The sequence below is a fragment of the Nomascus leucogenys genome, chromosome 7b (assembly GCF_006542625.1).
Source record: "Nomascus leucogenys isolate Asia chromosome 7b, Asia_NLE_v1, whole genome shotgun sequence".
Classification (NCBI taxonomy): Eukaryota; Metazoa; Chordata; class Mammalia; order Primates; family Hylobatidae; genus Nomascus; species Nomascus leucogenys.
In genome coordinates, this window is record NC_044387.1 from 44821470 (window position 1) to 45109827 (window position 288358).

The 288358-nt window shown below is 49.5% G+C and overlaps 1 protein-coding gene and 1 pseudogene across 16 annotated transcripts; both read right to left on the bottom strand.

The window, feature by feature from the left end:
• Positions 1 to 926: 926 nt before the first annotated feature.
• Positions 927 to 1840, bottom strand: LOC115835837 (annotated as a pseudogene). Its single transcript, XR_004030830.1, has one exon. The product of XR_004030830.1 is annotated as an uncharacterized LOC115835837 (transcript).
• Positions 927 to 239821, bottom strand: MICAL3 (microtubule associated monooxygenase, calponin and LIM domain containing 3). 15 transcript variants are annotated; one of them, XM_030815781.1, is made up of 35 exons: positions 238086 to 239821; positions 119939 to 120276; positions 118029 to 118236; positions 116035 to 116151; positions 115283 to 115384; positions 114241 to 114396; positions 112833 to 112933; positions 109808 to 110065; positions 109329 to 109444; positions 108376 to 108502; positions 106903 to 106999; positions 104557 to 104704; positions 102111 to 102307; positions 100401 to 100513; positions 100248 to 100310; positions 98679 to 98852; positions 88706 to 88813; positions 86004 to 86111; positions 85096 to 85282; positions 79233 to 79321; positions 78236 to 78323; positions 54857 to 55052; positions 45015 to 45268; positions 40850 to 40987; positions 36113 to 36226; positions 35197 to 35337; positions 34596 to 34678; positions 30284 to 32102; positions 29667 to 29761; positions 23928 to 24038; positions 21786 to 21879; positions 7052 to 7117; positions 4474 to 4573; positions 4270 to 4343; positions 927 to 4188 (listed from the first exon to the last, which is right to left on the bottom strand). In XM_030815781.1, exons 2-35 carry the CDS (start codon positions 120200 to 120202, stop codon positions 4004 to 4006), a joined length of 6291 nt encoding a protein of 2096 aa, XP_030671641.1. In that variant the 5' UTR covers positions 120203 to 120276; positions 238086 to 239821; the 3' UTR covers positions 927 to 4003. The 15 variants fall into 15 exon arrangements, 14 of the variants coding, with proteins under 14 accessions (XP_030671641.1, XP_030671642.1, XP_030671645.1 ...); XM_030815782.1 differs by lacking the exon at positions 238086 to 239821 and adding an exon at positions 224509 to 225459; XM_030815785.1 differs by lacking the exon at positions 238086 to 239821 and adding an exon at positions 215415 to 215883 and having other exon boundaries at positions 45015 to 45265.
• Positions 239822 to 288358: the final 48537 nt, after the last annotated feature.

A 288358-nucleotide genomic window follows, 5' to 3' on the forward strand; every position in this document is an offset into this window, starting at 1 on the left:
AGAGCCTGGGGGTCAGGTGACTACCAAGCCCCATTTCCTTTCCCAACAGGCAAGTGACCAGCTCTCCTTGTACGGGATGTCCTCTAGGGCCACAGGATATGCCCTTTGAGCTACTCATCCATTTTTGTCCTCTGTTCTACCTGACACACCCACATTTGTCCCAGCCAGGCCTTTCTTTGTTCTGGAATAGCTGGGAACGCAGCTGGAAGGACCGGGAGCCAGCTTCCACCGAGTGGCTTCTAGCTGCCTGTAGGCGGTGTGGCTCATGTGCACACAGCTGCTGCGGTCTTTCCCTCCCCGCGTGGCGCCCCTGGATGGTCACGGGGTCAGCCATGCTCCCAACAATGCAACACACCAAGGGCGGGGTTAGAGAGAGAGCTGGAGTGTGCCTCGGAGGCTTCTTGGAAGAAAGAAAGAGGAGCTGGCCAGGACTGTTCCCTGTAATCTCCTGGGGACAATTTTCAGGCTAACGAGGAGTGACCCTACGCACTGAATGACCTCGAGATCGTTGAAACATCTGAAAGGTTTAGGTGTGGGTGCTGCAGACCCCATGCCATGGGCTCCCGGGTCAGCCGTGCTGCAGGACAGAGCCAGGCAGGGCTGGAAGGAGGGCTGCCAGGACCACAGCATCGCCCTGACTCGGAGTATCTGCAATTCAAAGAGCACGCTTCCCCTTCCAGAGGCTACTGGGGCTTCGTCTGAAGAGTGGCTGCTTCTCCAACTTGGCTGCCTAAGACATTTACTCAAGTGACAGCAGTTGGTGGCTGAGCCAAGATATCATGGAGGACTAAAAAAAAGCACAAACTTAAAAAACCCATGTATTCTTAAACCATCTTGCACACACCCAGGCACAAGCTAGAGGCATAATACCGTGCACCTACACTATCCACCTGAAAAATACAGTAAAATGACTTAGAAACACACTCTTTATTTGAAAAACTTTTATTTCGCATAAAACAGACCCATTCCCTTTGTGGGTCAGATGTTACTACCTTTAAAAAAATGTTTTTTAACTCTCCTTCCTGTCCCACTGAAAAATTTATTTTGAAAGGGTTAAGAAGAGTCTATCACTGCTGGTCAAAATCGGCCTGAGGATGGCCGCCAGGGGCAAAGGCCTGAAGGCATCATGTGGGCAGGCCTGGAAGCCCACGGGGTGCGGCATCCTCAAGCCCAGGGGCGGGAGCGCCTCCGGACTGCCCTCCAGGGAAGCTGCATGTGGACCTCCACGGTATTCAGCCTCCAGTTTAGTCAGCCTTGAGTCTGGGCTGCTCCCGCGCCTGCCGTTTGATGTGTGTGATATACGTGTATCCATCCTGCTTCCCTGCCTTCAGGGGAAACCTGCCTGGAGCTGCACATATTCTCACAGCTGGAGAACACTTCACGCAGCAAGTCACCAGAGTACTCAGATCAACTGCAAACTAGTGGTTACAAAATGAGAGCTTTAAAAAAAGTGCTCTACTAGAACTGGGTGTCCTCACAGTCAGAAGCAGAAGGCTGGGGCTGCTGTGCAGGCCTGCGGCTCTGTGGCGCCTCTCTGCAAAGGCTCGGGTCCGCCTTCCAGACTGCACGTCGCCGTGTGTGCTGTGGAGGATGCCACAGTGTTAAGGCTGACCAGGACCAGAAGGTGACACTGGGCGCTCCTGCTACGTCCGGCCACTTATAGCAGATCCCTAGGCCACACTCCTTCCGAGCCACTTTGCAAACTGCTTCCCTGTTGTGGGGCCAGCAGGAGCTGCAAGGGCCGAAGGCGGCTCTGCCAGGGCTGGACCAGTTTTGTGGCATTCGAGAGGAGAGGTCTGGGAAAGGCCACGTGGCCAGTGAAGGTCTTTTCCCACGTCCAATTTTATGGGACGACTGGGGTTTGAAGACGGAATCTAGAAACCCTCCTCTCCCCTTTTTTAAGTAAAGAGAAAAGAAAAGGAGACCTTTGCCTCATGTGAGAACAGGTGGAGAATCAGAGCTGTGGCGGCCACTAGCAGCGTTATCTCCCGGATGTGCATGGGAGAGAGATGGCAGCTTCTGGACAGACAAGGATGACACAGGTTCTTTGCTCCTTTGCAGTTGGGATGAATGTTCAAGTTGAGGCACAGTGTGGTTCCCATGGAAAGCCCGAGGTCAGCACGGCCACTCAGCCTGCTCCGCTGTGGGACGCCTTGGAGGGGCCAGGCCTCTGCTCCCAGCTGGCCCCAGCCCACGGAGGTGGCAGGCGGCTGGACCGCCCCTGGCAGGCGGGTCTGGTCCGGATGGTTCCTCGCTGGGCTATGTGCTAACTGCTTTGATGGACAAGCACCCCACCCCGATTAGCTCAGTGGCTTGATGAGCTGTACACAGCCAGGCTGGTGCGGAACCGTGAGAAAGGAACAGTTTGGCTATAGGAGCTAGTGATTTGGGGCTCGCCACCCTTTATGGCCCCATGAAGATCCGGCACAAGGCAGGTGCCCGTCGCCTTCAGAAGGAAGGGCGGGAGTCGCTGATCTGCTTGAGAGAGGCCAGCCTGCATCCCAGCATCCACTGCAGCACTCACGTTTCCATCTAGGTGAATCTTAGGTTGGGAGGAGGGAATTCTCACCAGCCACACGATTCCAGGGTCCCACCCTGCACCCTCTTGGCCAGTGTAGATGAGGGTCCATCCTGAAACCTTCTTTAACATACGTGCAGAGGAAGGTGAAGCCCTGGCCCCCAAACTGAGACAAGGGCCAGTTCTGCACAGCCAGAATTCTCATCGGGAGGGTGAGAGTGGCAGCTCTGCTGTTGGCTTGTCCCAAAACAGAACGGAAATGCACCCTCATCACATGAGCGGTCCAGATGGTATAGCGCCAGGGTGAGGCAGGCACCGGGTGGAGGAGGGGACAGAAAGCTGTAAGCAGGACCCACACGGGGGTTCTGGGCAGCTCCCTGATGCCAGCCAGGCCAGTGATACGAAGAGAAAGGCTAATAAATAGATGCATGTGAGGAGCGCTGGGCAGCCCTGGACCAGGTCGCGTAGGATGCACCAGATGCCGCTGTGGCTCCCGCACCCGGGTGCAGGTGATCAGTGTCTCTAGTAAAGTATACAAACGAAGTTACTTCTTTTCAAGTATTAAAAAAATAAGTTAATTGACAAAAAGGGTTTGAAGCGGCTGAGCATCTTGCCAGGTTGTCAGCTTCATTTCAATGTGCAAACACAGGAAAAACACCGAGGAAAAGGTCATCTCCTGCCCCGACATAAATGTGGAACAGGGACAATGCCTGTCTGCCAACTGGGGGCTTAGAATGCAGGGCCTCATCCTGTCCCCCAAAGTCAGCATTTTCCAGTGTCAAAACGGTTGTGAACTACAAGCAAAATGCAGCAACCCACAAGCCTCAGGCCACAGCCAGCAAGCGGCCCAGGCATTTGGCCACTTAGGGTCCAGTGTGTGATGTTCGGCTGGAGGGCAGACCCCTCCTGCATCCTCCTAATTTGCATAATAATTCAGGAGCCTGCCTGCCCCTCCACGTCTCCTGTGATGCTGGGGTGGGCGTGACTGGACGCCCCCATCCTGGGTCTCGATCGCACCCTGACCCCTGACCCTGCTTTCGTGGGGCATTAAGTTTCTTTGGTGGTGCTCCAGGGAGCATGAAGAAGACAGTGCCCCTCGCACGCTGTGGCAGCGCACTGTGGTTCTGACGAGGAGCAGCTTCCCTCTCTTACCAAATGTGCCAGTGGAAGAAAGGGGCACAACCAGCACATCCTCAGGGAGCACGTGGGGTGGTCCCCTGCGTCATGCCATACACGCCGTGCTCCTCCTCTGAGCGGGAGGTCCAGGTGGGCCTCCTCCCAGGAGGTAGAGCCATCTCAGATAACCACTGTCACCTGGGGCTCCCCGCTGCACGTGGGACTCTACCACTTTCCAAGCAGCACACGGGCATCTGAGCGCAAACTCCAAGGAGGTGCCAGGCCTCCTCAGATAGCGGCTCCGGGTGGTTTGGATGCCACTGCCCGGCCAGGCGGATGCCAACAGAAAATGGAGCGTTGGGTGGGAGCTCAGGACCAGTTAAGGCTGAAGCCCTTGGACAGCATGGCAGCCTCCAGGTCCTTGTCCTCCTCTCTCTCCCGGAGCCGCTGCTCCTCCAGCAGTGCCACCAGTGAGTCTCTCTGCTCCACCACCTCCAGCATCTCATTGAGAATCTGCTTCTCTTCTGACAGCTCCTCCTCAGTCTTAAGGTGATCTTGAAGGAGAAGAAGGCATGAGGTGAGGGGCCTGGAGGTGGCACCCACCCTGGCCTCCATGGGCGCCTCACCCCACTCACCTTCCACTGCCATGCGTTCCCGGAGCTCCTGCTGCAGTCGGCTCTGCCGGTCTTCCAGCTCCAGCTCCCGTGCACTGAGGAGGCAGGGCAGGAGGGAGACAAGCCACAGTGATTGGGGACCACCCCTCACCCCCAAATCCGGAAGGACCTCCATGCCTGCTGTGACAAGCATGGCGCCGACGCCCCCTACCCAAGGCCACTCACAAGATCATCAGCTCCGACTCGTAGCGCACCATGGCGTTCTTCTCCTGCACTAGCTTGAACCACTCCTGCATCAGCTTGGGGTCGTCCTTCTTGCCCATGCCTGCCGAGAGAACGCTTGTGTCGGGTGCAGGGAGTGCCGCGCCCACCCTGGCCCGCAGGAATCACACGGGGCAAATGTGCAAAGAGGGCCGAGCAAGATGCTGCCGGAACTTCCACTCCCAAGCCAGGCCCAAGGTTTGCCTGCAGCCATGGGGCCCTGGCGTCCCCCTTCCCAGGGCCTGCACTTTCCCATGTCCTGCCATCCCTGTTCACCCCGTCGGTGACCTCACCAGCGGGGACCTTGCCCTCCCCGGGGCTGGTTTCTACCCCTCCTGCTCTATGTCCTCTCTTAGGATGACTTACATTGCTTTCCCTCTTTTTTCCCACTCAATGTTTATTTGGCACTTGCTACGTTCTAGGTCTCCTCGGAGGAAACCCGTCTCCTAAACGAGGCAAATGTGAATTTGTAAACTGCACCCTGCCCTCAGATCATGCTCTTTTAACTCAGCTCTTTCTTGGGCTACTGCCCCTCTCCAGGGGCCACCAGAATAGATGCCTTGTCTTTTGTTTACCTCCTGACCAGGGAGAGAAGACACCACCCCTTAACTTGTGGCCTATCAAACTTCCGGATGCTCTCCCGCCGGATCCCGCATGGTCGATGCAGGGCATCTCAGGATGGCCGCAGGGTTTCTCATCAAGAAAGAGCAGAGAAACACTAGCAGCCCCTGGGGATGAAAGGAGGTGGCCACGCCCTGCCCTGGTCCACTCCAACAGAATGCCTGTGGCTGGTGGCTGCCTGCTAGCTCAGGCTGCCTGAACCAACAGGTGCCGATACCAAACCTCCCCCAGGGATGGCCTGACCGCTGGGCTTCACTGTGGCGGGAGGACAGAAGGAAGAAGTCTCCAAGGGACCAAGCCACCCAAGGAGAGAAGAAGGTCCTTTTCCTTGGAGCACAGAAGTTCATGGCAAAAGTGTGGTCCTGCCTAAAATACATGCTGTGTCAGTGGCTCTTCAATATTTTTGGATTACAAACCACTTTGAGAATCTCATAAAAGCTAGGGACTCTCTTCCTAGAAAAATGCTTACGTGTGCAGAGCAAACCATTTGATGCCGAGTTCCAAGCTGCTCCTGGGCTTCCTGCGGTCCATCCATGGGCCTCAGGTTAAGGGGCACTGGATGGGGACATCTTTCAGAGGCCCTTGCACTCTCTGCATCGCTTGGCAGGGGGCCTTCTAGGCCAGTTAAGACAAGCCCAGGAGTGTGAGGAACACAGCCTTGGAAGGGCCAGCCACAGCCCGAGTCCTCCCTCACTGCTAGCTGCCTTTCTCCACCTGCCTTTCTGGCACACGGTACACAGACACATCTCTTATCTGCAGTGGTGTCTGCTAGACAGTCTCTACCCAGCGGCCACACCAAGGAGGCAGAAATGCACCATGTTCAACAAGCAGGGGTTAGTGTCTGTACTGTGCCCTAGTGCACATGCAGTTCTGCTCCCAAGAGGGTTCCTGCCCCTGAGCCTCCTCTGAAGGACGGAAGCCCCCCGGCCTGTCCAGCCTGTGACTGTGGAGTGCGTGCCTGAGGGTCAGGGGACCAGTGCTCTCCTGCGACTGTGGAGTGCGTGCCTGAGGGTCAGGGGACCAGCGCTCTCCTCACCCAATCCAATAGGCTTGGGTCTTGGCTTTTAAGCCAGCCCCCACTCAGTTCCATGCATTGCTTTCGGAGCATCTCTGCACAATGTGCCCACATGGCTGTGGAGGAGGGGCCCGAGGCATGCAAGCTGTCCAGTGCGCCCGGCCACGGCGGCACCAGGGAGTCTCTCCCGCTGCCCACCTCCCCTCGAAGATACAGAAAATGCCACCGGAGACGTGCGGACAGCGCTCACTAGCTATGGAGAGCTCGCCCACGGCCGCCGGCAGGGGCTGTGGTGTGTGGGCAAGAGTCGGGTGAGCGCTGTGGACGGCAGTTAAGAGTTAGCAGGGTTAGTCATGGCCACACCCCCCACATGCCTTTCAACGACAATCTTATCACCACAACAGACTTCAAATCAGACAAACTTAAAAAACACACACTCGGCAAGACACGAGGTAGAGAGGTTTGCTTTCAGTGGTTGTTTGGAAAGGGGCCCGAGGGTACTTGTGTAGATCAGTCTTTGTAAGGACAGTATTCCTTGACTCTCCCATCCAAATCGCTGCATGCAGGCGGGAGGCTCCTCACCTGCATCCCTGCCCCTCTATCTGATGGATCTGAGACTTAAAGGCCCCAGCCACCAAGGGCCAGCCAATGCTGCAGCCCTGAAGGACCCAGACCTGGAGGCTCTCTGGCTTCACTCTGCACCCTGGTCCTCCCCATAGACAGTCAAAGGGATACTGTACCTTTAGAAACTGCCACAGACTCATGACATTTTGTAACAGGACTATTGAGGGTCAGAGAGAAAGAAAGAGAGAGAGAGGGAGGTAGGTGGGTTCTGGCTCTGGGTTTGACTAGTGTTGCTACACCCCCTCCGAGGCAGTGGGGATGGGGTTGGCGAGGTTACGTTACCTTCCTGGACACAGCAAGGGCAGAAGGAGAGAGGTCTACGTCGTGGAGTCCCGCCACTGGGCTCAACTTCAAAAGGGACCAAGCAAGGAAGAGGAGGAGACGGAGAAAGACAAAAAAGGAAGAGGAGGAGAGGAGCAGGAATTTGGAAGTGGAGAGGGACAGGGAGAAGGTGGAATAAAAACAAGCAGAGGACAAAAAGCATAAAAAGTGAGAAAGGAACAACAGGAGGAAAAGAAAATAATACAAGAAATGGAGAAGCAGAAACAAGGGAAACAAAGTCTACAAATGAATTAAGTCCTTTTTTCAGCATGGAACTGAACAAGAGCAGACCCAGCTCCAGGCAGCATCACAGAGGGGGCGTGGGGCCAGAGCCGCAGTGTGGATTCCTCCAAGAGGGATGACGTGTTCCCTACACGATGATGGCAGCACTCGGGCCACAGGGCCCTCCTGCCTCTACTCCTTATCAGGAGGGCGGTGGCAACTGGGTTGTCATAACAGGGGCCTTTGGGGCCTTGGGCCCCCTCCTCAAAGCCCCTGGATAGGTCTGCCTGGCTCTGAGACAGACTGCATTCAGTAAGTGGCCAACATGGCTTCCAGGCTTGCAGGTGACAACCTGGCGTCACCTCCCAGACCCACGTGGAATTCTCTAAGATGTCACCACAGGTATGTGCCTGAGGCAAAGCTGGCCTTGACAAGTGCAGGGCAAGGAGGGGCCTCTGAGTCTGTGGGGGCAGCACCCCATCCTGTGATGGGCCTCCAGGACGCTCACACCTGTGCTGCTTCAAATTCTGAGCCAGGACAATTTTGGGGAAATGTACAAACACAGAGGTGACTTCCACCCGTCTGTGTCACTGTCCCCTCTCTCCCCCAGGAACGGGGAGAGCCAACCACCCCCTTTTCCTTCTGGCCCTTCTATGGCTGTGCAGGGACCCCACACTGCAGCTGGGGGCTGTCACACTCTGGATTGTGAGACCAAAGGGGTGAGCTGACAGGACACGCCAAAACTGACAGGAACGATGCTGGGAGGAGTGCTGACGGGGCATCGAGAGACAGTGTGCAGAGAGACAATTCTAGATCTGGGGTCTGATGGCTACTCAAGGACGAGGGAGAGGAGTTTGGCAAGGGACCATCACAGAACCACAGAGCACACACAGGGACAACAGAGCCCAGGAAGACACGGGGCCTCGGCCCGCAGGGAGGGCAGTGTGTGGTTTACAGAGAGAACAGGGTTGAAGAAATGGCCTTGTTTTACTCAACAGAAGGCCAACAAGACAAACGGCTGGCTGAGAGGCCGCTCAGCGGTGCAGCTGCATGAATACAGGTGTTTTCTGTCTTTGAACCCTTCCAGTGTGGTGCCTAGTACCTTGGGCACACTGAATCTGCTATTGGGTACAACTTCAAAACCAAAGCCAGGGACAGTGTGCACGCGTGTGAAATGCTGACTGTACCCACTGTGCTAAGCACACACGGCACAGCCGGCCGAATGCATGGGTACGAGGGAGGATTTCTTTCCTCAACAATACACTCTGCCTTACAGCCGACCTATGGTCAACCTCGGCTTCAAAGTGTAGTCTGTGTTGAGGCTTGGAACACCTGCATGAATCCCATCAAATATGTCAGTGAACAGTCCCTGCCACCTCCTGGGACTGGTGTCACAGGTGAATAGGCCACGTTGTGGAGCGGAACAGCGCCCATGTGATACACAACCAAAACATATCCAAAAGGAAGAGGCAGGCGCCTGCATGGGTAATAATTACAACACGTGCTTCTGCTTTCTGGACAGCACAAAATACAGCTTTCAGCTGTTTTTATGTAGGCCACATCCTCATACGCCCTTCCCAATACAGAGAACAATATAACAGAATACTGGGAACAGAAATTAGGAAGTGAAATTAGAAAAAGGGAGCATCAGGTAAAGCAAGCATTTAAAGAAACCAATAAGGCTTTCTCCTAGCAAGAGGCGGAAGCACGTGTGAGCGACCGGCGAGTCCGCGCTGCACTGCGGGGCCACTACCTTCGGACTTCCCTGTACGCTCCACCACTTCCACAACGAGCGAGGCTACTTTTATAAAATCAGAAAAAATGCCCAATCAATACAATTTTCAAAAGAAGAAGTGGAAGGGAAAAACCGATCAAACACGGGGAGTCCCACCCGGCTGGAACCTGACTGAGCATACGTGGGGCGGGGGTGGGGGGCTTATAGTAAATGCTTTGCCTTTTAGGGGGATGTAAGAAATAGAAGATTTGGTTCACTGGTTCTAAGAACAAAGATGCTGTCAAGCTTTTGGCAAATGGAAGTTTTTTGGTTTTTCTCAATGTCAGGGTAACGAGTTTCCATCTGTTGCTAACAGGTGCTATAATTTACCACTTCTCAAAGCACTCCTGTGTGCCCTGGGCGCCGGCCCCCCCTCCTGAGCTCCCAAGCAGTGAGCGGGTCCTGGTCAGAGGACCCCTCCTCCCTGGAGCACTCTGCTGCGTCCCCAACACTCGGGGGCACATCTGCTCCATCTTTCCCTCTGAAGCAGCACTTCCTTTGGACGTGTGACCCAGGGGTGGCTCTTTAGTGCCACTTGCTTGACACCTGGCGGGCAGGCAGTGCCTGTCACCAGATTTCAAAAAGCAACAGTACACCACCAGGGAGTGAGGCCTGTCCAGAGCAGTGCGTGAGATGGGCATGGACGGCACTCTCCGGCTTCAGAGCGCCCTTGCATGCACCACCCACGTGATCCTCACACCGGCCAGGTGTGGCTGCCAGGATGGGCAAATTCAAATGAGGGTTCTGAGGCTCAAAGGAGTTAAGTGTGGCAGAGCCTGCAAAAGAAGCCAAATCTTCTTGCCCACTCTGAACTCAGAGCTTGCCCTCTTCAACACAGGCTCTAGGCAAATCTAACAAATGCTGGCATCTCAGGCAGCTCAAGGAAGAGCAGTCCCACAGAGCCTGATCAGAATGCCACACCTGGAAGGGAGGCCCGATGTCCCTTCCTGCCCCATCTTCTGAAGAGGCCCTGAGAGGGTAAGTAGAGTTTGTTTTGTCTGTACCTGGGAGACAGTGAAGGCAGGACCTGAATCCAGGCTTGGCCTTCCTAAGTCGGGGTACCCCCTACACTACCACCTGGCCCTTAGCACACCTCAGCACCTCACTCCAGGCCCTGCCTCTCATGGGCCCAGGACCCAGTGTGGGGTAGAACGGCGGACAGGGTGGGGGAAAGAGTGGCCAGCTGTAGGGCAGGTCCCTTTCTCTGTACTTGTCCTTCTATATTCCCACCTTCTCTCCAACCAAGACTCTTCACCTTGGCACACTGCATCAAGAAGACACATGGGCAGCTGGAAAAACAAGCAGACGAGCCCACACACTGAACCTAGATGGTCATCTGGAAGGCAGGCAGGGCCTACCTTAGTCCTTCTGGTACTCAAAATCCAAGAGCCGTAGCCCTGAGACCGGGGGCAGAGGCTTGAGTGCCCAGCTCACAAGGATTAGTGAGGGTACGGTCAGAAAGCTCGGAGGTACGGGGCTCACACCTGTGATCCCAGCACGTCGGGAGGCCAGGGTGAGAGGACTGCTGAGCCCAGGAGTTCGAGACCAGCCTGGGCAATGCAGTGAGACCCCGTCTCTACAACCATTAGCTGGGTGTAGTAGCATGAGTATTTATAGTCCCAGCTACTCAGGAGGCTACGGTGGGAGGGCTGCTTGAGCTCGGGAGGTCAAGGCTGCAGAGAGCCGTGACTGCACCACTGCACTCCAGCCTGGATGAGTGAGACCCTATCTCTAAAAAATAAACAAATAAGTAATAATAGCCCAGAGGGGCCAAGACAAAGGCCCAACTCTGTTCACAGCCCGACAACCACCAGTGACAATCTGTGTGGTGGTGGGTGCTGGCTTGATGCTCTGCATTTCCGACTCAATCATTCAATTCTGCCTGGTTCTATTTAACCCACTGGCTTCTACATTGATGCTGATATCAAAAACAGCAATGTCATAGATGAATCATGGCTTGTGGTAAGGACAATGTGGGAGACTAATAATTTATACCAGAAATGTTTACCGAGCACCCCAAATGCGCCAGCCACCAATGCTAACCACATGGCAGCCATAGCAGAGGAAGCAGAGGTGAGCACAGCCACAGTGGGCAGGCAAGTCAGTGGGCCGTTCTCCAAGGCTGCTGAACAACTGGCCCCAGGGACCTGCCCCATCTCAGTATCCATCTCTGCCCACTAGACAGGCTCCCAGCTACCCCTGGCTGGACAAAGGCATCATCCCCACAGAGCTGGGGAGGTCCCTAAAGCAGTGTCCAGCAGACCAAAAGAGGGCCAACGAGGGAGACTTCTAGAGCCCAGAGGCCCCACCCTGGAATGTTGCATTTCCCCAGGGAAGACGGGGTAGGTCCTGGAGTGTCACCAGACTAGTACCACACACAGAGATGTAATGAGGAAAATGGGCTTTTTATGAGCTGAGCCATCATTTACAACTGTATTTCCACGTGAAAATACAGAATTCCAAAGAATCAGCTTGCAAGCGTTTTAGAACACCAGCCTTTCAAGAGGTGGAGGCTGGCCCCACACCCTCCCTTCTGATACGCTGTTGTGTGTTGCACGCACAGAAACTCTGTAGAGCCCCAAGGTTAACGTCTTCCCCTTTCAGCCACACTTTTGGAACATCCTGCATAGATAGAGATCATTTTTGGTTTTCAGTTCCCTTTGGTCTCTGAGGATCACACTCCAAGGCGTCGGGGACAGGAAAGAGGCTCGCTTATTTCTCAGGCATATTTCGAGGCTCCACTTTCCCGCCTCTCTGGGCAGCCATGTGCAGCCCTTAGCTTACCAGGGTGGACTCTCTGGACTCTCATTTCTCTTGTTTTGGCGATAATGCCACTATATTTACTGCTAAATATAGTACCACTATAAATAATAACATAAATATTATAATGATAAATAGTGTTGGAGCAATGCCTTTTTTTTTTTTTTTTTTTTTTTGAGATGGAGTCTCACTCTGTGGCCCAGGCTGGAGTGCAGTGGCTCGATCTCGGCTCACTGCAAGCTCCGCCTCCCAGGTTCATGCCATTCTCCTGCTTCAGCCTCCCGAGTAACTGGGACTACAGGCGCCTGCCACCACGCCCGGCTAATTTTTTGTATTTTTAGTAGAGATGGGGTTTCACCATGTTAGCCAGGATGGTCTCGATCTCCTGACCTTGTGATCCACCCGTCTTGGCCTCCCAAAGTGCTGGGATTACAGGAGTGAGCCACTGCGCCCAGCCAGAGCAATGCCTTTTTATCAAACTCCTGTCACAGACACCAAAGAGCTTTTGTCACCTTTTCCTGGGAAACACCAGGGGCATTACCTGTCATGGCTATGCCCAACTGATTGGATTAAACTTTCAGAAAGCAGTCACGTGTGGTGGCTCACACCTGTAATCCCAGCATTTGGGATGCCGAGACAGGTGGATCACTTAAGGTCTGGAGTTCAAGACCAGGCTGGCCAACATGGTGAAACCCCGTCTCTACTAAAAACACAAAATTAGCTGGGTGTGGTGGCGCACGCCTGTAGTCCCAGCTACTCAGGAGGCTGAGACAGGAGAATTGCTTGAACCCGGGAGGTGGGGGTTGCAGTGAGTGGAGATGGCGCCACTGGGTGGGTTCCAGCCTGGGTGACAGAGCCAGACCCTGTCTCAAAAACTTTCACGAAGCAAAGTGCTCAGGGCTGGAATTCCTTGGCAGTTCAGGTTTACGGAGTGGGGCCACTGTAGATTTTCCGCTCTGCCTTGCTCAGGTTATGCAGCCTGGGAAGTGTGAGGGAAGACTGACCAAATGTGTTGCTGACTAAGAAGGCACTCGGCTATTCTGAGTCCCCAACCCAGGAAGCCTATTTGGTGGGCACCACCAATGCCATGCTCCTGGCCTGGCGCAGCCTTGGCACTGCAAGGCTGAGGTCCAGTCTAAAACCTCGGGCGATGACAAACACCATGGCCCTGACAGGGGTCCCAGCTGGCTGGTGTGCAATACTGCAGACATGCAAGCAGCTGTCATGACAGGGTGAGGCTGGTCCGGCAGGCCCAGTCTAGCATACACATAGTAGGGCTGGGAGACACCTGGTGCTACACAGACTTAGTGCAGAGATAAAGCTCCAGGTTGGGAGGAAAAGTGAAGGCAAGAAACCAAACAAATACATGTAAGAATTACAATCTAAAACACACACACACACACACACACACACACACGCTTTGGGAAACCTCGCAGGTTCCAAAGTTCCTAAGCAAAGCAGAACCGAGCTGACGGTGGACTGGTCAGGCAAACCAAGAATCTATCAACATGAAACCCAGAGAAGCAGAGAGAACAGGAAGACAGCTGCTCAGAAGGGCAGGGGCCGGCGTCCCTGCACCTCCATCTCACAACAGCAAGAGGCCACCCTCCAGTCCTTCATGTTACATTTCTAAACCTTTCGTGTTCTTTAAATTTCCTTTGAGACATATAAATCAAGAGATGAGGTCCCTGAAAACTAGAAATTATGTGTGTGCATTTTCAATCCGTTTTAGAAGAAATGTGGTTTTCTTCTAGATTTCCAGTCATCTGTCTGTTCTAGTGCAATAAAGCAGGCTGGGCTGAGCCTGTTCCGGGTCCCAGGGAAGAAGACAGAAGGGGAGTGGCCACCTGGGGACCCTTCCTCTCTGGCCCAAGGGTTGTTTTGAGTCTTTTTAATGATTTCTTTGGAAACCACAAAGTCCAGCTATGTGAGGAAGGGAAATCTTCATTCTTTATACTCTGTGGCTGAAAAAAGAGACTTTCAGAGCCTTTAGGTAGTTCACTGAGAGCCACTGAAAGAGCCTGGAGCGTGACACACAGAGCACAGGGCAGGGATAGGAGTCGGCCCCTCTGGGCAGGAGGTGGCATTCCCAATGCTCCGAGGGCTACTTGGAGCTTTGCTCTGCCCATGGGAGAAATGAGACAGGTGCTATGGCACAGAAATGGGGCTTCAGGGTGGCCTTTTGGGGGTACAGGCACAGAGGGGCAACCAGGTTTTACATGAGGCTCCAGATCTCAAAAGGGTGATTTTCCCTCCAATTAACGAATATTACCAAGTGCTCCAAGAATGTAACAACAGCAGAAACAGAAAAGAAACCTAATTCGGGCATTGCCGTCATCCTCATGGGTGTGGCGAGAGCAGGGCCTGAAGTCCACAAGAGACTCCCCGCAGAGGGGAATGTCCCCTTCAAGCAGCAGCCCCCACGTGGTGAGCAGAACCCGAGAAGTCTTGAATTTACGCAGCCTAACGGTCTGGGAAAGGGGAAGTGATGAGCTGATGAGCCCACATGGCTTCAAAGGGTTATGAGTGTCAGTGGTGGGGCACTATGTGATTCACAAGGCACCCTGAGTTTCCTTTTTCTATTTATTTCATTTCCCCCTGGAACTTGCTGGAATTCTAAATTCAAAAAGCTAGTAGCTGGAGTCTGGGAACCCAGAGGAGAAAGCAGCTCACTACCTCTTCTCACTCTAGCAAGGGGGGTAAAGAAAGCAGGAGATGTGGGCCGGGCACAGTGGCTCACGCCTGTAATCCCAGCACTTTGGGAGGCCGAGATGGGCGGATCACCTGAGGTCAGGAGTTGGAGACCAGCCTGGCCAACATGGTGAAACCTCGTCTCTACTAAAAATACAAAAATTAGCCGGGTGGGGTGGTAGGCGCCCGTAATCCCTGCTACTCGGGAGGCTGAGGCAGGAGAATCACTTGAACCCGGGAAGCGGAGCTTGCGGTGAGCTGAGATCGCGCCACTGCACTCCAGCCTGGGCGACAGAGCGAGACTCCGTCTCAAAAAAACAAACAATCAACAACAACAACAAAAAAACAAAAAACAAAGAAAGCAGGAGATGCGATGTGTGTGTTAATGGCATCTTGAACTGGGAGGGAAGGGTGGATACAGTCCTAAAGAAATGCGTTCTGACAGCCCCTTCCAGGAGATTCTGAATGTAAACGATTTTTTTTTTTTTTTTTTTAAAGAGACAGGGTTTTGCTTTGTTGCCCAGACTGGAGTGCAGTGGTGCGATCACAGCTCACTGCAGCCTCAAACTCCTGGGCTCATGTGATCCTCCCACCTTAGCCTCCCTAGTAGCTGGAACTACAGGCATGTGCCACCATGCCCAGCTAATTTTAAAAATTTCTTTATAGAGACGGGGTTTCACCAACTTGCCCAGGCTAGTTTCAAACTCCTGGGCTCAAATGATACACCTGCCTTGGCCTCCCAAATTGCTGGGATAACAGGTGTGAAGTTTTTCACACAGTGGAATTCGCTTAGCATGGACATGAACACTCGCAAGGTGGTGTTAGGAGGAGGCAAGAGGCATTAGATGGGAAAAGGGTCTGTTAATTGGAATGTAAGCACCGGCCCTTCTGCAGCACCAGTGGCCGTTGAGTGTGGAGGTCCCTGAACACACCAGAAGCCCTGGGACACCGAGGGAGTTTCCGAGGGGGTGGGTCCGTGGGAGTGCGGGATTGGAGAACACAGGAAGCACAGACAGCAACAGTCTTTCTTCCCAGGGAGGTGAGAGCCCCGCCTTGGATGTGGCACTGTCTGATAGGTGGAATCACAGAACTATGACATTGGTTTTTAAATGAATGGGCCAAGAAGTGACCCTCTTAAAGGAATGGGGTCAGGGTAAAACATGAGACAATTATCTTTGACATTCTTCTGTTTGAAGACCACCTCTAGGCATGGAGCCTCCACGGGGAGATGAAGTGGGTAGACTGCCAGATCAAGGACACAGGGACAGGGAGGAGGAGCCAGAGTCCCCAGGATTCCCCTCGACAGAATGGCAGCTGCCCAGGAGAAAAGCTGCCCAAAGCTTAGAAATGAGACACGGGGGTCAGCCATTCCTCTGAACTAATACAAATGGCAAGATGCCAAACATACTGCAACCTCTAAGCTAGTGGTTCTCCTGCTCTAGAGGGCATCAGAACCCACTGGAAGGTCTGTTACAGCAGATAACCAGGGCTCACCCCGGAGTTTCTGATTCTGCAGGTCTGGGGCAGGGCCTAAGGCTGTGCCTTCCTAACAGGCTCCTAGGTGATGGTGCTGCTGGTCCAGGGACCACACTTTTGAGAACCATGGCCTTGAGCTTTTCCTGTCTTCACTGAAAAGAAGTACAAAATGAGTCCCAGGACAGAGCAAGGAGGGAGGGGCGTTGTTATGGGCACCTGTCAACCTGGCTTTGAGTTTGGTGACTCTGGGTAGAAATCACTACAGAGAAGCCTTTCCCTCGCACTCAGCTCTTCTAGAGAAATGAGAGCACACCCCGGTGAAAACGGTCGGCCTGAGATCTTGGCATGTTTGCTTCTTTGCGTAAGTGTGGCAGGCAGTGAGCTCCCTAGCAGATATGATGCCTACAGTGAGGGATGAGATTCAGGGCAAAAGCTGTGTTGGAGTGTGTGTATTTAGGGGACCAGGATGCAGATGCAAGGCCGGTGGAGTCGGGTGGGCAAACTTTTATTATAAAAAATTAAAACGACCCCAGGCAGCAAAAGCAAGCTCAGATCTTCCTCTGGAGCACACGTGGGCAGTGGGGAGATCAGCACGCTGCTCTGTTTTGAGCTGGAAAAGGGTCTGTGCTTTTGCCATTTGGTTATTGGATTGATTTCTCCTTGTTTTTGTGAGCAGGGACTGGGAAGCGTGGGTGGAGAAAGGGTGTCAGCGGGGTTAGTGTCAGCACAGGCGCTGCCATACATACCACCCAGATGCAAGTCGATGAGGTCACTGTAATAAGACTCTCCCCAATAGTCTACAACAAGGAATTGGTGAAGAGAGAGTTATTCCATCAGGTAACCCTCCTGTCCCCCCATACCCAATCAATGATATGATATGGAGCAGTCAATGATATGGAGCGTAAGAAACAGACACAGCGAGGCGGCAGAGGAACGGCTGGAAAGCATGCGTGCCTAAGTGCATCACATACCGCATGTCCACACATGCCGTATCTGCATACTGCGTGGCTGTGGGAGGAGGGCAGTAACTAAAACCCACTGTGGGGAGTCAACAGTCACTATCAACACGATCCTGCGTACGCCAGGGATCAGCCAGGACAGAGGCCTTGGCTTTGCTGGGAACTCCTGCCCGTGGGACTGAACCTTCTCTAACTAAGAGTTAACAGAGCGGGGCTGCCTGCGTGTCAGTTGCTGATACTGGAAGCCCCAGGCTGAGGGGCTGGAGGCAGGAGGCAAACGTCCTACAGAAGCTCTGAAATCCTTAGGTTTCACGCAGCCAGTGCTCTCCCAGGAATTCCCACGACCCCACTGCGGACTCTATCAAATGCCTTGCAGACCCACTTTTGCCAAATGGGTTTGAGAGGAAGGGGATCCTGTTTCGAGGCTTAGGCCTCCAAATTCAGTTGGCCTTCTTAAAAACAGGAAACGAGCAGAGATTATGCAGAGTTCTTCCCCCAGGCACTTGGCCGAAGGCTCCTGGAGGTCTGCCGGCCCAGGGCACTCCTAGCCTGGTAGTTCCACAGCTGTCTGGCCAAGAGCGCTATGTAATTTCCACGCCTGAGATGCAGACGGGGCGCTGCTGAGAGGCTGGGCTTGAGCGGGCAGTCCTCATCTCCCCAGAATCATAAAGACACACAGAGCATGGCACTCGGCCACCATGGTGTTGCCCTCTCTCCAAACCCGCATTCTGAATGCAGATCCTCACAGCCTCCGGTCCCACCTGAGGGCTTCCCCTTGAGAGTGACACAGCAGACAGTAGTAGAATGCGGTCCTGCCCCAGCTTTTCAACGCATGCTCAAGGCTGAGCCAGTGGTTTTGTAACAAAAAGGCTTCCCAGGTGCCCCAGGACTGGAAATTACCTAAGTCGTGGCCTGGCCCTAGGATCAAAGGTGCTGAAGCTAATCCTTGCAGCCTGGCCATACGTTGTCATACCTTAGACAAACGGAGAACGGGATGGCAGGTCCATGCCAGAGCCCTTCTCTGGAAAGGCAGCTTGGCTAACAAAGTCTGACGCCCTCAGACGGTGATGGAAGCTGGAGACCACCAAGTGAGATGATGGCAGGTTCCAGCCAGTTTACTACAGTCCCCAGGGAAGGGCGGACTGCCATGATGAGAAGACTCCAGATTATTATCATGCCCAGCTGCCACTGCCTTCTTCAGGGCTCAGCCAGGTGCCACAAGACTAAGGAGAGGAACGGGACGCAGAAGCAGGAGAGAAAGCAGCAGCAGCACGCACACCTGGGCTTCAGAGATGGCATCGGCCAAGGAGGGGCAGGGCCACGGGGAACTGCGACGGGAGACCAGCCTTGGAAGGGATGTAGTCACATAAAAGAAGGAACATATTTGGAAATTCTTATATTCTTATGGTAGGAACCATAATTCCTGAAAATTCCGGAGAGTTCCTCAAATGCATCACAACGAAATATCCCAACAGAGCTACTAGGGCCCATCTTGAAAAACAGAACAGAAACATCTTTGGATAGATATATCTGCTGAAGACTCATCTAAAGGAAGGAGTTTGCACTAGGACAGTGGTTTTCAAGCTTCTGTGGAACCCTAAGGTTCTTCCAAAGGCATTCCAAGGGGTCTCCCAAATACCTGATGTACAACTACTTGTAGCTCTTTTAAGAGCCCTTATTAAAATAAGACACACCACCTTTAAATGTTTTTAAGACAGAGTTTCGCTCTTATTGCCCAGGTTGGACTGCAATGGCGTGATCTCTGCTCCCTGCAACCTCCGCCTCCCGGGATCAAGCGATTCTCCTGCCTCAGCCTCCCGAGTAGCTGGGATTACAGGCATGGACCACCACGCCAGGCTGATTTTTTGTATTTTTAGTAGAGACGGGGTTTCTCCATGTTGGTCAGGCTGGTCTCAAACTCCCGGCCTCAGGTGATCCGCCCACCTCGGCCTCCCAAAGTGTTGGGATTACAGGCGTGAGTCACCGTGCCCAGCCCAAATGTTTTATATGTCAACTTTTTACACACTGGAGCCCATCAACCCAATAATTTGTGCTGCCAGGTGAGCTTGATTTTGTGGGGCCCTCAGGATCAAGTTTCTGCCTCTCTCTGTGTGTAAGTGGCTGAACTCCCTGAAATGTGTTAGTGAAGAGGACGTTTTATTCATTTATTTATTTAAATTCTGGCCTGTGGCATAGTGCTCACCTGCCACCGTTCAGGGTCTGTCCAGGAGAGCTACAGCTCAGTGACAGCATGCGCGCCTGTCAGCGAGTCCCTTTATGTAGGTGGGTAACACATTTTGCTGCGGTCTTACAGCATAGCTGGGTTTTTGTTTACTTTGTTTGGGAGCCTCTTGTTTGAGACTTGTTTGTCTTGAGGAACAGGAACTGCTGTTAGATTTGCTATGATCCAACCGTGAAAAAAAAAAAAAAAGCTCTTGCCTCATTTTAAACTTCTAGTGTCTACATCATTTAAACTGCAGATATCCTGAGATTTCCAAGTAAGCTGTTAAAAAAACCAAAAACCAACCAAACAAAAAAACCCTGTTGTCACTTTTAGCAGCTACAGTTCTTGTGTGTACTGGCTGGATGCTGGGGCTCGGTCATGTCCACGACTCTCTGCTATAACCTGTATTTTCAAATCTGTGTTAATTATTAACATTTTAGAGTAATTCTTTTTGATTTTAAACTTGAACTTATAATCTTGTAAAAAGGGTTCTGCTGCTAAAAAAACAAGTTTGAAAACCACTGACTTAGATGGCATTCGGGTTGTATATGTTTGAGGAAATGTGATTATCTAACGACTGGAAGAAATAATTCTGGCAAAATCCTACGCCAATCTTCTATGGTATATTATTTTCCGGCCCTTTGGCAGAAGCTTGAATAACAGGGCCTGTGACAGGGGCATCGAAGCATTGTTTTACACTCAGACTTCACAGAGGCCACGGGCGCTCAAGTGCTTTACGGAAACCACCAACCTTGATGGCACCACCACCTCAACCTCGTGAGTAAGGAGGGCAGGGCGCTGTCTTCTTCCTGAAGGGCTTAAACCACGAAATGTGGTTATTGTGTCTGTGTGTTGAGATCTATCCACTGCTTTCCATCTTGGCGGAAGTGATTTGTGGAGAAGGGCAAGAAGGAATGAAGATGAGCCTAGGCTCTCTCCTGGTATCTTCTGCAAGAAGAGAAACGGCACAAGGGCAGGGCCCCAGATGCCCGGACGCAGTCGGGCACAGGTGGGCTGGGGCCAACTCCATCTGGGCTCAGGCTTAACTGAGGAGGCCAAATCAGAGCGCGCAGAGCAGGGCAGGGGGGCAGAGGCACCGCAGGTTCGCTGGGAAACCTTGGACCTTCTTAGGTGAACCCACATCTCCTTGCTGTGCTTGTCTCACAGTAACACATCCCAGTCGTCTCAGCCTATTGGATGCTAAGTGCTTCAAGTTTTTGCATTTCCTTTGGTAGCCTGGACTTCATGCATTAACAGCATCAGGTGAGCCCAAACCAAGAACATCCACATCCTCACCTTTCTCCCCATCCCATCTCTTTGCCTGAAGGTCATCACTGAGTAGACCGATAAGCTGCAATTTCCAGGCCTTAAAGGGCCTGGGAAAGGAGACCTACTTCCATTCTGGACTCCCTCACTCCCCACCACACAAACTTCAGTCCTACGGGCCATAGGAATTCATCTTCACACCAGGCACTTCCCATGAGCCCATGGGTCAGTCTTTGAGCAAGATCAGATGGCAGCAGCTGGCCCTGCTCCTGGCCGCCTCCTCCCAGTTCTTCCGTTTCACAGACAGCCTGCCTGTCAGCAGAGGCACCCTGCTCCCCTCTGCCACACTAGAGTGAGGAAGTAAGAGGACACTCCTTTTCTTCATCCCCAGCTCACAATTTGAACGCTGAACCTGCAGGCTATAAAGAGATGGAAGTTTCCCCATCCAGAGACTAGACGAAGATTTGTGGATGTTTGAGAAGGCAGAGTGGCCACTGCACCCCCGGGGCTGGTCCTGCAGCTTCAAGGTCCTGAACCAACAGGACTTCCTGGGCCGTGGGGCCAGAGACGCCTCAGGCACTCCCTTGCATTCTCTGTGCCCAACTATGCTGAGCGCGGCCGCTCAGCTTCCCTGGGTGGAATGGCAGGAATGAGCGCACCACACTCTCCAGGGCTTCCTTGCCAGGAGCAGCAGTCATGAGCACAGGGCCCTGCCAGCCACTCCCTGGTGTCTGCTCCACGTCGGCTAGTCACATGCCCCGAGCCTCTCCAGCCCTGCCCTAAGTGACCAGCGTTCAGTGGACACAGGGCCTGGGTGCCCTCTGGAAATCTGTGTGTGCTGAGGGTGGCCACATACTCCCCCACCAGCGGTGTTGAGGGCTCTGTGGGCAGGAGGGTCCCAGGGAACTAACGACAGGAGGGGGTCTGTGGGATGCAGGCTGGGGACCTGCTCAGTGCAGTTCTGTGATGGTTCCTTGCGGTTCAATCTCCCTCACTCCCAGTTATTCCCTCCTAGAGTAAATGGCGGGGTGGGAAGGAGGGGAAGAGCCAGCGCTCGCCATCAGCATGCCTGGGACGGAGTTTTGCTCTATGGGAAACGGCAGCCCAGAGGGGCTGCGGAGCAGGATGGGCCTGGGGCTGTCTCAGACGGGTATTTTCTTTTGCTTAACAGGAAGCCCCAAATCTCAGGGATGAAGGGCCCCAGAAAATCCTGCTGGAAAATGAGCTGAATTCCAGGTGAGGTGAAGCAAAACTAGCCTACCACGGCGGGAGGGAGGGAGGGCTTCCTCCAGGAGCAGAGCTTAGGAGGGAGCCTGGCAGTACCTGCTTCGCCCCGGAGCGCCTTCTCCACAGCCACGCCCCTTTCCTCCAGCCGCCGCTGCCTCTCCTCCACCTGCTGCAGCTGCCGCTGGATGATCTATGACAGACAGCACAGCCTGAGCACCTGGCTCTCCAGCCCCGCTTCAGGAGGACACACAACTCCACACCCACGTGAGGGGAAACAAAGGAGTTGCCGCTCTGGAAAGGGCTCTAGTCTGTGGGCGGTGCGCTCAGGGTGTGGTGTGGAGACCACCTGCACCCGAACCACCTAGCTTGTGTAGACGCTAGGCTCCGGGCCTTGCTAGTCAGCATCAAAGCGTGTGGACGTGACTCAAGTAGTGACCACCCTCCTAGGAGTGTTGCAGAGACAGGAAGTGGATGTAAACTGTGGCAGGAGGGGCCTGAGTACCAGAATCTCGGACTGTTCTCAGGGCAAGACTGCTAGAGTGCTGGAGGGGGTTCCTGAAGAGTGCGGTGGAAATCCCATCTTTACGATAAAAATTTAAAAGAGAAGGCCAGGGGTGCGGTGGCTCATCCTTGTAATCCCAACACTTTGGGAGGCCGAGGTGGGCAGATCACAAGGTCAAGAGATCGAGACCATCCTGGCTAACATGGTGAAACCCCATCTCTACTAAAAATACAAAAATTAGCTGGGTGTGGTGGCACAGGCCTGTAATCCCAGCTACTCGGGAGGCTGAGGCAGGAGAATTGCTTGAACCAGGGAGGCAGAGGTTGCAGTGAGCTCAGTGCCACTGCGTGTCCAGCCTGGCCACGGAGTGAGACTCCGTCTCAAAAAAAAAAAAAAAAAAAAAAAATTCTACAATGGTCTTCTAGATTCAGGGTCTGTGCAGCCTGAAGACAAGCTGGAGAATGGGAGGAGAGCTCTGACCTCTGACCTCTTCCCACAAAAATCCCAGGCCTATCAGAGGCTGAGGGGCCACAAATGGACTCCTGGTGACAGTCCTCACAATTGAATGAGGTGACTTACAATGATTATTCTACAACAAAGGATTCGGGAAACTCAATGCAGGGCTCTTCCCCCTTTTTTTTTTTTTTTAATGAGATGGAGGTGGCTGGGCGCGGTGGCTCACGCTTGTAATCCCAGCACTTTGGGAGGCCGAGGCGGGCGGATCACGAGGTCAGGAGATCGAGACCACGGTGAAACCCCGTCTCTACTAAAAATACAAAAAAAAAAAATTAGCCGGGCGTGGTGGCGGGCGCCTGTAGTCCCAGCTACTCGGAGAGGCTGAGGCAGGAGAATGGCGTGAACCCAGGAGGCGGGGCTTGCAGTGAGCCGCGACTGCGCCACTGCACTCCAGCCTGGGCGGCAGAGCAAAACTCCGTCTCAAAAAAAAAAAAGAAAAAAGAGATGGAGGCTCGCCCTCTCGCCCAGGCTGGAGTGCAATGGTGCAATCTAGGCTCACTGAAATCTCCACCTCCCGGGTTCCAGCGATTCTCGTGCCTCAGCCTCCCAAGTAGCTGGGATTACAGGGGCCCGCCAGCATGCCTGGCTAATTTATTTTTTTTTGAGACACAGTCTCTCTGTGTCGCCTAGGCTGGAGTGCAGTGGCACAATCTTGGCTCACTGCAAGCTCCACCTGCTGGGTTCACACCATTCTCCTGCCTCAGCCTCCCAAGTAGCTGGGACTACAGGCGCCTGCCACCATGCCTAACTTTTTGTATTTTTAGTAGAGACGGGGTTTCACCGTGTTAGCCAGGACGGTCTCGATCTCCTGACGTTGTGATCCGCCCGCCTTGGCCTCCCAAAGTGCTGGGATTATAGGCATGAGCCACCACACCCGGCTAATTTTTGTTTTTTTAGTAGAGACGGGGTTTTGCCATGTTGGCCAGGCTGGTCTTGAACTCCTGACCTCAAGTGATCTGCCTGCCTCAGCCTCCCAAAGTGCTGGGATTACAGGCATTGAGCCACTGCGCCCAGCCTGCTCTTCCCTTTTGACTGACAGCTCCACCAAGGCAGGGCCTCTGTGGCTGCACAAGCCAAAGGTGACCTGGATGGCAGGGAGGCCCGTGTACCTCTGCTCTGCTCTGCACTGTGCTTGTGTGGCAGGGAGCAGCTGGGTGGATAGGGAGATGCTGCCCAACCCTCCCACGCATGTGCCCTGGTCCCATCCTCCATGGTTTTACCTGGGCTCGATGCAGCCGCTTAAGCTCCTCCTGCTTGGCCTGTCTCCGAGCTGCCTTTTGCACACGCCGGGTCAGCTTGGCATTCAGTTCCTCCTCTGTGTAGGTTCTTGGCTGGAGAGAACAAGAGAAATTTCCTCAGTCAGGTGCACGGAGGCCTGGGACAGGGGTGGGCAGCAGCCAGCAGGGGCCTGAAGAGGTCTGTCCCCCATGTCGGAGCTGGTACTCGGGCAGACAGGACAAGCTGTCCTCTGTACAGTGCTAGCAGGACGGGGGTGCTGATAGGCAGAAGGCATGAGGTCTGCAGAGTCCCCAGCCTGCAGCAGCCCTCAGTGCCACGGGCACACCTAAGATCCACAGAGTGAGACATTTCCCCACCTCTGCACAGGGATAGGAGGCTGAGTGGGGACCGACTGTTAGGCAGTTAAAACAATAAAGGGACACACACTCCTTTATCATTGAGATCACCTGCTTCCCAAATAAGGATGTCTGGTCTTTTTAAAACTTTGTGGGAGTAAAAACATTGGTAGGCTGTTTCACCAAGCCTCCTGCTTCTAGGAGGCTTACAGGGGAAGCAAAGAGAGAAATCGGGATCCTTTTATTTTCCTGTTTGGTATCAAAGGCCACTTTCTTCAGAAGAGCAGTATCCATGACAGTCTTCCAAGAAATGACACCCAAGTAGAGAGAACAGGGATGTTTCTCTTTAAGTCAAGTACAGTCTGAAGAAGGAATTGTGGAGGTGAACCTGGACCGACTCTGGGGTCTGCAGAGGCAGCCGCTGGCCGCTGGGAAGAAGAGAGGTTGTGGCCTGGCCAGGGCTGTTGCGCCTAGTGCCATCGAGAACAGAGGAGGCAATGGCTCAATCCAGTGCAAGTCCACGGACTGGACAGCCACAGCCCCCTGCCTACGTGGGTGCCAAGGGCTCAAGGGAGCATCAGATGCTTTGAACAAACCGTGGGCAACCAGAGGGGCAAAGGTTAGGGATTTGCCTTTATTCATAAGACCCTCTTTATTGCCTCTAAGAAAATGAAACAAGGAGACTATATGAAAGATTTTTTTTGAGAGAGGGTCTCATTGTTACCCAGGCTGGGGTGCAATGATGCGATCATGGCTCACTGCAGCTTCAAACTCTTGGACTCAAGTGATCCTCCTGCCTCGGCCTCCCGAGTAGTCAGGACTATAGGCGTGTGCCACCTCGCCTGGACAATTAAAACAATTTTTTTTTGTAGAGACAGGATCTCGTTATATTGCCCAAGCTGGTCTTAAACTCCTGGGCTTAAGTGATTCTCCCATTTCAGCCTCCCAAAATGCTGGGATTACAGGTGTGAGCCACCATACCTGGACAACAAGAAAACTTTCATAGACTTCAAAGAAGACAAACATGACTTGGGGTCTATACTCATAACCTTCACTCGAAGAGCTCAAATGACAGAGGGTCCCCTGAACAGGCAGTCCCTAAGGGTCATCAGTGGTGTTTCAGTGCTACACCTTGCTGATCAGAGCTGAGGGCTGCTGAACTGCCCCTCTCTGGGGTGCCCAGCCCCACAGTGGCAGCTCTGTCCCAACCCGAGGAACCTGGAGCAAAATGACCACATGCACTCCAGCCGGTGAGGAGCAGGTGTCTCATCCTTCCCGCTCAAGACATGGCTAACGGAAGTACTGCTGCCAGTGTGTGCCACAGCCCCATGCACGCACAAACACAGTTAGTGAGGATGTGGCTGGAGGGCCAGGGCCGGCGCCGGGTGGTTAATCACAGACATGCATGCAATGGTGACCAGCTGACGGGAACGAGACACTACCTTTGATGCACATGATCTCCTGAATGCCAAGGCGTGTGGTACATAAATCGACTTTTAAGCGGATGGCATCAGAAAACAAAACAGAATAGTAATAATAATAATGATTAACAAATTAAAAATTAAGAACACAGAAATATGGAGCAAAATAAGTTAGAAGTTGAAAACAAACACACAAGACTTAAAACACGAGATTATTTTTCACAAAGTCACACAGTACTGCCTAGGTAGGAATCTGGGTGTGAAGATCCTAGTGGCGGCGTCTGAGTGGACCCGGTTTTGAATACGGCCGGGGTTCACTCTTTTACTGGGAAGAAACAGCTTGTTCCTCGCCACCCCCAAAACTCGCCTCATCTCAGTGTCCCTTGTGTAAAGTTACAGCCATTAAAATATGTGATTCTAGATGCTTTTCTCAAGTGACCATGTGCTTGTGGAAATTCAACCCACTTCTTCCTGCTGAATGCTCCGGGGGAGTGGAAGTGGGGGGCGGGAGGAAAGGGGGTCCTGCTCTCAGAGACAGACAGACGCAGCAAAACTAGAAAGGAAACCGACCATCTCTCCCGAAAGGCCCTCCGCTGGCAGTGTCCCTGTGTGCCACCCAGCTGCCATTTCTTGATTGTGCCCGGTAAAGGGAATTGAACTAGCATCAGTAACTGCTGTTCACCAAAAGCACGTCAGACAGCAGCAGGAGCCTCTTCTCATTCCATCACACCTTGCGCAGAGCCGCTCTGAGGGTCACGGTGAGTCACATCTGCTCTTGTGGTCTCACCAGCCATATTAAACGGCTGAAAGGCACTAAGGAAACCAGGGTGTGTGGTGGCACACAAGACAGGGAAGTCCTGAGAGTTCCAGGCCAGCTGCAACCCCAGCTGCGCTCCTTGCTGCTCTGTTCATCCCATCTGTGGGGTGGCCTTGTGCAGAGCTGTGCTTCCCAAGCCTGTAGGCGAGGGAAGAATAAATTTGCCTCCTTCGACTTTGAGCACCTGTGTCCCGCCTGCCTCAGGTGGACCCACCTCTCCCACACATCAGAACAAGAGAATGTTGTTATGAGAACAAGCCGGTTCAGAAAAAGAGAGAGACAGATGATTTCCCGAAGCGGCTTGCAAAAAGCCCACAGGAACTATGGACCACACCCTAAGGAACAGCATTAACATCTTCACCTATGGCTGATGTCAACAGTAATGGGGGGCAGTGGCTGCCTTCCCACAATCTACCCGTTTTCCGGGCTGGGAGGGGTGAAGTCACCACCTGTCCCTGTGTGCCTGAGGTGGTGGCCAGCCACAGGAGCTGACGTTCTGCTGTGAATCTGGATGCGGGGTGGCAGGGTGCCCAGGCCACACCCTGGTGGGCCGCAGGGCTCAAGAGGCAGCTGTGTTGCTTGTATTTAAAGTCAAATGGGAGCAATTAGAAAAGAGGTAAACGCAAGTGCTCTCTTGTAGTTCGGGCTACAGGTGACTTTTTAAAAGTCTGAATTATCCTAAGTTTTCTATAATAAACATTTTAAATAAAAAATAAGTATTTTGACTGGTTTAAAAGTTTCTAACAAAACAAAACCCAGGCTCTTGTTTCACAGATGCTGTGAGGCGGGAGGAGGCGTCTGTGCTGCTGGAGTGGCTCCGGGATCCTGGTCTGGCAGAAGTGGCTTCCTCCTTCCGAGGCAGGTCAAACCCCATCCTCACTTCAGAGCCCCTGTTCCCCACACTTATTTTGAAAGACTTAAGCCCACAGGAAAGTTGAAAGAGGAAGACAAGGAACATCCAGATGCCTCTCACCCATGTCTGCCAAAGGTTACCATTTTGCCACATGCTTCATCTATATGTCATCTTTTATATGACCTTTTGTAATGAATCATTGGTAGACACCACGATGCTCCATCCCTAAACATTTTAGGATGGACTTCCTAAGAACTCAGACGTTTTCCTATATAACTTTCCTACATAAAAGTACATCAACAGTGCCTTTATCACTTGCAAGGAACTTAACAATTTGATAATATTACACATTTATACTATCATCCAGTCCTCAGCTGAATTTCTTTAATTGTTCCCAAAATGTCCTTTATGGCTGTTTTTGTTTGGTTTGTTTTCCTCTTTAGCATCCGTGTCTTGAAAAGGCACAGTACCCAGCTCTCGCTCAAGCTGACTCCACACCATGCGGAAGTCAGGTCGGCTGCCTGTGGCTCGGCTGTCTCCCGTGTCATCTGTCTCCTAGGTTGGCCGTCCCCTAGGTCATCCATCCCCTAGCTCGACCATCTCCTCGGTCCTCAGCCGTCCTCTAGGTCGGCTATCCACTAGCCTGTCTGTCCCCCAGGCTTGGCTTTGGCTTTAGTATTCCGTATGTGACCTCTAGCAAATGGCTTTGCCTCTGTGGGTGCCCCTGGAGCGTGAGGCCTTAGAGGCCACCCTCTGGCTCTAGGGTTCTATGATTGGTGTCCATGGCTTGTTCCTGGGGTCCTGTTCCTGTTCCTCCCTTGCTCCTCGTATCTGCTGGGCCCTGGGGAGGCTCACCAAGTACCAGCCTTGGCACAGCCAACCCAGGCAGTAGGTGCTTCACAGATGGAGAAGCAGTGGGCACACTGCCCACCACAGCAACGTGAGGGAGGTGGGTGGCCAAGCTGACACAATAGGTTGAATGTCCACACTGTCACCACTGAGGCAGTGACCTTGGGACCACATTCCCCATTCTTTGCTGATCCCCTAAAGCAGCACCCGTCACCAGTATTGGGATGTGTTTAGGGACCCACATAGAAACCCAGGGGAATTCTCAGCTCAGCCCCAGTGCAACTGGGAAAGCTTGACAGGGAGCCTTGACGAAAGCACACTCTCCTGGTCCCTGAGAAGGTGCAGATCCCAACCCTAACTCAGTTGCTGGCCTGGCTGGGGCACATGGAAGCCTGGCTCTGTAGAGGGTGGAGCAGGAGGAGAGGCCTGGCTCTCTAGAGTCTTCTAGGAGAGGGGCCAATGAGCTGGAAAGGCCAAGGGAAACGAATGCACCATGGAGGGGATAAGAAATAAAGCATCCGGTTTGCTGAGTTATTTAAAGAGGAACTGGGTCAGGCTGCAGGAGCCATCTTCACCGAATGGGCACATGACGGGCTCAGGCGCACCGTGGCCCACCCTGACTGGGCTATTGGATGGCAGGAGAGGGCAGACTCAAGTCCAAGCCCCAGAAGCCTTGCAATGAAGGCATGCTACATTCTGGGGAAGCTTTTCACGCAAAAGGGAGGCAGGAAGCAGGAGACAGCCGGGCTGCCCCCAGCAAGGAGGAAGAGCACAAGCCCCAGGGCTGGACAGTGGAGGTGGGGTGACGTGATGCTCCGCAGAGCTCCGCCCACCCTGTAGGCTGACAGGTGCCTGTTAGAGTGTGCTGATTCCTCTCCCTCCCCCTTCACTGGATCCACCCAAAGTCGTGGGCTCTGGAAAGTCAGGGGCTGAGTCAGACCTAGCAGCCCTGCAGGTCAGTTCCCGGACCAGTCCTTTAAGACGACAAACCCTCCCTAACTATCAAACCCACCAAACGGGCAGGACCAGGCACAATGCTCAGTGCCTGAGGTCCCAGCTCCTGCCAGCAGCCCTGGACTGCGCAGTGTTCTCAAGGCCCTGGGGCTGGCGGGCTGCTCCCTGCGGGATCACCTATGAAGAAGCAGACAATGCCAGGCTGCCTCCTCCAGGGAAGGGGAGCGTGACGCAGGAATGGCTCCAGTCTTCTCTTCTTGACAAGAAATCAGGAGCCCTTGCTGTGGATGCCAATGGCCCCAGCTCCCATGTAGAAAGCCCAGCATGACCGCCTCAGTGCATAGGGCTGGGTCAGCAGTCAGCTGGCTCTGCGCCACTAGCTGTCCATCCCTGGCTTCAGGTTTGCTTTCCCTCTCCTCTACCCTACCAAAGCCCAATAGTGAACAGACAGGGCCCCAGGCCCTGTGAAGCCCCTCTGCCTGACTACCCACCTCTCGCCGGGACTTCTGTGAGGACTTCTCAAGGACATCGTCACTGGAGAGGTCTGAGTCCTCGGAGAAGCTCAGCTGGCGCCGGAGCTGCAGCTCTGTGGAGAGAGGGAGGCCACGTGAGGATGGCGCCAGACAGCAGGCGCGGCTCTCTCCCGCTTCTACGCTCCCATGTACAGCCGAGGAGGCCGGGTGGGGGGCTGGATTCATTTTAGTTTAAGGGATCCATCCCCCATCCTGGGGAGCCAGGAGCTGGGACACCAACCTTTGCCTGGGCAGGGCAGAGCTGACGCCAAGCGGGTGGCACCTGGGCCTGCCCAGCCCCTCCTGGTAGCACTGCCCTCTGCCCTGTGCATGAGTGACCCCTCCGGGTCGTCTGACTTTAGGAAGGGCACAAACCTCCAGTCTTCCTGGTCCGGTTTCAAGCTGGCTTTGAGAATTCTGTTACTAAGCTGGCTATGCCCTGTGAACCCATGGTTCGGTCCGTTCTCCAGGTCAGCACGGCTCCTGAGAACCCTCAGGGAGCAGCGTGTGAGTGTGGATCCTGAGAGCCCCAGTGACCCGAACCCCTCCCGCACCCCTCCCGCTCCGCCTGCATGCGGACCCGGCTGCTGACGCACCTGCCCTTACGACGGGAAGCGCCCTGTGCTTGCCGGAGTCCACCGTGGCCCCGCTGGAGGGGGTGCTGGGGCAGGACTTGTCGTCGGCCTTCTTCTTCTTGTCCTTCTTGTACCCGGAGAAGACGGACTTCCACAGGGACTTGGGTTTGGTGGCGGCTTCCTCCGGGAGGTTGGAGCTGGGCTTCTCCGGGGGCCGGCCCTCGCCTTTGGACTTCTTCTCCTTCTTGTTTCTGCGTGGAGAGAAGAGTGACGACCTTTTCTTGCTCTTCCCGCTGGAGCCCTCGGATGAAGTGAAAGAGCCATCTGGGCCCCCCGAGTCCGACGGCGGGGAGAGGACCTCCTCGCTGGTGGCTTCATGCTTCAGGGTGGGCTCCTCGGAGCCCCTGAGAGTGGGGCGTGTGGGGGAGTCGGGCCGGCGCTCCTTGCCCTGGGAGGGTGCTGAGGACACCTTGCGGGGCCTGGGGGCGCCTGAGGCCAGCTCCATCTGCTGCATCCTGCTCAGCTGCCTGGCCATGGCATCCCGCAGCGCCTGGCTCTTCACGGACTTCTCCCTGGCTCGCATGCGCTCCTCGGCCAACTCCTTGGCTTCCGCGGAGACCAAGGGCAGCCCCCTCTTCTGTGGCTGCAGCGTCCCCTCCAGAGCAGGCAGCCTCCCGTTCTCCTTGGCCAGGGGCGGGTGGGGAGGCTTCTCGGGGCGCGGCCAGCAGGACGGGGGCGTGAAGAATTTCTCCTGCAGGCTTGAGTCCTCAGTCTTGTCGTCGTAGGTGTCCTCCACGTCGTCAGCGAAGGGGATCTCCTCCACGCTCTCCACAAAAGACTTCCGCACCTCCTCTCTGGCGGGCTGAGCAGGCTCCCGGGGGGGCCGCATCCAGGTGACGGGCAAGGGCGGCGGGACCACTGAGGCGTTAGGCTCGGCCTCCCTGAGCTTCCTCCGCAAACTGGCGGGCTCCTCGCCCGGGGGCGGTGGCGGAGGCGGGCTGGAGGGGGGCGTGAGCATGGCGGAGTCCGAGGTGTTGAAGCTCTGGCTGCCCAGTGTCTTCATGTTGGAGGAGCTCCCGTGCAGGCCCAGGCCAGAGCTGCTGGCCAGCTCCCTGTGCTCCTCCTGGGCGCTGCGTAGCTCTCTGTCGGACGGGGCCCGGGGGGGGGGCAGGGACAACGGCTCGCCCTCCGGCTTTGGCAGGCCCAGCCTTTTGGGGACGGACAGAGGCTTGAGAAGGGGGAGTCCCTCATCCTGGGGGGACTTTTCAACGGAATAGGATTTGAGGGACACTGGCCTGAAGGCAGGCGTGGGGAAGCTGGGCTCGGGCCCCTTGCTGCGGTCCACAGGTGTGAGCCCGAGACTGCGGCGGATCTCCGCACTCTTCATCCAGAACTCCTCCACCAGGTCGCTCCGTCTGAGGGCCTCGTCCACAGCAAGGGGGCTGCCCAGCCTGTCCTTGGTGTCACTTTGGCTTTGGACAGGGAGAGGGGCCAGTGGGGTGGATGTTTTGGCCGGGGCAGGCTGGAAGCGTATGGGGGACTGGGTAGGGGACGGGACAGTGGCCTCGGTGGAAGGCTGGGGCTGGGAGCAGATGGGGAGTGGGCTGGGTGGGGGCGTGGAGGCTGCCACGGGTGGCCGGGGCTGCGGGCTCCCTGGTGAGACAGGAGTCCTAGCTTCTGGCAGGGCCACTGGCTGAGATCGGATGGGAGAGTGCACAGCTTTCAGATCCAAGGGGGCATCAGCTTTGGGCTTCTCTTTGGGGAGCAAAGGCTCAGGGAAAAGGCGCTCCTCCAGTGATTTCTCCTGGGTGGCGGCAGGGACAGGTGGGAGTTGGGGGCCCTACAGGGAAGGAAGACAGAAGCCGCTGAGAAAGTGCGGGCTTTCACGGCCAGCAGCACCCTCGGGGAGCTTTCTCACTCAAAGTGCCTGCACCTGCGCCTGCTGCAGGACTTCCCCGTCCTTCCAGCTGTTATTAGAACAGCTCCAGGAGAACCCTTTCCACTGTCTGCTCCAGGTGTTCAGTGTTTAGAACCTTAGAACCACTCTGCTTAGTTTAGACAAACTGGGTTTTCAGGATTTGGTTCATCTCAAATACATCCTATATTCTTTGTCCACTCACAGGAACACTGGCCAAAAGAACATGCATGAATGCAGTTCTCACCCTCCAGGAGGCCCCAGAGCGCCAAGATCCCTGATGTACATACAGAGGGGCCAGGACTGTAAGAAGACTTACCATAGCTATTTATCACGGTGCATTATGATCAAATTGTCCTCCCCAGGAAGCTCAAAGATGTGCAGAGATTCCTGCACCAGCCCTTATATCACCCCATCCAAGAGTCTCAAACAAAGCCTCCCCATTTCATAGACGGCTGAGCGCAGTGGCTCATGCCTGTAATCCCAGCACTTTGGGAGGCCGAGGTGGGCAGATCACGAGGTCAGGAGATCGAGATCATCCTGGCTAACACGGTGAAACCCCATCTCTACTAAAAATACAAAAACAAAATTAGCCAGGTGTGGTGGTGGGTGCCTATAGTCCCAGCTACTCGGGAGGCTGAGGCAGAAGAATGGCGTGAACCTGGGAGGTGGAGCTTGCAGTGAGCCAAGATTGCGCCACTGCACCCTAGCCTGGGCGACAGAGCGAGACTCCATCTCAAAAAAAAAAAAAAAAAAAAATCCAATCAGTGAACAGGCTAGGCGCAGTGGCTCATGCTGTAATCCCAGCACTTTGGGAGGCTGAGGCAGGAGGATCGCTTGAGCCCAGGAGTTGGAGGTTGCAGTGAGCCATGATCATGCCACTGCACTGTTGCCCATGCCAGCCTGGGCAACAGAGTGAGATCCTGTCTCAAAAAAAAAAAAAAAAATCACTGAATAGTTCCATGCTTCCTAGAATCCCAAAGACTGTATCAAGCAGATACAGGCCTTGTATTCCAACTTTCTCCCTGATCTGGCCTGCAGACAGTATTTCCCAAACCATGTTCCACAGGACCTGCTGTCACAGTTGGCTTCGCAGCATTCCCCATGTGGTTCATACACCACAAGCTGTCTGCATGGATGTTGTAAATTTCTTTTTTTTGGAGATGGAGTCTCGCTCTGTCGCCCAGGCTGGAGTGCAGAGGCACGATCTCGGCTCACTGCAAGCTCCACCTCCCGGGTTCATGCCATTCTCCTGCCTCAGCCTCCCGAGTAGCTGGGACTACAGGAGCCCGCCACCACGCCCGGCTAATTTTTTGTATTGTTAGTAGAGACGGGGTATCACTGTGTTAACCAGGATGGTCTCGATCTCCTGACCTCGTGATCCACCCGCCTTGGCCTCCCAAAGTGCTGAGATTACAGGTGTGAGCCACCGCGCCTGGCCAGATGTTGTAAATTTCAACAGTTATACATTTATTTTAACATAATGTTAAAAATGCATTTGTCATATCAAACCAATCATCCCATCAATATTATTGCTTTAATTTAAGCAAATTTATTTTTAATAAAATATCAAATGTTTTATACCACTTATCATAAAAAACTATAATTATTTATTTTTAATATATTATAAATTTATAAAAAATAAATTTGTTCTAACAAATTTTAATAAATTTATTTATAATTTATAAACAATTTTAATACACCTGTTTATTATACATTTATTAAATATAATAAATTATTTATTTTTAGGCTGGGCACAGTGGCTCACGCCTGTAATCCCAGCACTTTGGGAGGCCGAGGCAGGCAGATCACGAGGTCAGGAGATCGAGACCATCCTGGTTAACACGGTGAAACCCTGTCTCTACTAAAAATACAAAAAATTAGCCAGGCGTGGTGGCGGGTGCCTGTAGTCCCAGCTACTTGGGAGGCTGAGGCAGGAGAATGGTGTGAACCTGGGAGGCGGAGTTTGCAGTGAGCCGAGATCGCGCCACTGCACTCCAGCCTGGGCGATAAAGCGAGACTCCGTCTCAAACAAACAAACAAACAAATTATTTATTTTTAATAAATTTATGTTTAAATTAAACATATGGTGTGTGGTATGTGGACCTAACACAGTGACACGGGGTAGATGACTCAGGTTTGGGATCAGAGTGGGGCAGAGTTAGTAGGTGCCACCCAGACGGCCTCATCCCCAAGAGTACTGAGCTAGAACTCCAAGGCCACTCCTGTCATCAACAGCTCCACTTAATACAAGGAGGATGATAGTTTTCAGTCTTCCTCAGAATGAGGAGGCCAGCAGGCTATGTTAGCCCCAGTCTTGGTGGGACCCACACCATGGGCCCTGAAACAGAGAAGTTAATATGTGTCCTTGGGGTCCCATTAGTTCTCTGTACCCCATAGCGAGCCCCAAACCCTTACCTCTGTTGAGGGGCTGTGGACTGGAGTGAACAGAAGAGCTGATTCCTGGGGAGACCGGATGGGGCTGGTGGCTTGGGAGGGACCTGAAAAGAATGAACACAGGGACTTACAAGAGGAAGCCCCCCATGTGCCAGGAGGGCACCCCTATCAGCCAGCCCCAGAGGATGGAGGGGAGGGTGGAGGGCGAGTCGCTGAGTCTGCTCCCAGTTCTTCTGGAAAGCACAGGTTCTCTCAGAGGCCAGGGTCCTGGAGCCGCCTTCCCAGGGCTGCCCGGCACTCTCTGCAGGTGCTCCTGTCAACACCAGGTCAGAGCGTGGGCTTCCTCCACGTGCAGGCTCTGCACACAGAGCTTCAGGACAAACCTTCTACCTTCTCCCACACCCAAACGATGCAAGGAAAGGGCCTTTGGCCAAAGCAAATGCAGCAGCCTGTGGCACAGGGAGGGCGGACAGAAGAGGAAAAGGCAGGGAGCTGCCCGCACCTTGGAGGCCGGCGTGCACCATGGCTCTGCTCTGAAGCCCCTGGCCCCTGAGCCACTCTTGTGTGCACATGGCCCTCATAGGAATTCTGAAGTTGTTTCTCCCATCAATGACAGGCTCACCTCTCTCTTGGTGCTTTGGTGAGGTGGGCAGCTTCTCCTCATCTTCCGACACCCTCAGCTCTGGCTCTGCTTCCCCCTCAGCTGGGCGTGGCAAATGCAGCTCTCTGTCAGCATCCGACGGGCTGTCAGACCAGTGCTGATCTGGCAGAGGGAAGGGGCAGAAGCGGGTGCACACCCTAAGTGAGGCCAACTACTTTTCCACCTGAGAGCAGCCGCGCCACTTGCTCATTTGCAACACAACTGCTCAGGTGCAGGCCAGGAGGCCCTTCTTATGCAGCGAGAGACCTGCCTACCAGACCACCCACGCTCCTGAGGGGCCCGGCCAAGAGCACCCTCCTGCCTTTGCAATGCGGGGCCACATCAAAGCCTGTGGGGCTCTGTTTCTTTTAAAATACAGCAACAGTCACACATGATGGGCTATGACAGAGAAAGACAGGGTGTGCCTGTGGAGGGCAGGCCTGGCCTCACAGGCCCACTTCTATGCACCTCCTCCTCTCAGTAGCCCTGACTGCTGCCCCAACTCCACAGCTGAGGCCTGCGCCCCCTCACAAGCTTGGGTTCTTCTCATTCTTCCCAGCCTCGTCCCTGACCCCCTCAGCCCCCCACAATCAGACTGCGATGCAGAACACATCTCCAGGTATCTAGCTTTGGGAGCCAGTCAGCAGAATTAAAGGCCTTGTATAAAGCCACAGGTTGGCTCAGGCACCCAGCTGCAGCTGGAGGACTGCAGGCCAAGTCGCCTGGTGCTCGTGGGTAGGTGGTGGTTGGGTGGAATGAGATGCATTCCAGCCATGATGGAGCCAAGAAGGAACCAGGAGGCCCAATGGCGGCCTCACTGAGCTTGATTTTGCTGGAAAGCATATTGCCTTCACCTTCCCTGAGCTCCCACCACAGGGCGGGGAGGGCGGACCCCTACCGTCATCCAGCTCAGCACCAGTGTCCCCTGGGTCCCCATCCTCTGCTGCCTCCCCTTCTATCTCGGCTGGTTCCGAGTCCACATCTTCCTCTAGGTCATTCTCATCCAATGGGGCTGCAAAGCAGAAAGGTTCAAAGGAAGGAAGAAAAGGAGGACAGACAGGCTGCATCTTCATGGGGGTACTGCCTTTCTCAGGGCGGTTCCATGCAGGCCCCAGGAGAGGGGAGATGCTGCCAGGCCCAGGGGGCTCTCTACATGTAGCATGGGTGCTGGGGGGGCCCGGGGCACCCAAACACAGGAGGCGGGCAGTTCTCCACACACAGCATGGGTGCTGGGAGGGCCCGGGGCCCCCAAACACAGGAGGTGGGCATTTCTCAATGCTAGGGCCAAGTGGGAAGAGAAGAGTGGCTGAAGGGGCATTGTTCCTCTTCCCCCAAAGGTTGCTGTAGGAACCTCAGTTGGAGGAGGGTGGAAGGCGAAATGCTGCTTCTCTGGGCCTCGGCCCAGCAGCATCTGCCAAAGCCTGGCTGTGTGCTGACTGCCTCACACACCATGGGTCATTCAACCCTCATAATGCAGGCTGAGCATCCTGAATCCGAAAATCCAAGATCCAAAATGCTCCAAAATCTGAAATTTTCTGAGCACTGACAAGAGGCCAAGTGGAAAATTCCACAGCAGACCTCATGTGGTGACAGTTACACCCAAAATTTTGTTTCATGCATAAAATTATTAAAAATATTATATAAAATTATCTTTAGGCTACGTGTACAAGGTGTATATGACACATAAATACATTTCGTGTTTCGACTCGTGTCTCATCCCCAAGATCTCTCATTATGTATATGCAGAGATTACAACATCTGAAAAAAATTCGAAATCCAAAACATCTCTGGTCTCAAACATTTTGGGTAAGAAACACTCAGCCTGCAATATAATTAGAGGGACCGTTTCTTTAGCGAGAAGGCCGAGGTCCAGTCAGCTGAGGGGTTGTCCACAGCACCGCATGCAGGGGCACCAGATGAGCTTCCCTTGCGATAATTTAGAGCAATACTAATACTTTGGGAGGGCATTGGGGGCTGAAGGTATGTAAAGTTCATCCTCTGGACTCCAAGTGGCCCTTCAGGGCTGCAAAATGAGGCAAAGCTCTCGACAACTTCCCCTCCCCAGGAGCCGACCCCTAAGCACGCACACAGCCTGTCCCCACCTCCCACACTCCAAACTTGCACCAGCAGGAAGAGGGCGGCACGCTCTGCTCTGAGGACACTGTGAGACCCGCACCACCTGAGACCCACAGGACCACCGGCCGGGGGTCTGCGGGCTCTCCTAGGGTTCAAGCCCAGCCACCCTCAAATTACCCCTAAGGGTTTCAATTTCAGGAGAAAGGAGTTATGCTCTGCTGTCCATATACAAGAGTCTGCACGGATCAAAGCCCAGGCTGGGGAGTGGGGAACTGACGGCGCCCGGTTAGGTGGATTTCTTAAAAAGCTGTGTGGAAATGGGAGGGCGCAGCCTCGGAAGCAACATCTTCTCTCCCCAGGCCAGGCACTTAGAAGATGCTGGTAACGTTTTATCTCTTGACCAGGGTGGCAGTTATATGATTTTTTGTTTCGCTAATAATTCCTTAAGCTTATGTTTATCTTTTATGCACAGTTTGTAAGATGACGGTTCAAATCTAGTGTCTGAAGAACTGTATGAAACAGGTTTGGAAGGAAACAGACGGCCCACGTCACAGGGAGAGATGGGCGGGTTCCCAGACTAGCTGACAGTTAGGCCATGAGCCTCCCTGAGATACCAGAGTGGCCCACGGAGCTGGCCGTGCCAAATGCTATCCTACAGCAACGGCACCTGCTGGGGGAAGCAGGGGGGAGATACCTCAAGTATTTCTATTGGTTAAAACCTCGGTGTGAGAACATTGCTTTTGGCCACTCAAGGAAGACAGTTCATCAAACACCAGGGAGTGGGACTTCTGAGGCAAAGACAAAAGAATTCATGGCTGCACTACACCGATTCTGAAAAGCAGGAACAAAAGCTCCGTGTGGAACAGAACCTGGCCCATCCCATGGAGAGGGCCACTGTGCCTGACAGATTTGTTGGGGTGAATCTGGGTGCCCAGGGATCAAGATGGCAACTCTACACTCTTGCTGGCGAGGGAACCGGAGGCTAGCACCAAGGAGACCCACACAGGCCTCCCAGCCGGGCACAGCCCAGGGCACCCTGGGTTAGCCTGATCCCGCCCTGGTGCCTTGGTCGTTCACACGGCTCTTTCTACTAAGAAATGCCTGTGGTAGAGTCAGGCGGGTGAGAAGTCTACACTCCTTGGCAGTACCTTGAAAGGAACAATCGTCACATAGATTAAAAAAATAAACAGGTGAGAAATATCAACGCAGCAGCAGCAGTGTTGAAAGAGACACAGCTTGAGGGGTGGATCTGGGGGTGAAACTCAGGTTAAGACGGAGAGCAGGGTGCTAGAAGCTGCCACGCAGGTTGATGAGCCACGCGCTATGAAAGCCAGGAGCCACTGACCCGCTCAGCTCTTGGTTTCCTTCAGTCTCCAGCTGGGAGGCTCTTGCCCCACCGCCCTAGGGACCCACACTACCTAGAAGAGGAGCCGGCCGTCTCTGCGCAAAGAGCAGTGGCCCTCCCCTGCGGCTGTGTGCGCCTGTTTCTCCCACTGCCGGGAGGACACAGGGAGAGGCTGCTGAAGCCCCATGAGCTCCCATGTCCGCATCCCAGAAGTGACCGCTAGGACAGTGGTGCTGTTGGGGGTAACACTGCCCTTCCTCCGGCAGTGTCTGACAACTCATGGAGGGATTTTTGGTGTCTTCATGGGTGGTGGAGGCTGCACGGACATTCCAAGGGCGGAGGCCGAGAATGTTAAACCTTCTGCGAGGGAAAAAGCTGTCCTGCCCCAAATGCCAGGAGCCCCTCGGTGAGAAGCGCACACTTCCAGAAACATGTAGGAAGGACAACTCAGGCTGCTCAACGATCTCTTGTACTTGAAGAGACGCCTGCAGCTCGGGCTGGATTTGGCTGGTGTCACCCCTGGTCACACCCAGCCTGTCCCCACCTTCTGCTGAATGGCACCTGCCCATCCTCTGCTCTTCCCTCTCCACCGTCATCCTCCCATAAACCCCCTGGTTTTGACGGCCTCCTTCTCTGATAGCTTGGTAGGCTTGTGGAATATCTTCTGATTCCTCTCCTTTCACACTCAATCGGTACCCACCTCATTCTCAACACACTTTAAAACTCTCAGTGCCAAAAACGTTCCTTTGGCTTTGGCCTTTTTACCCGACTCTATCAATAAAAACCTGCCTGTGTCTGTCCTGCCTGCCCTCACGTTTCCCTCTGAGCTGCCCTGAAGGAGGGGGTGTGCGTCTGATCCATGCAAGGGCGGGCTGTCTGGCAAGGCATGCAGGTGCCCCCACCCGCCTCCGCCGCCCTGGCATGCACTTGCGACAGGCCCAGGAGTCTAGTGTTAAGGTACCAGCAGAGCCGCCTAGAGAGAGGTTATGGTGAGTGGGGAGAGAGTGAACATCACCAGACTACCTCCGGAGACCGTCTCCAGCCAGGCCTGCACTGCCGCGCGGCGTATGGAGGGAAGGTCGGGCACTGAATTTAAAACAGACGACAAATACAAAGTTACACAGCAATATGCGTTCCCAACGAGGAGAGCCAAGGTCATCCTTAAAACCCGAAACAGAAAGAAACTGAGAAGGCGTTCAGGACAGAGGCCTGTCCGGCACCAACAAGGGCTGCGAGCCCTGTTGTTAACCTGTGTGATGGAGAATCAGGATGAGAAGAGAAGAGGGAAAACCTAAGGTAGGGCCGCCTCTGGCCCAGGGCTGCAGAGCGCTCCCCAGCTCACAGGCCAGCCCAGTGCTGCAGGTGCTCATGGTGCCGCCACAAGCCGGAAACGGAGGTTGGTCTTGCCTATAGGTGAAGACTTGGGACCAGGGAGGAACAAACGTCTTATTAGATGCTGTTTCATGATGGCAGGAAATGCTCCTTTTGTATGCTCAGAGCCTGGCAGGAGGTGTGGCCCGTGACCGGCGCTGAATGAAAATGTGCACACACAGGAGCGACAGCAGAGGTGACACCGAGGGTGAGTATTTGGAAGACGGCACGCTGGGGAAGATGGCACAGTGGCCACCATGTCCCTCAGCAGTCTCCATGGTTCTTCTCTTATTGCTATTCCTTTCTTAAAAAAAGCCAGAATAAGGTGCATCTTCATCCTACTGTGTGACACAGACCGTCCCACCTAAAGCCTGGGGCTGGAGACAGTGCTACTGTGGAGGCCTCCTGGATAGAAATCTCTTTCCAAGACTTCATTTCACTTCCAAACATGCCCCTCCTGCCCCCTTCCTGCCAACACACATTCATGTCCAGTCACACTCTGAGGAAAGTACCAGAACACTTTACAAAGTGAGGAAAGAGCAGCGGTGACCAGAAACATGAGAGAAAGACAGAAAATTCTTGGTTTACCCAAGATCAGGTTCATTTTACCATTTTGCATCAATGGAGAAAGAGTCCACAACCTCTTAATCCACAGAGAACTTTACATATCCTCAGATGAAAAGTACAGGTGTCACAACTGACAGCAGCAAAGTGGGATGCACCTGGCTCCCGTGTGTGACCTCTCGGGCGGCTCTGCCCTGACAGAAAGGCCCCCTGTGGCGACAGAGGCAGCAGCCAGGCGGTGCTCGGGGCACGCTGTGGCCTGGGGCTGGGAGTGTTTACCTCTGGAAGCAGAGGACTCAGAGGCCGGCGCCATCCTCTCTTCCTCCTCTCTCTCACGGATATGAGTCCAGTGCACGTCAGCCTGGATCTCCAGAGGATCCGCCGTGTGCATGACCTGCTGGAGCCTCAGGTTCCCGGCTAGTGTCCCAGGGTCGAGGGGTGGAGAAATGAGGTGGGGAAGGAGGGGATGAAATAGCATGGGAAAGGAAACAGAAAGAGAAGTTACAGCATTGGCCAGGGTCAGTATGAATCAGAAAGAAGTAAAAATTAAGAACATGTATGCACATGTATACACACACACACAGATGCACGGACACACAGACACACATGCACAGTCCTTCTGCTCATTCAGTGTGACCCGGTCATTTCCGCCATATGTGTACCATTAAATTCAGTGAAGAGAATCACACGTTCCATTCTGAGACTCCTTTCATCCTAAGCTGCATTCAGCGGGCCCATGCACCAAGATAGAAAAAGAGCAGATTCCAGCCTGCTTCTGCAGGCCCAGCCCCAAGGGGTCACAAGGACCTGCTTCGTCCCTAGCACAGTGTGAGACCCCAGGAATGCACTATCCTGCCTCTCTGCTGGTAACATAGCAAGGTGCCCACCACCACTCGCCCAGCTGATGGCCAGGTGACGAGAGAGGTGGGAAGAGATTGTGTCATTCTGCCGCCAGCCGGCCAGCTCACACAGGACAGAGATAGACTTTGCTGGCACTTTGGTTTGCATCTTCTACAGCTGGAGCTGCTGCTGGAGAGAAAAAGTCCCCGTCCCTTAGTGGGCCTCATGATGCATGCCGGGTCTGAGGCAACGACATGGATCCCAGCGGAGGGTAGAGTCAGGGGAGGCAATGGCTGGGAGGGAAGCAGAGCTCTTTCATGTACATTTCCAAACCCTTGGAAGTTCACAGGCGAGAACGAGACCAACAGCTCTCTGAGGTCAAAGCCCTCACCTGAGAACTCCATGTGGTGCCCTGCTTATCACCTCTGGAAACAAGGCCTGGTTTCTCAGCTACACGGAAACTCACCAGTGGCCCCTCCGGATCCCTGCCTGTGGGATCCCTGCCTGTGGGATCCCTGTACTTAGCTTGGACTGTGCCACACAGGTGGGTTAAGATAAAGGGACAGCTAGCAACTGGGAAGGGAAGGTGGCTGTTCAGGCAGTAAGAGCAGGTGTCACCCGATCTGAAGGATTCGTGCTCCTGCCAGGAGCCAGCTTCCATCTGGGAATGGGTGACATGCCTCCTCTGAGTCTAACCAGACAATCTGGCCTTGGCTTCAGTCACTATGACAGCCTCTTCAAGCAACAGGGAATGTGAAATGGGCAGAAAGGACCAGCAAGACCACCCAAGTGTGATGCTGGCCCTGTGCTCTGCCGTATGTGGGGTATCAGCCCGTTGTTGGAGCTGCTAGTCTCTATAGAGTTGTTGCTGGCCCTGCAAGCTGTATGTGGGGTATTAGCCCCTTGGAGTTGCTGGTCTCTATAGATGTGGCTGGTCTCTATAGATTTGTGGACTTTTTCTGAGGCCAATTTGCCTTTTTTTTTTTTTTTTTTTTTTGAGACAAAGTGTCGCTCTTGTTGCCCAGGCTAGAGTGCAATGGTACGATCTCAGCTCACCGCAACCTCTGCCTCCTAGGTTCAAGCAATTCTCCTGCCTCAGCCTCCCAAGTAGCTGGGATTACAGGCATGTGCGACCACGCCCAACTAATTTTTTGTATTTTTTAGTAGAGACGGGGTTTCTCTGTGTTGGTCAGACTGGTCTCAAACTCCCGATCTCAGGTGATCCACACTCCTCGGCCTCCCAAAGTGCTGGGATTACAGGCATGAGCCACCGCGCCCGGCCATCAATTTGCCTTTCTTTACGGTGCTGGATGGGACTGAGTCACAGCAGAGTCACCTAACAGCCTGGATGTCACAGGACTGAAGAAGGTAAGTCGAAGAGTGCAGGGCCTCTCTCTACCTTCTCAGCAACAAAGAGAAGAGAGGCACTCTTCTCTCAGAGTCCTGCCGTGCTTCCTGCTAATACATGCAGCCTTGGGGACTTATCGACAGCACAAGCCAGCATTTCCTCCTTTCTCAGAGAGACATTAAAGGCACCTGCGCTGGTGATAGGTTTCCTGCATCAGAGAAGCAGCCAAGTCTTGGATGGAGATGAGCTTGCAGCAAAACATATGGGGCATAGATGGGGCCGCATTCCATGAGGCCACTTCTGGAGCCTTCTCCAACTTCCTCCAGAACCTCTTCTGACTCACATGCTACTTTGCGCCTGACTGTCTGGGCAGGCTGGGACCACGGAGAGTAGCCCAGCGAGATGTGTGCAGAGCCCGTCAGCACAGTTCCATAAAACACAGACCTTTGTCTGTGAGACATACTCTTGGAGGCAAATTTTGGATGGCTGCCAGGGAGCTGGGGTAGAAGGTGGGCACGGGGCAAAGTGGGTACCTTTAAATGTCCTCAAATCTTCTTCCTGTGGGAGGTACCTGGTGCCACTGGCCTTGCAGTTCTGTGTCCCAGGGGCAGTACTCCCCTTCTACGGCAGGGGGAGCCAGAAACCCACACAGCATCAGGAATCCCACAGCGGGATCAAGCAGGGAGGGAAGGGAAGGGAGCAGTGGTGTCCAGCCACTGCCTGCACAGGCACCGTCGGCTGCCCGACACACACCTGGGCTAGGGACACAGGCTCCGGTCCGGGACTCTCGGAGTTCGGCTGAATTTGTCAGTATGTGTTTGTGTAGTTAAAGCTCTTTTCCTACAGGTTTGGTCTTGACGTTAGGACTAAGTCCAGGAAATTAAGTCTGCGTGAAGGAAAGGGGGCTCAACTCTCCTGAAAAGGGAACGCGCTTCGACCCTAAGCTGTGCCGGGGCTCAAAGCTGCCGAGTGATCATCATCAGATGGAGATGACGACGTCTGGAACGGTGCAAACAAAACACCGTGCCCTGGACCAGTTGTGCGTGCTCACTCCGCTGGCTAGCAGAGGCCATGCCAGCACCTGGCTCCACAGACACAGCGGCATGGAGGGACAGCCCAGATTCACAGACCCCATTTCTCCTACGGCGGACTGGGTGGGAGTGAGGGTCACTAAGGGCCGCCTGTGGGTCCTGCCCAGCCTCTGCCTCCGGAGGGAAGAGTAGAGAACTGGGAGAGCCGCTCCTGACCCCGACTGCTCAGGCGGATGCCCAAGGGTGCAGTTCCTTCTGGCCCAACCCACCTCACCGGGGCCAACATCCCGGAGCTGCACAGCTCCCGGGGGACTGGATCAGGAACATGAGCCCTGTCAGGGAAGGGCTCAGGCCTGTGTGCCAGAGAAAACAGATCCCCCCGGATGGGACTGGGCAGCAAGCACACAGGTGCCAGGAGAAGCAGAGATGAGCACAGTGCCAGCTCAGTGGGGCCTGGGGTCACTGAGAACTCAACCATTCCTCTGACCGCTGCAGGGAGTCACTGGTGCTCAGAAATTAAAGGTCATGTCCTTCCTGCTCACTCCACATTTATCTTTCGGGGACTCAGATCTCCACCCGCCCTGGCTCCGTCTTCACCACCCCCCAGACTTCCACACTGCTGGAGCAGAGAAAGAATGGCCTTCTCTCCTGCACAGGCCCAGCAAGTCCCTCCTCATCACTTGAGGCCACACACAGCCAGAGACAGGTGGAATTGAAAAATCTCAAGTCCAAGGCAAGAGACTATTTCAGAACCCACCAGAGCAGCTGGCCCCTGAGCCTGAGTCTCCCTTCAGGACACTGTCCCCAAAACGCTGCCCTGCGTGCCATCAACTGAGCCCCGTCCAGTGGGCACTAAGCTCATAGCCACCTCCGAAACCCCAGACTAGGATCAGGGAATCCTCTAGAAAGCTAAATTCCCTTTCTTTATTAAAATAATTTTTTCAACTGAAACTACAAGGCAAAGTCCTTGGACTGGCTCTCTGCCTTCCACTTCCAATTTCTAAACCAACGTGCACAAGGGACATTATTTCCACTGCCAACCGCCTGCTCAACACCACAGTGTCCTCCCCCCTGCCCCCCATGTCTAAGGTCAGGAGGGGTGGTCCCTGGGCTGTGCAGGAGGCACGTCTGTGTGACGTCAGCCCCAGAAACCTCTTACACTCACGCATGAAACAGATCACTTTGGGGGACAGGGCAGAGTTCGGAGCAGAGATTTTGTTCTGACCTTCACTGGACTCTTCCTCCTCCTCGTCAAAGTCCTCCTCCTCCTCCTCCTCTTCATATTCTTCCTCCTCCTCCTCTTCTTCATTCTCAGGCCCAAAGCTCTTTGAGGCCTCTAGCTCCTCTTCACTTTTCCCCTTCAGAAGGGCATGGATCCGCACGGCCTCCTTCCACGGAACACCACCCAGGTCAGACGGGGGCAGGCGAGGCTCCTGCTCCTCCTCCTCTTCCTCCTCCTCCATCTCAGACTCAGAACTACTGTGAGGAAATAACCACATAGCCAGAGTGAGGGAATGAAGAAAAGCTGAGAAGGGGAAGGGGAAGGGTCACCATCAGAAGCAATGCGTGTCAGGCAAAGCAGCTGCTGAGCAGGCAGAGAGAGACAGGAGGGAGGAGAGAGCGGGCATCAGCAGGACAGGGTACCCGGGCAAGAGGAGCCACCTACCCAAGCCCGACTAAGGGGACAAAGGGAAGAATGCCTCCTGCTCACAGACCTCTCGCGCTTGTCCTCAGGTGGATGGGGTGGGGAGGGGACCACTGAGGGCTGCCTGTGGGTCTGGCCCAGCCTCTGCCTGAGGAGGGGAGTGTGCAGAACTGGGAAAGCAGCTCCTCAGGGAGCCCATGGGAGTTCCTGACCGCAGCCGCTCAAACTCAAGCCACAGCCCCATCCCTCAGGGTGCTTCAAGCAGCAAACACCGAGATTGCTGGTTTACGTTTCACAGACGGCCTTGAGGGCACAAGCAGGGCAGTGGACTCGTTCTGATATAAACCCATAACCCTGGGAATCGAGAATAGATTGTCCTGGCCCGCTGTCTGGTTAGAGGAACTCAATTCCGCGTGAGTGCGGCCTGTCAGAAGCCTCTCAGGAGAACTGTGGGCGTGGTGGGGGGAGGGGGGACCCAGAAAGGCCTGGACTGAACCGGCTGATGATCAAGGTCCGTGTGCTGGGGTGGGGCGACAGATTCCATTTCCCGGCACTCCTTAGAACCCTACCACGTGCCAATCCCTGAGCAGGACACTGTGGGGACACACAGGGAAATGACGGCAAAGGCACCGCTCACTGCAAAGCCACAGGACAGAGATGGCGGGGAAACGGAGACAAACCTACAACCCCAGGGCCGTCGCTCCTGCAGGCTGCTGCACTGCCAAGCACTCCCCTCGCAGCTGCAGGCAAGTGCGGCTGACATAGGAAACTGCACGCCTGTGAGAATGCACACGCCACAACGGACACTACCCAAACCGTAGCTCCTCGCTCTGGCCACCCTCCTGCAGCAGTGTACCCCACTCCTGCCCTGTGGAGGGAGGCAGGACAGGAACAAAACCGGGTTCCCTGCAACCTGTGGGGCTCCAATATGCGCAAAAGCCCCAACATTGCTGCACAAATTATCGTGGTCTGATAATTCCCAAAGCATCTTTTTCAGGAGAGGGCTTGCCTGCAGTGAGAGGCCAGGGGAAATCAGCTTTCACGTTAAAGCCATGGCCCGACCTCTGGCCCAACAAAATCCAAGAAGCATCAGGCACGAGGGGGCATCTGCCCTGACCTCCTGCGAGGGTGTGTCTTCTCTCTGCCCAGGCAGGCTCTCCCCCAGCCCGCTTGTGTGTGAGAGGGCAAACCAGTGAATACACCACGATGAGCACTGAGGGGCACTGCCAGGGCGATCGCTGCCAGGTGAAGAATCTCGCCTTGTCCAAAGAGAGGACCCCAGCCCTCATCCTTGGCTTCACGAAAGTAACCTAGACACGCCCGGGATGCCCTGCCTATGGGGCTGTCACTGTTTGCCAGAGGCCTCGGGTCATGTTGCATAGTCTAGTAATGTGATTAGGGTGAGGCTTTGGGTCGCACGGTATCCAGTGACCCGGAGACTGAGATCAACCATGTGGACAATCAATCAATCAATCATTGCCTATGTAATAAAAACTCCAAACACAGAGTCTCAGTATTGCCCAGGTGAGCAATACTCCTGGCGTATTGTCACACATCGATACCAAGAGAGTACGGCTGTCCTGGCCCCACAGTGAGCACAACGAAAGCTGAGTCTGGTTCCTTCCTGGACTCACCCTATGTACTTCTTCCCTTGGCTCACTGACATCTGTACCCTTTCCCTGTAACGAACCATAACCATGAGTACAACAGCTTTCAGTGAGTCCTGCGAGCTCTAGCAAACTATCAAACCTGTGGGTGATACTGGGAGACTCCGGAATTCACCACTGGGGTCAGAAGTGGGGCAGTCTTGTGGGCTGTATTCCCTCTTTTCAGCTGGCCATTTCCTCACCGTGCCACACCAGCTCTGCTACTGGCTGGCTGTGTGACTGTGAGTTATTTGTGCTCTCTGAGTTTGCTCAATGACACGTTCATTCATTCACTCGGCGAACATTTCTGAGCACCTACAGCTCAGCCAGTGGACACAGGAATATACTGCAAGGAGCTCAGGGTAGTGAATCGGCTTCACTCGTTCATTTACCTGAATAAAACTTACTCAATTATCTTCCCCTCACAACGCACTTGCCAGACACCGTAGGGAACACAAAGGTAACACAGAAAAGACTCTTAGGCTCAGCTGGGCCCGGTAGCTCACATCTGTGATCCCAGCACTGTGGGAGGCTGAGGCAGGTGGATCATTTGAGCCCAGGAGTTTGAGACCATCCTGGGCAACCACGGGGAGACCCCGTCTGTACAAAAAATAAAGATAAAAATAAAATAAAAATAACAAAAGCTCCTGATTCTCAAGGGGAGGAAAGGTGTACGCACATCATGCTAAAGCGCAGCAGAACACAGGCACAGTGGGCGGAGGGCCAGGAGGAGAGGTCGAAAGTGGGCAAACCTGAGAATCTGGGCCACGGAAAACTTGGCATCTGGATTTTGATTATTTTTTAGCACTACCTTTATTGGTATTCTTTCTGCCTTACGCTTGTGTTTTCATTAATTTACTTTCTTATTAATGAACGATACATAACCTAGTGCATGTCATTTAACACCGTTTAAACATAAAATAAGGCTAAGGATGCATCTATGCTCATGTTAAATCTTCGCTGGGCCAAGGGAAGGCCCCCTGGCTTCTCCTTCCCAGCTGAGAAGCCAGGGCCTGTGCAAGGCTGGCCAGCAGTTGGCAGCCGGGCAGGGACGCACTGCAGTTCACTGGGAGGGGGCCTCAGCACAGGCCTGTCCTCACCCTGCGCCATGTCGTGAGGACAGCTGCACAGGCACAATGTGGGCACTGAATAGATGCCCCGAGATGAGGCCAGCTCGGCCAGCTCACAGCCGTGTCGCATCAGCTGGTTTCACAACAGCTCAAGGACCACGGGAGCACAGAAGACAGCAGAAAGCAACCCTCACCTCCGTGCATCAGCTGCAAACCCAGCCCACCTCCCAGAGACCTTGGCGCTTGCTACTGCAGCTCCCAGACAGGCCACCCTCTCTTCGTGAAGGACACAGAGGAACCCGGCAGGGGTTTCCAACTCCTTTCCAGCCCATCATTTTCAAAGGACTGGGGCAGTCTCTGGCTTGGACCAGGTCCTGTGTGTCACACACAAGATTGGCAGTGTGAATTCAGTACCTCGAGGCTCCGAGCACCTGCATCTCTGGAGGAAGGGTGCAGAGGAGGGAGGAACCTGCAGTGTGGCCGACCCTTTGGACCTCAGCCTGGAAACTTCTTAAGCACAGAGGATCACTACACCAGAAACAGATGTGACACAGACAACTTCCCCCTCCCTCTGGGAGGCTAACTTTTCAGAACTGCCTCCCAGGAGGGACAGGACCAGAAGATCTAGTCATCAGGATCACCTTGCCCTCCTCACAGGATCTGTTTTGGCACTGGTGACAACACACTGTCCTGTGAGATTGCTTGATTCGGGTCTGCCTCCCCCAGGGTCACACTCTCTCCAAGGGCAGGTGCCGGGTCACCACTGTGCTTCTCACAGGGCCAAGTGTGGCCAGGACAGCAGGAATGTGCCAGGGGCTGCAGTGAAAGCCAGGGCAGGCTTACGCTACTTTCAGAGGTGTCAGAGGTTGCAGCCCGACTGTCTCCTGGTAAAGCCTCCATCAGAAGGTGCTGGCCGTTCCAGTTAGAAGAGTGTCCGGCAAAATCCCTCCCTGCCTCAGTGTATACCCAGCTACTCAACTCGAAGCACCTGCTCTGAATCTCCCCCCAGCTGTCTTCTCACTGAGACACTGGCGGACCCAGCACGGGAAAGAAATCCAACGGGCACATGCACCTGATTCTAAACAGACAAAGTTTGCTCCACTTGATGTGCTCTGCAGTCCTCTGCTGTGTCAAGAGGGGCAGATCCGAGGATGACAGTGATTGACGGAGGGCAGCCCTGACCGCATACCCGCAGCACAAGGTGCTTCCCGTGGGTAGCTGATTTAATCGCACAAATGCTCTAGGTCACGGGGCTGCCCTGCTTTTATAAATGACAAGACCGAAGCCTAAGGAAGTTGGGTCATTTGCATAAGGAGAAGTGGGGATTCCCACCAGGGTCCACACGGAGTCATGCTGTGCCTTCCTGGGTGGTTCTCCCAGAACCCAAAAGTTCCCAGCCAGTAGCCTCTGTCAGGATGGCAAGAACAGGAAGAAGGTCTTGATCAAGCTCCTGGCTGCCTGGATGCAACCTGAGAAGTGCAGACCAGGAATTCAAGCAGACCCTACCATGAAAGAGCAGGCTGCTGCCAGGAACCACTTGAAGTTCCTGGGAGGTTATTTATTTATTTATTTTTTGAGGCAGAGTCTTGCTCTGTCGCCCAGGCTGGAGTGCAGTGGTGTGATCTAGGCTCACTGCAAGCTCCGCCTCCTGGGTTCACGCCATTCTCCTGCCTCAGCCTCCCAAGTAGCTGGGACTATAGGTGCCCGCCACCATGCCTGGCTAATTTTTTGTATTTTTTTAGTAGAGACGGGGTTTCACCGTGTTAGCCAGGATGGTCTCGATCTCCTGACCTCGTGATCCGCCCGCCTCGGCCTCCCAAAGTGCTGGGATTACAAGCGTGAGCCACCGCGCCCAGCCCCCTGGGTGGTTTTTAAAGAGCAATGGGGAACCATGGTTTTCACTTTTAAATTAACCCACTCGTAATCAGAGGGACTCTGAAATCCTCTGTTCTTTTGGGCCGTGCCCCTAGGTTCCCTCCCCTGACAACTGTGCAAACACTCTCCTGCTGAGGAGGTAGCTGGAGAAGATGCACATCATGCAGCAGGCTTCACACGGTGGAAATGTAATCCATGCTAAAACTAGCATCCTGCTCGGCAATGGCTCAGGAGCTGCTTCTGCAGGAAAAGGGGGTGAGGCGGGAGGGAGAGAACAGGCAGAAATCCCCATTTATTCACAGCCAGCCCTGAGGGAGCGGCCTTCTCTCACTTGTGGTGTTATTCTGAAAAAGTGGCCTTCTCTCACTTGCGTGTTATTCTGACAGCAACGCCTGCCATCCACTTTTCTGTGACCTCGCCTGTCCCATCAGAAAACATACCTGTGTGTGCTGGCCTTCCTGACATCTCTCTAGAGCCAAGAATGTGGAAACGCTAAAGAACTTCAGCACGTGGGCACTGCACCAGCTGCCTTTGCTGCCCGGGGCGCATTCTTCCAGAAAGGAAGGCAGTCACAGAAAACAACACAAACATCACAAAGCCAGCCCTCCCTTGGCTTTGGCCAACTGGCCTTTCCAGTGAAAACAAAGGTGCTATTTCCAGGGTCTCCTCCAGGAGATAGGCCCCACCTTGCCTGCAAGGTACAGGCATGAAGCTGATTAGGCCTGGGCCAAGGGTCTGTGACAAGGCTTGGGATTTATAGGCGCCTGTGTGACTAAACCATGAATTGATTATGAGACTCACCTGGAGGATCTGTTAGACACTGACATTCCTGGCCTCCACCCCAAACCCACTGAATTAGATACTCCAGGGAGGGCCTAGAAATTACTTTTTTTGTTTGTTTGTTTTGTTTTTTGAGCCAGGGTCTCACTCTGTCACCCAGGCAGTGAACTCCTGGTCACAAACGATCCTCTTGCTTTAGCCTCCTGAGGAGCTGGGACCACAGAAGCGTACCACCACGCTGGCTAATTTGTAGAGACTGGATCTTGCTCTGTTGCAGCGTCTGATCTTGAACTCCTAGACACAAGCAATCCTCCTGCCTTGGCCTCCCACAGTGCTGGGACTACGGGTGTGAGCCACCATGCCTGGCTGCAATTAAATGTTTAACCAAGCAACCCAGGTGATGTTTATCATCAGAGAAATTTAGAAACATTGAAGTGGTGTTTCTCAAATTGTGGTCTTTGGACCACAGCATCACCTGGGAACTTTTGGGAACTAAAAATTCTGGGGCTTTACCCCAGAGGCACTGAATCAGAAACTCAGCCCAGTGTGTTGTGCTTTCATCACAAGCCCTGGGTGACTCTGGCATGGGAAAGCTTGGTTACCAACATTCTCGGACAGGGTGAGCTCGAGCCAAGCCCAAGTCCCGACATTAACCCCCTGTTTAAGGAAACCAATACAAGGCTGCCTGGCCCTGCCCCTGGCCCTGCGGTGAGGGAGACCTGTGCTGCACCAGGAGAGTAACAGGAGCAGTAACTCCGGGCATCAGGCTTTGTCCGTGCTTTATACGACTTAATCCTCAAAGCAAACCGATGAAGTGCAGCACCTTTGCGGATGAGGAAACTGAGGCAGGGAGCGGTTAAGTAAATTGCCAACAGCCAGCAGGTGGCAGAACTGGGCTTCAAATCCAGGCTTTGTTTGACTCCAAAGTCAGGTTCTGAAACATCACGCTGCTGTCCCCTGCAGCAGAGGCCAAAGTTAAGAGTTCACTGAACTTGTGAAATGAGAGTTCCTTGGCTGGAATGGTTAATGCCTTAAAACGATGCCATTTCTCATCTTCCAGTCTAACTAATCTCAGCAAGGAAGGACCGAGGGCTGGAAAGGCATCCAACTCTGTGCTTGGTGCTGTAGGGAAGACAGAGAAAAACACCACGCACTTCCTGTCCTGTGTCCTACGGCCACCCAGGGAAGTAAGACAACATTTATAGCTCCTTCCCCTAGATGCTTTTTTTTTTTTTTTTTTTTTTGAGACAGGGTCTTGCTCTGTCTCACAGGCTGGATTGCAATGGCATGATCCTGGCTCACTGTAACTTCTGCCTCCCTGGTTCAAGTGATTCTCCTGCCTCAGCCTCCTCAGTAGTTGGGATTACAGGCAGGTCCGGATAATTTTCATATTTTTTGTAGAGATGGGGTTTCATCATGTTACCCAGGCTGGTCTCAAACTCCTGGGCTCACGTGATCTGCCTGCTTCGGCCTCCCAGAGTACTGGGATTACAGGCATGAGCCACCGCACCAGGCTGGGCTCTTCACTTTTTTTTTTTTTTTTTTTTTTTTTTTTGAGATGGAGTCTCCCTCTGTTGCCCAGGCTGGAGTGCAGTGGCACAATCTTGGCTGACTGCAACCTCTGCCTCATCCTCCCAAGCAGCTGGGATTACAGGTACGTGCCGCCACACCTGGCAAGTTTTTGTATTTTTAGTAGAGACAGGGTTTCACCATGTTGGCCAGGCTGGTCTTGAACTCCTGACTTCAAGTGATCTGCCTACCCCAGCCTCCCAAAGTGCTGAGATTACAGGTGTGAGCCACCACACCTGGCTGGGCTCTTCACCTTTTTTTTTTTTTTAAGATGCAGTTTCGCTCTTGTTGCCTAGGCTGGAGTTTGATGGCACAATCTCGTCTCACTGCAACCTCTGCCTTCTGGGTTCCAGTGATTCTCCTGCCTCAGCCTCCCGAGTAACTGGGATTACAGGCGACCGCCACCATGCCCAGCTAATTTTTTGTATTTTTAGTAAAGATGGGGTTTCACCATGTTGGCCAGGCTGGTCTCGAACTTTTGGCCTCAAGCGATCCGCCCACCTCAGCCTCCCAAAGTGCTGGGATTACAGGCATGAGCCACCGCACCCGGCTCTTCATTTTTAAGAGACTGTTCTTCATTCTGTATAACACTGAATGCTAATTTTAATTATCTTTTTTTTTTTTTTGAGACGGAGTCTCACTTATCCCAGGCTGGAGTGCACTGGTGTGATCTCAGATCACTGCAACCTCCACCTCCTGGGTTCAAGTGATTCTCTTGTGTGAGCCACCATGCTTGACCTTTATTTTATTTTTTAATTTTAATTTTAATTTTTTTTTGAGATGTAGTCTCACTCTGTCACACAGGCTGGAGTGCAGTGGTGCAGTGGCATGATCTCGGCTCACTGCAACCTCCACCTCCCAGGTTCAAGCAATTCTCATGCCTTACCCTCCCAAGTAGCTGGGATTACAAGTGTGCACCACCATGCCCAGCTAATTTTTGTATTTTTAGTAGAGACAGGGTTTCATTATGTTGGCCAGGCTGGTCTTGAACTCCTGACCTCAAGTGATGTGCCCACCTTGGCCTCCAAAAGTGCTGGGATTACAGGCATGAGCCACTGTGCCCAGCATGAATGCTAATTTTAAAATCTTTTTTTAACTTCAATCTGAGCAAGATGAGGCATGTATTGCATTGCGTAGATGCTGACTGATTTCATGTTTTCTGTGCTGCCCTCCTGTCATACCTGCCATAAATGCCAGGGGTTAGTCTTCCTGGAATGTCCTTGCTACATTACATGAACTTGCTGCCCCACTGCCACTCACAATTTATAAATTACAGTGGAGAAAATGGTGCTGACCCACACTCAGCCCAAGGTCAAGCCAGTAGCTCTGCTCAAGGGTTTATAAATGCGTTCTGACACACAGCATCTCTCACCCTCACTGCAGGGTCAGTGTAGAGAGAGAGAGGGCTCCCCCTCATCTGGGCACAGTGGGGAGAGTGGGGCCTCCATGGGTGCTCTGGATAGGGAAGCAGAGTTCTGGATGAGGATGCGCCATCAGTGACAGCTTTGCAACTGCAGACACCAAGGCAGAGGCTGCCCCTGGCATGCATGGAGGAGTGGTCTGTGACGCAGCCCAAGAATGAATCTAGGCAGAGGGTATCTGACACGAGGGCTGAGGTGGCGGGTGCAGCTGAAAGCAGCTCGGCCCAGCAAACACCTTCTGGAAAGTGTCCTTGGACCTTAAAAAAAACTGCTCTGCTCTCCTTATCCCCACATGTTCCTTTCATCATGGCTAAATCAAGGTGCCTGGTGTGTGATTCAAATGCTCTCCAAGGCCACTCGAGGCCTCTGCCCCTTGGGGTTGCAGCCTGTGCTCCTGTCCTGAAGCCCTGCAGGACACCGGCCCCCTTTTTGATTCTTGGCTCTCTTGATCATCTGTAATCGGCTGAGCACTTTGAAGCCTTCTCCACTGATACGGGAAGCCCTGGGGTGCAGGGCAGCAGATATAGGGAGTCCTGGGGTTATAGCATGCACATCCCCAAAGGTGTCACCCAGCTGGATGTGATTACAGCTCCGGGACTGCCTAAGCATGCGTCCACTGGTGCTGCATGTGGTCCCTGGAGTACAGGAGAAAAAAAGATGCCTGGGGAGATGGACTGGGCCTCCCTCAAGACGGCCCGGTGCACTGGTGGCTGAATCACCCAGAGTCCCTCCCTGTGTGCCCGTCCTTCCCTCTGCTGAATCTGTGAACAACCCGGGGGCAGAGCCTGCCACTTTCCTTCCCAATGACAAACTTGGAGCTGGTGACATGTCAGGTCCTCAAGGAATAAATACTTCCTGAATGTCTGAATTGAGTCTGATAGAGGAGTCCTCAATGACTAGAAGATGAGGCTAAGAACCTAAAAGGGACTGGGGAGAATGGACTGCAGGCAGCAGGAAAGACAGGAGGCCTCCCTTCACCGAGAAGAAACCGAGACACACAGAGGTGAGGAGGCTCTTAGGGCCGTGTGGCGGGTGGGCGCCCTGCAGCCCTGCGTGCTGACCTGCTGGCGACGTCCTCTTCGGCACCCGTGTCCAGCACGCTGCTCAGGTTGTGCTCGGCCTGAGTCTCCTCGGGTACCTCTTGCAGCGCCTCAGCCTGCCTCAGGGACAGGCGGTAGTTCTCCAGCTCGATCCGCTCTGGGGTGCCCCTCAGCCGCTTGGCGATGCTGGGGTCCTCCAGGCCGTTCACGCCTGAACCTGCAGGACAAGCACACAAGCACCGCACTGAGGTCCAACCACAGACGGGGCGTCGGGGTGGGGGCTGACACCCAGGCTGCAGGCCCTCCTGCCAGGACTTGGGGCAGGACAAAGGTCAGAGCATTCGCAGAGTTGCCAGAGGCCAGAAAAAGACCCTGGCATGAGAGTGGGAATTTCACTATGCAGGAGAAAGGAAGGTGGCCCTGTCTGCCCTCCAGGTCAGGGCGTTCTCTCTCCTTCATCACCCTGAACCCGGCCCCCAGAGGGGAGACACAGTCTCCCCGCAAGAGTGACTGGTGGTGAGGGGTGCGGGCCAGACCGCAGGCAGCCAGGAGCCAGGTGCCCCTGAAGCAGCCTTGCCTAAGAAGGGCATCCCCGGTGCAGTCTGCTGCAGGGATCCAGGCCCCCACCAGGTGCATCCCCCACTGCCTGCCCTGGGATCCAAGTCCCCAACAGGCACGTGCCACACCAGTGAGGGGGCCTGGCTAGCTGCCTGAAGAACGTCTCATGCTGCGGATCTGTCTCCTCACAGTTAGATAAGGCACTTTCGGTTTCATAAGGCCATGTGGGTGATGCTGCCCCTACCGCAGCACCGCTGCTCAGAGGAAGGACACCAGGCCCGACCGCTCACAGAGGTGGCGCCCAGGCCTCTCTGCAATGCACAGGCACACTTCCCCATCAGTCAGGCCTCTCTGCAATGCACAGGCACACTTCCCCATCAGTCAGGCCTCTCTGCAATGCACAGGCACACTTCTTCCCCATCAGTCAGGCCTCTCTGCAATGCACAGGCACACTTCTTCCCCATCAGTCAGGCCTCTCTGCAATGCACAGGCACACTTCTTCCCCATCAGTCAGGACTCTCTGCAATGCACAGGCACACTTCCCCATCAGTCAGGACTCTCTGCAATGCACAGGCACACTTCCCCATCAGTCAGGCCTCTCTGCAATGCACAGGCACACTTCCCCATCAGTCAGGCCTCTCTGCAATGCACAGGCACACTTCTTCCCCATCAGTCAGGCCTCTCTGCAATGCACAGGCACACTTCTTCCCCATCAGTCAGGCCTCTCTGCAATGCACAGGCACACTTCCCCATCAGTCAGGCCTCTCTGCAATGCACAGGCACACTTCTTCCCCATCAGTCAGGCCTCTCTGCAATGCACAGGCACACTTCTTCCCCATCAGTCAGGACTCTCTGCAATGCACAGGCACACTTCCCCATCAGTCAGGACTCTCTGCAATGCACAGGCACACTTCCCCATCAGTCAGGCCTCTCTGCAATGCACAGGCACACACACACCAAGTGATTTTAAAATCCCATCACTCCGGCTGGGTGCGGTGGCTCACGCCTGTAATCCCAGCACTTTGGGAGGCTGAGGCAGGCAGATCACAAGGTCAGCAGATCAAGACCATCCTGGCTAACACAGTGAGACCCCGTCTCTACTAAAAATACAAAAAATTAACTGAGCATGGTGGCGGGCGCCTGTAGTCCCAGCTACTTGGGAGGCTGAAGCAGGAGAATGGCGTGAACCCGGGAGGCAGAGCTTGCAGTGAGCCGAGATCGTGCCACTGCACTCCAGCCTGGGCGACAGAGCGACACTCCGTCTCAAAAAAAAAAAAAAAAAAAAAAATTCCCATCACTCCTCCTCCACTACCATTCTTTGGTAAAGAAGCACTTTTTCCCATTTTTAACTTTATACTTTCAAGTACTGCTATGGACTCGGATTTTTGAAAATGTGTTTTACAACTGTGCTTTGTCTCCTTTAACGTGGAACAGTTCCGCTGCCTCCCTTATCACCACCACTATTCTCCGTTGACGTCCCTTGTCCTCCTGATCCTGGTCAGAGGAGGCCGTCATGAGTCCTCTGGTGTGTCCCCTGTAATATGAGTAGCACCAGGTCGAGGTGGAGGCAGGCAACCCCAGGTCGGATTTCCTCATCTTACAGATGCCTGGCTCCACCAGTAGTTGGCTGAAGGCTCTTAGAAAATTTACAGAACTCCTCAGAGCTCGTTTCCTGATAGATAAATGATGGCAACACCCACCTCCCAGAGCCGTCATGGACACCGAGTGACATGACCCACACATACACATGTGGGGGTGCGTGTTGACCCTGCACCCCACACACACGGTCACCTTCCTCTTCCACTTAACGCCTGCCACCTGGGGAGTGCCCAGGAAACATGAGTGAAGCAGCAAGTCTGGTGTCCAGTAACATTTCTCCACCACTGTGTGCATACTCCTGGAAAGCTGCTTCCACAGGCTCTGGAGAGCGAACAGTCGTTACTGAGAAACAGGGCTGAGGCACAGTGCCATGTGGTAGCAGCCTGGTGTTACCAGATTTTTTTTTTTTTTTTTTTGAGACAGAGTCTCGCTCTGTCGCCCAGGCTGGAGTGTTGTGGCACGATCTCGGCTCACTGCAAGCTCCGCCTCCCGGGTTCACGCCATTCTCCTGCCTCAGCCTCCCGAGTAGCTGGGACTACAGGCGCCTGCCACCACACCCGGCTAGTTTTTTATATTTTTAGTAGAGACGGGGTTTCCCCATGTTAGCCAGGATGGTCTCGATCTCCTGACCTTGTGATCCGCCCGCCTCGGCCTCCCAAAGTGCTGGGATTACAGGCGGGAGCCACCATGCCCAGCCGTGTTACCAGACCTTTAAGGAGGCAGAGAAGGGGCAGAGGTGCTGGAGGGAGCAGGCCATGACTGGGCTGCCATCCTGGCTGGGCAGGTCACCGATTCCTGCAACATTCTAAGCTCTAGAAGACAACGCTGGGTTTTGGCATGCCACATCATACAAGCCAGTGTTGAGAGACAGGTGGTCCATCAGGCAAAACCTGGCTAAAGGAAAGTGGCGGGTGATTTAGCAATTTTTGTGGCATGACAGGTTGTGCACAAAGTGTTTTCTGAAAGCCTGCACTTCCGTTGTGTGCAGTATTTGAACGTCTTTGTGGCGGCCTGAGAAAGAGCTTTTAACGAACCCTGGTAGTCACAGGATAAGGTCTTGGCACATCTGTTGGAATTACTGGCATCCTCCACCAAATAGCATCTTCCAAATTTACTAGAGAATCTTTACTAAAAAAGCAAGATCCAGTGGTGTATTCATATACAAATTCAGGTAATGGTGTGATGAAGGGGCAAAACACGAATACTTGGGTTCACTTGTGCCCTGTACACGTGCCCACCTGTTTTAGCCTTTGCATCCTTGGTGGGGGACCTTTTTAAACATCACTGCTCCATTCTTCAACACCGAGCTCAGAGCACAGAAAGAATATGCGATGATGCTGGGCTAGGGCATCTGGAAGATGAGGAAATGTGGACTACGGGTAATGGCAGAAAAGAGGCAGAGAGCAATCCTGATAGATTCGACCTCAAGTTTCTCCAGACCTGCCCTCCCAGGCCGGGGACAGCAAAGGCCCTAACTGCACTAGCTCATCATTCCCAAATACCAGTCTTCCCACCCCTTCCTTCTCCTCATCAAAATCCACGGCGGCCACCCCATAATGAACAGGCGAGGGCTGAGGATACCCTGTCTGCGGCGCCATTTGATTCTTTCCATCATTTATTTTTGACAACTGCCATTCAATGGAAAGCAGATGAGGAAGGAAGATAAAGTCAAGCAACTACCCAAGAATCAGCTTTCTGAGAATTCCATAAATACGGAACAAAAAGGGGTATTTCTTTTAGATGGGAGAAGAAAAACAGGATAAGAACTATCACTTCAGGGAAACAAACAACTAACAGCCATCAATTCAGATGGAAGCGATTTTACAGTAGAGTGAACAAACACTCGGGAAGGAAAACATTCAAGAGGTGTCTGTTTGACGTGGGTAACGTGGGGAACGCATACTGTCTGGCAAGATTTCTACTAGGACCATGGGCAACAAAGCAGATTACAACACTCTCTACTCTAAAAGAGCTTCAGTAGCACCTGGGAGAGGGCCCTGCAGGAATCCTTTCAGTACGACGTGTCAAGTACCATGAGCCACGTATGCACTCATGGGAGAACACAGAGTGAGTCAGCACACCTGGCGGAGTCAAGAAAGGTGTTCTGGAGGCATATGGAGTTAGCCGGCTGCAAAAAAAATACATTCTGTGAGGTAGGAACTATCATTTGCAAATGAAGTAACTGAAGTTCAGGTCACACAGCTAGTGAGCCCTGGGGCCAAGATCTGAACATGAGGAGGAAAGGCATCACTCAGGATATCACCACGCTGTCCCTAGACTTACAACGAGAAGAAAAACCAGGCACATGTTCACAACAGCCCTATCTGCCTTCCCCTTTGGGTATCTTCACCATTGTCTCCTCCCCACTGTATTTTCTAGGTGAGGGACACAGCACTTCATGAAAGCTTCTTGGGAGCAGAGAATCTGGCATCTAGAACGACAGACACTCAGTCTTCCCACTGTTATTGCCCTGGAGATTCTGCAAATCCCGCAGACTAATGGGTTGTCAGGCAACAGAACTTGGCAGTCCAAGCCCAGGGCCAGAGATCTGGAAGGGAAAATGCTGATTTAATTTTGGGCTTGGCTACAACCAACAAAAAAGAAACCAGAAGCACTGGGAACTGTTCAGATCCTTCACACGCCAGTCCCCGGAGAAAGCCGGCAGAAATGCTGCGCTGGGGACGGTGGAAAAGGGGAGCTGGGAGGCAGCAGTTGCCTCTCCTGTGCCAGACCCGCCAGGCCATCGAGCCAGGTCCACACAGAGCTCCAGCTCACCCTGTGGCGAGACAAGGACACAGAGGCACACTGGCAGGCCATGCCCGGGGGTTCACTGTTTCTAAAGGGAAGGTGGCACTCAGAGGACACTGGGCAAGGACCCCAAACTCACCAACTGCCAAAATATGCTCCACATTCCCAGCCCTTCACCTCAAAGTGCCATGGGAAATTAAAAAAAAAAAACATGCATGCACAAACAAATCAAAACAAAACAATCAGCATCCTTGATTCTCTGTCCTGAGCAAGGGGCTTTCTGTCAGATGAATCAGACGGTGATGAGAAACCAAGATAGTGAGGGCGGTAACAGTGGGGGCCTGGGCAGCGAAGACAGCCCTGTGACCTCCTCCCTCATCAACTAATGGCAGAACCCAGGAGGAGAGAGCAGGAGTGCAGATGTAAACAAGTGCTTTGCAAGGTGCTGGATTGCAAAGCCGAAGTGCACCCCGCCTGTCAGGCTAGCTGGCCCTACCCCCCTTCCCTCTACTTCACATGCCTTAGTGCAACAACAACCCAACAGGGACTTTCCAGCTCAAAGTCGGATCAAAGATCTGCAATAATTTCCAAGGCCAAGTCTTCACTAAGTCAGGGCAGACAGCTCTCAGGTCACTGGGAGGCCAATTACAGCCCCACACATACCACAAGGAAACAGCTCCCAGGATCTGGGCCACATCCTAAATAGGAAAAAGGCTCTGGGCCTCACCACAGGTTCTGTTTTGGAATAGTCACTGCCTGCATGAGCTCCATACATCATTCTGGAAGAAACGTTTCTCCTAACAGGACAACCTGCTCTCCGCTGATGGGCAAGAGCTGGCAGGGGGCTTTATTTGCTTCCACCTGACTCCTGGAGAGGCATCGGCGGGTGCAGAGGATACTAAGAGGCGGGGTCTTCCCAGGGCCTCAGCAGGCAGCTCCTCTTCCTCCTCCCTGCAGCGGTGGCAAAGGCCCCTGTACTTGGCACAGCAGCTGCTGAGGACACTTCAGGGCTCTGGGCCACTGAGAAGGGTGTCGCATAGGAAATCAGGATGTCCAGGGCCTCTTCTGCCTCTTTCTGGCCTGTCCTCTCACTCCTTTTTCCTTTCCTTCTTTATGAGCTTGGGAAAGTTTGAATGGAATCCGAGTCTGACAAGGACTGAAGGACAGGTGCTGTGTACACAGACTGATTCCAATCCTGTTTCCCATGTCTGTTAAGTAGGATGGCTGCAGGGGTTCATTCATCCAATCACTGATTCAACAAATGTTTCTTCACCACCTGCTTCCAACCAGACACCCTGCAGATGCTCAGGCACACCAGTGACACAGCAGACAAGATCTGTGCCCTGGGGCAGCCCACATTCTGATAGCTTATGGGTGTCACCCATCTGCTAAGAGAGGCTGATGACCTCAGGGAGATAAAAGAGGCCGACTGTGGCCACCTTCCGGCATCACCTTCCGGCAAGAATGGCGGATTCTGTGATTGAAATGACTCGTCCATTTGAGAAGGGTGCTCCTGCCATTTTGGAATTCAGAGATTCTCCTTAAGCTAGTCCCTCTCATTCCTGCTGCTTTTACCAGGCAGTACTGGGTATTTTCGCTGTGACTCTGAAGAAAGATCAACTAACATCATTTCAGCTTGGTTATTTCTCTTCTTCATGTTTTTGTAGGAACAGGGTCTCACTATGTTGCCCAGGCTGGTCTTGAACTCCTGGGCTCAAATGATCCTCCCAGCTCGGCCTCCCAAGTAGCTGAGATCATAGGTGTGAGCCACCACACCCAGCCCAGCTAACGTCATTTCAGCTGCCTTCCCCCACGTGTCCACCCAAAGCCTTCCCCGTCCCGATCTTCTTGAACTAAAGGAAGCACCAAGCCATGAACCCATTCTGAACCGCGGCGTCTCAGGGGAGATGTAAGGAAGAGAAACGTGAAGAAATGGCCAGATTGGCAGCATGAACCTAAGTTTCCAGATCCGCAGCGAAATCGGTCACAGTGACGTTCATGCTGTCTGATCCACCGCTCTCAGAAACTCACAAAATCACCCTGGGAAACTGGGGTGCCCTCTTCGCACAGAGCCCAGATCATGGACAGGGGTGTAAGGGGGATCCATGCCTCCATCTGTTTGATCCCGTTCAAGTTGGAAACAGTACAGTCCCTACATTCTCCCACACGTCCTCATATACTGGGAAATGGGGATGAAACCACGTGAAGTGTGGCTGTTCTGAAACATCCGGAACCATGTCTGGCACAGACATTTTCCTGTTTAGGGCCAGGCCTATGGAATGTATGAAGCTGCAGAGGGACCCCACTGCCTGATCTGGGCTGGTCAAAATACAGTGAAGAATCAGCTTGGATACTGATTCACTCCTATCTCGCTTTGAGCTAAAGTTCCCACAGGAGATCCCATTGGCAACATGGCTGCCATTCTCACTTAGAAACCTAAAGTAGTGGGATGGGTCACTACCTGCCTCGGGGACTTCACCACTCCTCTGGTCAAGCTGCACATCATCTGGTATCTGCGGGAGAAGGGCTCTAGCCTATTTTTAGAAGTCACCCCTGGGGAGGAAAGATTCAGAGGGCTTGTTAAAGGGCCCTGCAGTGTACAAAAGGTCTTCCTGCACTTATTCTCAGGCACCTGGTGCCACCAACTTGGGCTTTTCTCCTCTGCTGCCCCATTCACTTGCCTTAGCAGGCTGCTTGATGGGGCTCACATTTTTATACCGTTGACAGCTATGTTCTCATTCCAGGAGGGCAAGCCCCAGAGCTGTGTGTGGAAAGGAAGTTTCTAAGCCACTGCTATGGCAGGCAGGGTGGTTTCTATCCCCACACGCTGCCCTCCAACAAACTTCTTCTGCAGCTTCCTACTAGCAGGGAGCTGTGTTCACAAGTTTTTTCCAAGATCACATGACATGAGGTGTTTCTTGCTAGTGAAGCGGGCGATGAGGGATAAGCAGCAGTGTTTGTTGAGCGACTACCTGTGCCGGGCACTACGACAGGCAGGCTCCACACACGGCCTTAAACATTACAAATCCCACAAGTCCCTGTGATTATATTGAGGGCTCTGGGTCAGTGGTGTTGAATAACATGTCCAAAGACTCACATGAGCCAGAGCCAAGGCTAACCCTAGTCTCTAAGAGTCCTTCCAAACAATCATGCAGGAAAGCATTTGTTTGTTTTTGACACAGGGTCTCACTCTATTGTCCCAGCTAGAGTGCACCGGTGCAATCGTGGCTCATTGCAGCCTCAAAATCTTGGGCTCAAGTGGTCCTCCCGTCTTAGCCTCCTGAGTAGCTGAGACTACAGGTGTGTGCCATCACACCTGGCTAATTTTTGAATTTTTTTTAGAAACAGGGTCTTGCTATGTTGCCCAGGCTGGTCTTAAACTCCTGGCTTTAAGTGATCCTCCTGCCCTGGCTTCCCAAAGTATTGGGATTACAGGCATCAGCCACTGTGCCTGGCCCAGAATGGAATATGTGTATATGTACATGTGTGTGTGTGTGTGTGTGTGTGTGTGTGTGTGTGTATATATATATATATACACATATATATACATATATATATATACACATACACATATATATACATATATATATATATACACATATATATACATATATATATATATTTTTTTTTTGAGATGGAGTCTCACCCTGTCACCCAGGCTGGAGTGCAGTGGTGCAATCTCGGCTCACTGCAACCTCCATCTATCAGGTACAAGCAATTCTCCTTCCTCAGCCACCCGAGTAGCTGGGATTACAGGCGCCTGCCATCATGCCTGGCTAATTTTTGTATTTTTAGTAGAGATGAGGTTTTACCATGTTGGTCAGGATGGTCTCGATCTCCTGACCTCAGGTGATCTGTCCGCCTCGGCCTCTCAAAGTGCAGGGATTATAGGTATGAGCCACCGTGCCTGGCCGAGTTAGTTTTTTACTGTCAGGTTATTTTTACTGTTATGATTACATCATCTCCCAAGGTGCCTTTCTGGCGATGGAAATCCTGGTACACATCAGTGTATCTGGTCAAGGCAAAGAGGTTTCTTTTAAGCTATACACCCAACTCTCCAGTAACATATAACTCACCAGTGTGTCATGCAGCTCTCCTGAAAACGTATTTTTCACGTGTTATACTATCTCACAGGGAAACCTTGACTTGATTTGTATCAACTGGCCAGGCCATCCTTCCTGATGGCTGCTTCTTGGCATTGGGAGGCTGTGGACATGTCTAAAGCACTGGAATTCAGCTGGGTCTCCTCTTAAATTGCACGAGTGCTGCACTCTAGCTGTCTACCTTCATTACCTGCCCACCTGGATGTAGCTGGGTAAGATCTCAGAAAGGGTAGTGGTTATGCGCTGGGGTTTGAAATATTTTAACTCTTTGGTTCAAATACGTGGCTCATGAACCGGGAGGTTCCATACAGTTACATAACAAGTAATCTGTCAAGTCAATAGTTGCAGGGCTGATCTCTCAAATCCTAAGGGGCAGGTGAAGACAGGAAGGATGGCTTCCCCCCTACTTCTGCCGTCGTTACCCGATCCTGCTTCTGGCTCCACTTCACACCCTCGAAGGGCTTTTATACACATCTTTATTAAGGCATCTCTCCCCTTCTGTTCAGGTCTGAATAGACTCTAAAACCAGAGGCTCTGCTGGCGAGAGGGATTATTCTCATCATCTTTGTGTTCCTGAAGCCATCAGTGCATCAGGGTAGACAGTCAATGAAGTGTTTTGAATAAATGATCAGGATAAAGGATTCTAATCGTATGTCTGAGCTTCGCTCCAGTATAATGTTGAGCATATTTTGGCCTTGGTTTCCTCATCTTAACACAGAGACTTTGTGACCACCATGCCTGTCAGGTAGGCTGGTGCCACGCAAGGCCCCAAGAACAAATGGGAATAGCCGCCTCATGAAAAGGGCAAGGCTACCAAGACAGCAACAGTTCTCATAGCACTCAGGAGAGATTCTGATGAAGATGCCAATGGCACAGAGGACATCAAAGTTCTCAAAAGAGACTACCTCGAATGGCTTGATGTCCTGACACAAGCACTTCACTTCATGGTAGAGAGGAGTTTGGTTCTGGGAAGCAGCTTGCTCACCAGAAAGGGGCCCAGTGTTGACACATGGCGGGGGAAGGGCAGAGGAGGACATGGATCAGCACGAGCACGTCCAGGCTGATGTGCTTTCCCCAAGACTCCAGGCTCTATTCCGACCCTCCTGTCCTCCAGAGCAGAGTGCCCCTGGCACTCCCAGTCCAGAATGCATCCAAAGCCAGCTCTGATGTGACCCTCCTGTGAGCAGCCACACAGCCTCAGCCAGGCTCGGTCTACATCGCAGGATCCACAGAGACAAACCCACGTTCCAACAAAAGGCTTCTCTTAAATAGGTTCAGATGCCTTTCTTTTAAAGACACAAAATCACATATACATACTCCCTTGGCTAGCTGCAGATGTGTTTTTGGAAAGAAACTAAAGCTGCCTGCCGCAGTGCCCATGACTACCCTGTAAAACGTCAATCACAGTCACACTCCTGTTTTCACCTGTCAGAAGGCCACTGAGGCTGGCCTGGAAGAGAATCATTAGTGTCTAGGGATGGAGAGGCTCTAAATGAGCAGGCAGACACTAAGAACAAAGGCTGATGGTGCAGGAGCGCCACAGCCCAGGCTCAGGGCACCCTTTCTGCAGCATCAGCAGCAGCTGAGCAGCTGCTGGTCTATCGTCACCCATAAAACACCCATTCATGCACTGATTCCAAGAGGAAATCAGGTACCCTCCTCTCCTCCAAAGGGGCCACAGGGTAACACCAAGGCTCCTGGGTCTAACCAGCAACCCCAGACAGGCACTGGGGCCACGCATAAAGCCTTGCTCTGCCTAAAAGAAAGCTACCTGGCTCCTACTCACCCTTCCGACTTTCAGGTTAGGGGTTGAAAATCTAGCTTAATGAAGGCCGGGCCTGGTGACTCATGCCTGTAATCCCAGCACTTTGGGAGGCTGAGGCGGGAGGATCACCTGAGGTCAGGAGTTTGAGACCAGCCTAGCCGACATGGTGAAACCCAGTTTCTACTAAAAATACAAAAATTAGCCAGGCGTGGTGGTATGTGACTGTAATCCCAGCTACTCAGGGGACTGGGGCAGGAGAATCGCTTGAACCTGGGAGATGGAGGCTGCAGTGAGCCAAGATCGTACCACTGCACTCTAGCCTAGGTGACAGAGCGAGACTTCATCTCAAAAAAAAAAAAAAAAAAAAAAAAAGGAATATTTAGCTTAATGTAAATCCTGTGTAGGACTGTTTGTGCTTTTGTTACTATAGTGAAGAGCCCCTAGGGTGTCATGGAATCAGTAGGTGACTTCACATCCCATTCACGCAGGCTGAGGGAAAAAGCAATGCCAAATTTACCCAAGCAGCCACGGAGATTTAATAGTGCTTCCAAACAACTGTCATGCAATGCAGGTCAACTCCCCTAGCCCACTCTGCTGTAGCCTGGAGACAGCCAAGCTCTCACCTCTTCTGCTTCCCCCAATTTCTGTTGGCTGAAGATACATCTCAATGGGCCACCTTGTCCTAACCCCACAGCAGGCACAGGCCAGAGAGCGAGGACTGTACACAGCCAGTAGAAACGATTCTAATTCACCCTCACTCTAATTCTTCCGGAATTTCCTGGAATCCCTGCCAATGACAATCACATTTGATATTCTTGTAATGCTTTTAAATAAACAAGTTTCATACATCTTATACGCTCTTCACAACAACTTTAGCAGACAGAGGAGTAGGTGGCATTTTTCTTCATTTAAAAATTTTATACATGGTGAAACTGAGGCTCACAGAGGTTATGACGGCAAGCATGACAGGTGGCAGAACTGAAACTCAAATTAACATCTTCTGTTTCAAGATCTGTGCTGGTTCCATTGAGACCCAGCTCCACTCTCCGAGGCTGTGGCCACCACCAAAGGGTGTGCACATCCACTGGGGTACAGAAACAACACAGGATCTCTGCTTTTATTTTGCAGGTCTGCCTTCTAAAATGATCTGCACCCATCTGTCCTACAGCATGCAGTCTTCGTACGGGGTCCCGATGTGTGAGGAAGCACAGCCACCAGAAAGTGTGTTCACGGTTTTGTGGGGGCTGACAGGTCTGGAGGCGTGGGCTGGGAGCTGGCAACACTGTTCAGGATCACTTTTCTGATTCTCACCGTCCTCTATCCTGATGGCCTCCTCTACCCCACCCCCACTCCTCCCACAATATAACTGAGGCTGACAGCATGTCAATGTCACGTCCTTTCGTCTAACTTTAGTCTAGATCCGTGGTTCTCAACTGGGGTGATTTTTCCCCTGGGTCACTTGGCAATGTCTGCAGACATTTTCTGTTGACACAGCTTGGGGAGGGGGTGCTACTGATGTCTGATGGGGAGAGGCCAGGGACACACCCGACACACCACAAGGCACAGGACAGCCCTCACAGCAAAGCAGGATCCAGCCCAAAATGTCCACAGTGCTGGGTAGAAGTTATATCAAGTTATTTCTAATCTCTTACCAAACAGGCTGACCAACCAATTCTCCACATGCTCTGACGTGGTGAGCTCACGACCCTTCACGGTGACTGCCAAGGTGCAATGCCTGACCAGCAGGAGTGCAGTACATGCAGGACCAACCGAGGACTGCCTGGTGAACAGGTAGCTCTGGGCTTGCCATCCACAGACGGGAATCCGTGAGAGAGGTGCATGCTGTGACCAACTTGGTCACTGCCACTCGCTGAGCACCTGCACCCCAAGCAGCTGCATGAGCCGCCTGAACTTTCCTTTGTCTCATGACACGACTCTACTGACAGAAGGTGACTCTGCTCCTCCTGGCAATGCCCCTGGAGGGCACCTGCACATCCCCTACCCCTCCGTCCATGTTCGTCATGTGCGTGAGGCCGCAGGAATTAAAGGAGACCACCAGAGATGAATCTGATGGGCTTCTCGCCTTTCACTCACTTTCTCCTGGCTGGATGCTAGAAGCCTCTGACAGACAGAACGTTCCACTTGGACATTACAGCAGGACGTCTCACTAAACCCAGGAAGAAAACTGATGGGAGAACGTGGCATGGAAAAACACACCTACCTTTGTGCTGTGTTCTCAACTCTTCTTTTTCCCCATTTTCCAGAAACCTCCAACCTGAGAGCTCTGAGGGCCCCTGCCACAGCGTGCCTTGCCAAGGTCAGGCCAGGCCGCGCCGCACGTGCCCAGGAGGCTTCCTGAAAACCTCTCTGTGCTGAACCATGTTGCAGCTGGCAGGCACAACCAGGGCTTCCCATGCACACTTAGCCCAAAGACTTACGAGTCAGTCACTTTACGTGTGAGTTCAGTACAGAGTGGCCCAAGCCTGAGCAGATCAGAATGTCCATATTCAGCACGAAAAGAGGTACAAAAATCATCCCTTCCTTCCCCTATCCCAAACCCCACACAGGCCCAGGGCAGGCAATGTCTTAAGAGGACTGTGAATGGCAGCTGTGAAGCTGTAACACAATGGAAGTGTCAGCTCCACCTTCACTCAGGCCTTTGAAACATATCAGAAAATGAGGTGGGAGAGGAAAAGCCAACAGATTTATAAGCTAGAAGCAGTTACACCAGAACTCGAAGAAAAAACATTCCCCAAGCATGTTCCCCAATCCTCCACATCACTGGCAGGGCGGACGGATGGAGGAAGGGCTTACTCTTCATAACAAAACCTCAGGCTGGATTTGAGAGGACCAAAACGAAGGATGATATAGAGAAAATGAAGAGAAAGTCCATTTCATATTATTTACAGTCAATTCAGATGGTTGTCATTCTCTTCCTCCGTTTCTTTTATGACCTCCCCCCTTGCACCTCAGTGATGAAATCCTTTGCCTTTATTTAATGTGCTGTCTTTCCAGAGGCACATTCCCAACTCTGGGATGGTTGTCAAACTGGGAGACCTGTATTTTCCAGGAATAATGAAATGGAAACCCACTGGCTTCTCCAGGGCATCTACACATAGAGCTCTTGCCTCTCACCCACGCTGCCGAGCCCAGGCTGCAGAGAATGATGAAAGGCAGCTCCTGTGTCCTCTGCACAGCCTCTGCCCAACTCTGAGTTTATTGGTTACGTGGCCTTGGCCAAGCCTGCCTAACTCCTGTGTGCCTGTTTCCCCATGTGCAACATGGGGCCTGTCTGTCTTATGGCTGCTGTGAGGATCCAAGGTCAGCTACACAAAGCATCTGCTCAGGGCCTGTGCACAGTGCGGGCTACACATTAGTGACCGCTGCTGCTGCTACTGTGTGTCTCCCAGCTTCCTCTTCTGTAAGTGAGCATGACGAGGGCCCCCAGGGCTAACTGATCAACATCAGTCACACGTGGGGAAAACTGCAGGAGTGACAGCACTGTAAGCTTTACTGTCGATTTTTATTTGGGGAAAGTATTTCAGCAGAGAAGAGGGCTTTCTTGGTTGCAAACACAGACAAGCCCTAAGCACGGTCTTTTCAGCAGCAAGAAGGATGGCTGCTGGCTCTCGGCAACACAGCAAGCCAGTGCGGACTGACTCTTACCTTCCTGGCCCTTCGTTCTCCTCACTAAGCACCCAGTGCTTCCTGTTTCTCTGAGATTGCAGAGCCCTCTTCCCTCCACCCTCCACCCCAGCGTTCCTGTGCCTCTACCAACGCCAATGCCCCAAGAAGGCTGAACTGGCCAAAAGGAAGGCAGCAGCTGGTTCAGAGTAATTCACGTTAGATGAAACTCTGGAAGAAAATGTTTACTTTTAAAAGAACCTACTGACCTAGTCTCTTGGTAGTAAAATGGTGGGAAGGAAATTTTATAGCTGGTCTCACTGTAACCTGGTCTTTTTAGAGTCTTAGTTCTGGGAAACAGGGCAACAATAAATAAATATGCTGCCGTAATCCTGTTAATCGGTACCAGCTCTTTCTTGGTCACCAGGTTGTACTTTGTCCACGAAAACTACTCCAGCAGGAGTCCCCACCCCCTGCGCTGTGGCCCGGGCTGGGTCATAGACCCACCGCCTGTCAGGAACCAGGCCACATAGTAGGAGGTGAGTGGCTGGCTAGTGAGCGTCGCAGCCTGAGCTCTGCCCCCTGTCAGATCAGCGGCGGCATGAGATTCTCCCAGGAGCGGGAACCTATTGTGAAGTGAGCATGTGAGGGACCCACACCGCATGCTCCTTATGATAATCCGACTAAGGCCTGATGATCTGAGGTGGAAGAGTTTCATCCCAAAACCATTGCCCACCCCGGTCTGTGAAAAAACTGTCTTCCACGAAACCAGACCCTGGTGCCAGCAAGGTTGGGGAACACAGCCTGTGGTGTGGCTCTTCTCACGCAGGTACAAGGAGAGTTGGCTCCTCATGCTTCTCAGTTTTCAGGTTTGAGCTCTGGGCAGAGACCAAGTGCCCAGGCTACGCCCCTCTCTGGAGCACTCTTACACAGTGCTCCTGGCTTCATTAGCCCAGAAGAACATGAGAACAGCATGAAAACATACTCATTTAGGCCTCTGCCAGGAAAATGGCTCTGGTTTTGCCAGGCTTTTCTTGAGGAAAACCCAGACCCACGAAAGCCCTGAGTTCCGGTGCCCGTGGGACCTTGCCTGGTGTTGGTCTTCAGGAATTAATTCTACCTTAAGGAGCGCCTGTCACCAGAACAACTCAGGGCCCGTGCCTTTCCAGTGGTTCTCCTTTCCTGGGGAATTGGCACTGGCCGAGGCAGGGTAACACTGAGATGCAGGTGCAGGGACAATCCAACCTTGCAGAAGGCTCTGGAATCCCAGCGAGGCAGGAGGCACTGGGCTGAAACGCTTTGGGTTCTTCTGGGAACAGGGACTACTCAGTGTAAAACAATTACTGAAGACCAACAGTTCCAAGCATGGACCTAAAAGAAATCAGGCTGCACTGACTATGAAATAAGAGTGGTCAAATGGCAATAATTCCGATGTTTCACAGAACACAGAATAAGGAAATCAGTCACTTAACAGTCACACCTGGGCAGTCTCATGTGATTAATGTAGAAGCACAAAGGGCTGGGTAAGTACAGAAAGGAAGAGAGATAAAGAAAACACAAGAGGCCAAGAGAAGTTCTGTAAGGATTTTTCTAGTAGCTGTCCCAGCATGGCCCCAAGAGTCTGCAGCAAGGTGGAGCTGGGGCCCTAGACTCCCTGTCTGTGGAAGGGTGTTCCAAAACTCCCCTTTCATGCCAACAAGGGCCTTCTGAGGGGCGTGTGCCTTCTTCCCATTTTGGGCACATTCTGCCTGTGCATGGCACACTTCTTATTGCTGGGAGGAAAGGCTCATCAGTGACAAGGTTGGGCTTAGCTAGCCTGAGTTAGGGTGAAGATGCTGGCAATGATTCAACCTCTTGCCCACTGTCCTTCTTGGAGACCCATTAAAGTGCCCCCAAAATATTCAGAAAGTGTTCATAAACAGCTTTTGCAAAGCGATGTGGAAGTTGGCCCACAGGAAGTAAAAGGGAGCTGGTGTTCACGTAGCTGGTAGAACCCGGAAGTAATTGATGGAGAGTCCCATCCGCCTGCAGGCCCACGTCCCCTCCCGGGCAAGGAAACGTGTTTCTGCACACAAGCCTACCACCCCCTCCCGCCAAGGTAAGCGGTGAGGAGACAAGGAGCAATTATAAAGAAAGAGGTGTTGGCAGCCAACAGGGTGCTGAGAATTCTGGGCGGTGGTGAGAGGAGCCCACAGTGCCATAACCTGACCTGGGCAGGAGTGCCAATGGGCCTCACCGCCCCTTGTTTCATGATGACTAATCTACTTGCTGGCACTTGTGAGGTGCTTGGCTGGTGAGCTGCAAGGTAAGGGCTGGTTTTTGAGTCTCAAGGAGGTTTCAGGGCTTCGTGAAAGGGGCTGGAATTTGGAGAGACTCCTCCTGAAATCTCCACATGGGTGTTTTTATCTCGGGGGGCACTTGTAGGACCTGGGTCCTATATGGCATCATCCTGCCCTACTTTTTAGCATAAAAATAAGAGTGGCAAAAAAAAAAAAAAAAAAAAAAATTAGCCGGGCGTGTTGGTGGGCGCCTGTGGTCCCAGCTACTCGGGAGGCTGAGGCAGGAGAATGGCGTGAATCCAGGAGGTGGAGGTTGCGGTGAGCCGATCGCGCCACCGCACTCCAGCCTGGGGGACAGAGAAAGACTCCGTCTCAAAAAAAAAAAAAAAAAAAAAAAAAAAAAAAAAAAAAAATAAGAGTGGCCCATTTTCACAGCCTGCTCTCCTTCCATGTCTGTGCCAAGGCCATCCTCTTAGGCAGTGTGTTAATTAGGGAAACTGACAGGGAATTTATGAGAAAAAAGAACAGATTTCAAGAAGTTTCAGAAGGAAACTGAGATCCAAAGGGGATTTTCCGGGGTGTTCCCAATGGGCAGCACAGAATCACGTTGGGTGTCCCCACCTTCCTGTGGGAAGCCTCAGGCATCGCTCTGAACAGCAGTGGTCCCCTCCCCTTTATTGCTGGGGGATGGGCAGGCAACAGCAGCCAGGGGCTGAGATTTGAAAATTATGCACATGTATGTATCCATCCTTATTACTGACTCTTAGTTAATTTATTGTCACTTATTGCGCCCCCCACATCCCAATTCCTTCTCTGCCTTCTGCAGGCACCAGGATACTGACTTATTTCAGAGAAAGGGGAGCAAGAGGCTACAGACGTGGGTGGCTGAGGGGAGGAAGGACATGAGCAGGCCAGGAGACACCGCCCAGACTCTCGGAACCATCAAGGCTCTGAGGAAAATGACGGTGTCACAGCAGAGCTGTGAGCTACTGAGGGGTTGAGGCCCTCCCTGACTTGGACTGTGGTTGTCGAGAATGCCAAGCAGACCCCAGGGACCTGCTGCTCTGATCTATGGGGAAGCCAAGACCTCTTCACATTCCATGAGAGCTGCTTCAGGGGGATGGAGGCCAGAGAGGGCTCTTTCATGTGAGAACACCCAAGTGCCTAGGGCCCGGCAGGTGCAAACTTGGGGCTCAGTGCTTTGCCCACCACAGCACAGTGCCCTCTCTTAGGCCAATTCAGCATGAGGCTAGGCCTGTGCCCACTGCAGTTGGCAAAATGTGGGAACAGTGCCATGGCTGCTAATGCCAGCAGCGGTGTGTGTAAGAAGGAAATAGTCTGTTTTTAACACAGGCTAGTCCCTCCAGGATGGAGAAGGGCCAGAAAGAATCAGATATCCCAGCTCAGTGTCCAGGTCACACCAAAGACAGCATGAGAGAGAAATCAGCTCAGGAAGAAAGAGCAAGAACTTTCAACCTTACCAGGTGCAAGGCTGCTGTGCCTGCGGGCACGCCTGGCAGAGCCTCCAGGCAGAAGACAGACACGCCCCTGGCCCCAGCTCCCTGCCACAGTTGGAGGCAGGAAGAAGGTGCCTGGCTCTATGTCCCTATGGTTGACCAGGCTCTGTGTGGCGTTTCTACCCCTCCAGCCACTCAGCCTGTGGGCCCTCCTGCTGGTGGACTGCACCTGAGGCCCATGGGCACAGGTGGCATCCTTCTTTTCTCCACTTGCAGCTGCTGCAAAGCAAAACTTTGCACCACTCCAGCCCCTACACAGGAGTCCTCTGTTAACGGGAACCTATGTCAGGTATAAAAACCTATTTCCCCACTTTGCACCTCTGCTGTCTTGCTGACCCCCCGGAGTGGGAGTGCTGAGCCACAGTGGCCTCAAGCTCATTCCCAAGACCTGCCTGAGCTTCCCCCTTTCCCACCCTCTGGTCAAGAGAAAGGGAAGGAAAAGAAAAACTCAGAAACCCAAAGATTGTTTGGAATTTATTCTCTTAAATAAGAATGTAACATTTGTTAAAAAAAAAATTAAAAGCACGACACCTTGGTTTCACAGTAAACGGCAAAAACAATGTTACACAATTAAATAAAAACTCACAAAGAAACACACCAGGAACTCACAAGAACACAGGTTAAAAACAAGGGCAAAAATAAAAGTTGAGAGAAGGCGGGCAGTAGACAGGCAGCAGCGGCGTGTTCCTTGGCACAGCTAATCCTCTCCTGTTGGGCTCTCGTACCGCCGCCGGGAAGCCGGCTGGCTGTCCGCCCCTCCCGCATGCACCCCAAGCTGAACGGCTCAGGAGAAAAGTGAACCCCTTGGTGCCCTGCTCGGACCTTCAAGGCTATGGTGGAACCCCTTTTGGGACAGCCTAAGAATGTTCCAGTGTCCTGCAGAAAAGAGTTGAAGATGCACTAACCACCAAAAGACAGGAGTGGGCTCAAACAGCTAACTCAGTGGAGCCAGACAGGAGCCACGTGAGGCAGGTGCCCGGCTCTCCATGGTGCCCTGGCAGCAGCAGCCCGCTGCGTTCCTAGTCTGCTCTTGGGGCCCCTTCTTGGGGGTGTGCTGCTCATTTTCTGAGACACCCACCCACTCATCTCCTTACAGGCGTGCTGCTCTTACGCTGCTGTGCACCCTCAAAGCCCTGACCTGGAGTACGGCTCTCCAGTGTGAGGCTCCCGTGGTTCTCAGAACCAGGAACAAGAAGCTTTAGAAACAGCTTCACAAATATTATAATTACTATAATTTAGGGTGCGATATATAAATATCTACCCATATATGTGCAATTAGATCTATATACATACAAACGTGTACCTATATATAAACATTCACACATCACCGTTAGCTATGGCTCGTGGGGTAAGGTGGGAGGTAAGCTGGATTGCAGAATTCTCTTGCTCTGCTAAAAGGCTTTCCGTAAATGCCTAGAAGGGAAGGGGACGTGGGAAGCAGTAAGACTTCCTAACTTCCCTCTGTCAGGTGGGAATCCTAGGGTTGAATGAAATTCTACTGCCTGGCTACCCTTCTAGCTGGTGTGGGAAAGGCCTGCATTTCCTAATGGCCCATTCAGGACCCGAACTATGGAACCTCATGGTTATCGGGCAAGGAGTGTCTGGGGACAGGGGTCAGGCAACTGCCACTGTGACCTTCATTTTTTAACTTCAGATCATCTTTTCCATAAGATGACAGGAAACTAACGTGCTTCTCCCCGTCCATCTCTGGCTGGCAGTGAACCCGGTGATGAGCACTCGGGGAAAAAGCTCTTCTGTTCCTTTCCGGCTATGCCTTCGGCTTCCCTGCTTCATTTTTGGTCATCGACCATATCAGATAAAAAGAGGATTCCTCTGGACAAAAACGAATTCAAGAAACCTGTAACTAAAGTTCTCATGTCCAAGGGGAAAATAATCCCTTTTGGGGATTTCCTTTCTCTGCCTATTGTTGTTCAAGCTTTTTCTAAAGTCACAGTGGACAGTACGAGGCCAGGGTAAGAAAATCTGTGCCAGGACCACTAACACGCAGTAGTAAGTATAAGCTTGGAAACACAGCATTTATAGATTTAAGAACAAAAAAGAGGATTTCTATATTAAAAGCACATTACAAACAGAAATACTGTAAACAATGCCCCCAAACACTAAATTAGGCAGCAGGTACAGATGTGGTTACCAGAGAAAGACAACACTTTAAAGCCGACCTAGACTGGGTTCTTTGAACTGCAGGTTGTAATTGAATGTGGGTGTTTTTTTTGTTTTTGTTTCAGCAACAGCAAGAATTTTGGCATAAAAAGAAAAAGAACATAAAGGAGAAGAGAGAAATGCCACAATATAAAGAGGAGGCACAGAGTAAAAGCACAGCTGGGTCAAACACTGCCCAGTCACAGCTTTACCAGCCCTGCCTCCTGGGGATGTGGGTCTAGGGAGGATGGCTGAGTTACACACAAGAGAATCAAGTGCCGTCATCATCGCCTCTTCTGGTCGAGTGCACAGTGGAGGCGGCTACCATGGGCCTGAGCTAATGACTGTTCTCTACAACATACATTCTGGGACCCTGAAACACCTGAGCTTTCCCTTTTCTTCTTTTTTTTTTTTTTTAGATGGAGTCTTGCTCTGTCGTCAGGCTGGAGTGCAGTGATCTCGGCTCACTGCAACCTCCGCCTCCTGGGTTGATGCCACTCTCCTGCCTCAGCCTCCAGAGTGGCTGGGACTACAGGCACCCACCACCATGCCCAGCTATTTTTTTGTATTTTTAGTAGAGATGGGGTTTCACTGTGTTAGCCAGGATGGTCTCGATCTCCTGACCTTGCAATCCACCTGCCTCGGCCTCCCAAAGTGCTGGGATTACAGGCATGAGCCACCCTGCCTGGCCACACCTGAGCTTTTCTGAAACTTTTTAAAAGGAAGTCTAGTTAAGTCATCAAAGCTTCAGTTTCATATTTAAAGAAGGAAATCTCTATCAAAGGAGAAAAAGGTACCTATTTCATGCCAGCCATAAAATACTGCCCATAATCCTGTTCCTTTTCTACCGAGGCTAGCAGCAGAGTGAGCTCACTGGGAGGCAAGTGCCCTGGATTCTGAGCTGCCGGACTAAGATGTTCCGGACTTTGAGCTGCTGAAGGGTAAGCCCCTCAGCCCTGAGCTCACTGGCCTTTGCCACCCAAGCTGGGGGACAGTGCCTGTCATTAACTGTAAGGGTCCACACTGTGATTCCTTTGGGACACCACCTTTTGAACTCCCGTGCTATACCAAGTCACCTTCTGGCTCAGAATCAAGAACCACGTGGACAGAGACGTCCTTAGGGCTCTGACTCTTTCTTGGTGGTTTTGCTCTTTAACCATACTGCCAACTCTCATCCTCTCTCCCCACTATGTAGAACATTCTTCCTCTTTTTCTCTATGGAACCCGTAATTCTTTAGAACTCCTAAAAATCTGAAACCCATTATACTTTCAATTAGATGGCAAGAATGGCAACCTCAACCAGATGGGAAAGTCAGCAAACCTGGCTTCATTCAGGAATAACCTTAACTTCATTGTGTTTAATTCTTTTTAAAAAATGTTCTGTACTCCAAACCCAAATGGAAAGTTTAGTTTCTTTTGAGTTGTTCTACTGAGTAGTCAGGTTCCTCAGAAAATCCATCTCTGCTGAAATAGGGCCCAGACTAATAAGGTGGTGCTCTCTCCAACTGAATGTACATTCTATAGCATAAAGCCAAAGTCTCTGTCTAGACCCCTTTGGTTATTTTTCTCTACCAGTGATTCTGCCCATGCTTTGAGAGTGTCAGCTGCAAAGACCTGTTGGTACTTCACGAGAAAGATGGATTATAAAGATCTTCAAGACTGTAGGTTTAAAAGTCATTAATGGTTGAAACATGGCTATAAAATGTTGGTCCCACCTGCAGGGTACTTAAAAAGCTTGCTCAGATTATAATGCGGGCATGTGCAGCAGCAGCAGCTGAGTTCACCTGGCTCGGCTGGGGTTTGCCGGGTCTCAGCCTCCAGTTCACTGCTCCCAGGGCGCACCGCCTAGCCTCTGGGCACGTTTTCCCTCTCCCAGAATGAGCACCACAAGGCCTACATGAACCAGCTTTTAGGGAAGGGAAAGGATGCAACTCTGGGAACCTCTCATTGAAGGCCAAATGGGTAATTCTCTTGTCCCACCACGGAAATTCTATGACCAACTCCTCCTCCACGGTTCCTGACACTGGCTGACCATCTTTAGTTTTTATGAGTTTTGTACATAGCTGCTTAAGATACATGTGTTTTGAACAAGAGGAAAGTGTGACACAGAAACACAGCCCTGCTGGCCCCCTCTTGCCACAGTGACCCTGGGCCGTGAACCACCTGGAGCTGCATGTGGGACATTCAGAACACCCGGCAGTTTGTGGAGCTCTGGACGCATCTCACAGGCAAGTTTTACAAGGAGCTGAGAGAGGCCATTTTAAGGAAAAAACCTACATATTTCTTCCCAACAGGCCTGGTATCCACAAACCCTGCAAGTCCTGCCATGCTATGACAAGAATAAATGTGTTTATAGAGGTAGAGATGGTACTGTTCACCTCCCAACACAAGGAAGTGGTCATGAAAGTAGGGCAGGTGAGGGCTTGGACCTCATGAGAAGCCCAGTGGCCAAGGGGTCAGGACAGAGCATGTCCCATCACGGTGCAGGGCAGACAGGAGAGCAGCCACAGCTCATCCACACACAGTGACAGGGAACGGACGCAGAATCTTAAGTGAAGGTGAACGCAAAGCCAGACCATGGGGCTTAATCAACACAGCTCCAGGCCGTCAGAGGAGCTTGGAAGCAAACTGCATGAAGGCCGAGTGGCCTTGGCCTCACCAGGGCGGGTGATGGGAGCAGTGTCTGAGCGCCTGCGAGCTCCTATCTACCTACACAGGACCTGGGCCGCCCTCAGGTGTGATGGTGCGGGACGGGGCTGAGGGACAGCACTTCACGGCTCTGCCGCCCACCGGACGGCCCCATCACTGGGCCACAGCCTGCCAGTGGAACTCCCCTCTGATTTGCACCAGCACCTCCGACAGGCCATAGAGAAAGGGGACTCCGAACGCAAGCAGCTGGCACATGAAAAAGGAGTCCAGAGGGTTTTGGGCCACTTGATGCCCGAATGAAGAAATGTTGCTTTGGAGGTGCTGGCTCATGCCCTTGGCCTTGTCACAGAGGCCGAGGGAGTGACGCGCCACCCAGCCAAACAAGGAAGTGAGGCTACCTGGGGTTCTCTCAGTTGAGCTGGCCATGGTGTTGGCCCGTCCGTTTGCGTCTGTGCTGGCGCCATCCTGCAGGGGTCCTTTGGCCTCCTAGGAAAGTTCATGAGAAAAAGAAGAGTGACTCTGACTGATGCACTCAAATCCTCAAATCCCTAGAGGCACTGACAATCTGACAGGCTGGTTTTAAATTTTATTTATTTATTTATTTAAGAGGGCCTTGCTGGCGCCCAGGCTGGAGTGCAGTGGCATCATCATAGCTCACTGCAGCCCTGACCTCCTGGGCTCAAGCAATCCTCCCACCTCAGCCTCCTGAGTCACCGGGAGTCAAAGTCTAGATCCATCTAGGTGCACCTCTTCCTGCCAGTCCCTCCGCAGGCAACAGAAGCCCTCAAGGGGGACTGACAGGCAGGCGTGCTGCCAAGGTGGCAGCCATGCTGAAGAGACTGCTGGGTTCACCTCGACAAAGACAGGTGGAGAAGCCACCCTCATTAAAAAGAGGATAAGAAGGGAAAAAGTTTGCAGACAAATAACTCACAGAACCAGTGAAAGGCCCCACAGGCAGGGCGCCCTTTGGGTGTGGGGAGTGAGGGTGGGGCCACCGAGGGATCCTCCCGACAGTCTCCTCTCCCACCCTGCCCTTCTGGAGGAAGCTCTAATCATGTGGAACATGAGGAGGCATCACCCCAGTGGCAGGGTGTCCTCTCAGAAAGATGTGTGTTGACGAAGGCAGGTGTCTATGCAGCTGAGACAGAGAGCTGCATCATCTCCTGGGTCTGACTCAGGCGGCAGGTGGAGCCTTTACCTTAGCGAGGCAACCTCAGATCATCCATGAAAAGATGGTTCCCTCCCCACCCGGGACTGCCACTGCATCTTGGGCCCTCCCCGTTCCCAGGAGAGGCAAGGCCACAGGGGCGTTTGCAGGTTGGCCACCCCTGGCCCATAGCCACACTGATGCAACACCCACTGCTTCTCCCCCACTTACAGGATGGTCACCATTACCTTTCCAGACAGGGGAGCCACCGCTGGTCTCTTCCTTTGTGCGTAGCCAGAGAGTCGATAGCAGTAGTGTGGCTTACAGTAGAATTTACCTGCAGACAGCAAGAGGCAGGGACAGAGGCGATGAGCCAGGCACGGATCCTGAATGTGCCTCCCTGGTCTCAGCCACTCCTTTCCATCTCCTCCAGCCTCACGAGGACATCAAGCCACCCAGCCTTCCCTGGGCCCAGCTTTCTTGTCCGGAGAAGCCAGTTCCTCCGGGTAAACTTTGATTCTAGCCCTCCTCTCCCTTGGCCTGAAGGGGGTCTTTTCCTTTGGGAATGTGAAGGCCATTGAGCCATCACCCAATCAGTGACCAGAGCAAAGATGTGAGGCCTGTGTGGCAGGGCCAGCAAACAAAGTGGCAGTGTGTGAGGAACAAAGATGTGGTCACATGAAACGCTGGGAGTAGCATTGCTGGGGAAACCAAGAATGAATACAAGTGCGGGGTGGAGGGGTGGAGGCGTGGAGGGGTGGAGGCTGCAGGGGTGGGGCATCGCCTGGCATTGGCTCTGACAGGCCCATCTCTGCTGCTCCCCCTCCCGCACCCTATCCCTCACCCCCTCCCAGTCCCCTCAGAGGGTCAGGATCAGCAGGAAAGGACATTAGAAAACAAAAAATACTGCAATGGACTATGAGTAGGATGGAACGGAACACAACAGAACAGAACAGAACAGAACAGAACAGAACAGAACAGAACAGAACAGAACAGAAACCAGAGTGAACTGTGGCATGATGAGAATAAAACGTTATTTCTTGGAACTTGCAGCTGTGTCTGGGTCTCAAGGTAACATGCATCCCCATGGGGGGTGTGGTCAGAAAAATCTGAACACCACTGAACTTGGCTTTTCCCATGACTCTGGTAATGGAATTAACCCACATGGTCATTTTTTTCTGACTCTTTTTTACTCTCACTTAAAGAGCAACTGACGACTTTTGAATCTCAAGTGATAAACCCTACTACAGAAACTGTTGAAACAGAAGTAATCCCATTTCATTTTCCTCATTTGTAGAGAGTGCTTCTTAGACAAATGAGCTTTCCTGATCTCAAAGCTACAATAAGAGGACCTAAAAGTCAAAGAAAATAAAGGTAAGATGGTATTCTTCCCTTTCCCTTTCCCTGATGATCTGATTGTATCTTTCTTCTTTTCCTTCAGAGAAACTGACTTGTTTTACCTGCACTCCCTATCCGATGCTGAATAAATCTATTAGAAAGACACAGATCTTAAAAAATTTTCATAATGCCTAGTATACTTTCTCAGATGGAATGTTTCACTGGCTACTGGCACTTGGCCAAGATGCAGAGACTCTACAGTGGCAACACCTGACAGCCAAAAGCCTGCCAGTCTTACCGCTTGTTTCTCCACCAGGGGAGTGGAGCCACAGGTTGCTGCCTGGAGCTTGGCCACAACTTCCTTTTCCCATCTGAATAAGCCACTCAGCTTTTGTAAATGTTGGCCACCAATAATTAGGATAAGATAAGATGTATGAGTGCTTGGATCATGCACTACTTGTTTTGGTCTGTTTTGTATCTCATTCTTTAAGAAATACCACTCCCTCCTCCATGAGACTCTGACACGGGCTGGCAACCACGTGGCCTGAGCTTCCACCACCAGTAACGCATGACCCAGGCCACTCGGCAACTCACTCCCTCCACCCTACCCAGGATAGGGTGCTCTGGGGACTGGCATGTGGCTAAAGGCAGGCTCGCTGGAGACGTTATGGGGATGGTGAGGGAGGTGAGGGAAGGGGCAGCCCTTCCCTGGGGACTGCTATCTGGATGAAAGCTGTAAAGTTAAGGCTTCAACTGTCATCTGCATTGGGTTTCTATTACTTGTAACCAACAGCCTTGCTTATTACAGTATCAGAAAACTAAAATGTTATCATGGCTTTCATTTCTTCCATTTTTTTCCTACATTAATTTGCTTGTTTTTGCAAAAGTGGAATCCCAGATCTTAAACTATAACTCCACTGAACTCAACTGAATCCTCCTTGAACTCTGCTCTGGTAACCTAAACTAATAAAGAAAAGAGGTTTACATTTCAGAAACAAGTCCTCCAAGCCTAATCAAAAAGTTCCAGCAAAATGTTTTCTCTAGGAAGACAGTACAGACGATGCGAGGAATGTGAGCGCTAAGAGTGATCTCTGTTCCAGCACTGTCTCAACCGCTCAGTAGCTGTGTGAAATAATCTGTCTTTTGGAAAATGTCTCCTCCCATGGAGAAGAACACAGCACCCACCTCATAGGTGGAGATATTAAATGAGGTGGCACAAGTCACGTGTACGCATCTCCCCATATCCCTTCCCAAACTCAACACGATGGCACTTTTTGCTTTTTAAATTAAAAAAAAAAAGCTAATTTTAATGCTAACATTTGCCAAGTGCCAGACACTATTTTAACTGCTTTCCATCTATCAACTCATTTAATCCCTAAACGAGCTGGTGAGGCAGGTGCCATTAGTACCTACCTCTTTCTCAGCGAGGCACAGAAGGCCGAGTGACCTGCCCAGCGTGTTCCACAGTCAGTGAACCGCAGAGGCGGATGTGGTCCAGGATGCTGCTGCCAGAGCCTGCACTACCACGACACTACTATGCTTGCCTCAGTGGTAAACCCAGCCTTGCTATGTTTTTAATTAGCTACGAACTGTGGGTGATTCAGTCAAGTGACTGATTCTCAATGGTCCAAATTAAGGAATCCTGGTAACTGAATATGGGAGTGACTGGAAAAGGGAAACGGAGAAAACAGATGGCCACAGGGCAAACCCAAGGTCAAGTGGGCCGTTCATTCATTCATTCACCCAGGCCTGAGTGCCACCGTATGACAGCTACCGATCTGAACACCGAGAGCCCCCAGGCAAGCAGGCAGACTGGTTCTCCAGAGACGCATGGATAAGATCAGACAGCGCGAGCCCTGCGTGGAGAACCACACGGGCACACCGGTGCCTGCGCAATTGCCCTCTATCAAAAGAGCCAGACCCCTCTCTGAGGAGCACCTCATGGAGATGTGGAACACAGGCAGCTCACTCTGTGGAGACCAGGGGGTGTACTCCAGGAGAGGACAGAGCAGAGCCACGTCCTAAGGGAGCAGTGGCTTCATCACGCTTATGGGATGGAAAGACACTGGAGCAGAGTGCAGCACACTGGGGGCAGCTGACGGCAGAGGCTGGGGTGGACACGCAATGCTCTCTCCACCTGGGACAAGGTTGCGGGCTCTGTCTGCACGGCAGTGGCTAGGACATTGGTGAGATCCAAGTCACACCTTTTAAAATCCCTCCGGTTGCTCTGTGGAAACAGACTGGGGTGTAACAGACGCAAGGAGACCAGTGGTCCAAGCAGAAGATGCATGGCTGGCTTGGAGGCTGCTGCAGGGATGGAGACAGTCTCAGGCTCGTCACTGACGAGGGCCACCCTGCACACACCACCTGTGGAGGTAATGTGTGTCTCTTCTCAAGATGACAGGGAAGGGCCTGACACTAATTTTGAGTCCTTGTCTTAAGAGCTGGCAGTGATCACGAATGAGCTAGTGCTTTGCAAAAACAGAAAGAGCAGCTCTGTGTTTGAGCAGACGGCATCCTCCAGAAAGAGCTGAAGACAGAACAAATAGCACCACAAGTAAAACACGGGGACATCTTCAAATATGATTCTTAATTTACTAGTATGGAGTTGGCAGCAGGCCTGGAGTCACAATCCCTGAATCTCTGACCTGGAATGAATCTCAGGTGTCATTTGGTGCAAGTGAGCTATTACTAGTTGTGTCAATTTGGACAAACAACATACAAGTTCTCTGAACTCAGCTTCCTGACTTCTAATTACAGTAATAAAAAGAGTTACCTAATGGGGTTGTTGTGAGGACAAAGGGTGTGATGTGTTTGTTGGGGCCCAGCACAAGGCCTCAGTTACTTCCTCCTGCCACAACCTCCCCAGCTTATTCTTTGTTCTCTGAGCCTCTTCAGTTAGATTTCTGAGACACTTGGCAACTTGGATAAAAAACAGGCTAAAACTTCAGTGCCCCTAAAGTTCCTTCCTGGCTGTAGTCCATCTGTCCTCTGACAGATGAGGGGGAGGACTGTGGAGAGGCTAAGCTGATGAAAATTTTATCTGGGTTAAAATTTGGGGAGCTGGTTTAGAACAGCTGTCTTCTCTGCTCCAGTGTTAAGAATACTGCACTCAACTAGGCTGGCCTCATCCTGTCTCGGCCTCTCACTGCCACCTGAGCTCCTGCCAGGTGCGTACCTCTGCCCTCTACTCAGCCACCATACCCTTCTCTCTCAAAGTCTAGCCAAGGGTCAGGGAGGTCAGTCCAAGATGCTCTTGAACTTCACAGATTTCCTCCTCCCCTGCGCTTCTACAAAGCGACAACCTAGGCTGTGTAACCGAGCCTTTCGCTGCACACACTCGTGTCGCCTGCTACTCTTCATGGGTCTCATCCCCATAGAACAGTGAGCTCCTGGAGGCACACATTACACTTCTGCATCTTTCACAGAATGCAGCAAAGATGCACACACACCCATGGGCAAAAGTACCCGTAGATCAATCAGCTGCACCTTGTGACATCGTCTTTCCGGGCAGACTCCATGGTGAGAGGCTAACTAGAACACTCTGAGCATCAGGGACAGCTGAGCGAGGTTGGGTGGCTCCCTCTGCCAGGCCCCATCCTTGAGATCAAATGAGCTATCCAGAGAGCAGGTGTGTGGGAGAGGTGGAACAGAAGACTTGACAGCAAACAATCTGCCTGCCTTATCTAAACAGCGTCCTAATTCTTCCATTCTTCCCCGACTCGGGAGTGCTTTTTACCAACATAGTAGAAGGGCCAGGCACCATGACAGGAGTCAGCCTTTCTTGGCTCACCTCTCTGGGCTCCTTCCTTGCTCCTTCTAACAGAGAGGCCTGTTTGTTCACCCTCAGGACAGCTGAAGTGACTAGGTCCTAACTGCATGGCACCCCTCTCCTATATGACCTCACTTTAGAATCTCACAGTCACGCAATCTTCTATCAATGTCAGGGTCTTTATGCCACCTTATAAAGATTACTGCCTCTCCTATTAATCTAGGCCCCTCATTACTCTGGAATCTATAAGACTGCCTCCCACGAAGTCCCTCCAGCATCCTATAGGAATGGGGCTGGGGGTCATCAATGCAGGGTCCTCAGATGGCGGCCAGCATGCCTCTGCCCATCACAATGGCTCTATCATCTGTGTGCAGAATTCTCTACTGTTTACCTTATCAAGGTCTTTTCACTGTAAAACTGGCAGCACATGTTGCCAAAGACCAGGCCTTGAACACCACAGTAAATCAGATTCAGGCCCTGTGCAATGGTTCGCAATCCACCAGAGAGAGAGATCAGACAGATGCCAGAGAGGTGTTAACACGGGCCACCTTGCAGACATCTCCAAGAGCAAAGGTCTGAGAACCCAGGGGCCTGAGACCCAGCTCCAACTTGCTGTCATCATCAACCTTAGGCAAAATATGTGACTTCTATGAATGTGCAAGTCCCCTTCTGTAAAGACAAAAAACCTTATTTTTATTGTGTTCCTTTTATCTCAGGTTCCCACCCTGAGGTCAGAAAGCAAGTAAGTATCCCTGAAGTCAGAGAAATGACTTAGGTAAATGCATGCCATTCTCATCAGCCTGGTGACGCTGGGAAATATTGATAAGTAAGAGTCTTAGAGAAAGAGCGATGGAGGGAGAGGGGCAAGAAAGGCTGGGAGAGGCATGACGGAAAAGACGCACATGGAATAAGGCAGGAAGGGGCCCGAAGGCGCCCAGCTCAGATGGAAACACTGTCCAAGCACAGTTTCGCAGTGGGGCTGGAGGCGCGGGGTGTCTCACCATCCTCGATGTCGTAGGCGTAGGCCGAGAGGCGCAGGGTGGTGGCGCAGTATTCGCACTTGAAGCAGCTCCGGTGGAAGAACTTGCCCTCGGCACTCAGCCTCTCCATCACGTAGACCCGCTTCTGGCAGAAGTAGCACGTGTCGCTGCCTCCCAGGTTCTGCGGGAACTCCTTCTTCATGGAGCCCTGCAGGAGGTGGCAGTCGGGAGGAAGGGGAGCACCTCAGGGAGTGCCACACAGGCCCTCCTAGAGGCACAGCCTGGCGAGCAAAGCCAACCCTCACTAAGGGGTCTGTTTTGAGACAGACTACTAACTGGCTATGGTCAACTTTGCTCTTGGCTCTGCCACAGAGTGACGGCACCGCCACAGTCACTGCCTCCACGCGCTGACAGAGAACACTTGGCACAACCGCGAAAGCCCGGGCCAGCCTGCCGCTGACAAGGGAGCCAGCATCACAGTACTTCACACCAGACTTGAGTAATGCTATGATACAGCCTGGCGACGCTGTGAAATATTGACAAGAAAGAGTCTTAGAGAAACAGCGATGGAGGGAGAGGGGCGAGAAGGGATGGGAGGGGCATGATGGAAAAGACGCACATGGAAGAAGGCAGGAAGGGGCCCGAGGGTCCCCAGCTCAAATGGAAACGCTGGCAGAGTTCTGTTCTGAGGGTAGCTGTATCTGTATCTATTCCGTGTTGACATAGTTCACATGAATATATGTGGGTCCCTGGACTCACAGAACAACTACTGCAGTCTTAGGAATTTGGTATCAAAACCCAGACAACCTCAAAAGCAATTACTGCATAGCATACACGGGCTACACAAGTTATAAGTGACCCAAGCACACAGGTGTGTTTCCCATGGCTGTGCTGGGTCTAGCTAGACAGTGCCTGGAGGCATCTCTTACCAGTTCCTTCTTGTCTAGAAGGGCTTTGGGTGGTTCTTTCCTTTGAAGCTGATTGGCTATCTGCTCAGCCAATGAGCTCACTCCGCCCGTGTACATCTTTATATACTTCTATCGGTTGAAGATTACAAAATGACCAGAATGAAGGGAAATGAGAAGGAAAAAAATACATAAATTAAGAAGACACGGGAAAAAAAGAAATCTTTGGGAAGTGCAATTTAAATACAAGGTGCAGCAGCAAACCATGCCAACACAGTGCTCACAGGCAGGGAAACCAGGTGGAAGAAAAACATCACGTCAGTGTCCACACAGGGGTACCGGCACAGGCAGGACGGCTGCAGGGAAAGTGTCTTCCTCGGGAAGAACTGGGTCTCTCCCATCTCTGTGGAATGCACAGTTCCAGGGAATGGTGGTAGAAGGCAGGGCGAACGCGCACAGAGACGGGCAGGCAGGGCCTGGGTCCTGCGGAGCTGGGCTGCGTTCACAGAACTCGAGGGGCACCCCCATGCACGCAGCGGTGCCCAGGCTGACCCCGTCTTTCACGGGCCAGGAGGCCATCTCCTCACTCAGAAGGAACCACGCTTGCTCCTGCACAGGCCGCCTCTGTATGGGTAGCGCACATCGCCAGCTCTTCCTGCTTCCTGATGCTTGGCCCCACAATGCCTGCCACAGGCAGCGAACGCTCCCAGGCTATTTTGGAAGAAGCCTTCTCAGCCCTTTCTCCCTGCTGATGTTATTGGGGGTCTGAGGGCAGCATGATGAGGCCCATGTGGCCCATCCAGGTGCTGAGGCCAAAGCCTTCTAGACTGGGCTGAGCATGTTGGCCACGAAGTGTGGCCATGCAGCCAAGCTGCTCCACCAGCCCAGGGAGGTGGGAATGTGTTCTAGGCCAGGAGGGATTATTTTAGAGGTTGAAGAAAGGTAAGAGAAAAAAACCCAACCAACTCAAGCCTCTTTCTGGCAACACTGAAGAAACCACAGGAGAAAGTTCCACGTCTCCATCGTAAGCCGCCCTGCCCACACCTAAGCTGGGCGCCCGGGCAGCCCCGCCTTGACCTGTCCCAAGAGGAAGTCCTCTAGAGACTCCCACGACCAAGTCACCCTTGCATGTGGAGATGGCCACGCCACCATGTGGGTGACACTCCTCTCATGAACTTCATGGAGTAAGGGGGCTCCCCGCCCCCTGGGGGAACCTGACCCTAATTCTGACTCAGAAACTCACCATGAGCCATTATCCTGGGGATGCCAACAGCCCCCTTAGGACATGGCCTGAACGGACAGACGCATAAGGCCTCGTGTGAGGAAAAATCACAGAAGCACTGGGCAGGGGGAAGCAGGCGCTCGAGGGGCTCACAGATGCACACATGACGAAGCTGTTCTTGTGGCTCAGCTCAAGGCTCAGCTGAACTGCAGAAGCAATTATGGTTTTTAATTCAAAAATAAGATTCCCAAGGATTGGTGCCATTTGCCCATTAACTTCACAGATTATACCTATTAGTGGTCAAGACAAACACGTGGCTCTCAGATCTAAACCTTCTTTAGGGACACTAAAGAAACTGAGGCTTGGGACAGACAGACACCAGGCAGAGCTGAGCAGATAACTTAACAGCTGACACTGAGGGAGCAGAAAATGGCATTTCTCTCATTCTGCAGCAGGCATGGGGGAGTCTAGGCCAGATGCCAAGTATGAAGCCAGGACACCAAGCCAGCCCTGGGCCCTCACTGCTTAGCCAGGACTCTTTTCTCCTGAACTAAATCATCTGGGATTAGTTGAACTAAACCTGGGGCTGCCTGCACAAAGGCATCTGCCACATTCAGTTCTCAGCAAGTCGGCAACACTGACAAGTATCCCTGAAAGAGAGGTGAAGACTCAAGTTCTATTTGTTTCTGGCATGAAAAGCGATGGTTTCCTTCTCATCATTCATAAAAAATAGCAGAAATGTGGCAATTGCGGGATCGATCCCACTGCACATCATACGTGTGCATATGCTACCATGGACATAGGCGTCAACCCAGGCACGGGAAATACCAGCAGGAGCAGCAAAGAGACCTTCCAATCTCTCTAGAAACTCCCTGCAACTGGACCAGCACTACTTCAGATCCCGCCGCACACCATACACGTGCATATGCTACCATGCACATAGGCCCTGCAGTCCGGCGTCAATCTAGGCACGGGAAATACCAGCAGGAGCGGCAAAGAGACCTTCCAATCTCTCTAGAAACTCCGTACAACTGGACCAACTCTACTTCAGGTGACAGCCGCGTTCATTCCTCAAATGATGACAATAGGCAGCCAGAATATTGCATCGTCACCCCTCCATTGAGGTGATTTAATTACACTGTGGTTCCTACTTTGTAATACATATTATTTTGGAAGACATGTGAAGTTAAAAAAGCCAATGGCTGAAAAACATTTATCATTATTTGATATAGTTGAAATAGGATCAAAGCGGGTTCACATCAACAGACCTGGATGTGTCAGATACAGTTGGATGAAAGCCAGCAGCCACTTTAGCTGAGGAGTGTGCCACAGACCTCACACACAAGACCGACACAGGCAGACAGCAACACATGCAGCCAGCTCCCTACAGGAGACGGGCCCAAGCAAGGAATGCTACAACCTCCTGGGGTACGTGACACTTGCGAAAGTGACGTGAGTGGAGGCTGCAGAGGGCAGAGTTTTAGTGAGTCCTAGGCCATGCTACCTGTCGGAGGGAGTCGGAGGAGGGAGAGGCGGGGCGGGCAGAGGAGCGGAGACTAAGAGAAAGCTCCCACTGGTCGACAAAAAATCGACGAGGTGGTTCAGGCTCTGGCTATAAAATACAAGATGGAGAAAAACAGAAGTAAAGGAAATGTTAAATTAAGTCACACACTGACCTCTGAACATAAGATGGTTGGCAGTTGTAGAGTCTTTTACTCTAGACCTTTATCTAAATACCATGTGTAGTAAAAAAAAAAAAAAAGTAGCTCCAGAAGCATAAGTAGCCCATGCAAGGCTTCTGTTTTGCTTTTATCTGTCCTTCCCTCAGGCTTGCAGCAGAGCACACCCTGGAACGTGGTCCCGCAGCTGTGGGCTGCCCGGCACAGCCTCGGCCTCCCTCTGAGTGGGTAAGGCAGCCAGCAGGAGGGGCAGGGGGTCGGCTTGTCGACTCACATGCTCTGTGCTCTGCCGAGAGCAACCCCTGGCCTGAGCTGGGATTTCTCCAGGGCAAAAAGATTCTCCCACCACCCCATCACCCCACTGGCCTTAGAAGTAGCAGGCAGCGGAGACAGCAAATCTAGAGTGAAGCTCGCTCCTTCTACAGAAGGGCCAGGAATGCAGCATCTCTTCCTTCCGCTTAGTGCTCAGAGAGGCTCTGCTTGCCAAAGAGCCAGCTGAATCCCAAGCAAAGATGAGGAGAAAAGACTTGAGCCCAACTCCTCTGCAGACTGCACATAGCACACGTAACAAAACTGGGCAAGGGTCTCCCTTAGCCGTGGGCCCATGCAGCTAGGAACCCAGTCCCCACAGTGAGGCAGTGACTGAAAGCTTTGGCAACCAGTAACTGCTTCGTTTCCCACCAGGTTCAGAATGAACTATTTACAGGTGGGAAGGACAGCATTAAGTCATGGTGCTAGGGAGCCCTCTGCTCCTCCAGCTCCAAGCCAGATCGGTCACACTCCCTACCTCAGCCACGTGCACTTCATAGCTCCGTGGGGTGGCGACATAGAGTGGCAGTTACCTGGTACTTCAACAGCCTCTGCTTCAGACACTCGGCCAGCTCCTTGGCCCTGGGCTCAGCAACACAGGCCCCAGAGAGAGCTGGAGAGGATGGCTGTAAGCACCGCCCCCCAGAAGGAAGCAAGAGAGAGACTCAGCAGCCCCCTGGGGGGCAGAGCAGTCAGAGCCAAGGGGAGGAGTGGGGGACTGGGTAGAGGTGGGGCAGAGAGGGTGAGTGCACATGCAGGGTTATGGAGGTTATGGAGGTTAGGGAGGTTATGGAGGTTATGGAGGTTATGGAGGTTAGGGAGGTTATGGAGGTTAGGGAGGTTAGGGAGGTTAGGGAGGTTATGGAGGTTAGGGAGGTTAGGGAGGTTAGGGAGGTTAGGGAGGTTATGGAGGTTAGGGAGGTTAGGGAGGTTATGGAGGTTAGGGAGGTTAGGGAGGTTAGGGAGGTTATGGAGGTTAGGGAGGTTATGGAGGATGGCAGCAGAGTCCAAGAAAAGAACTTAAGTAGTGTCCTCAAAAGTATCCAGCCTGGAGCCCTGCACCGAGGAGTGCAGACACCAGCTCAGAGGGAAAAAGAGAGAAACATCTCGGCAAGCCTTATTGCCTCCTGAGCTCAAAACCCTAGCTCATCCCCTCTCTGCACCGCAGCCCTAAACTTCAAATTGTTTCTCACTGCCAATCTCTCCTATTCAACATGCTCCCCTCCCTTCTTTTTTTTTTTTTTTTGAGACTGAGGCTCATTCTGTCGCCCTGGCTCTGTCGCCCAGGCTGGAGTGCAGTGGTGCGATCTCGGCTCACTGCAAACTCTGCCTCCTGGGTTGATGCCATTCTCCTGCCTCGGCCTCCAGAGTGGCTGGGACTACAGGCACCCACCACCATGCCCAGCTCATTTTTATGTATTTTTAGTAGAGACGGGGTTTCACTGTGTTAGCCAGGATGGTCTCGATCTCCTGACCTCGTGATCCGCCTGCCTCGGCCTCCCAAAGTGCTGGGATTACAGGCCTGAGCCACTGCGCCCGGCCTTCCCCTCCCTTCTTCTTTTAGGCACTGTTTCATTAAACATTATCAGCATTTCATTAAATACGCAATCCCCAAAATGGAGGGCACTGCCCTGCTCAATGAAAAGGGCTGCTTTCCTTTTTGAGGGGACACAGCCTGGGAAGAAGGGAGAAAGGGGCTGGGCACACAGCGCCGTGGGAGAGCAGCCCCAGAAAGGGTGAGCACAGTGGGGTGAGGCCATGGAAAGGGGGTGGGAAAGACTCCCACCTCCAGCCCAGCCTCCTCTCCCAGACCCAGCACCAGGTTCAGGCAGCACACACACTGCCCGCTGCTAGCCTGGTAAGAGGGCGCAGGAAGATGGCACTATGATTAGCTCCTATCGGGTCCGAGGGGTAACCTAATTTACTGCTTGGCCATAACTGCATTTCTCAGAGAGCAAAGGCAGAAGGGAGTTAGAAGCCAAAATGGCTTTTGTGAGATTAACATCTAGAGATGATCCTTCCCGCTAGCTGCAGAGCCATACCCACTTGGAGATGTTTAAAGGTAGGAATAACAAGAACAAAAGTTTCATAAAGTAAGCCGGCTTCTTTGACTGGGCATCTCGGCTATCCCTCACATTATACGATGGCCAGCTGCAATCAGTAATTTCTCCCCTCAGTTTTTCAGAAAAGACTAAAGCTTTCCACGGGTACAGCCCCATTTTGCCATCACCTACCTTTCTCCCCCTCATTCTCATCCCACTGGAAAAATCCTCACGCTGGTAAGGGCTTTGGCTCTCTTAGGATTTCCACTTCAAGATCCGTGACTGTTGAATGCCACTTGAATACTGATCTAGACCCTCTCCCTAAGAAGTTGTATCTGACAGTCCAATGCTACTACTCTACCACTGGCACATAGTTTGGGGGTAGAAATAGTATGGTCTTGGAAGTGGAACAGTGGGCAGAAATGGGAAGTCATTAAGGCCCTTTACAAGAACACACACATTTAGGATCAGCATCCCATCTGAATGCCAGATGGGTGACTGCTTGACAGTGAATGCTATTTGCATTGGTCAACACTGCTAGCAAAAAGAATTCTGGCTCTTGGCTGGCTGACAAGAGAGTGCAAAAAGCAAGGGGAGGGGGCTGTCCCCCACATCCCTTCCCGCTGCCCCACCACCACCACAGCGTGCCCCGTGTGCTTGGCTCTCAGCATCCCATGCCACGGGTTCATGCTCTTTTACCCTCTCATGGTGGGGGCTCTGCTTGCCACGGTTGTCAGCATCAAGATCCCTGTATGTCTGTTGGCAACAAAGTAGAAACTTAAGCTCCATGCATTTCACTCTATTTGGACCTACTAAACGACAGTGGGAAATTCAGGGGCAGAAATGCAGAGTTTGACAGCTATCCCCTTCCCCTACTAACCCCATCCCCAGGTAACCATAATCCCATCTGTATCAAATCCCATGATACAAGGCCGACCTTCTGCACAGCCATTCCGCCCCCCACCGGCCTCCGATGAGGCCAGCTACACGGATCAATAAAGAACTATGGTTAGTACAAAGGTGGAACAAGCATATTTCCTTCACACAGTGGCATAAGATCAGAGGCATCAAATGGAAGGTTTAGAAGGAGAGGCAGGTTAAAAGGGTGACACATTCCACAACGAGACATTTTAGAAAGCAAAGGTGAGGAGGTGGAAATTGGCTAGAATAAATGATAAGACAGTAGTCCAGAGGAAACTCCAGAGTGGGGAGTGGTCCCTGAATAGGAGCATTGGGCCAAAGCATAATTTACTAAAGGGAGAAGTGAATGTGTTTTTGGCGAATGGACGGGAAGGTATATGTGAAAGGGTAGAGACCTGCAGATAGGGACATGGCCTTGCTCATCCGAGGAGCCAGGAGCGGCAATCACAGGACCAGGGAAGGCTGCTGGCATTACTCTTTGGCTGGCTAAGGGTTCACCTTACAGCCACATGCGAGTGGAAAAACAGCCGCAAGGCCTCTGACATGGCTGCTCCTATCTAGCACCCGTGAGCATAATGTCTCTGTGGGCAGAGGGAGGCTGGAGCGTAGCCCCGGTCCCACAAGCCAGATTCGAATCTGGCTGCATTGCTTACTATGTGGCTCAGACACGTGACACGGCCTCTCTACCCTATGCTTCAGTCTCCTCCCTGGTAAAACGGAGCCAGTAACAGCACCTGCCTCACAGTGTTATTGTGAGAACTGGCGGAGACACGGCTTGAGAAGAACTGAGCGTGCTTCCCAGGCGACAGCGGATGCTGAGGACGGCTAGCTCTCCTGCAGATGAAGGCACCCAGCAGCTGCTTAACCTGCAACGGCTCAGTTCTGAGAACCATGGACATAGGAGGGGCCTTTAAAATCAGTCACGTTACTACGGTCACACTTTACATAGGCCACCTTAGGTGGGAAAATGTCTTTCCATAGATCCTGCTCTTGAAATTCACATTTTATAGAAACATACCATGAAGGTCAACAATGCCATCCTACAAACATGCTGCAGACACACGCCTGCTGTCCTCACTGGCCACGGCTGCGGCTGGCTATGGGGCCGCTCCTGAATGCTGTGCCTGGCGTGTGAGGCAGGCGGGAGTAGTGTTTGTTGGAAGATGCTGAACGGGCAAAAGGCAGAGCTCCCAGAATCAGAAGGAACAAAACTCACGTGCAGAAGCCCTGTGGCAGTGCCCAAAGGCCATACCCCACCTCACTGTGCAGCGAGAGAAAAGGGCTGCTTTCAGTGGGGTTTTAGAAAAACAGGTTGCTCTCAGGGCTCCTGGGCCTCGGATGCATGACAAACTTCAATTACAGCTGAACTTCTAGTTCATGGTGGGACAGTCGTGTTTCCATGATGTGGGTGGGACTGCCAGGGTCAGGTGTGAATGTAGGATGCACCATCCTGAGGGCCATAAAAGTTGCTTCCACCACAAACAGTTTCTACGCATGGCCTTTCTTCTTGACAGTTATTGCTGGTAAGAGGGAAAGTGACTTGGTCTCTACACTAGTCACCTACATAGACAGGCAGGCAGACAGAGACAAGAACACGGAGCATGCAGAGAGGATCACCTGCTGGCTGCCACGTGCCCGACAGGGAGGTGGAGTAGGGGGAGGAGACAGGGTGATCACTTTTTTGGGGCAGGTCCGAGAACACTCCTTTTCCCGTTGCTTTTACACCAACAGACACAAACAGAGAGAACATTATTCAAACAGTGGCCACGTGGAAGCTGGTTCTGGGAGGACTGAAGGGTGTTTGTCAGAAGCACCCCAGGGAAGCCTTTCCTTGCCCCTGCATCCTCAGAGGGCAGCACAGTGGTCTCCCGTGGGTCCAGGTGGGACGTGCACCTTCTGATAGGCACAGCCACAGAGGTGATCTGCAGGACTGGGGAGAACCAATGGTGCAGCACTTTCCAGGTGCCAGGGAGCAACAGTTTTCTCAGGGAAGTTGGGGATACAAGAAATAGGCTTGCTGATGAGTAGAGAGGGCAAACAGGCCAACCACTAAGAAGGGACACAGAGACCCCCTCTCAAGGGCTTGGTCACGTGCATCCAATGCAGCGAAGCAGCAGCCCCTTCAGGGAGCAGCTGTGACAGTGGCTGGCACTGCTGCCCTCCTCTCAGTCCCTGCACTCACAGAGGCTCAAAGGGCTCCAGGAAACTAACAAGGAAATGCAAGAAAGGCAGGAGCATGATGTCAAAATTAAATGTGTCTCACTAACATGTGAATGCCATATACACGTCCCTGGCTTTTCCCTCATTCTGCCCCCTCTGTATTCCCTTCGAGAGTCTGTCTACGATTTACAAAGCCACTGGTATTTGAGAAACAATCACACATTCCCAGGCCTCTCTGATACCTTCCAGGGAAAGCCTCATCTCTCTGTGCCCAGGTGACCCACGGGGCAGCATGCAGGGAGCGGGGGAGCAGGGAAGCCATGAGGCCTGGGGAAACAGCCCCGTACTCGCTCAGAGCTCCCATGACAATCTACTTCCAAACTAGGGCTGGTTAACGCACAGAGCTTGCCTTCAGGATGTGTTTCTGAGATCAAAAGGCAAAAGGGTGGGGAAGGGAAGAGCCACAGTGTTTACAAAGTAAGGAAATAAAGAGAAGCCACTGGCAGGCTGAGCTGCTATTATTTTCCCTCTTCCATACGATGACCCAGGCTGAAGCGGGCCCTTCTGTCAACTCAGCTATCACTGCCCTGCCAGGCAATGCCCTCCTGCCTCTGAACCACCTCCAGAGAAGCACCATGAGTCACAATGGGGTGCTGCCAGTCAGCCCTGCTTCCTGAAGGGAGATGCGGAGGGCCAGCCATGGGGGGGCATCAGACGCAGGGCCTGGGTACCACTGGAGTGCCTCTGTCCCAGGCTTCTGCAAGTATCTGGCACTGCAACTCCAACTCTCAGGAGGTAAATTTAGAAGGCCCAGATGCATGATTCAGAGCTGAGGAAGTTCTATGTGAATACTGTACATTTCACATGGACGTAAGAACTGTGAGTTCTGGTTCACAGTGCTATCTCCCTGCCACCTGGTAAATTCGCAAATCCCTACTGGATATCCCCCGTACCAAAGAACCTAATGGGGTTCTCACCGCTAACGATTTCTCACCAACCAAGTCTCATTTATACATCTGCCCAGCTACTGTCTCCAACTGTAATCTCCGGTGCCCATCCCACAGAACCTGCGTTTGACTTTCATGGTTCTATTCCACTGCCCATACAGCCTGCCAGTCTCCTACTCCACCATGACCATACTGACTCAAATGACAAGCTGCACTGGCAGGGACTACCAACATTCTCCAGGGAGAGGGCTTCTGGCGGCCCCTCAGTGCTATTCCAGCCACAACCACCTGTTCCCCCACTCGCCTGTGTCACTCCTGACCTCCCTCTCCCTCTGTTCCTCCCACCTCAGGCACCCGTTATGAATACTGTAAGAGGTTTTGGAATCCAATTTAGAGTTCACTTTCCCCTGCAACAGATCCTCAACTAAGCATCATCTTTCAAATCGTATCTTCCACCTAGACATCAAGGCAAAGGTTAAGAAAATAAAATGCAAGTAAACTTCCAATTAGATTTTTCAGAAGACTTCCCTCATGCACAGAGAAAGAGTGAATTCGTCTTCTGTTGTGAGTTTGGACACTGCTCCCAAAATTCCATCTCAGCCTTTTGGGCCCTGCCTTTAATGTGCTATGTTTCAAAGAATGGTTACAAAGGAACATTTTTGCCTGAATGTAAGTAATTTAAATAAAACCCAACTCACCACTCCTCAGTATCTCCTAACAATAAAGTCACTTTACAGCACAGGAGGCTGGGGAGACCCACCACGCAAGGCACTGACAGCATCCCTCTTGGCATCTCAGCAGACCTAAATTATACTGGACGACGAGGCAGCCAACCCTTGCTCCACTCGAGAGCAGGGACTTGCTCAGCTGTGACATGGAGGAAACGCAGCTGGGGCTCCCAATTCCTCTGCTGGGTTTTCTCTTAGAAAGCGCATGCCGTCACCTGCCCTATTCTGTACTACTTAGGATAAGCAGTTTTCCAGGAGATCTTGCCAAAGTTTTAGTGAAAATTTCCAAAAACATTAATTTAAATGTAGAGAGAACACCAAGAAAATGTCCAGGAATACTTTCATCCAGGATTTAAAACAAACACAAACTCATAGTTCCAGACTATTTTCCTGGATAACATTCTCCTATTTAATGTAAAAGGCTCTACACCCCAACTCTTAGGCCTGACATACTCAGAATTCTCTCTACCAAGGTCACGAGGAAACATGCTAGAAAAAAGTCAACTTGAGACAAATGTGACAACAGCAAACCCAAGAGCGCGGGTACCCATGGGTGAGCCACCTACCACACAGCTTCAGCGAGTTTCAAACCAAATCAACAGTCTCCCTTTTAACTCTTTCTCAAATCCCCATAAACCATGCAATCAATCAGCACTGCCTGTTCAATGCTTTTCCAGAGCTACTACTCGAATGAGCAGAGATTTCCTGCCCTCATGAGCTAGGATTCCAGAGCACAGGCCTGAACCCTGGCTGGCTCAGGAGGAGGGGAAGGAAGGCCTGGAGAGACAGCACCCATCCTGGCCCTGGCAGTTCCTTTACCTGTTTCCACTGGGGGGTGGGGGCAGGACGAACCTGCCCAGGCAGGCAGCAGGACGGCTGGCTGGCCCCACGCTCTTGTGTCAGCTGGGACACACAGGCCAAGTGTGGGTGGGGACAGGACATGGAGACAAAACAAAATAAAAATACATTAAGGTGGGAGAAGAACAGAAAGAACTTACAGGGGACAGCCCCACATCTGTGAGCTGTGGGGAAGAGGGAGGATTCATTCTTAGAAAGTCACACTTCTTTTTTTTTTTTTTTTTTTTTGAGACGCAGTCTCACTCTGTCGCCCAGGCTGGAGTGCAGTGGCACAATCTCCGCTCACTGCAAGCTCCGCCTCCTGGGTTCACGCCATTCTCCTGCCTCAGCCTCTCCGAGTAGCTGGGACTACAGGCGCCCGCCACCACGCCCGGCTAATTTCTTTGTATTTTTAGTAGAGACGGGGTTTCACCGTGGTCTCGATCTCCTGACCTCGTGATCCGCCTGCCTCGGCCTCCCAAAGTGCTGGGATTACAAGCGTGAGCCACCGCGCCCGGCCAGAAAGTCACACTTCTAAAGCAAAGCTAACAGCCTCCCTGAAACCAAAAGCAAATGCAAAAGAACAGAAAAAGGGAAACAGAAGCTGTAATACGCGTCATCTCTTTTCCAAGCTAAATGTTCTCTGAGTCTAAACCACTCATTCTGATTTGGAAAACTAATATTCCCACCCAAAATGAGGAAAGCAACCTTCTCTTAGAGGCAACCTTCCTCTAACGGACAGCATTCCAGCCTTCCCAAGACAGGGGCACCTGGGGCTGCCAGAGCCTCCAGACAACCTCAATTGTTTATCAATGAATATCACCACCTTTTCTGTGAGCCACAGCATGAAAAGACTGGCATGCAAAGACTAGATGTGGGAGGTAGTTAATTATGGCCAGACTCCAAGCAAAGCTGCTCCCACCCATCTGGTCCATAGGAAGAATGGCTGATGGGCATGGAAAAGACGGAGAGAAGGGAAATTCAGAGAAGCAGCCCCTGCCCTCCGGCTGCTCTCTCCAGTTATCATGGAGATTTATGAGACACTTTCAGTGTGAATCTCCAAAATTCCAGCCCTGCCTCTTGCAAGAAGTCAGAGTGACTTTTAGACAAGCAAGGGGAGAGACACGCCCTAACCAAGACACCCCAAGCCACAAGCTGCTGCCATGCACTCGCATGCATGGCGTGTGGGAGTGCCGCTTAGCCCTCAATGCTCATATTCCTCGGAAAATATCCCGGGAAACAGCTGCAACACACAAAAGAAGCTTTATCATAAGAACGTTTATCCAAAGATGAGAAAGAACTCGAACATCCAACAGTAGAGCAACAGCTAAGAGAAGCCTGATGCCCACACATTCCAGAAGGTGCTTGTAAAGAGCAGGAACAACATGGGAATGCCTACGGTTAAATGAAAAAAGGAGAATCGAAAAGTATATGTTAAGAATGACCCCCATCTACAAAAACAAGAATACACTGAAAAAAACACCAGAAACAAGGGCAGGAAAATATTAATAGAATTACAGGTGGCTTAATTACCTTTACTGTACTTTTCAGCATTTTCCTCAGTAAATGTGTACTTCTCTAGAATTTAAATATGTCTGCAAACGTATACAGATGTACAGGTATATGAATACAGATATTTTTTAGATCCCTCTGCTGATTCTTGTCAGTGGACACCTCAGGCCTGAAGCAAGCATATACAGGGCTCCTCTTTGCTGCAGTCAGGTAAGGGAAAGCCAGATGCCAGCCCATGAACCCCAGGGTCTGTGACACAGCCCATCTCAATGGACAGAAAAGATCCCCCCTTCTTGTGTGACCTGACCAAATCGGTGTAGGCGAGGCACAGGTTGGGTTTACCTGTCTCCGTATGCCAATGGACTGTGCGGGTGCATTCTCTTCAAATTTGGCCAGCAGCTGGGTCGCCATGTACTTCACTTTGTTCTGGTTCCCAACGGCAACGTCCATCCTCCTGTCTGTCAGAGTGCTCACCAGGGTCGGTCTTTCTCCTCTGTGGCCCCGAGGAGCTTCCTCCTGGTCAATGCCAACCCCAAAGAACCCGGCGCTGTGACAGGAGGCTCCCCCCATGCCCCTCCCTCACAGAAGTGCACTCGGGACCTGGCATGGGGGCTGGTGGTCTGGCTCAGCTCTCAAGGTTCCCGTGTCCACACGGAGACAGCAAGCCTGGAGCTAGGGCCGTATAAAGAGTACTGGGACCTGTGCTGGTACTGCCACATTCCAGGAAGCCACTGCCCTCGAACACATGTGATCCAAAGAGACAAGGAGGCCCTGGTGCACATGTGGGCATCCCTGGTGTGCTCTGGAAAATTAAACAAAGGTGGCCTGGCGCGGTGGCTCACGCTTGTAATCCCAGCACTTTGGGAGGCCGAGGCGGGCGGATCACGAGGTCAGGAGATCGAGACCACGGTGAAACCCCGTCTCTACTAAAAATACAAAAAATTAGCAGGGCGTGGTGACGGGCGCCTGTAGTCCCAGCTACTCGGAGAGGCTGAGGCAGGAGAATGGCGTGAACCCGGGAGGCGGAGCTTGCAGTGAGCCGAGATTGCACCACTGCACTCCAGCATGGGTGACAGAGCGAGACTCCGTCTCAAAAAAAAGAGAAAATTAAACAAAGGCAAACATCCACAGAAAAAACCAGAGAGGCCAGGCATGGTGGCTCACATCTGTAATGCCAGGACTTTGGGAGGCCAAGATGGGTGGATCGCTTGAGGCCAGGAGTTTGAGACCAGCCTGGACAACATGGTAAAACTCCATCTCTACTAAAAAATTAGACAATTTGGCCGGGTGTGGTGGCTCATGCCTATAATCCCAGCACTTTGGGAGGCCAAGGTGGGCAGATCACTTGAGGTCAGGAGTTCGAGACCAGCCTGGCCAGCATGGTGAAACTCCGTCTCTACTAAAAATACAAAAATTAGCAGAACATGGTGGTGCACACCTATAATCCCAGCTACTTGGGAGGCTGAGGCATGAGAATCGCTTGAACCCTGGAGGTGGAGGTTGCAGTGAGCCGAGATTGCACTACTACACACCAGCATGGGTAACAGAGCCAGACTCTGTCTCAAAAAAAAAAAAAAAAATTACAAAAATTAGCTGGGTGTGGTGGCACATGCCTATAATCCCAGCTACTTGGGAGGCTGAGGCAGGAGAATTGCTTGAACCCAAACCCAGGAAGCGGAGGTTGCAGTGAGCCCAGATCGCACCACTACACTCCAGCCTGGGCAATGGAGCAAGACTCTGTCTCAAAAAAAAAAAATAAAAAGAAAATAAAAGGAAAGAAAAAGCCCAACAGAAATTCTCATAAAGGAAGAATATGAAAAGACCTAGGAATACCAATGTGGAAATGAAGAATTTTAACCAAAAAGGGCTATTCCACATGACCATTCTAGCAATTCCCCAAGTGAATCTCACCTCCTCTGATTGACTGGTCTTTCTCCTCTTCCCAGCACCATCCAAGTCCTTTTCCTTTTTATCCTGTACCAAGGGAGGAGGGAAACTGCATTATTCTAGCCACACATACCTTGACATTAGCTTTGCAGCCAATCAAGAGACTCCTCCACATACCTTGGGAGAACGCTTCCGAGAGATGGTCTGGCCAAGTTTGCTTAGGAAGGAGATAGGGGATCTGGTGCTGGCTATCAGGACTGCTTTCTCCTCGGCATTTAGGTCCAAGGTGTCTGGGAACAGAAACCAGTGATGTTCAAGCACAGCCCTTGAGGGCGCCGCAAAATCTGACCAAAACTACTCTCCCTCGTGGACGGTTCGCAGAGCCTCAGAAGGCTCTAAAGGTTCACCAGCTTCATGACAAGCATGTGGTCTCAGCAGGAAACGCCACAGAGGAAATGCATACTTGGGTATGGACATTGAGCCTCCTTTTGTTCATCTACACAAACAAAAATGACTCTTCTTCCCAATCTACTTCAGTTACCAAAACCTGCACTTTTGCTTTTCAAAAGTTGGAAGCTGGCTGTGATTGTTAGTTACAGCAGAGTGCTGAAGGCCCGTTTTTGTGATAAAAATTTCAGGACAGAGAGGGAGGGAGAGAGAAAAGCAGAGAGGCGATGAACTCAGGGTTCCTGGTTTTAGTGTATGCAGATGCCATGCTCTGAGCTGCACACAGATGGGGGTGGCACTGAATGGGTACGTCAGTGTTAGAGCTGTGGCTTTCTGTTGTAAGAATGGCATGGTTAACCAGGAAAAGCCACAGATCCTTACAAGAATATATGGGCTAGAAAGCACTGGAGGGTGGTAACACAAGCTTTTTGGATTTCAATGTTTCATTAGTAACAACAGCAATTTTTAAAATAGTCATTAATTCATAGTAAATCACTAACATTTATTAAGTACTTCCACTGGCCAAACATCCTTCTTGGCACATCACCGTGTAATTATACATATTATCCCCATTTTACACCCATTACCCCATTTTACAAGATAGGTTGACGGAAAGTGAGACACAGGAAAATTAAGTAACTTGTCTAAGGCCAAGTGGAAGCCTGGGATACTGTAAATCCAAGTCAGACCCCACAGCCAACACTCTAGCCTCACACTACACTTACTCTAAGGGACAATTAATGGCAACAGGAATATTTTTTGTAGCACTACGAGAGCCTGAGGCAGCAGGCTGAGACCCAAGCAAAGAATTTTGGGAAGTGCTAAGAAGTAGGAGTAGAAAGAAGCCAGAGAAGGCACAGTGACAGGAGAAAGAAGGGGGACAAGAGTGGTTCAGGATCACAGACATGGAGGAGACAAGAGAATTCCAAGAAAAGGGACATTGTTCTCCGGCGCCCAACAATGCAGAAAAGCAAGTGCACGAGAGATGGGAACTGAGAAAAGAGTATGAGGTGGGAATCCTCCTCACTGGGGAACAGCTGCGGTAGCGCGGTATGAAGAGAAGCCGGATTACAACCCATTACAAAGTTTGGGCCGTGCAGAAGCAGAGGCCACAAGCACAAACCACTTCTTCAAAAAGGCTGGCTCTGAGAGCACGAGCACTAGAAGGTGGTGGAGTCACGGAAAAAGACTTGGTACAGGAATGATTTCTGCATTTTTATAAATGCAGTGAGAAAGAAGTGAGGGGTTGAGAACATACTACTAGAGAAGGGAGAAATAATGAAGCAAAGCTCCAGAGAGTTCCCTGGCAGCTAACTGGTAAAAACACAGAGTAACTTTGTGTTTGGTGGCACTGCTGTGGGACAGTTGGGAGGAAGGAAGGAACAGCCAGGCCACAGCACAGCAGCAGGGGGCTGCAAAGCAGCTCCTCCCAGGCCTTACCGCTAGAGGGGAGGGAGTCCTTAAACATCTCGTAGAACTGAGTCAGGTACATCACCATGGACAGCTTATCAGGCTCCCCCACGGAGGCCATTTCTTTGCCTGTCATGATGGGAGAAATGCCCAATTCCTTCTCAGCAATGTCAAAGGCCAGTTGGTTATTCTTCTCCACATTTTGCTCATCCAAAGAATCAAAATCTCTGAGAAACAGGACAAGGAAAAGGTATCAAGATAGGCTGACTGTCCTTAAACAGAAACACAGTACCCTGGAGTCATCGTCTTTTCTCCGTTTTCAGCTAAAATCCAGGGTGCTGTGCATCATTGACATCTGAGAGCAAACCTGTCTTATCTCACCTCTTGTTGTTTTTCTTTTTACTGAGGAAAAGCAAAGCAACCTCAGGAAGTGATTAAAGGTCTACCCACCAAAGAAAAAAAAAAAGGGAAAAAGTCAAAAAACTACTCTCATTTTTCTAGTAACACAAATGTACTACTAAAATGTGAGCTCGAGAATAGGGACTGGCTGGGCATAGTGGTTCACACCTGTGATCCTAACACTTTGGAAGGGTGAGGCAGGAGAACTGCTTGAGCCCAGGAGTTCAATTTAAATTAAAAATTTAATTCAAATTAAAAATTAGCTAGGCATGGCGGCATATGCCTACAGTCCAAGCTACTTGGGAGGCTGAGGCAGGAGAATCACTTGAGCCTGCAAGTTCAAGGTTGCAATGAGCTATGACTGTGCCACTGCCCTCTATCCTGGGAAATAGGGCGGGACCTGTCTCTAAAAATAAAAATAAAAAATAATAGGAACTATCTTTAATATATCTTGATCCTTGTGTATGGCCCATCCATATTAAACTAATGTCAAAACATGATACATCTCTGGTTTGGATCAGATTGCTCCTACAGGCCTGGGACTATCACCCACCATGGCCCTTAGACCTGACGAGTTAAGGTACTAAATCAGCTCTGATCAATCTTAGCCTTCCCCTGGAGGAGAAATTCCAAAATCCTCCTCAAAAAATTTTTCCATTGCTAAGTTTCCTATTTAGATTAATGGCCATTTCCTACTGGGTTTAAGCCTCTTGCTTTTCAGAAGACTGATCGCATTCTTCTTTACGTGACTTCAGGTTAACCCAGCAGCCCTTATTCTGTGTTAACCTAGGACCCCACAGCATTTTCCATTTTCTCAAACTCCTCCTCACCGTAGGTTCAGCCTCTGAAACTATGACCTCACTGCTGCTGAACAGTGCCGCGCTGTCCCTGTGCTACTTTGCCTTCCTAGAAGACGGTCCCCTAACCTTCTCCAGGCGCCCCTCCACCCGCTAGGCTCCGTCAACCACTTCTGCCTGTTCCCTCTGGAACAGAGCTGACTCACCTGCCCATCCTCTGCCACTGATCACAATCTTTCCCAAGCTGCTCTTCCTTGCCCCACCCCCTTTCTTTGGCAGGAGTGAATAAGCCCTATTTTTACTTACTTGCTATCAACTTCTGGGTGAGCTAAGTGACAGGAGCACCAGAGGTCACTTACCTCCATCCAAGCACACCAGAAGTCCCCATTTGTAATCCACACTGCACAAGGCTATTTTTACCAGCTCTTGCCTCGCCAGTTTATAATCATCATATAAATAGCAACTATATCTTGTAGGATTCCTTAAGCAATCATTAAACAAAACAAACGGAAATTGGCCCCTTAAGTGGACCTAATGATGAAAAGGACAGGAAACCAAAATAACGCAACATGCTCTGCTTCTGAATCCTTCTGTTTGGCTTCCGTGGTAACAAATGCCGATGGGGGAACCTGGGTGTGCTGGTCCCCGCAGCTGACTTGGGGTCACCCTAGAGCTCTGATTCTGTAGACAGGTGAGTGGAGAATGGCCAAAGGAGATGTCACTGGGATAGGTGGGTAGGACAACAGAGTATGTCTGTAAAAAATGCAGTCTTTAACATAGAGAAAATACCAATGAACCATCATAAATTGGTCAAGTGTTCATGATGTTTTGCTTTGTTAGTAGTGACACACTTGCCTTGAGCTGGCCAAATGTTCTAGCCAGGTTTCCCTTGTGACCCACAGAATTTGAGAGATAGCTGGCCGAAATGAAGAGTTCAATCGGGGCCAATCAACAGTTTTCCTCTGTGGGAAGCTAACAGGCCCAGGTGGGTGTCAAAACCAGTTTTTGACTTATGAGAGTTGTGATTTTTAAAACTCAGCTATAGGAGCACAAAAAAAAAATTGGAAAAAAAAAGAATAAAAATCATTCCTGGGTTGAGCTATATAATACATGACATAGAGAGTTTCAAATATAGTGAAATCAAAATCACTGCCTTCTAGAGAAAGTATCTTACTGTGTACCTCATTCTAGGAAAAAGGACAAAATGTTACTTGATAGCAGAGTGGTCTGAGATCCTTGGGGAATATAAAAAAAAAACACAAAGTTTGATCACAACTTACATCAGGTCAGGGCGGTATCTATGGATAATTGCACAAAGGGCCAAGCCACTTTTCCAGGACATGGTGAGATCTGTCACGTTTACCCCTGCATAGCCATCTGTCTGCCTCTGGCACCAACCCAGCAGTTTGCTTGAACGAGCTACAGACTCTAAAACAACAAAACACATTATTATTGGAGGTGTGGTCACCTGGTAACGCTGACAGAGAATCCTCTTTGCAGGACACATGTCCACTTTCCACTTTGAAAAATTACTGAGGGTAGGGACAAAACCGTCAACACTAGTTTCCATGCAAAGAAAACAGTGAGGAATAAGGTTATGCAAATGGTATCATGACAGTGAATTCTAAGAAAAGAAACTACTAGTTTATCCAGACTCTAAGGTCAATGTCCACCCCCCAGCACCCTGAGGGACCACAGCCTGACAGCCACAACCCGCTGTCCCCATGGCACTAAGGTGGAAGAGCGCCACCTACTGTGTGGCCAGCCTGGCTTACAGCAGCTCTGAGTTCCCGGACAGTCGCTGGCACCTGGCTGAGGAAGCCTTCCCCCTCCAAAGTAACACTGGGAAAAGGAGAGGAGAAAAGGCTCCATTCTATAGGGTGGCACATTCAACCCAAAGCACCCAGGCCTTGCCCTTGCACTTCCAAGACACTGCACAACTTGCCAAGAGAAGAAGCCCTGCAGGGCTCTGCTGAAAACACTGGGGCTCCAGACCAGACAGTCCCCGAACAGAGCTTGGCACCTTGTACTATGAATTCTCAACCCTGAAAAAGTGAATAGGCAAACACATGTGCTGGGATGCTTTTTACAGTTCATTGAAACGTCTTCTAAAAAACAGCCTCTTTAAAAATCCTATTATTAATCACATCAGAAGAGCTCTGATATGGGCCATTCAAGAGAATCTATGAACTATTTATATCCAAGAAAGTCTGTTCCCTTACCGAGGGCAACTGAAGTTTGTACTAAGTCATTTAGTAATTTGTGAACATAAGCTAAAAACCAAGTATCATGAAAATCCTGTTTCATTTAGGTTTTTCGCCGTGAAAATGTATTCTGCGATAACACATAAAACCACTTTCTGGTGCCATCTCTTGGCTCAGAAATGAGCTTTTACTCAGATCTGTCTCCTATGTGTATATCCAACCATCCAATATGTAAGAGGCAACTTCAATATTCCATGCTCTAAAATAAAAACAGTGAATAAAGATACACTCTGCTTTCAAAGAGAAGACGCTCCAGTGGAGAAAAATGCAAATGTTTCCAACTGCCTGCTGGTTCTCACATCCACCCTGGCATCCCAATGGCACGTCAAATTCACAATGTCCAAATGACTCAAACCTCTCAACCCTCTCAGCCCTCCCTCTGCCTTGCTTACACTGATGTAGCACCATCTACAAACACCTACCTCTTGCCCCACAAGGCGATCAACTGCCCCTGCCCATCGACTTCACCTCCTTACCATTCTCTCTCACATAACCAACAACGGCAATTGACCATCCACCGGCAGGCCCGGCACTCATGATCACAATGTGAGGTAGACACTGCTGCCCCCACTTCACAGACAAGGAAACCGAAGTTCAGAGCTATTCAATCACCTCTTCGAGGTCGCACAATTCACCAGCGGCAAAGCTTGGCCTGGGACCCAGTTGCACCTGGCCCAAAGTCTGAGGTCTCCTCCACTGCCTCCTCCCTTCTTCATCCCCAGCATCACGCCCAGATCTAAGCCTCCACCACCTTCAGCCTGACTATGGCGAGGTCTTTCTACCTGGTCTCCCTGCCTCTGGTACTTCCCTCCTCCATCCCCTCTCACGTGTGGCTGACCAGGTGTGCTCATGTCATTCTCTTTCAAAAAAGTCTTCAGGGCCTTCAATACATACAAAATCTGGAGTGGTCCTCACCTGTCACTGAATCCTGGCAATGTTGCAGGACCCAGCCAAAGACTTCTTCCACAAAGTCTTCTCCCAAAACCTTGGCTCTCACACTCTCTCCCTCTCGCCCCTCTGACCAGCGTCTGTATCTGGTTTCTCTCTGTGCTCTCATAACACCTCAGGCCAAGGTAATTCTGTGTGGTGGAGACCTGTCTTGTGCATTGCAGGATGTTTAGCAGCATCCCTGGCTCCTGCCCACTCGAGGCCAGGAGTACCCACTCCCAATCATGACAATCAAAAATGTCCCCAGACAACTACCAAGTATTCCCTGGAGGGCAAAATCACCCCGGGTTGAGAGCCAGTGGTTCAGAGAGTACTTCAGCCACTGCCTCGGACCGCACCTTATGGCTCGGTGAATGAGTACAGACTTCTCTGAAAGGGCTGCCTGCATTTTAAAAAGCCACCACCAGAACTCACCATTGCGAGTCAATTTGGGGGTGGTTCGGGAATTCACCAGGCTCTCCATTTCCAGGTGAATATCTTTTGTTTCGCCAGTATCATATAAATGGCGCACCTGGCAGAAATTTACAAAGTCAAAAAGAAAGAAAATCAAACATCAAGTAACAAATTCCTACCTAAGAGCAGAATGGCTGAAAGGAAAGTCTGGGATAGAAGGCTAGGCAAAGTTCAGACATAAGTTAGGATGATGACCTTTAAATCCTTTATGAAATAAGGTGGGGTTAGAGAAAAACAAACACATTTTAACTGTGGGACTTTGTGCTAGAAATTAGCTACACAGGGCCAGGTGCGGTGGCTCACACCTATAATCCCTATACTTGGGGAGGCCTAGGCTAGCAGATCGCTTAAGGCCAGGAGTTTGAGACCAGTCTGGGAAACATAGGGAGGCCTCGTCTCTACAAAAAATTTAAAAATTAGCTGTAGTCCCAGCTACTTGGGAGGCTGAAGTGGGAGGATCCCTTGAGACCAGGAAGTCAAAGCTTCAGTGAGCCGAGATAGTGCCACCACACCCCAGAGAGCCTGGGCAACAAAGCAAGACTCTGTCTCAAAAAAAAAAAAAAAAGAAAAAAGAGAGAAAAAATTAGTTACTTGGCCATGGAGGTCCCTCTAAGAGTCTCGGTTGGACTACTAATAATGCTGCCTCTTAACAGAAGGCCTAAAGGTATAAACTTCAAGTAGAAGGTGAACAGAAAATTACACCAGGGGCCGGGCGTGGTGGGCAGATCACGAGGTCAGGAGTTCAAGACCAGCCTGACCAACACAGTGAAACCTCATCTCTACTAAAAATACAAAAATTAGCCAGGCGTGGTGGTGGGTGCCTGTAATCCCAGCTACTCGGGAGGCTGAGGCAGGAGAATCGTTTGAACCCAGGAAGTGGACGCTGCAGTGAGCCAAGATCATGCCACCGCACCCCAGCCTAGGTGACAGAGCGAGATTCCATCTCAAAAAAAAAAAAAAAAAAAATTACACTAGAACAAATTCTTTCAAGTGAACAATCTCTTTTGTCCTCACAATAATCCTGTGAGTAGTCAGGGATTATTATTCCCATTTTTCAGGTAAAGAAATTGAGGTTCAGACAATGTAAGTCACACGTAACTGGCAACAACAACACAGATGGAAGTTACCTCTCCTCACTAAGGGGCAAGTGCTCTTCACTACAATAAGAATTTGAATTAGGAGACGTGACATAAAGGCCTGGATTTTTATCATGTTTGATTTTCTCTAAGTAATTTAACAACTCTATGCCTTAGCTCTCAATCTGTTGATGGAAAATAGTATCTACTTCTACCAATTCAGAGAGACATCTACCTGGATGACAAAAAAAGTATCCTTGTATGTGTGGTATTAATAGGTACACGCATCTCAACAGATCAGAATTCTCATCAGTCCTGCAGATGGGCCCAGATGTAAATACTGACAAGAAGGTCTTACCTGGCTTGGCCGGAGGAAGTTGACGTTAATATTGGGATACCGAGTGACGGGGTCGATACTGTACTGGCTGAAGTTCTTACTCACATTCTCAGGGGTGGTCTGAGGCAGCAACCTGTAAATACTTTCCCTGCAATAACACAACAATATACTCAGAGTCGGGACCGGCACCATGAACATCTCCCTCTCGTTTCATGATTGTTCTGACAGCCCAGCAAGTCACCTGACATGCCGACAAATCCTCATCCTTGACCAGTCTTCTTGAGTCCTACATCAGCCCCTGCTCCCCACACCCACTCGCAGTGACCCCACGGGAACTGACCGGGTAAGAGCCGAGGAGAGAGAGCAGGCACAAAACCGTGAGCGCCCACAGATGCTGCCTCCAACTCAAAGGGCCACATTTACTCTTTTATTTTTTCAAGCATCCCAATATTTACTTCAATTTTAAAGAAAATCAACACAAAAAAGAATTATCACTATATTTAGTCAGAATACCTTAAATAAGAGACAAAATAAAATGATATCAACTCCCAATTTCATTTGAGAAATCTTGTCTCTAATTCTTCTGGTCAAGGCATTAGTTCTTTATCAGAAAGCAAATCACAGGATTTTTATTGCATTTGCAAAAATGTGCTTCAAAATATCCCATTTAGGGGTTTGAGAAACATTTATAAGCAGTTTGGCGTTTTCCTCGGAATTCAAAGCTACTTTTAAGTTCTTCTCTGTCAGTAAGAAATTTATCTTGGAAAGGAGTAAGAGAAGACTTAGTCCAGGAGACTCATCTTTAGGTTTCTATGATTTTATGAAATCCTATTTTGCCTTTCCTCTTTTCCACATGAAAACATCTTTAATTAGGAAGGCAGAGAGAGAAGAAGGAACTTGCACTCTGCCTGAGAGTAAACCACTCCTTCTCCCCAGTTTTCTCATGAAAGGAACCCTGGGTTACTTCCCATTACCTCTCTGCCAGCACTTCCAAAGGGCTTGTTCCTAGAGACCAACTTCGGACCATCCAGGCAGAGTCCATGGCAGCTAGAAAGCCCCGGGCTATTCCTGTTCCCATTGGCCAGAAAGGCTGTAAATAAGACATAAAACAAATAATTAAAAAATAAAACACCTTTCAAAACGGGAAAAATAAACTAAGGAACAAAGAGTTTGCTGTTGACAGTAGTGTTTGGCAACTGTTTCAATAACAAACTGCTCTGCTTCCCAGATTGGCAAGGAGCAAGTCAAAAAAGGGGCAGAATTTCCACTCATACATAATAGGCCTGGGCTCCCAGCGGCCTGTAGCCCTCCCCTACTTCCTGGTGTGACTCCTGCAGGGAGTTTACCTGTGCTGTACAACACTGCAAACGCTCATTCCAAAACCCAGGATGCCCAGATTCACTCCTAATTATTCCTGCCCCTACCACAGAGCGCTGCCATGCTTAGCACTCACCTCTAGGAGGCTGTCCCCGACCAGAGCCACTAGTAACTGGTGTCCGTTCTGCTCCCGCACCAAGGCGGCGTTCTCGGAGGCATACATACAAGTGAAGTCAAACATGGCCACATCGGGCTGCCCATAGTGATTGATGGCAAAATCCAGAGACGGCAGCTGCTGCTGGGTAGAGAAGTCTGCCGCCTCCCTGGCATAGTTGAGCAGAGCCTCCTGGTCCACGTTTTCTCGGGAAAGCAGGAGCTCTGTGTCGGCGTAGTCCTATCTCCAGAGAAAGAGGAGGGTAGGGATGGAGAAGCCCTGGCACTCGGCCAGAATCATGTTACACAACCTAGGGCCACAGCTTCTCCTTCCCCCCAAAGTGACTCCACAATCCAAAACCAAAACTTTTATACCATTAAAATGGGCGGGGGGAAAGGCAGCCAGGCACAATGGCCCACACCTGTAATCCCAGCACTTTGGGAGGCTGAGGCGGGCAGATCACTTGAGGACATGACTTCGAGACCAGCCTGGTCAACATGGTGAAACCCCATCTCTACTAAAAATACAAAAATCAGCCAGGCATGGTGGCATGTGCCGGCAACCCCAGCTACTCGGGAAGCTGAGGCAGGAGAATTGCTTGAGCCCAGGAGGCGGAGGTTGCAGTGAGCTGAGATAGCACCACTGAACTCCAGCCTAGGTGACAGAGTGAGACTCCATCTCAAAAAAAAAAAAAAAAAAGAGGGGCTTGGGGGGTGGATTAGTCCCGAGAGAACATAGACCTTGCTGCCTAAACACACAGTCATGGCTTTTCCATTTGCTTGGAACAATTACTACTTCTTTGATCTTATCCAATCTGCCTCAGGGTTGTTCTGAGTATCACATACATGACAGTACTTTGTGAACTGAAAGGGCATTTCATTATCTTCTGGGTAGTAAATGGCTTTTGTCAAATGGGACCACATGAAACACTCAGCCTCGCATAACTCATGACACCCAAAGGAAGAACCCAAAAACTTTTGAGTGCCAAAAAGACATGGAGGTGGGAGCAATGGTGTCCAGGAGGCTGGGAAGGAATATGTTGAAAATGGAGCAGCGGTTTTCAAAATAGTAAGTAAGACTCGAAAGCCTCCATAGAAACCCACAAAGAAGAACAAAGGACTGAAAAATTCCTTTTCTGTTTTGGAGGTTTCTGGCACACTGAGCCAAGTCTTTATTCTCTGAAAGTGGGGCCTACAGTTTCTAAGTGGCCGTGATGGTCCTTTCAGCCACCACTACAAGATGTTAAAGCCAAAACACAAACACTCAGGTTGGTCCTAGAAAGACTGTTTGCTCAACACTAAGTAGCCACATGGGTTTACTATTTAACAGCATACACTGAAGGCATGGCCCCTGCCCTCTTAAAAAAAAAAAAAACATGAAGGCAAAGTAAACCAGGTCTCTTGGCATTCTAGACTGCTCCTATCGAATTCTGACCGACAACCACAGTTCTGCCTGCGTGGCAGATTTAAATCTTCACCTCGTCCCAAGGCGTACGAACTGCTTCACTGGCTATTTCTTACTGACAGCAATGTAAACCTGATGTAGTCCCAGATAACTAGCAAGGCAATTTTAGAAAGCATCTAACCAGATACGTCTTGCTTATGCTTTTGGGAGAGTGGGCTGTATAAACAGCTTTGTCCTGGTTCTCCCTGAAAGCACACAGGATGGCTGTGCTGAGAAACACACGCAAGGTTCCTGGGTAGAAAGAGGGGGCTCTCGAGGCCGGGCGCGGTGGCTCACGCTTGTAATCCCAGCACTTTGGGAGGCCGAGGCGGGCGGATCACGAGGTCAGGAGATCAAGACCATGATGAAACCCCGTCTCTACTAAAAATACAAAAAATTAGCTGGGCGTGGTGGCGGGCGCCTGTAGTCCCAGCTACTTGGAGAGGCTGAGGCAGGAGAATGGCGTGAACCTGGGAGGCAGGGCTTGCAATGAGCCGAGATTGCGCCACTACACTCCAGCCTGGGTGACAGAGCGAGACTCTGTCTCAAAAAAAAAAAAAATAAAAGAAAGAGGGGGCTCTCTGCCACCGGCACATGCTCCTCAGCTCACTCCCCTCTCTGCTGTCAGATAAGGTAGTACTGTAGCTCAGACTAAAGTGACTGCATTCACATCACCCTGGAAAGACAAAGGACTCCCTGAAATTCAGCTGTGAGTCTCTTATGGGAACTGCGCAGGCCTGAATCAGCACAACTGGTGTCTCTGCTTCTGTTTTTCTCATCGCATGGGGACAGTGATTCTCACGTTGAGACCAATGAGACCAGGCAAGACTTAAAAAACTCTCCTTCAGGGACCATCCACGTGGTGGTCTTCTGACTTCATATTTCAGGCCATCATCTCAGGGCACACCATGCAGTCACCTAGAAACAGGCTGAGCTGGACCTGGCTAGGATGGAGCTCGGACCTGTTCTGTGGTCATGAAGAGGCCTAAGTGTAGCCTGATCCCGTCAGTGCTACCTGGACCTCTGAAAACTGTATCTGCAGTGACACCAGAATCCTCATCGGGCTCCCATAAACACCAATTATTGCTTCTTGGTCAAACTCCTTTCCCTCTATCACTCCCCTTCCCAAAAGATAACTCTTCAACCAACCAATCATCAGTCAGATATGGAATTCGCAATAACCACAAACCAAATCACCTAAAATTAAACTGAGTATTTATGCATGAAATGCTGTCTGAAACCTGCTTTGCAAGAACCCAGTGGTGAAGAAGGAGTGCACTGAAATATTACTGACAGAACACTGGCCATGTGCTGAGAACTGTGAAAGCTGGACAGTGGGTACGCGAGGGTTCATTACACTATTCTCCCCCCATTTTTATTTACATTTGAAATTAGCCATAGTAAGAGTTGTTCACGCTAAACTGGAAAACATCAGGGGTTACCAGAAGATGCATTCAGTGCTCATTTTCATTCCCTTGCAGGAAAAACCCATCAGACAATTCTTTCTCTCGGTGATATTAACCACTTCAATAAGAAAGAGTTTTGAAGGAAATCCATGGCTCACATGTAGTATCACTCCTTTGTCCAGCAAACTCTGCTTTTTGGCTGTCATAACGAAATAGTGTGTGTCATCTTTGTAGTAAACGATGTTCTCCAAGTCAATACCTGGGGCCAGAAGACAAACGTGTGCGTGTAAGTTTGCTGAGATGAAGGTGCATCAGGGCAGCCTGAAAGGTTACACACAGGCCTACAGAGACAACGGCCTGAGACTCCAGGCAGGGAAAGGTGTCTAAGCCCAGATTCTCACGTCCTGGATCATCAGTTCATGGAAATACAGGGAGCTTTGTTTCTCTGTATTCACTCAACACCCCAAGCAATCCTAAAAACAATGACTGATAGTAAACAGAACTGGAGGTACGGGAATAAAAACAAAACAAGCAAAAAAAAAAAAAAAAGAGGCTAACCTCTAAAGAGGGCTTGGATTAGTTATCGGGTTAAGCCTCTCGGGACAGTCATCAAGGAAGCTGGAGGAATCTCCTAGATTCTTAAGAACAGGATAGACAACTTGACGCCTGGAAGCAGAGAGTGAACTACTAACTTTTTAATTAATCTAAAAAATAGATGTGATGGAAAGAAATCAAGTTCTAGAAAACAAGAGAATGAAGGCACATTTAGCAAAATATGTAAGTTGATCTATTCAAAACCTATCATACAACAATCTCACCGCTATCTGACACATGGTTTGCCTTCAAGCCTGAGCTGGAACTCAGGAAGAAGACTACATACTTAAAAGGCCTAAAGTCAGCTTCCCAAGCAAACCAGGGAGCCACCGGCCAGCAGCTACACCAAGCAGCATGACTCAGCATCACAGCACAGGGCAGGCATTGGGAAGAACTAGCGGAGGCAGAACGAACGCTTTAAAACAAATAAATAAACAAACAAATAAAACCTCAGGCTGGGTGTGGTGGCTCACGCTTGTAATCCCAGCACTTTGGGAGGCTGAGGCAGGTGGAGCCCAGGAGTTTGGGAGCAGCCTGGGCAACATGGCGAAACTCCGTCTCTACAAATAATATGAAAAATTAGCCGGGTGTGGTGGCGCTTGCCTGTAGTCCCAGCTACTCAGGAGGCTGAGATGGGAGGATCACTCGAGCCCAGGAGTTCGAGGCTGCAGGGAGCCGAGATCACACCACTGAACTCCAGCCTGGGCAACAGAGCGAGACCCTGTCTCAAACAAAAAACAAAACCCAGAGCGGCCCAGTCACTGTGAGGAGGTTAAGAATACGAGAGGAGGAGACAAGTTCTGCAGGAAGCATTGTGCTAGGAAGAAGGAACAGGAGTGAAAAGAGCAGGAGAGGCAGACAGTGCAGGAGGGACACCGATGGCCACTCAACCCAACCCACCAATCCCCCAAGAAAAAGCCACCAGGGACTATTTAAGTTTCTATCCTAGGGCTCCGAGACATCAACACCAACCTGTGGCTTCCCTCAGTTCCTGGAAAAATTTTTGGTTGAATATAAAAGCCACACCACTGATCTCTTCCACTTTAGCCTCTGCTGTTGTATTTCGGTTGATAAAATTTGCTGTGATGGCGATGGCCAGTTTGCCACGGAATTCTTTCCGACGAAACCCTGGAGGGAAATAAATTTTCAGAGGTGATAATCATTGGCTAGAGAAGGAAGATCACTTCAAATGAAAGTGGGGGTGCTGATAAAGACATCAGGGAAAAGTCGGGGATGAGAACTGATGGGAAAGTTAGGGTAGCTCTTCTGCAGATGAAAATAAGGCATTTACCTACCCAAGAATATGAAAATTCAGGAAAGAAGTCAAAGTCTCCATTAACAAACAATTTGAAATCTGACTGGCCAGAATATCACTCAGTACTAGGGATTCCTCTTTAAAAAAGGGATGCGTAGGGGGAGCACCTGCTTATTAATATGTAGATTAAGTCCTACAGGTACCAGTCACTCAAGGTACAGCTGGGCTCCTAGTGCCCCAGCAAGAGTGCCCTGTAAGCAGCAGCCTGGGGCAGGTGAGGTGGTTCACGCCTGTAATCCCAACACCTTGGGAGGCCAAGGCAAGCAGAGTGCTTGAGCCAAGGAGTTCGAGACCAGCCTATGGAACATGGCGAAAACCCAATCTCTACAAAAAATACAAAAATTAGCTGGGTATGGTGGCACACGCCTGTAGTCCCGGCTACTCAGGAGGCTGAGATGGGAGGATCGCTTGAGACCAGGGAGATTGAGGCTGCAGTGAGCGTGATCATGATACTGCGCTCCAGCCTGGGCAAAAGAACAAGACCCTGTCTCAAAAATAAAATAATTAAATAAAAAAAAAGCAGCAGCCCGAGTGCCAGCTGGCTAGCAGACGGCGGGGCCTGCCATTCCATCAGGGCAGGAAGCACACATTCATGCTCTCAAAAGGGTGGACGCTGGTCATACGCAGTCTCACCCCAGGGGTAGGATAGCATCAGCTTTCCCTCTGCTATAAGCCAGGCAGAGGAGCACAGACCAATACCTTCCAAGGTGTTCCTCCGACCATCCCCACCGATGATCACTTCAAATTCATACTCTGACACAGGATGAGTCTTGGGGTGCACCAGTGCCCGCCAGCCTATCCCTGTGGACCAAAACCAAATAAATGGGGGTCACCACCCAGACCACATTTACAGCCAGGACCATCTCTAGATACCCAGTCATGTGAACTGCACAAAACCCTGGGCCAAAAACACTATGTGTAGAAGCAGTGGAGACAGAGGCCGGGCACAGTGGCTCATGCCTCTAATCCCAGCACTGTGGGAGGCAGAGGCTGGCAGACTACTTGAGGCCAGGAGTTCGAGACCACCCTGGCCAGCATGGTGAAACCCTGTCTCTACTAAAAATACTAAAATTAGCCAGGCATGGTGGCACATGCCTGTAGTCCCAGCTACTCTGAGACCTAGGCAGGAGAACTGCTCAGAGGTCACAGTGAGCCAAGATTGAGCTACTGCACTCCAGGCTGGGCGACAGAGTGAGACTCTCGTCTAACAAAGAAAAAGCAGTGGGGACAAACCGCAGAAGGAAAGCAGCCTGCAGAGGGCTCACGAGGCCCTTCCCACCACATGTGTGCCTGCGACATCTAAGGCTGCATCCAGGCCAAGTCCCCAAAGGCACAGGCTTTGGCTAGCTCTGGAAGCAGCCCTCAGGGGCCTTTGGTTTGCTCCCTCAATCTCATCTTCCTCACCCATCAACACCCTCTCACGCCTTCTTCACTACTCCAGTATAACTTACGTTCATTCTCTTGGTCCTCAGGAGGCTGTATAAGTCCTTGGAATTCCACATTGACGTGGATTTCAATGCCTAGGATCAAGGCTACTTTCAAAAGTATTAGTTGGAGCTGACGGATACCTGGGAGAATACAGAGATGACGTTGCTGGGAACACATGGAGAAGGGGGTACCCATCTGTGTCGCGGCTCAGGCTCCCACCCCGCCACCCACGCCCCCTTCAGATTCCCAAATCTGTAGCAGGAGACCTTCCAAAGCCACGCTCTGTAACTTCTTCCTTTCTTAAAGGCAAATAGAACCCAGTGGAAGAGCTGTTCTAGAGCAACACACAGGACACTCCCACCTCTATGAGTGTTTTAAACACTCAAAAGCTCAGAGACAACATGGGACTGTGGCCTACAGGAGATCCCTTTCCATCTTCCCAATTTGGGGCTGCCATATTGGCGGCATCTCCAATCCTGCTAGGAGGCAGATGTGCACCCACAGGGTGCAGCCCAAGGTCAGATGCAGAGCTGCTGCATGACCTCCCCGCCCACAGGCGTCTCTCTTTCAGCCCATTCCCTGGTTGATCATCATACATTCTTATAAGGCAAGGAAGGGAAATTGCAATCCAACCAGATCCTCCTTCCATTCCCCCTCCCACTCCTGGTCTATAGCTGTGGAAACTGAGGCCAGAATGACTGACAATCTTGCTTATTTTCACAGTGAGACTGATCGATTTATTCGACGTTCATGAGCACCTGCAGGCACCAGGCATGGCAGCGACTTAAGGTGCAGAGATAAAGATCTAGGCCCTGGCAGAAGACCCTCTCAACCCTAAGATGAATCTTGCCACAAATAAGGCAGACAAATCCACTGAGTTAATGACCCTTGGTCCTCTCTTAAGACCAAACTTAACTGGAGCCTGTGACTAATATGCCAGGAGCAACGCAAATCCTCCTCACGTCATGTTGGTTGTTCTCCCCAGTTTACCACAGCCACCACCCTTCTGAGTCCCACTCCCAAAGACTTGTTAAACTCTGTGCTAGCACAGTATTTTCGCGGAGAACTGTGGGTCCCAAGATGCTTTACAAACTATAGCCAGCAGATGGGCAGAGCGCTTCCTCTGCCAGTGGAATGTGGTCACTGCCAGCCAGCGTCTGATAAATTGGCACAGCTGCTGCAAACAGCAAAAGGTTCCATGACTGACTGTGTTTACAGGACACATCTGGAGAAGCTCAGAACAAAGGCTCCTTGATAAAGCTTTCCTGAAAGCATTAATGATAATCAATAAAAAGCTTTCCGTTTCATAACGCACACTGTCTGTTCTGAATTGCTTTTCTGGCCACTTACAGTCAAACACCGCTGATTGCATTAACTTGTATTCATACCCTGTAGGATCTCAGAAAAGCAAAGGCCCGGGCTGAGCTTAGAGGTGACAAAAGTACAGCAAGAGCTTGCAGAGCGCACGAGAACCACCTAACCAGAGGAATGCCGTTATCCCCTTGCCATTAACGGCCAGGCCAGGGCTCTGCTCCTTCTGCAAGTGTGGCTTCCCCCAGGACTGTGTCCCCACAGCACTTTGTTCTTACGTTAGTAGAGAATGTATCAGGTCACAGCACAGACAGCTGCATGCCTGTGTACTTCTGCCACTGCAAGAAGGACCACCAGAGGGTCTGGGCCCAAACTGGTCATCGTTTCCCCAGTGCCTGGCACCAGTGCCCATCCCACAAACTGCAAGAGCTCAGTAGGAGTCCAAGACCTAACAAAAATCCCCATGCCAAACCCCACAATTCATAGGTTATTGATACACTCACATTTAAGAATCCTAAATTATAGAACCACCGCATAGCAGGTGTTTTTACTTCAAGATGAGTGCACTTACTATAAGAAAGACAGTAATGAGATTAGAAGAAATTGGGTGGCATATGAATTCCTCAGCTAATCTGCCTGTCTCTTTCTACTGAACAAGTGTGCAAGGGGTAGGGTGGAATCTTACAGGAAAGCTAGTTTTACTTACTGATATGGTCGATGGCTCCAGCACAGAACTTGCCATAGAACTTCTTGGCACCCAGACCTCGTAGATCATGTATGGTGAATGGCCAGAGATGCAGGACGTTGTTGCGGGAGAAGGCATCTCGTTTCTCAATAACAACCACCTTGGCCCCCAGTAAGGATAAGTCGATGGCTGTACGGAGACCACAGGGGCCAGCCCCAATGATGAGACACTGAAAAACACAGCTGCTTTCAGGGCAGGCGGCACTTCCAACAAACAATTCTCAAGAAGTCTCATGATTGTATGATCATCACTCCCTAAAGCCCCGAAATAGGGCTATTTTCCCCACTGCCAAGAAACCTTCAGACCTACGTGGGTCACAGCAGAGCACCTGCCATGGCTTAAGAGAAGAGCTAGTGATCACCACGAATGGAGAAGACAGAACCATCAGTGCTAGACACAAGATGGGCACCTGTTCACCTTGGACAGACTGGAAGGCCCTTGATCTGCAGCATATTTAAGTGGCCATAATCTCAACAAACGATATGAAAATCAAACACAATCTTACATCAACAGGAGAGGACCATTTCGAAGGTTTCTAGGTCAGGCAGATTTCTGTCCAAAGAGATACAGAGCACTACATACACACTCCAGGCAATCTCAAGCCTCCTGGAATGAGTCTACCACACACGATTCCCGGGAAGCAATTTTCAAGAGCCAAAGTTTTGTGTGCTGAAAAAGAGTTCCAAAATCCCCATTTCTAGACTGAAAGTCCAGGAACATGATCTCGAAAATCCACGCTCCAGAGAAGTACTGAGCAGGAGACTGGACGCATATCTTAAGTAGTTTGCTCTGTGTGTGCGGAAGGAAAACGTGCAATGCTTTTGGCTTTGTTTTTGTTTTGTTCTTAGTAGAGTCCAGTACTCACTCATGAAAGTCATGCCTTTACAGTTCTTGAATTTTGCTGATGAATATCTACCCAAATGCAAATCCACTGGGGGTGGGGCTCTAGGTGTCCCCTATTGCACAAATTAAAGCTCGTGAAAGAACGTAACGTAGCCATGAAGTCATCTGCAAATTTGTGTGCCTGCTAGCTTGTTCCAAACTTCTCACATTAGGTGTTCTTCTAAGGAGGGAAGCAGGAAATGTACCTCTCCATATCCGCTTCCTCACACCTACCCCGACAAAGGCAAGTGCATAACTCAGGTCTCTGCCTGGGCCTACCTGCTTCATGGAAACCCTATTTCTCCACATGGTGAAGAAAGCAACAGAAATACTTTGGTCCACAAAGTCCTTGCTTATGAATCAAAACAGACCTTTGGAACATGGATGGGAAGAGGTTGGAAGCTTGTGGCAAATCCCAAGTTTGCAAATAGTATACCTTACCAGCTACTGAGTATGGAACTTTGGAAAGAGGACATGCCAAGAACCCCAAAGCTGTGTTCAGACAGGATACCAGCAGGGCTTGGCTACGTCCCTGCTAAGTGACCTGCATCCTCTGAACCACGTGAGGTTCAAAAGAGAGCTTCAGCAAAATAAAAAGTTCCCATGTCACTTGACTTTGGTTGTTCTTAAATACTTGAAACTTTGAATGTTCAATATGTAAATACATGAAATATGCTTAAAACAGGGTCTGGGTCATGTGAGTCAAACAAAAAGAGGTAAGACATCCACAAAATTTCAACAGGGTTGAAGCTTGATTTCCTATGCTAGGTTGTGGCTAGACTTTGCCTGGTTCTCACTCAGCCTACCTCTAACTCAATCCTCCTCTTTGGCACCTGGATACGGTCGATGGCTCCGGCACAGAACTTGCCATAGAATTTCTTGGCACCCAGACCTCGTAGATCATGTATGATGAATGGCCAGAGATGCAAGACGTTGCGGGAGAAGGCATCTCGTCAGTGACCCCAGGGCCCCACAGGAGCAAAGCTTACCTTGGTGTTAGTGCACGCTTTTCCCTTTTTGTAGTCTTTGTGACTGCCCCGTTTGTCCAACTTTGCCCAGAGGGCTTTGGCTTTCCAGTAGTTAAGCTTGGACTTGAGCTTGTGATAGAAGGAGCGGTAGTCCTTTGGCTTCAGTTCCAGGTGGTCACAGAGCTCCTGGAAGGCCTTGAGGGTTCCCTTGCAGGTGGTGGCCTGGACAAACCGGTCAAAGAGGACATGAGCTGGGTTCATGGTCTCATGCTTCCTCTCCTCCATGCTGCCGCACTCTCAGCACTCCCCAGAGGGGGAGGTAGGATGGCTGTGGGTCCACCTGACACTGTCACGTTAATCTGACAAAAAGAAAGAAAAAGATGGTCAGCATTTCTGTCTACAAACATTCTCCAGGAGACATACTCCTCTTCAAGCCGAGTTCTCAAGTGTCGCAGTCATCCATCCACAAGTGTGGACTGCACACCTGCAATACTCCAGGCACTACGAGACACTGGGGCTGGAAAGGTGAGCAGGATGGTTCCTGCTCTCGAGGATCTGACAGTCTAGGAGACGAGGCAGACACAGACACAGAATGTCTCGATGGACCGTACCAAGTGCCACTAGAGAGGGAGACACAAGGGGATCTCGGAAACAGAGAAAGAGGATCTAAGTCACTACTGGTGGTGGTGGGGGGGGGGTCCCCACTGAAGGCGAGCCTCTGACAGGTGACAGCTGAGTCTCTCAGCATAAATGTTAGCCAGGCAGGGAACAGGTGTAGGACATGGGAAAGTGACACAGGCAGGCCTGAGTGACTCGTACAGATCAAAGAGGCAAGGATAACTCCCAGGTTTCCAGCTTAGGCCCCGGATTAAACGGAGACATCAGGCCAATGGATTAAAAATAGAAGCACTCCTTGGTGCCAGTGGAGCAGCGAGCCCCTTCCTCACCTGCACATGTGAGCTCCAAGTGGAGGTGCTCACCAGGCAGTTGGTATGAATGTGAAGTTCAGGGAGTGGCTGGGGATGCAGATCCAGATTTGGGAGTCGCTGGCACACGGGCAGTAGCTAAGCCTACAAAAGCAGGAAGATCACGAAAGGAGAGTGCACAGGGCAGAAGAGCCGCAGGCTCTGGAAGAGATCCAGGAGGCCCCACCTTCAAGAGGCTGGGAGAGAAAGATGAGCCCTCTTAAAAGATGAGGAACAGTAGGGAGAGGTCTGAAGAGAACCAACCAGCAGCGTCACAGAAGTCTAAGGAGCAGAAAGTTCCGGAGTGTCAAAGTTGGCAGGGATTAAAAGAACTGAAGAAGTCCTGCCATTGCATAAGGTAAAGGGTCGGGAGACTTCAGTCATTCCATTTTCACCCCGAATCGAACTGAACAGCAGTAAATGACGATATCTATGCCTCCCACCTATGGAAATGTCCACACACCTACATCCAGTGAGTCTGCTGGGCAGAGGCTGGGAGGTGGGAGATGGCACCGCGTGTACTCCTGCACCCACCGGCCCCTGTGAGTCTGCAGAATTGTTTTTGCATCACATCTGATGAATCCTCACCACTGGAACTGTATTGGAAGGTGGGAGGCAAAAGGACAAAGAACAAAACTAGAGAGTGGAGAGTGGGTCAGGGTGACGAGACGAGTGTGACCACAGGGCTGAGCCCACACAGCCAGACCCCGGCTGCACGACCGCGCTGCACAACTCCGGGTAAGCACTGTCGCACGAACCCTCAGTTTCCTTGTGTGTAAGACAAGGAGGTTAGACAGCACCCCTAAGACTTTCTTTTTTTCTTTTTTTTGAGATGGAGTCTCGCTCTGTTGCCCAGGCTGGAATACAGTGGCGCAATCTCTGCTCACTGCAAGCTCCGCCTCCCGGGTTCACGCCATTCTCCTGCCTCAGCCTCCCAAGTAGCTGGGACTACAGGTGCCCACCACCACGCCTGGCTAATTTTTTGTATTTTTAGTACAGATGGGGTTTCATCGTGTTAGCCAGGATGGTCTCAATCTCCTGACCTCGTGATCTGCCCGCCTCGGCCTCCCAAAGTGCTGAGATTACAGGCGTAAGCCTGGCCAAGACTTTCACTTCTGAAGTTCTCCGAGGCTACTGCTGAGAAATCCACATGCCCACAGCACTTGCTCCTGGTGCTCTCATCACAACAGCCCAGCACAGGCACATCACCAATTTACCACGAGGGTGACCAACACTAGACTGGACTTTGCTTTAAAGATGTACTCGTGGGGTGGGGTGCAGAGGAAGGGAGTGGTCGATGCACTATGTTCAGCAGGCATGTAGAAGCAAGAAACTGCCCACTATTCAGCTGCAGGTGCTGCTGAAACCAACTCTCGGAAGACAGGCACCATGTTCCAGAATGATACAGAAGAGGCCCTGAAGCTCTTACTTTGGGTAAGCACACTGAGCAGCAGTGTGAAGTAGAAATGACATGCCACTTCTCTCCGCACCTCACCATGGTATCACAGGATTAAACCAAACCAAATGAGATGCATCTTAAGTTTCATGAGAGAAAGTTGTAACTAAATACAAGGAACTGCCCTCTCCGCCTTATGTTTTCTATGTCAACAGACACAACACTCGTCACATAATGTGGAGGATCCATTGCAGATGGAACACACTGGCTGGGCTTTTGGCCTCAAATATATCACGTACTCAACAACCCCTCCTGGCTCTAGATGTTAAAAGCTACACTGCTGGCCCAGTGTGGTGGCTCATGCCTGTAATCCCAGCACTTTGGGAGGCCGAGGCGGGTGAATCACTTGAGGTCAGGAGTTCAAGACCAGCCTGGCCAACATGATGAAACCCCATCTCTACCAAAAAATACAAAAATCAGCCAGGGGTGGTGGCACACGCCTGTAATCCCAGCTATTCAGGAGGCTGAGGCATGAGAATTGCTTGAATTCGAGGGGCAGAGGTTGCAGTGAACTGAGATTGTGCCACTGCACTCCAGCCTCGGTGACAGAGTGAGACCCTGTCTCAAAACAAAACAAAACAAAAACAAAAACAATACACTGTTAACAAACTTAGCTTCTCCCAATAGCCACATGGCCAAGAGGCCAGCAAGAAATGGAGTTAACTGGAATTAACATTCAGTTTCCCCCAAAAACAAATGTTTTATTCTAGGTAGCAGCAAGAGAAATACTTTACAGTTCCTAAAAAGGGCCCAATGTTTCTCTTACAAGCCAAGGCTTATCTTAGAAATGTTAGAGAGTCAAAAGATGGCTTGTAGGGCAGCAAAGAGCAGATGTGCTTATGCGAAGGCATGAGAAACGGTGACAGCTGACAACCCATGACTAGAAACAAAGGTTCCACACCATTTTCTACATCAGGGACCCTCTTTGCCTCCTGACCTCTTTGTGGGACTTCTGAGGCTTCACTTGCTCTTTGACAAGCACACAGCACGGCACAATCCTGACCCTGTGTACCCTGCCTGCATTCACAGTCAACCTGAACTCCACCAGAGTCACAGGGTTTGGTAAGCTTTGCATACACTGGGTCTGATCCACCGCTACCTCATGTCAAAGAAGAAAATGACTTTTCTTTGTTTCTAAACAGTAGCCACTTTCAACTCCTTGCCAGGATTCAGAGCACTCAGAACCATGACATTCTTGCTGAAGCCAATACATTAAAGGTCCTGCAACCCGTAACTCAAAATCCTTCCCATCATAGCACCTGCCTTGGCTTACACCTCCCCTGAAAGAGGGTCTGGGGCACCTATTTCCCAAGAAGAGTTCTTCCGTGTGAGCTAACAACCCCATGGCTGGTTGTAATCCACTCGGTTTGAAATAATTCACTTCCAAAGAGCTGCTAACCACCACAAAGAATTTCCAAATCAAACCCCACTACAGAGGAACGGCTTCACTAATAACTGTCCCCAATCCTTCTGCTAGTGAAAACACTTTTAAATTAACAGATGTCAGCCACAGCTCCCAGAGAGCTGCAGAGCCAACCAGCAGGCAAGTATCAATTCCCCGGCCGAAGAGATTTCGACCTGCAGGGCACTGGTGACAACCGATGAACAGAGGCAGGCTGGCTCCTGGAACAATGCGACCGGCACCCAAGGTAAGACGACACAAGATGAATTCCCCTGGGCTGCCTCACTTTTCCTGCTTTGCAGCTGAATGATGACTGCAGCGCAAAGACTCCTCCAGAGTGTGACAGCATTGCTCTGTGGCTCTGCTGGGCTGGGCCTGTCTCACACTGCAAGGGGCTTACCCGGCATTCTCATTGGCTCTGACAACAGCCGGGAAGCACAGCGGAGCAGGGCTATTCCTGTTACCGCCCCCATTTCCCTCATTCCTTAAGGTCAAAGCCAGATCATGCTCCTCCTGGCCTGTCCTGCACCACCCTGTGTACAGTTCATAATCACAGGAACCTGGAGACCAGGAAACCTGGCAGGAAGGTGCCAGAAATCCCAGAAACTGAAAAGCCAAGGTGTGCAAGGAAGGGGTAGAGGAAGTGAGGAGCCGGGTTGGGGGGTTGGGGGGAGGAAGAGGAGGTGATGCCAGGTTTCCAGGCATCTGTGAGTCTCTGCCAGCTGACTCCAGCCTGCATGTTTTGTCCGCAGCAGCTGACTGCTGACTCAGAAGGCTCGCATGGGCCTTGGCTGTGGAGGACGGCACTGCAGAGACGGCCTCTGAAGCACATGCAGGACATGGTTATGTTTCTATTTACAACAATAGTTGAAGGTTGTCACTGACTTCTGGCTGGCTATGAGAACACTCAATCTCTAGCTCTTAGAAGAGGTAGCTGGATGTTTGTGTGGGAGTAGAAAGGAGAATCGTGTTTAAAAATAGAAAAAGAAAAAAGAAACAAAACAACAAAATAAGAATGACACTTCAAGAGTATAGCATCAGAGTGAAGCTTAGTTTTCTCCCTATTCAATGCACCCTGAACACACCAGCGAACGTGCAAATCTCTGAAGCTTACACAGCAATCTATGAACTGCGCCTTCCCCTAGCCCATTCAGTCAGAGGTATGTCTCATCTAAATAGACCTTGAAAGCGGGTGGAAGGCCAGGCGAGGTGGCTCATGCCTGTAATCCCAGCACTTTAGGAGGCCAAGGTGGGAAGATCACTTGAGCCCAGGAGTTCAAGGCCAGCCTGGGCAACATAGTGAGGTCCTGTCTCTTCAAAAACAAAAAAATTAGCTGGGTGTGGTGACATTTGCCTGTGGTCCCACCTACATGCGAGGCTGAGGTGGGAGGATTGCTTGAGCCCAGGAGGTTGAGGCTGCAGTGAGCCATGATCATGCCACTGCACTCCAGCCTGGGAAACAGAGCAAGATCCTGTCTCAAAAACCAAAAAAAGAAAAAAGTAGGTGGAGAGGAACACTTGTTTTGGAATGCCATCAGGAGGAAGCTTAGATGAAAAATGCACTATGGATTACTGGGATTCCCTCATATTTTCCCTCAGAAACCAGGACCCAAATCGCCAACATGCCTTGGGCTCCTGATCTGTCTTCCTTCAACATAGGCAACTTAGCATCATTATTTGAAAAGCCTGTCCTTTCCGTACTGAGTAGTCTTGGTATCCTTGTCAAAAATAATCTGACCGTAAGTGAGGTGCATGAGGCTGAGGCAGGAGGATTATTTGATCCTCCCAGGAGCTTGAATCCAGCCTGGGCAACACAGCAAGACCCCAACTCTTAACAAAACATGGTTTGACCATATATGTTAGGGTATGTTTCCGGGCCCTCTATTGTATTCCATTGGTTTATATGTCTGTCTTTATGCCAGTACCACGCTGTTTTGATTAGTATAGCTTTATAGTAAGTTTTGAAATCAGGAAGCGTGAGTCCTCCAGCTTTGGTCTCCTTTAGAAGGGCTGTTTTGGCTATTCAGGGTCCCTTGAGATTCCATGTAAATTTTAGGATGGGTTTTTCTATTTCTGTAAAAAAAAAAAAAATCATTGGGATTTTGACAGGGAGTACACTGAATGTGTATTGTTTGGGTAATTGTTTTCATTGTACAAGGCTTTCACCTCCTTGGCTAATTCCTAAGTGTTTTATTATTTTTGATGCTACTGTAAACAGAATTATTTTCATCATTTCCTTTTCAGACTGTTCACTATTAGTATATAAAAATGTAACTGATTTTTGTGTATTAACTTTGTATCCTGCTGCTCTGTTGAATTTATGTACTAGCCTTGAACAGGTTTTTCTGGTGGAATCTGTAGGATTTTCTACACATAAGATCGTATCATCTACAAATGGAGATAACTGTCTTCCTTTCCAATTTGGATGCCTTTTAATTTCTTTTTCTGGCCTAACTGCTCTGTATAGAACTTCAGTATTATGTTGGATAGAAGAGGCACAAGTGGGCATCTCTGTCTTGCTCCTGATCATAAGAGGAAAAGCTTTCTGTCTCTCACTGTTGAATATGACACGTGCCATGGTTTTTCGCATATGGCTTTTACTAGGTGAAGGTAGTTTTCTTCTATTCCTAGTCTGGTGAGTATTTCTATCATGAGAAGGTATTGAATCACCATGTATTGCATCTTGGGATCTATCCTGACTCTCCATCCTATTTATCATCAAGCTGACACTCAGCAGGATGGAGAGGAAACATGAAGCCAGCTCCTCCCCCCACCACTGTGCCCTTCCCCTCTCCTGCCTGTCACTCACCCAGCTGCACTTCTCATCTGCTCCTGCCACTCTGCAAGGACATTATTTAAATGTCTCTCTCCTCCACTAACTGTGAACTTCCTTAGGGCAGGGACTGGGTCTCTGCGCTATAACCTGACCTGGAGTAGAAATAGGTCGTGTTTCTGTGGAGGTGATGAGGGTAGGATGGAGCCCAGCAGCTCTGTACTTGGAGGACCGGTTCTGGGGAAAGCACTAGCCTGGCCTGCGTGGCTGCGGAAGGTGAAGGAGACCTGGACACATGTTACAGAGAGACTTCCAATGTGCTACCAAAACGTGGTATCCAGGAATGCAACAGTCAGCCTGGATGGGCAGTGACAGTCTAACAGGAACACTGCAAGAGTGTGGCACTTTTCTCATGACCCGCACTCTGCTTGGCTGGGTGTGGATGACCCCTCTCTAGAGGCAACTGAGAAGAGCCAGACCCAGATAACCTCTGGGTTCTCTTCCAGGTCCCTAATCCTGCAGGACCGTAGTACAGTCCTAACCCTTATGTTGTATCTTTTCTAATTTTTCATTTCTGTTCTTTGCTAACAACCTATTTCTTCATGAAAACGAAGTTAAGAACATCCACGCAGCTGAGAAATGAAGTGAGTCAGAAGTGAGCTGACCTCTGCCTTGCAGTTCTGTCACCCCAAACACTTAAAATGTCTGAATCACAACGAGGCACCCAATAAACACAATCACCAATGATGATGTCAACTCACGTTCAAAGTAACCCCCAAAACAAGTAATCAAGAAGAATGCCTGAGGCTCACCATCCTACAGTCTCCTCATCTGTAAAATGAAAATCACAGGGTTTTGTAGGAAGTAAGGTAACGAATGTAAAATGTTTATCAGTGCCAGGAACACAGCAAGGCCCAACCCACAGTAGCGCTGTTATCATCCAGCAGTTTATCAATAAACCCCAGCAACAAAAGTGCATACTCAGTCTAAATAAAAACAGAACAACAGGGTTCAGATGGTTTTGTTTTCTGAAGGAAAGAAAAATGGTTTGGAACTTTCTCTGCTCCATTATCACTCTTCCCCTCTCCACTCCATCTGTTCTAGAAAGCGTGAGAATGGCATTGGGGGGGGGGGGGGGTGGGGGGGGGGCTAAAGGAGTAAGATCTGTGTAAGTCCTGCCAAACTGTAGCGTTAAACAAGACAGATAGAAGATACTGAGTCGTTACTACTCGGTGCCACATCCACGCCTATGGCATCTTCACCACCATCCCGCGAGGCAGGATATATGACCTCCATTTTGCAGATGGGGAAAGTGCAGCTTAAAGAAGTTTAAAGGTCACAAAGCAAGAAGGAGGCAGTGCAGGCATGTTTTGGGTCCAGACTTGTCCAGTTGAGAGCCTAAGTCCTTAGCCATTATGAAAAACCACCTGAGAATACAGCTTGAGAAATGAAAGCTCATGAGAATGCATGCCTCCAGTCCCTAACCACCCGAGAGCAGGAACTTGCCTGCCAGGAAGATAGCTGCCCAGCTAGCAATGGATATGCAGTTTCAAGTAAATTCAGCACGGACACACAATACAGGATTCTTTTTCTCCTCATGATTTATCACTGCATCTGCTCCTTTGAAATGGAGCCCTTTCCAAATGGCAGTGAGAGCAGTCTGGTTTCACAGTAATTCTTCTTACTGGCTGCCAAAAGGCAAAGCAACTAAAACAGTGCTAACACAGTACGTATCAGTCGGCATTCTGCGGCAGGCTCTTGCACCCCAGCCATCAGCAACGCCTATGAGGAGTCAATGACAAAACATTTTCCAATCACCTAATACTACTCCATCCATTGTAGGAGCTTGGGGAAGGACAGAAGGTGGACCTCAACCTGCCCACTGTCAACAGTACAGACCAAAAGACCCACACTTTCCTGACCCACTAATTCAAGAGCCCTGCCCTCAGGGGTGATGAAAGGCCTCTAGGTGGGGAGAAAGCCTCATTGAGGATGTGGGAAAACACAACCAAAGGAGAATCCCAAGAAAAAGCTGTTCTCCTCAAGGGCCGGAATCCAATCTATTAGGTCGGTGCAGGAGTCAGTGCAGTTACTTTTGCCATTACTTTTAATGGCAAAAACCGCACTGACTTTTGCACCAACCCAATACTCTGCTTAGCACCATGTACCCAGTTTCGGGCACACAGCAGGTGCTCAATAAGGTTCTGCTGACTAAAGGGCTACCCCGTCACCTACACTTGTGCAGACCCAGGAAGCTGGCTGGTTGGTAGGCCGTACAGGGCAACCTCCAGGCCACTGCACACAGGGGCTCAGAGAATGCCAAGGCTCCAGCAGTCCGAAGGGAGAGAAATACCTCACGAGATGACCAGAGAACTTGCAGAAAACACGCAAGGTCCTGCCAAGGCACTCGGGTCAGGTCGCTTCCTCCCTCTCGCAGGGGCAGAGCCTGCAGCTAAGGCTTTCCAACACTGGCCCAAAACACAGCTGGCAGGAGACTAACCTGGAACAGAATATGGGGTTTCTCAGGTGTCTCGCCTGCCAGTCATCACGGCCACAGAACCACAAAATACACTGCAGTCAAGGCTCAGCACCATCTGAAAGGTCATCTAGGCCCACCAGCCACCCCACACCTGCCTATCGATGACATGTCAACGGCACCAAGCTGAGCAGCTTGCAATCAATGTTCATTTCTCAAGGATTCGATTTCTGTGTAGAAGACCAAAACAGGCTGGGTGTGGCAGCTCATGACTGTAAACCCAGCCCTTTGGGAGGCTGAAGCAGGAAGATTGCTTCAGGAGGAGTTCAAAACCAGCCTGGGCAACATAGCAAGACCCTCATCTCTACAAAAAATTAAAAAATTAGCCGGGCATAGATGCACACCTGTCGTCCCAGCTGCCCAGGAGGTCGAGGCTGCAGTGAGCCATGGTTGCACCACTGCATTCCAGCCTGGGGACGGAGCGAGATCCAGTCTCAAAACAAAAAAACAAAAAACAAAACAAACAAAAACAAAAAACGAAAACACAATTTCTTTTCTGCCGTGGTTCTCAGTTTCCCCACCTTCTTGGCATTCTTCCACAAGTTTCTATCGGTAATCAACGTCTATGCCCATCTCATCTGCCTTCCCTCCAATGACAGTGAGCAACATCTGCCACATGTCTCGCTGAAGCCAGCCTCTGCCTGTGCTTCTGATCCTGTCCCCGCTCTTACTCAAGCATGCTGCCTCCCACACTGGTCCCTTCCCTGCAGTGATCCTCCCTCACCCCACTGAACTGTCTTCAGCAAGGACACGTCTTTCAACACCCAGTCCTGACCCCACCCGCTCCAACTAACTTACTCTGCTCCCCTTGACAGCAAAACTCACTGAAAGAATTGTCAATGCTTTGTTCACAACTTTCTCTTCTCCCACTGTGATCTTTGAACCTCCAACCAGTAGACCTTGTCCTCAGCCCTCCACAGAAATGCCTCATCAAGGTCATGAATGACTTCCAGGCTGTCCAATCTAACGATCAGTTCTCAACCCTTGTTTTCCTCAACCTGTCTGCAGCACAAGTCACAGCTCACTACCGCCCGCCCCCCCCACAACCTCACCGGCCTCCAGGACAAGGGGACACTACTCTCTGGGTCCTGCTGTGGCCTCATAGCCCCTCTCTGCGTCCTTTGCTGGTCCCAGACCCATCCCAAGCCTCTGCATGTTGAAATGGCCCCGGAATCAACTCAGTCTCTGATCTCTTTTGAAACTACATGTCCTTCTACATCAGTGGCTTTTAAACTGTGATCTACAGTTAAAAAAAAAAAGCTTCATACTGTGATCTAGGACACAGCTCTCTTTTTACATAAATTTAATTTTAAAAACGTTTCATAGGGCAAAAGTCCCCTATCAGTTGGCATAAAATTAAACATTTTACAACAGCCCTTACTACTGAGATATTGTTTTCAATTCTATTTCATTTTTTGAAAATTGCTGGTGCCCACTGTATTGACTTCATGACCCACTGAGACACAAGCCACTGTGAAAGCTGTGCCCTGAAGGATCCTCCCTCCCGTAGCTTTATCTATACAGTATCGATAACCAGTGGTGCCTTAATATTTATTTCGTCTCTCCTGAACTTGTGCGACCAATCGCTTGTGTGACATTTCTACCTGGATGTTTGACAGGCATCTCTGGATGGCGACACTCTGATGTCGCTCGCCAGAGCCTGCTCCTTCCCTAGTGTTCTGCATCTTGGTAAACAGCACCGCCAGCTACCCGGACACTCAACCCAAAACCTTGCCCCCGTCTGCATTTCTGTCACATCCCACGGTCCGTTCTTCAGAAAATTCTGTGTTCTACCTTCAAATACAGTCAAATCAACCACTTCTCACCACGTCTTCTCTATCATCCTCACTGAGACACCACCAGCTCTCACTTGTTCATTGTATGAGCCTCCCCTACTTCTGCTCCTCCAAACCCACCCTCCAGAATATTCCACAAAGCAGCCAGAGCATCCACTTAAAACACCCATCAGACACGTTGACTGCCACATCCCAGCCCCAGGTCAGGTCCTGCCACTCTCCCCAACACCCTTAGGCCCAGCCAGATGGCCTCTCTCCTGCTCACCAAGGCCTCCCTGGGCGGGGCTGCCCTGGCCAGCCATGCAGAGTGCTCCTTGCTCTTCAGGTCTTGGCTCACCTTATCAGAGAGACCTCTGCTGACCACACCCGAGGAAGAATGACCTGCCCCTGCCCCTGCCCCGTCACTCTTGACACGCATCCTGTGGACACTGTGTACAAAACATGTCCTTTCCCTCTATCTCCCCTGGCAGAGGTAAGCCCAGCTATGAGAAGGGAGTAGAGCATGAGCACGCAGTGACTCCAGAGCCTTCTCCTGCTGAGGTGCCCGTCCACAGCATGCTGCCCGCCCAGATACACCTGCTTTGTCCTCAAAGACAAATCAGGAATTGGTAAACTGTCTTCACTAAATTTCCTCAGCTGATTCAGCCATGACTTCCTATCTCAGCCAGCATAAAAGCAAATATAAAATAATGGCCTACAAGGCCCTATAAATGTGTCATAAACATTTTGGTCTCAGGACTCCTTTATATACTTCAAAGCTACGGAGGACCAGAGTTCGAGGCTGCAGTGAGCTACGATCATGCCACTGCACTCTAGCCTGGGGGACAGAACGAGACCGTCTCTTAAAAAAAAAAAAATACTGAGGACCCAAAGGGCTATCAATATTTACTATATGTAAAATTAAAACTGAGACAAAATTTCAACATTAATTCACTTTAAAATAACAACATAAATCTTAAGAAAAAAATTACTTTCCAAGACAGAAATTTAGTGAGAAGAGTGACAGTGTTCTACATTTCTGCAAATCTCTTTAATGTGTAGCAGCCAGATTCTCCTGCCTGCTCCGTCTGCAGCAGCAGCACACATCACGTAGCCTCCAGAAAAGCCCACTGTACACACCTGGGCAAACGAGGGTGGGAAAAGCACATAATAGCACTCAGTATTATTACAGAAACAGTTCTGACCTCAGGGAGCCCCCACCAGACCAACGCCCATACACACGCCTTCCCTCTGTTGCCTCCTTTCCTGCCGCCAGCCTCTCCCATCCCCGCCGGCCGCAATGGCCTCCCCACGTTCCCCACCTACCAGACACCCTCTCACCTCAGCCTTCGCATCTGCAGCTCCTTTTGTCTAAAAATGCTCTTCGCTCCGATCCGTTCACTCAAAAAATATTACTGAGCATCTATTATGGGCCAAGCACTCTTCTACGCTCCAGAAATAACAGCAGTGAACAGAAGCTCTGACTTCCAGGGCACGAGCCTTCTAATGCAGCTGACACATATATTCAAATGCCAGCTTCTCAGTGTGGACTTCCCTGGCCACACCGTTTAAACCTGCTCTTCCTCTTTCCCGGGTTTTCTCCAAAGCACTTACTACAACTTGACATACTCCAAATGTTTTTGTTTTTTGTGGGGTTTTTTTTTTTTTTTTTTTTTTTGAGACAGGCTCACTCTGTCACCCAGCCTGGAGTGCAGTGGCATAATTATAGCTCAGTGCAGCTTCCTTGGCTCAGGTGATTCTCCTGCCTCAGCCTCCTGAGAGTAGGTGGGACCACAGGCGCACACCACCAAGCATAGCTAATTGTTTATTTGTAGAGATGGGGTCTATGTTGCCCAGGCTAGTCTCGAACTCCTGGGCTTCAAGCAATCCTCTTGCCTTGGCCTCCCACTGGGATTACAGGTGTGAGCCACCACACCCAGCCTCTAAATATTATTTACTTACAATCCATCTTTCTGCTACAATGTAAGTTCCAGAAGGGTGAGGATTTTTGCCATTTTATTCACTGTTGCGTCCTCGCACCTGGAACAGTCCCTGGACCACAATAGGTGGTGCGCAGTGAGGGCCACGTGATGAACAAACGGCTATGTATATGAACTTCTCCAGGCAGAACTGAGTTAGGATATGAGACAGAAGTCGTATCAAATGAAAATGAACCGTGTGCTTTCAGGCAGTGGCACCAGGCTGGGAGTCACAGAGACTGGGACCCCTACGAGGAGAGTCCAGATGGCTTCTGCCCAGCGGGGGAGGTGCTCCCCTGGAGACCTGCCCTTTCTCCATGACCACGACCAGCCCTGGACTTGGCTCACACAGGCTCTGCCCAGCAGGCCCCACACCCAGCTCAGGGCCTGTTCTTGCCAGCATTAGAGAGCCTGTCAGGAGCCAGGACCTGGAGGCAGCTTTGTTTCAATAGCCAAATAGTTTCAGTGTCACTGTCCCCTACAAAAAGAAACTGGTTTCTACAAAAGAACTGCGGTATCAGCGTCAACAAATGCTATGCAACAGCCCCAGCCCACTACCCCAGAGACGAGTGAAGGACCCATAACATTTCTGATTCCAAGTTACCTGTATGGCTAACATCTGCATGAGAAAGCCACGAAGCTGCCACAAGCCCAGGTGTCAGACAAGGCAACATTTCTTCATTTGAGGCAGGAGGACACAGGACTCAAAGGGTTACTGTGCATTTCATACTTGCTGGGCGGCGATGGAGGAGGCAAGTGAGAGGGAAAGCTGCACACATGAAACGCCAGCCTCGGGAGTGGAATGGGGGTGGGACAAAAGCATATTTTCTGCAAGTCCCCGCAGTGAGGACTGATGTGGCTGTACCTGCCCCATCATCTCCACCCATAGGTGGGGCCCCAATACTGCCTTCTACAATACCCCTACTGGTTCCTCCAGACTGGTGCTGTGTCTTGGGGCCCCCAGCCCATCCCCACCCTCTTAATGACCCTCTTCCGGTCATCTTTTCACTCCCTCTCCAATCTGGCCTCTGTCTCCAACACTCCACTGAGGGCGACGGTGGCTTTCAAGTGAGACGGCTCAGATGCGTTCCAGTCCTATCTGGCTAGCTCCCTGGCTGCAGCGCTTCCTGGAACCCGCCCTCCCCTGGCTGTGCTCTGTCTCCTGCTTCTGCCCACTCTCCACGCCAGCCTCCAGGCTCTCAGCTGCAAGTCTTTCATCTGCCGCTCTCGAAAAATTGGATGGCCCTTGATTTTTATCATTCTGACCTTGCTCCGGAGATCCAAAGCTACTAAACATCTCCATTTAGCCATCCACAGGTGCCTCCCACCAAGGAAGCCTACCCCACATGGAGTCAAACCTGCCACCCACAAATGGAAATCTGGGGTCATCTCAGACCCTTCTCTGTTTTCCACTCCTCAACCCAACCTGTTGATTCTAACTTTAGAATGTTCATCTCCCTACCATGATCCTGGTGGAAGCCCCGAGATTCCTAGTGTGAAAGGAAAATAAATATTGGGGCCCCAAACTCACTAAGCCAAAGGGAAAGGCCAAGCTGGGAAAGGGGTCATGCAAACCCACCTTCCATTCTGGTTCCTAAATAAGATGACTACAAAGATGACTCCCTCACATTTTGCCCACAAGGAAATTCCTTGTGGGCCCCAAGATCTTTACCCTAAAGCATTTCTGTTAAAATTCATCATGGCAATGTAAGTTGACAGCTTATCTTCACAGGTGCGGGGACATAAGACAGAACTCAAAGTCTTCCCTCTGCCTACCTGTGACAAAGGCATATCTGATTGTTTCCTCTGCTCTACTGTTTATGTTATCTTATGTAAAAAGGCAGGTTCAGAGTCAAAGGCATGAATGACTATTCTTCCCTTCCCTCAACATGAAAACTGTATATTTCACAATATCCCACTCTTTCTCCCTTAAATACTGAAGCTCTCAAAATCATCTTCGGAGCAAGGCATAGACCTGTCTCCCGGGTATGCATCCTTAACTTTGGCAAATGAATCTCTTAAAATGACTAAGACTTGAGACTGGCCTTGGTCATTTTCCTTGATTGACATTAGCTTGGACCAGCACAGCTGCCTCTTAATCTTTTCTTTTGTGTGTGTGATGGAGTCTTGCTCTGTTGCCCAGGCTGGAGTGCAATGGCGCGATCTCAGCTCACTGCAACCTCCGCCTCCAGGGTTCAAGTGATTCTCCCACCTCAGCCTCCCTAGTAGCTGGGATTACAGGCGTGTACGAGCACACCTGGATAATTTTCATATTTTTAGTAGAGATGGGATTTCACCATATTGGCCAGGCTGGTCTCGAACTCTCGGCCTCAAGTGATCCACCCACCTCGGCCTCCCAAAGTGCTGGGATTACAGGCATCAGCCACCGCGCCCGGCCAGCTGTCCCTTAATCTAAACTCGCTCCAATACATCCTCCACGAGTGCCAGAGGGGTCTTTTGTAAGAGCCAATGTGACCCGTTTCAGCCTCTGCTGACACTACGAAACAATCCAAACCCTCAGCAAGCCCCAAAAAGCCGACTTCTCTCACTACTATTAATAGATGCAACCCATCCTCTCAGGTTCCCAGCATGCACCACGCTCTTAGGTATTCCTCACCTCCGCCTCCTCACCTTTGCCTACAATCTACAATGCCCCTCCTGCACTTGAGACTGCAGCTCAGCATTCCGGACCTCACTAAAGCGACCCCGCCCACCCCAGCCCCAGGCAGCCAATCACCTTTTCCCCTGTGTTCCCTCCCACCTGGGTGTGTGCCTCCCCTTCAACACTCCTCACTTGCTCTGGAATTAAGTCCAGGTCTGCCTACACGTTTGTGTTTGGGTCTGGCTAGGTAGAGGAATTCACGTTCATGCTTGCACGTAGTACAGATGCGGGCAGATGCCAAGAAAGAAGGAAAAAGATAAACATAAGGCTCGCCTGGGCCGTAACATCTAATGTCACAGAATTACACAAAATGAGAAAGGGCATTTGCATGATGATTAACTTGTTACTAACTTGTTACAATTTAGGGGGTGTCAGAAGGACCAGGAAGCAGCCACAGTTGAGTTCCCTAAGGCATATTAGGAGTCTGAATGGTTCCTAATCATGAAAACAACAGGACCGTTGTTTTCCATTCACATTCCAGGATGATCCTTACCTTTTTCAGACACTAAGTCACTGGTATTATGATGCTGAAGCTCCCAAGAGTTAGATTGGTTGAAAGGAAGCCTCATGCCCACAGGCTTCTTAGAGATGCAAATGACTCGGGAAGAAAGAAAACCAGGTTCAAGTGTATGCACCAGGGCGCAGGCATGGTGAGCACAGCTCTGTTGCAGGAGGGTCCTTATTCTCCAATAAGGTAGGTGTGCATGCTCCAACCCAAGCAGTGTGTCTTGGTTCCCAGCCACAGAAGGGAATGGGGAATGAGGGCTAGCTAGCTCCAAGGCCATGGTTTTCTTCAACTATTTTCATGGAGAAAATCTCAGTTGTTCTCTCCAAAGCAGAAATAAATCTAGACAACTGACCCTAAACCAGCTTGGTGGAATGTATTTTCCTTTGAAATTAGCTTAAAAGAGTATGGGACTTAGGCACAATTCATCAGTGGGTCAAATGCTTCTCCAAGCCAAACCTCTCCCTCTGCTGATTCCCACTGACCCCTGAGATCACTCCCCCAGCTACACCCCTCACCACACCAGCTCCATGGGAAGGAGATCCATTTGGTTGGAAGTGAAACATTCAGAGAAAGTGAGTAACAAGCTTGCTTTCTTCTGCTCAAGCAATACTGCAAAATTCCCCAAGCTACACTCAGGCAAGGTCTTGAAAGTCTACAGCCCACAACTTCTCCCCACTTATGCAGCCCTTGCCCTAGGGGTGACCCTACCCTGTTCGGGGCATATTGAACTATAGCCAAAACTGTGGTTTCTTTTCTCCCAAAGACCAGTTGCCAAAAACCAACTGCCATGACCTCTTTGGGCTCCAAAATTCCAACTGCTCTGGGCTCCAGGCCAGCAACCTACTACATTTTTTTTCTACAGAAGACTTATTAATCTGTACTCAATTCAGCACCAATAAGATTAGCCAGTGTAGAGCCAGAGGGACTACCGGCTCCATTCCACATCTACCCTGGCCTAAGATGCCAGCACCTGATGGCCAAAAGGCCCAGGCCACCTTCTGGTATCTGCTGGGGCCCAGTGGTAGTCTCAGGTCCTGAGCTGGGCTTTGCCCGCCCCTTGGTTTTCTAAAGCACTTGTATAGTTTGCTACAGGCACAGGGCTACTGCTCATTGGCCTGCTGGCTCTGGGATACATATCCTTTGGCTTGCTGCAAGGACTGACGCCTAAAATCTGGGCAAACCCCAGTGTTCCTTAAGGGATATTAGAAAGTGTTACTGCTGTGACCCTCTCGCCAACTGTGGCTTACACAAGTCTAACTCCAGGGAAGCCATCTGTATTAGTCCATTCTCATGCTGCTAATAAAGACATATCTGAGACTGGGTAATTTATAAAGGAAAGAGGTTTAATTGACTCACAGTTCAGCATGGCTGGGGAGGACTCGAGGAACTTATGATCATGGCGGAAGAGGAAGCAAACACACCCTCCTTCACATGGCAGCAACAAGGAGAAGTGCAGAGCGAAGAGGGAGAGAAGCCCCTTATAAAACCATCAGACCTCATGAGAACTCACTATCACAAGAAAAGCATGGAGGTAACCGCCTCCATGATTCAGTTACCTCCCACCAGCTCCCTCCCATGACACGTGGGGAATACGGGAGCTATAATTCAGTATGAGATTTGGGTGGGTACACAGCCAAACCGTATCACCATCCTTATGGGAAGGCCACCAAAGGACACCGTCAGCCCTCTCACAAATCCTGGAGAGCTCTGTGTCTGCAGCCAAGCTCCACAGACTCTAACTCACCAGGGCACAGCCAGCGCATCAGGCACATCTCATCCCCTTGGACCAGTTCAGGTACAGATTAAATATAACACCTTGAGAAATACCACTCACTGGGGCAAGGAAAAGTCAATGTACTCTGTTCAACTTAAATAAATATTTGATATAGATACAGGTTGGGCATCTCAAATCTGTAAATCCAAAATTGGAAATATTCCAAAATCTGAATATTTTTGAGCATCAACAGGACACTCAAAGGAAACACTCAATGGGACATTTCTGATTGCAGATTTTCCAATTAGGGATGCTCAATTGGTAGGTATAGTGCAAATATTCTAAAACCTGAAAAAAATATGAAATCCAAAACACATCTGATCCCAAGCATTTCAGAAGAGATATTCAACCTGTGCTAAACACCATGGACATAAAGACTTTGTTTAAAGGGCCTTAATTCAGCAACCCTGTATTTCAGAAGACATCCAACCAGAAGCCCCAGAGCATCTCAAGCCACAGTGTGAGAACAGCAGGTATTTCATAAATATTGCTGCAGGATGACATAGTAACATGCCCACAATAGCTCCAGTGCTCTGACCTTCCTTCCTCAGGGCAACTCAACCCACTGTTCACAGTAAGCTTCCATCCCTGCTGGCAACAGGTATTTCTTTATAACAACACAACAATGGCCTAACACACCCTGTAAACTGGGTGCCGACAGAGCAATGAAATCGACCAAATAGCAATGGGGGGAAAGAGTCATGGGATCTGAATAAGCCACAAACTGGATATTGGGCTCTGGATCCTGGAGAGCTACCCTCTGGCCAGAAACCAAAATGGGCTTGGCTCATTCCTGGTAAATATTCCAACCAAGCTAGGTGCCGAGCACCTGAGAGAGCAAGGGGAGGGGAGCCAGGTGACAGCCACAAGCTGTACCAAGTTCCTAACATCAGTACCTCTGGAGGGCTCGGCCAGGAAGCCAAAGGGCTCAGAGCAGGGCTTCTGGCTCCCCAGAAAGCACCACCAGGCCGGAAAAACATACTGTTCTCAGGCTGGAGGGCATGTTTTTCTATACCACTTGATGGCGGTATAACTTACAGACAATAAGAGTCACCCGTTTTCAGTGTACAATCAGTGATTTTCAGTAAATCTGCCAACTTGTGCAACCATCACCACAATCTAGTATCAGATATTTAATATCTCCCAAACCTGAAGAAGACGATTATGGTTCAGTCAGTTTTACGAGGAATGTGAAAAAAGAAGTTATCTACTTGTTGCTGCCAATTCAGCAACACGAAGGGAGCTCAGAGCAGGCAGAAAGCTGAGGAGGTCACAGCTATCCTGCCTCTGCCTGAAAAGCATTCAACTGGGCTTGGCTGGAAGACCTGGAAACTTAAACAATTTTTTTTTTAAGTAACTCTTGTTGAGAATAGTGCTTCGCAAACTAAAATGAAGAACCCGTTCATCTGTCCATGTTTTCCCGGCACCCCTCCTTCCACAGTGTCGGAAGGGTACTACTGCACAAATCTCTCTTCACCATGACAGATCTCAGCACCACAGCCAAGGAATCAAACACGTTTCAGTTAAATCCTCAAACAGGCATTGTCCCTTCCTCCTGACAGCTGGATGCTTTCAAAAATACTGTATAAAATGACAGGTTGTGAGTCCCAAGCCCAAAAATTTTCTAAATCACTGATGAAAGAAATAAAATAAGATTTATGAAAAAAATGTTTTGACCTTGGAAAACATAAACGCACAGGCATTTTAATTGATGGTATCCATGGGACTGTAAGGTCTTACTGATGTCTTTCATCTTGACCTTGATGCTGGTCAAAGCTCTCAATTTTTCTTCATCAGTAGAACATGAGCAAAGATGCAATGAAGGGACAGTGGAATCAACAAAGCAGAAATGGTTAGAAGACTAAAGGTCTACAACTTCCCGATACACAATCCAACTTCCCTGAGTCCATTTCACCATCCTCAACCTTAGCATTCCAGAACTTCTGTGCCCTCCCAACAACAGCCTGGCTTGGAAAAGGAATATCCCAAGGGAGAAGCGTGACTCTACATGTAGAGTAACCGAAAAGCCAACCTGGTGGAGAACAAGGGATTATACAGCTGAACGCTCCTGCCCTGGTTTCTCTGCGCATGCTCCTCCGGCTTTTTATGCCACTTTCTAAGTACAGAGGCGCTCAGGGCTCTGTCCTTGGCCCTCTTTCTATTTCGTTCCAGTGCCATCTTTGTAACTGTCCCCTGGACATCTCCATCAGAATATGCCAGGGCATATTCTGCTCCAACTCAGGTTACTCAAAACAGAACCCCATCTTCCTTCCCAAACTTATGTCTCTCCCTGAATCGCAATTCTAGTAAAACTGCCATCTACCTAAGTCAGAACTCCAGGTGCTGGCCTCCACACTGCTCCTACTTCCCACTGCAAAAGGCCGGGGGCGTGGGCGTGCAGGCGACTGTACCATGCTAAGCATGGTGGGGAGGCAGCGCAGTGCAGGCTATATTCACATTTGCTCCTCCTGAATTCCTCGCCCATTTATTCCTTCCTTTCTAACGTCACTGCATTGGACTTCATTATCTCTACCTGGACTCTTGCAATAGTCTCCTAAATGTAGACCCTTCTTCAAGATAATTTTGGTTTATTTTCTTATTGTGTTTATATATATATAAAAAACATAAAAGTTGTTTTTAACCATTTTTAATTGTACAATTCAGTGGTATTAAATCCATTCACAATGTTGCACAACCATCGCCACTGTCTATCTCCAGAACTTTTTTGCCATCCCGAACAGAAACTCTGTACCCATTAAACACTGGCTCCACATTTCCCCTTCCTTGGCCCATGGTTATCACCATTCTACTCTGGCTCTATGAATCTGTCTATTCCAGGTACCTCATATAAGTAGAATCATGTATTTGTCTCTCTGTCTGGCTTATTTCACTTAGTATAAGGGCTTCAATGTTCATCCACATTGTAACATATACCGTGACCTCATTTCGTTTTTATGGCTGAATAATAATTCCATTGTAGTCCACATTGCATTTAGTTTCTCCATTCACCCATCAATGGACAACTGGGCTGTTTCTACCTTTTGACTACTGTGCACAATGCTGCCATAAACATGGGGACGCAAATAAACCCTGCTCAAGTGTGTAATTCCCATACTATGTTTCTTCCAAAGTGATCTTTCTAAACAAATCTACTTAAGCCACCCCCTTGCTTACACTTTGAAAGACACCATTTCCCTGCCAGGCTAACCTTGGGGCTGCAGGTCCTGCTTCACCTCCACCCCCATCACCTTAACCTCCCAACACCCCTGTACTCAGCCCCCGACATGTGCCTGCTGCTCCAGGAACACCCATGTTCTTTCCAGCACAGTTTGTTTTCACAGCCTAGAACACACTTTCCCCACCCATGCACACACTTCTCTGAACCTCTGATTGTCCTCTAAGCTGCTTCGGTCTTCTCTGAACTAAGGCAGATGACGAACATGAACCTACTCATCCATCAGGGCTTTAGGGCCATATCTCCAAGCCCTTCCCAGAACAACTTTGCCCTTCCCTTCTTCCTATACACAGATCTTACCTCTGCTCTCCAAGCACCTGCCACCAGGTGCTGGGCTCCTAGAAGACAGCAAGTGGCTCTGGGTCTGGTTTCTATTCCCGGCATTTAGCAGTGCCAGACCCACAACACACACTCAGATCTTTAGGGAAAGAATTAAAGGTTTGGCTTCTGAGTGTATACTCTGAGCACTCGAGATAAATTGGGTTTTATTTACATGTGTCTTGCCATAGTTTACTCTATGCAGCATAGCGTGGTGGACACATTCACCCACTGCAGGAACACCACCCGATGCGAGGAATAGTACTGTTAGAAACACCTGTCTGCAGGCCGGGCGCGGTGGCTCACGCCTGTAATCCCAGCACTTCGGGAGGCTGAGGCGGGCGCATCACAAGGTCAGGAGATAGAGACCTCCTGGCTAACACGGTGAAACCCCGCCTCTACTAAAAACACAAAAAATTAGCCTGGCGTGGTGGCAGGCGTCTGTAGTCCCAGCTACTCAGGAGGCTGAGGCAGGAGAATGGCGTGAATCCGGGAGGCGGAGCTTGCAGTGAGCCAAGATTGCACCACTGCACTCCAGCCTGGGCGAAACAGTGAGACTCCGTCTCAAAATGAAAACAAAGAAAGAAAGAAAGAAACACCTGTCTGCATATGTCTTCATGTAGTGTATGAGATATATCTAGTGTGGTGAACACATTCACTCACTGAAATAAGACTGTTGTGATGCGCATGTGCAAGGAACACTTAAGAAACATAAAGCCAACTTTACGTAATGCAGTACATGCACCACACTTTGGTGAACACATTCACTCCTTGAAATAACACTGCCCTGATACGATGAACAACCAGAACACTTAGACATTTTATACCCTGGCTTTATATATTGTGTTACATGCACCATAGGGGGGTGACCACAATCACTGTAATGACACAACCCTGATGTGACAAATGACTGGCACTCTTAGTACTTTTTTTTCTTAAGACGGAGTCTCACTCTGTCGCCCAGGCTGGAGTGCAGTGTCACGATCTCGGCTCACTGCAAGCTCCACCTCCCGGGTTCACGCCTTTCTCCTGCCTCAGCCTCCCGAGTAGCTGGGACTACAGGCGCCCGCCACCATGCCCGGCTAATTTTTGTATTTTTAGTAGAGATGGGGTTTCACCATGTTAGCCAGGATGGTCTCGAACTCCTGACCTTGTGATCCGCCTGCCTTGGCCTCCCAAAGTGCTGGGATTACAAGCATGAGCCACCGCGCCCGGCCCCCCCCACCCCCTTTTTTTTCTTTTTTAAAGAAAGAGTCTCCCTCTGTCTGCCAGGCTGGGTGTAGTGATGCCATCATAGCTCACTGTAACCTCAAACTCCTGGGCTCAAACAATTCTCCCTACCTCAGCCTCCCAAGTAGATGGAACTACAGAGGCACACCACCACGCCTGGCTAATTTTTTTTTTTTTTTTTTTTTTTTTTTTTTTTAGAAGCAAAGTCTAGTTCTGTTGCACAGGCTGATCTCAAACTCCTGGCTTCAAGCAATCCTCCTGTCCTGGTCTCTCCAAGTGCTGGGATTAACAGGCATGAGCCACCATGCCCAGCCTCCAATATTTTGTTTTTAAAACCATGTGTAAGTTGGGTTATTTAACTTCCAATTCCTGAAAAAAGACCGATAAGTAACAACATTTTTTCCAAAGGCTTCCCTCTGTAAACAGGCCTGAAACCCATCTGTGCTGTATTTCATTTTTCTTTCTTTCTTTTCTTTTTTTTTTTTTTTTTGACAGGGTCTTGCTCTGTTGCCCAGGCTGGAGTGCAATGGCACTATCTCAGCTCACTGCTACCTCCGCCTCCCGGGTTCAAGCAGCTCTCCTGCCTCAGCCTCCCAAGTAGCTGGGACTACTGACATGTGTCACCACGCCTGGCTAAATTTTGAAGTTTTAGTAGAGACAGGGTTTCACCTGATGCCCAGGCTGGTCTCGAACTCCTGACCTCAGGTGATCCACCCGCCTTGGCCTCCCAAAGTGCTGGGATTACAGGCGTGAGCCACTGCGCCCAGCCTCTATGCTCCATTTCAGAAGGAATAAACCTCTTTAAAGCAAAAGGGCTATGGTGTAACCAAGAAAACTCTCATATCTGGAATGTAGAAAAATTTTGTGTAAACCAATAAGGAAAAAAACAGACACCAAAGGAAGAACGGGCAGAAGATTTGATCAGGCATATCACAAAAGAGGACACTCAAATCACCAAGGCATGTGAACAGGTGTTCAACATATTAGTGACAGGAAGTCCATCAAAACCATAATGAGATCCTATTACCCATCAGAATAACTAAAATTAAAGACTGACAATGCCACGAGTAGGCAACGATAGGGAACAACTGGAACTCCCAGACAATGCACGTGTGAACTCGTACAACCACTATGGAAAATTGTTCAGCAGTGGTTCTTGAAGCTACATACACATCTACCCTAAAACTCAGCAATTCTGTTCTTGGGGATACATCCAACAGAGATGAATGTCTTATGTTAGCCAAAAGTCAAGTAAAAGAATGTTCATTGCAGCTTTATTCATAATACTCAAAACATTCAAATGACCAACAGCAGCAAAATGATAAGCTGCAGTTACAGTCACACAATGGAATACCACACAGCAGGAAAGAGGAATAAACTACTGCGACATCCAGACACACCGACGAAACTCACAGATTAGTGCTGGGCAAAAGAGGGCAGACACAGGACAGAAAATACTGCACAACTCCATGTACACAAAGACAAGAACAAACAAAGTTTATGTCTATAGTGCAGAAGGCGGCTCAGACAGTGGCTATCTGGGCAGGGCTGGGACTTGGGACCCTGATCTGGACAGTGGTGCTGTGTCGACTTGGTTAAGCTGGGAACTGTTTCCCAGGGCCCCCAGTTAGAGTCTGAGTTAGAATTGGCCATGCCAGGACATTCCGTAAAGCTTGGAAGGTGAACTGAAGCAGTGGCCATGAGGTGAAGGACACAGACATGGGCACCTGCAGGTTCCAGCCTGCCCCGCTCTCCACACTGCGGCCAGCTCCTCTTCCTCACGCTGACCCTGCTGGCCAATCACAGGCCCCAGGCCTGCCACCGGTCACTGCGCCGGGGACCCAGCTGGACAGCAGCTCCCCAGAGGCAGCGCCTCCCCACACACCCTCCTCCGGCGGTTCCACCTCCGCAATAGACCGGGTTCCGGGCATCCCTGTGAGCTTGGGCGTGTCCAACCACACCAGTGCTTCAGGCGACCAGTGAGTGACTCCTCTCTGACCTCCCCACCATCTGGAACCCCACACCATCTGGACCCCCACACCCCCGGTCCCCCAACTTGTGGAGAGTCTAATTCCCACAATAAGTCCCTTATCCCTAACTCCCCTGACTAAACCCTGCTGCGTACACACAGATGTTCACATATATAAAAATTCAAGTTGCACACCCAAGCTTTGTGCACTTTATAAAATGTATGTTATACCACCATTTGGAAAAAAACGAAAAACAAAACCCCCACAAGGGTATCGCATAAGTGGTCTGAGAAAACAGAGTGATCTGAGGGACCCAGCAGCCTGTGAATGGAATCTGCACCAGGCTTCACATACTAAGGAAGAACCACACACCACTGCTTGGCATCAGATCTGGCAGACAGCTGGGAGCCCAACGGGGTGTGGCTTCTGACCAGGACCAGGGTTGTGTGCTATATAAATGGCCAACAGGACACATGCTCCCTGCCTGGCAAACTACCAGCAAGTTACCAACTCCATGGAACCAGATCCAGAGTGACTTGTCCCTTCTGAAGGGACAGACTGACCGAACTCAATGTGTACCCTGAATGCAAGCTGAGTCTGGCATCCCCAAATGGGCAGAAAGGGACATGTGGAGGAAGGGCAGGGATGAGTCACAGATCCAGCCTGTGGCATTTAGAACCTGCACCAGCAGGGTTCTCAGATATCCTTCTCAGATGTGCACGCGGCTTTGCATGAGAAGATACCAATGAGGTGTGCACCTGAGCATCCCCACAGTAGCTGTGTGTCAGGCAGAGACACACGTGTCTTGCCACCTTTCACCTCATTTGGCACATTATTTATTGAGTGCATAGTATATGTCAAGATCTGTGCTTGCAATTAAACTTACAGTGGTGAATGGAAACACAGTGCCTGCCCTTGGGGAACTTACCGTCTAGTAGAAAATACAGACAATAAACAAGTAAGCAAGGAAGCACATAATTACAACTTATGGGTGCTGGGAAGGATATGCACAGGTGATGGTGACTTAGAATAGTAGGAGAGGCCCCACATTCAAATTCAGGAAATACAGAGAACACCACAAAGATACTCCTCGAGAAGAGCAACCCCAAGACACATAATTGCCAGATTCACCAAGGTTGAAATGAAGGAAAAAGTGTTAAGGGCAGCCAGAGAGAAAGGTCGAGTTACCCACAAAGGGAAGGCCATCAGACTAACAGTGGATCTCTCGGCAGAAACCCTACAAGCCAGAAGAGAGTGGGGGCCGATATTCAACATTCTTAAAGAAAAGAATTTTCAACTCAGAATTTCATATCTAGCCAAACTAAGCTTCATAAGTGAAGGAGAAATAAAATCCTTTACAGACAAGCAAATGCTGAGAGATTTTGTCACCACCAGGCCTGCCCTAAAAGAGCTCCTGAAGGAAGCACTAAACATGGAAAGGAACAACTGGTACCAGCCACTGCAAAAACATGCCAAATTGTAAAGACCATCAATGCTATGAAGAAACTGCATCAACGAACAGGCAAAATAACCAGCTAACATCATAATGACAGGATCAAATTCACACATAACAATATTAACCTTAAATGTAAATGGGCTAAATGCTCCAATTAAAAGAGACAGACTGGCAAATTGGAAAAAGAGTCAAGACCCGTCAGTGTGCTGTATGCAGGAGACTCATCTCATGTACAAAGATGCACATAGGCTGAAAATAAAGGGATGGAGGAAGATCTACCAAGCAAATGGAAAACGAAAAAAAGCAGGGGTTGCAATCCTAGTCTCTGATAAAACAGACTTTAAACCAACAAAGGTCAAAAGAGACAAAGAAGGCCATTACATAATGGTAAAGGGATCAATTCAACAAGAAGAGCTAACTATCCTAAATATATATATGCAACCAATACAGGAGCACCCAGATTCATAAAGCAAGTCCCCAGAGACCTACAAAGAGACTCAGACTCCCACACAATAATAACAGGAGACTTTAACACCCCACTGTCAATATTAGACAGATCAACGAGTCAGAAGGTTAACAAGGATATCCAGGACCTGAACTCAGCTCTGCACCAAGCAGACCTAATAGACATCTACAGAACTCTGCACCCCAAATCAACAGAATATACATTCTTCTCAGTACCACATCGCACTTATTCTAAAATTGACCACATAATTGGAAGTAAAGCACTCCTCAGCAAATGTAAAAGGACAGAAATCACAACAAACTGTCTCTCAGACCACAGTGCAATCAAATTAGAACTCAGGATTAAGAAACTCACTCAAAACCACACAACTACATGGAAACTGAACAACCTGCTCCTGAATGACTACTGGCTACATAACAAAATGAAGGCAGAAATAAAGATGTTCTTTGAAACCAATGAGAACAAAGACACAATGTACCAGAATCTCTGGGACACATTCAAAGCAGTGTGTACAGGGAAATTTATAGCACTAAATGCCCACAAGAGAAAGCAAGAAAGATCTAAAATCGACACCCTAACATCACAATTAAAAGAACTAGAGAAGCAAGAGCAAACACATTCGAAAGCTAGCAGAAGGCAAGAAATAACTAAGATCAGGGCAGAACTGAAAGAGATACAGACACAAAGAAACCCTTCAAAAAAATCAATGAATCCAAGAACTGGTTTTTTGAAAAGATCAACAAAATTGATAGTCCGCTAGCAAGACTAATAAAGAAGAAAAGAGAGAAGAATCAAATCGATGCAATAAAAAATGATAAAGGGAATATCACCACCGATCCCACGGAAATACAAACTGCCATCAGAGAATACTATAAACACCTCTATGCATAAACTAGAAAATCTAGAAGAAATGGATAAATTCCTGGACACATACGCTCTCTCAAGACTAAACCAGGAAGAAGATGAATCTCTGAATAGACCAATAACAGTCTCTGAAATTCAGGCAGTAATAATTAATAGCCTAGCAACCAAAAAAAGTCCAGGACCAGATGGATTCACAGCTGAATTCTACCAGAGGTACAAAGAGGAGCTGGTACCATTCCTTCTGAAACTATTCCAATCAATAGAAAAAGAGGGAATCCTCCCTAACTCATTTTATGAGGCCAGCATCATCCTGAGACCAAAGCCTGGCAGAGACACGACAACAACAAAAAAAGAATTTTAGACCAGTATCCCCGATGAACATCAACGCGAAAATCCTCAATAAAATACTGGCAAACCGAATCCAGCAGCACATCAAAAAGCTTATCCACCACGATCAAGTCGGCTTCATCCCTAGGATGCAAGGCTGGTTCAACATACGAAAATCAATAAACGTAATCCATCACATAAACAGAACCAAAGACAAAAACCACATGATTATCTCAATAGATGCAGAAAAGTCCTTTGACAAAATGCAACAGCCCTTCATGCTAAAAACTCTCAATAAACTAGGTATTGATGGAACATATCTCAAAATAATAAGTCATTTATGACAAACCCACAGCCAATATCATACTGAATGGGCAAAAACTGGAAGCATTCCCTTTGAAAACCAGCACAAGATAAGGATGCCCTCTCTCACCACTCCTATTCAACATAGTGTTGGAAGCTCTGGCCAGGGCAATCAGGCAAGAGAAAGAAATAAAGGGTATTCAATTAGGAAAAGAGGAAGTCAAATTGTCCCTGTTTGCAGATGACATGACTGTATATTTAGAAAACCCCATTTTCTCAGCCCCAAATCTCCTTAAGCTGATAAGCAACTTCAGCAAAGTCTCAGGTTACAAAATCAATGTGCAAAAATCACAAGCATTCTTATACACCAATAACAGACAAACAGAGAGCCAAATCATAAGTGAATTCCCATTCACAATTGCTACAAAGAGAATAAAATACCTAGGAATCCAACTTACAAGGGATGTGAAGGACCTCTTCGAGAAGCACTACAAACCACTGCTCAACAAAATAAAAGAGGACACAAAGAAATGGAAGAATATTCCATGCTCATGGATAGGAAGAATCAATATCGTGAAAATGGCCATACTGCCCAAAGTAATTTATAGATTCAATGCCATCCTCATCAAGCTACCAATGACTTTCTTCACAGAATTGGAAAAAACTACTTTAAAGTTCACATGGAACCAAAAAAGAGCCCACATTGCCACGACAATCCTAAGCAAAAAGAACAAAGCTGGAGGGATCACGCTATCTGACTTCAAACTATACTACAAGGCTACAGTAACCAAAACAGAATGGTACTGGTACCAAAACAGAGATACAGACCAATGGAACAGAAAAGAGGCCTCAGAAGTAATGCCACACATCTACAACCATCTGATCTTTGACAAACCTGACAAAAACAAGCAATGGGGAAAGGATTCCCTATTTAATAAATGGTGCTGGGAAAACTGGCTAGCCATATGTAGAAAGCTGAAACTAGATCCCTTCCTTACACCTTATACAAAAATTAATTCAAGATGGATTAAAGACTTAAATGTTAGACCTAAAATCATAAAAACCCTAGAAGAAAACCTAGGCAATACCATTCAGGACATAGGCATGGGCAAGGACTTCATGAGTAAAACACCAAAAGCAAGGGCAACAAAAGCCAAAATAGACAAATGGGATCTAACTAAACTAAAGAGCTTCTGTACAGGAAAAGAAACTACCATGAGAGTGAACAGGCAACCTACAGAATGGGAGAAAATTTTTGCAATCTACCCATCTGACAAAGGGCTAATATCCAGAATTTACAAAGAACTCAAACAAATTTACAAGAAAAAAATAACCCCATCAAAAAGTGGGCAAAGAATATGAACAGACACTTCTCAAAAGAAAATATCTATGCAGCCAACAGACACAAGAAAAAATGCTCATCATCACTGGTCATCAGAGAAATGCAAACCAAAATCACAATAAGATACCATCTCATGACAGTTAGAATGGCAATCATTAAAAAGACAGGAAACAACAGATGCTGGAGAGGATGTGGAGAAATAGGAATGCTTTTACACTGCTGGTGAGAGTGTAAATTGATTCAACCATTGTGGAAGACAGTGTGGCAATTCCTCAAGGATCTAGAGCTGGAATTACCATTTGACCCAGCAATCCCATTACTGGGTATATACCCAAAAGATTATAAATCATGCTCCTATAAAGACACATGCACACATATGTTTACTGTGGCACTATTCACAATAGCAAAGACTTGGAACCAACCCAAATGTCCATCAATTATAGACTGGATTAAGAAAATGTGGCACACATACACCATGGAATACTATGCAGCCATAAAAAAGGATGAATTCATGTCCTTTGCAGGGACATGGATGAAGCTGGAAACCATCATTCTCAGCAAACTATCACAAGGACAGAAAACCAAACACTGCATGTTCTCACTCATAGGTGGGAACTGAACAATGAGACCACTTGGACACAGGGAACATCACACATCGGGGCCTGTCGTGGGGTAGGGGACCAGGGGAGGGTTAGCATTAGGAGAAATACCTAATGTAAATGATGAGTTGATGGGTGCAGCAAACCAACATGGCGCATGTATACCTATGTATCAAACCTGCACATTGTGCACATGTACCCTAGAACTTAAAGTATAATAATAATAAAAAAGAAACTTTCTGAGATAACAGAAAGAGTTTATATCTTGATTATGGAGACTATGTGGATATATATTCATCTGTCAATGCCCACCTAAAGACTTAAAAAAACCTGTGCATTATTTTGCATGAAAAAATTATACATCAATTAAAAAATTCTCTAGAATTGAAAGTCATCATTGTAAAAAGAAATTACCATTAAACCAATAAATTAACAATAAAAAACAAACAAACAAAAAATAGTAGGAGAGGCCCTAAGTTAGAGAAGCTTTTCTGAGTAACTTAAAGCAGAGGCGTGCAGGACAAGAGGGAACAGCACGTGCTCGGTCTTGACTCCTTTGGTAGGTCTCCTCTCTGATGCCACCTTCCTCTGCAAGAGCACAGTGACCCAACCCCACCACGTATGTAGGTAGCACTTCATGCTTCTCCAAGTACTTCCATGCAGATTATCCCACTTACAACTCGTAGTTTTGTGAGTCTGGAAGGCTGATGCTCATGTCTCTTCCTGACAGATGCAGAAACAGAAGTCAAGAGAGATGAAATAACATCCTGAGTCACACAGCAAGCTACCAATGGCACTTGCTTAAATGGTAAATTACCTGCTTTATCTCTTTTTGCTTCTTTCCATCATTACTACCTTTAAGTATGCCAAAGAAATACTCCCTGTTCTACCACAGGTCCTTCTGAGGACCCATCAATTCTCCAAGGATGTTATTTTAAATTGGATAAGGCCAAAGTCTAGCTTCCCCCCCACCCCCCATCTACTTCAGTCCCATACTTATTTAACAAAAAAGATGGGCCGGGCGTGGTGGCTTATGCCTGTAATCCCAGCACTTTGGGAGGCCAAGGCGGGCAGATCACCTGAGGTCAGGAGTTCGAGACCAGCCTGACCAACATGCAGAAACTCCGTCTCTACTAAAAATACAAAATTAGCCAGGCGTGGTGGCGCATCCCTGTAATCCCAGCTACTCAGGAGGCTGAGGCAGACGAATTGCTGGAACCCAGGAAGCAGAGGTTGCGGTGAGCCAAGATCACGCCATTGTACTCCAGCCTGGGAAAGAAGAGCGAAACTCCATCTCAAAATAATAATTAATAATAATAAAAAAGATGGATTGCTATCAAAGACAGATTGCTAACTTCACCATAACCTCAAAATAACCTCTATCACGACACCTGGAAAGTTTAATTATTCTCTCATAACCAGTTTACGTGATTGTCTCCCCAGATTCATGAGTTCCTGGGAGTGAGGACCATGTCTCATCTTATTTTCAGCATTAAAGCAGTCAAGATATGAATGAAGCCAACAAATTACTTGCAAGAGTGCACATATTCTCTTCACCTTCTGGCAAACAGTTATATTTCAAGGTCAGATGTCAAGCTCAGTATGAGACTTTACAAACATCCCTTTCTTGCAAGGAGGAGGCATGAGAGGTCTGTCGGCCGTGTCTTGCTGATTATAGTATCTATCTTCATTTATTAAATTTTTTAAAATGTCAAGCATGGTACTGGGCACTTCACAGAAATATTTTCATTTCATCTTCACAACAATCCAGTAAGAACTCATGATTCTCACCGTACAGAAGAGAAAACTCAGGATAACAGGGTAATTAAGTTGGTCAGCTAATAAGCAGAAGATGACAACATTCAAACCCAGCAGTGCCTCACTTTAAAGCCATAATTATTCCACTTCCCCACAAAGAACTCACAGGTGCCAAGAATGAAATACAAACTAATACCTCCATGGGGGGACCAGAGCAACCAACGGGGAGGGAAGTAGGTTTGAACTCACATCACTCAATAGCTGGACATACGGCCAAGCTCAGCAGGGTTCAGCCATGAACACAGCTCCACAGGTAACACAGATTTGGTAGGGGTGGGCTGCCTTTTCCCTACGCTGCTGTGTTACCAGTGCTCCTCCTTACCAATGGAGGAGGCTGTACTAGGCCGCTGGGATTCTGTGCATTCCTGAGCTTAAACTTGGCAGACCACTGCTCTGCACTGATACCAAGCACAATTCTGGACAAGATTTGGGTGTTGAAATGAATGAGGAGTCCCTTGGTCTAAGCTGATGCTTTGATACCCAGAGTCTAAAAGGACTAAATGGAAGCGTGGCAGAGGGTGAGGCCACTGCTCACTTGTGAAAGTCAGCCCACCCTCCTCCACACCAGTGCTCCTGGCTCAAGCTGACATCTCAAGGTCATTCAGCACATGCAGCAAAAACCATCTGGGTTAACACGTGGTGAAGGCGAAGCACACATCTACATAGGCATTAGAGCTCATGATCTGCATGAGTCTCAGGCTCTTGCTACCACCCCTGGCTACCATGTACAGTATAGAAGCTCCCAGTAAAGGGGTGTTGTGGTTTGAATGTTTGTTCCTTTTGAAATTCATGCAGAAATTTCATCTCCAATGTGGCAGTACGGAGAGGTGGAGACTTCAGGAAGTCATTGGTATTAATGACTAATCCATTCATGGATTAATGGGTTAGTGGATTAATGGGTTATCATGGGAGTGGGACTCGTGTCTTCAGAAGAGGAGAAAGTGACTTGAGTTGGCACATTCAGCTCCCTTGCCACGTGATCAGCCCTGCACTGCCTGCAGAGTCCCCACCAGCAAAAAGGCCCTCCCCTGACACCGCCCCTCAACCTTGGACTTCCCAGGCTCCATAACTGTTAAGAACAAATTTCACTTCTTTATAAATCACTCAGTTTCAGGCATTCTGTTACAAGCAACAGAAAACGGACTAAGACAAAGCGGGTCAGGGAACAGGACCTGAGATTCAGCCGGCACCCAACTCAGCAAGTCACACACCAGCTGAGGACCAATGCCACAAAGAAGAAGGGCTGCACCTCCCGCCCTCTCACAAAGGTGCTGCAGGGCCAAGTAGCAGCCATGTATCCCTGCCATCCCCCTAGGAGGCCAAACTCCAGAGGCAGGGCAGGAAGCCTGGGAGACTGGGCTGAATTCTGGATAGTGAATTTGGCCACATGAACGGCTCTGAGTCAACCCTCTATACCTTATGAAGAACAGACCTGCCTCTCTCTGCAATTCTGTTAAGATGGCATCAATGATTTCCAAAGGAGCTAGACAAACACTTTTTCCACATGTAGAAATGAAAAGCCCTCCCTAGCTGGAGAGTGATTGGGAAACCAGGCTCCTATCTTCCTATCTTTATATTAAATTAGAGCAACTGCCCTCCTCTACAGCAAATAGTCTCAGTCACTTCTGCCTACCTAACGCCAGAAAGAGCTACTCTATGCAAGACACCATGGAAACTTGGATAATCAATTTAAAAGACATCGGGACCAGCAACACTACTGCACACTAATGACCTGAGCCCTTTTCTGCAGGCACATAAGTATGTACATACTGTATTTACTGAAGATACTAATAATCCCCTAGAGTCAAAGCACCACAGCCGGAAGTCCTGTACCACTCCTAGGCCAGAACATGCCTTCAGATCACCAGAGAAGGCCCCTGGACTTCATCCCTCTGAAGTTAAGGACAAAAGCCGAGGCAATGAAATGCCATCATCTGATTATTTTCAATGTATCAATCAACTGTCATTTTACTATCTGCCCTTTCAGGGCCAGTTGGATACAACTTCCAAAATAAGACTTCTTATGGTGAAAAGTATTTGTGAGTCAGCCTATAAAGAGGAGAACTGATCCTGCCAGGTGCGGTGGCATGCACCTGTAGCCCCAGCTATTCAGGGGGCTGAGGTGGGAGGATTGCTTGAGCCCAGGGGATTGATGCTGCAGTGAGCTATGATCGCACCACTGCACTCCAGCCTGGGTGACATAGTGTGTGACTCTGTCTGAAGAAGGAAGGAAGGAGGAGGAGGAGGAAGAAGGAAAAAGAAAACTGATTCTGATGAAGGCTGTTAAACCCATACGTCCCAACTTTACCAAACCAAACCCAAAGATGAAAGGGAACAGTGAAGGACTAGTTCCATGAAATAGTCAAGTCTAGTGGCAGAATACAGGGAAGAATATGACAACTTTGAGAGCAAAATAATAAAAAATAAGCTCATTACAAGGAAAGAGGCAAAGGTAGGGTAAATCCAAGAATATAGCATAAAAACAAAAGCAATGGCAGCCAGAGAGAGGATGAGAAAGGGAAACTAGGCAGAGGCGGCAGTCAAAATCAGGCAGAGAACACTCAAGCAGTTAAAGAACATTTTCCAGATCTGTGGACTAATTTCTCAAAGGAAAGGCTATAAGCCCTACCTCACAGGACAGGCCAGCATCAAATAGCTCAAGAGGTATTTAATCAGGGTAGGATGATTTACACAAAACAAGCCAAATGCCATGTAAACTCCTGTGATATCAGAACCCTGGGTAGAATTATGAGCCCATCCACTCCTCCCCAACCTACCCACTAAAGAAAGCACCAGACACCCAGTTATGCCTAGGCCACGGGATGAACCCACTAAAGAAGGCACGAGACGCCCAGTCCTGCCTAGGCCACGGGATGAATGGGCCAAGCAGAGTACTGCTTCCACTCCGTATCAAACACAGCAGGTGCTTCATCCACACCAGCCGGACCCCACGGTTCACCTGCTCTCTTCGTCTTATAACAAGTCTTCACTCAGAACTGCTCCACATCATTTTTCTCAGCCTGCGTTTGCCCTACGAGACTCAAAAGACTCCTGCCCAAAGAGATTCCATCAGTAGAGAAGTGAACAGTGTCAACACTGGCACCAATGTCAACCAAGTTGAAAACTAGTCATTCTGGGGTGGAGATGACGGTTGTCAATCAGTGGATAATGATGACGGCAGGTGTGGTCTTGAGCACACCCCCCCATTCTCAGCTTCTCTGGAAGAAAAGTGTCTGGGGCTTGGAGAGAGGCCAATGGATTATGAGGACCTGCGGGAGACCCTGCCACTGGGTTCTTCCCAGGAGACAAGGGGTCCCCTGCAAAGACAGAAGTCAAAAGATGGAAAGTGGAAACAGGTTGAGCTTCAAATGCTACACCAGAGCAACAGCTGTCATTGTTCATAAAATTCAGGCAGTTCTCAATTTGAGAAATAACTGCCACATGCTTTCCATATGCCACTCCTGGGATACAAGAACTGAGAAGCGAAGAACAAAAATGTATTTTTACTATACTGTGAGGTTAGCTGTTTGGTTGACCTTCACAGGGTACACATAAAGCTCATTAGAATCACCGACTTTAAAACTACGCCAACGTTCAGGCCCCGGTCCAGACCCATCCAATCAGAATCTGTGATGGCCTGGGGCCGGTGTGGTAAATCGCTCCCTCCCACCCCTATTCTAAAGTGCCTCCAGGGCCCAGGAGGGGGAAAGCAGAAGGAAGGCCTGGGGCTGTAGCACAGGCAGTGGAACAGGCAGAGGCAGTGTAACAGGCAGAGGTTCACCTACCTTCAAGCGGGCCTTCTCCCTTACCTGCACGTCAACCACCTGTGTGGCAAATTCCTCCGACCCCCAGCCTTAAGACAACAACAAGGAGAGGCGCCCAGCCACAGCACTCAAGGAAACGACTTGCCTAATCTCGGAGCGTGTCTGTTTTGTTCAGGAAAATGTGAACCAGCTGTAACATTCTGTCTCTCCAGAGGTGCAGCCACACCGCAACATGGCTAAAGATAGCCCGGTGATTGTATGCTTGCAGGGAGGCACAGAATTAAGCACAGCCAAGTGGGCGAAGGAAGTCCATGCACCAAGTGACGGTGGCTGTCCAGCCAGCTGTAGAGTTTCCTCTCACCCAGCAAATCAAAGCCCAGGGTGCTCCAGAAGGTAAACGGAGCCCAGCCCCACCAAGAACAGCTCTGTGGGTTGGGAGGGAGGCTCATCCAGTCCTCTGCCCGTACCGCCTCCTGTCAGACATGCCTCACCTCCTCCACTTAGCGGAGTGGTGTGGCTTTAACAGCCAAGCTTTCTGGAAGCAGCTGTGAAGGTCTGTGCAGACCCATGGGCATGAAGTGGCAATGATCATACATAAAATCTAAGGAGAGTGGTTTTCAGACGCTCAGGACCTCGCCAAGTTTGAAGACAGTCGCCAGCAGATCCCTGATGAAAAGGGAGCTTCCTGCGGGGGACTGCTGTAGGGCCACTGTGGAAGCCCTCTGAGGGAGCCTGGCCTCACACTAGGCTTCCAGAGTCTCTGAACAGCTATAGATGACAAGCACCTAGAGATGCCAGTGATGCTGCTGGGCAGCACTGCGTGAGCCAGGGCCGCAGTGTCAACCAGGGCAGTCCTAGAGGGCTCCAGCTTAATGGGTGCTGCCCTAAGAGACTTGGGCCAGGCCTGCTCTGCCAAATTCCCAGCTGCACGACCGTCCTCTCTACAGCACAGCAGACCCACCAAGGTCCAAGGTGAAAGCAGATCTCATTGAGTAGCTTCTGCCCTCAGGCCCTTCAGAACACAGGCGATGCTGAACTCACACAACAGAGCCACTGCTACAGAACTACAGTTCACCTCTACGATGGGCACATGCTGATGGCAGGAACAATTCCCAAGCTCTGCAAGGAACTGAGTGACATTCTTCTGATTATTTTTTATTTCCCCAAAATCAACTCCTCTTCCTACTCTTTCTTGGGCCAGAAGAGATTTCTTCGAAATTGTATCTATCCTTCTTTTCTTTTTTTTTTTGAAATGGAGTCTCGCTCTGTTGCCCAGGCTTGAGTGCAATGGCGCGATCTCAGCTCACTGCAACCTCTGCCTCCAGGGTTCAAGCAATTCTCCTGACTCCGCCTCCCGAGTAGCTGGGATTACAGGCAACTGCCATCATGCCCGGCTAATTTTTTGTATTTTTAGTAGAGACGGGGTTTCACCATGTTGGCCAGGCTGGCCTCGAACTCCTGACCTCAGGTGATCCACCCACCTCAGCCTCCCAAAGTGCTGGGATTACAGGCATGAGCCACCGTACCCTGAGCTGCATCTATCCTTCTCTTAACAGAGAAGATTAAAGCAGACACGCAAAATATCTCCAGTGAAAAAAGTATTGTTGCTCTGGTAAAAAACAAAGGCTTTTTTCTTTTTCTTTTTTTTTTTTTTTTGAGACAGAGTCTCGCTCTTTCACCCAGGCTGGAGTGCAGTGGCGCAATCTCGGCTCACTGCAGGCTCCGCCCCCCCGGGGTTCACACCATTCTCCTGCCTCAGCCTCCCACATAGCTGGGACTACAGGCGCCCGCCACCTCGCCCAGCTAATTTTTTTTGTATTTTTAGTAGAGACGGGGTTTCACTGTGTTAGCCAGGATGGTCTCGATCTCCTGACCTCGTGATCCGCCCACCTCGGCCTCCCAAAGTGCTGGGATTACAGGCGTGAGCCACCGCGCCCGGCTACAAAGGCTTTTTCCTGATGTGAGAAGCCCTCCTTACTCAAGGTGCCGGAGGCTGAGCTTTACGCATAGATCAGGCAATGTGCAGCCATGGCTCTGCTCCCACCTTTCCCATCTTGTTTGATAGTGTGAACTAGAGGAAACAAAAGAGCAGTAACAGCTTTGCTGTCTGCTGTTTTGGGACCTGTCCCAAAGAGAAAACAATCAGTTTGAGCTTTATGCCATGACATCATCAGCCACCAATCAGCACAGAGAAGGTGGAGCAGGTTTTGTCTGTGAAACCAACCACTGCAATTGTTAGATTGGAAAGGGCAGTGCAGGTGAGAGGTGGAGTTTTTCTTTTACCTTTTCCTACATCAAACTATAGAAGAGAATGAGAAGCAGAGGACAAAAACCTTTCTATGGAAAAAAACAGGCACCCCAGGGATGCACCTGCACTCCTGCCCCTCTCCACCTCCCACCCCTGCCAACACTGACAGTGGAAGCCTCTGTCCCATCTGCCCAGTGCTCCCTGCCAAGGACAGAGTCAGGGCCTTAGGAAAGCTGTTTTTGTTACCTGAGTGCGTGTGTGTGTGTGTGTGTGTGTGTGTGTGTGTGTGTGTGTGTTTTCAAACAGGGTTCCACTCCAGTGAAGAGAGAGAAAAAGACTTTGGTTGACAGGGACATCAGTTAAAACCTCTATCCAGAAACTAACTAACCAGTGTTTACTTGTGCGTCATAGCTAGAGGTTCTTGGGACCTCATTATTTTCAGCCACTTTCCTCCCAGAAAACACTGGCCATCTCATGAATGAAGCTGTTTAGCCAAGGTTAGAATATGCAAGGAGAGAGGGGGTGGCAGTAGGAGAGGGCGCAGGGTTCCAGGAGAGCAGGGGGTGAAGGAGAATGCTCACAGAGCAAATATTGTTTACAACTGCAGAGCCAAGCTAATGTGATCTCCCGCCTGTTCAAGCATATTATTACATTAAGTCCCGAACAATGAAGTCGGAGGCAGCGAGAGCAGAGCCGACCCAGCCTCCGCTTTGCTAATGGCACAAGGGCAACATTCCATGCAAAGTTTCAGTGTGCAGGCCTCCTGAGAACCCAGCAGTGCCAGGCAGCAGGGAGCACACGCAGCCACCGATGACGGGACTGCAGGGACAGGCAGGTGTCAAGAGAAGGGCACTACACCCTTTCACGTGCAGCTCCAGGGGAAAGCAGGCAGGAGAAACTGCATTTTTAACTGAAAACAGGGTACAACTGAACATGTTAAGAGAAGCACAGGCTGCTGGGTCCTCCAACAGCCATCTGAGGGTGAAGCAGGCCACGGCAGCAGATGGGAGAAGAGGCTGAGGCGGAGCAGGGTTCTCCCCACAGTTCCTGGGGACCACTGTACTATTCACTTCCAGTAACATCACTGCACACCTCTGAGATCATCAAACTTACTAGAAATGATAAATATACTATCAAATGCCACTAAATATGAAGTTCGCACTCAGACACTGGGGGACCGTTTTTTTGTTTTTCAACAGTATGACCAGGTGTAAAATTAAGATTAAGCCAACAAACATAGGGTCTAATACCTCAGGCTGGACTCAGTCTATACCTATTAGGGCTGAGTGCCGTCAACTCCAACTCTCCCTGACTCCCAGGAAAAAAGCCTCAAGTCCTCTCTCACACGCCATTTCAGCCTTTACCTTTTCCCATAAGGAAGCCCCCAATCCCCATATTTCTTTCCCCACTTCAGCCTAGCCGGTGGTGGCATAAGACAACTGCCAGCCGAGGGCCTGCGTCTCCTTCACCCTCGTCCACTAATGCACATGAAAATCTAAATTAAGAGGGCACCTTGGGCGCTGGCCCAGACAGAAAGCAGGGTCCTTGGCCAGCTCCCTGCACATGTGCTGCCAGCATCCGCTGTGGGCTCTCAGCACCCCTGCACAGGCCCTGTGGGAGCAGGAGAGGCACCTCAAAGAAAAACAACCCAAGACAAAGGCACCAGCCAGGAAGACCTTCACGCATTCACACTCCCGGGTGTCCCCAAGTAAAACAGCAGGATTCACATGAGGACCTGGGTTCTTCTCCCTGAGACGTGGAAGCAAGGGGTAACATGCGCCCTACTGCCCAGGGAGAGGAAGGGGCTCAGTAAAAGCAGCGGGCCCCTCTCCATACAGCCCCCGCACGCCCCAATTCCACCAGGCACCTCCCTCCCCCACCCAGGATGCCTTCCAGTCTAGCCTCCCACATCAAAGACCACAGCCAAAGCTTCTCTTCTGCCCAGAGAGCAGAGAAAGAAGGGATGAGGGAGAGAAGAGGCTGTGTTTAGCAGGAAGACCGAGACAAAAGGGATGAGGTGGGTCACACAGGCCAAGCCCTACAGGCGCATGTTCACCCGGTGGCGGAAGGGCCACAGGAGCTGAAGGGCCCAGCTGCTCTCTCAGGTTACAGGGAGGGGCAGACACGGGCCCAGAGGGATCCGAAAGCAATCACCTTATCAAGTTATTCAAAATCCAGACTGAAAGTCAGGACAGGAAATCCTTGCTAGTAACAACAGGGTATTAAGTGGAGGAGAGTGTGGCAAGCAGGTACAGATGACAAAGCACGCGGCATCTCAAGTCCTTGGCTGGGTATTCCTGGGAGTCCCCTGTGGCTGTCCCAGGGAGCAGAGACAGTATGCTCTTGCCAGTTTTAACCGGAGCAGCTCTACCTGACCAGGAGGCCAGAGAAGACTGCACTTTCCCTGGCTTCGGGGGTGGGCAAGCACCTCTACTTCCTAAAAGAGCAAAAAGAGAACAAAAGCTGCCTCACAGCTTGTGGACCATATCAGAGCAGCCAGCACAGCTTGCATTTTCACACTCTGCCTGCAACCAGGACACCGCCCGTGTGAAACAATGACCCACACGTGTATTCACTGCACACACACGGCCCCAGAGAGTTCTTTCATTTAGTGTAGGGAACTAACTTATAAATGGGACACATCTTTGTATGTGCAAAAGATCCCTCAGGTGAGCCTCTGTGAGAACACCTACCTGCAGCCCCAGAATGTCTCAGCACACGCGACACTGAGTCATCTTAGCGCCACACACATACAGACAGAGGCACTGCACACACATGTGGACACATCCCGAAAGTACCAGAGGACACAAATCCAAAACCACCAGGTGACTGGGGAAAGTTCCTCTTATCTGGAACATAGAGGAAAAGCCAACTGCCAGTGTGATGTTTAAGTGAGGGCTGATCTATTTTCCCCTTCCGTGCTCCAAAGCCATTCTACTCTAAGTGTGGCATCACAGGAGGACCCGAGGGAGTGGTGGGCAGGTTCCTACAAGCTGCCTATTTTTAACCTCTGGTCTTTCCTGCCCTCTTCCCTGGGGAACACCCCTCCCTCTGCTCTCCAGCAAAGGGCCCAGCTGAACCAAACGATACCCCTGCCAAGCCGGAAGATGGGTGGGGGAGGACCCTGGTATCGCCTCTCCATACTTCAGATTTCAAAGAGTATGGACTGAGGAATTTGGACAAAAAGTGGGAGGGAAGAAATTGTTTAAATCACAAAGAAAGGAGGAGTGAGACTTCAGAAGAGAAACGCAGCACATCAAATGTCTGCTGTCCATCTAAGATCAGAGTCGGGCCGCAAGGCCGCATGACTGGATTGGCCCCCTCTCCCCGCTTTGTTCTCCCAGGCCAGCCTACAGCCCCTGAAACGCGTTCATCTTGCAGCCTGGGCCCTGCCAACAAGGCTGTGCCCACCAAGACAGCCTCTACACACCCAGAGGACAGTGGGCCCCCCAGCACGGCCAAACTGCCAATGAAACAGTGTTTTCCCTTCATGAAGAGGTAACTGGGACAAGGAAATCCCTTAAGGAAAGAGGAAAAGACCTGGGTGCCTGCCTTGCTCCAAACTCCGATTTGCAGTCCGGTTTTCTCTCACCTTCACAGTGTTCTGTGCGCACCACTGAGATAGAATTACCAACATGAACTGAACAGTGAATTCTGCTCATTCTGGTTTTTCATCAACCTATCATTGTAAAATCAAAGTATGAAAAGATGCCTCAATCCCCTCAAGATCAAATTTTTATCTTATTTTTATTTGATCTGTTGTCCAGGCTGGAGTGCAGTGGTGCCATCATAGCTCACTGTAATCTCCAACTTCTGAACTCAAGCGATCCTCCCACATCAGCCTCCCAAGTAGCTGGGACCACAGGCGATGGTGCGCACCACCACACCCAGCTGATATTTTCTTAAATTTTTTGTAGAGATGGCGTCTTGCTATCTCACCCAGGCGAAACTTCCTGGGCTCAAGTGATTCTCCCACTTCAGCCTCCCAGTGTGCTGGATAAATGAGCTACTGTACCTGGCCTAACTTAATGATGCTCATCTTCAAACCGCTTCAAATACAGTTATGAATTCATCCACACATACCGCGTCTTCTACCAGACAGACATTATGTGTTTAATAGCAAAAGGTTAAAAAAAAAAAAAAAACCCCACAAAACTGCCAGTACAGATCCAGGACACCAACTCTAAGGTCCTGGGTTCTCAAGCCTCTGCTCCTGTAAAGCAAGGCACGAGAGCTTGAAAGCTCCAGAGCTGATCTACCAGATGCCTGTGCCATCCACCTCCCTCCCATCCCTGCCACTGGAAAAGAAATCACACTGCAGTCTGGCAAGTCCCACTCCCGCTGCCTGCCCTGCTCTGGCGTGGCCTTACTCCCTCCACAGCAATCTGCGAGTGCCCCCGCAGGAGGATGCGTAAGAGCTGGGGAGGATGTTTCCACAGTGCCACCACAATCTTGCTGGCTCTCCAGCTGGAATCCCAAGAGCTCCCAGGACGGTTACTTTGGTAGACTCCACCTCTTGGTAGTTTGTTTTGTGCAGCATGGATACCGGGGGGCCATGGTGGTGTCCCGAGGCGGGGTGTGCCAAGGTGGCAGGGCTCTCCCTGCCAGCTCCTGCTCCTCCCCTCCCCAGTCCTCACATACCAGCCGCAGAGCATTTGACACCAGGCACCCACAAGACACAGACCCTGCTCTGCGGAATCTTGGGGCTCATCGTGGAAATCAAGGAACAATACAGGGGAAGACAGAATATGAGTCTCAGAAAGTTGTCTATTTTGTCCCTTTTAAAAACAAGATTTCTCATACCTGCAGTCCTAGCACTTTGGGAGGCTGAGGCTGGTGGATCTCAGAGCCCAGGAGTTCCAGATACCAGCCTGGGCAACATGGTGAGTGAGACCCCATCTTCACAAAAAATACAAAAATGAGCTGTGCCCACATAGTGGCGTGTGCCTATAGTCCCAGCTACTTGGGAGGCTGAGGTGGGAGGATAGCTTGAGCCCAGGATGTGGCAGCTGTAGTGAGCCAAGATCGTGCCACTGCACTCCAGCCTGGGTGACAAAGTGAAATGCTGCCTCAAAAAAAAAAAAAAAAAAAAAAATTGGCCAGTGCGGTGGGTCACGCCTATAATCCCAGCCCTTTGTGAGGCCAAGGCGGATGGATCACTTGAGGTCTGAAGTTCGAGACCAACCTGCCCAACATGGTGAAACCCCATCTCTGCTAAAAATACAAAAATGAGCCATACATGGTGGCATGTGCCTACAGTCTCAGCTACTCAGGTGGCTGAGGTGGGAGGATGGTTTGAGCCCAGGAGGTGGCGGTTGTAGTGAGCCAAGATCGTGCCACTGCACTCAAGCCTGGGTGACAGAGTGAGATATTATCTCGAAATAAATAAATAAATAAATATAACAAGATTTCTCAAAGATTAACAAGAATCCAACAAACGTAACTGAACACCTAGCTCTGGCTAAGTACATACACCCAGCTACCACTCACGGCCAAACACTGTGACATGATTCACCCGCATTATCTCATTTTATCTTCCGAGCAACATTATGAGTATAACGTTACCCCACTATAGAAATCAGGCAACTAAATTAAGGTTCAGGAAGCTCACACACAGTGAGCGACGAAGCAGGGAGAACTGCTTTGCTAAGGGTGGGCTGCTTCCAACACCTGTGCCCCTCCCGAAACGGTGCCTTACCTGGTGGATTCAAATGTATTAACTATGCCCTCTCTTACTTTTTCTTGCCCTCTCTGTCATAAACTTTTATAAGCATGCATGCCACATCTCTCCTGCAATTCCCTATATGATCTGACAAGTTTTCAAATAAATGGGGACTGTCAGTCAATCTCAAATACCATAGTGCCTGCTCAATGCCAAGGATGCATCAGGTGCTATAAAGGGGTCCAAACAAAAGACGGATCTGTGAAGCAGAGGACGGAACAGCCAGGCAATGACCCCTAATAAAACGTGATAAGGATGACACATGATGCAGGGGCAGATACTCCCTGTGTGCACACAAAGCACCTGGGGAGCCTGGCACAATGCGAATCTGGGTCCAGCAGGCCTGGGTAAGGCCAGAGATGCTGTGCTTCTAACAAGCTCCTGGGTCAAGCCCATGCTGCTGACCAACAGGAGCTAAAGTGCTTCCAGAGACTCCCTGGGGTGGTCTAGAAAAGGAGAGATGTGATCAGAAACAGCCTGTAGAGGACTAAGTAGAATCTGGAGAAGTGTGGGCAGTGTGTCATCAGGAAGAGAGGAAAGAGTGTTTCAGAAGGAGGGAAAAACTCAGGCAAGGAAGAAGCACAATTGCACAGGTCATTCACAGGGTACAGCTGTCTATTTTTTTTTTTTTCCTTTGGAGACAGAGTCTCGCTCTGTTACTAAGGCTGGAATGCAATGCAGTGGCGCTATCTTGACTCACTGCAACCTCCACCTCCTAGGTTCAGGCGATTCCTGTACCTCGGCCTCTCACGTAGCTGGGATTACAGGCGCCTGCCACTACGCCTGGCTTTTTTTTTTTTGAGACGAAGTTTCACTCTTGTCGTCCAGGCTGCAGTGCAGTTGATCCTGGCTCACTGCAACCTCCGCCTCCTGGGTTCAAGCAATTCTCCAGGCTCAGCCTCCCAAGTAGCTGGGACTACAGGTGCCCACCACCACACCCGGCTAATTTTTTTATTTTTAGTAGAGACAGGGTTTCACTGTGTTGGCCAGGCTGGTCTTGAACTCCTGACCTCAAGTGATCCTCCCACCTCGACCTCCCAAAGTGCTGGGATTACAGGCCTGAGCCACTGCACCCAGCCAGCTGTCCATTTTTAAACACGTTTAACAGCACTCCTAAACTGCACCACTCAGTTGCCAGGACTTACAGGACAACTCCCTTTGAAGAGAGTCTTACTGACTGGCTTGAGAATGAGTTCAGGAGAGGGAACGACTGCTGTTGCTGATCTGAGGAAGAGTCACACTCACGACAGATGTCTTGCGGAGGGCAGCCCCACCAACGCCACTACTTGGTAAGGCTCAGAGGCTAAAGCCATGAACTCTGGCACACCATAGCCTCTCGCCAAAGAATGCTTCATGAGACATTTTTAAATACCCACCATCCCATAAAGAACAGGAAAGGAAATCCCACTGTCAGCCCCACCCTGATCCCACTGTCAGCCCCACCCTGGGCCAGTCTCCTACCACGGGTCTTCCGGGAGAAGGGCCAACGCACTGCTCTCTCCAACTGGGCATCTGGTGATGTGGCCCGGCTTCCTGGCTGGGCCACTTCCTCCACTGTCTCAAAGTGGCACTGCCCTTACTCAACAAGTTCCTCCACAGCCAGAAATGAATGCCCTGACTGTAAGGAAAGGTCACCTGCAACCCTGCAGTGTGCCCACTGTGAATAGGCAGGGTGGTACTGCCGGGAGCACTGGATCAGGATCAGGAGACAGGGATCTGGACCTGGGGTCTGTCATTCAGTAAGCCACACAACCTCTCCACGTCCATCTTCATGCTTACAAAATGCAAACTATGACCCGAGCTCCATCTACCTTACTATTGTGGGTGAAACTCAGCAATGGAAAGTGCTTCACACACTGGCAAGTATCATAAAGGGTCTGAGAGATAAGAGCCCCTGTGTGACGCATGACATACTCTGCTGCTGTTTGGATCTAGTATTCATTATCCCTGCTTCGCCAAGGAAAAAACTCAGGGCGCAGAGAACAGACATGACCTTGTTCAGGTCAAACACCAAATCCATGACTGCTGAGGAATAAAATGACTGCTCAGGGTTGCCATGAAATCAAACAGTCTTCCATTACGGAATAACTAGAGAATTATCTATTAACTATTTGCCTCTAGAAAACCAGTGTTTAAAATTTGTTTTTTTTCTTTTTTTTTTTTTTTTTTTTGAGACAGGGTCTCGCTCAGGCATCCGAGCTTGAGTGCAGTGGCGCGATCTTGGCTCACTGTAACTTCTGCCTCCCAGGCTCAAGTGATTCTCCTGCCTCGGCCTCCTGAGTAGCTGGGATTACAGGCGCCCGCCGCCACGCCTGGTTAATTTTTGTATTTTCAGTAGAGACAGGGTTTCCCCATATTGGCCAGGCTGGTCTCGAACTCCTGGCCTCAAGTCATCTGCCGGCCTCGGCCTCCCAAAGTGCTGGGATTACAGGCGTGAGCCACCGTGCCTGGGGTAAAATTTCTTAAAAGTGCCCCACAAGAGCCAAATCACTTAGAACTCAAGGGCTGCTATGTGATGCATGAACACCCAGGGTGGAATGAACTGCAAGGACGGGAACCGGACTGCAGAACTGGCTCCATGCTTACTGGACCACCCATCCTGGGAAAGGATTTGGTTTCCTTTTCTATACAAAGACAGGACTGGACTAAGTGATTCAACCTTTTGTTAGCAGCCTATCCCTAACACCTAGAACAAGTAAGCACTGCTCTAAGTAGGGACAGGTGCCCCCAACCTCCCTGCCATCCCACTCTCCTCGCCAGACCCCTTCAACACAACCTTGTGTTTTCATTTCCTTGAGAAACCTCCAAGGAAATCCGCAGCATCCAGCCCACAGGCCTGTGTGTGGCATCTCAGCAGCCTGGCTCCACCTCACCCTGCTCTCCCAGCCTCACCTTCGCTACAGGCCTGGAGTTGAGGAGGCCGAACTAAGTCAGCCTGGGTCCACCGTGTGGGGAGAATGGAAACAGAAAGAGAGAAGAGGCTCAGGAAGCAGCCAATCACACACTATAAAACACGAAGCAGCCAACCAAAAGCTATAAAACAAACACCAAGCAGCCAATCACATGCTATAAAATACCAAGCAGCCAATCACATGCCATAAAAGACGAAGCAGCCAATCACATGCCATCTGAGCTCCCATGGCCTGCTGCCAAGGCAGGGGGTAGAGAGGTCCACACAGGCGGGGCTTCAGAGAGGCCACTGAGTGCAACCCAGGTGCCAGTTCTACAGGATCCGCCTGATGAGGAAAAGACTGGTCTATGCATGAAGTCCTGGAAAGAACACTGGGACTTGGAGCCTCGGTTCGATCCCAGCTCTGTCCATGTGGCTCTGGGGGAGTTCTTAACCTCTCTGTTTCCTTTTCGGGCAAAAGAAGACAACACCCACCTACAGCACAGTTGTAACATACGTAAAATGCCTTTTACTGCGCCTGACTCCGAGCAGCTATCCAACAAAGGCTGGAGATGATGACAACAGCGACTCTGCCTCCCATCCCTGACATCGGGAAAGTGATGGCAACTTCAACCAAAATCCTCTGCCCAGCAGGGCTCAGGAGCACAAGGTGGGCACAGCCACTCCAGCCCTGCACATGCGGTTTGCAGCGGGAAGCACTCCCATATCCTTCCTCCATCAGAGTGAGGCATCTCTCTCCAGGTCCCTGAATCTGGTCTGAAAACAGACAGTAACATTCAGCCAAGCTTCTCTTTACCTGTAGGGCCTGAACCAGACTCCATTGGAAAAATAATAAATTACCCCACTAAAATAAACTGAACACAAGAACCTCTCTGAAACCAGTTCTAAGGTCAGCTCCCAGCTAAGGGCTGATAGCATGCCCTTTACTCCTTCCCACCTCTGAAACAACTTCCAGGCAGTGGGGGTGGGCAATGCAATTTGATGTGAGCCAGGAGAACCCTTCTCTGGGAAGATGGGACACGATCTGTCCAGAAAGGCCAGGTTAAGACCTGGGGGAATGTCCAAGCCCCCTAGAAGGCACTCTACCTTGGCTGTCCTGCTGTCTGGACACGATCTCTCTGGGACATGAGGGCTATAGGGGACATCAGGGAGGGGGACATCAATACCCCAACGTCCAACAGACAAGAAACTCCTTGCTGTAGTGTTTGAGAAAAGGAAGACTGGCCAGGTGTGGTGGCTCACGCCTGTAATCCCAGCACTTTGGGAGGCCTAGGTGGGCAGATCACCTGAGGTCAGGAGTTTGAGACCAGCCTGGCCAACATGGTGAAACCCCATCTTTACTAAAAATACAAAAATTAGCTGAACGCAGTGGTGGGTACCCGTAATCCTAGCTACTTGAGAGGCTGAGGCAGGAGAACTGCCTAGACCTAGGAGGTGGAGGTTGCAGTGAGCCAAGATCGTACCACTGCATTCCAGCGCAGGCGACTAAGACTCATCTCAAAAAAAAAAAAAAGAAAGAAAGAAAAAGAAAAGGAAGAGTTTATTTCAAGAAAAGAAAGGGCATTCTGGGGAAGGAGTGTGACATTTATATGAAATATATGAGGCGAGAGAGATGTAATATGGGAAACTGTGAAAGGTGGGAAACTCCCCCTGCTAGAATAGAGGTTCCACCGGTATAGAAACTTTTATTGTCTGGCTTACTGTTATCATCCTTAGCACCTAGAACCTGTTAAAGAAAAAATTATTTGGTGCTACTTGTGAGAATACAGTAAGGAAGCACCACTATGATAGGTGCAGGGACCATTGCAATGGGGCCTTGCAGTGGGGGACAGAGATCAGGTTCAACTCCTAACGCTGCATGGACAAGTGGGAATTCAGAGCCAAGGAGCAGGTGGGGTCAGTGCATGGAAAATCACCAAGAGGAACATCACGGGGAAGGAGATTCTGGCTCAGCCAACCTAACAGGATTCTTGCTGAAGACAGGCCAGGGTGATCGGACATCACCTGGGGCATGGGGAGGGCAGGGAATGGATCAGATATAGAAAATGAGGGTTTCTGGCTAAACCAACTCAGCAATGTTCTTTGCTAAAACTGGATTTTACAAGGAAGTACATAGATGGGCTTAGCAAAAGATTCAGAAGGCTGGCTAACGTTTGGCCAGGCAAACGTTAAACCATGCCTGGAACACCATGGACACTCCAACACTTGATGAACAAATGAATCAGAGCAGCAGAATCTCACTGTGGTTAAGGGCAGAGGCAAGGGAGTCAAACAAACTGGATTCAAGTCTTTTCCCTTTTTTTTTTTTTGAGACGGAGTCTCGCTCCGTCACCCAGGCTGGAGCGTAGTGGCGCGATCTCAGCTCACTGCAACCTCGCCCTCCCGGGTTCAAGCAATTTCTGGGATTACAGGCGCACATCACCACGCCCAGCTAATTTTTGTATTTTTAGTAGAGACGGGGTTTCACCATGTTGGCTAGGCTGGTCTCAAACTCCTGACCTCAGGTGATCCTCCTGCCTCGGCCTCGCAAAATGCTGGGATTACAGGCGTGAGCCACGGCACCTAGCTTCAAGTCTTTTTTAAACTACTTACTAGCTGTGTGACTTTAATCAAGTTATTCAGCCTCTCTGATACTTAATACCCACACAGCAGGATTCTTGTTAAGGATTAAACGACAATGCATTTAGCCACTGAGAATGTCCAGCACACAGCAAGCTCTCAGTAAATGGTGGCTATTCACTGTGATCACCTCCTTTTTCCTGTTCCACTCCTTCAACATCTCCCTGGTTTAGGGTAGAAGAGAAAAGCAGGCACCATAAAGAATCCAAGGATCTGTCCAGGAGAGACACTGCAGCCTGTTCCATCCTAACCCTCCACCACAGGTGTGTCTGCCCTGCCCCAACACCCACTCTTATCCATCTGTTCCAGTAAAATCCATGCTCCTCCATCCCACTCTCCACAGGGAACCTTCCTCATGTCCTTCCCCTCAGGAGGGGACGTAGCTACCAGTAGGCTGAGGAATGGGCCGTACTTAGCCAAGGCCTTGGAGGAAGCTGTGTGTGGCAGGGGAAGCAGACTGCATCCAGAGAGGGCCCTGGCTGAGAACCACTGAAAAGCCAAGAGATGCCTACACTCACGCACACACTTATTCCCACCTTCCAACATCCCATAATATCCTCATTTAATTCTTACAAATTAACACTTTCTCAAGCCGATCCTTGGAGCAGCATTTTCTAAGATGAACCCCACATTTCTTCTGACAGCTGCATTTGCTATGCACCTCAATATGTCAGTGACAATTTCCTGGACAACTTCCAGCCTAGAGTGGGAGGTGGAAATAGATCTCATGCCTGAAAAGCCCCAGCCAGCATCACAGAACTGCTGAGGATTGGACCGGGAAAAGATCTGAGAGATCTCCGACTCCTCACTCAGCTGCATGTTTGCTCCAGGTTTCCTAAAGGCTTGAATCCACAGAGATTTTATGAATTTCAGATTTTTAGTCATAAACCAAAATCTTCAACCATTAAATGGTGTTTGTGAATGTTTATGAGCACAAGAGAAGAAAATGTCCAGGAAGAGGGGCTCCTGAGAGAGTGTCCTCTGAAATTCCTGGTCTTATAGGAGAGGCAGCTGCAGAAGGGAGCCGCAGAGGGCACACATATGCCTGTGTCAGCGTCTCATGCCGACATCCGCACTGGCTGAATCCAACATGTTCAAGGGTGCTACATGCTCATCCAGAGCCCACTCCTCCGGGGCCCCACAGTGCTAAGCCATGGGGCTAGGAGGGCCACATGTCAAGATCACAACTTCCAAACAGAAACAGATTCAGAAAGGGGATGGGGAGAAGAGCCCAGAAACACAGAGGCAGCAACCTCCCAGGCATGCCAAGCTTTGCACTGACACTGCTATGGTACCTACAGAAATCTACGCACTTCCAGCGGGGCATGGTGGCTCACGGCTGTAATCCCAGCACTTTGGGAGGCTGAGGCGGGCCTCCTGAGGTCAGGAGTTCAAGACCAGCCTGACAAACATGGAGAAACCCTGTCTCTACTAAAAATACAAAATTAGCCGGGTGTGGTGGTGCATGCCTATAGTCCCAGCTACTTGGGAGGCTGAGGCAGGAGAACTGCTTGAACCTGGGAGGCAGAGGTTGCCATGAGCCAAGATCATGCCATTGCACTCCAGCCTGGGCACAACCGACTCCTGCACTGCGACTACGACTTAGCTCTGAGAAAAGAAGAGCAAAGGAGAGCTGCGAGGACAGCCAGCCTGTGTCTGGAGGGAGGACTGCTTACGTGCATACAATGCTCAGCCCCTCTTGATGTCCACAGGAGACAGGGCAGGAAGAAGTGGACTCACATGAAGTAGAAGGTGCTCACATGAGACACACTACAGAGATGAAGTCAGACACCAACTGGAGAAAGATTTCCTTCTCAGTAACAGTACCCCAATCTTACTAGAGCCAGTGATGCACTCACTTACAAAACCGCATTTCTCAAACTTCCTTGAAGCTAGCTGTGACCATGTTTTCCAGGTTCTGGTTAATGAGATATAAGCAGAAGTGTGTGGGTCTTCCTGAAAGACTCCTTTAAAGGCGTCTCTCACATAGAAAAACATTTTGTCTTTCTTTACATTTCCTCCCTTTGGTGTTCTACCCAGAAAGAAAAGAAAGATGGCCGGAGCTCTAGCAGCCATGCTTTGTCATGAGGTAACCTTAAGGATGAGAAAGCTATGTGCCAGGGTAGTGGAGTTAGGTCAAATTGAACTCTTACCTGTCAATCCATAGAGTGGGCCACACAATCACCAGGCTTTAGCTGGCAAGTCGAGGTACAAGGAACGAGACAAAATCCTGATGGCCATGCAGCTGGCTACACTGGCTCTGGGCTTCCCATCTCTAGGGTCCTTTTACCTAAGAAGAAAATCTTCTTTCATGCTAAGCCGCATTTTGCAATTTCTGACTGAAACTAATCTCAACTGATATAAAAAGGTGAATAGAAAGCCTTCTTTAATGAGAGCCTGGGCTCGGTGGCTCACGCCTATAATCCCAGCACTTTGGGAGGGAGGATCACTTGAGGCCAGGAATTCTAGACCAGTTTGGGCAACATGGCAAAACCCCGTCTCTACTAAAAATACAAAAAATTAGGTGGGTATGGTGGCCTGCGCCTGTAATCCCAGCTACTCAGGAGGCTGAGGCAGGAGAATCGCTTGAACCAGGAAGCAGAGGTTGCAGTGAGCTGAGATCAAGTCACTGCACTCCAACCTGGGCGACAAGAGTGAAACTATGTCAAAAAAATAAAAAAATAAAAAAGAAAGAAAACGAAGAGAAAGAAAGAGAAAGAAAGAAAAAGAAAGAACGAAAGAACGAACAAAAGAACGAAAGAAACAAAGAAACTAAGAAAGAAACTTTCTTTCTTTCTTTACTAAGACAAGCTCTGAAGAAGATGAAATGACACAGTCACAGGCAGCCTGGAGAGATCCCACCATGGCAGCCTGTCAAATGGTGCCTGCATATGGAAGACAGCTGTGGTGGCTGTTGTTTCTTAAGTGGCAAGCCCTGCTACTAAGAAAAGAGCAGAGCTTTCCTCGCGGAGTTAGACCAAGGAAGATTCATCCCAAAAAACCTAAAAATTCCACATTACCCATAACTGAAATCTTAGGAAAAACTGACCCAATGAGTTGGCATAACACGATCTCTTTAGTGGACCCCAGATGATAGAAACCTGTAGATTTTCCTCAACAATTAAAATAACATGGACCCCATTACAATTAACCTATGACACTTTTTGGATAGCTTATCTTCTACTACCTCCTGCAGAAAAACCCTCCCTATATAGAACTCAACAAATCTCCAATTCCTCTGCCCATTACCTCATCAGCCAAGACTCACCCTTGCTAGGGTCATGTTGGGTCCTCAGGCCACGTTGTTAATTGTGTTCTGTTCCCTAAAAACCGTCAGAGACTGAGTTGAATGCACTCCACACACTGATGACGATGGCAGATGGCCAGAGGCAGTTATGGAAGAAAGAAAAGACAGTGGGGTCACAGCTCAGCTCTGCCTTCCTGCTAAGGTGTCTCCTCCACCGGCCTTGGGCCTCAGCTGCACCCCATCCTCACCCTCATCCCGTTAAAGCTAGAAAACTGGCTCCCCTATCCCAAAAACCAGAGGGAGCCTTCGACAGGGCAAGCTGAATCATCCGCCCATGGAGTGGACCATAGCACCACCACACAGCAGCCAGCAGGGCCAGAACTGACCACAAGAAGTGGGCTGAAGCAGGGCAGCCTGGTCTCAGGGCCTGTTGTTTTTGAGTTTTTTGGGTTTTTTTTTTTTTGAGATGGAGTTTCACTCTTGTTGCCCAGGCTGGAGTGCAATGGCGTGATCTCAGCTCACTGCAACCTCCACCTCCCGGGTTCAGGCGATTCACCTGCCTCAGCCTCCTGAGTAGCTGAGATTACAGGCATCCGCCACCACACCCAGCTAATTTTTTTGTATTTTTAGTAAAGACAGGGTTTCACCATGTTGGCCAGGCTGGTCTTGAAGTCCTGACTTCAGGTGATCCGCTCGCTTTGGCCTCACAAAGTGCTGGGATTACAGGCATAAGCCACTGCGCCTGGCCTGGGTTTTTTTTTTTTTTTTTTTGAGACGGAGTCTTGCTCTGTTGCCCAGGCTGGAGTGCAGTGGCGCAATCTCGGCTCACTACAAGCTCCGCCTCCCGGGTTCACGCCATTCTCCTGCCTCAGCCTCCCAAGTAGCTGAGACTGCAGGCACACGCCACCATGCCCGGCTAATTTTTTATATTTTTAGTAGCGACGGGGTTTCACCATGTTAGCCAGGATGGTCTTGATCTCCTGACCTCGTGATCCGCCTGCCTCAGCCTCCCAAAGTGCTGGGATTACAGGTGTGAGCCACCGCGCCCGGCCATCTGCCTGGGTTTTTTTTGAAACAGAGTCTCGCTCTGTCACCCAGGCTGGAGTGCAGTGGCGCAATCTCGGTTCACTGCAACCTCTGCCCCGCAGGTTCAAGCGATTCTTCTGCCTCAGCCTCCCGAGTAGCTGGGATTACAGGCACCTGCCTCCAGGCCCGGCTAATTTTTGTATTTTTAGTAGAGGCATGGTTTCACCATGTTGGCCAGGCTGGTCTCGAACTCCTGACCTCAGGTGATCTGCCTGCCTCAGCCTCCCAAAGTGCTGGGATTACAGGCATGAGCCACCACACCTCAGGGCCTGTTTTATATGGAGTATGTTCTAAACGCAGCCAGCACCAGTGGAGGTTTACAAAGATGACTGCCTACATGTGGAAAACGGTGGGGTTGAGCGGGTCAGGACTGTTTTTGTTAGTAAAGAATTAAGTAGGTTAGGGAAACAGCTCTCCCTGCCCATGTATAACAGAATCCTTCTGGGACAGAAAAATAAAGGCAAATAAAGGGGGGAAAAACATGGAAAGGGTACAGAAAAAAAAAATTAACTAGATGGAAGACAGACTTTATAAGGCAAGGCTGAAGGAACAGAACTCATTTGACATGAGACGAAAAGCTCATGATACCTTCCCTACCTTCAAGACTCAATGGCATCCCAATGCCTAGGAGTGGACTCTGTAAGCAAAGAGCACTTAACATCTGTGGATAAACTGATGAGCAAAAGGAGGCTTCTCTCTCAGCCTCATGGGGACACAGGAAGAGAAGGTGTGCACAGAAAGCAGCACCACGGTTCCCGGAAGGTGTCCTCCCTCCAGGCTGAGCGCGGCTGTGGCTCCCTGCCCCAGCATGGCTAGCTCACTCCCATTCCCACAGTAGCTTCCGCATCTCTTCCTGGGTGCTGTTCTCACTACACTGTTGCTACGGGCTCCGCGCTAGGCAGTGAGCTCACTGGGGGTCAGCGATTCATGTCCTCTTCCCCTGTGTGTGTGTAGGCCTCTGTGTACATGCGTGTGCATGTGTCCTGAAGCCTGGCCCTAGGACATAATGGATGCAGAATAAATGAAGTCAGCAAATATTTACTGTTCACTCTATGTGCCAGGCACTGAAGGCAGAAGAGTGAACAAAACAAAAATTCCTGTCCTCATGGAGCTTCGTTCTAGTGAGGGGACAGGCACCACACGTGCGAACCCAGCGTGTGGGAAGGAAACAGGCACCCTGGAACACCCCACCCAGGAGTGTGTGTGGGAAGGAAACAGGCACCCTGGAACACCCCGCCCAGGAGTGTGTGTGGGAAGGAGACTCCAGGAGCTCTGCGAACTGTTCTGGACCTGGGCCTGTTCAGGATTTGCAAGGGGCTCCGGGAGCAGATCCTGTGGGTGTGAGACTGTGTGCCCGTCCACTTAGGGAAGGACCATGGGGGTGAGAGGGTGGGGGGAAGGAGGCAGATTTGGAAACAGACACCCGCCCCGGGGTCAGATTTGACCCAGGGGGGCCCGCAAAGTGGGGAAGGAGGAGAGGAAGTGCTAAGCTGTGCCAGAGAGATTCTGAGGCGAGCAGGAGCAGAGCAAGGACTGAAGGAGCTGGCACGGGGTCGCTGGGAGTCCTCCAGGCACGGAAAGAGCACGAGCTCAGCAGGAGGCACTGGGTCACGAGGTGAGCAGGGCAACTAGACGGTGCGGGACCTGGTAGGCCGCCTGGCAGCTTTGGCTTTGACTGGGGTGCAACGGGAACCACTGCAGGAGTCTGAGCAGGGAAGAATGACATCGCTACCGTGCGTTACCAGGGGCTCCTGGTTGCCAGGTGCCAGCACACCTAGGGATGCCAGGGTGGGCACAGGGAAGCCAATCTGGAAGTGCCTGCAGAAATCCAGAGGATGGCTGGCGGTGGCCTGGCCTAGGAGTCAGTGTAGGTTGTAATGAGAAGCCAAACATGAAGGCAGGGCTGACAGGACCTGCTAATGGATAAAACATGAGGTGTGAGAACCAGAAGGAAATGCAAAGATTTCTGGTCTGAGAACTGAAGAGATAATGAAAAACAAGCTAACAAAAGCACAAACATAAATCTCCTTCCCGCTGGGTCCTACTAGAGGCAGCAGAAAGGATTGAATAACCCGCGGCCATTCTCGCTGGGGGAGCGTCAGCCCCGGGCGACGGTCATCTAGTGGAGGCCCCCTTCCCTCTCAGATCTGACCAGGGGGGCATCGGTCTCCAAATCTGCCTCCTTCCCCCCACCCTCTCACCCCCATGGTCCTTCCCTAAGCGAAAGGGCACATAGTCTCACACCCATGGGATCTGCTCCCGGAGCCCCTTGCCAATCCGGAACAGGCCCAGAACAGCTCCGCAGAGCTCCTGGAGTCTCCTTCCCACACACACTCCTGGGTGCCACTTCAGGAAGCAATCATATCTCCAACATGGCAGGAGGTGGCCCAGACTTGGGGTGTGGGTGGGAGAACAGGGCCTGCACCCCTAACCAACTCTGGGGCTGAGCCTGCCCTTAGCCATTCTAGAGTTAACACCCCTTCCAAGGTAGGCCCACCCCACCCCAACGCTGCTGCTGCCACCAGCGCCACGCCTGCCTGCCTCCAGTTGCTCCTCTTCGCCACCACCTCACCTTCCAATGGGCAAGCGGCGGGGCTGGGCACTACCACAAGATTAGCCTTTGAAAATATCTGTTTGGGGTTTCCTTTCCTAGGCAAATCCATACAACCTATTTCCTAAACATTCAAACTAAGACAGACTATAGGACCTATAGAAAAATGGGTTAAAAATGAGGCAAAGTTAGGAAAGTGCTTCTTACAGATAATTTTCAAGGCCAGTGACTGGAGAGAGGGGTAGGTCTGTCAATCAAGCGCTTGCTGACTGCACATATCACACGGCGTGTGACGACTGCTGGGAGAGGAAAGCGAGACATCATTCCAACCCTCCAGAAGCTAAAGATCCTGGAACTCAAGGGGAAAACTAACGTAAGTGCAAAGGCGAACAAGCAAACATGTCCTCAACTGGGCAGCCAGGCTGTCGGGGTACAGGGTTGGGATCTGGGAAGGAACAGAGAGGGCCGCTCAGGGAGAGGAAGCACAGTGCCACTGGAGGCGCGCACTCAGCAGGCACTCGCAGGCTGGGCAGAGGTAGAGAAGCAGCGCTGCACAGGCAGGAAGCTGACCCAGGGCTCTTAGAGTTGGGCAGGAGAGCTGGTGTGGGACCCAGGAGGAGGACAAGAGCCTTCAAAGCAGCACCGCCTGACTGCAGCCAGGAGGGTGGCATCGAGGAAGATGGAACTGCGGCCAGGCCACATCCAGGGGTGCTCGAGCACCAGAAAAACGGGGACGGGTTAGAACTGCGGCAGTGGGAACCAGAATTTAAAAAGGGAAAATCACTCGACAAATTTGGAGCACTAACTATGGCAGGTGTAGTTTTAGGTGCTGGGAATAAGCAATTTCCAAAGACCCTTTGAACAGAAATGAAGCAAATGAGCTACACAGGGTGGCATGAAAACCAGCTGCTGGTGTTACTTCTTATCTGTATCCTGTGAAGGGGCAGGAAGGTGACAAACACTTGTTTTTTTGTAGGTGCCCAGGTTGGTTTTGAACTCCTGGCCTCAAGGGATCCTCCTGCCTTAGCCTCAGGAGCACACCACTACGCCCAGCTAAATTTTTAAAAACAATTTTTAGAGACAGGGTCTCCCTATGTTGCCCAGGCAGTCATGAACTCCTACCTTCAAGCAATCTTCCTGCCTCAGCCTCCCAAAGTGCTGGGATTAGAGGTGTGAGCCACCACACCTAGCCAGTGAGAAACACTTCTAGTCCAATCAATAATTTAACTTCAGCTACAACCGTCCTAGACACAGATTTATTTATTTATTTTTGAAACAGGTCTCACTCTGTCGCCCAGACTATAGTGCAGTGGGGTGATCTCAGCTCACTGCAGCCGCCGCCTCCCAGGCTCAAGTGGTCCTCCTACCTCAGCCTCCCAAGTAGCTGGGACTACAGGCATGTGTCATCACACCTGGCTAATTTCTGTATTTTTGTAGAGACAGGGTTTCAACATGTTGCCCAAGATGGACACAGGATGTTTAAAGGAAGACTGTTAGGGACACCCATGGTGTGAGATGAAATGACAGCCATCTCCATTCTTTAATGACAATGATTTTGCTCCCCTTGCCTTCACATAAATGCGGGCGAAGGACTTGACAGTCCCTATCTCCCGAGCACTGACGCAGGACAGCTGTGAACACGTGATGGGCCTCCGTCGCCGGTTCCTTACCCTGCCACGGCCAAGCGCCATCCTGCCTCCATGCAACCCCAAGGAGAGGAGGACGGTGAACATCTCTGACACCCCTTGGCACTGAGGTAAGACCCTTCCCGTGAGCCCGCACCCCCATCAACGTGCTCCATAAGCCATAGGAGTCACCACAAACTTCGCAAGTGGATAATAAAGTCAGGCTTCACTGAAGACACAGCCACCTGTGCTGATCCAGCCAGGAGGGTCGCTTCTGCGTCTCCTCCTACTCCTCACCCACACGAATCCCACAGGCCGATCATCGAGTTGAAAGGTAAGATGCCCCGGTGTAGACAAGGGGCCGCTTTACTCATCAGGCTACCACCTGAGGGTCAAATAGGCACAAGGTCGTGGGGACATATTTTAAGGACGCGGTCCCTACTCTTGCTGCATTTATAATACACAGTACAACCTGAGACCCTCACAAATTTTGTAACACAATGGCAATAACAACCATTATTGGTTACCAACTAATTGGTACCATTAAGGTAATAACAGAGAGACTTCCTTCTGGGCCTTCCCCAAAGGCCGACAAAGGTTGGTTTGCTTCCTAAACCCAGTCTCCAGGACATTACAAACAAAGGATTCAAAATGGTGTTACTACTGGAGCTGGAATTCCGTGTTCTAACAAGAATGAAGAAAAGAGCCGATCAAGACCCAAAAAATCTGCCTCTCCTCAGCTCGAGGAAGAAGGCCAGCCTGCTGTTGCCCTCTGTCCCTGCATTCCACAGCACCGGGCTCTTCCCTCACATCCCTCTCCTCACATTCTTATCTTATATGGTTGAGGCCAAATACACAAAGCCCAGTCTCCCAGCCATGTACACAGTAGCTGCTGGCTGAGGACACTGCTGCCAACACCACAGGCCCCAGTGAAGAGCCCTGACTCTTATGTGATGATCTGCTTTTGGGTCCTGTCACTATCTCCGCACACAGCACATGTCCACATGTATCACGTACCAACCCTAACCGTGCGAGGGTGGGGATGTCAGAGATTAGCTCCACAGGACTTTGACCCTACGCGAGATTAAAAATTTAACATCAAACTCGGGCATTTCTGCCATCTGTAACCCACCTCCACACTAGAACCCTCCGACAGAAAGTTTCTGTGGGTAGGGAAATCTGGTCCACAAATAAGCTGTCCCTTTAAAGATCTGCAGCAACTTAAAACCAGCTGGTTTCTGGTACGAGCCAGTCCTCAGAAAGTAACTCTCACTTCATCTACAAAGGATAAGGTCCAATGATTTTGAGTTTTGTTTTAAAAAACAAAGCAAAACAAAAACCCCGAATTGCTCTACACAGATAAATGCTGGGACACTGGCTGGTTCAGGAGGGCTGGGGGTTTTCAGAAGCAGCAGCCGCACGGCACTGCTGACCGTAAGTGCACTGCTAAAGCGAAGCGTGGTGGAAGTCTGGGAAAAGGGGAAAGCAAACACTCCAAAACAGAAATGCCATCGCTGAAAGGGCACAGAGCAGGTGCGGGCCTGCCCCCAGGTGTCTCCCACTCCCTGCGGTAGGAAGTCCTCTGACAGAGGGAGGCAACCAGGCCAAAGGAAATCCATGCATCCTCTGCTCTCCTTTCCCTCCTTCCCCTTCTATTTAAAAAGAAGGGAGTTTGAGACCAGCCTGGGCAACAGAGTGAGACCCCGTTTCTACAAAAAAAAAAAAAAAAAAAGAAGCGAACTATTACTGTGCCTGAGAATGGCTGTGCTTGCGAGAGTCCTTCTGAATCAGAAAACAATGACTGACTTTTTACAGGATTGCAATAATACCTGGAACCCCTAAAAGACCCTGGAACTGGCACAAGGGTGCCTATAATTTCAATGCTTAAGAGAGGCCCTGAAGGCGTGTCACTAACACAATGATTAGAGACCATTTTTTACCACACATCAGAGTCTCCATGCTTTGGTCTCCTACCTTAGAGAAAGCACTGACTCCATCCATCCCAAGGACTGCGATAATGGTGCTGATGAAGATGAGGCTCCCAGGAATAACTGCAGCTATAATGTATTCATCACTTACTACTGAGATACCGAGTCTCACTGTGAGTTAAGTATTTAATACAGTGATCAGCCTGATGCGACAGACAAGAAAAAGGAGACACAGAGAGGCTACGTAACTTGCCCCAAGTCACACAGTAAGAGCTGACACCTGATCCCAGGAAGCCTGGAACCGTGAACACTAAGTAGCCTCTCTACTGATATCTGCTATCATCTTAATCCAGAAACCACCCTGTAAGTAGTTATAATTATCTGCAAGTTACAGATAAGGGGGAAAATAGAATTAAGAAAGGTCAGATCACTTGTTCAACTAGTAAGCTATAAAGCCAGGAGTCAAAAATCCAGGTCTCCAACCTCCACATTCTATGCCTTTTCACTACACTGCACTCCAGGGTGGTCTGACCAACCACCGTGGGACTTCCATGTAGACAGCTGTTCCCAGCACCAGAAGAAATAATACTGGGCCACAGGGCACACAGGCAATGAAGAGTCAACACACATGAACTAGAGAGGAGTCGGAGGCAACTCCATGCCATGCAGGATCTGCCATCTGCTGCCAGCTTCATCATTCTCAGACAGAAACCTCATCCTGCCACATCCTGCTTGACAACCACACACGTTTCCTTATCATCCACTGCTTCATGCCTCTCATTGGATTTCCAGTCCCTGACTCTGGTCACCCAGCTTCATCCCACTTTCCCTGAGATAACTGCCCTCCAAGGTGGCCCCACGGCCTGTGGGCACATTCCACTCCCTCGGGCCTGGGTGTGGTTCCCCATACCTGAGCGCTCCTCCTCCCCTCTCCAGCCTTATTCCAGGACCCTGCAGAAGACCTGCCTTCTTCACGAAGCCTCCATCTCTTCTTGTCCTTTCTGCTCCTCACTCCTCTGCAGTTCCAAACAATTCAATCCTTATTCATATCCAGACAGTATTGTTTGCGTTGTTTCTGTTTCTCCAATGGAAAATTCCTCAGGGGAAGAACCATGACCGGTCCTCAGGAGATGAGGGTAGCAGAGGGCTTCAGAGCACAGGCTTGGGAGTTGGACTGAGATTAATCCTGACTCTGCCACATACTTGGCTGTCCAATTCCTAGTTAACTCCCCTGCCAGTGGTGATAAAGACAGTACCAACTGTCTAGAGTATTTCTAGGAAGTAAATGACAGAATGCATTTCTAAAGCACCTTCCATGATACCTGGCAAAAATGGTCCATGAGTAATTATTTCAATGATTATGTATCTGCCCCCAGCATAGCCTGAGGCTTGCTAAATGTGCAGCTGGCGCTCAGGAAGCAGCTGCGATTAATTGACAGAAAATTATTGGAGGTTAGGGGTTATCTGTAAAAACTAGACAAAGGAAGAAAAGTAAGAGGGAATTCAAGAAAGTGAAATAGCAGATGGGAATGGGTAGTGGAACAGGGGAAATAGGATCCAAGGACTAAGTCAAATCTGTAAGTACTTCCTGGGCACCCATGTGTGCACGCACTCCAAGGGACATCAAGGGTAGGTGAGACAGCGGTTCCATGGACAAGGGCCACCATCCAGCTAAGCAGTCAACCAACATGCGCTGAAAGAACAGAACACCTGTGGCACAGGTGCAAATGAACAGGACGGCCAGCGTCCCTGGTCTATCCTGGCATAACGACTCCTTTTCACCATCAGTGATTTTGTTATCTTTATGTGATAGAGGCTATTCCATACAACCTATTGGCTGAAAATAATGCCTAACAATCAAAAAGCTACTAAGAATTCAACATTTTCCCATGCATTTGGATTCTGTTCATCACAACAGCATCTACATACATTGCAAAAAAAAAAGTAGAACACATATATTTGAGGCATTTACTCAAGCGACAATATTTGATGAATCTGCCCTATGGATTCACAGTCTTGGCCGCTGGGCAGTGTGGGTGCAAACACACACACACATACACACACACTCATGCCTACAGCATGGGGATCCCACTGACAACAGCTCAGAGGAGAGGTAAAGGTTAAGGACAGGCTTCTAACAAATTCAGTTCAATAAACATTAAAGTACGTATTATAATAAAAATGAGGACCAGGTGTGGTGGCTCACGCCTGTAATCCCAGCACTTTGGGAGGCCAAGATGAGAAGATCACTTGAGACCAGGAATTTGAGACCAGCCTGGGCAACACAGCGAAACCCCTTCTCTAGTGTAAAAATGAGTAAAAATTGGCTGGGCGTGGTGGCTCACACCTATAATCCCAGCACTTTGGGAGGCCGAGGTGGGCAGATCACAAGGTCAGGCGTTCGAGACCAGCCTGACCAACGTGGTGAAACCCCGTCTCTACTAAAAATACAAAAATTAGCCAGGCGTCGTCACGCACACCTGTAATCCCCCAGCTACTCAGAAGCCTGAGGCAGGAGAATCGCTTGAACCTGGGAGGCGGAGGTTGTAGTGAGCCAAGATTGCGCCCTGTACTTCAGCCTGGAAGACAGAGCGAGACTCCAACTCAAAAAAAAAAAAAAAAAAAAGAGTAAAAATTTAAAAATTAAATAAAAATAATTTTTAAATGATGCTTGTAAAAGTAGGTAGATAGATCCAAGTTTCACAGAAGAAAGGGTGGATCTGAGGAGATCCTGAAGGATGAGACCAAGTTCAGCAGAGTGAAGAGGGAAGAAAGCAAACGGAGAGAATTCACATGAGCAAAGGGGAATCAGATAGCATGCCCAGTGCCGAGCCTTGCCTCTGGGGAAGCGTTGGGGGAGGGAGAAAAGGCTAGCAACCTTGCCAGAGCTCAGACCCGCCCTACTGAGGGGACACTCACAGGTGAGCAGGTGTTCACAGGTGAGGACACTCCACGGGGAAGCAGCACAGGAGCCGGGAGCTGCTCTGGGAAGAGCTGAGGCGCCAGAGCTCCACAGTCGCAGACTCAAACCCGAGACCTCACCAGACCCTGGCTCGGGCAAGCTTCCTCAGGCTACATTTCCCCACCACAAAACAAAGATATACTAGTATGTGCCTCTTATGGATGTAATGATTTTGAGGTGAGGTTCAAATAAACAACCAACCTGAAATGGCTGGGAGAGTGTCCAACTGAGAGCCGATACTCAAAGAGTGATATTATAATTACCACAACCACTAATGCGCCACCGAGCAGCTGAAAGAAAGGCTGGTTCCACACTTTAGCTCACCTTCCTCAAACAGATGTGACCACCAAACAGTCTGACGTAAGATATATGGAAAGCATACTAAAGGAGCTCGAGGGGAGTTAAGCGCTTTTAGATTAGCATGGGACGACAAACTTTAAAAATGCCTTGTGACCAAAAACTATGAATTCAATATTTTAAATAGATTTATATTTTATTAACTACAAATAAATGGTCTCATGGGTAAATTAACCAATGCAAAAAATGGTCAGTTTCTAAAGACTTTATAAACAAAATTATCCCCCCAACACACAAAGTCAAAAATATGTAAAATTCAATGACTTTTTAAGAACATTCTTTAACTTTCTCCAGAAGACTTTTTTTTTTTTTCTTTTTGACATGGAGTCTCGCTCTGTCACCCAGGCTGGAGTGCAGTAGCATGATCTCAGCTCACTGCAACCTCCGCCTCCAGGGTTCAATCAATTCTTCTGCCTCAGCCTCCCAAGTAGCTGGGATTACAGGCATCCGCCACCACACCCAGCTAATTTTTTGTATTTTTAGTAGAGACAGGGTTTCACTATGTTGGCCAGGCTGGTCTCGAACTCCTGACCTCGTGATCCACCCGCCTTGGCCTCCCAAAGAGCTGGGATTACAGGCATGAGCCACTGCACCCGGCCAAATGAGGACTCTTGTAGAAATACATGTACTTTTCTCTAAGGGACGAGAAAGAAATGTAAAATGAGCAGTTTATCCTGCAGATCATGCTTCTTGGGTTGGTCTGGAGCCGACAAGTATTGTGGAATGACAGTGTCCATCTTGAGATTAAAATGAGAACTCCTTTGATCTAGGCAAGACACATGCTTTTTTTTTTTTTCCTTCTTCCCTGCCGCCTTTATTCCTTTTTTGGTTTATCTTAGACATAATTTAAGGCAACACGGGCCCTTGATCTGTAAGAAGGGTGAGGCAGGACTGTTATTCTGTTCTGTGGAATTCTAGAAACTTATTTTGGGACTTTGGAGGTATTCACTTTTTCCTAAACTCTCAGAATCATTTTTGAGAAGCAGCCGATGCTGCTAGCCAGAACGGCTGTGAGAAGCGCAGCGTCTAGGATGGTCTTTTTGCCGACACCCTGGGATGGGTGCGTGCTTCCTCATGTTTTAAAGAGCACTGAGGCTCTCAGCTCTCCCTGTGTGCTGGGATGCCGTGTGTGACTTGCCTGAGAAAATGCCTATGGAATGAGTGTGAGGGCCTCATGAGGTCACATCCATGAAAGCACTGGGAGCTTGTCAGAGGAGAAGGGCGCTCTGAGGTCATAGAGTCGGTAATCAGACTTCCCTTTGGTCCACATCTCTGCCCTGGCTGCCAGGATTCACAGTGTGCAGAGGGACTGGGCAATTGCTCCAGCCCCTCCAGCAGGTTAGCAGGCTCTGTGCCACTGACCCCAGAGAAGTCTCCCTGAGTGGGGTCTGTGGGCTCTTCTCTCGGTCCCACCTTCAACACCCACTTTTCTCAGCCTGGTGAGAAGGGAGGACAGATGGCTTCCCCTCCACTGTCCCCCACCCACGTTGTTGAATGGGATTTGAGAATGGACGCCAGGTTCTAAATCTGCCATTCTGTCCGTCCTTGAGTGAGCGGCTGACCAGCTGCAGGGCCATGCTTAGAGGATCTTCGTGGTCTGCCCCAGGGCCCACTGGTCCTTGAGTGAGCGGCTGACCAGCTGCAGGGCCATGATCAGGGGATCTGCGTGATCTGCCGCAGGGCCCACTGGTCGGAGGCCCCTTTGGGAGTCAGATAACAGAACTCTGCAGTCATGGCTGTGACCGACTCACTATGTGGCAGACGGGCTTCTGTGCTTTTTAGCTCTCACTTCCTGAGAAGTGTCAGGTTTCAGCATTAATATGTATACATTTTTAAAAATCCAAAATTAGAAGCAGAATTTAGTAATTCCCCACCATTTCCTGTCTGTGTTCCCTCCCCTAACACCTGTAATATTCCTGGCACACAGTAGGTGCCTTAAATAGGTCCTTGAATTGGGGTTGGTGGGAAAAGGTGCTAAGTCTGTCTTTCCAAGCCATTTAATTGAGCAGGATTTTTTTTTTTAATGTGGAAAATATTTTTTATCTGTTATGTCTTTCCTATTCTATTTATCTTGTCTTTGATTTCAGCACCCCACCCGATTTGCAGGCAGCACTTTCTAAACTGTGCCCTGTGAGCTGTTAAAAAGTCTTCTGGAGGCCGGGCATAGTGACACACACCTGTGATTCCAGCACTTTGGGAGGTCGAAGTGGGCAGATTGCTTGAGCTCAGGAGTTCGAGACTAGCCTGGGCAACATGGCAAAACCCCACCTCTGCCAAAAAATTACAAAAAAATTAGCTGGGCATAGTGGCATATGCCTGTAAGTCCCAGCTACTCAGGTGGCTGAGGTGGGAAGACCACTTGAGCCCCAGAGGCGGATGTCGCAGTGAGCCAAGATTGCATGACTGCACTCCACCTTGGGCAACAGAGCGAGACCCCGTGTCAGAAAAAAGGGGGGGCTGGGCGCTCATGCCTTCAATCCTAGCACTTTGGGAAACTGAGGCAGGCGGATCACTTGAGGTCAGGAGTTTGAGACCAGCCTGGCCAACATGGTGAAACCCCATCTCTACTAAAATACAAAAAATTAGCTGGGCATGGTGTTGTGTGTCTGTAATCCCAGCTACTTGGGAGGCCTCAGCCTCCTCAGCCTCAGCAGGAGAATCGCTTGAACCCAGGAGGCAGAGGTTGCAGTGAGCTGAGATCGCGCCATTGCACTCCAGCCTGGGCAACAGTGCAAGACTCCATGTCAAAACAAACAAACATAAAACCTCATCATTCATCTAGCATTGACTGAGTCGACCAGGCACCAGGCACTGTGTTGGGGCCAAGCACAGAATGTGAACAGAACTCCTATGTCTCCTGTGCCCCAGAGATGGAAGTACAGTGGTGGACACAGCCATCTGTGTAAAAACGTCAATACATAGATACATCCATACTTACATACTGTGAGAAAAAGAACAGCAGAACATAAGAGAGAACATCGGAAGGGGCCCCCTGGCCCTTCAGGTGGTAATGAAGTGGTATCCAGCCCGACCCGGGAGGGAGGATGCCCAGGGAAAAGAGGAGCTTGCTCCAGGGGCAGAAGCAGCACACGTGCACAGGCAGGCGACAACGGACATGGCCTTCCAGGACCACCAGCCAGCGGGCTCAGGGCTCAGTGAGAGAGAAACAGGAGGATGACAAGGCAGGCAGGCCACTCCACACAAGGCCAGGCGAGGCCTCTTAACGAATCTGGATGCAAGGACCTTGGTTTTTCCTACATCTTTCATTGTTCCCAAGCCCAGTGCGCTCCTCAAGGCAAACACTAAGAACACATGCTCAATTCAGCAAATCAGTTACAAACCAGTGGCTATTTAATAAGCAAGGTACTGTTAAAATCTTGGCTCTCGAATTTTATAATTTGGTTTGTAGAAAAAAGGAACCAGACCATCCCATCTCAAACAAAAAACAAAATCCTGAGACAAGAAAATATATATCCTGAGGCAGTATCTGATTAAACACCAAATGAAATGTTCAAGTCACATGGTCCACTGGAAGGGGAAACAATTCCCAGGTAAGGTGGTGACAACGGGTTTCCCAAAGAGGGTGGACTCCAAGTAGAAACTGAAATCTGGGGCGAACCGGGCTAAGCCACCTGGGAGGGTGGGCCAGGCACACGGAACAGGTGAACGGACGTACGGGAGTAGGGACAGCAAGGCACGTCGGGGAGGGGTAAGCACACAGAAAGGTTGAGCCCACCTACAACAAACAGCCCATCCCAGGCAGCTTACCCCCATCCTCAGGGCCTTGGAGGCAGAAGGAAGATTCCCACAGGTCAGGGCCTGGTCTCCTGGCAGGCACACTTTGGGGCAGCAGGAGAAGGAAGGTGAGTAAGACTGTCTGCCCCAGGAAAAAGGGCAAGGGCAGAGAGCTATGGATCTTATTCACTGGGATAAAAAACGAAGTGCCAAAGAGGGAGAAGAAAGGGAGGAAAAAGAATCCAAATTGTTGTAGTATTGTGCAACTGAAATTCCATGCATAAGCCAGGAAATTCAAAGGTCACAGTTCCCACAGCAACTGTAACCTGACCCATCAGCTTAAGTAGCCTTTGGCACTGCCAGCCACCAAGCGCCTGCAGCCCCTACAATGCCCACACAGACCTGCCCTCAGGCCCCTGCGCGTCAGGCATGTTGTGCCTCGCCCAGCCGGGCCCACATGGGCTGCCCACCTCTGGCTACAGGGGGCCCTCAGCCATGCCCAATAGTTCTCAGTTCTTTAAGGAGCGTCCTGTGACTCCAAGCCTACTTGCTGTGGGTCTTTACTTCTGACTCTTCTGTGGCGTGAGTAAGCCTCCTTCACCACCCAGATGGGGGGAAAAGGGAGAAGAGAGGTGTGTGCATGCAGACAGAGGTGCTGCTACCACCCTCTTCACTCATGCCCTGTGGCATCAACGCTTGCCAAGCCTCACCATGGGGAAAACAAGGGTGGGGGGAGGCCTGGGGAGGGAATGTTGTAGTTCAAAGGACATCAGAAAAGATGGCTTACCAAATGGGAGAAACTTTCTACCAGTCTGAAAACTGATAAGAGACGTATTTCTGTAGGGTATGTAACTGAGCATATGATCCTTCCCAAGAGGGCCTGGGACACAGGCTTGATCATCATGAGGCCCAGGACGGAGCCACACACAGGTCATGACAGTGGAGGCAGCACAGGGCATGAAGCTGATGGCTACAACCGACCCCTTCCAGCCCCACTGTGGAACCGGGGTGGCAGTTCAGAGTTTAGGTGTCTGCTGTGTGCAGAAGGGAGACCAATCAGAGCCAGGTTTAGACGCAGGCAAATCATGGGCCCTTTCTAAAAGACAAGGCCGGCCAAGTGCGATGGCTCACACCTGAAATCCCTGCACTTTGGAAGGTCGAGGCAGGAAGATGAGTTGAGCCCGGGAGTTTGACACCAGCCTGGGCAACATGGTGAGACGCCATCTCTACAAAAAATTAGCCAGGCATGGTGGCACGCACTTGTGGTCCCAGCTACTGGGGAGGCTGAGGTGGGAGGATCATTTGCACCTGGGAGGTCGAGGCTGCAGTGAGCTGTGGTCGTACCACTGCACTCCAGCAACAGAGTGAGACGCTGTCTCAAAAAAAAATTAAATTAAAAAATGTTTAAGATAAATAAATAAAAGACAAGTCCCCTGAGCTCCTCCTCCTATTTAATTATCACAACAGAAAAGACTGAAGACTCACCCAAAAATGGTTTATGTCCTGGAAATCATACCTCCCTCTGGGCCATGGTTTATGTGAGCTGCCAAAATTACAGGCTGAGGGCAAAGAATGACTTTCCTGTTACGCTGGCTCCCACGGTGAACACAGGTAAGGAAAGTGATGAGGCAGTCAAGAGGAAAGCCCAGCTCCCTAGGGCCTTGTGAGGAAGACCAGCTCCACCACCCCGCTGTCTGCCCTGGGCCTGGCCCTCAACAGTGCTGATAAAACAGGCTTCAGGGGACTGCTGTGAGAAGTAACTGACGGTATGTACAGCAGAGCCTATGCTGCATGGCCTGGCACACAGAAGTTGCTCAATAAATGGGAATTACTAGTACTGCTGCTATTTCCACATTTCATGTTTTACCCAAACCTGATACATTTATAAGAGCTGTGTGAAGCCAGGTGTGGTGGCTCACACCTGTAATCCCAACACTTTGGGAAGCCGAGGGAGGAGAACTGCTTGAACCTGGGAGGTGGAGGTTGGTGTTCCAGACCAGCCTGGCCTACATGGCAAAACCTTGTCTCTACTAAAAATAAAAAATCAGGTGGGCATGGTGGCACGCACCTGTAATCCCAGCTACTCGGGAGGCTGAGGCAGGAGAATCGCTTGAACCTGGGAGACAGAGGTTGTAGTGAGCCGAGACGAGACCACTGCACTCCAGCCTGGGTAACAGAGCAAGACTCCGTCTTAAAAAAAAAAAAAAAAAAAAAAAGCTGTGTGCCACTGAGTCCTGGTTATTTCACAGCACAGTGGTAGCACGTAACATGTGCTTACTGTGTGATGAACACTACTGTGCATGCTGTTCTCTTGAGCTTTACACACTAGAGTTCTTCAGTCCTCACAATAACCTCATGAGGTAGATTCTATGGATGAAGGAACAGAAATTGAGTCATTTATCAAGGTTGTATGGTTTCTATGTGGTAGAAGACAGAGCTGGGCCCAGGCAGCTGGACTCTGGAGCCCCGGCATGGACCACATCACACCCATCCTCAGAGCATGGAAACATTCCCAGGAATAAAGCAGGCAAAGGCCAGCGTGGCACAGATTCCAAAAACAGCTCAAGACTGACTTCTCTGAAAGAACTGTCAGTCTCAGGTCAGCCTTGTGATCATAAACCCACAAGAAAATGGTTCTAAGTTCTGCAGAAGGGAAAGGCCAGAACAACGCAAGAAGCCGCAGTCACCACAATCATTGTGTGATGGGAGGCGGCTCTACTCAAAATGGGAACAGGACCACACTTCAGTTCAAAATTACACTTGCTAGAAAGTCACCCAAGGATCTCGTTGGCTCACGGCTGACAGTGAATGAACAAGCCTGCAAATTTAAAAAAAAATCTCTTATACCCTACTTGACTGACTTCCTAACAAATTCCCACAACTTTCTGGTATTTCTGAGAACTCCTTATACTCTGCACTCTTCCTTACCCAGCTTTCCCTTGCCCTCCATATTTTTCCGCTCCCATGCCCCACACCTGGCCCCCCAGCTACAGGACTTATACTCACTTGTTCAGATTATGCACAAAGAAAAAGATTCCAGGAATTCATTTACCCCAATTTAGAAATGGAGATACCTGATAAAGAGAGCTAAAAGGGATACAGAACAAACAAGGTATGAAATAGCACATTTTCAAGTCACCCCAAGTGTGTCCCCAAAAAACAGAACCCAGCACTGTCCCAACAGTGAGTTACACAGACTCTCCTGAACACCCTCCTGGCATATGTCCTCATGTTTGGGACACAGGATTTACTATTAAAGAGTGCTGCACTTTGGGAGGCTGAGGTGGGCGGATCACGAGGTCAGGAGTTCGAGGCCAGCCTGACCAACATGGTGAAACCCCGTCTCTACTAAAAATACAAAAATTAGCCGGGTGTGGTGGTACATACCTGTAATCCCACTACTCAGGAGGCTGAGGCAGGAGAATCGCTAGAACCGGGGAGGCAGAGGTTGCAGTGAGCCCAGATAACACCATTGCACTCCAGCCTGGGCGACAGAGCCAGACTTGGTCTCAAAAAAAAAGAGTGCTACATGGCTCAAAGCCGGAGCAAATAAGACGGCCAACAGAACATTAGTATGTAAGTTAAATGTTTTATTTCTTTCTAATCTTATCTGAACAATATAGGCAGAGGTGGACTGCCAAAATATGTTGTGGGGATCGGGGTAGAAGACAGTTTAGGTTTTTCATTCTGGTAACTTGTCCACATAACCCAAATTCACTTCTTGCTGTTAAATTCCATGTCTTATACTAGAGTAAATAAAGCTGAAAATCTCATTAGATAACATGAGGGAGTTAAGGTTACACTGGGAAACAGCACTGCCCCATTTTCTTGGCTTTTGCTTAAATATAACCTCGGTACACTTGTATCCAACCTCCAGCTATTCCCAGAAGCCTGGAACCAATCACTGTGTTCAGCAGTCATCAGTTTATGGGTGGTTTATTTTAAATCAGTGGCATGGTGAATAAAATATATGTGTATATATGTGTATATATATATGTATATGTGTATATATGTGTATATATGTATATGTGTATATATGTGTATATATATATGTATATGTGTATATATGTGTATATATATGTGTGTGTATATATAGATTTTTTTTTTCTTTTTTTTGAGACGGTGTCTCACTCTGTCACCCAGGCTGGAGTGCAGTGGTGCGACCTCAGCTCACTGCAAGCTTTAAAGAGCTTTTGTGACTTAGTCTCTGCTTTCAAAGGATTTTAAGTTTGCAAAAGCTAGAACAGTCACCAAACATAAGTTATGAGTATTAAAGGTTATGGGACTGTTACAGACTACTTAGCTCTAGAGACTTCTCTTTTTTTTTGATGGAGTCTTGCTCTGTCGCCCAGGCTGGAGTGCAATGGCGTGATCTCGGCTCACTGCAAGCTCCGCCTCCCGGGTTCACGCCATTCTCCTGCCTCAGCCTCCCCAGCAGCTGGGACTGCAGGCACCCGCCACCACGCCCGGCTAATTTTTTGTATTTTTAGTAGAGATGGGGTTTCACAGTGTTAGCCAGGATGATCTCGATCTCCTGACCTCGTGATCTGCCCACCTCAGCCTCCCAAAATGCTGGGATTACAGGCGTGAGCCACCACGCCCGGCAGAGGCTTAACTACAACAGAAACATCTGAAAGCACAGAAAACTGATGCGCAAATCCAGGTTTACTCAAGAATTGAGAGTAAATTTGACATCACCAAAATTAAAAATGTGTATGCTTCAAAGCATAAAGGACACCATCCAGAAAGTGAAAAGACACCTATAGAATAGGGAAAAATATCTGCAAATCAGGTAACTGATAAGGAACTTGTATCCAGAATACATAAAGAACTCTTACAACTCAATAATAAAAAGGTAACCCAACTTTTTAAACAGCCAAAGGATTTGGACAGATATCTCTCTAAGGAAGACCCAGAAGCACAAGAAAAGAAAGACGCCAATAAGCACATGAAAGGATGCTCAACATCGGTAACCATTAGGGAAATGCAAATCAAACCCTCCAATGAGGTATCACTTCATATCCACTAGGAAGGCTATAATATAAAAAAAAAAAAGACAATAACAAGTGTTGACAAGGATGTGGGGAAATTGGAACCCTCCTATGTTGCTGGTGGGAATGTAAAATAGTGCTGCAACTTTGGAAAAGTTTAATGGCTCCTCAAAAAGTTAAACATAGAGTTACCATATGACCCAGCAATTTCATTCTTAGGTATATACTCAAGAGAAATAAAAATATACACCTGGCCAGGTGCAGTGGCTCACACCTATAATCCCAGCACTTTGGGAGGCTGAGGCGGGAAGATCACCTGAGGTCGGGAGTTTGAGACCAGCCCGACCAACATGGAGAAACCCTGTCTCTATAAAAATACAAAATTAGCCAGGCATGGTGGTGCATGCCTGTAACCCCAACTACTGGGGAGGCTGAGGCAGGAGAATCACTTGAACCTGGGAGGTGGAGGTTGTGGTGAGCCAAGATCACGCCACTACACTCCAGCCTGGGCAACAAGAGTGAAACTGTCTCATAAAAAATAAATAAATAATAAAATAAAATAAAATAAAAAAAATACACCTACACAAAAACTTGCACATGACTATTCACAGCAATATTCCAAATAGTCAAAAAGTGGAAATAACTCAAATGCCTATCAACTACTGAATGGATAAAGAAAATGTGGTGCATACATAAAATGGAATATTATTCTGCCATGAAAAGGAATGAAATTCTGACACACACTACAACATGAATGAATCTTGAAAACACCATGCTAAGTGAAAGCAGCCAGTTACAAAAGGGCAAATATTGTATGACTACATTTACATGAAATGTTCAGAATAGCAAATCAGAAAGAAAGTAGATGAGTAGTTGGCCATGGCTCAGGAGAGGGGCTGGAGAAGATGAGAGTAACTCCTATGGGTACAAGGTTTCTTTTGGGGATGATAAAAATGTTCTATAATTGAATGATTGTGGTGATGGTTGCAAAACTCTGCATATAATAAAACCATTGAACTGTAGGCTTTTTTTTTTTTTTTGAGACAGAGTCTCCCTCTGTCACCCAGGCTGAAGTGCAGTGGCACAATCTCAGCTCACTGTTACCTCCACCGCCCAGGTTCAAATGATTCTCCTACCTCAGGCTCCTGAGTAGAGTAGCTGGGATTACAGGCACCTACCACCACACCCAGCTAATTTTTGTAGTTTTAGTAGAGACAGGGTTTCACCACGTTGGCTAGGCTGGTCTCGAGCTCCTGACCTCAGGTGATCCGCCCGCCTCAGCCACCCAAGGTGCTGGGATTACAGGTGTGAGCCACTGCACCCGGCCTGAGCGGTACACTTAAAATGAATGAATGGTATGTGAATTATATAATAAAGCTGTTTAAAAGAAAAAAAAAAACTGGCTGGGCACAGTGGCTCATGCCTATAAATCCCAGCACTTTGGGAGGCCAAGGCGGGAGGACTGCATGAGCCCAGGAGTTCGAGACCAGCCTGGGAAACTTGGCAAAACCCCGTCTCTACAAAAAATACAAAACTTAGCTGGGCGTGGTGGTGCACTTGTGGTCCCAGCTACTTGGGAGGCTGAGGCAGGAGGATCACTAGAGCCCCGGAGTTTGAGGCTGCAGTAAGCCGTGATCATGCCGCTGCATTCCAGCCTGGGCATAGGAATGAGACCCTGTCCAAAAAAACCCTGAGGGGAGTAACCATGTCTTATGTGTCACCATATTCTCGAAAGGGCCTGCCATATAGTAGGTATAAATGTACGTAAATGGCCCAGGTACGGTGGCTCACGCCTGTAATCCCAGCACTTTGGGAGGCCGAGGCGGGCGGATCACCTGAGGTCAGAAGTTCAAGACCAGCCTGGCCAACATGGCGAAACCCCGTCTCTACTAAAAATACAAAAATTAGCTGGGCATGATGGCGGGCGCCTGTAATCCCTGCTACTCGGGAGTGTGAGGCAGGAGAATCGCTTGAACCCAGGAGGTGAGGGTTGCAGTGAGCCAAGAGCGAGCCACTGTACTCCAGCCTGGGCAACAAGGTGAAACTCCATCTCAAAAAAAGTATGTAAACATTGGTAAAAAGAATAGAGATGTTGAGTCATTTTACCAAAGATTTTATTTGAGGAATTCCCCACGGCATCCAGTGCCTTCTACAACAGTCCCAGCCTAGAGGAAACAGATCCCTCCAGCACCTTCTGCCAGCCCAGCACACCACCAATCAGGCTGATCTCTGTCTAAAGTCTCTTCCCAACTGGAGTGCTATGAGGCTTTACTGGTGGATTAAAAAAAAAAAAACAAAACAAAACAGGTTTTTTTGTTGTTGTTTTTGGTTTTTTATAATTTTTGACACAGGGTCTCACTTTGTCACCCAGGCCGGAGTACAGCACAATCATGGTTCACTACAGCCTTGACCTCCTGGGCTCAAGCAATCCTCCTGGCCTCAGCCTCCTGAGGAGCTGGGACTGTTGGCACATGCCACCACACCTAACTAATATTTTAATTTTGTATACAGAAGGGGTCTCATTATATTGCCCAGACTGGTCTGGAACTGCTGGGCTCAAGTGATCCTCCCACCTTGGCCTCCAAAGTGCTAGGATTACAGGGGTGAACCACCGCACCTGGCCCCCAGCAAGTCTCGCTGAAAGTGGGTAATATGAGCTCTTGAGGAACAGGAGGAAGCATGGGATGTAGTCCTCTCTAGCAGTCTGGCTAGAGGCCGAATTAGCATTCATGAAACAGCAGCAGCTCAGGGCAGGGGAATGGAGATAAACTGGGAAATAAAGACGGTAAGGGCCTTTGGTGGAAGGAGGGATATTCTTCTGGGCTTCCAAAAGGAAATTGCTGCAAACTACTTTCCTGCCTTCCCCATTCCGCAATCAGAATTAATGGCCTCCTCCACAGCATTTTGTTCAAATCCGCCTGCTATCACAGCCGACTGCACACATGTCCGGCTCCCTACCATGGAATACATTCCTAGTGGGCAAGAACAACTTTCGGCTCCTGGAAAACCATCAGCAGAGTCTTGAACACAGGAATTGGACAGTCTGTATCTGCTGAACTTAAGTATTTACTTCACAACAATTACTACTTTAACACCTCTTTTCTGAAGCCTGTAAGTATCTGTGGCAACAGAGAAACGGAGGCAGAATCCTCAGGCTATCAACACGCCCTTCATGCAACCTACAACGAGCAGCTGTGCACTCCAGCCACACCCACTTTCTCCAGAGTGCCACGGTTTCTGTCTTATCATGCCGCCCGTCTTATCATTCCGCGGCAGCAAACCAGCTGCCCGTCTGCTCCTCCGCCTCAGCCTCACCCAGATGCGGCTGGGCTGGCCCGCCACCCTCGGTTCCTGCTCAACTCCACCCTCGCTTCCAACTAAGTGCCAGGTCCTGCACTTCCGCTGGGCCTGCCCTGGCCCCCATCAGTGCCCTGCACACTTGGAGGTGTCTGTGATCATCTGTCTATCGGTCCCCCCCAGACACTGTGGACTGCAAGAGGGCAGCATTTACTTCACCCACTGCAGTGCTGGCAAATGCTTAACAGACTGGTCTCTAAAAACATGTGCATGTATTTATATGGACACACATTTATTTTCAATTTTACTGACATAAAAGATATGCAGCACACAATGGTAATAAAATATACAATATAGTAACAAATATATATCATAAAATACACAATTATACACTGTAATAAAGCACATAGGAATAAAATCTATAATACTCTTCATTGTAAATTCCACAGAGCCACCTGATTCTCCCAGAACGCTTTCCTAGATTTTTTTTTTTTTAATTTGGTCTAACTCTCACATCTGTGGCGATTGACTCTAAGGAATAAAACAAAAGTGAAAGAAAGAAGATAAAGATCAATCATGATATAAGCAACTTCTCCGCTGAACTGGACACTAGTTTCAAATACCAGAAGAATATTTACTTAATTTTCTTGTACTATTCACAATATAATGGTTACAGACACAAAACACTAAGTTTAAACTGCAATGTTAATATTTTTTCATCACTTTCTTAGATAATGAACAAAACAATAAACCCAGCCCTAATGTGTCATGTTTGCGAGTGTCCATGGTGTAAATGCTCCCATCAAAGCTAATGTCCAGCCCCCAACATGACATATGTGAGTGCAGACATAGTTGGGAAGAGAAGCGCATGCACAACACTACATGGTGTCTCCACCACAGATACAGCAGGTGTGATGGCACAGGCGATGCTACGGTCACCAGGAAGTGATGAGTTTTGAGTATTTATTACCTTTGCCTTTATTATAATTCATTTAATTATAATGGCGGCAGTTAACAACCAACTTGCAAAATTCCTTAAGAGACGGGTGAGGTAGCTCACGCCTGCTGAGGTACAAGGATCGCTTGAGCCCAGGAGTTGGAGACCAGCCTTGGTAACATAGCGAGACCCTGCCTCTACAAAAAATGAACAAAATCAGCAGGGAGTAGTGGTGCTTGCCTGTAGTCCCAGCTACTTAGGAGGCTGAGGTGAGAGAATCGCCTGAGCCTGGGAGGTCGAGGTTGCAGCAAGCCGAGACTGCACCACTGCGCTCCAGCCTGGGCAACAGAGCAAGACTTTGTCTCAAAAAATAAAAAAAAAATTAACAACAGGGTATGAGCTGGCTCTGGTAGGCCACAGCTCACTACTGAATTCCCAGCATTCAGCAAACGAAAGGTGGTGACAGCACTTGTGGAAACACAGCACAGCCCCGCAGTGGCTTCACTCCTGAAGTCTGTGCTCCAGAGGGAATGCAGGCTTTCCCACAGCCGGGCACTGGAGGAACTGCATGTGCAACACGTTATCTTTTCAAAAACGGGGTAAAATGCCATTTTAAAAACTCAGCATAAGCTGAAATGTAAAATGTTTTCTTGGCCAGGCGCGGTGGCTCATGCCTGTAATCCCAGCACTTTGGGAGAAGTGGGTGGATCATGAGGAAAGGAGTTCAAGATCAGCCTGGCCAAGATGGTGAAACGCCGTCTCTACTAAAAATACAAAAATTAGGCAGGCGCGGTGTCAGGCACCTTTAATCCCAGCTACTTGGGAAGCTGAGGCAGGAGAATTGCTTGAACCCAGGAGGCAGAAATTGCAGTGAGCCAAGATCGCACCACTGCAATCCAGCCTGGGCGATAGAGTAAGACTTCGTCTCAAAAAAATAAAATTAAATTAAAATAAAAATAAAATATAAAATAAAATAAAATAAAAAAGTTTTCTTTAATACATTCTCCCTGAGGTACTTCTTCCACAAAAACACTTAGGCAGCAGGGAAGTGCATTTTAAATCCTTCAACAGTCTGACTGGGTTTAGCACCCTGGGTGGCGTTAGTCACAGGGTATTCCTTAAAGCTCGTGAGCTCGGCTCCTGATCTGGAAAGGACAGAGTCCAAAAAGTACCTCAGACCCGAAGGGCCTTGGGCTGAGGCCACAGCCTGGGAATGCCTCTGGGCCCCATGGGTCTCTTCTAGCTCAGCAGGTCTCTCTCATTCTGTCTATTGTTTTTTCTTTTTTTAGAGAAGGGGTCTCACTTTGTTGCCCAGGTTGGTCTCTCCCGCCTCGGCCTCCCAAAGCGCTGGGATTACAGCTGTGAGCCACCGCGTGTGGCCAAATCTGTCTCTTCTCACATTGCTGCACCACCTTCCCTTCAACCTCCTTGGGTCTTCACCCCTCCCCATTTCCCTGGGACCCCCCTGCACCCCCCTAGGCTGGCTTTGGCCCTTGGCTTCCCACCATCCTTCCCACCCTTTTAACAACCAAGGGTCTTAATTCCACCTGCTGCTGTCACTAGTAACTCCTAAGTCCACAAGAGACTATGGGCACACTCATCTCTACCTATTATCCTCATGACAGAACGCTGTGTGCCCCAAGGATGGAGACTGGCAGTGTCCTTCAGACTCAGCTGCACCTCCAAACTCTGACTCTGTACTCCCAAGCACAAGGCTGAAGCTAAACCTGCCTCCTCAGAGTCTCCACACGGCTTTCCTCCCTAGAAGGCAGTGCTGCTTGTCCCACACCAGGTCTTCTGGTCCACGCCTCTTCTCCAACCCCAGTCACTACCCTGTCCTCACCACCCCACCCTCCAGTGGACACCGTTCCATACTGCCTGCCACACCTTCATCCTCTCTGGACACCTTCACACCATGCCACTTCCTATGGAAGAACCCTATGCTAAAGGTGCCCTATCAGACTCCAAGAGAATATTCTTATTCCCAGGAAACAGACACTGAAGGATTTAGGAGTCAAGGGGGACACTTTCACTAATTTACAAATTGTTCTGGGAAAAAAAATTCAAAGAGAGGAAAAAAATATGAAAAAGTAAATGGGGCAAAACGCAAACCATTGGTGACTCTAGGTGAAGGGTAAATAGGAACTCGTGTACTATTCTCAAACTTTTCTGAAATTATACCAAAATAAAGCTATCCCCCAAAAATCCAAACCCTCACCTTAGCGTCAAAGTTCAACAATCAACAGCTCTTCTTAGAAGCCACTCCTGCCAGGCAAGTTCCATCTATCTGACATCTTGTTTCTGCCCCACTCTCAACACCTAGACTCAGGATTTCCCTGGTCCCTCCCTGCCAACCCACTTCCTCCACTGCCCCAAGAGCCAGTTCCTGACTCACTTCTTCCAGGGGTGCTGAGGAAGGAAAGGAACTAACATTCCCCAACCATCTGCTGCCAGCCAGGCCAACACTGCACTCGGCGCATACCATACAGTGTTTCACCTAATCCTGCGAACGCCTCTGTGAGGAGGGCCTCCCCAGAGACTCAGAGAGATGAAGACACTGGTCCAAGATTACGCAGACACTGATGCAGAGCTGGAACAGGGACCCAGTGGCCTGTGCCACCCACAGCATTGACCCACACCTCACTGCTCCCTGTCGCCTTCCCAGACCCACCCCCCCACCCCAACCTCCCATGCCCCACCCAGTCGCTTGCTCAGTGAACACAGATGGGCTGCTTTGCCCCAGGTCCTGCTCTAAATGCTTAGGGATCAGTCAAAGAACAAAACAAATAGGGCTTCTGACTTCATGAAGCTTCCATTTTTGTGGAAGGAGATGGACAATAAAAGCTGTATTTATTAAACACTTATAGCACTGACTCCATGGCAGGTGTTATGCTGTGCATTTTATAAATATAAATTCATTTGATCCTCACAAAAATTCTGAGTTAGGTATTGTTCATACAAATGAGGAAACCAAGGCAAAGGGGTTAAATAATCCACCCAAAGCCACAAGAGTAGCAAGTGGTGAAGCCACAACTCAACCCCAGGCCCTGCCACCTCTCAGTAAGCATGAGCAGGCAACACAGCATGCTAGAGGGTGAGTGCCCCGGAAAATGGAGAGTAAAGCAGAGTAAAGGGAATCCGGAGCACGGAAGGAAGGAGACACACTGACATTTTAAACTGGGAGGCATGATTCCCAGAGGAGGTGACATCTGAGCAAAGCCACGCAAGGGTTGAGGGGGTTCGCATGCAATATTGCAGGAAAGTGTTTCAGGCAGGGGGAGTCTGTCCCACGGCCCTGACGCAGGGCATGCCTGGAGCATAAGAGGAAGGTCTGGCCAGGGAGGGGACAGCCCCTGCCTTTTGTGCAGCAGAATGCCCAAGTGTGCTGCGTGCCAGATTCCCTGCCTCCCTGGTGCCCGTGCTGCTCTTTTAGTATTCACCTGGACTTCCAACATGAACCGTGAACTCTGAGAACAGAGCCCGTGACCTCTACTCCCTCTGCTTGTCCCTGGTACTTTCAAGCTGATGTTTGCTGGATCTGTCTGCCTTGCCTTGCAGATTCCACAAAACTACAAGGTCCGGGAGAATGAGCAGGTCCTGCCAGGGAAGCTTCTGACACCTCTGTCACTGGTCCTCCTACACTAGTGGTGAGCAGTAGCCTCTGCCTGGGGCAGGGAAGCAAGCAGTAAGTAAAGGGCACTTATATTCTGCATTTTCAAAGCCTGCCTGCCCAATTCTATACTCAAATTTTATTCCCAGTAGGCCCCTTTACACTGGTAGGCAGCCAATTCCACCCTACTTGACAAAGGCAAAACCATCAGGTAACTCACCTGAGCTCACTGCGCAGCAGCAGAATCGAGGCTTTCTCATCTAGACTGGGAGATCAGGGTCTGCAGAGGCCACTCGCATCTTCACCCTCCTTTAGGACCCATCACCTTCTCTCAGGCCCAGCCCCAGGCCCTGCAGAACTCATGACTCTTGAATTTCAGATGTGCTGGGACAAAAGAATCACTCTTGTTTTTTTTTTTTTTTTTTTTTTTGAGACAGTCTCGCTCTGTCGCCCAGGCTGGAGTGCAGTGGCAGCAATCTCGGCTCACTGCAACCTCCGCCTCCTGGGTTCAGGCAATTCTCTGCCTCAGCCTCCCAGGTAGCTAGGATTACAGGCACCCGCCACCACGCCCAGCTAATTTTTGTATTTTTAGTAGAGACAGGATTTCACCATCTTGGCCAGTCTGATCTTGAACTCCTGACCTTGTGATCCACACACCTCGGCTTCCCAAAGTGCTGGGATTACAGGCATGAGCCACCTTGCCCGGCCACAAGAATGACTCTTAAGAGGTCAGTAATGACCGGTCCGGGCACAGTGGCTCATGCTTGTAATCCCAGCACTCTGGGAGGCCAAGACGGGTGGATCACCTGAGGTCAGGAGTTCGAGACCAGCCTGCCAACATGGTGAAACCCTGACTCTATTAAAAATACAAAAATTAGCTGGGCATGGTAACATATGCCTGTGGTCCCAGCTACTTGGGAGGCTAAGGCAGGGGAATCGCTTGAACCCAGGAGGCAGAGGCTGCAGTGAGCCAAGATGGTGCCACTGCACTCCAGCCTGGGCAACACAGCAAGAATCTGTCTCAAAAAAAAAAAAAAAAAAAAAAAAAAAAGAGGTAAGTAATGACCGAACAGTACAGGGTCCCGATCCCATCTAAGTAGGCTTAAGGCAAAGACTGAGCATTTACTTAAGTCACAGAGAATTTAGCTAAATGCAGTGAGTCACCCACTTCACACAGAGAAAAATGCATCCCTCTACTCCTGTCTCATCACGCAAAGAATGCCCAGATTTCTTTCCCATAGTTCCCCTTGAACTATGCAGGCTACTCATAAGGAATTAAGGAATATGCATCAGACACTTCCCTATTTCTAGTTTCAGTCTTTTAAGCAGCCAAAAGAAAATGCCTTTTTGTCCTACATCAGAAATGGTAGGATACCTCTTTTCCCCCATTTATTTCCAAAGTAGATTACACCAATTTAATTCCATTTTATTTTCTAGAGTAAGCATACAAAAAAACCCATCCTAGAAGAATCATTTTCGACTGGGCGTGGTGGCTCACATCTGTAATTCCAACACTTTGGGAGGCTGAGGCAGGAGAATCATTGAGACTAGGAGTTCGAGAACAGCCTGGGCAACATAGCGAGACCCCATCTCCACTAAAAATAAAAGAAAAATTGTCCAGGCATAGGGGTGCACGCCTGTAGTCCCAGCTACTCAGGGGACTGAGGAAGGAGGATTGCTGGAGCCCAGGAGTTCCAGGCTGCAGTGAGCTATGATCATGCCACTGCACTCCAGCCTGGGTGACAGAGCAAGACCCTGTCTCGAAAAAAGAAAAAGAAACAAGAAGAATCATTTTCCATAGACTGACAGACAATGGAGGAGAGGAAAGCTGAAAGAGAAGGTGTTTGAAACTGTAACTGAGTGGCTGTTCCTTTCAGGAGATGGCCTTCCTCCTGGAGGCAGCAGGGACTGGCAGGAGCTATGTGAAGGAAAGTGCGGTCCCCGCCCTCTGCGGCCGAGATGCTCAAGACAAGTGATCCGTGAGCCCTAGGCCTGCTCTCCCTCTAGGCCACTGCTGGGCCTGCTGCCCCCTGGGCAGCCTAGCATGGGTGCTGGGGAACCGCTGCAGATGTGTGGGTGCAGAGACGGGCAGGTACCTACCCACCTGTATGGAACAGCTGCCACGTCGCTATTTACCTACGGCAGGTACTCTGTGAGCAAGGGCAATCGGAGGGATGCTAGCTTCAAAGACAGAAACAGCACTGTCACTGGGAACTTTCTCGATCACTGTCTTGTGGTGTGGACAAGAACATCCTTATTCTTGATAAACCCACCCTGAATTATTTGGGGTAAAGGGGCACAATGTCTTCAACTTTCAAATTGGTCTGGAAAAAAAATGCATCTACACATGGGGAGAATGATAAAGCAAATGGGGTCAAAAGATCAAATCTAATAAATCCAAGTAATAGATGGGGAGTGCCTGTACTCCTCCTGCAACTTCTCTGTAAACAGGAAATTACATCAAAATAGAGTTGCCCTAAAGATGACTACCTGTGGCTCCACAAACAGGCGGGCATGCTGCCCCAGTCACAGCGGGAGCACCTGCTGCCCAGCACACCCAAGGCCAAGGCAGCAGAGAAACCAGCACAGCACCGCCCCCAGGGAGACATGGGGGCAGCTAACAATGCTGATCGAAGTCTGCAAGCATCCGCCATCTCTGGGTTTTTCTTCAGAACCAAGTCATACTCCTAGCGCTTGGAAAACGAGGCCAGATTTACCAACAGGGGGCTGGAAAGGCACCTACCCAGCATTATCCAGGGTGCTGCCCTCTCCTTATCCTTTCTATCTTATCAGTGTCCTCTTCTCAAAATGTATCTGGCATCAGGTCCCTTCCACTCCACATCCACTGCCAACATCCTGTTCCAGTTCCTTGTCGTGTCACACCTGAATCATCCCCACCTGCCAGGGGTGGGCACACCACCACCCACATGCCAGACCCAGGGGCGGGCACACCACCACCCATGCACCAGATCCAGGGGCGGGCACACCACCACCCACGTGCCAGATCCAGGGGCGGGCACACCACCACCCATGTGCCAGATCCAGGGGCGGGCACACCACCCACGCGCCAGATCCAGGGGCGGGCACACCACCCACGCGCCAGATCCAGGGGCGGGCACACCACCACCCACGCGCCAGATCCAGCCTGCAGGCAAAGAATGGTGTTTACATTTCTGGGGTTTTTTTTTTGTTTTGTTTCCTGAGACGGAGTCTCACTCTGTCGCCCAGGCTGGAGTGCAGTGACGCGATCTCGGCTCACTGTAATCTCTACCCTCCGAGTTCAAGTGGTTCTTCTGCCTCAGCCTCCCAAATAGCTGGGACTACAGGTGCCTGCCACCACACCCAGCTAATTTTTTGTATTTTTAGTAGAGACGGGGGTTTCACCATCTTGGCCAGGCTGGTCTTGAACTCCTGACCTCGTAATCCACCCACCTCAGCCTCCCAAAGTGCTGGGATTACAGGCATGAGCCACCGCGCCTGGCCTGGTGTTTACATTTCTAAAGGGCTGGGGAAAAAAATTAAAAGGAGGCTATTTTGTGACATGTAAAAATGACATGAAATTTAAATTTCAGAGGCCACAAATACAAGCATTACTGGAATCCAGCCACAGCCATCCACTTCTGTGCTCTCTGTGGCTGCCTTCACACAACAGCAGAGGGGAGCAGCCGCGGAGTCCAACCAGCTCATGGAACCTAAAACATTTACCTTCCGGCCTTTTACAGAAAAAAGATCAGCCGGACTCCTCCCCGGCTGACCTTGCTTGACTCAGTTCTCCCGCCTCCACAAGATTAACTGACCTAAAACTCGACTTCCGCTGTCGCTCTGTGTTCAAACCCCCGACAGGTTCCCCGATGCCCATAAAGCCCACACTGTACCCTGACATCCATTCGACCAGGAGAATAAACAAGAAAAGCCCTCAAGGCCATGCCTTTGCTCATGCTGTTCTCTGCCTTTCAGGAAGCCCTTCCTGCCTTCCACCGCTAAGGCTGCCGCTACCTTACCTTGCCCTTGCAGTCAGGGCAAGACTCCGGGAACACTCCCGGCTCCCTGTGCTCTTGCTCCCACAGCTCCCTATACTTACCCTCATCACAGCTCTTACCACACAGCGCTGAAATCATCTATTTGTGCGTCTGTCTCACCAGCTGCAGCAAGATCCCACAGGGCAAGGAACACATCTTACTTATCTCCCACCACCCAGACAGAACCCGGTACAGCAGCTCATCAACGTTGAACGCAACCCCAGCCTGGCCAGGCTGGCCTCCTCGCTGCCCCTGAATGCATGCTGCTCACTCTCAACCCTGGGCCTGTGCTCACCCCAGCACCCCCATATCTCACTTAGACAATCCTACCATGGCCTGGGCACAGTTCAAATTGCATCTCCTCCGTAGGCCCACAGAAGTCAACATGGTCGCAGGTTCAAACCCCCACTCCTCTCACCCATGTGCCGAGTGCCCCTGCACAAGATGCTTCTGTCTCTGGGTCCTCATCTGTAAAGAGGGAGTGACTCAGTATCCCCTAACTTGCAGGGCTGACAACGCATGTAAAGCTTCTGAACCGGCGCTTGGCATATAATAGATTTTCAAGAAGTAATAGCACGCTTGTCGTCCCCAATGACGCTGTCTATGCCACCTGGGTATTTCATCCCTTTTCTTCCCCATAACTTGTGTATATTACTCCTGGCTCTCCTGAGGCAGGTTTGTCAGGAGCGGAGACAAGGTCATAGTACACTTCCATGAAGCCGCCCCTGCCCTAAAACCCAGGACAACACAACACGTGGAGGAAGGGACCAACGGATACAACTTTAATAAATAAGTTATTTCAGGAGGTTTGAAGAATTGCTAACAAAAAAACAATGCAAAGCCCCAGGGGATCAGGAGTGAGCTAGACAGCAGGCTTTTGCAGATGCTTTCATACTGATGAGAAAGGCAGTTAGAGGGAGCAAGTGGGATGAGGAGGGGACAAGCAAGACAGGAAAGAACTCCCCCCTGGAGGGTACTGTTCATTCTCACCCATCCAAAAACTGCAAAGAAACCTGTGCTGACTCACTGGATAGTCTGGACCCAGCATGCTCCCCTGAAGACTGTCTCTGGATGAGAGGAAGCCCCAAGCCTCAGAATTCCATTCCAAGTTTCATGAGCACCAGTCAGTGACAGTACCAGCTGATGGGTGGGGTGCTCAGTGCGTGCTTACCAGGTGCCTGGGAGGATTCTAAATGCTTATGACCATACGAGGTGAGTAGGACTGTTACGCCCTTCATTGCACAGATGAGGAAACTGAGTCTCGGGAGGATAAGGAACACACTCCAGGTCACACGCTCTAGTAACTGGTATAGTACAGCACAGTCTGGTTCCAGAGTCCAAGCTCTTAGCCACAATGCAGTTTGAGTGTCTTACTCTGATTTAGCTCCACCATTTACCAGGTGAGAGATCTCAGGCGAGTCATCTAACCTCACCATGCCTCATTCAAGTGGGCCTCATACGAGTAACTTTGTAAGACTGTCATGAGGATTGAAGGCGATCATGCCATGACACATATTATGAAGCAGACTCCTGAGAAATCAGTTCCCTCCCACTTTTCCCATATCCCAATATAAGTGAGGTTTTTAGCCAAACCCCTTGACCTCTTTTACTACTAGGAATGATCTATATGCCCTGCTGGATTTTCCTGCCTACTGCCTGTGCCTAAGCATTTGGACCTCATAAAAGCTTACAAAAACGGCCTGGAGACAAGCATTAAAGGAAAGCAACTGCACTCGGAGCTGAGTGGGGCAGCGCAGCAGAGATGGTCCAGACGGCTCCTGGCGTGCAGATGAATACTGCATGAGCAGAGGCCGGGCCAGCCAGGCCCTGCCAGGACATGCCACAACTGACAGCCCGTGACAGCACCTAGATCCATGTGCTGCACCAGCAGGCCCAGATGACAGGCCTGGGAGGCTGCAGGCAGAGCCAGGAGCACCTGTGCCTCTGAGCCCGCATGTGTGTATGTGCGGTAGGGGGACAAAGAGTGGCAGGCAGGTGAAAGTGACAGGCAGTCATTCCCACCAATGATGGGATATCAGAGTGCCTGAAATATTGTCTATAGCAAGGTAAATTTTTAAATTCCTACAGAAGGAATTCTGTTGCAGAATTCCTTTACTGTGAAGAATTTAATTTCAAGTCAAGAAGTACAGATACACACTGGTTTATTTTGAAGATAAATCCACGTTTCCATACATCAATTTTGCCTGAAGGGTAAGAGACACCTTTAAGCCATGAACCCTTCCCCTGGGCTGGTGGTCATGCACAGAGGGAACTTGTCATTAGCAGCATGTAAAAGTGTCCTTCGTGTTAGCCAGTCAGCTATATTAATACAGCAGGAAGCAGAGATCAGGTGTTTAACTCATTTCTAGAAGATATAAGTAATTTCTATTTGAATGGACCTGATCAAACGGAACCAAATGTCTTAGAAAATAAAAGGTTAAAACCCAAGCAAAACGGTATCTCACTCATCATATCCAGTAGTGAGAAGTCCTATTAGGCCTTTTCCCACAACACATCAGCTTCCAAACACAGCACATGACAAAGAAATACTTCAGGGAGGTGGAGGAATGGGGGGCTTGTTACCGTGCTGGCTGATGACATTATTACAAGGCTCCAACCAGCTCCGAGGCCGTGGCAGACACAGCACCGTGGTCCTAGGGTTAGAAAGGAGCCCCAGAAGCAGCATGGACAATCTAATGCCCAAAGCATGGATGAGGCGCCTCCATGCCCAGGACTGCTCCCATCCACCGTTGCTAGAGCACCTAGGAAAGGGCACAGACTGCAAAACCCTCCTCTGAGAAGGGCTGCCCAGTCCACTTGGGGCAGCTATACCTCTCGACGAGTAGCTGGGCAAGGACAAGCACATTGAGAGCACCAGATCCAAAGTGGTGACGGGCCCAAGGGCAGCCTGCAGGCAAGGGAAATGGTCCCAGCCTTTCCTGCAGCCCAAGTGCAGGGCTGGTCCTCAGGAAGGAGTTGCAAAATGATCCTGTTTGCAAAACAGAAACATTCCACAAACAGCAGCCACAGGGGGTAGGTAAATTCTAGAAATTCTCAATCTTATGTACAAGAAATAAACAAAACCAAGTCAAGAAGAATATTTTACTAGTTAGCATAAATTTGCTTAGCACTCTATGTCCAGGGCTTCCTGGCCAGTTAAATCCAGGTTACTGCACTTGGATGGCTGACAATGCATCTAACCTCTTGGAAATATCAACCTCTTGCAGACACAGGCTGCCTTACCACGTGGCACTTACATACAACAGGTGCTCAATAAATGTGCTGAAAAACGTCAGTGTGTAAAGGATTCCTAAAGTAGGAATCCCCCCTGCTCCCTGGCTCCCTGAGGGTGGTTGAGGCCCAGGGGCTTGTTTGTGTACCCACCCTCCACTAGGGCCTAGCACGGTGCTCACTACACCCGGAAGGCTGATTCAAGCTGCCACCTGCGAATTTTTTCCCTGCCTCATACTGTCTTTTTCTGCCCCATTCCTCTTATTTGCTCCCTGAACATTTATCTCATGGGATTTGGAATCATTAGCTATGCAAATTCTTGGGTTTATGGCCCTTTACCTCACCGGAACAGCTTCCCTGCTGTAAAACAGGGTGAAAGGACCCTACATGAAGACTAGAAATGATGTGTGCGCAGTCTGCCACGGTAAGGCGAAGCAATCACTGTTATGACTTTCTTATGTAATTGTCCACAGGCCCCACTGTCTAAAGGTACTCAGAATACCAAAAGCAGAAAGTTTGTTTTTCCTACCCCTGCAAGGGCGGTTTTGAGAAAGCCTATCTGTTTTGGAAAGAAACTGACCCAAGCCCATGTCACTAGTTAAAATATTTCCTTTTTCCTTTTTCACAGGGAAATGGATGACTCTGACTAGTCATGGCCAAACTGGGTAAAAGGTTCTGTTCCACAAGTTCATGTGCCAATTCTACACAGTGATTAGGATTCCCAGATGGCTTTTTTTTTATTTTATTTTACTTTAAGTTCCAGGATACATGTGCAGACCGTGCAGGTTTGTTACATAGGTATACATGTGCCATGGTGGTTTGCTGCACCTGTCAACCTGTCATCTAGGTTTGAAGCCCCACATGCATTAGGTATTTGTCCTAATGCTCTCCCTCCCCTTGCCTTCCTCCACCCCCGGCCCAGCTCATTCTCTTAAAGAATCATCATAAAGGAGTTTAGCTGGGGCAACAATGGATCTGCTTGGGTTCCACAACTTGGGAATCAGAAGGAAGGGAAGGGCTTCCTCACCTTTTCCAGGAGCAGGGCTGCCCTCAGCACTCTCTAGATCCCAAGGCACAGCCCCCAGGTCCCTGAACACATAGTGTCCTAAGTGCCCCTCTGGGAAGCCTCCTGTGCCCATGCTTTCCTCCCAGTGTTTCAGAATTACCTCCTGACTCTGCCCCTGAGAAACAGGCCAGGAATATTTCAAGGAATACCCCAACTAACCTCAATGCACCTCTCCTGGCATTTCAGAGAGATAACTCAAGAGTGAAGAGAGGGAAATATGGAGGAGGGGTCTGAAGACAGGAAGGGGTGACCCCCCAGGACGGAGGTAACCCTGTGGAATATGCCCAAGTCAGTTGCCCTCAATTGGTCTGTGATAGCACAAGTCCAAAACCCAATGCCTTCATCTAAATCCTGATGCCACCACTTTTTTTTAGCCCTCTGTGCCCCACTTCCTAGTGTGAAAAGCAGGGATCATAACAGCACCCCGTCTGTCCGCTGTGGTGAGGACTGAACGCGTTAAGACACGTGGGCACTCAGGACAGAGCGTGGCACGGCCAACAGTCTCTAAGTGTCTCTGATGCTGCCATCGCTGCTGTGCTCATCAGCGCCAGGTGCTGCTCTCCCACCCCTGTCCCTGTCCTATCACAGCCTGACAATCCTCAGCCACAACAAGGAGCTTTGTTGGTGGAGGAGGGAGGAATTTGGCTAGAACCTTTGTAAGCTGACTTTCTGTGGGCTGGGGACAGTCCACGCTAAAGGGTAGTTGCCATTCCCCTGGGGGCTGCAGGTGCCAGGAGTGAGCACTCTGCATCTTCCCCCTGACCAGGCTGCTCCTCCTCTCTTGGCTTCCAACACTGGCACTGGCCTCCCGGGACCCATGCTACCTCCAGACTTCAACTGGCAACAGAAAAGAGACAGGGGGCTGGGTGCAGTGGGGTGCCTGTAATCCCAGCACTTTGGGAGGCTAAGGCAGGAGGATCGCTTGAGCCCAGCAGTTCAAGACCAGACTGGGCAACACAGAGAGAGCTTGTCTCTCCACAAAATTTAAAAATTAGTCGGGTGTGGTGGTGTGGGCCTGTAGTCCCAGCTACTCAGGAGGCTGAGGTTGGGGGATGGCCTGGGCCCAGGAGGTCAAGGCTGCAGTGAGCCGAGATCATGCCACTCCAGCCAGGGCCACTCCAGCCAGGACCACAGAACAAGGCCCTGTCTCAAAAAAAAAGAGAAAGAAAAAAAATTAGCATGGGCAGGAGAGAAGAGAAGCCTGGCACCCACTAAGGTTTCATTTCACCTTTACATAGGAAAAGTCAATAAAAGCTACTAGTTAACCACATGGCTGTGCTGTCCGTCCCTCTCCTGCCAGAATTAACCAGACCGAATCTCCTGCCAGAGTTAACCAGACTGAATCCTTCAGCAGATAAACAATTCAACAGACACCTGCAGATGTGCCTAATGCAGGAAGACTCCTCACTAGATTCCCTCACACATAACACACGTGCACTCTGAGCTGGGCGCTAGAGAGACACGGCCCTAACAGAACACGAAAAAGATACTGTTGTCCTTGCCAAGATCCTCACTACTTAGCAGAAGCTCTTGCCCTTCCGCTTCCACCTTTCATCATGGTATAAGCCAACAGTCTCACTTCTTCTCTCTTCTTTAATCTGATTTCTGTCTTCCCTTTCTTTTTTCTTTTAAGAGACAGGGTCTCACTCTGTCACCCAGACTGGAATGCAGTGGCGTGATTATAGCTCACTGCAGCCTCAAACTCCTGGCCTCAAGTGATCCTCCCACCTCAGCCTTATGAGCAGCTGCGACTATAGGTGTACACCACCATGACCGGCTAATTTTTAAAATTTTTGTAGAGACAGGGTCTCACTATGTTGTGCAGGCTGGTCTCAAACTCCTGGCCTCAGGCAATACTCCTACCTTGGCCCAGTCTCTCAAAGTGCTGGGATTACAGACGTGAGCCATCGCACCCAGCCTTTTCTTTAATTTTTTTTTTTTTTTTTTTTTTGAGATGGTAGGGTCTTGCTCTGTCACCAAGGCTGGAATGCAGTGGTGCGATCTCTGCTCACTGCAGCCATGGCCTCCCAGGCTCAAATGATCCACCTACCTCATCCTCCTGAGTAGTTGACACTACAGGTGTGCAACACCCACACCCGGCTAATTTTTGTATTTTTTTGTAGAGACAGAGTTTCACCATGTTGGCCAGGCTGGTCTGGAACTTCTGACCTCAGGTGATCTGCCCGCCTAGGCCTCTCAAAGGGCTGGGATTACAGGCGTGAGCCACCACACCTGGCCTCTTTTCTTTTTTAAAACTGTGGCAATCATTTCTCCTCTGTTGAACTCACCAATGAGAAAAAGTCAATGGGGCCAGGCATGGTGGCTCACACCTGTAATCCCAGCACTTTGAGAGGCTGAGGCAGGCAAATTGTTCGAGCCCAGGAGCTCGAGACCAGCCTGGGCAATGTGGCAAAACCCCATCTCTATAAAAAATTTTAAAAATTTGCCAGGCTTGGTGGTGCACACCTGTAGTCTCAGCTACTCAGGTGGTCAAGGTTGCAGTGAACCATGATCGCGCCACTGCACTCCAGCCTAGGTGGCAGAGTGAGATGCTGTCTCAATTAAAAAAAAAAAAAAAAAAAAAGGCTGGGCGCGGTGGCTCACACCTGTAATCCCAACACTTTGGGAGGCCGAGGCCAGCGGATCACAAGGTCAGGAGATCGAGACCATCCTGGCTAACACAATGAAACCCCGTCTCTACTTAAAAAAAATACAGAAAATTAGCCGGGCGTGGTGCCGGGCGCGGTGCCGGGCGCCTGTAGTCCCAGCTACTCAGGAGGCTGAGGCAGGAGAATGGCGTGAACCCGGGAGGCAGAGCTTGCAGTGAGCTGAGGTCACGCCACTGCACTCCAGCCTGGGCCACAGAGCGAGACTCCGTCTTAGAAAAAAAAAATCAACTGCAAGGCTTGGGGTGACAGTTTCCTGGTCATTCCTCCCAGTTTTTTCGTGTCTTTATAGCTAGAGGTGACTAAAGCCCACCTCCAAGAAAACAGCAAGTCGCGTACAACTGAAGCCCATGGGGGCAGGATGCTGTTCTCTCCACCCGGGCAACCCAAGCACCTGAGTGTCTGACACCACCCATCACCCAGGGGATCAGAGCTGAATTCTGAAGACTGGAACCAAAGATGACAGAGTACGTGGCTGGAGAGAGGGGTAAGCCCACAGAGTTTAGGTAAGTTTCTGAACCACATTCCCACCACGCCCACAATGTACTGCATTAAAGTACACTGGAAGCTAAAGACCAAAAAGGAATCAGATTTTCAATTTTGCCACCTAAAGTAGAAACTGAGAGCCTTATTTACTGCACAGATTTTAGCCCAAGTGCCATGCCTCCAGTTTCACAATTTCACCAGCAGCTTAAGCAAAATGGCCTGGACACTAAAGATGGCCTCTGGGTCAGAGTATCACTAATTTCCTCTGTCCACAAACCACTTTGATTCTCTTTGATTCTCTCTGTCCCTAATCCCCTAATCTCCCCATCTAGTCTTTTTTTTTTTTTTTTTTTGAGACAAGGTCTTGCTCTATCACCCAGGCTGGTGTGCAGTGGTGTGATCTTGGCTCACTGCAACCTCAGCCTACTGAGCTCAGGCAATCCTCCCACCTCAGCTTCCAGAGTAGCTGGGACCACAGGTGCACACCACCATGCCCACCTAATTTTTGTACTTTTTGTAGAGATGGGGTTTAGCTATGTTGCCCAGGCTGCTCTCAAACTACTGGGCTCAAGCAATCTGCCCACCTCAACCTCCCAAAGTGCTGGGATTACAGGCGTGAGCAACTGCGCCTGGCCCATCTGGTCTCAAATACTTCATTCTCTGCAAATGCAGATGTTTTCTCAGCTCTGATTATTTTTTCTAAAGTAAAGACCCTCCACCTGGCTAGACGAATGCTTCTAGCAAAGGAAAAGACCAGGATGTGAAAACTGTACTGCAATAGAACATAAAGCTCCGTCCAACCCCCACCACCCATCAGACCTGGGGTGGTGGCAGCAGCAGGCGTCGGGGCTCTCAGGCCTGCCCATTAGTCATCCCTAAGGCCCGTTAGCACACGGGTTAGCAGGAGCACACATTCTGCAATCAGAAAGCCCCGGATTGAGCCCAGCCCTGCTTTCAGTCAAGGCTTTGTCACTCACTATCACTCCATTGACCTAGGACCTCACAAAACCTTGTCATCTGTAAAACTGGGGATAATAAGTTCTACCTTGAATGCTGTTGTGAGGAATAAATGAGGTAATGTCTATGCAGCACCTAGCACAGATTCCTGCAGATAAACACTCAATAAATGTTAGCTATCATCCACTATCTAGTCATCAGAAAAGCACAATGATCTGGTATCTTTAAGTCCTTCCGCTTCCAAAAAAAAGAAAAGAAAAGAAAAAAGAAAAAGATGTGTGGATTTTTTCCCCCTAAAGGTCTCAGTGAAGTGAAACTTAAGAAGGAAAATCTGGCCGGGTGTGGTGGCTTATGCCTGTAATCTCAGCACTTTGGAAGGCCAAGGAGGGTGAATCACCTGAGGTCAGGAGTTCCAGACCAGCCTGACCAACATGGTGAAACCCTGTCCCTACTAAAAAATACAAAAAATTAGCCGGGCATGGTGGCAGGTGCCTGTAGTCCCAGCTACTTGAGAGGCTGAGGAAGAAGAATCGCTCGAACCCAGGAGGCAGAGTGCATGAGCCAAGATTGCGTCATTGCACTCCAGCCTGGGCGTGACAGAGCAAGAGATTCCATCTCAAAAAAAAAAAGAAGAAAAACCCAATTCAAATCCCAGTTCAGGGACCAACTCACTTGCAACTTAAAGCAAATCATGTCACCTCCATTTCTTTGCCTATAAAATGGGAATAATAGACCCTATTAAACTTTAACGACCTCAGAGACGAGTAAGAATCAATGAGATAACAGGTCATGAAAACGCTTTCACTTCCTCCAGTAAAAAGCAACAAGTAGTAAATCCAGAGCATAATAATAATAATAATAATTATTATTATTATTATTTTTTTTGACATGAAGTCTCGCTCTGTAGCCCAGGCTGGAGAGCAGTGGCGTGATCTCGGCTCACTGCAATCTCCACCTCCCGATTCCCGGTTAAGCAATTCTCCTGCCTCAGCCTCCCCAGTAGCTGGGATTACAGGCGCGCACACCACGCCCAGCTGGTATTTTTAGTACAAACAAGGTTTCACCACGTTGGCCAGGCTGATCTTGAACTCCTGACCTCGTGATCCGCCCGCCCGGCCTCCCAAAGTGCTGGGATTACAGGTGTGAGCCACCGCGCCGGGCCCAGAGCATAATTATTATTAAAATGCCAGGCCCCATAATATTATGGAACATAAATACGCCAATGATGGCTCTTACTTTTTCTAGAACATTAGGTTTGATGGCCTTTTCGTCTGTTCACATGGAACCTGCTACAAGCTGGAGGAGGCAAATGGCTGCTCCTAGCAGATCCCAGTTCAGAGGCACGGCCCAGCAAAGCTAGCACTCTGCCAATGGTCAGGCTTCGACCATCCTAGGCCACTTCTCAGAGGCCAGTGCCAGGAGGAATTAGGTAATTCATCTGGTTCCACCTGGACATGTGACACCAACGACAACCAAAATCCTCACCTGCAGAACTACTCAACAGACGCAGGAAAGGGTCCACTTTGACCCTCTGCTCTTCTGTACTGAATGGTGTACCACTCTTCCAGGGCAAGTGCCATCCTTCCTTTAAAGTGCAACACATGATCCAGAAGGAAGAGCTCACTTTTTCCTCATTTTTACTTCTAGGTCCAAGACGTGAGTTTCATTTTTAATCTACCACGGAAATGTCTGCAGAACTGGAAGTTTGAGTGGGAGGAGGAATGGGGGGGACCTCATTACCCTAATTTAAAAACGGAGCATGCAACCAAAACTGCATCCAGTATCATCACCCCCAGGTCTCTCAAACCCAAGGAAGAGAAGAAAGATTTACTTTCATGTTTACTGAATATCTGCTATGTGCGAAAGACTGTGCTAAGTTCTTCACACACATTATTTCCAAAGCCCATTTTCTCTTCCACACCTAGTAACACCATGGAATAATCATCACGGAACAGGATCAGCCCAGGTAGGGGTTTGGGCGGAAGAATTACAATATGCAGTCAAGTTTAAGACGTTTCAAATGTTAGCATTGTAAACACAAATAAACAGCCTTGACTGAGGAACCAGGTCTAAGTTCTGAAGCATCCTTTACAGGAGGAACACACAAACCATGTCTTTCCTACAATTATGAAATTAACTCATGCTGTTGAATACACTATAAAAAAGATTTAAAACTTCTAAACCTGGAGTACAAGAAAAACTCACTATAGGACTCGAACAATCTGGGGCTGGATTTCTGACCTGAGAAGTACATCTGGCAATCAAATATGGAATGAACGGCATCCTCTGAGAGGGCTGCAGAGATGTGCTCACGGGAGAAGGTAACCACAATGAACTGGCCTGTGTGCGGCCAGGTAACCATTACGCGGGGCTTTCCCGCAGGCGGCAGCGACTGTAGGAAGATGTCTTTCTCAGCTTAAAACCTAGTTCATCCTCATTCCTGGGGTACAACAACTGTCTATGGAGCAAAGTGTCAGATGGGACCAAATACACATTGGTGGCCTGATATTCAAATGTCATCCTCTCCATGCACATCCCACTAAAAAGAAGCTTGGGGGAAAAAAAAAAAGCTGTCCACCTGTCCACAGTTGACCTTCATTCCTCTGCATCAACCCGTTTCACATAAATCACAATTAACATCTGCATTAAAAACCATTAAAAGAACACAAATGTGGTTTGAACTCTTGGACATACTTTCTCTGCATTCAGAGTCAGGAAAACCGGCCAAGACATGGGGCTGGTCCCCGCCCCTTAACGGGATGCGACACAGAGGCCTTGCCTGAGGGGCCTGCCAGACCCCTTGGTCCCGGCTAACTACTGAGCAAGTGGGGTGGCGGCTCACCAGTGCCGCATGCCCGGCGGAGGGTCTCGCTGCGGCTGGCTTTCTGCTAGGCCAGGCAAGCCAGGCTCCCTGTAGGGCTCCTCAAGGTGGTTTCTAAGCTGGGAATTTCCAATGTGCCCCGGAGACCTCCAAAAGCGCGGGCCCCTCGGAAGGCAGCTAGGGAAGGGGCGTCACTGAGACCAGAGGCGAAGGTGGCTGTGATCGCCCGGCCGCGCCCACCGCCCCCACAAACGGAAAGGCGCGCCAAGGGTCCTCTCGGCCACCTACCTGCCAGGGTCGCAGGAGCCCACGCTTGGCGCACGCCAGCTCCAGGCCGGGGCATCGGGACGGGGAGGCCCCGAGGGCCAGGCCGCGGAGGCAGGACCCGGCGGAGCCTCGGCCCGGAGCCTGCAGACTCCGGTAAAGACAGAGACCTCTCCCGCCCCAAAAAGAACCCTCCCCCGCCCCAAAAAGAACCCACCCCCACCCCGCACCCAGAGCCGGGCTAAGCCCCCTCCCTCCGCCTCCCGCCTGAAGCGGGCAGCCTCCCCACGCTTCCCCGCGCCTGCTGCCCCGGAACTCGGGACCAGCCGGCGCACCTGGCCGCGCATCCTCCGGCGGGAGGTGACCACACCGGAACGTGAGGCGGGGGCTTCCTCGCGGCCCGACGGCCGGGCGCAGGGCTATAAGCGCAGCCGGAAGGAGGCGCCCGCGCCGCGGCGGGTCCCGGCTTCGGCGCTACCCGGGCGGGAGGCTCGGCGCGCGTCCGCTCGCCGGGCCACCCGCTCCAGAGCCGCCCGCCGGGACCAGCCCGTGGCCCGAGACCCCGAGCTCGGGCGCGAGCAGGATGCGGCTCCCTGGGGGCGGCTGGCGCGGGTCGGAGTCCCGAAGCCCCGTCCTTACCTCTGCCTCATGCTGCGGTGTCCCTCGGCGCCGGCGTCGCTGTGGCCGGCCAGTGTAGCCCGGTCCCGCAGCCCGAGCGTCCGGCGCGGTAAGCAGCAGCCGGAGCGGCGGCGCAGCCGGGGGATGGGCGGGCACATGGAAGGGCGGGGGTTGTGGCCCTCGGGCCGGACCACAGGACCCCAGCCTCGGGGGCGAGATATCTCAGTGCATCTCGAAAACTGGCACGCGGCCCCCGTCCTCAGGGACTCCATTGCTACCTGCACGCTCAGTCTTGCCAGAATCTCACGAGATATGTGCAAAAGGCAAAGAAATAAGCTGTCGCCTCGCCCTTCGTCCTCTCCGTCCCCCCGCAGAGTCCATATGGTACATTCCTCAAAGCCCAACGGGAGACGGGAAAGAGATGATTGGTTGGGAATCTTGGAAGGGGCGAGAAGCCACATGAAGTGGCCAATGGAGAAACCCGGTGGGCATAGCAAAGCCGGCCAGCGGAGAGAAGAGAGGATGTATTTAAAGGGGACTTGTTGGCCGGGCGCGGTTGCTAACGCCTGTAATCCCGACACTATGGGGAACTGAGGCTTACGGATCACTTGAGGTCAAGAGTTCAAGACCAGCCAGGCCAACATTATGAAACCCTGTCTCTACTGAAAATACAAAAATTAGCCAGGCATGGTTGCACGGGCCTGTAGTCCCAGCTACTCTGAAGGCTGAGGCAGGAGAATCACTTGAACCCGGGAGGCGGAGGTTGCAGTGAGCCGAGATGGTGCCACTGCACTCCCGCCTGGGCAACAGAGCGAGACTCCATCCAAAGAAAGAAAAAATAATAATAAAGGAGACTTGTTTGTTGTCCTTAGTTGCCGCAAAATGAAACTAGGATTTTCATTCTAGTTGGGAAGCAAAGAGGTTAGGGGGAATTTCAAATTTTTGGAGGAGGGCACTAAGAGAAAATATAGAACACAGGCCGGGCGCGGTGGCGCATGCCTGTAATCTCAGCACTTTGGGAGGGAGGCCTAGGCGAGCAGATCACAAGGTCAGGAGCTCAAGGCCAGCCTGACCAACGTGGTGAAACCCCATCTCTACTACAAATACAAAAAATAGCCAGGCATGGTGGCGCGCGTCTGTAATCTCAGCTACTTAGGAGGCTGAGGCAGGATAATCGCTTGAACCTGGGAGGCGGAGGTTGAACTGAGCCCAGATTGTGCCATTGCACTCCAGCCTGGACAACAGAGTGAGCCTCTGTCTAAAAAAAAAGAAAACGAAAATATAGAGCGAATTGAACCAAATATATCTGTACGACCTTGAGCAGGTAAGTACAACCCTCGGCCTCAGTTTCATCATCTGGTCCAATGAGGATGCTAGACTGCACTTGGTGTCTGATGGCCTTCACACACTTCGTGTGTGATCCTATCATCCTTTGCACGGGAATAGCAATACCTGCAAATATTCTTCAACTTTGGGTATTATCCACCATCTTAAAGAACTTTAGGCTGGGCGCGGTGGCTCACGCCTGTAATCCCAGCACTTTGGGAGGTCAAGGCAGGCAGATCACGAGGTCAGCAGATCCAGACCATCCTGGCTAACACGGTGAAACCCCGTCTTTACTAAAAATACAAAAACAAAATTAGCTGGGCGTGGTGGTGGGCGCCTGTAGTCCCAGCTACTCGGGAGGCTGAGGCAGGAGAATGGTGTGAACTCGGGAGGTGGAGCTTTCAGTGAGCCAAGATCGCACCACTGCACTCCAGTCTGGGCAACAGAGCAAGACTCCGTCTCAAAAAAAAAAAAGAACTTTAGTTGAAAGTCGATAGACTTTCTGACACCTACTTTCAGTGATAGTATCAACCCCACCTTTGGTAAAGATGAATCCCATCTTCTTTCTGGGTCCCTCATCTCTTAGAGAAGAATATTCTTCTTACGTATGGGGCCCTCCACCTCCAAGTAGTTCGTAATTTCTACTTCTCCAAGAAGCATCCCTTTCTCTTCCTTCTCCCTTCCTTCTCATAATTAGACAAAGCTTCGATTAATAATTCATTCACCCAATGAGCTGTCCACAATTCCTGCCTTCAGCAACAAACCCCACTGCTCACCCCTCCCTAGAGCTGCGAAAGTGCTCGTCCCTAACTCGGTCTGTGACAACCATTCAACCACATATGGCCAATTGTGCTTTCATCTACACTACAAGCCAAATTTCAGACTTTCTAACCACTCCTTGGGGCCTGCTCTGTTTTAGAGTTTTACACCAGCCTGCTAAGCTTACAGTTTGGCTACCAAGCTTCAGCTCCATCTTCTTTATTTCAGAACTTTTCAACCTCCCAACAGCTGGTCACCCCACTGCCACTCAACCAGCTTCCAGTCATGTAGGGAGTCTGGGATACCGTTTCTGGTTTTTTTTTGTTTTTTTTTTTTAGATGGAGTCTCACTCTGTTGCAAGTCTGGAGTGCAGTGGTGCGATCTCAACTCACTGCAACCTCCACCTCCCGGGTTCAAGTGATTCTCCTGCCTCAGCCTCCCAAGCAGCTGGGACCACAGACGCCTACCACCACACACGGCTAATGTTTGTATTTTTAGTAGAGACAGGGTTTCACCATGTTGGCCAGGATGGTCTCGATCTCCTGACCTCATGATGTGCCCGCCTCGGCCTCCCAAAGTGCTGGGATTACAGGCATGAGCCACTGCGCCTGGCCCCTGGGATAGCCTTTCTAATAACTCCAGATAACTCATCTTCTAGCTATAATCCAAAGAGCTCTGGAAAGTGCATCCCTCCATGAAGCCTTCCAGATTGATTGCCAGAAATTGCTAGCTTACAGAGCTCCCATTTCTACTCCGTGCCTTGCCATAACCCAACTGTCCATGCTCTCTGCCCCAATATACATTTTTTTTTAATTTTTCTTTTGAGACTGAGTTTCGCTCTTGTTGCCCAGGCTGGAGTGCGTGATCTCGGCTCACGGCAACCTCCGCCTCCTGGGTTCAAGTGATTCTCTTGCCTCAGCCTCCCGAGTAGCTGGGGTTACAGGCTGCGCCAACACGCCCAGCTAATTTTGTATTTTTAGTAGAGACGGGGTTTCTCCATGTTGGTCAGGCTGGTCTCGAAATCCCAACCTCAGGTTATCCACCCGCCTTGGCCTCCCAAAGTGCTGGGATTATAGGCATGAGCCACTGTGCCCGGCCAACATACATTTCTTATTGACATATTTCCCCGTCTGCCTGCTGGCCATAGCAGCAGCAACCACAGCTTACATTTATCAAGTGCTTGCTATGTGCTAGGTACTGTTGGGAAGTGCTTTGCCTGCATTTTTTCATTTGACTCCCGTATCAACTCTGTGATGTCCCATTATTATTCCCATTAGTACCGTTTTGCCTTCCTGAGGAAAACACAGGAGCTTAGTGAAACTGATCTGCCCGAGTGCACACAGACGTCTGACATCTAGTGCCCCCGCCATAGCTCCACAATGCAACACTGTCTTGAGTTTCTTAAGAATCTACTGCATGCCAGATGAAAGATAGTCTCATACATTTACTTATTTATTTTTATTTATTTATTTTTTTTATTTTGAGACAGAGTCACAGTCTATCACCCAGGCTGGAATACAGTGGCGCAGTCTTGGCTCACTGCAACCTCTGTCTCCTGATTTCAAGCGATTCTCATGCCTCAGCCTCCCAAGTAGCTGAGATTACAGGCTCATGCCACCATGCCTGGCTAATTTTTGTATTTTTAGTAGAGATGGGGGTTTCACTATCTTGGCCAGGCTGGTCTCGAACTCCTGACCTCAGGTATCCATCTGCCTCGGCCTCCTAAAGTGCTGGGATTACAGGAGTGAGCCACCACGCCAGGCCTCATACATTTATATTATGTTTACATTTATTTCTATACCTATAATATCATTCCAGTCTCAAAACAATCATGTGAGGAGAGTTGGCAGAAGTCTATTCACAGATGAGGAAGGAAACTACAGCTCAGAGAGCATGACCGTTTGGCTAAGGTAGCAAGGCTGGTAAGTAACTGAGCCTGGCTTTCCACACTGCATTCTTTCCACTGCAATTCCTGCCCCCTGCGTGAACACAACCTTTTTACATGTAACAACCAGAGAAGGAGGAAACAAATACAAAATAGCAAAACCTAGGCCACGGGGTTTAGGGAGTGTGGTACAAGGAGTGCTTACAGGGGGCCAGAAAACAAGTCAAAGACTTCTATGAAGGGTGAGAATCACTGTGGACTTTTTATACTGGTTTGTTGTTTATATTCTGCCCATGAGACTGTGTCTTGGACACATCTGGCAAATTCAATAGCAAAAGGCCACAAAACTGCCCCGTACCGCTGGAGTGCTGGTGGCTAGAATTAGCCCCATGTCAACGAAGAAGGGACTTCTGTGTGCAGTGCTGCCGACCAGTTTGGGAAAGTTCTCAACTGGCTGTTTAGCAAACTCTCCTGCTCCGCCGGCAGTGTTAACACTCCCCTGCAAATACAGGCTGGCTCGTTATTTCTTCTTTTTCAACTGTTGACATCCTCACAGGGTGGAGAGCCTAACAAAATTGTGTGGGAGCAGCAAACTTTTCATATTGATTAAGCAGCCTGAACAAGGTAATTGTGAGGCCAATACTTCTGAGTTTTCTGAGTTGTTCTTTGCCAGGTCCAGACATAGTCAATCAAGTTAATTCTCACTCCCATAGCTCTCTCTTTCCTCATCCCCAGAGAGCTCTAAAATGTCTCTGCCTAACTGAGTGTGTTCTTTATGCATTCAGACATATATTGGGCACCCACTACAAGCAAAGAACTGGCAGTTTGTGTGGGGTTATCCTGATGGATCGCACATGAAGTGTGTACTTAGCGCACGGGGTGATTAAATATCAGACCCCCTTCCGTAAGGAAGGAATCTGCCTGAGCACCTCAGAGCGTGCAAGTGGATCCCATCCACGGCGAAATGTAGGTGCTCATGTTGGGAAGCCCGCCCCCCTAGTAGGAGAAGGAGCAGTAGGTTGAGAAATGGCCCTGGGTTGGGGAGATGGGCAGTGTCCTGGGGAGGTGGAGAGTGCCCAGAAATAACTGGACACATAGCAAACAATAGGGAGAATCATCTAATTCAGTCCACAATGGAGCTGGTAGAAGATTTGTGGAATATGCTGTCTTATTTTTAATTTAAAAAATATTTTCTGGGCTGGTGACAGTGGCTCATGCCTCTAATCCCAGCAGTTTGGGAGGTCGAGAAGGGTGGATCACCTGAGGTCAGGAGTTCAAGACCAGCCTGACCAACATGGAGAAACCCCGTCTCTACTAAAAATACAAAATTAGCCACGCATGGTGGCGTATGCCTATAATCCCAGCTACTGGGGAGGCTGAGGCAGGAGAATCGCTTGAACCTGGGAGGTGGAGGTTGTGGTGAGCTGTGATAGTGCCATTGCACTCCAGCCTGGACAACAAGAGCGAAACTCTGTCACAAAAAAAAAAAAAAAAAATTCTGATCTCTTTTTTTGTTTTGAGATGGAGTCTCTCTCAGCCACCCAGGCTGGAGTGCAGTGGTGCAATCTCGGCTCACTGCAACCATCATCTTCTGGGTTCAAGCGATTCTCTCGTCTCAGCCACCCGAGTAGCTGAGATTACAGGCACGGGCCATCATGCCCGGCTAATTTTTGTATTTTAGTAAACAAAGGGTTTCACCATGTTGACCAGGCTGGTCTTAAACTCCTGACCTCAGGTGATCTGCCCTCCTCAGCCTCCCAAAGTGCTAGGATTACAGGCGTGAGCCACCACGCCCAGCCAATTTTCTGATTTCAAAAGTAATACATGTTCATTGTAAAAGAATTTTTTAAATAGAGAAAAGTACAAAAAATAAAAATACCCATTACCTTCACCAGCATATCGTTGTTACCATTTTGATGTATGTGTTTTCTTGTATTTTTGTGTGTACATGTGTCATATATCTTCTTTTTCTGTATTATCTTTTTAACAAAATTTGATCAAATTGCTTTGTAATCTACTTTTCTACTTAATAGACTAGGAATTTTCCTATGCCATTATATATTATTTAAAACATGATTTTTTTTTTTCTTTTTTAGAGTCAGGGTCTTGCTCTGTTGCCCAGGCTGGAGTGCAGTGGCACAATCATAGTTCACTGCAGCCTTGCACTCCAGGGCTCAAGTGATCCTCCCACTTCAGCCTCCCAAAGTGTTAGGATTCCAGGCCTGAGCCACTATGCTCAGTTTTGTTTTTGTTTTTGTTTTTGACTTAAACCAGTTTTGATCAGCTATCTGCCACTGGCTAGCAAAGTAAAAAATGCATGATGGGGCTGGGCGCTGTGGCTCACGCCTGTAATCCCAGCACTTTGGGAGGCCGAGGCGGGTGGATCACAAGGTCAGACGATCGAGACCATTCTGGCTAACAAAAAATTAGCCGGGCATGGTGGCGGGTGCCTGTAGTCCCAGCTACTCGGGAGGCTGAGTCAGGAGAATGGTGTGAACCTGGGAGGCGGAGCTTGCAGTGAGCCAAGATCGCGCCACTGCACTCCAGCCTGGGTGACAGAGTGAGACTCCATCTCAAGCAAAAAAAAAAAGCATGATGGGCTGGGTACAGTGGTTCCCGCCTGTAATCTCAGCACTTCGGGAGGCTGAAGCAGGTGGATCACTTGAAGTCAGGAGTTCGAGACCAGCCTGGCCAACATGGTGAAACCCCATTTCCACTAAAAATACAAAATTAGCCTGGCATGGTGGCAGCCCGCCTGTAATCCCAGCTACGCAGGAGGCTGAGGCAGGAGAATCGCTTGAACCCAGGAGGCGGAGATTGCAGTGAGCAGAGATCATGCCATTGCACTCCAGCCTGGGTAAAAAGAGCGAAAATCCACCTCAGAAAAAAAAAGCATGGTGCAATAGGAGCTCAGTCCATCCCTTCCAAACATTCCAAATAGCACACCCGTGACTGCCACCAGTTCAGTTTATCATGAACCCCAAGGGCATTCAGCTTTAAGCAATCTCCAGGGAAATCCCAAGCCATGTGTGGCCTAACGGCTCCCAGGATGCCTGGACTGGCTCAAAAGCCCATCCCATCCTACCCATTGGATAAGAGAGTCAAGAAGGAAGAACAGAGTGGTTTAGAACAAATTGACTCCTGGGCTGCATTCATAGTCCTGTGGACCTACTGAAGACATGAAAGGCTCCATGTTCTTGCCCCTCTTCTACACTAAGGGACTGGTTTGGAACCAACTTAATCTTCTGTAGAAAAGCTAAGGAGATCCATGGATTGGGATGTCCCAGAGCTCGAAGACATCGTTCTAGGTTCTGGGGTTTATTTCTAGGCTAATATCTCATAGTGAGGTTTAAGAAAATTATATATCTTTTACTTTATTTATTTATTTATTTATTTATTTTTGAGACGGAGTCTCGCTCTGTTGTCCAGGCTGGAGTGCAGTGGCGCAATCTCGGCTCACTGCAAGCTCCGCCTCCCGGGTTCACGCCATTCTCCTGCCTCAGCTCTCTGAGTAGCTGGGACTACAGGCGCCTGCCACCACGCCCGGCTATTTTTTTTTTTTTGTATTTTTAGTAGAGACGGGGTTTCACCGTGGTCTCGATCTCCTGACCTCGTGATCCGCCCGCCTCAGCCTCCCAAAGTGCTGGGATTACAAGCATGAGCCACCGCGCCCGGCCGATCTTTTACTTTTTAACTAATTCCAGACTGATTTGCATGTTTTCACCCTGCCAGGAAGAAGGAAATTAAGATTGGGTGTGGTGGCTCCACCTGTAGTCTCAGCACTTTGGGAGGACTAGGTGGGAGGATCACTTGAGCTGAGGAGTTTGAGGCTAAGCACCGTTATACTCCAGCCTGGGCGACACAGCGAGAGGCTGTCTCTACAAAAAAGGGAAATTAAAACGTAACTTGACAAAGTTGCAAATCTACTTCTGCATCAGTTTCTCACAATACAATGGCTAAAAATTGGGTGGTTTTTCCCCTAACTGATTGGCATGTGTATGTTCAGCAGTAGCCAGAAATTCTATGTAGCGAAAACAGACAAAACCAAGATGGGAATATGCAGAAGAAATCTCTAGTTACCAAGACACTGCAAAATAAAGTCTACAATTGCACATCACAATCATCACCAGAACAGAGATTTCTAGAGTCCTTCTGTAACTCGCAGGAAGACTCCTTCCCTAAGCCAATTCCGCCTGGATTCTTGAAAGTCTCTGGGAAACATGGCAAATTTTATAAACAGGGTTTTCTGGACTTATATTCTCATATTCACTACATCTAAGAAAAATTTATAAAATATATATTATATATATAAATGTATATTTAAATACAGACACACACATTCTGTAGGACTTGATTCTTTGAACGCAGACCTTAGAGCTCTATGCTCTGCACTAGACAAGAGTAAATGCTATACCTCTGCAGAACTAAAACAAATAAACTTGCCCTTGTCATTGGTTCCTTTTGCAGTGAGGAGGAGAAGTCTTTCTAGTCCTGCCTTCCTCCACTGCTCAGACATGTTGCCGTTAAAGATAAAAACAGTAGGCTAGGCATAGTGGCTCATGCCTGTAATCCTAGAATTTTGGGAGGCTGAGGCAGGAGGATCAGTTGAAGCCAGGAGTTCGAGACCAGCCTCGGCAACAAAGAAAGACCCTGTCTCTATAAAAAAACACAAAACTTAGCTGGGCCTGGTGGTGCATGCCTGTAGTCCCAGATACTCAGGAGACTGAGGCAGGAGGATTGCCTGAGCCCAGGAGGTGGAGGCTGCAGTGAGCTATGATGATGCCACTGCAATCTAGTCTGGGTAACAGAGTGGGACCCTGTCTTTAAAAATAAAAATAAAAAATAAAATAAAAACATTGGCTTCAAAATTCCATGTGGTCAAATTCAGCCCAATTGGGTTCTATCTGAATATGACTTATTTTACACAGCTCTGTTTTCAATTGTGAAAGAGAAAATGACAGAAGGAAAGGACTGAGGGAAGGGAAGGGAGGGGAGGGAGGGAAGCAGGGAGAAAGCATATGATACTTCCCATTTAGGAAGTGGAATAGTGGTAGAAGAGGCCCTGATAAAGCCTCAGAATGGAACTAATGAGCTTGAAACTGCCAGCATGCACATCAGCATTTTCAGATTTCAGAGAAGACGCACCTGAGGGGAGGAGCCTCTTGTAGGGAAGGGAAAGATGTCAAGCCTTCCTTTGTCCTGTGCACAGGACAGACTCCAAATCCTTCTCTTCCCTCCCATTTGAGATCATGTGAACTTCTGTTTGATTTAAGCATCTGATTCTTTTTCTTTCATTCATCCCTTGGTGTCTGTGATGGGCAAGGCACTTGTCTGGTTGCTGAGAGCTGTGCAAAGGACAATTAGACATAGGGTCTGACCTTAAGGAGCTTGCAATAGTGCAGGGAAAGTGAGACTTGGATAGAGAGCGTCTTTGTCAGGTGGAAAGTGCTGTCTCAGACTGAGAAGGCTTCCATCTAAGAGAGCAGGGAACGTTCTATGGAGGAAAGGGTATTTGAGAGGTCCCTCAAAAGAATGGTAGGATTTCATGGGGAGATGAAAAAGGTATTCTGAGAAGTGAGCTTCCTTTTTTCTTATCTTAGCTCCCGCTGGCAGAAAAGGAGCAGAGTTCTTTCCACCTTGAGCCAGGGTTTTTCAGGCAAAGCACCTCACTGCCGGGAGGTGGAGGCTTGGAGGGTTAGAAAGAAGGAGAATTGAGAAGGATAAATACTAACATGTTCACAGCCAGGTGAATAGAGGGATGGGTGGGGAGTTGGGTGTTTTGAAATTATATTCTTTTTGATTATTTGTGCTTTTTCATTTGCGAAGAGAATGGAGTATGGAACATACTTTTGTAATGGGGAAAAAATAAACACAATTTTTAAACAGCAGCCTCCCTCCCCCCGGCAACCAAAAGAAAAAACAAACAGGAAGAAAAGAAAAGCGATTGAGGAGAACCTGCATATCTCTTTGAGACTGAATGTCTCCTCTCTGGCAGCCTCAGCGATCACAGGCCTGCAGTGCTGCTTTTGGCCCTGCTTGGAAACCCCCATGTGAGCACGAGCAATTGCAGCTCGGCCTCCAGGGACTGTATCACAGCACAATCATTGATTTTCACAATCAATGCCATCATTGACAAGTAGGCAGAGAGCTAAATGCTCTAAAATCGTCTAGGCCCCTTGGGCCAGATGTTCCCAGCTTTATCAAGAAGCAAAGTTGGCTGGGTACAGTGGCTCACGCCTATAATCCCAGCATTTTGGGAGGCCTAGGCAGGCGGATCACCTGAGGTCAGGAGTTTGAGACCAGCCCGTCTCTACTAAAAAATACAAAACTAGCCAAGCGTGGTGGCGCACACCTATAATCCCAGCTACTTGGGAGGCTGAGGCAGGAGAATGGCTTGAACCCAGGAGGCGGAGGTTGCGGTGAGCTGAGATCACTTGCAGTGAGCCGAGATCGTGCCATTGCACTCCAGCCTGGGCAACAAGAGTGAGACTCCATCTAAAAAAAATATATAAATAAAGGCCAGGCGCAGTGGCTCATGCCTGTAATCCCAGCACTTTGGGAGGCCGAGGCGGGCAGATCACGAGGTCAGGAGATTGAGACCATCCTGGCTAACACGGTAAAAATATTACTATATTATAGTAAATAGACTACTAAATATACAAAAAAAAAAAAATTAGCCGGGTGTGGTGGCGGGTGCCTGTAGTCCCAGCTACTTGGGAGGCTGAGGCAGGAGAATGGCATGAACCTGGGAGGCGGAGCTTGCAGTGAGCTGAGATCGCGCCACTGCACTCCAGCCTGGGCAACGGAGTGAGACTCCGTCTCAAAATAATAATAATAATAATAAAATAAATAAATAATAAAAAATTTTAAAAGAAGAACTTAGAGCAGGGTCTGGTGGCTCACACCTGTAATCCTAGCACTTTGAAAGGCCAAGGTGGGCGGATCACCTGAGGTCAGGAGTTCAAGACCAGCCTGGGCAACAGGGCGAAACCCCGTCTCTACTAAAAATACAAAAATTAGCTGGGTATGGTGGCGGGAGCCTATAATCCCAGATTCTCAGGAGGCTGAGGCAGAAGAATCACTTGAACCTGGGAGATGGAGGTTGCAGTGAGCAGAGATTATGCCACTGCACTCGATCCTGGGCAACAAAGCAAGGCTCTGTCTCAAAAAAAATAAATAAATAAGAAGAGAAGTTACTTTTTGTTTCCTGAAAAGCTTAACTTCCTGACAATGAAAGCCCTAAGGAGTGAGTGGACAGCTGGCAGTTGGCAGTCATCGGTGGGGAAAGGCAGAGGTACCACTGCTGACTCTACTGGGCCTCAGGCCTCGGCCCTCATGGGGAGGGACCCTCTTTCAAACTTTTGGAGGGGTAAAGGAGGGCCAGGCAGTGCTGAGACCAAGGCGATGGTGGTGGGCGGGGAGCCTGAAGTTCTGTCATCTAATTGGGCTTCTTCACCGGTGCATCACCCATAAGTGCCATATTGATTCCCTCAGCTCCCCGGGCTGCCAGATAGGGCTGGGGTGGCCAGAGCCTCCCAGCCAGTCTCCTCCTGCAGGAGCACCTTGTCAGTTTACCTCAGATATTCGCTGCTCAAATACCATCTTCTGTGTGTATCACAACATGACACGCCTACGAAGAATGCTGAGATAGGATTTCTAGATGTACTGTTACATGGTGATTTACTGGTCTGGAACTGCTGCCTCACAGGTGGTCATGTGAAAACACCACCAGCAAAACCAAGCATTTACCGAGCCACTCCGTTGTGCCAGGTCCTGGGCTGGGACATCTGACTGCCCAGCTCCACGGTGGATAACTGTGGCTTTAGCCTGCCCAGCATTCAGACCCCCTTGCTTGGTAACAGTGCCTACATCTTAGCTTCTGTTGTGGAAACTACCTTTCCCCCACTGCATGCAGGCCTGGTGGGCATGGGGATGGAGGCACCTTGCTCTCCATCCATGAGGAAGGCAGCACATGACCCAGCCTCGTCCATCTGACCTGTCTTCCTGGAAGTTGAGTGTCAAGCAGAGAGCCACAGAACTGAAAACAACTGGAGCTGCTTCATGCAGTCAAGAATCCCCTGAAGAAGGAAGGCAGTTACCTCCCTATTCTTGAGATCTCTTCAGCTGGCCTGGCTCTCATCCTTTCTAAGACCTGGCTGTTTGCTTTGCATTCAGTTATATGAGCTAATTCATATCCTTCTAATAAATGTCTTCCATCCTTCTCCAAAGTTAGCCCTAGAGTATATTTCTGTTGTTTACAATCAAAAAGCCCTAGAGGTGTACTCTCCAATTCTCTTAATAACTTCATTTTCTGTCATTATCCCTGTTTTAGTACCAGTAGCTGAGCTTCAGAGAAGTTAAAAGATGTGCCCAAGGTCACACAGCTAATGAGTGCCACAGTCAGAATCTGAACCCAAGTCTGTCTGATGTGGGGTCATGACAAGAGCATGGGTTTTTTTGGAAGAGCAAAATGACTTCAAATCCCCACTTCCCACATAAAAATGCACAATGGGAGTAGCAATGCCGAAGCCACAGAGCTGTTGAGGATGGATGGAGGTGATGCATAGGAAAGCACATGGCGTAGGGTATGTGCTTAATAAACAGAAATGCCTGTCCCTAAGAATGAAAATTATTTTATCTGCATAGTAAATTAAAGCAATTGGCACTTTTAGTCCAAAGATTACTGCTTCTGAGTTGACCCAAATACAATCTCTCTATCTCTCTCCCCCTCTATTTTTTTAAAAAGAGAAACAAGGTCTTGCTATGTTGCCCAGGCTGGCATGTAGTGGTACAATAACAGCTCACTGTACCCTTGAACTCCTGGGCTCAAGCAATCTTCTCACCTCAGCTTCCCCAGTAGCTGGAACTATAGGTGTGTGCCACCACAGCTAATTTTTAAATTTTTTGTAGAATCGGGGTCTTACCATGTTGCCCAGGCTGGTATCAAACTCCTGGGCTCAAGCAGTCCACCCACCTCAGCCTCCCTAAGTGCTGGAATTATAGGCATGAGCCATCATGCCCAGCCCCTCTCTCTCCCTCTCTTAGACACACACACACACACACACACACACACACACACACACACACACAGACATTTCTTGGTTTCCTGTCTGTAGAAGTCCTACCAGAAAATTCAGATGCCCTTAGGAAAAAGAGCACAGGGTGCGCATAATACAATCGAATTCTCCCATCCAACGTGCCTTGGGAGAAGGAATAGAGTAAGAATTTTCATTCCTGTGAAGGATGATAAAAATGAGGCACTAAGACACTAAATGTTTATCTTGAGGTTATGTAGCAAACCAAAGGTTCAGGAGAACCCAGGAACTGTATATTAGGCCATTCGATCTGAAAATACCAGAGCCTGGGAGGAAGAGAACAGCTTTTCCAAGTTGCTGGCTTTGTTCCTGCTCTTACCTTCTTCCCCTTCCCTCTTTCCCACTTCAAAAGATAAAGCTCCATCACTTAAACATCCACATTAGGCACATTTCTAAAAAAGCTTCCCCAGAGCGCTGTTCATTACATACCCTTCTTTCCACTAGGAGTTGTGACCTACTTAAAATATTCTTACAATTCTCTTAATGGGGGAAAAAGTCCCCAAAGATACGTTCCCTATGCTGGAAAAATTAAAGTCCTAAAAATAAGCAGTTAAAGAGAAAGTGTTAGGCTGAGTGCAGTGGCTCATGCCTGTAATCCCAGCAATTTGGGAGGCCAAGGCATGTAGATCACAAGGTTAGGAGATCAAGACCATCCTAGCTAACACGGTGAAACCCCGTCTCTACTAAAAATACAAAAAATTAGCAGGGCGTGGTGGCAGGAGGCTGAGGCAGGAGAATGGCATGAACCCGGGAGGCGGAGCTTGCAGTGAGCCGAGATTGCGCTACTGCACTCCATCCTGGGCGACAGAGCGAGACTCCATCTCAAAAAAAAAAAAAAAAAAAGAGAAAGTGTTGCTTGTACTAAGATTTCTGATGCTTTTTCAGAGATAAATTCAAGTTTTCCCAGGCCTGTGATTGTGAAAAGTACAACTAAAAGATGGCCTTGGCATTTATTTAGCAGTCAGTAGATATTCACAAACTACCTGCCGTAAGCAAGGACTTCACCAAAGTTAAATGACAGCAAGAGAGAAAGAAAACCCACACAGCTTGGATTTACTCAACATAATTGTGACTCTTGGGATTCTTCTGGTTTCTGGGGCTAAGAAAAAACATTCTACATTGTAATATATCATAATTTCTGAGATTTCTCTTTTCTTCTATATTCATTTCTTCCAATCTCAAAGGTTTTATTTGAGGGTTCTTTGTTATTAAAAAGGCAGTATAACAACAGCAAGAGAATTTTGCAAATTTAAGACTTAAGACTCATCTTTTTTTTTTTTTTTTGAGATGGAGTCTCGCTCTGTCACCCAGGCTGGAGTGCAGTGGTGCGATCTTGGCTCACTGCAACCTCCGCCTCGTGGGTTCAAGTGATTCTCCTCCCTCTGCCTCCCAAGTAGCTGGGATTACAGGTGACTGCCAGCACACTCGGCTAATTTTTGTATTTTTAGTGGAGACGGGGTTTCACCATGTTGGCCGGGCTGATCTTGAACTCCTGACCTCAGGTAATCCGCCTGTCATGGCCTCCGACCACACGCGACCCTAAGACTCATCTCTAATCCATCACTTCAGCACAGCTATGGCACAGGCACACAGATTATTACAATTACGAACATGATGTGCTTGCTATGTTCTATTGGCTATTGTTCCTTTTATCAAAAGTATTTTCCATGTTTCTTTCTACATGCCTCTTGATTTAGGCTTTGGTTGTGAATGCAAGATATTCCATTGTATCAATGTACCAACAAAATTTTACACTGTCCCTATAATATTATACGTTTCAGTGATTTCTACTTATTTCTATTATAACCAACACAACAGAGGGTATTTTTTATGCATCTGAAATTTTAAAAACCTTTGTTAACTAATTTTATTGGGATAAATTCCTGGGTTTGGTAATTTTATGGCTTTTCCTCTATAGTGGTAGTAATTTTATGGCTTTTCCCATATATTGTCATGTTGCATTCCTCACAAAAGTTATCAATTTATAATGCAACCCACAATAAATATGGAATTTTACTGCAACCTCAATAGCATTATGTTGTGGTTTTGAAAAATTATTAACCATTAGCAAGAAGCATAACAGTATAATGGTGTTGTAATTTGCACTTTTGATTGCTATCAACAGTGAACACATATCAATGTTTTGTTCATTGCATTGCCTCATGTAGATGAATTTCTTTTTATGAACTGTGAATTTATCCCTGGAGAGTTGTTTTTTGTCCTCCAGTCAGGTTTATTCAGGTATAATTCACATATCAAAAAGTTATTCTTTTTTGTATGTAGTTCTATGACTTTTAACAACTATAGACAGGTCACTGAATGGTTCTATGATCCTGAAAAGTCTCCTGCTGTGCCTTTGTAGTCACATTCTCCCTCCAAACAGCCCTTGGCAATCGCTCTTCTATTTTCTTTCCCTATAGTTTCAACTTTTCCAGAGTGTTATATAAATGGAATCATACAGTAGACCGTTATGCACAGAATTGTAATGCTTTAAAACTCTTTAAAATGTTTCTAGGCTGGGCACGTTGGCTCACGCCTGTAATCCCAGCACTTTGGGAGGCCGAGGCGGGCGGAACATGAGGTCAGGAGATTGAGACCATCCTGGCTAACACGGTGAAACCCCGTCTCTACTAAAAATACAAAAAATTAGCCGAGCATGGTGGCGGGTGCCTGTAGTCCCAGCTACTCAGGAGGCTGAGGCAGGAGAATGGCGTGAACCCGGGAGGCGGAGCTCGCAGTGAGCCGAGATTGCGCCACTGCACTCCAGCCTGGGCGACAGAGCGAGACTCTGTCTCAAAATAAAAATAAAAATAAAAAAGTTTCTTTTCTTTCTGCAGTATTCAAAATGCTTTATTAAAGGTTTGGCTCAACATTAAAAGAGCAGTATGTAGTGGGGGGAACAGAAATTGTAACTAATTTACCAATAACTTTCTTGCACCACAACACTCAGGAAAAAAGCCTTATAGAACCCGGCCTTCCAAAGGCCCAAGTCAGTCCTTGAGTCTCTGCCTCCCCCTTGTCCATGCTCCCATGCCCATTCTCCCTATTTGAAATGGATTATTGGTTTAACAGAGGTTAACTTTTTTTTTTTTTTGAGACGGAGTCTTGCTCTTCTTGCCTAGGCTGGCGTGCAATGGCGCAATCTCGGCTCACTGCAACTTCTACTTCCCAGGTTCAAGTGATTCTCCTGCCTTAGCCTCCTGAGTAGCTGGGATTACAGGTGCCCGCCACCATGCCTGGCTAATTTTCTGTATTTTTTTTAGTAGAGATGGGGTTTCACAATGTTGGCCAGGCTGGTCTCGAACTCATGACCTTGTGATCTACCCACCTCCGCCTCCCAAAGTGCTGGGATTACAGGCGTAAGCCACCATGCCTGGCCTAACAGAGGTTAACTTCAAATTTGTAATATATAATGCAAGTATTTCCCCCACTCTGTTCCTTTTTCATTTGATAGAATTTTTTTTTTTTTCTTGAGACAGAGTGTCATTCTGTCACCTGGGCTGGAGTACAGTGGTGTGATCTCGGCTCACTGCAACCTCTGCCTCCCGAGTTCAAGCGATTCTCCTGCCTAAGCCTCCCGAGTAGCTGGGATTACAGGCACCCGCCACCACACCCGGCTAATTTTTTTTTTTTTTTTTTTTTTTGAGATGGAGTCTCGCTCTGTCGCCCAGGCTGGAGTGCAGTGGCTCGATCTCCGCTCACTGCAAGCTCTGCCTCCCAGGTTCACACCATTCTCCTGGCTCAGCCTCCTGAGTAGCTGGTACTACAGGCGCCCGCCACCACACCCGGCTCATTTTTTGTATTTTTAGTAGAGACGAGGTTTCACCATGTTGGCCAGGTTGGTCTTGAACTCCTGACCTCGTGATCCGCCTGCCTCTGCCTCCCAAAGTGCTGGGATTACAAGCGTGAGCCACTGTGCCCGGCCGATAGAAATTTTAAATTTAAATGAACACAGTTTTCCCCCATGGATTCTTCTAACTTGAAAATTATCCATAGATCTAAAATATACTGAATTCTATTTTTTTGCTAGCTCTTGAAGAATTTGACCTTTTAATATTTCATTTTGATTCAACTCCAGTTTCTGTCGGTATTTGCTCAAGGTAACGACTTTAAAAGTTTCTTGACCGTGATTCATAATAAGAAATATATTTGGCATCACGATTCAGTGTACACAACAAAAATATACATATACAGGCTGGACATGGTGGCTCATGCCTGTAATCCCAGCACTTTGGGAGGCCAAGGCAGGTGGATCACCCAAGGTCAGGAGTTCGAGACCAGCCTGGCCAACAAGGTAACCCCATCTCTACTAAAAATACAAAAATTAGCAGGGTATGGTGGTGGGCTCCTGTGGTCCCAGCTACTTGGGAGGCTGAGAATCACTTGAACCTGGGAGGCGGGGGTTGTAGTGAGTCAAGATTGCACCACTGCACTCCAGCCTGGGCGACAAAGACTCTGTCTCAAGAAAAAAAAAAAAAAAAAAAAAAAAAAAAAATATATATATATATACACACACACACACACACACACACACACACAGTAAACAAAACTGAAACACAAATCTCAGGACACAAATCTTCCCTTCACTACACATATACACTCTGGTATTTTCTATTCTTCCTTTTTAAAATGGCCCAACTGGCCAGGCACAGTGGCTCATGCCTATAATACCAGTACTTTGGGAGGCCGAGGAGGGTGGATCACTTGAGCCCAGGAGTTGGAGGCCAGCCTGGAGAACATGGCAAAACCCTGTCTGTACAAAAAGTACAAAAATTAGCTAGGCATGGTGATGCATGCCTGTAGTTCCAGCTACTCAGGAGGATGAGGTGGGAGCATCGCTTGAGTTGGGAGTTCAAGGCTGCAGTGAGCTGAGATCACAAGACTACTGCACTCCAGCTTGGATGACAGAGGGAGACCCTGACTCAAAAAAAAAGGACCCACCCAAGATGAATATTCCATTTTTCCTCAAACAAACTCCATAGACATTAATGGTTGTATTATTGTGTATTCTGTCACATCAATGAAAAGTTCTGAAGTGATTACAGTTATCCATGGCAAATCATTGGATATGGTGGGGAATGTGGAAATATCTATTATGTCGGTTGGGAATAAGAAAGATCTGCATATGAAAAGGGTGATCAGACTGAGCGCAGTGGCTCACGCCGGTAATCCCAGCACTTTGGGAGGCCAAGGCAGGCAGATCACCTGAGGTCAGGAGTTCGAGACCAGCCTGGCCAACATGGCGAAACCCTGTCTCTACTAAAAATACAAAAATTAGCTGGGCATGGTGGCGTGCGCCTGTAATCCCAGCTACTCAGGAGGTTGAGGCAGGAGAATTGCTTGAGCCTGGGAGGCGGAGGTTGCGGTGAGCTGAGATCGCGCCATTGCACTCCAGCCTGGATGACAGAGCAAGACTCTGTCTCAAAAATTAAAAAAAGAAAAAAAAGGGTGATCAGGGAAGCTTTGGCAGAATCTTGGAATGCAGCTTTTTCGGAATTTTCTGCTAGAGAAAATAAGACTGCTGCTGATGTTTTTAAGAAGACAATGTTGGAGGCAGATAAAATTGACAGGGCAGCTTCCCAAGGAAAATCTTCGTGCTCAGTGATACGATTTTACTGCAAAACCTGAGGACACTGGGAATATCTTCCACCTGAAGAAACAAACTCCCATCATCCTTTAAGATAAACTACACTTCTTTTTCCTTCTCTTAACCTGAAAGATATATTTTGGGTTAGAGATCCTCTCCCTTCAGATTATGTTAAACTCTGACTGTCCAAATGAGTGCACTTCCATTTTCAAATTTTAAGCAATCATATTTTCAATTTATATACGGTATTTCTTAATATTATGACCAAGAGTTTTATCAGCATTAATTTTTCAGTGTAGTTTGTGGTTTAAAATAATGTAATCATCAAAATATATTGTTACACTACTATTAACCAGGCTTCAATATATCAGTGTTTATTTCATTGTGTTAAATATATACTTTTAAATAAAACGGCTGTAAACCTTTAAAAAGTAAAAAAAAAAAAAAAAAAAAAAAATAGGCTGGGTGCGGAGGCTCACACCTGTAATCCCAGCACTTTGGGAGGCTGAGGCAGGCAGATTACTTGAGGCAGGAGTTCGACACCAACCTGGCCAATATGGTAACCCCATCTCTATTAAAAATACAAAAATTAGCCGGGTGTGGTGGTGGGCACCTGTGGTCCCAGCTACTTGGGAGGCTGAGGCACAAGAATCACTTGAACCTGGGAAGCAGAGGCTGCAGTGAGCCAAGATCTCGTCACTAAACTCCAGCCTGGGTGACAGGGTGAGACCCTATCTCAAATAAATAAATTAATTAAATTAAATGGCCCACCAAGTTGATTTCATGACTCACTGATGAGTCACAATCCACAGTTTTAAAAAGTGTGAAAAGGGAATTTATTAAAGCCACACAATGTCTCCAGTAGTCCCACTGTGAGTTTAGGTAGCGCCCTAAAGATGAACTGATATACATGGGTTAAGCTGGATCAACTGGACATTTTCCCCCAGTGGCCTGAGCAGTAAATTGCCTTTTTCAGAGAATAGATATTGGTGGTCGTGGCAGGGAGGGGTAACAGAAATGAGATATGGTTTTGCTATTCCTGGATTAGCCATTTACTGGGCTGGCAGCCCTCACATGGCTGGCCTGCCCTGTCTCATGAGATGGATCAGCCCTGAGGTGACCTGTCAGGAAAGGACATTTGGGCTGGAAGTAGCAGAAGCCTCTGTGAGCCATCCTTCACGGAGAACTAGTCAGGAGCAGCTCCCGCTGAGCCAAGAGAGTGAAGCATGCCCATCGCCCAGCTCACCTAGGTGAGTACTAGGGAAACCTGTGGGAGGCCCAGGTGAAATGAAGGCATTGTCTCAAGAGGTCAGGTTGACTCCAGGAGGGAACAAAATGATGCGTGCATGGCTATGCACAGACTAGAAAAGCAAAGACTAAAGGGAAGGATGGAAGTTGTTCTGTTTTGGGTTGCTTGGAGGGAGTGGGGCACAGGAGAGGGAGGGAGTGTGTAGTCAGTGCGTGGGAACGCAGAAAGGAGCATGTGGAGACAAGCAATCTGGTAGGCCACGTGGGAGACTGTGGCCATTCTATGGTAGGGAGACCCTTCCCGGCCACTCCCTCAGTGGCCCTGGCACATTAAGCTTTGTTGTCCACATTGGGTGGGTTGTGTGTGCTTTAAACAACATCTTAATCCTCTTGCCTATTTATGAGGTGTATGATTGAGCCGTGCCCAAGGGTTTCAGAAGACATGGTACCATCATTTATACCTATCTCGCAGGAGATCTTAACCCCTTCTCTACTTAACCCAAATGAAAGTGAGGTCATTGGGAAGCTGTGCCTGGTGACGTTCCAGCACCAGGTGGGTAGATCACATTTTCTAGTGTATGTAAAATTTTAACATTTCAGACCCCGAGTTTTAAGACCTTATCTAATTTCCTTGAGCCCCTTAGTCATTGTGAACTCGCTGTGGAGTGTCTGCCTCCACCTGCCTTGGTGTTTATGAACACTCATGGTAACTTTAGAAGGCAAGGGTTAGAGGAAACTTTTTGCCGCCCACCCCCAGTCTGCAACAGTACCTGTGGGGAAGATTTTACCTGGGGCTCCAATTTTCAGGGAGAGGAAGTTTCTAGGATTTCCCATAGGCTTAGGAGGGACTTGCCATGTGGAAGGATTTTAGGCCTGAGAAAGACAACACTTTACAATTTCTAGGTGATCTTATTTGTTGCCTCTTCCTTCTCCAGAGTGACTACTGCATTCTGAACCCCTCTTTTTTTTTTTCTTTTGAGACAGAGTCTTACTCTGTCACCCAGGCTGGAGTGCCGTGTGGTGTGATCTTGGCTCACTGCAACCTCCACCTCCCTGGCTCAAGCTATTCTCATGCCTACAGGCATGCACCACCACACCTGGTTAATTTTTGTATTTTTAGTAGATACTGAGTTTCACTACGTTGGCCAGGTTGGTCTCCAGCTCCTGGCCGCAAGCGATCTGCCTACCTTGGGCTCCCAAAGTGCTGGGATTACAGGCGTGAGCCACCGCGCCCAGCCCCCTCTTCTGCTTTCTAAGTGTCCATTCTCCTTGTAGTAGGTGGGTGGTGGGGGGATATACACATGTGACTCTGGTTAGTACATAGGCAGCCATGAAGTCCACAAATGTACAGGGGGACACAGCTTTCACGCTACAGACTTGCAAAGGTATGCATCTGCTTTCTCCTTGCCCTGGAATATAGATCAGAACACTTCATTTAGTGAAGGGACCTATTCCGAGAGTGATGATCCCTCCCTCGTTTGAGACACTGCCTTCATCCTGAGCTTCTTGGAGCAGCCCAAGGCCCTGCCAGCTCTCTTTGCCTGCAGCTTGCAAGCATTTATGACAGTTGCATACCCTGCCCTCCAACAGCAGCCTGAGAGACTAAAGTATTACCAAGTTCACCTGGAAAAATGTCACCCTGATTGATTAGAACGGTGGGTGGCCACCTTAGCTCATTAGACTCACCTGGGAAGTTAAAAAAAAAAAAAATCCAGTATGCACTCCAAATTTTGCCACCACCACTCCTCCCCACAAAAAGAAAATTTAAAAAATCCGAGTGTTTGGGCCATATCCCAGACCAATTAAGTCAGAATCTCCGGGGATAGGACCCAGGTAGCAGGATTTTTAAAAATCTCCCCAGCAGCCAGGCCTGAGAGCTAATGAATAGCACCACAGGGCCCAGCGTTTCAGCCTACAGCTGGTCTCGGTTTCACCCTTTTTTGATTTCTTTACAACAATGAAAATTCTAAATAGTTGATCACAGTGCCAGACCAATAAGAAAGCATTTTAGGGAGGAGAGAGGAGGGAAGGGGTTGGCAGGCACGGAGAGGACTTGACACACAGAAAGCATTTTGCTATGGAGTCATAACCATTTGATTCTAAGACACATGCAGCCTCCAGAAGTCATGAGGCCCCTTCCTCTGCTTCCAGGAGGGAATGAACTTGGCCGTCCTTTTGTTGCACACGCCCGGGAGCTGCGCCGGCGCAGCGCGCCCTGCAGCCTGGGAGCGCAAGCGTGTGCGCCACTGGTCCTGGGCCAGCACCGCGAGCCGCGGGCGGATGCAGGGCCCCTCTGCCGCAGGGAAACCGGCGTTCCCCGCGCGAAGCAGCCGCTGCTCCTAATGAGCTCATGGGCTCACCGCGCTGAGCTCGCTAGAGCGGACCCGGCTTTGCCAGGGGCCTGATGGCTGTCCTGACACCTGGCCTGCCTCGGGGGTGCCTGGGGACGCTCTTCCTTTGACTGCGGGATGGGGCACAATGACAATGGGGTGGACGTGGCTGGAAGACAGCCCTGCTCTCCGGCAGGTTCTGGGGAGTGTGTGGTACGTGGCATCCGCGCTGGTGGGTGTCTTGCGATGATCGAGACACGGACACTGGGTGTCGTTCCCACTAGGAGAGAGGGCTGCGTTTAGAGGGAAACGAAATAGATCCGAGAAACACAAAGATGTCACAAAGGAAACGCTTCCCCATCATAAGCAATCTAAATAAGTGATTCTTAAAAGACATCCAGCGAAACACATAACCTTGTCATTTAGATTCGCTCGTCCACAGGGGGACTGGAGGGTACTCACCGACTAGGGCTTCACACACCGCATCACCGCCGGCGGTGGGCGCCTGCCTCGGCAGGGGCAGGGTGGGTTCCCGCAGGGCACAGGTGCCGCCGTGGCTGCTCGCACAACCCCTGCAGCTGCGATCCCGCCCAGTTAGCCTCGGGGGCTGCACAGCCCAGCCCGCTCGCCCAGGGCCCGGGGGTTCTCAGGCCGCGCGGCGAGGACTTAGGGCTGCCCCGGGCGCCTGCCTACGCGGGCGCTCTCCGCCGGGACTCGGCCGGGGCTGCAGGAGCGCGCGCTGCTAGCTGGGGGGGCTGCGGCTCCGCGCGAGCGCCATGGCAACGCGAGCGGGCGCCCCCAGGAGGCCGCCGAGCTGCGGCGTGGGACGCTCGGGTGAGGCTCAAGCCAAAATCAAAACCAAACCATTTCTTCTCCTCCCCATCTTTTCATTTTCTCCCCTTCTTTTCATTTTCTCCCCTTCTCCAACCCCTTCCTCGACACACGTTACTAGCACCTCGAAGGTTGGAAATTCCAGCACTCCCCTGAGGCCACTTCCCCAGCGAATCCTGCTAACCACACAGCCAGTGTTCGCTGTGTTCACCACCGAGCACACACCGCCTTGCAGTGGCTTTGGCACCCAGGTCTCCGGGAGCCAGTGAAGGAACCAAGTGTTGGATACTGAGCAAGTCGCGTAACATCTGAGTAGTCGTGAAATTTCAACGGTATAAAGGACACAACGTTGTCTTATAGATTGAAAAATGCTATAAAATGAAGTTCTTACTATTGCTATGATGATGACCCTGGAGATCAGCGCAGAGCCCTGGGGGAGGGCTACAGTTGCAAGCGCTCCAAGGATCAGATCGCGCACCCCTCCCCACCAGAGAAAACATCTTGATGCCGGAGCCTGGGCAGCCTCTTCCACACTTCCAGCCAGCCCCGGCATTGCCACAGCCCATGGAGCTGGACAGAAATCCACCAGGCACTAAAATAAGTTAGATGGAAGACGGGATGGATTTGACCAAATTCCTATCAGCATCTGCTCATTATAATTGCAACATTATAATCAGAGCAGAAAGAAGCCCAGAGAGTATTTTGTCTTCAAGGATCACTGGCCTCAGTATTATCTCCATCTGAAGCTGTGTTGTCCAAAGCAGATTGACTCCAGCCGGCGAGCTCAGAAGAGGGCCGACTCTGGGCTGGCGACTCCTTGAGAAGGGCTCTCTCTGGTCCCAGGTGGTATTTCCTTAACCATATCATCATCTGCTTCATTCGTGTTCCCTTCATGTCCGTCATGTGAGGAGGGGAACTGACAGGGCCAGGGTGCCGGCTCAGAGGCAATCCCTGCTCATCCTCTGGAGCCCCACTTCATCACCCAGCCACTCTGTCCACTAATGTCTCCCTGCCTACAAACCTGCAGGTGTTCTGCCCCAGTACTAGAGTAAGGGAACACATTTTTACTGAGCTCTGACAATGTGCCTGGGCTTTTCAGGAGCTATTTCATTTAATTTTTAATGTAAAACATTGTTTTACCTATTAAGAACCTAAAAGCACAAAGAGTAAGTAACTTGCTTGTGGAAGCTTATACAGCGAGATAAGTGGTAAAGCTGCAATTCCCAGTTTTGTTTGATGCCACAGCTGAAGGTGCAAGGCCATCTGGGCATGGCCTGAGTGGATATTAGGGAAAAATGTCCTAAAGGGTCCAGAATCTCTAATAATTTCTCCTACCTCTCATTTTATTTTATTTTTGACGCTGGAGATTTTTTTTTTTTTTTTTTGAGTCCGAGTCTTGCTCTATTGCCCAGGCTGGAGTGCAGTGGTGCAATCTCAGCTCACTGCAACCTCTGCCTCCCAAGTTCAAGCGATTCTCCTGCCTCAGCCTCCTGCATAGCCGGGACTACAGGCATGCACCACCACACCCAGCTAATTTTTGTGGAGATGGGGTTTTGCCACATGACCCAGGCTGGTCTCAAACTCCTGAGCTCAAGCGATCTGCCCTCATCAGCCTCCCAAAGTGCTGGGATAACAGGCATGAGCCACTGCACTCGGCCAAAATGTTTATTTTAAAAAAACTGAAAAATATAGAAACATAAAGGAAGAAAAGCATCCATAATCTCATCACCTAGAGAAAGCCATGAGTAATATTCAAATTTCTTTCCAGTCTTTTTTCTAGCTTTCTAGCTTTAAACTAAGTTGAGATAAAACCATACACACACACACACACACACACACAAGTCATCCTTTTTTTTTTTTTTTTTTTTTTTCTCTTTCACTAGTCATCCACCTCCACCACCCCCCCCCCCCCCCCCCCCCCAGCACACACGCCCCACACGCCGCTCATTTTTTTTTTTTTTCACTTTACCAATTCGATTCTGACTTATCCGCTGGCTCCAATGCTGGACACTACCCCCCCTGCATCTCTTTGTTAAAAATAACTTTGCGGGAAATTCCTCTTCCTTTGAGGATTTTTAAAAAACATTAGTTTAAATGTCATACAATATTTTAATCATATGAGTATCTCATAATTTCCCTTTTATTGAATATTTCCAACTTTTATTGATTGTAAATAATGGCAATAAAATTTTTTCTTCATAAATCTTGCCCCTGTGTGTGAATAATTTCCTTCCGGGTGAGTCCCAGAAGTGGAATATTGGGTCCAAGGGTATTAACATTTTAAAGACTTTCCAGTCCTCTCCAATGGGGGATATCCAACTCACCCAGCCCCGCTCCCCACAGGGCCTGCATGGTCCCACTCCACTGCCCTCCACACATCTGTTGTGCCCTCACCTGGTATATGGCATTTAAATTATTTAGCTCACAAACCCTTTGGGAAACTAGAGTTAGTTCTTTGTTGCTTTTTGGTTGATTATTTTGATTTACTCAGAAAAACCCAATATCTCCTTTACTATTTTAAAATCCTCAATAAGTAAGAATAGGGAGAGAAAATAAGAGAAAGGGGTGAGCTTTCCAAGGCCCTGGGTTAGGCCGGGGATGCTGGAGCTTGGAGCTCGCTTGATACTGACCCTGCTGATGGCCTCAGCCTCAGTCCTGCTATAGAAAAGCTGCCCTGTCCCTCTGATCCTCACGTTTTAATCTCAGCGTTTACTGCTGTTGGGATGATTGGGTAAATTGAAAAACTTGTCAGAGAGGGTTAGGCTTGGATGGGTGGGGTGGGGGAGACCTCTCGGGAAAAGCAGCTAGAGTAATAGAACCGTCAAAGGTTGGCAATAAGGCTGTGTGATCTCGCTGATGGTTCTCCAAGATGAAATGAAACCTAATGCTGCTTTCTTCTTCCTTGAGAGAAGACAGCAAAGAGGGCGGAAGGTGGGAGCTGGGGGAACAACATCAACTCTAGAATCTCTTTAAACCTTTTCAGCATTTGTTTTTTCCCCACCAAGAAAGTTAAGTGTGATGGGAGGGAATCTAGTCCTTTTGACTATTTTAAAATGTACCTTCTAAAACCAGATCAGGCCAAAAGGTTTTTTACTCTTGACTAAATTTAGGGCTAAAGGCTATTGGAAAATTAATAGAAGTGGATTCAACATGGCAATAGATCATTTATAAATTCTCTTATTGAGTGAATTTCTGAATATTGAAAACAGTGTTTAGCACCTATTGCATTAAAGTGAGTATAAGACTAATACTTTGGCTGGGTGCAGTGGCTCATGCCTGTAATCCTAGCACTTTGGGAGGCCGAGGCAGGCGGATCACGAGGTCAAGAGATCAAGACCATCCTGGCCAACATGGTGAAACCCCGTCTCTACTAAAAATAGAAAAATTAGCCAGGCGTGGTGGCGCGTGCATGTAGTTCCAGCTACCCGGGAGGCTGAAGCAGGAGAACTGCTTGAACCTGGGAGGCAGAGGCTGCAGTGAGCTGAGATCACACCACTGCATCCCAGCCTGGGCGACACAGCGAGACTCTGTCTCAGAAAAAAAAAAAAAAAAAGACTAATATTTCATCCAGCAGTTTTAGATAACATACTGAATTTAGGAACAAATTTACTGCAATTAAATTGACAAAATATCTGTAAATTTTGCAGCTTTTCTCCCCCATAGACTAGTACTATGCAAAAATTGAATGTTTAATTATGAATGAAGGTATCTACCATGTTGTTCTCAGAGTTTAATTACCCAAAGACAATGCCTGAGGTTTAAAGTTAAATACATATATTTGAACATAGAACATTTACTTGACCACTTTATGCCACGAGTGAAAGGGGTCAGTCTATGCTTTTTTCCCCTTCCCTGTCTTTTACCAGCTGGCCATTTTATTTGCGTAAGGTACACTGAAATTCCTAGAGACCTACAAGGTCATTCTCTGCTCCCTTGCTTTCCTCAGATGAGGAAACTGGGCGCTACAGAGGTTAACTGACTAATTCAAGGTCACTCTGCATCTCATTAGTAATCTTGAAGTCTGAAGGCAGGCTGCCTACATTTGTAAATGACAGAAAGCTACCATAGATAGCTAATCAAAAATAGATGAAAATTTAGTTATAATCTATAGTTGACAGGATAAACATTAAGAATGAACCTGTAATCTCAGCTACTCCGGAGGCTGAGGCAGAAGGATCCCTTAAGATTAGGAGTTTGATCAGCCTGGGCGACATAGCAAGAACCTGTTATTTTATTTTATTTTGTTTTAAGAGTCAGGGTCTCATTCTGTCATCCAGGCTGGAGTGGAGTGCAGTGGTGCAATCACAGCTCTGCAGCCTTGAACTCCTGGCTCAAGGGATCCTCTCACCTCAGCCTCCGAGTAGCTAGGATTACAGGTGTGCACTAGGACTCCCAGCTCGAGACCCTGTCTCTAGGAAAAAAAAAAATTGGAAATTAACCAGGTGTGGCGGTGCACAAGAGTGGATCCCTTAAGCCTAGGAGTTTGAGGCTACATTGAGCTATGATTGCATCACTGCGCTCCAGCCTGGGCAATGGAGTGGGAGCCTGTATCTAAAAGAGAAAGAAAGGTCTTCCTGGACTTTTTGATAGACTAAAACCACTAAGTTCAGATTTAGCATGAATAAATATAATGGCCTGCACTTTTGGTTGAAAATATATGTTGCACAGTAGAGGCCTGACTTGTGCATGTGAAACAGAAGATAGGGAGTTAAGTCAACTAACAGGTTTAGTAAGAGTCCCACGTGGGAAGCAGCTGGTGAAACAGCTAATGCAACCTCAGAGCTACATTAGTAGACAGAGAGCAACCTGATGTTTCAGGGAGTAACTGGCCCAGGAATCTTGGTGCCGGCCAGGTCATATTTATACCACTCCGTAGCACAAGGTTCCAGGAGGGACCTTGATAAACTAGACTTCATCCACCAGAGGAGGAGGCTGCAGGCCTTGGGCACTGCTCAGCAGGATGAAGGGCCACTGCAGTTGAGCATGTCTAGCCTGGAGTCTTCTGAAGAACATGATTACTGACTTTATGTATGGGAATGGCTGCCAATGAAGAAGAGGTATGCGGCTTGTTCTATGTCACTCCGCAGGGCAGAAGGAGGATCATTAGGGATGAGGATGAATGGGAGATGGATTTCTGTTCAAAGAATTTTCCAAAATTGCTGACTCACCACAGAATGGTCTGGAAGTGTGCTCAGGGAAATGCTGGGATCCAGGCATCTGAGAGCTTATAGGATACCTACTTTGGGACAGGAGTTGACTCCATGACTTCCAAGTTCCCTTTAACTCAAAGATTCTGTGAGTCTTCATCATGGATCTTTCTTTCTTTATTCCTTCCTTCCTTTCTTTTTCTTTCCTTTTCTTTCTTTCTTTCTTTCTTTCTTTATTTCTTTCTTTCTTTCTTTCTTTCTTTCTTTCTCTTTCTTTGTTTCTCTCTCTTTCTTCTTTTTCTTTCTTTCTTCTTTTTCTCTTTTCTTTCTTTCTTTTTTCTTCTTCCTTTCTCATTTTTCTTCTTTCTTTCTCTTCTTTCTTTTTTCATTCTCTCTTTTTTCTCTCTTTCTTTCTTTCACAAAGTCTCACTCTGTTGCCCAGGCTGGAGTGCAGTGGTATAATCACAGCTCATTGCAGCCTAGAGCTCTCACCTCAGCTCCCTGAGTAGCTGGGACTACAGGCACATGACGCCACACCTGGCTAATGTTTGTGTGTGTGTGTGTGTGTGTGTGTGTGTATTTTGTAGAGACAGGGTCTCACAATATTGCCCAGGCTGTTCTCGAACTCCTGGGCTCAAGCAAACCACCCACCTTGGCCTCCCAAAGTGCTGGGATTCCAGATGTGAGCCACCATGCCCAGTCAGGTTATTTTTCTTGTACTGCTATTTCATGCCAGTAGATAAGGTTTTAGTGCTTTTGACCTTCTGATTCCCAAAACGATTCAAATGATTTGTCATTAGAATATGTATCTTAAAAAAAAACAAATAAAACTCTTAATAAAAAATTGAAGCCAGGCCAGGCACAGTGGCTCACACCTGTAATCCCAGCACTTTGTGAGGCCAAGGCGGATGGATTGCTTGAGCCCAGGAGTTCAAGACCAAACTGGCAACATGGCAAAACCTCGTCTCTACCAAAAATTAGCCAGTCTCATAACCAGATCTCAAAAATAAATAAATAATTGAATCCAGAAGGACCCCTGAGAAAAAGTGAGTTGCTTCAGAATTTGGGCACTGAATTTAAATCTAAGCTTTGCTCAAAGTCTGGGCAAAGAGAGAAATGTGTGAAGTTATAGATTCTTACTGTTCAAGAAGAAGAAGATTACATTTTCATCTGTATTAGTATTGACCTTGTCTTCCCAAAGGGATTATAAGATCCTTAACAGCAGGGAACAAATCTTTTACTTCATTTTAACTCCTATAATCATTAGACTATTTTATGCAGATAGGTGCTCAGTATATCTTGAATAATTTGACTTTCTTAAAGATGAAATAGGAAAATATTTTTGCTTTATTTTTTTCCTGGAGTCTGATAGAAAGATTAATGGGAGATGGATTTCTTCCAGGCTGCTGAAGCTGGAAGTCACAGTTCTGAAACTACATTATATTATTCCAATGAGGTAGCCTAAACTTGGCCTATAGAAAGCCCCAGGCGGCCATAATTGCATCTACTGGTACCTCTTCCTCTTTGCAGAACAGGTTTCTGTCTTAAATGCTTTTGTGCTGCATTTTTTTTTTTTTTTTTTTTTTTTTTGAGACAGAGTTTTGCTCTTGTAGCCAGGCTGGCGTGCAACGGCGCCATCTTGGCTCACTGCAACCTCTGCCTCCCAGATTCAATTGATTCTCCTGCCTCAGCCTCCCAAGTAGCTGGAACTAGAGGTGGGCGCCACCACGCCCAGCTAATTTTTGTATTTTTAGTAGAGACGGGGTTTCACCATGTTGGCCAGGCTGGTCTCGAACTCCCGACCTCAGGTGATCCGCCCACCTTGGCCTCCCAAAGTGCTGGAATTACAGGCATGAGCCACGGCACCCAGCTGTGTTGCATATTATTGCCACTCTAGGACCCTGACTTTCCACTGCAGCTCTTCATTGTACTCAGTAGGAGCAATAACCAACGTTAGTATTTTACTTAGAACATTAAGCACTGTTCTAGGTGATTTATATATATTTACTCATTTCATCCTACCAACTCCAGAGTTTATGGTCCTCACCCGCTACCCCCTCTGTGTCTCAGTAAGCTGCCTACCTTCAACGTGTAGTTAATCAAGTCACCAAGGGACCAAAATCTGAAGTGAATTCCATCTTCCTAGTAGCAAGAGACCAGGTGGTAATGGGTTTCATCTGCCTCTCCTCTTTCTATCACCCCCTCTGTTCCCTGGATACCAGCTAAAAACTACCCTGTTGTATTTCCTGCCCCCAGCCTGGCTTCCTGGGCTTGGCCACCCTCCAGCTCTGCTACCAGGTCTGCTTGGCTCAGGGGTTTGGAATGAAAGACACAAGACTGAACTCCTCCGAGTGACTCATATCTGTTTGGAGTGGTTATAGCCTATTTTGTGCCACTTAGCAATTCATCCTCCCCAAAGCCATCCCTTCTTCATTTTCCTAAAAATGCCAGATGGTATATGTTTATTTTTAAATCAGTGTGAATTTTGATACATTTAGCATTGAGAATGTATCAACAACACTTCCTGTCCCTTTACCCCACCCCAGGGATACTTAGAATTACCACCACGATATTGCAAAACCAGGGGGCCTGAGTTGCTGCTGGAGGGCATGAGTTGCTGCTGGAGGGCATGGTGTTGCAGAAATCACTGCTGTCCTGCGAGCTGCAGGTAGACGCCCAGTAGGAGTTTTCTGATGATGACATCTCACCTTGGGTGGAGATAGGGCTAGGACCAAACCCTGCCTATGGCTTTGTTCAGGCCGTAGAATGGGGACAGGTCTGTGCTTGGCATCCCTTACTGCTGTTTCTTAGACACAGCTAAGCCCAAGGGTAGGAAGAAGCAGAAGGTGTGCCCATGGGAACCTCGTCCTCTTTTCTGTGGTTTCCACACAGCCAAGAGTCAGTCCCTTTCCTTCATTCTAACCAGCAGAGTCACTGGCACCAACCACATTGTCTCAGCGGCATAAATCCCTACACCAGTGAGGGTTCTTTATTGTAGGAGGCCCCTTGGGGCTGAAGAATTGGGAGAGGCTCCTTGGCTTGGAGCCAAGCAAGTAACTGAGTAAGTGAGTGAGTAAGTCATTACTCTCCTCCACCTGGACATAATGAGCCCGCATGCCTGGAAACAGCCAGCGCTCCTCCCTGGACTTAGCCCAATCTGCCGAGACAAAAGCCAGACGGAGGCCGCGCTTAGATCACACACAGAGCATTCAGATCATTCACTTCTGATCTGGCCCTGGTACAGGATGGCAGGAAGAGCAAGGATAAGCGAACACCAGAGGTATTTCAAAAATGTCTTTAGACCTAGAAGAAGGCCTGCATTTCAGTTCCAGCAGTATCATTTATTAATTGCATGATGTTGAGCAAATTAATAGACTTCTCTAAAGCACATATTTCCTCATCTGTCAAATGGGAATAGTAATATCAGTTTTCCCCCATTTTATGGGGGCATGTGTGAGGATTACGTGACAATGCACATGACAACACTCTGTAAACTCTTGATCATACTATGAGAATGTAAAAGATTATTAGAAATTTCTATTTATCTTAGTAAAGAAAAAGAATAGTTTCATCAGTTTATTCCTCTACTCAATTTTTGACCAGAACAGTTTGTAAACAGTAAAACGGAGAGCTTTGATTTTTTTTTTCTCACCTCCCATCTCACGTTCTGCCCCAGGCAGGCAGGGGGCTGTGGTTGGGAGGTGCAGTGCAAATTTGCAGGTAATGTGTGTGAGGTGTGGAAGAGGCAAGCGCCTGCACGCTCATCGCAATCAAGGAACAGAACCAGACAGAATTTAAGGCTGGCTGGAGGAGACCACTGTGGTCACCATAGTGGATGGCTCCAGGCAGAGCTGACCAGCAGGCAATCAAGTCAGCTTGAAGCAAAAGGTGATCTCAAGCAAAGCTGGAGGCCGAGACAGATCTAACAGATGCCAAGGATGCTAGCCTTTGACAGGGTCTCCCTAGAGACTGGGCTTCCTATCCTGGGCTGCTCAGAAATTTCTAGTGACCCCCAATCTAGCCTTGGACTGGCTGGAGGAACTGAAAGTTTCCAGGAGGGAGGATTCCAGCTTGTCTACCCCACAGCCTTCAGTATCACTGTCCACGTGGAAAGCTATGTCCCGTGGCAGACTTGGGAATCGCTCCAGTCTCCACATCCCCCAAGGAGTTTCTGATTCAGATTCCCAAGCAGACAATTTTGGCTTACAGAGGGAAAGCCTACATTTGGGTATCAGAAACTTCATACTTGGTGAATGCTGGCTGCTTACTGAGTCTGGGACAAGAGTTCTAGCAGTGAGCATGTTGTTGTTACCCAAGCCAACCTCTAGAGAGATGTTTCAGGGAAAAAAACAAAACAAAACAGGGAGCTCAAAAGAGAACAGTGCAGACAGTTCAAATCATTCCCAAACCGGCCAGTCAATCCTTGTAGTTCAGCATAATGGGTAGCTAAGGTCAGAGGTTAGGGTCTTGGGTCCTAGATTAATATTCACCCACTCCTAGAGGTAATTTTGTAGGCCAAGAAAAGCAAAAACCAAACCAAACCAGCAAAAATGGGCCCATGAAATGATTTTCCAGAGTGGATTATCAAGAAGGCTTAGTGCTTGGAGTAAAGAACTCAATAAATGAAGACTTCCAGTCATCCTGAGACACCCAAATAACATAAACTCTTAATTGGTTACTATTTGGTTTAAGGCAGGGGTTGTATATTGACCATGTGCTGTGTGTGGTTAGTAAGGGTGTTTTGTTTGATCATCTCGTTATGTCTGTGCCATGTTTGAAGGGCAATGTCACAGAAACTGGGGGTGACTGGTTAAAACACTCTGGACACTTAAGAGGCCTTAGAAGCAGGCTGGAGAGGGGCCTCTGGTCAGGCACACCAGAGTGTCTGATGAGAACACCAAGTCTGTAATCTCATGCCCACAGAGAGCTAACCCTAAATGCCAGTACCAGGTGGCCAACCTAGGAGATGGTTCTGCGCAGGGAGAGCACACTCAGCTGGGTGGTCAGGGAAGGCTTCTTGTAGGTAGTGTTTGGAAGCGGCAGGGGGCGGGTGGAGGGGGGACAGGGGGGCATTGTTGGGGTGGGTGGTGGAGCACCTGGTGGAGAGGCACATTCCAGTGTAGGAGACGGAGCAGGCAAAGCCCCAGGGGGCAGGAAATCTCCAGCTATATTCAGGAAACCATGAGCAGGCTAATTTGGCTGAAACAGAGAATTTGAGTTAGACAGAATGGAAGTGGGCAAAGAATGTGTGGAGTGAAGAAGAGCAGGAATCATGTCTCAGATCTATTGAGTCAAATATCTACTGATGGAAAGGAGAAGCTTGTGGGGTGAGAGTGAAGGGTGCCCCCGTGGCTGGGCTCCCCTGGTAGCCCTTTCTCCTGCGGACCCACCTGTGGGGTGCCCCCACCCTGGCTCCCTCTTCGGGAGGCAGACACCCTCTCAGCCTTGCCAATCAGGCAGCAGTTAATGGGGTTCACTTCCTGCATCAGCAGGTGAGGGCCTTGGGAAAGGCTGAGGAATGGCAAGGTTACAGCTGGCATCCTCAGGCAGTTGGAGGCCTGGCAGCAAGAGAGCACGTTCACAGCTGGGCGCAGTGGCTCACGCCTGTAATCCCAGCACTTTAGGAGGCCGAGGAGGGTGGATCACGAGGCCAGGAGATCAAGACCATTCTGGATAACACGGTGAAACCCCGTCTCTACCAAAAATACAAAAAAAAAAAAAAAAATTAGCTGGGCGTGGTGGCGGGCACCTGTAGTCCCAGCTACTTGGGAGGCTGAGGCAGGAGAATGGTGTGAACCCGGGAGGCGGAGCTTGCGGTGAGCTGAGATTGCACCACTGCACTCCAGCCTGGGAGACAGAGCGAGACTCCATCTCAAAATAAATAAACAAACAAACAAACAAACAAAAAAGAGAGCGTGTTCACTGCACTGGGCTCGCTCCTTGCCCAGAAACACAAGCAAAGAGCACCTGGGACCAGGCTCAGCTCAAAGCCCCTCCCTCTATATATCTGGGCACATGCACACAGCCTCCTCAGATGGATATTCCTGTGTGTGTATCAATCACAACATACACATCCATGGGTACATTTCCTGAGCAAGCAGATCTCTCCTATACATACACATATGTAAAAGCGTATAGATGTACAGGCTTTCCTGTATATGTGTATACACATATGTTTACTGGGTTGTTTTTCAGAATATTGAAAGTCAGGAGCATGCTATCACATAATTCTGCATTTCATCGGGCCAAGAAAGCACAGGTTTTCAGGACCACAGTTCCCATTTCTCCTGTTCTGCAGTCCTCGTCTGATTGGCCAACACTATGGGCACTCCCTGCTCTGGCGGCCACTGCAACATGGAGGGAGCAAGAGTCGAGCTAGCGCAGCAGCAGTGGGCCAGGGTGAGGGCAGCTCACAGCCCGTCTCCTCTCTGTTGCCTTGGGACGTCATTCAGCAGCTGCACCGCTGGCCGCTCTCTCCCTCTGAAACACGAAGCCCTTCCTTTCTTATTCCACCTTAGGGAAGCCTGGGCCTGCAACAGACCAGAAAACTTCACATTCCACAGAGAAGACCTCGGTTTCCCCCCAAGCTCTGTCCAGTATGGAGTGACAAATCACTGTACTTATGAGACGAAGGCATGAAGTCCAGGTCAGGGCATGACTTTTCTGCAGCAACTTTTCTAGATGTGAGGTATCAGTAAACACTTATGGTGCTTCTGTTACGGATACAATATAAGGATGTAAAAGAAAACAAGTATGAGGCTCATCCTCCTGGGAACTCACATTTTCACTGGGGTTACAAGACCCCTGGAGCAAATGCCAGGCACAGGATCGGGGATAAAAGCCTAACTTTGGGAGGCTTGCTTTGGCTAAAACCGAAATCAATTACGAAGCAAAGGAAGTGGATTAGAGGGAGATCTTATGAAATCCCATCAGATTTGGATCATGCTACTGAGTTTTTTTCTTCCTGGCTGTATTTTAGGTTTTCTCTCCCACTGAAACTGATTAATCGTTGTCAAAATTCCTCCCTTATACCCTTCTCTCTATGGGAGGGCTGTCCCTTGGCTGGCCTGGGATGCAGGAATAGCTTTTGTGCACCCTTTGGTGTCCACTTCTGTGCGTCTTTCTTGGTGGCACTGCTTCCCTATCTCCAGCTTGCTCTGGCCACCTTCAGGCTCCTAGGACCCTACCCTCTCAAATTTCCTTCTCCCCTGCATCCCCCTTTCCCATTCAAAGCCCACAGCACATCTCAGTTAGTGCTATGAAAAAAACTAACCTCAGAAACAAATATTCACTAAGATGTCAAGGTCTAGTAGTTTGATTGTAGAGCCATTTATTGGAAGGGACGTCAGAAAGGAATTAGTATACCTACTCATCAGGTGAGGAGACCTACAGAGGGGAAGTCACCCACCTGACTCCCAGAGACAGAAACAGTGCTGGGACTAAAACCCAAGGGTCCTGACTCCCAAGTCCCAGGAACTTAATTTTCCCCCAGGGAATGGCCCACCACCCACCCAAATGTAAAAACTAGAGACTCTGGGCAGCATTCTATCTCTATGCCAGCCTCCAATCTCCTGTCTATTTTGCCTCCAAAATATATCTCTAATTTGCCCACTTTTCTTGAACTTCACATCACCTGTCTGGTACAAGCCATCATCATCTCCTTGCTTGGACCTACCAAGACACTAATCACTATTCTTTTTGTTTTGTTTTGTTTTGTTTTGTTTGTTTGTTTTTGAGACAGAGTCTCATTCTTATCGCCCAGGCTGGAGTGCAGTGGCGTGATCTCAACTCACTGCAACCTCTATCTCCCGGGTTCAAGCAATTCTCCTGCCTCAGCCTCCCAGTAAGCTGGGATTATTGGCATGCACCACCACACCAGGCTAACTTTGCATTTTTAGTAGAGATGGGGTTTCACCCTGTTGGCCAGGCTGGTCTCGAACTCCTGACCTCAGGTGATCCACCCACCTCGGCCTCCCAAAGTGCTGGGATTACAGGCATGAACCACTGTGGCAGGCCGAATTTCATTCTTTTTCTAATATTATTAGAATATTCCCAAATAATATTCCATTGTGTGTGTATTCCACATTTTGCTCATTGGTTTGTCATGGTCAGATCTGAGCTTTGGGTAGATCTGGCTATAGGCGGATAATCCCTAAGACATACTGCTAAATGAGAACAGCAGATGCAGAACAGTGTGTATGATACGCTACCACTTCTGCTGGAAAACGTCAAACAGGCACATGCGTGCATACATATGTACGTGGACTTGGAAAGGCATAGACAGTCTTTGAGAATACTCAAGAAGTGGTTATCTTGGGTAGAAGAGCTGGTGGCGGGGGACAGAAATGGAAAGGAGACTTATTTTTCACTGGATATACTTTTGTACATTTTATGGCTTATTACTAATGATTTTATAATTATATTACTATGATCAAATAAAACCCTTGGTGAATCTTCAATATGCAATAAAAGGCTTGGTTCTTTTAAGCACATATAAACTTTTTTTTTTTTTTTTTTTTTAAGACCGGGCCTTGGCCGGGCGCAGTGGCTCACGCCTGTAATCCTAGCACTTTGGGAGGCCGAGGTGGGTGGATCACGAGGTCAGGAGATCGAGACCACGGTGAAACCCCATCTCTACTAAAAATACAAAAAATTAGCCGGGCGCAGTGGTGGGCACCTGCAGTCCCAGCTACTCCGGAGGCTGAGGCAGGAGAATGGTGTGAACCCGGGAGGCGGAGCTTGCAGTGAGCCGAGATCGTGCCACTGCACTCCAGCCTGGGCGACAGAGTGAGACTCCGTCTCAAAAAAAAAAAAAAAAAAAGACCGGGTCTTGCTCTGTCACCCAGGCTGGGGTGCAGTAGTACAATCTCTGGCTCACTGCAGCCTCTACTCCCCAGGCTCAAATGATCCTCCCACTTCAGCCTCCTAAGTAGCTGGGACCTAGTAGGCTGAGGTAGCAGGTGCGTGCCACCACAGGCTAATTTTTAAATTTTTTATAGAGACGAGGTCTTGCTGTGTTGGCCAGGCTGGTCTCAAATTCCTAGGCTGAAGTGATCCTCCCACCTTGGCCTCCCAAAGTGCTGGGATTACAGGCATGAGCCACTGTGTCTGGCCTAGCACATATAAACTTAGTAAGAGTTAAGAAAAGTGGGCTGGGTGAGGTGGCTCCTGCCTGTAATCCCAGCACTTTGGGAGGCTAAGGCAGGTGGATCACGAGGTCAAGAGATTGAGACCATCCTGGCCAACATGGTGAAACCCCGTCTCTATTAAAAATACAAAAATTAGCTGGGTGTGGTGGTGCGTGCCTGTAGTCCCAGCTACTACTCGGGAGGCTGAGGCAGGGGAATTGCTTGAACTGGGGAGGTGAAGTTTGCAGTGAGCTGAGATTGCACCACTGCATTCCAGCCTGGTGACGGAGCAAGACTCTATCTCAAAAAAAAAAAAAAAATGACAGAGACTAAGGCCAGGCCACACATTTTCTGTGTGTGTGTGCGTGTGTGTGCACGTGTGTGTTGTAGACAGGGTCTCATTCTGTTGCCCAGGCTGGAGTGCAGTGGTGCAATGTTGGCTCACTGCAGCCTCAATCTCCTGGGCTCAAGTGCTCAATCCTCCCACCTCAGCCTCCCATGTACCTGTGACTACAGGCACCTGCCAACACCAATAACCAAATTAATTTTTTTTTTTTTTTTGAGACAGAGTCTTGCTCTGTCGCCCAGGCTGGAGTGCAGTGGCGTGATCTCGGCTCACTGCAAACTCCGCCTCCCGGGTTCACACCATTCTCCTGCCTCAGCCTCCCAAGTAGCTGGGACTACAGGCTCCCGCCACCATGCTCGGCTAATTTTTTGTATTTTTAGTAGAGATGGGGTTTCACTGTGTTAACCAGGATGGTCTGGATCTCCTGACCTTGTGATCCACCCCCTCGGCCTCCCAAAGTGCTGGGATTACAGGCGTGAGCCACTGCGCCTGGCTTAGCTAGATAATTTTTTATGTTTTTTGTAGAGATGAGGTCTCGCTATGTTGCCCAGGCTGGTCTTGGACTCCTGGGCTCAGGCAATTCTACTGACTTGGCCTCCCAAAGTGTTGGAATTACAGGCATGAGCCAGTGTACCCAGCCCACACATTTGTTTAATGTTCTTCTTAACAGCTTTGTGTTTTTTTGGTACCTGGTCCCTGGAACATTAATATGTACTGTTGAATAGAATTATGTCACTGTTCATGTAATTACATAATTATTGGCACAAAGAAACTAAAGAAAAAATGGCCCAAGCACAAAAGTTAATAAAACAAAAAGAGCACAGGATAAGAGGCAAGACAACTAGGAAAGAGGTTGCTGTGACTCTCCAGTCTCGATGATGCCAAGGTATTAGGGAAGAGGAGACGTGGGAAAGAAGGAAACCTGTTGAAAGAGGGAGCAAGAGGCTGGGCATGGTGGCCCACGCCTTTAATCCCAGTACTTTGGGAGGCCGAGGCAGGCAGATCACCTGAGGTCAGGAGTTCAAGACCAGCCTGGCCAACATGGCGAAACGCCATCTCTACTAAAAATACAAAAATTAGCCAGGTGTGTTGGCAGGCACCTGTAATCCCAGCTACTTGGGAGGCTGAGGCAGGAGACTCTCTTGAACCTGGGAGATGGAGGTTGCAGTGAATTGAGATTGTGCCACTGCACTCCAGCCTGGGCAACAGAGCAAGACTCCATCGCAAACAACAACAACAAAATAGGGCCGGGTGCAGTGGCTCACACCTGTAATCCCAGCACTTTAGGAGGCCGAGGCGGGCAGATCACCTGAAGTTAGGAGTTTGAGATCAGCCTGGCCAACATGGTGAAACCCTGTCTCTACTAAAAATGCAAAAATTAGCCAGGCATGGTGGCTACCAGCCTGGGAGTTCCAGCTACCTGGGAGGCTGAGGCAGGAGAATCGCTTGAACCTGGGAGGTGGAGGTTGCAGTGAGCCAAGATCATGCCACTGCACTCCAGCCTGGGTGACAGAGCAAGACCCTGTCCCCACCAAAAAACAAACAAGAAAAATGGTGCTTGAAAAAATAACTCATGTTTATGAGAAACTAGTATGCAGCGTATATTGAAAAGGATACAGAAAGGCCACTTGTTCCTAGGGCAGAGATTGCCAGTTGCCTAACCTTTATCTACTTTCTCCTCTTGCCTCACTAACAGAACCCTGGCATTATCTGGGTAGCAATGTTCTCAGCCATAAAACTACATATCTCAGCCTCTTTTGCAAATGAAGGTGGCCAATTAGATGTAAGAAGAAATATTTGGGTAGAACTTCCAGGGAAGCTGTTTAATGGGAGTTAGTTAAGCTGGCACTCTTTTATACTAACCTCTTCTACTTTCTTTTTCTTTTTTTTGAGTCAGAGTCTCACTCTGTTGCCCAGACTGGAGTGCAGTGGTGTGGTCTCAGCTCACTGCAAGCTCCGCTTCCCAGATTCAAGCCATCCTCCTGCCTCAGCCTCCCACATAGCTGGGACTACAGGTGCCTGCCACCACGCCCAAATAATTTTTTGTATTTTTAGTAGAGACGGGGTTTCACCGTATTAGCCAGGATGGTCTCGATCTCCTGACCTCGTGATCTGCCCGACTCAGCCTCCCAAAGTGCTGGGATTACAGGCGTGAGCCACTGCGCCCAGCCACCTCTTCTACTTTCTATTACTGGGAACACCATGTGATGACTAGGGTTCCAGCACCGATTATGTGGCTGTGAAGCGATCTTAAAGACGGAAGCCATGCAGCAAGTATGGCAGAGGAGAAAGGCAGAAGAAGCTTAGCCCCGATGACCACAGGGTTACTGTATCAGCTCCATCTGCTTATCTCCAGACTTCTTTTATGTAAAATAAAAATTATTTTCTACCTTGTTTAAGCCATTGTTATTTAAGGGTTCTGTTTCTAGTAAACCACACTTCTTCCTAAAAGATTCATATCTTTTCCCAAAGATATCCAAGGATTGAAAAGTAACACCTAGAGCAAGGGTCAGTAAACGTTTCTGGTAACAGACGAGACAGCACATTTTCAGCTTTTCAAGCCACATAGTGTCTGTCGCAATGACTTGACCTTTTGTTGCAGTGTGTGAGGAGCCACAGAGAATGTCACCAAATATGCATGGCTGTGCTCCAATAAAACTATTTATAAGCACTGCAATGTGGATTCCATGTAATTTTCATGTATCATGAAACCTTATCTGCTTTAGATTTTTTGACTCATGTAAAAAATATCAAAGCCATTCTTAACTTGCATCGCAGGTCACATAAAAACAAGATTTGGCCCCAGGCTGCAGTTTGCCAACCCCTACTCTACAGGATGCAATTCCTACAAACAAACCAAGGTATAAGCAATGTAGGCTTTTATAATATATTTGTTTGTTATCTTTATGTTTCAAAACTTCTTAGATGTAGCAGAACTGGGCCTATAAAATAATAATACATGCCTGTAATCCCAGCACTTTGGGAGGCTGAGGCAGGCAGATCACCTGAGGTCAGGAGTTTGAGACCAGCCTGACCAACATGGAGAAACCCCGTCTCTACTAAAAATACAAAAATATAGCTGGGCATGGTGGTGCACAGCTGTAATCCCAGCTCCTTGGGAGGCTGAGGCAGGAGAACCTCTCGAACCTGGAGGCAGAGGTTGCAGTGAGCCAAGATTGCACCATTGCACTCCAGCCTGGGCGAGAGAGTGACTTCGTCTTGAAAAAAAAAAAAAAGATACTAGCTTGGGAACAATATATCAAAAATTTCACATGTAGGCCAGGCACGTTGACTCATGCATGTAATCCCAGCATTTTGGGAGGCTGAGGCAAGCAGCTCACTTGAGCCCAGGAGTTTGAGACCAGCCTGGGCAACATGGTGAAACCCCATCTCTACAAAACAATTTTAAAAAATAACCTGGTCATGATGGCACACACCTGTACTCCCAGCTACTTGGGAGGCTGAGGCAGGAGGATAGCTTGAGCCCAGGAGGTTGAGGCTGCAGTGAGCCGTGTTGGCACCCCAGCCTGGGCAATAGAGCAAGACCCTGTTGCCAAAAAAAAAAATTCTCATTTAAGTGAACACTGCCTTCCCATTGATGACCTTGAGAGGTTAGAGACCAATGGCAGTGACGGTGATCACATTATTATTTGAAGCCTTATTTGAATGTTTAAGACTTCATATGGGCCGGGCGCGGTGGCTCACGCTTGTAATCCCAGCACTTTGGGAGGCCGAGGCGGGCGGATCACGAGGTCAGGAGATTGAGACCACGGTGAAACCCCGTCTCTACTAAAAATACAAAAAATTAGCCAGGCGTGGTGGCGGGCGCCTGAGTCCCACTACTCGGAGAGGCTGAGGAAGGAGAATGGCGTGAACCCGGGAGGCGGAGCTTGCAGTGAGCCGAGATTGCGCCACTGCACTCCAGCCTGGGCGACAGAGCGAGACTCCGTCTCAAAAAAAAAAAAAAAAAAAGACTTCATATGTTTGTTTAAAAAAAAATCATGTTGCATCATAACCATACTTGGTAAGACCATATTACTGGTGACCGCTCGTGATATTAAGCTAGTAAAGACAATGCAAGGTGACCTGAAGCAGCATGAGGCAGACCACGGTCCCCACCTGCATTGGCTGGTGCTGGCTGCAGCTGCTGGTGGAGGCTACAAACAGTGGTAGAAGCATGTAGAAGCTACACAGCACAGGCCAAGGTGCTGCGGGAGAGGCGGAGGAGGAACACTGACCACTGGCGGGCTGGGGACACGGGAGGGCTGGCTTCTGAAGCTCCACAGTGTGAGAATTCTGATCATAGCAGGTAACTTTTCTGATGGGAAAGGTGCAGCATTGGTGGAAAAACAGGAGATGGCACTCAAGAATTTACACTGGAGAGAGACCAAGGACAGAGATTCTTTTTTTTTTTTTTTTTTTTTTTTTTTGAGACGGAGTCTCGCTCTGTCGCCCAGGCTGGAGTGCAGTGGCGCGATCTCGGCTCACTGCAAGCTCCGCCTCCCGGGTTCACGCCATTCTCCTGCCTCAGCCTCTCCGAGTAGCTGGGACCACAGGTGCCCGCCACCACGCCCGGCTAATTTTTGTTTTGTATTTTTAGTAGAGATGGGGTTTCACCGTGGTCTCGATCTCCTGACCTCGTGATCCGCCCGCCTCGGCCTCCCAAAGTGCTGGGATTACAAGCATGAGCCACCGCGCCCGGCCAAAGGACAGAGATTCTAAAACCGTAAAGAAGCATAGAAAATACCCGTGGCATGGGCATTCGTGTGTGTATGTGTGTGTGTGTGTATGTGTGTGTGTGTGTGTGTGTGCGTGAATTGCTAGAGCAAACTCTTATCCACCATGATGTGCAAAAGTTATTAGGTTGATTAAGTTGTTGGCTTTTCTTTCCATGGGTTTGATAGAAAGTACGTACACACGTCTTTTGTGTGGTGTGACAGTGTGTGTGTACTCAGGGGAGGGTGCACGGGAGGACAGTGGAAGCTTGTGTGTGGAGGGCAGGGGAGGATTTGGGTGTGAAAAGCCCAGAAATAGGGTGACAGGCAATGTGTTCCACAGCGAGGGGTGAGAGTCAGGCAGAGATGTGCTTTCTTAGGCTTTGAGTCATGCCGATACTCATCGCTTAGCCTCATATATGGTAAGAATGGAGCGGGTGCTCTCTGTCTCAGTCTCTCACTCACTCTCTCTTTTTCCCCCGGCAGCTGTGCAAAGCTTAAACCATGTGACCCTGAAAGCACAACACTGAAAGCCTCTGGCTGTGCCAAGAGGAGAGTACAGGGAGACAAAGGCCAAGGCCAGGGCCAGGGCCAGCTGCCAGGAACTCCCATCCCCAGGAGGGATACAGAGAAATAACAGCAAGACGCCATTCGCCGACGCTCTCCTCATCAGGTCAACTCTCTGACTTGGAGATGAGGCCCTCCCGACTTTCTTTCCCGGCTCCCACCCTCCTGTCCATCCACCTCCTCTGAGTGAAGCATCAGGGCCCAGGAGCCAAATGCTGTCTTCTCTGTCTCTGGAGGGCCTGGGGGGCACCTGTACAGGCCAGATGGAATCCTGAAGAGCTCAGGGTTTGGGGGTATAGGAGACGGAAGGAGACCCTCTGGAGGGTGGAGTCTGGAAGTTCGGTAAGTTCTGTAGGATTTGAATAGCAGGACCAGCTCGGTACAACTGAGATGCAGTCTTTGCACAAGGCTAAGGCGTCTCTTGCAGTCGCATTCCGGTTTATGCAATGCACCTGCTGTTGGCTGATGGCTTCTGCTAGGAGGCCTTCAGGAGGAAGTAGAACCAATTTGGTGCCCTCATCCTTCCTCTCTCTTTCTTTACTTCTCCAGGCCCAATCCAACCTCATCAATCCTTACCTGAAGTCTTAGTTCTACCACAGGCCTGAGACCTAGATATTCTGGTTGGACTTCTTACCAGATCCACAAGGCGCTGCCTATATCCTCTGAAAATAGCCATTTGTACTTCCCTGGGTCTTGCTCTGTTACCCATGCTGGAGTGTAGTGGTGCGATCACAGCTCACTGCAGCCTTGACTTCCAGGGCTTAAGTGATCCTCCCACCTCCCACCTCTGCTTCGTGAGTAGCTGGAACCATTGGCGAGCAACACCACACCCTGCTAATTCTTATAGAGACAGGGTCTCACTATATTGTCCAGACTGGTCTCAAACTCCTGGGCTCAAGTGAGCCACCTGCTTCGAACTCCCAAAGCACTGGGATTACAGGCATGAGCCACTGCGACTGGCCCTGATTTTTTAAATACTCACTTCTACCTACCCTTTCTCTCAAAAAATAAAATAAGATTAATTAGTAATTAAAATATACTCAGAAAAAGCTAATAATATGAAAGTATTATTACATAATTATTACATAAAGTGACACATCACACATCCTGCTGATGTGTGTGAAAAGGACAATTGTTAACTATGACAACATTGGCAGTATTTTAATGGGTACATTTAGTACACTCAATGGGTTATTTTTTGAGGTGTCAGATTCAGGTTTTGTCTTCTCACAAGGCATCCATTTGACAAGTAGCCGCTGCCTAATGTTTTTATTGGGTAACAGTGATATCAGTAGCCTTTGCTACTTGTCAAATGTCACTGACACCCAATGAAAACATCAGACTTTTAACATTGGCTGCCATTTTCGTTCAAGACAATGAATGAAACCCACATCAAAATTATTATTATTATTATTATTATTATTATTATTTTTGAGATGGAGTTTCACTCTTGTTGCTCAGGCTGGAGTGCAATGGCACGATCTTGGCTCATCGCAGCCTCCGCCTCCCAGGTTCATGTGATTCTCCTGCCTCAGCCTCCCGAGTAGCTGGGATTACAGGCATGCACCACCACGCCCAGCTCTATTTTTGTATTTTTAGTAGAGACGGGGTTTCTCCATGTTGGTCAGGCTGGTCTCGAACTCCCAACCTCAGGTGATCCACCCACCCGGGCCTCCCAAAGTGCTGGGGTTATAGGCGTGAGCCACGGCGCCCAGCCTATTATTATTTTTTTGAGATGGAGTTTTGCTCTTGTCGCCCAGGCTGGTGTGCAATGGTGTGGTCTCAACTCACTGCAACCTCTGCCTCCTAGGCTCAAGCGACTCTCCTGCCTCAGCCTCCCGAGTAGCTGGGATTATAGGCGCCCACCACCATGTCCGGCTAATTTTTGTATTTTTAGCAGAGATGGAGTTTCACCATGTTGGCCAGGCTGGTCCTGAACTCCTGACCTCAGGTGATCTGCCTGCTGTGGCTTCCCAGAGTGCTGGAATTACAGGTGTAAGCCACTGAGCCCAGCCATCAAAATTATTTTATGCGCTTTTCTACTATGTGAAATTTGGTTACAGTCATTCAATTTTATTCTTTATTACTGTTATTGTTTTGAGACAGGGTCACACTTTGTCTTCCAGGCTGGAGTGCGATCTCAGCTCACTACAACCTCAATCTCCTGGGCTTCGGCAATCCTCCCACCTCAGTTCCCTGAGTAGCTGAGACTATAGCCACATGCCACCATGCCCGGCTAAACTTTTTTTTTTTTTTTTTTTTTTTTGAGACAGAGTCTTGCTCTGTCCCCCAGGCTGGAGTACAGTGGTGCCATCTCGGCTCACTGCAAACTCCGCCTCCAGGGTTCACGCCATTCTCCTGCCTCAGCCTCCCGAGTAGCTGGGACTACAGGCACCCACCACCACGCCCAGCTAGTTTTTGTATTTTTAGTAGAGACGGGGTTTCACCGTGTTAACCAGGATGGTCTCAATCTCCAGACCTCATGATCCGCCCGCCTAGGCCTCCCAAAGTGCTGGGATTACAGGCGTGAGCCACTGCGCACGCCCTACTACTGACTGGGTCTTTCTGAAGATGAATACAGAACCCCACCATTGAAAACGGCACTGACTGCAGTTTGGCTTCAAGATAGGAACTTGAACGAGTTGAACTTCAGGTGTATCTAGATAGCATTTGGGAGGGCATCCAATTGGGTCAAAACCACATCATCATTCATAGAAGGAAAAAGAAGCAGACAGGTCAACCCGACAGGCCACATGACTGAGTTAAAGCAGAGAACTTTCTTCAGAAGTTTAGTTATTATGCAGATCTCGCCACACACAACGATGATGCTTAGAAGAACCTAGGGCCCCTCGGGGGGAACAACATGTCTTCATTAGCCTTGATAATACTTTCCAACAAACTACATTGATTTTTTAAATAACAATTTTATTTCTTAGAGACAGGGTCTTGCTACTGTTGGCTGGGCACAGTGTCTCATGCCTGTAATCTCAACACTTTGGGAAGCCAAGGAGGGGAGACTGCTTGGAGCCAAGAGTTTAAGGCTAGCCTGGGCAACATGGAAAGACCCTATCTCTACAAAAAAAAAAAAAAAAATTAGCCGGGCATGGTGGTAAGCCCTTGTAGTCCCAGCTACTCAGGAGGCTGAGGTGGGAGGATCCCTTGAGCCTGTGAGTTGGAGGCTGTAGATGAGCCTGATGGTGCCACTGTACCCCAGGCTGGGTGACAGAGCCAGACCCTGTCTTAAACAAAAACAGAAAGAAAGCAGTGCTAATGGCACGTACATGATCCCAAATAGCCTCCTGGAATCTCATCCCACATCGTCTGGTGCTCCGGACGTGCTCTGTGTATGGAGTCACACCTCACGTTTTGTTAGGGAGAAGGTGCGGGTGTTATGAAACATAAGTAAGCTAATAAGAATAAACAAGAATCTTTTTCTCTAGGGCCTGAGAATATTTAAGGAACATAGCTCTAAAGTCCCCACCATCTGCCAGTGCATTTAAGATTCCAGAAAGCAGAAGACCGATTCAGGACCACACAGGAAGCCGAACGCCCGGCTAGAACAGGCACGGTGGCGCTGCCTGCGCGCAGCTGGTTTACATTCCCTTGCTGCCGCAGAATCACGCGGTGCCTCGAGCAACTCCTTTGACCCTCTTAGAACCCATTCCTTTTCCAAGGGGATTAGTTGCTTCCGTGCAAAGGCAGACAGAAACGCGTTCTGCCCCTGTCCATTTAGGGAGCTCGGCAAACACCACGTGCCGCTCGCTGCTGTGATGAGCTCCTTCCACTCAGTTATCTCTCCGGACTCCTCCCACTCACCCCCGTTCTCGGCCGTCCGCGTTTTATCTGCCTCACAGTGCCTTTAACGGATTTCCTTTCCTGTTCCTCTCCTATGCCAAGTGCTTCAGGTATTCAAGTAATCATAGGGATTTTAAAAGCCTCTCCTGTTTCTTGCCTGGGAAGTCAGACGGACCCACAGGAAGAATTCACCTCAAGGCTCAGGTGAAGACCGCGAGAAAGGTGGCACCTAGAGCAGAGAAGGATGGCAAATTGTGATTTTGACACGTTGGCCTGAGCCATAGTTCTTATTCTTGGCGTGAAAACCCAAGGAGGCCTGAGGGGGCCTCCGCACTGGCTGTGTGTCCCTCATCTCTCCTTCTGTTTAATGAATCTACTCTGCAGAGGGCAGAGCAAAGGAGACCCATGGTCCTCGATGAGCCCATCTATTTATTTATTTGTTTGTTTGTTTATTTATTTATTTATTTTCCGGGACTGAGTCTCGCTCTGTTGCCCAGGCTGGAGTGCAGTGGCATGGTCTCAGCTCACTGCAACCTCCACTTCCCGGGTTCAAGCAATTCTCCTGCCTCAGCCTCCTGAGTAGCTGGGATTACAGGTGCCCGCCACCACATCCAGCTAATTTTTGTATTTTTAGTAGACACAGGGTTTCACCATGTTGTCCAGGCTGGTCTTGAACTCCTGACCTCAGGTGATCCGCCCACCTTAGCCTCCCAAAGTGCTGAGATTACAGGCGTGAGCCACTGCTCCCGGCTGAACCCATCTTTTTATTTTTTGAAATAGGGTCTCGCTCTGTTGCCTAGGCTGGAGTGCCATGGCGCAATAATAGCTCATTGCAGTCTCAATCTCCTGGGCTCAAGCAATCCTCCCACCTGTCTCCTGAATATCTGGGACTATAGGCGACTGCAACCTTGCCTGGCTAATTTTTTTTTTTTTGTATTTTTAGTAGAGACAGGGTTTCATCGTGTTAGCCAGGATGGTCTCCATCTCCTGACCTCATGATCCGCCCACCTCGGCCTCCCAAAGTGCTGGGATTACAGGAGTGAGCTGCCACACCTGGCCTTTTTTTTTTTTTTTTTTTTTTTTTTTTTTTTTTTTTTAGACAGAATCTCCCTCTGTCGCCCAGGCTGGAGTGCTGTGGTGCGACCTCGGCTCACTGCAACCTCCACCTCCCGGGTTCAAGCGATTCTCCTGCCTCAGCCTCCCAAGTAGCTGGGACTATAGGCACCCGCCACCACACCGGGCTAATTTTTGTATTTTTAGTAGAGACAGGGTTTCACCATGTTGGCCAGGCTGGTCTTGAACTCCTGACCTCAAGTAATCCGCCTACCTCAGCCTCCCAAAATGCTGGGATTACAGGCGTGAGCCACCACACCTTTTCTGCTTTTCTAGAGCATTATTAGAGAAGTTTTCCAAGTGTTCATTGTTATCCTGCGCGGGCTGAGGGTAGCTGAGAGGGGAGTTAAGGGGTTGAGATAAGGGAGAATGGACTAGAAGAACCCTGTGCCGTAGAGAGTCTAGAGAAGTCTCCGTGGCTGCACAATGGCAGGGAGCCATGGCTCCAGGGAAAGGCAGGCTGAGGACAGGACTTGAGTTGCCTTTTAGGGAAGCAGCCTTACCAGCAATTCCAGTTTGAAAAATTACTTTGCCAGCACAGATCAAGACTTGGCTCCTTCTGTCTGGAACAGTATGAGGAGAACATCTTTGGGGTTCTACCCTGCGTCTCCCCAGTCACTCCCTAGCCCATGATTTAACGGAGGCAGTGGAGATGCTAGGACCCATTTGCTGGGGTAGGTCCCAGAGGCCTCAGAGGAAGCCTGGCCTCACAGTTGGATAAGGCTGGTAAATATTAGCAACAAAACAGACTACTATACTGTGCAAGGAACAGGAAGTCTATGCACCAAATTTTTAGGGGAGAGAGAGGTCAGGCTGGGTTTTGGTGCAAACTTTCTGGTTATCTTTCTGCCAGAATCTTCCCCAATGAGCTCTTCCCCATATGCACTGCATGTGGCGATCCTGGGCAGATGTAAAGCGATAAAGATGGTGGGAAACCTGCTGCTGCTTCAGGGGATCGGGCCCCCAGAGAAACAAGCCGACAGGAGGCTTCTGTGCTAAAGCAGGTGAGGCTGCCCTGCTTGAGCACTGGGGTGGTCCTGGGCAGGAGTCATGGTGGAGATGGACAGGACACCCTGGGGACTGTAGGCTGCCTTGTTTCGGCAGCAGAAGGGTCTCTGTCCCTCTCTGAGGCCAAGTTTCTATGAGGACTCTTGGAACCATCTCTTTTCTGCTTATGTGGCTTCTCCCTTTTCTCTCCCAAAGTTTTAACCCCCAATCCTCTCTCTCTTGTCATTTGTACTTAAAAAGAAAAGATTGGCCAGGTGCAGTGGCTCACACCTGTAATCCCAGCACTTTGGGAGGCCGAGGTGGGTGGATCACCTGAGGTCAGGAGTTCGAGACCAGCCTGGCCAACATGGCGAAACCCCTGTCTCTACTAAAAATACAAAAAATTTAGCTGGGTGTGGTGGCACACACCTGTAATCCCAGCTACTCAGAGGCTGAGGGAAGAGAATTGCTTGAACCCTTGAGACAGAGGTTGCAGTGAGCTGATTGCACCACTGCATTCCAGCCTGGGTGACAGAGCGAGACTCCAGAAAAGAAAAGGAGCGGGGAGGGGAAGGGAGGGGAGGGGAGGGGAGAGTCCCTTAATGTTAATATTAATTAATACCAGGCAGATGCGGTGGCTCATGCCTGTAATCCCAGCACTTTGGGAGGCCAAGGCAGGCAGATTGCTTGAGCTCAGGAGTTTGAGATCAGCTTGAACAATGCGGTGAAACCCCTCTACTAAAAAAACAAAAACAACAAAAACCAAAATATCCCAAAACCTGAGGTGGGAGGATCACCTGTACCTGGGGAGGTGGAGGCTGCAGTGAGCCACGATCATGCCACTGCATTCTACGCTGGGCAAAAAAGCAAGACCCTGTCTCAAAAAAATAAAAAAAAAATTAATATGAATAGCACTTATATTGTGCTGTGCGAGGAACTGTTTTAACCGCTTCACACGTACTCATTTAATCTTCACATAACTCCTCTAAGGGAGTAGGTGCTATGATATATTTTAAAGAAGAAGCCTGGACATGGTGGCTCACACCTGTAATCTCAGCACTTTGGGAGGCCAAGACAGGCTGATCACTTGAGGTCAGGAGTTCAAGACCAGCCTAGCCAACATGGTGAAACCCCGTTTCTACTAAAAATACAAAAAAAAATTAGCTGGGCATGGTGGCGAGTGCCTGTAATCCCAGCTACTCGGTAGGCTGAGGCAGGAGAATCGCTTGAACCCGGGAGGTAGAGGTTGCAGTGAGCCGAGATCTCATTCCAGCCTGGGTGACAGAGAGACTCTGTCTCAAAAAAGAAAAAAAGGCCGGGTGCAGTGGCTCACGCCTGTAATCCCAGCACTTTGGGAGGCCGAGGCGGGTGGATCACGAGGTCAGGAGATCGAGACCATCCTGGCTAACACGGTGAAACCCCATCTCTACTAAAAATACAAAAAATTAGCTGGGCGTGGTGGTGGGCACCTGTAGTCCCAGCCATTCGGGAGGCTGAGGCAGGAGAATGGCGTGAACCCGGGAGGCAGAGCTTGCAGTGAGCCGAGATCGTGCCACTGCATTCCAGCCTGAGCAACAGAGCGAGACTCCGTCTCAAAAAAATAAATAAATAAATAAAAGAAGCAGCAGCAGCAGCAGAGGCATGGGGGTTTCAGTGAGTTGCCCCAGGTCACGTGGATGATAAGTGGTAGACTTGGGTGGGGTAGGGGCAGCCCAACAACCCGTTCGAAGAGCTTGAGGCACGTTCCTCTTCTGCTGTCACCGTTTTTCCTTCTCCCTGGTGCTGCGGAGCATCCTACAGTTTGTGTGCACTGCCTCCCCACACTCCCTCCTCATTTCACTCTGCCTGGCTCATGTCTCCATCATCCCCTCTTGTGGCTCCTCACGAGGCTGCCCCTGACCTCCATCTTCCCCAGGGCAGTAGGGAGTCACCCCATGTCGCCTCCCCTGGCCTCTCGCATGGCTTGACACAGAGCAGCACCCTCTCTCAAAGCGCTTCTTCTCCAGGCCCTCCAGGCCCACAGCCAGCCCATAAGCTCCTCTCGCAATGGCTACAGCCTCCGCCTCCTGTACTGCCTGCTCCTCCTGTTCTCTAATTGTCCTGGGTCTTTCCACCACTTCTGTCTCCACACTGTGGTCCTAGGCTCCTCCACCCCAGGGCGTTAAGAACCACACACATGCTAATGACTCTCACCTTTGACCTTCTGCTGATCTTCCAGCCGAGCTTCAGACTCATATGCGCTCCTAGGCTATGTGCTCTCTTGGTGCCCCACAGGTCTCAAACTTGACATGTCTAAAACAGAAGACTTGCCTGTAGTTCCAGCTACTCGGGAGGCTGGGGCAGGAGACTCGCTTGAACCCAGGAGGTGGAAGTTGTAGTGAGCCAAGATCATGCCACTGTACTGCACCCTGGGTGACAGAGTGAGACTCGGTCTCAAAATAAATAAATAAATACATAAATAAATAAAACAGAAGACTTGCTTCCCTACCACTCCAAACCCATTTATTCCTTAGTCTCCTCCGTCTTACCAAGTGAAACCACTCTACACTGTTGCTCAGAACGAAAACCTCGCCCTGAACTCTTTGCTTTTCTCTAACATCTCACAATGAATCCATTAGTAAGTCCTCTTCTTTTTTTTTTTTCGAGACAGAGTCTTGCTCTGTCACCCAGGCTGGCGTGCAGTGGCGCAATCTCGGCTCGCTGCAAGCTCTGCCTCCCGGGTTCAGGCCATTCTCCCGCCTCAGCCTCCCGAGTAGCTGGGACTACAGGCACCCGCCACCAGGCCCGGCTAATTTTTTGTATTTTTAGTAGAGACGGGGTTTCACCGTATAAGTCAGGATGGTCTCGATCTCCTGACCTTGTGATCTGCCCACCTTGGCCTCCCAAAGTGCTGGGAGTCACACCTCACGTATGCAACATAAAATTAACCATCTTAACCTGGGATTACAGGCGTGAGCCACCGCGCCCGGCCAGTCCTCTCCATTTTTTTTACATTCAAAATGCATTTCCCAGTGGACCACTACTCACTACCTCCACTTCCTCCACCCAGATCTAGGCCACCCTCCTCTCTTCCATGGACCAAAACCCCTACCTAGTCTTCCTATCGCCATTCTTGGCCCCCTCTAGCCCATCCTGTACAAAGCAGCCCAAGAATGGCCTTTCTAAAGTAGATGCCGCATCACAGGACTCTTCCCCTTAAAAAAACCCAACAGAATCCAAACCCCTTCCGGTGGCCTGCAGCGACAGAGCTGACCCTGCTGGCATCTATGGCTCTTTTCCCTCCTCTCCCTTGGTCGCTGTGGCACTGTCCTATGGGCCTTCTTTTTGTCCCCTGAACACACCAAGCTCTTTTCTGACTCTGAGCCCTTCCACTCAATGGTCCCTGTTCTGGGAACACTCTTCCCTGCTACATAGCAGCCCCCTCACCTTTCAGGCTGCAACTTTGACACCTGCTCAGACAGGCCTGCCCTAACCTTGTGAGCTAAAGGAGCCCCACATCACTCTCCAGCCGCAGTTTCGCTTTGTTTTTTTTTCAGACAGGGTCTCACTCTATCACCCAGGCTAGAGTGCAGTGGTGTGATCATAGCTCACTGCAAGCTCCGCCTCCTTCCATGATAGCCTCAAACTCCAGGCCTCAAGTGATCCTCCCTCCTCGGCCTCTCAAAGCTCTGGGATTACAGGTGTGAGCCACTACGCCCGGCCTCTATCTGCATTTTGTGTTCAGTGTACACTTATCAGTACATAAATTATCTTGGCTAGTCGTCATTTCTGTTGTCTATCTCCAGCCACTCCCGAAGCCTTTGATCTCTAGCTCCCAGAGCTGGGGACTTGTCTTGTTTATTGCCATATTCCCAATGCCTAGAGCTCATGTGGCATGCAGCAGGCACTGGCTATGGGTGGAGGTCTCCAGCTCTGCTCCAGCTCCTGTCCCACACGGTGAGTAGCCTTCAGAAAAGGAAGTCCTCGAAAAGTGGAGGCTGGGGCTTTGTTCGGCCTTTCCCTGCCCGTAGGCTTGCGTTCAGCCCGTGGCTGTGTGTCCCTTCCTGGCTTTGCCCTTGATTTGCTCAGTGTGGGTGAGCCATAGCCAGTCTGGTGCTGAGGAAGGGGGTGGGTGGGAAGGGCGGGGCCCATATGTCAGTGAGACACAGGCCATAGTTCAGATGGATGGCATCAAGTCTTCATGACTTCAGCTGCACTTAGTTAAACATGGACCAGCCCATTGGAACCTTGTGGGCAGTAGTCTGATTTCTGCTCTTTTCCAAGCTTCAATTAAGGGAGCAACAAAAGATCTCTATCATGAGCCATGTGTGATGATCTCATCTGCTGAGACAAATATTTTTTTTCTGGTTATATTTATAGAACACTCTCTTGTTTCCTTGAACAACCCTAGCTGGCATTATCGTGTTTACCTTCTCTTCATCTAGATTTGCATTTGCAGGGGGGCAGCTTTTATCTGTTGCTCTTAGCTGTGTGGGATTTCCAATTCCTCTGTTTTTCTTCTTTTAGCTTTCATCTGTGAGCTCTTTGAAAATCAAGCAGTTTGTAACTTACAGTTACCAAGGCAGTAATTAATATTATAAGAAAATAGACAACACTGGCTCCAGCTAAGCAATCTGTGATAATCTTTCTTAGCAGTGTTTTGTGGCCTTGCAGAGGAGAATGGAACTTGGTATTCCTTTCCCCTTTGTGCCAGTCACGTGCTTCCTGATGCCAGGCCTCCCTCCAGCCCTCCCATCACAGGGAAACTAGTACAGACCATCCCCACAGACCTCTGGCCTGACACCTGACTACCTTTGGGGGCATCTGACCCTGCCTACCGTCCCACAGTGACTCACAGTGAAACTAAGATGCACAGCTGGGGTAGGAACCTGCTGGCCCAGCAAGAAAATCTCTTCTTCGGGGGCCCATTAAGTTAGGCTCTGTCAGGTGAGGAGAATGGGGGCCCTGCAGGCAAGGAGAGACTGTGGGTGGGCTGGAATCTATTCCTGCAGTCGGGGAAAGGCTGTGAGCTCACGGAGGCGTAAAGAGGTGGTACCCAAGCAAGGCAGCCCTGTGCCGGCTGTGTCTTTGGTGCCCCTCAACTTCTTCTTCTCTCTTTTTTTTTTTTTTTTGAGACAGGGTCTCGCTCTGTCACCCAGGCTAGAGTGCAGTGTCATGATAATAGCTCACTGCGGCCCTGAATTCCCAGGCTCGAGTGATTCTCCCACCTCAGCCTCCTGAGGAGCTGGGGCTACAGGTGAGTCATCATGTCTGATTACTTTAAAAAATTTTTTTGTAGAGACAGGGTCTTGCTTTGTTGCCCAGGCTGGTCTTGAACTCCTGGCCTCAAGTGATCCTCCTGCCTTGGCCTTTCAAAGTGCTGGGATTACAAGCACGAACCACCTCTCCCAGCCTAGGTTCACTTTTGCAAAAGGTGGTTATGGGTGCTTAACAGATCCAGATAGAGACCAAAGTGACTATGGGGTGCATACGTGGAGAAAGAGGAAGAGCTTTTTGTAGTCTAGATGCTCTTTCTGTACTTCCCCCTGGGCAGAAGCAGCAGCCCTGAGCCCCACAGTGCTCGCCTTGTTCTGGGGACACACAGTGTAGTTGCATGTGCCTGAGACACACTCAAATGAGCATCACGAGCAAGGCTCGAGGCCCATGACGTCATCCTCCCGCTGTTCTTGGCTTTAACTAGAAACTTACTGGTGACTCATGTCCAGTTTTGGCTTTAAAGGTAAAAGAGACTGGGAACAATTGGATACAGTCCATATAAGAACAAATAAAATGAATACTTGGAAAATAGGTCCTATGCGAATGCAATTAGGACTACTTAAATTAGACTACAGCAGGCAGATGGAAGAGGTTATTTATATGAGGAATAGTGATAAACTCTTCTCTTTTATGCCTTTTTGGATGTAGATGGGATAGAAGTGACATTCATGCCTTATTTATTTATCTCTACTGAGAACCAAATAAAAGAAATTGGGCTTGATTTTCAACTGCAGAGATGTAGGGTGGATATAAGGCCTTATTTCCATATGTTGTTAGACACTGGTCTTTTGGGGGCACTTGTTTTTGTTTCTTTTTCTAAAAAATGTGAAAAAGCAAGGCACATCAATGATAGCTTTGCTGCAGTGGAGCTAGTTAATATTTTCTAAGTACTTGAGAACTAGGACCTTGGTAGAACCCCACAGAAGCCAGAAAATATATATTCCCTGTTTTCTGAAAGGTTCTGATATTAGGATTAGCTATTCTGATTCTTTTTATTCCTAAAGGTTAAATGCAGTGGGGTAGAGGGTAGAGCAAGTGGAAGGAAGATGTTGAGCACGTGTCCCGGCTCTGACATTCACTAACTCTCTGACCTTGGGTGAACATAGGTGCCTCATTTACAATGTGGTAATGATGATAGCTTTCCTTCTTAACTCACAGGTCATTAAGTGTGTTAAACAGCACCACAAATATGACAGCAGGCCATAAACTGTTGAGTGCTATACAAAGACAGAAACTATTCTTAATTTGGATAAACTATCCTTGATCGAATGTGTTTCCAGCTAAAAATTCTTGACGGAACTTGATTCCCAGGTTTGAATTTCATAACCTGTGCAGTCCACCCATTCGAACAGCCTCCTGTCCACCCACCCACTTGCCTCTCAGAGAATGTCTACTCTGTGGTAGGCACTGTAACAGGCATGGCGATGCCATGATGAATCTCACACAGTGCCTGGCTGTGTGGGAAGGCAGATGACAGTCTCGTCAGGGTGGAGAGAGAAGGAAACAGGTCATTACAGTGCAGAGCGGTGAGCCCTCTGATCTGGCCAGGCATAGGTGCTGTGGGACCTCACCTGAGGGCCCCAGATCCAGCCTGGTGAGGACAGAGGGAAACTTCCTAGAAGGGCTTGCCAACCCAGTCTTGAGTGATAGAAGTTAGCCAAGTGAAGAAGGAATGGGTTGGGGAGGACCCTAGCACCCAGAAGCAAAGTGAAAGCTCAGTGCACTGCAAGACCTGCTGGTAAAGTTGAAGGTTACACGTTGCCCATGCAGGAGGACAGGGGAGAGGGGAGGCATGTCAACCAGAAGCCACCCCACACCCAGCTTGCCTACCTTGTTAGGGAGTTTGGACTTTATCTTGAGGTCAATAGAGGGCCTCTGAGAGGTTTTAAATAGGGATTGTTAAGATCGGATTGAAACGTTAGAGATGTCACCCCTAATTCGATGTTGAGGATGAACTGGAGTGGGCAGGATGCTGGTCAGGAAGACCAGCGAGACAACTGTTGCAGCAATTTTGGGAGGAATGGAGGTGGCCTGACTAGGAGATGGTAGATTGGTCAAGAGTTTCAGTGATGCAACCAGATAGAACCATTGTTACAGAAGGAATAAAAGGAGTGAGAAAGTTGGAAGGATAGGACATTGAGATCAGAGAGTGGAAGATAAAATAGTTTCTGTTGATGGCTGGGACCAGGGTGTAGCCTTCAGAACGGAGCTGAAAAATGAGTGGAGATGAAGGTCACGTGACATGAGGTCAAGGATGTGGGAGGTTTCTCCTAGGGCTTTAAAAAAATGTGGTAGAATATATGCAACATAAAATTAACTATCTTAACCTTTTTTTTTTTTTTTTTTTTTTTGGAGATAGAGTCTCGCTCTGTCACCTAGGCTGGAGTGCAGTGGTGCGATGTTGGCTCACTACAAGCTCCGTCTCCCAGATTCACGCCATTCTCCTGCCTCAGCCTCCCGAGTAGCTGGGACTACAGGCGCCTGCCACCACGCCTGGCTAATTTTTTGTATTTTTAGGAGAGACAGGGTTTCACCATGTTAGCCAGGATGGTCTCGATCTCCTGACCTCGTGATCCACCCGCCTCAGCCTCCCAAAGTGCTGGGATTACAGGCATGTGCCACCGCGCCTGGCCCCCCATCTTAACTATTTTTAAGTGTATTAAGTACATTGTATGAAGAACATTAAGTGTGTTAAGTGGCATTAAGTACATTCACATGGTTTAACCACCATCACCACCACCCAGCCACAGAACTCTTCCATCTTGCAAAACGGAAACTCTGTACCCATTAAACAACTCCCCATCCCTCCCCCTCTACCTTGGCCAGCCCATGGCAACCACCATTCTCCGGATTTCTGGCAACCACCATTCTCCAGATTTCTGTCTCTATAAATTTGACCATTCTAAGTACCTCATAAAAGTAGAACCATACAATATTCGTCCTTTTGTGACTTGCTTATTTCACTTAGCACAAATGTCCCCAAGGTTCAACTGTTTTGTAGCATGTATCAGAATTTCCTTCCTTTGTAAGGCTGAATAACATTCCATTGTATATACTCCTTTCTCTTTTAGACTTTTGATTATGGCCCACAACAAGAAAAGTAGTTTACACCATGACCTATTACACATGAAGCTATTATGTCATGGAAATAACCTATTATTAGCATATGTTTTATATTATACATATAATTAAAATAAATATTTTACCCCCAAACCACCTTTCTTACATGTGAAGTACTCTAATATTTTCTTTCTACTCTGTTTCTTAAAAAAAAGATTGCTGGCCACAATCCTCGAAATCAATTTCATGACACATTAATGGGTTGTGATTCTGAGTTTGTAAATAATTGGTCTGTTTGGACATTGAAGTTACCCAGGATGATGGCAAGACTTGGAATGAAGTGGTGCCAAAGTCTTCAATGAATATGGAGGGGCAGAGACACAGCTCCATGCATTTGTCCTCGTGAATGGCCTGTGATTTCAGTGCAATGTATCAGGTAAAGGTCCAAACTATCAGTTTACTTCTGGTGTAAACAGGATAATTCACGGATTTGCTGTTTTTCCCCAATGGTCTCCAGCTGGCATGGATCTTTAATTTATTCACTGCCAGTGACCATTCCCCTCCCTTTTTCTATCCTAGGGAAGAACTAAGTAAACTGCCCTTCTTCACGTGCCCCAGCTCCGCAGTCTGATCTGGAAAAGGGGCAGGGGCACGGGAACCTCAGTAGCAGGTGACTGTGGCCTCCAGACTCTGCCATGCTTCCAAAAGCTCCAGCCATCTCACGGTTGCAAGAATCTCCCAGAGGGAGAGGCCATGTCCAAGGCGATGGTGGGTGGGGTTCAGCCTCCCAGGCTAAGGCTGGGAACGTGCCTTGCCCAGAGGAGAGAGCAGGGTGGGAGGCACTGAGGGCAAGGGTCAGGGCTCCCACAGAGCTAGTTTGTGTGGGGGGAGAATGGGGGTAACTGGTTGTCCTGCCCATCTAAGAAAGTCAAAAGGTTTCTCGTTGTCTCCCTGAGTCATTACACCCCCAGCTATTTTTGTTAAACATTAACACAAAGTGTCAGGAGAGCTTCACCATTTTTAATGAGCTAATCTCTGTGGCATCCCCATAGAATGAGGTCAGAACAATCACCATCTCAGTAGCAAGGAAAAAATAGGCAGAGGTGGGAAGGGAAATCGAAGGGAAATTCACATTTCATCAAACAATTACTGAGACCCATTCTGCACTGCACTGATGTTTCAATATATGATGCAAACAAGACAGTCTCTGCTTTTTTTTTTTTTTTTTTAAGACAGGGTCTCACTCTGTTGCCCAAGCTGGACTAGTGTGCAGTAGTTCAATAATAGGTACAGCCTCCATCTCCTGGGCTCAAGTGATCCTCCCACCTCAGTCTCTTGAGTAGCTGGGACTACAGGTGCCCGCTACCAGGTCCAGTTAATTTTTGTATTCTTTTTGATAGAGACAGAGTTCTGCCATGTTTCCCAGGCTTGTCTTGAACTCCTGGGCTCAAGTGTCCCAACTGCCTTGGCCTCTGAAAGTGCTGGGATTACAGGCGTGAGCCACCATGCCCCACTGGTCTCTGCTTTTTGAATGTTGACCTTAGATGTGGGGTAGGGATGATCAGACCAAGTATTCTGAATTATGGACTTGGAATTTGCAAAGTCCAGTGATGAGAAAGAACTTGACTTGTTTTATTTATTTATTTATTTATTTAGAGACAGAGTTTCACTCTTGTCGCCCAGGCTGGAGTGCGATGGCATGATCTCGGCTGACTGCAACCTCCGCCTCCCAGGTTCAAGCAATTCTCCTGTCTCAGCCTCCCAAGTAGCTGAGATTACAGACGTCTACCACCACGTCCGGCTAATTGTTGTATTTTCAGTAGAGACGGGTTTCACCATATTGGCCAGGCTGGTCTCAAACTCCTGACCTCAGGTGATCCACCCACCTTGGCCTCCCAAAGTGTTGGGATTACGGGCGTGAGCCACCGTGCCTGGACAACTTGTTTAGAAAAGTGAGACTGAGGTTAATATCAGGAGTCTAGAGTTCAAGAGTGGACAGCCAGGCAGGACTGATCTTGTCAAGATTTTGATGTGGTTGGATGATATGATCAACAGATCACAGAGAACCCTAGGGCATTGCAATGCTTAGGCTGGGCCATTTGAGCCCCAATACCTCGCTATAAAACACACTGAGCTGGAGAGTCAATGACACAAGAGCTTAAAGATTTTATAAAACATGACTACATATGGCACTTCATATTAGTCAATGTTCTTTCACAGCAATGATTGCATTTTATCCTCATAACCCAGCAAGGTCAGTATAGTGGGCATTTCCTTATGCCAATACCTCTGTTCTACACCACCCCACACCCTTTTCCTTGATAAAGATTCTGGGGATTGGAGAGGAAGTAACTTGTTCTGCACTAACTGGAAAAAGAACCTAGACATTCTGACCCAGCCTAGGGCTCTCTCCACTACTTCAGACGCCTCTTTAGCTCGACTCTCCCCTCCAACCCTGCTTTTTCTGCACAGCCCAGTGAGTTCTTGCTTGCTAAAAGAACCTGGCCCAGCCAGGAAAAAGGACACTGGGGGCTTCACATATGTTGGTCTTCAGAGGCAGCGCTTGTGTGCTACCAACATAAATCTGATAGGCACTGAGATCTCGGTCTTCCCTTTTATTCTGGGGAGGGAAGAGTGGAGCTTAGGCTAGACCGTCCCTGCCACCGGCCAACGTACTGAATCGGTTCCTCTGGGAGGAGCACTGGGAGATGGGGTGATGTGGTATAGCCGAATCGATGTCACATTTCTGGGTTAGGATCTGGCCCTGCCCTTTACTAGCTGGTAATGTCAGGCAAATTTCTTAACTTTTCTGAGCTTCAGTCTAATGGCAATAGCCAGGATTACTGTTAAGATTAAGCCTGGACCATAAGCTTCATACCTTGAATAGCTAGTGTTACAAATGGTGAGCTGTTAGCCCCAGGGAGTTCGGAAGTCTCTGCGGTTTTATCCGGGGGTCCTGGTATTGCCCGCTCTGCGGATGGGTCAGGCTTTGTGGAGATTCCCCACTTAACCCACCGCATCCTAAACACTGGAGGCTGTTGTTCTGGGATCCAAAGCTGCTCCACTGTGGCCTCAGGGCATCCTGACCTAGTGAATTGCCTCCTTTAAAAGCACTACTTTCCCATCCTCCCAGACTAGCTAATTTACTGCTGATGAAAATAGCTTTAATGGAACTTGGGTCCCAGGAAGGCCACAGCTGGCCTAGAGCATAGAATTCCAGGGCAGAAAGGGCTTCCAGGGGTCTCACACTCACTCCCAACTCTGACTCCAAGGAGACAATCCCCACAGTGGAAATCTGTTAAAACACTGAGTAAATCAAGATGGTTCCTGCTAATAGCTGACTAAAGTTTTCTTCCAACTGTACGTTCCCAACCTGCCTGAATGAGGCCTCTAGGATGGCAGCGTCCAATCACGTCTCCCCTCTGCTTTCCTAACTGAATGTTGATATTCTCAGCCTCTCTATTTTGCTTGTACAAGTCCCGTCTTTCTTTCTTCCTTCCTTCCTTCCTTCCTTCCTTCCTACCTTCCTTCCTTCCTTCCTTCCTTCCTCCCTCCCTCCCTCCCTCCCTCCCTCCCTCCCTCCCTCCTCTCTCTCTCTCTCTCTCTCTCTCTCTTCTTCTCTTTCTTTCTTTCTTTCTTTCTTTCTTTCTTTCTTTCTTTCGGCAGAGCCTCGCTCTGTTGCCCAGGCTAGAGTGCAGTGGCACGATCTCGGCTCACTGCAAGCTCCACCTCCTGGGTTCACGCCATTCTCCTGCCTCAGCCTCCTGAGTAGCTGGGACTACAGGTGCCCGCCACCATGCCCAGCTAATTTTTTGTATTTTTAGTACAGACAGGGTTTCACCATGTTAGCCAGGACGGTCTCGATCTCCTGACCTAATGATCCGCCCGCATAGGCCTCCCACGGTGCTGGGATTACAGGTGTGAGCCACCGTGCCCAGCCAAGTCCCGTTTTTCAAACTCAATTTGCTTCTTGCCTCCAGACCGTCTCTGAGGTTTTGTGTTCCCTCCCCCATTCAGGTGGGGGCTGGGGTGGGAGGCAGGCAGAGGCTGATCCAGCAGTTGGAAAGGGTGCAGCCCAGGTTGTCCTGACTCAGGAAGAGAAGGGGGGAAAAGGAAGGCCTTATCCAAGGACACAGCACATTCTCTTTGGTAATCCAGAGAGACAGTTTTGTTTTCTTAGCCACAGAGTGCTCAAGGGGAGCCTCAGGGTAGAGGGTGGCAGAGGTGGGAATAAGGACTGGGTGGGGGAGGCCAAGGGAGGGCTTAGAGTGCAGGTGCAGGAGTCAACACTCCAGGAAGCGGATGTGCTTGATAAGACAGGTGACTGGCCTGGAAGGTTGAGATCACAGCCTTACTTCTTTATTTTACCTCGCTAGTGGAGACCTGGTTACTCATGAGGCCAAGGGATCCTGATCATTCATTCAAGAAATATTCACTGCCTAGCTAGGTAAGGATTTAGAGATAAAATGCGCAGCAAATCCCTGCAGGAGTTAATAGTTTAGTGTGGGATTTTCTTCCGTAAGCAGACAGTGAGCAGGCTGCAATGCAGGTAAGTACAGGGTGCCACAGGAAGACAGACGAGGAGCTCGTCACCCACCTGACAGAGGCAAGGAGAGATTCAGGAAAATCTTCCCAGCAGGGGTGATAATTGAGCTAAACTCTGGAGGGTTAAAAGGGGTCAGCCTGTCCAGGAAGCAGGGAGGGGCTTCCAAGAAGAAAGAGTCATTTGCTTAAAGTCCCAGGTTGAGAGAGGGCCGAGTGGGCCAGGACAGTGGCAGGGTGGGCTTTATGACTGCAGCTGTGGGTATGAGGAGGAGACTAGGAGTGAGAAATGAGGCCAGGAAGGCAGGCAGGGGCTGGGTCCTGAGGGACATGGGCAAGCTGCTTCCAGGAGATGATGAAATGAGCCTGTGCTCCTTGAAGGAGCCTTCCTGGCTGTGCCCACCAACAGGCAGGCAGTGGCGGCCCCCGTCGGTCAAAGCTGTGTCACCCCTCAGAGCTGAGGCTTGCTAAGCTGCAAGTCATGCCGGTGCAGGCAGAGGCAGGCGCAGGAGGGCAGAGGTTCTTAGCCAGCATGATGGGGCACAGCTATGTAATTCTTGGGTGGTTTGGGGGTAGGAGGATTCTTTCCACACACTCTGATGCTATCACACCAAAGTCAGGCATTTCTTCACTTGACAATGGGCACCTGTAGGATGGATGGGGCATGGCAGCCGTGTCTGCAGCTGTATGCCAGTTGCATTTGGTGCAGAGAGCAGAGGGCAACACTGCTGTAAATGCAATGGCTCTGGAAAGGAGACGGAGTGAGACGCAGGAGAGGTGATGTCATTGGCATGTGGGTCCTAGCTCCTAAATACCGTGGCTCACTTTACAATCTGCTGGGTCTTGCATGTCCAAGGAAGTATGCAACCTCGATGTGATGGTCTAAGAGAATCTTTTATGGCTACTTGCTATTACTGAGAACTGAAAATGGATCTGACTGGGCAGAGAACACACCAATCCCATCACATCATCCCTGCCACCCATACAACAGTCTGCTGCTCCCTCTTCATACAAAGTCCTTTATCTGTTTGGCTGCTGGGGATTGAGAGAAGCAGCAGCATGGCAGGGATTGTCATTTGCTTTGAATTTATTTGGCTCTGATCTATTGGGGTGGTACCATGGTCTCCCCAAATTCAGACAGACAGAAGCAGTGAGGATAGGACCCCTTGGTGGGGAGCTTAATGTGGATTAGCAGCTGATCCTGCATGTCCAGGAACTGGATGGCTCCAAGCCAACTGTCTTCCTCAGGGGCAGGGTCTTCTTTAGATCCCCAACACTGCAGTCTCGGCACCTTGCTACTGTCCTGATTTCCACAGACTGGCAGGACCGTGATGCATGCCACATTGCACCAGAGTGATCACAGCTGTGGACAATTCTACTAAAACTACTTGCAACTCAGCCACCTGCACAATCATTTTCTCCCTTTTTGCTACCCTTCTTCCCAATCTTTCACTTCCCTCTCACATTTTGCTAGGCAAAAGGATGACCTAAATTAAGTGCTTCTTCCCTTACCTACTCCTTTAACCCCTCTTTTCCATTCTCCCTTTCAGCTGTCTCTCACCTGGTTCTTCTCATCCCCATTCCTCTTCCTGTTCTGCAGCCAGCTGTGCTGGGTCGAGGGGTCAAGGGAGTGACTAAAGTGCCGTGTGTCCTTGTTGGTGGGTTTGACACTTTATCCCCCAAATGCTAAACGGTGCCTCTGCCATCGCAGGTGCCTTGCCCTGTGGTTTACGTTATGCACCAGGGGCACCTTTCACATACAATACAAAGTCCGCGGGGCCACTGGAGTTGTGCAGCTCAGCCACCTTGGTTTCAATGTGGTACTCAGAAGCCTCCAAAGCAACAAATCTCTTAGGGGAAAATGGTGGCCTTTTGGTGGAGACCAGGTTCTCAGATGGACATCAAAGTCTGTGAAAAATGCTTCTATGTACCCAAGTCTCCCTGTTACTGTTAACCTGAGGCTCAGAGCCTTCTGACTCAAAAATCTTCCTACTTAGGTTGGGTGCAGTGGCTTACACCTGTAATTCCAGCACTTAGGGAGGCCAAGGCAGGTGGATCACTTGAGCCCAGGAGTTTGAGACCAGCCTGGCCGCCATGATGAAACTCTATCTCTACTAAAAATACAAAAATTAGCCAGGTGTGGTGGTGTGTGCCTGTAATCCCAACTGCTTCCGAGGATGAGGCATAAGAAGCGCTTGAACCTGGGAGGTGGAGGTTGCAGTGAGTCAAGGTGGTGCCACTGCACTCCAGCCTGGGTAATAGAGTGAGACCTTGTCTCAAAAAACAAACAAACAAACACCTTCCTGATCCTCCCTCTCCAGCCTCGCCATCCACTGCTCCCCATGTGACCACATCTCTGGACAGATGGATGGTCTGGACAGGCCATGTGCTGGCCTGGCTCCACACCCAGCTTCTGAAGGTCTTCTTGACGGCAGCACCTTCTCTCTAGATCAGAATCCATCCTCCTGTCCATCCCTACTCAGCAACACTCTCTCACCATTCTCCAGACTCTTTTAGAGTCTGTTCCCCTCGTTGGGGACAGTTCACTGGTTTCCACTACGGTTAGAAAGAAATCCCTCCTCCTGATCCTTATGAGGCCCTGTGTGCTTTGACCCCAGCCTGGCTCTCCCACCTCCTGCTCCTGCCCTTGTCCACTCTCCTCCCACCACACTGGCATTCTGCTCGCACGCTCACCACCCTCACACCCCTCTCAAGGCCCCGCACTTGCTGCTGTGACTTCTGCTTGGAGAACTCTTCCCCCAGACATCAGGGGCTGCCAGGAAGTGAAATCTATAAGGGCAGAAGCCTTTTCTTTTGGCAGAGTCACAATTGCATTCCAAGTGGCTTAGAACAGTGCCTGCCTGGCACATGGTGGGCGATGGGTAAATAAACACTGAATGAAAGGTGTAAGAACACGCTGCCCTATGTTGTCTATCTCTTTCTTCCTTGCTCCATCCTGCCTTTTCCATCCTCCCCCAAGGGGAAGCCTCCTGAGGGCAGAAATCTGCTCTGTGTCAGACATCCCCCTCAGCATCCAGCCTAGTGCCTCCAGCAAAGGTGCTTCTGTCGAAGTTTGTTGACAGAATGGAGACCGAGCTGTTGGGAGCTGGTGGGAATGGTTCTTTCGTGCTTTTCCCACCAGGCAGGCTCAGCAGCCTCCCAGGCAGACCAAGAGTAACCCTTGTCCTCCCAGGCCGCTGGTCCTTTGGTTCCGCAAGCCTGCCAGCAGCCCCAGCCTCGGGGACATCCGCTCCTTTTGCAGCAGAACAGATCTTCACCTGGGTTTCCTTCCCACCATCACTTTCTGAGCTGCTCAGCGTCAGAAAAGGGGTATCTGGCCTCCTGGAACTACAACTGCCCCATCATCACACACCTAATCCTAGGAGAAAGCAGTGTTCTGCTGAAGTAACTGCTGGATTTAAAAAGTGAGATCTTCTAGAAAGATGTTTTAAAAGATCATGACTTTGGCTGCTATATTTCAAAGACCAGGCAGGCGTTTAGGTGACAGAGTTAAATATTCCAAACTTACCTCATCCTCCCTCTCTCTGTCTCTCAAGGGTAAACATTCCGTTCCTTTTCCAAAACCCAGTGCTTCTCCATATTTGGGAATCTGGAATGGGCACTAGGGGCACAGCCCTGTCTCCTCTCGGTGTCTGCTGGGAGCTGTAGTCCCCAGTGAATGTCGGCTGCTTTTCTCTGGCCAGCAAGCCGGCTCTCCTTTCTCAGGAGGACATCTGAAAGCAGGAAAGCTGTGCACAGTGAGATGCGAGGGTGCTATGAGGAGGCTTGCCTTCTATTTTCAGCTCTCCATGAGCTGGTTTTGAGCAAGGCCTCACTCTTTTCATGGCTCAGTCTCCCAACCTGTAAAATGGGCATAATTATCTCTCTCTTTTCCTGGCTGCCCGATTGTTTGTTGGGTGGAGTAATTAGGCAGCACCCATTCAGTGCTTTGAGTTCATTCCAGAAGGGAGTGCTTTATAAATAACACTTGTTATCTCTAAAGGGGAAAATATTAATGGCCTAGATGCCTCCAAAAACCAACACTTCGCCTATACATCAAAAAGATGCCATGGAATTCCTTGTATGTGCCTTCCACTCACCCTGGGTTTAAACGGTTTCCCTGCATCTCATTCTATTTTGTATCATCTCTAGTTTCATATCCTCAAGAATAAACAGTCTCCCTCCTTCCTCTCTGGAAAAATAAAAAAAGAATAAGACAGACCAACTCTGCCCTATGCCAAACGCACAAGAAAATTGTGAAGAAACCATCTAGAGCAGAATTGAGCTCCGTGAACTTTATCTCCTTCTTCCCAACTAGTGCATGAGAGCTCAGTCTCTATGCAAGAGGCTGACCTTTGTTCCCATAGAAAAAGGAACACAGATTTCACTGCAGCAGGAAGGATTTTTGAAAGATCTTAATAAGAACTCCCCTTTCTGGAGACTTGAGAGAAGAGTGTTCACACCCAGCACCTTTTCTTTGAGGAGAGAGTCTGGTACAGTGCAGTGGAAACAGCAGCAGAGGTGGAATCAAACTGGTTAGGATCCCAGCTCTGAGACTCAGGCAGACACGTAACCTCTCTGGCCTTAGTTTCTTCAGCTATAAAATTGAGATAATAATATATTTTAGAGTTTTTAAATAAAGTACTGCACAAAGATCAGTCGTTATAAGAGGCAGTATTGATGCTGTGGTTAATAACAAGGAATTTTAAAGTCAGAGACACCTCAATTAGAATTCCACCCGGATTAGCTGTGGAAATGTGATCAAACTACTCAGCCTCTCTAAGCCATAGTTCTATTATGTTTAACATGGGGATAATGAGCATTCAATGAAGCAATGCATCAATGCATGTAATGGACCTAGCATGGAGCCTGGCACACACTAATTTCTCGATAAATGTCGTTATGGCTATTATCATTGTCATTGCAATCATTTTTACGTATCTTATGCTTGATCATCTCACTTCATGATAATCAAATCATGTGAAAGTGCTTTTTAAGTTGTAAAGTACCACACAAATGTGAAGGATGATGAGAATGACGCATACAAAGAAGGGAGCTGGGCACCCCAGAGTTCTCCTTGCAGCTTCAGGACTATATGGGATCAAGGATGTATTGTACACTTGCTTTTTAGCTACAGGGAACTATAAACAGCTAAGTCATTATTAGTAACAGCAGGATTATTTGATTTCTTGTTTTAGGTAGTAATTTCAATATCCAATTGAAGAATAGAAAGGACTCCCCTGAGGCACCATGAGTAAGTCAGGGTGCAGAGTGGCATAACTCTGTGTAGCCACACAGGCTCGTTGTGTGTGCTTGTGGAAGGATGTGCAGCAAAGTGCTAAAAGTTGTTATTAGGAACGGTGGGATTTCAGATGATTCTCATTCTCTTTGTACTTTTGTGTCTTTGAATTATTTTTACTTTAGGTATGTATCATTTAAGCAAAAACAAAAGACAAAAGACAGTGGATACTGAACAACCAGATTCCCGTTTGTAAAACCCTGGATCCACAGTTTCCTTTAATCCCACAGAAGGTTTTCTCAGGTATGGAAAATGGAGTTTCTGAAAACCAGGAGCAGCTGGTGAAAATCATAATGACAAATGCCTGTGACAGGAAGTCAGAGGGGAAAGGGTCCCTTCAAGATGGCCCTGGGAAGGGAAGAAGAGATGCCTTTTCATCTCTGTTTATTTCAGAGGCTGTAATAACATGGTGGTTTCAATCATAGGCTGTGTACACATGAGTTTCCTTGTTTGCTATGGTAACATGTGATTCCTGTTTTTCCACCTCTGTTTTTCTGATCCCTTAGACTCTGGCTGTCAGAGAGGAGAACTATGAACTCACCTACTCATTCATGCTGCCCAGGTAATCACCTCTGTCATGAGCGATTAGGGGAAGGGTGTGTGGAGTCTGCCTGTAATATATTTCCACTGTCCTGCTACATTTCAGAACCAGACGCACAAAGAACAAACAAGCTTCCCAGCAGGACTCAAAATAGAAGGGATGGTGACTGCATGCCTTACCATTCGGGATCCTCTTCTTCCCAGAGAACTCCACGCAGGCAGGTCTGTACCTGCTTAGAGGCAGCCTGTCTGTTGAGCAGCCCATCCTCAGTGAGGGAGGATAAGAGACTGGGGCTAGGGGGATGGGCAGCATCTTTGCTGTTGCCACAAACTAAGAGTGTCCCCAGAAAACTGAATGCATCTGGACTTTGCCATCAAAGCCCATGTTAGTGTGACGCAGGAACAAGGTAGGCTGCCACATCCAGCCTGGCACGCTGTAAAACTGCACAACTCCAGGGGGCACCACCCCCCCACACACGATGTGCGACATGATTGACACCTCCAAGAGTTGTGCCCTGTGAATCCCAGGAAGGGTCTTTTTTTTCTTTCTTTCTTTCTTTTTCTTTCTTTCTTTCTTTCTTTCTTTCTTTTCTTTTTCTTTCTTTCTTTCTTTCTTTCTTTCTTCTTTTTCTTTCTTTCTTTTTTTTTTTTTGAACCAGAGTCTCACTCTGCTACGCAGGCTGGAGTGCAATGGTGCGATCTCAGCTCACTGCAACCTCCGCCTCCTGGGTTCAAGTGATTCTCCTGCCTCAGTCTCCCAAGTAGCTTGGATTATAGGCACCCACCACCATGCCCAGCTAACTTTTATATTTTTAGTAGAGACAGGGTTTCACCAGGTTGGCCAGGCTTTTCTTGAACTCCTGACCTCAGGTGATCCACCCACCTCAGCCTCCCAAAGTGCTGGGATTATAGGGATGAGCCACCACACCCAGCTGGAAGGGTCATTTTTCCTGAACATACTAACTTGCAGAGAAAGGTCTTTACAAAACCAAGTAGACTGGAGCTTGGCTGAGTAGCCCTTAACTTTTGAAGTGAACTGAAATGTCATTGATTAAAAATATACACAGACACCTGTTTTCCTCACTTCACCAACTTTTAAGTGTTGCATCTGGTGTCCTTCTTACTCTACTCCGGAAACAGATGCCGAGTGGGGCCTCAGTTTCTCCTTGATTGTAGTATAAAGCTCCTTCCAACTCTAAAATTCTGTGGCTCAGAGTGACTGAGTTTATTAGATTATTTCCTAGGAAATAAGGAAAAGAACCCTAGTTGCAAACTGCTCATAGACAAGAAGTCAGGCTGGGCAGATCAGTATCTGGAAACACCTGCCAGTGTCTCTCTTTTTGTAGGCCTGGGCCAGGGCATGGACCTTCTCAGCTTCCAACCTTTTCACACAGTGCTCACGAGCAAGGGTGCCTGAAAGTCAAGGCCATATGACACTGAAGAGCACAAGGGAGGTGGGGTCTCTCTGTAGCATTTCATGCTATTATTTCACACCAAGCTAAATGGCACCAGGATCCTAGAATGAGTGGGACCCTGTCCCTGCCCACAGGAGAACACAGTACAGTAGGGGAATGACACAAATAACTATAAGGAACTGTGGAAACTTGGAAGGACCCACAGGTGAGGCATCAAAAAAGCAAAGCACGATTGGGAAAGAGTGATTCGCCTGAATCAGGTAGGATCAGGAAAGACTCTGGGAGGAGAGAGCATCTTTATATCCTTCCACAATAGAGCCAGGGCTGAATTATTCCCAGTGCACACCCATTACTGGTTTCATTTCTCAGGCTTGGAGAGGGAATGAATTGATCTGGCATCGTGAAGATTTGTTCAGCCTTCTCTGAGTGCATCTTATGACTCCTGGGGTAAGTAAGAAATGGAGGGGCTCCTGGAGTCACCTTCAAGGCAGATGAAGAGGAGCTATGGAGGCCCTTTGAAGCATGGCCCCTGGGCATGGGATCTGGTGAGAAACCTACTTCCCAGCTTTGCCATTGAAACCATGGATTTTAAACTTTGGCAGAGTTTCCAAGCTTTCATTTCCCATCTATCAATAGGGATAATAATAATAATAATATACCCGTATGACCTTGTTCACAGGTTTGCTGTCAAGGTCAAATAAGACAAGTGAAAGTACCTTGTAGATCCAGTATTCTACTAGTTAAGAAGAAAGACTGGAGCCCGGTGGTCCGGATTAAGTCCCCGCACCTCCCCCAGCTCCACTATGCACTTGTTGGGTGACCTTGGACAAGTTATTTAACCTCCCCATAACTCAGTTTCTTCCTTTACAAAATAAGAATGAGACTAGGACTTTTATCATATGGTTATGAGGATTCAAATGAGCTAAATGTAAAGCACTCAGGCCAGGCGTGGTGGCTCACACCTGTAATCTCAATGAGGATTCAAATGAGTTAAATGTAAAGCACTCAGGCCAGGTGCAGTGGCTCACACCTGTAATCCCAGCACTTTGGGAGGCTGAGGCAGCAAGACTGCTTGAGCCCAGGAGTTCAAGACAAGCTGGTCAACATAGTGAGACCCCATCTCTCCAAAAAATTAAAAAATTATCCAGGCGTGGTGGTATGTGCCTGTAGTCCCAGCTACTCAGAGGCTGAGTTACAAGGATTTCTTGAGCCCGGGAGGCTGAGGCTGCAGTAAGCTGTGATGGCACCAGTGCACTCCAGCCTGAGCAACACAGAGAGACCCTGTCTCAAATAAATAAATAAATAAATAAATAAATAAATAAATAAATAAAGCACTCAGAAAAGCACCTACTGCATAGTTAATATCATACTATATAAATTGAGCCATCACTATTATTGTTGTAAAGTACTATACAGGATGATTATGATGGTCGCTTCTTAGATACAGAAGCAGAGTTCTGCTGTGTCTATATGGAGAGGAACCCTATAGGAAGCATCGAGTTCTGTCCTGAACTCCTAGTCCAGGCTTTTAAAAAGAGCCATAAAAATGCCATCCCACTGATAAGCGTCTGGAGCAAGGGAGGCGTGCCTTGACCATCCTGAAAAAACATCATCTCCACCCTACCTATACTTATCTTCTTGGCTCGCTTCTGGCCAAAGGTCCACACTTGGTCTGAACCTATTGCGTGCAGAGCTTTGCCACAGATGTCCCTGTACTGAGGGGCTCTGGCTGGTTGGGATGTTCGAAGGGACAGCTGTGGATGCTGTTTATTGGCCTGAAAATGTGGAACCAGTGTGGAGAGGGCAAGACAGGCTAGGTTGACCTCAGATGTAGGCTTTTCATTTTTATTTTTTGAGAAAGGGTCTTGCTCTGTCACCCAGGCTTGAAGGCTCGAGTACAGTGGTGCATCATAGCTTACTGCAGCCTTGAACTCCTGGGCTCAAGCGATCCTCCTGCCTCAGCCTCTCAAGTAGCTGGGACTATAGACATGTGCCACCATGACCAGCTAATTAGAAAACATTTTTCAATAGAGATGGGGTCTCACTATGCTGCCCAGGCTGGTCTCAAAGTCCTGGGCTCAAGTGATCCTCCTGCCTTGGCCTCCCAAAGTGCTAGGATTACAGGCATGAGTCACTGTGCCCAGCCAGATGTGGGCATTTTTTATTTTTGCATGGAAGAGTCAATAACTGGATTCCAGGGCTGGGCATGGTGGCTCACACCAGCACTTTGGGAGGCTGAGGCAGGTGGATGGCTTGAGGTCAGGAGTTTGAGACCAGCCTGGCCAACATGGAGAAACCCCGTCTCTACTAAGAATACAAAAATGAGCATGGTGGCGTGCAACTGTAATCCCAGCTACTCGGGTGGCTGAGGCAGGAGAATCACTTGAGCCCAGGAGGCAGAGGCTGTGAGTGAGCCGAGATCACACCACTGCACTCCAGCCTGGGCGACAAAGCAAGACCCTGTCTCAAAAAAAAAAAAAAAAAAAAAAAGAATTGGATTCTAGGTCAGAAAGTAATATTACAGAACTTTGGAGTGCTATGAGATTCTTTCTTCGTCTTTTTTTTAAATTGAGGCAGAGTCTTGGTCTGTTGCCCAGGGTGGAGTGCAGTGGCCCAATCTTGGCTCACTGCAACTGCAGAGGCCTTGCAGATTCAAGCCATTCTCATGCCTCAGCCTCCTGAACAGCTGGGACTACAGGCATGCGCCAGCATGACTGCCCAACTTTTGTACTTTTAGTATAGATGGTTTTTCACCATGTTGGCCAAGCTAGTCTTGAACTCCTGGCCTCAAGTGATCTGCCCGCCTCGGCCTCCCAAAGTGCTGGAATTACAGGCATGAGCCACTGTGCTGGGCCGAGATTCTTTCTTCTTTCTTGCCTTACATCAGCCTGAACAAGTCCAGTGATTGACAAGTGTTCAATGGGCTGTCACATGGTTTCTTCTGCTCTTCACAGCCACCCTATGCAGCAGGTGTTAGTGTCCTCAGATGAGACGGCTGAGGCACAAAGAAGTCTGGTGACTTTCTAGAGGTCACCTGGCTTTGTCACTGAAGGAACCAGGATTCGTTTTTATTTTTAAAAAAATTTTATTTATTTTATTTGAGGCAAGGTCTCACTCTGTCGCCCAGGCTGGAGTGCAGTGGTGTGATCTCAGCTTACCGCAGCCTTGGCCTCCTGGGCTCAAGCCATCCTCTCACCTCAGCCTTCCGCACAGCTGAGACTATAGGCATGCGCCACCATGCCTGGCTAATTTATGTAGAGACAGGGTTTCACCATGTTGCCCAGGCTGGTCTTGAACTCCTGAGCTCAAGCAATCCTCCCACCTCGGCCTCCCAAAGTGCTGGGATTACAGGCATGAACCACTGTGCCCCACCTGAAGGAACCAGGATTCTAGCCGTGCCTCTCATCTCCAGTCCAGTGTGCTTTCTGCTACAAAAACAACAACTCATCCCCTGCTGCAGCAGGCTGGGCAAATCTGCCTCCTCAGATAAGGAGCCACGCTGAGCCCTCTGCCAAATGGAAGGAACAACCCCAAGTTCCAGAGCCTAGGTAGGGCTAGGGAAGGCGTCGTAACGAGGATACTAGCATCTCAGGTGCTCTGCTAGTTTTCCCAAAATAAAACAATTCAAACAATACAAATATTAATATGGGCCTGGCCTTATACATCTGAAAGGACTGTCCTTATTTCCACTGTGTTTTTTGTCTCAAGGATGAGGAAGTGACAGGAGAAGAGGTGATTTCAAAGGCTGTCCCATGAGCCTCTACTTAGAGAGAGACGGCTGGCTAAGTAAAGACAATACCCATTCATGTTCCCCCCAGAGGGAATGAATTCGCTTCTGTTTGGGATTTCTGCATCTTCGCGTGAGAAAGTCTAGGTACTTGCAGACATAGAGGAGATGATGTGTCCCACTGGATGTATGTTGAGGAATCCATTTGTGGGCATAATAGTGCTAAACAGTGGTTACATACGGACTGATATGAAGCCCGGGAATAGT

Excerpts from the sequence above, each read along its gene's own strand:
- MICAL3 (XM_030815781.1), bottom strand. The coding sequence starts at position 120,202 with ATGGAGGAGAGGAAGCATGAGACCATGAACCCAGCTCATGTCCTCTTT. Across the intron at positions 100,514-102,110 it reads GGACTCCCTCCCCTCTAGCG|ACACCTTGGACCTAAATGCC; the intron begins GTAAGGCCTGGG and ends TTCTGTTCCCAG. Across the intron at positions 29,762-30,283 it reads GCTTCCCGTCGTAAGGGCAG|AGCTGCAGCTCCGGCGCCAG; the intron begins GTGCGTCAGCAG and ends CTCTCTCCACAG.